Consider the following 288,358-nt stretch of genomic DNA (forward strand, 5'->3'; position numbering starts at 1 on the left):
AAATGCATCAATGCTGAAATTACAGTGGAAAACATCTCTAAATTCTTTGTGTGATACTGAAGCATATTCCTGTAAATTAGCCTCATTGGCAGTCATTTCGCCAATTCAGTTTTAAAGGTCAGGATCAAAATGTTGCACTAGACAGTGATATTTAGAAGACAGGATCCACGATATCAGGGTTTTTAGACATATTCAACAAATAAGTAATAAACAGTTTCTAGGTCCATATTAAAATAGGGGAGCCTTTTCTTGTAAAAAAAGCTTTCCTGGTTAAATGGTGACTTGAAATACAGTGAGTTACATTAGTTGTCCTAGCCACCTTTCATCAATGATCTGCATTTAACTTCTGTCCATATGAAATCCACCCGAGAGTCCTGAGAGAGCTGGCGGATGTCATTGCCAAACCCCTGTCCATTATCTTTGGTCAGTCTTGGCTCACTGGGGAAGTTCCGCTGGACTGGAGGCTGGCGGATGTTACCCCCATTTACAAAAAAGGGCGGAAGGAGGATCCGGGGAACTACAGGCCTGTCAGTTTGACCTCGGTGACGGGCAAAGTCATGGAACAGGTTATCTTGAGTGCTATTAATGAGCACATACAGGTTAACCGGGTGATCAGGCCCAGTCAACATGGGTTTATGAAAGGCAGGTCTTGCCAATCAAACCTGATCACCTCTATGACAGGGTGACCCGTCTAGTTGACGAGGGAAGGGCTGTGGATGTAGTTTTCCTAGACCTCAGTAAAGCCTTTGATACAGTTTCTCATAGTGTTCCGGTTGAGAAACTGGTAACTGCTGGCCTGGATAGGCACACCCTCCTTTGGGTTAAAAACTGGCTGGATGGCCGGGCCCAAAGAGTGGTGGTAAATGGGGCTAAATCTGGCTGGAGGCCGGTCACCAGTGGGGTTCCCCAGGGCTCAGTGCTGGGTCCAGTTCTGTTTAACATCTTTATCAATGACCTGGATGAGGGAATTGAATGTACCCTCAGTAAATTTGCGGACGACACCAAGCTGGGAGGCTGTGTTGATCTGCTCGAGGGTAGGGAGGCCCTTCAGAGGGATTTGAACAGACTGGATCGTTGGGCTGAGGCCAATGGCATGAGCTTTAATAAGGCTAAGTGCAGAGTCCTTCACTTGGGGTGTAAAAACCCCAAGCATCACTACAGGCTCGGGGAAGAGTGGCTGGAGAGCTGCCTGGCGGAGAAGGACCTGGGGGTCTTGGTTGACTACCGGCTTGATATGAGCCAGCAGTGTGCCCAGGTGGCCAAAAAGGCCAATGGGATACTGGCGTGTATCAAGAATAGTGTGACCAGCAGGAGCAGGGAAGTGATCCTGCCCCTGTACTCGGCACTGGTGAGGCCATACCTGGAATATTGTGTCCAGTTTTGGGCCTCTCGCTTTAAGAGAGATATTGAGCTCCTGGAGCGAGTCCAAAGAAGGGCGACTAAACTGGTCAAGGGGCTGGAAAATAAAACTTATGAGGAGAGGCTGAGGGAGTTGGGGCTGTTTAGCCTGGAGAAGAGGAGGCTGAGGGGAGACCTGATTACGGCCTATAAATACTTGAGAAAAGATGGTGGGGAGGTGGGGGAAGGGCTCTTTACATTAGTGATGGGTGATAGAACAAGAGGAAATGGGCATAAGCTTAGTCAGGGGAGATTCAGGTTGGATGTTAGGAAGCATTTCTTCTCTGAAAGGGTTGTCAGCCACTGGAATAGGCTGCCCAGGGAGGTGGTTGAGTCCCCATCCCTGGATGTGTTTAAGAATAGGGTGGATGATCTACTTGAGGATATGGTTTAATGGGGATTAGGGATGGTTGGACTCGATGATCTCTAAGGTCTTTTCCAACCTAGAAATCTATGAAATCTATGAAATCTATGAAATATGGCTTTATACTTGTGGCATCTCCCTAAGCCATTTATAAGTTTGATTCAAATCCCATGACATTCAGAAAGATATGGGCCAGGTGCTGGAATGGCCAAATGATAGAATAAAGAACAGGTGTTTCAACTCTGCCAGCCAAGGGGCAGTGGCCTGAGTACCACAAACTGGGTCCAGCCCCTCGGATCTTGCACAGGTGAGCCCCAGGAGTGAGGATGGAAGGAGAGGGGTGATGCTTGGCCATGCAGCACCATCTTGGAAAGCAGCGTAGGGCCACAGTGGTGGTCCCCTGTCCCTTGACAGATGATGGGGTGCTCAGGTGCTGCCTCTCTGCAGAAGGTGCGAGCAGTTTGGCTTGAGGCAGCTCTCCCTGGGGTTCTCTGCCTGCCTCTGCCCTGCCAGGCCAAAATCCCCGGGAGCACTGACACTCTCCTCCTGGTCACTGCCACTTTGCATGCTCAGCCCTCACCCTCTGCCTTCAACAAAAGGCTGTGTTTACCCCTACCGCTCCCATCTGGCCTTCAGCAATTAATCTCTGTGCCTCAAACTGCAGCACATGTGTGATAATTCGTTACGTTAATCCCATGTGTCAGTGAGCCACTTAAAGGCTTCCTGAGATGCAGTTCCCTGCTTCTCTTTTGGAATAAAACCTGGGTTTTCCAGTGATGCATATAAAGAAATAACCACGTTCTCTGGCTTTCAGATACATGAGGCTAAGTTTGGTTGCTCCTCTGCCTATAGCACTGTGTTCTTACCTAGTTCCAAATTGTGGAATAATATAGTTAAGGGGACGTAACTACACATTTGAATCTGTGAGCTCCCCTTCCCCTTTTAAATGCAAATCCTTAGGGCAGAGGCAGTAAGGAATTAAACATATTTACACTCTCACAAGCCGCTCTGTGAGCAGCCGAGATAATGAAGCCTGGGTTTGTCCATTCTGTGCCCAGCTGCTGACTCTGATGAATCTTTCAGGAACACCTTGGAGCCCATTACTGCCTTTGGTGGCGTTTCGGATCATCTAAAACGCTGCTGGGGGGCAGGATGGATGACAGATAGACGGAAGAGGACACAGTGAAATCAATGACGCATCCTTTTCTCTTGAAAGCAAGCTGGAACCCCCCTCACTAAGCACCGCAAATTCAGTCACTTCACGTAATCAAACCTGGATTCAGCTCCTCTTCTCCCTCTTTTCCCCCTTAATGGGGTTGTAAGTGAGGATGGGGCCAGTTTATAAGATGGTCTGTTCTGGTTGTGGGGGTCAGAGAGATTTAGGACGGATCAACCAGTATGGTCTGAAACAGGACTGTGTTTTCCTGGCGCTGATGGGAAGAGCTTGTTGCTGCTCTTGGCACGAGTCCCACGCAGGCAACGCCTTGGTCTCCTGCTAAGCCACGGCAGATGAAAAGAGCACGGCGGTGCTCACGCAGCTTGCAAGAGGAGAGAGGAGGTCCTGAATGCGTACAGAGAAGAGTTTGCGCTCCATCCCTGGAGTCGGTGCCTCCGGGCTGGAGATACACCTCCTGAGAGGGAAGTAGCGTGAGCCACCACTCTCCTACGGCCACCCAGGACTGCTGCAGATCCTGCGGCATTTTCCCCAAGCCCCTCAGAGGTTCTTAAATGCAGCTTCAACAGCTCTCGCTTGCCCGAGTATCACCAAGGATCTGGAAGGAAACAGGCACAGCGCCTCTCCCAGAGCTGAAACAGGCTCTCCTGAAGCCTCCAGCAAGTCGTGGATGTGGTCTGGCTGGGTCATGGTGGCTTTAGGTCACAACTAACAGTGGCTTTCTTTTGGTTCTCCGGGTAGCTGAATTCCAACCCACTCAGGTCCACGACTGAATGAAAAAAATGGTAGAAAAATGATGAAACTAATCCAGGCTATTTCCTTTTTTTTGTTTTTTTTTAGGTTTTTCTCTCTCTGCTTTCAAAATTTTAACTTAGCTACAATTCATTTTAAAACAAATTGGGAAGGTTTAAATACTGACATGATGGTTCAATTTTTCTCCTCTTTCCAACTAGATTAGCTGGGCTATGTTCTGCCTGAGCTGACAAATGTTTTCAAGTGCTCCAAACTTGCTCCTTTTCTTCTGTTTAACTGAATAAAATATTTCTCTGGCATAGTGTTATCTGAATCCAGCTATGCTATACAACAGCATGTTTCACTTGCTTCAGCTAGCCATTGGCATAAAGACACAGTTAAGGATCTCTGCGCAACCTTCTCTGTGTTTTTGTTTTTCAATTAAGGTTTTCTCCTTGGGGCTATCACAGCATTGATATTCCACAGACGGGGAAGAATTGCATGCAGGACTATGAAAACCTAAGAAATTGCAGGAGGAGCCGTGGGCTGAATAATACGCTCCAAATATGCTCTGTAATATCATAAGGGGGGCATGTTTCCGACTCAGAACGAGGAACGGGTTTTCCAAAAGCACTGAGCTTGGGCCTAAAAGCTGAACTCCAGATAAAATTAAATAACAAGGCTCCAAGCTTTCCTGCAATCAGCCATCAACTTCAACTCTTGCTCCTTCAGCTTAATGTCGAGCTTGCCTACCAAACATTTACATGTGACTCTGCTAAGCAGGCAAACACAGAGCCTGCATATGAAAGAGCAGCATCCCTGCCATCAGGGTCTAGCACATTAAATCCAGTCTCCCCACTTCAAATGGCTCTAGGTCTGCTTTCCGAGCCTTCCTCCTTGCCTTCTCCTCCCCACTTCTCAATCTAAACACAAAAGCAATAACAGCCTGTTCCTTAAGGCATGCTTCCTTAGCATACCGTCCCTCCCAACCAAAACACCGCTTCCCTGGCTTTGTTTTAAAACCAGCAATAACCCAGGGAACAGAAGGGCTCGTTAATCCCAGCGAGCGGCTGCATGCCCAGCAGCAGCACAGGGTGAGTTCGGTGGCTCCCTGGCCAGCCTCCCTGAGAAGCATCAAAGACAGAGAGTCCACCGACACAAGCAGAGGTCCTTCTGTGCCCTGGGGTCAGGTAGAAACATGGCTTGAAGGAAAACCGTGGACTTCGTGATGAGCTAAAAAGAGAATGTTCTTACAAGAAACAGAAGTCGCCAAGACATTTCAGTACATGTTGTAGAAGGACCGGTACAAGCCTGCTGTGGGTTTCTTGGTGTCCAGCGTTTGTAAACACTGCTGACGATGCACCATCTGATTTATGAAGACAGCCAAGATCAAATGTTTTTGGCATTCTGAATCCTATCTAGACTTTTCTGGCTTTCATGCGTGAGAAATTGAAGGCTTGGATCAAAACTTCAAAAGGTCAGCAAAAAGCCATAAACATACACACATCAATAGATGGGAATGAAGTCCTAACTTGTAATGGTGCTGAGTATTGCAAGATCTTCCAATCAACAGCTAAGAGTGTGCTGGAAGGAAGAGACGTTACAGGGATGAATCCTGAGACGGGAACAGAAATGGAAACGTGACTTCTAGGAGCATGAAAACATTTGTCTGTCGAGGACTCAGTCCTGACTGACCTTTCTTGTTTGCTTTTTCTCCCATATCACGATTTTATTGCTTTTATGGAGCGGATTTCAGAGGAGTCCGACACTGCCTCATTGGGAAAGTAGGAAGATTTATGCTGAGCTTATTGCAGTCAGTGGTTATGATTTCATTATAGAAAGCTAAGATTGTAATTTCGTGCGCTTACACAGAGTGTTTAATGCACACATTAAGCTAGATGCGTTTTATTTCAGTTTGTATAGCAGCCTAAATAGCATAACAGTATGATACGCTTGTTTATTTGGCATTAAAGCTTGGATTCAGTGCTTAAGCATTTTGCTGAACTGGGGGCCATGCTGTGATTTAATGGTTCAAATAAGAGTCGTCTTAGTGATCAAAACTCCTGGATCTATAAACTCAGAAGATTTTCAATCTGGTAGGAAATAACACTCTACCAGCATGGTAACCTTGCTGACCTTTCTAGGCGAAGAAAGTAACTTTGATGAGGCCTGTAGATACTATCACAGTTTTCACATGTCGAGTCAGCCTACAGACTGATAATGTGAAGGTTATGGGGTGAATTGTACAATTTTGAGGGTGGAGTTTACTCTCACAAACATAAACTGCTTCAGAAAACTTCCTCCTTCTAGTTTCATGAACTATTTTGTTTCCTTTCACTTTACTTGAAGATGTATTCCCCCCATTTAAAATTTATTTACTGCAAAAAGTAAATATTGAAACTGGGTTATTTCATTCCAAAGCTTACTAAAATATCTGAGCTGATGTGGGTTTGGAAATGGTAGGACTGTATTTCTCAACTTATTAATAAAACAGCTACTCTTTCGGCTTAGGAAATACAGCACCTGGAAAAGATTCAGCTTTTGATAGCTTATATTTTCATAACCCATTAGTATAAGACGTGATATGGTATATTTCATTATGTTGAGTTTGTTTCTAAAAAAGATCCTTGCATTAGGAAGACTTCAGTTTTAAGAAAACGAGCTCATTTAGGATTATGGGAAAAAGCATATCACAGGCAAAGTAGATTCTTGCTGCGCACTGGCTGCGTGTTCAAGCACCAAGGTTACTGAAATCCCCCAGCTGAAGGCTCAGCTCTCTTCCCTTCCCCCTAGCTATGCAGTGCTAAAGGACAGTACTGACTGCAATAAATTAAAATTAAAAAAGGTTGGACAAGGGATCCCTCTACCCTTTCTCCTTCAGACTGGCTGCCCTGAAGGATCAATAGAAAATTCAGCATCTGAGGACTACAGAAACTTAACTGTTTAATGGAAACAACTATTTCGGTTTGATGATCCCAGCAAGATCAAACTGATTTAGGAGAAAAAAAAACACAATGAGTTTTGGCAATAGCCAAGGTATTTTTTCCCCTGTGTCATTCATATTGAAAACAATTGTTGACAACTGGTTCTCCCTGAAGAACATACCTCAGGACACAATGGAGTTTCCTCTTCTAGCTTCAAGGCCCAAGGTTTAGCTAAGGCTTAACTGTTCTGTCAGCTGCTTCAGAAAGGCGTGTTTCCTTTTTTAAATAACAGGGTTGGCATTATTTAAATATCTTGCATGTATATTTTTCCCTTGCTTACCTTTAGGCTGATTTCGCCATCACAGAAAATCTTGCTGTGATTAACGCTCAACAGCCGCCTGCAAAATGCAGAGAGTTACCCGCTCACCAGGGACTTTGCGATTTGGTTTAAAATCTAGGCACTGGTTATTCAGGCTGTGAGACACTTCCAGATCTGTAAAACCTTATCTGACAGCTCTCTGCAGATTACTCACTCTTCTTGTCCAAGCTACACTCACCTCGCAGGACAGCTTCGCGTCTGCTGAGGGCTGTTGACACAGTCACTTCTGCCTTGCTGTGACTTATGATACTCCCATCCAGCCCTATTTTTTTTGGTGGCCTGAAACATGAAGGAATGGTTGCATATCACCATCAACAGCAGCAGAGATGATGGGAAAATAGTATTTCCAAAGCATTCTTCCTTACTCAACCCAGTTCTGCAAGAGGAGGGAGGAGAGGTGCAACCTGTTCTGCAGGACATTCCTACTCCACTGTCAGGAGATGCCTGCTGGCTTTTCCCCTCTGGACAAGATCAGGATAGAATGATTTAGATTACATTGCTGATTTGATGATGAGTTTTCTTACTTCCCCCCCAACCCCTTCCCCCTTTTGTGCGAAGAGTGGCATTCGGCCTGGCTGACACCATCTGGCAGTCTCATCCCTGGTGTAAACACCTGGCAGCAGGGCTTGTCAACTTATTAGAGTACAGGCTGGTTATAACATGACAGACTTCCAGCCTACCCATCCCCACTGCTTCATTTGCCCCTTGCCCCTCAGTTGGGCAGCTCAGGAAACGGAGGCCATGCATAAGCAGATGGTAGATGGTACCTAAGGGCATGCACATCATGCAATTTAAGGAGGATGTCAGGCTGTCATCTGTACCCAGAGCTCAGTTTCCCTGCCTGCTCCTGAGCCTGGACTGTGACAGCAATGGAGATTTTCTCCTGTGATTCAAGCTCTGACTTACGGTTTCTCAGTGGTTTCAGCTCCCTAAGCTCCTATTATATTGTGCGGCATATATGGCTCTTACCTTAATGTAATGAAGTTACTGGGTAACTATTTATTTTTGTGATTAGCTTTTACACCCACTCACAAGCTTTTAATTACTGAATTCCCCACACAGTTCTTTAATTCAATTTGTTTTGACCTTTCGGTTAGCGGGAAAATAAAAGAAAGGTGAAATCTGTGTTATGCCACTTTATTCTGGCATTTAAAGCTGGGGAAGAGGCCTTGGCAGCAGTGAGTTAGAGAACGCGGGCTGACCTGGAAGAGTGTGGCAAGACAAAAGCATTGGTCTCTATGAAGAAGATGACCAAGTATTTTATCTTCTCAGAGGAGAAGAGTTTGATACCCCCACTGCCCACCTAGTGAGATACACCTGTTAGCCCTAGAGACCTTTTGTTTGCATTTTTTCCCCAAAAGCAGAGGACTGACACTGAAGCTTTTGCTGTCCCTCCTGCCCCACTGTCACCACCGGCAGCTCTAGCTGTGCTCTGACTGCAAACAAGTGTCCCACAAGCACGGCCCATGCAGACCTGCCGTACCGGTCAGGGCTGTGGGGCAAGGGACCACAGGAAAAATAGGCCCCTGAGACACAGAGAACAAGGAGAGGTTACTGATGTTATACAATAACCAACCCCAGCTGTTTGGGGAGCTAGAAGTTGGCTTCACCTCAAGGACAGCCCATGTGCTGGTCCAGTGATGTCTGTGCTGGCAGATGTTTGGGATTCCACAAGGAATATTTGATCTTTGTCCAGCCAACCCGGATGGCTACGCATCTGCTTGGAGTATTTGCACTGCAAGGTGCTGGATTAATGATTAGAGGGATCGAAATCTACAGGTGCAGCCTGGGTTGTGCCAGTGAAATCTCCACCTGGTTCTGCCAGTGGACCTGAACATGAGTCCAAAGGGTCATATCTAAGGGTCAAGTGAGTCCAGAGGGCCATATCTAAGGGTATAGCTGCTGGCTGTCCTGTAGGTTGTTCAGCACTTGGCTTTTTTGCTGAGATTACCAACATGATTCCACTCGGCAAAGGCTGGATGGCTGACCTCGGGTCCTGTCCTAAACCGGACTGGTTATGCCGATTTACCTTTCATAGATTCTTGATGTGGCGTGCCAGAAAAACCCTGGGGAGGACGCCAGCAGCAGCAAGAGAGTTTGGCTTTTCATGCAGGTCATTCACGTGAAAACAAAACCAGCCAAACCACCTCATTAATCTTGGGTTTACCACGTGAAAATTTTCAAAGCTTTGGCAAAGAGCACATGGACAGAGGACAGGCCAAGGGTAATGGCTCCAAAAGGGTAAGCTAGAAGACACAGCTTGATCGTCGTCACAACCTTTGACGACAGTCATGGGAAACTGGGTGTATAGTCAGTCATGACTACGCAGTGAGGTGAAGATCCTTTGCTGGCTGGTTCTGCTGGGATCTTGTTTGCTTGGCACTGGTGATTCACCAGAAAGCAATTACAATGAGTCTGATAATGAGGCCAAGGGGCAGGCGCTGATAGGGGCAGAGGAGCTATTATCATGATTCTTAAGGAGATTTTCTGAAATTAGTTTAAACAGGAACGGGCAGCATTCATGTGGGTACGCTTCATTTCACATCAATAGGGATTGACAGGAATTCCTCCCTTGTCATAGTAGGAACTCCCTATTATTAACTAGCTTTTGTATGTTATTTCTTTTCCTAAGAAATTCAAATCCAGAAAGTGGCTTTAAATGGGTTTGGGTCTGGTTGTGTCAGATCCATTTTAAATAAATGGGTAAGACCACAAAGTTTCAGTAAAAAACTGGTTTTAAACAGGAATAATTTTGTTTTCCAGATTGTACTATCAGGGTCTAAACTAATTCCAGTTATTCCTTAGTATTCTTATGAATTCTGAATATCTGAAATAGTTTCAGTACATACTATAACTTAATTCTTTTTTTATACAGGCATAAAACGTATGAATAATGAATTGAAAGCATTGGAAAGAAAGATTCTTAACATTAACTCTGGTTTCTCAAATATTGTCCTAAGTCTTCCCCTAAGGAACAGGGAAAATATTCCAACTCCACATGATGGAAAAGCTTTAATGCAGAGAACTCTCCGCAGGACTGTTTTCATTTTGTAGTGTATTTTAAACATATGGACAGGGCAGACTGTTAATTATTTCTTCTCCTTTTGGCTCAGTTCCACATATAACTCAGCAAAACCCGAGCTTTACAGACTATTCAATGGACAATAAATGGCTCTGCGTTTGCTGAGTGCTGAATAAAAATTATGAGCTCTCGAGGCACTTGTTGGCCCACAAAAACACATCCTTGCCCCTTCTTCTCCCAGCTGCTGCATCTTGCTTCTTCCACGTTGGTTCAGAGGGTAAACACTTTGAGAAGAGATGGTTTAATAATCCTACACACAATGTCAGAAAAGGTTATTCAATAGGATGAGGGGAAAGACCTTGCAACTAGTAGGACTGTGTCCTTAAATGCTGCTGGGTGCAACTAGAGTACAATGTGATGTGACCAGAAGGGCATCGGTGGCTTCTGAGGGACGTGAACAGGAAGATCTAGTTGCAAGAGTTTGAGGCGTTGTGGCCCATGGCTGTGTGCAGGGCCCTTTGCTGTGCACCGTCGGCACTTCTACACCCTCTGTTTCTAACCTCTCACAAGCTGGGCATGGCGTGTGCTGCAGCAGACTGAGGCTTCTCTTTGTGTCTGGGACCAACTAATGCATCTGCTCTTACTGCTGGGCCCTGAAGTTTGATGAAAACTTAATTACTACAGTGTTTGTTCTGGTACCAATACTTTTATTCTGTCGCAGGCATTTTGCAAATATGGGTGGGATAAGGTCTTTGCCTGCTCTCGTTTGTAGTCGGAACATGTAGCTATAACCTAGAGAAAGAAAATGAAGAGAAATAAAGTATTAGAGTGATGGTTTTGAGATGACATAAAGGAACTCTTGGGGGTTTTTGTGCTTGTGACTGGGATGAGAACACATCAAGAAGGAGGGAAGAGTCGCAAATTATGGAGCTATTACTCATTATTAATTATATATTTTGCACCATTACATCCGCACTGAGGTCTAAACGTACCTTGTGACTGGTAACAAATTAAACTGCAGGATAGCTCTTTGATGCTATGTCATGGAAGACTGAAGATTCTGTACCCCTGGCCAGGAGAGACTTTGTTTTGCTTTCAAAGAAGTACGGGGAACGTTAACACCAGGTTTAACTTTATTGTCCGAATTAGATGCATTACTGGAATGCTGATAAGCATGAGTCACAGTGCTTAGATCTGCCTCGTGCATCCCCTCCCTTCTCTCTCCTGTGTTTCAAGACAGAGACATGGTAGCCACATGAGCTTCAAATCTTTCAGGGTAGCCGGGACTCCAAAAAAATATTCTCTGTGGGTTTCTGTGCCAAGAAACTAAATGCAATCTTAAATAAAGCAGATGGACGCCCTTCCATGTCCTCCTTTCAGCTGCTCTAGTCACTTTTTTCTAGACTGCGCCCCTGCCGACGTGCCTGTACCCCCCGCTGCTGCCTGCCAGGTACGCTGGCATGCCGGTAACAGGTTTCCAGGGACCTCCCGGTGCCCTGGGAGGCAGGGCTATGCCCTGTACCTCAAGCCTCTTCTGCCACCCCCTCCAGACCACACTGGCCATGATGAGCTGGCACCGTGACCCACCAGGAGCAAAGGGTCGAGCCCCAGGACGATCTGATCCTAAGCCTGCAGAGAGGGAAAGAGCAACTTCGCTGGAGCGGTGCCAGTCACAGCCCTGGGGCCCTCTCTGGATGCAGCTCACTGCCTGCTGCCAAAATGCCATGAGCAAGGCAATTCAAAAAAAAAAAATAGTTAAAGCGCAAAGTCTCCAGCCCTGCAGCCACACCGAGGAGCCTCCTGCACCCGGCCTGGGCAGCAGCCTGCTCACCTCGCTGGGGCCACTGACCTGCAAAGGCCCAGTATTTCCATGCCGAACTAACTGGAAGGCTGCTACAATGGCAGCCGTGGGAAAGATTGGCGCATTTATTCTGCACCGTCCCTGAGTCAGACACAGATCCTGAAGGCAGGAGAGGGTGGATCCCGTTCAGTCCCCGGGGATGTGCTCGGGTTGTCCCCCTCCCCACCCCCGGCGGGCAGAAGGAGCCGGCTGGCTTCAGCCCCGCTGAATCATCCGCTTTCCCTTTAGAAACACATCCCGCACTTCGCCCAGGGATGTCGGAGAGCACGCAAAGTATTTCCCAACCAGGATTGTGGCAATGCTAAAGGGATTTGTTGAACTTGTCAATCTTCCCTCCCTTTCCTTTTCCTGCAGGATTTCCACGTGAAGCAGCAAATGAATGAGATTTAGGACGGGGATCTCCTATCCCCACCCTGCCCCCAGCAGGGCTGGCTGCCCGCCAGAGGGGGAGGCAGATGGGGAAGCACTTGCAGCATCGTGCCCTCACGTCATTACAGCCAGACGGACTGGTGATTTTGCGGTCCGTTGTTTTGTTTTTTTTTTTCACCGTGTTTTAGCGTCTCACCCCTCGTGAGATTTCAAAAGAAAATCCAGACCCAAAGCTGGGGCGCTGGCAGTGGAGCAGGCAGTGCTGAGCAGCTGCCCTCCCTTCCCCCAGCCCGCCAACGTGCCAGTCTCATTGAGATGTAGCCTGTGATCTGATTTCGCCTTTATTTCCCCCTATTTTTCTATCCTGAGGCAAAATCCATCTCCCAGGCCGACCTGGCGCTGTGCTCTCTCAGCTCCCGGCACCCCGGGCTCCCAGTGACGGGGTGCGGCCGTCAGCCCCAGGATGGCTGGCACGATCTCTGCTGAGGGACGATGAACAAAGCGGCTTCCATATATGCAGAGGAAGAGATTTGGATTGGCAACAAAAATGTATAAATGCAGTACTGCACGCACATTAGTTTGGAATACTGATTAGACTCAGAAATAATGGGGTAGAGTAGCCAAATGTCTCAGGGAGCCAGCATTTTGTATCACTTATTGTTCCCTAGCTAGTGTGAGTTGGAATAGGAACTGACCGACTGCTTGAGTATCACGTTGTCACATACTGGTACTGTTTGTGTCAGAGGTTTTGGCAAGTAACCCAGCTGGCTAAATCTGACCTCTTTCTAAAACCGGGGCCAGGGAGTACCACTAAAGGGATCACGGTATGTGTAAGGGAAGCTGTTCCTGTTGCTTTACAGTGCTTCAGCTGCACAGTCCTGACATTTCATTTAATGGTATTTCTACAGTTTCTAGGCCAGTGCAAAAGCACCAGCAAAAAAGGAGCATTGCGAGACCTCCACAAAAGACATCTGTAAATTTAAGACGGGGAAACTTAAACAGGAGAGTTCAGTCCAGCAAAGTGAATATCCAGGCAGAGGAGACCCCATTCGAGGTGCACACCACAAACTCCTTGGGACAGAGGAGTCATGGGAGAGCAGGTGTGCCTGGTGCAGACTGGTGGGCAAGGGCTCCAGAGGAAGAGAGAGAGACTGGAGATGCAGGAGAGCAGTAACAGCACGTGTGCAAAAGTACCCAGCGCCAACTGCAAGGAGGGACCTCCCTCCTTTTTCTCTGTAGGACTTTGAACTTCAAATTCTCGCCTGTCGGTGTAACATTGGGTCAGGAAAAGAGTTTCCCATGGAAAGATTTCTCTGCTAAAAAGTGTTACATATAAAGGCAACGCCTGAAAAAGCCGGGTCTCGATGAAAGATTGCTGCATGGTTGACCTCTCCCTGGGCTTTGCCTTTCGCCTCCCTCCTTGCACAGCTCCCACACTCCATTGCTTGCTGGGCCTTTCTGAGGGTTATCTTTTATCTGCCTCTCCGCCAGCTGCTGCAGAGCCCACCCAGAGCAAGGCTGACACGTCAGTTATTGTTATCACCCACTAGAAGCAAGGGGTGCGGGGGACTTTGCTATTTATATCCAGAGCTTCTTGCTCTGCAAACAGCTTTCTCACCTCTCATAAAAGTGTCACTGGATGAGCACCAGTGTCACTGTGACACTGGGCCATCTCAGTATGTCAGTTCCAAACACTTAGGACATCTGTGTGAGAAAAAAGGGTGGTTGCAACTGAGCTGTGCCTGGTTTGTTGTCCTATGGTGTAAGTCACTGGAGACAAAAACGCACTTAGTTTCATTTCTAATTTCTTTTCTCTAAAAATGAAAGATGTCGGTGAACAGCAAGAGCAAACTGTTCACAGAGTAAAGAAAAGGCAGGTGATGCCATCTGTATAATACACTCTGGGATGTAACTATGCGATATTAGCTTCAGTAGTTTCTGTTCTCTGTAAGACTCAGTTTCCAGTTAACTGGAAGAAAGTCCATCAAAGTCCATCCAAATAAATTAGTGGTTTCGTATGCTACGATGTATGTGCACCCTGCAGTATACCTTTGAGGGCCAATGTCCCCGTCTGCACTTCACTAAGCACTCATGTAACTAAACCATCACCTTTACTTCAGAAAGTTTCAGATGTAAGGTCTCAGCCTTGCAAACTTCAAGATGGTCATTTTCCAGTCAAGCCTGGGAGGAGGGCAGTGGGGCCTGTCAGTAGTCCATCCTGAACACAGTTGTTCCAGGGTGAGAGTTAAATGATAGATGAAGGTCAACATAGTCGAGAGTTAAATGATACATAGAAGCTCAACATGAGCCGGCAATGTGCACTGGCAGCCCAGAAAGCCAAGCGTATCCTGGGCTGCATCAAAAGGAGTGTGGCCAGCAGGTCGAGGGAGGTGATTTTGTCCCTCTACTCACCTCTCGTGAGACCCCACCTGGAATACTGTGATCAGCTGTGGAGCCCCCAACACAAGAAGGACATGGAGCTGCTGGAGCAGGTCCAGAGGAGGGCCACGAAGATGATCCGAGGGCTGGAGCATCTCTGCTATGAAGACAGGCTGAGAGACTTGGAGCTGTTCAGCCTGGAGAAGAGAAGGCTCCGGGGTGATCTTATAGCAGCTTTCCAGTACTTAAAGGGCGCCTACAGGAAAGCTCGAGAGGGGCTTTTTACAAGGACATATAGTGATAGGACAAGGGGCAATGGCTTTAAACTGAAAGAGGGTAGATTTAGATTAGACATAAGGAAGAAATTTTTCACTCAGAGGGTGGTGAGGCACTGGAACAGGTTGCCCAGAGAAGTTGTAGATGCCCCGTCCCTGGAGGTGTTCAAGGCCAGGTTGGATGAGGCTTTGAGCAACCTGGTGTAGTGGAGGGTGTCCCTGCCCATGGCAGGGGGTTTGGAACTAGATGATCTTTGAGGTCCCTTCCAACCCAAACCATTCTATGATTCTATGATTCTATGATTCTATACCACTAGCACCCCAGCGTGAGGCCTCTGAGTTCTCCAGATCAGAGGAGTAGCTTTTGAATGGAGCAAACAGGAGACACCTGAGTAAGAGGGAAAGAGGGCAAGGAAAGGAATCAGCAGAGCTCCTGGCTGTGTGTGAAGGCAAGGCAAGAAATGGATTCTGCAACCTGTACTATGGTCATTGTAACAGCACAAGCACTTAATTTACTGTATTCAGAATAGTTTGACGTTTTACTCTGATCCAGTTGGCTGTAACAATATAGTACTGGTGCACAAGACAGTTCAGAAGAGTGCAGAGAAAAAGAAAAGAAATGCTTCTCCTGGCATCCGTGGCAAATACCGGGCTTAGCAGAGAAGGCAGAGTGCCATGGAAGACATTCTAATGTCATTATCTACCTAAAGTCTTCTAACAGCACATGAAAGTTAGGTTATGACCTTTAGATTATGCCAATGTGGTACCCATATTTATCATTACAGATGATGAATTTCATTCTGTGTAGAAGAAGATTTGCATTTGACAGAACACATTAGGTAAAAGGGTGTAAAATCAATCTTAAGAAGAGATTTTTATCAGTATATTCTTAATGATACAGAATACGCTTAATGATACACTTGAGGACTGGGTGGTTAAAACAGCATGTGCAGGCATCTTGCATTACAAAACTCTGGAAGAGGGATTGAAGTGAGCGGGATGCATAGATATATCTTCTTTAGATTCCTTTTCCAGGCAGCTGGACCAGCCTAGAACAGGACTTTCAAACTCTGCAATCATATCTACATCTTTCATTCCTACAGAAGGCTGGCAGATTAAGAGATACGATAGAGACTCTTCTGTCATAATAGAAAAGGGCTTATATGGCTTTTGCAATGAAGATATGATAAAGCTTTAAGAGGGTTGTACAATTTTATGCTAATCCTCGGCAAGCAGATCAGTATCAAGGTAAAAGGCATAATGTTTTTGCAAAAGGCGGGATCAGCACGGATGTACTCAGATGAGAGGCAAGACTACAATCAAGTTGCCGGGTGATGCTTGTAGTACAAAATCAAATAGGGAAAGATTTCTTTCTGCAGGCATGGTAAGCTTGTTTCTGTTCTTCAGGAACCATAAATGTTAAAGCTGGAACAGTCACATTTGATCATCTGACCTATTTGAATTGTTTAGCACATCAGGTACCCGAGTAGCTTATTGCTCAGTGTTGCTGCATGGAAATTTATATTCCCTGAAGAACACTCATATACACTTATGGACATCATTAAAAAATTAAATAACATTTAGTCATGTATCTCATGCAGAATTCATCAGTGACAGTGGCTATTTCACTGAGTAGGTTTTCTTCTGCTGTAAATCAGTGCACAGCAGTTGAATAAAACATAATAAGATGAGAACGAGTATCTAATTTGGAGAGAGCACAGCAATCTAAAATGATGGTTTCTCGACGAAAAACAATTGGATTTTTCAGACATGCCCAGAATCTGTTATATATTTGTGTCCTTGACAAATATATCGATGTGATTACTGACTAGTCACAGCTCGTAAACTAATATTTCTGACCTTATTCATGAGGAAAAAGAGGGAACAGAAAGGGGGCCTGCAGGTAGGACCTGGTGCGGTGGAGGCATTCCATGTGTTGTGAGATTGCGTAGCCCAGCTCGATGAACACAGAGACAAGAAGAACAGGGGCATAGTTTAATATTGGCCTTGACACAAGGGATTAATTTTGTAGGCATAGTAGATCATTATTTTTCTGTAGCCCTGGGCAACTCCTCTCCCTCCCTCCGAGAAGTCCTGCCCGGGCTGCCTGCAGTCATCGACCTGCATGCGAGAAATTGCCAAGAGAAATGCAGGGAGCGGAGCGGAGGGCACGGAGCAGCGCGTGGAGCTGGGAGGAGGAGGAGGAGCGGGTGGACTGTGGGCAGGAGGGAAGGGGAGCTGTTGCAATTGTTGCCCCTGGGGTTCGGCAGGGCTGCGTGCTCACTGCCTGCCCCATTGTTCCCACACCAGCCCTGCTTGCTCGACGAGTCAAAAGCCACCTCTTAAAATCTCCCCAAAGTGTCGCAGCCCTGCAAACCCTACAAGGTCACTGGATGGGAAGCAGGTAACACAGCCATCGATCTCCATCACTGTCAGGGCTCAGACAAGACTGAAGCTCTGTTTTTCTCAATTTCTGTGGCCCTGTAGAGCTACGGCAGCCAAAGGGGTGCGGGCTGGGTGCTGCTCCTTTTGTTCCTGAGCAAACACTTCAAAGATCCCGTCAGATACACATCTGCAAACACTATCACACATCCATCACCAGCAACTTAATTTGAAGACAGCAGCACAGGTGTGTGAGAAGCACCTGTAGCCTGCACAATATTTTTTTACTAGCTTCAGCAAATACAATTCTCCATTTTCCATGGGAGCAGCTGGGTCGAGTACTAAAATGTCTTCCTTCCATACAAGCACTTTCAGAAAAGTTAAATACTATGAATTTAGGGCTCAATAAGTCTGGGTTTATGTGAGCATGCCCTCTTTTCAGCGTACAAATTTTGCTCAAATAAGGAAAAAAAATGGGAATTTGTACTTTTTCCAGGTTTTGCAGATGTCACATAAATTTTCTCTCATCAGGCAGCTTCACACTGATTCTAAAGTCATTTTACCCACACATTCACACTTACACTGTCTTACACCAACTATGTACAAGGCAGATCTTCTGCAGCTGTGTTGTCCAACTGACCTCCACTCCCTCAGCCAGCCCCACATGTTGCAGACACCTCTGATTTACCGTGATTAGCTGTACAGCACACATGCTATAGGCTCAGTTTGTCCCAGACTCCACAGAGGTATTATATATCCATGCAGGACAAGTGCTAGAGGTCTGAGGTACTTAACAGACTCTGCACATGTATTTTGTACCCTCATCCATCCAGGATGAGGACAACATCCAGGATGACTTCCATCCAGGACTTCCTGTCTGCAGATATAGGGGCCATTAGCGAACAGCCTGACTAAATTACAAGCACAACTGATGTGCTATACATCCTGTTTGATGCAGCCCCAGTTTAGTTGGGCGCAAGTGCAGATGGCTGTGCAATCCCACAGCTCAAACATCCCGTAGCCCACACCAAGCATAGGGGCACTGGCACTGCGGGGGACACTGGGCAAATCTGCAGTTCATGTTTCCAGTTATCACTGAGTACCCTCATTTCCCAAGATCTGCGAACCAGAGATGGTAACTGTTAATAAACGGAATGCTTACTTAATTTCCTCCACTGTTTTAGTTGAAAAGAAAAGGCAGAAGCAAAATGAACAGTGCTAAGTGTATTGATGGGGTTAGCTAATTGAGATCTTCAGCAATTTCAGAGGTATGCAACTGTGCAATCTTGGTAGTGGCACGCAATCACATATTTGCACAATGGCATGAAGCAGCAGAAAGCTACCTGGATAGGGATTTAGTTATAGGTCTCATTCCATCAGTGACAAACTTGTTTGGTAATCCCTCATAGCTCCAAGATTTTAAATAACGTCTTCCAAACTAATTCTTCTTTCTAGGGAGGCCTGTCTCCAACACCGCCAGTGTTTTTCAGTGAGGCTTTGCCCCCGAAAGTCCTCGGACAGTTGCTGAATTTGCAAGCAAGATCTTGGGATGCATTGTGCTTGCTGATCAGTAATGACTGTACTATATTAGGCCATGGGTTGGTAACTGCCCCAGCACAGCTGGACTACTAAGGCTCCATAAGGACAGCAGCACGTGTTTTGCCACACAGCATCATTGGCATGACTGGGGATTCCAAATCCAGCAACTCACCAACTCACCTTACAAAAAAACCCAAGTCCCCTGATGAATGAAAAATGTGCTTTGTGTGGTCTTTGTTCAGCAACTCAGAAAGCAGCTGAATGAAGTTATTGTAAAGTTATCTCCTAGACCTGCCTTGGTTGCTGCATGCTCAGCTTTTAGAGAGAGGACATATTTTCCCTCAGAGAGTGATGGGAGAGCAAAACCAAGATGCTTAGGAGGAAGTGCACGTTGCCATTTGAAATATAAGGGCTAATGTGAGGAAAGCTGTCAATTAGATTTACAATAGAAATGAAGTTTGTACAGGCAAGAGATGCCAAATTCTGGTACTTGACAATGAAAAACTCTTACTGTAGGGATATCCAGTGTCCCTCTTAGTGCAGCTGTGTTCAAAATCGGAGCCATCCTTTGATCTCCTCTTTGAAAGTAGCCACTATTTGCATTGCTGACTGAAGAACATGGATCTGAACAACACAGAACACTGGAGAATCCAAACGTCAGGGTTAACATCAAGATTTCTGCTAATCTGAAGTCTTAATGTTTCACCGTTCTCAAGCTCCTTGAGCAGCCAATTGTCCTTGAGAATTGCCACACTCTTGTTGATCTTTCACTGTTGACTCTGTTTTGGGAAAATTACAGTAATAGCTGGATTTCAGAACCGCTTTTCCCCTAAGCATTCAATCTGCCTTTGCCCTTCACACAGACTGTATAGGAGAGGAGTTGTTTTATTATTGTCATCTCCAAATTAGCTGTTCCAGGTGTGTCTCCTGCCTTTGGTAAATGGGAGTGTTATGTCTTGCAGCTGAGCAGCTATCTAGATTTTTTGATTTTTCACTTGTTATTCATGCCCATGGCATCTCAGCCTGAGCACAAGGCTCAGCCAGAGACAACGAACTCTCTGCTGTTCATTTCCCCCGCAATGCCTCCAGTGATTCTGAAAACAGTGTAAAAATGGTAAATGCAGGATAAATATGTGGGGAATGGATAAAACTGGAACTGAGGAGCAGAAACTAATATAGAAGATAAAGGAGAACAGGCTCAGAAACGGCTACTTTCATTTTTGAGGCTGTAAGAGACTGGTTTTTTTGGTCTGTCTTCGGCCCCTGAAAGATAAATGGCTTTTCATCAGTGTGGGCAGGATTCCCTACGAAGAGAGCCCGTCCTGGCAGCCCTCTGGGGAGGCTGCTGCTCTCCTGGACTGGTCAGGAGAGACAACGTCCCAGCACACCTTGTGACACTCAGCCTGTCATCATCCATCTGGGTGCTGAGAGACTTGTTCGACAAGTTCAGCAGCTCATACGGCTTCCCATAAGGTACTAGATAATTGCTGCTGGATTGTTGTGTGATGAGTAGGTTAGATAACAGGACTATTAAGCACTGTTTCGTCATCACCCCCAAACCAGTATACCAGATACTTCCTCTGAAAACACTGTTTCGTCCCAAATCTAATAAACATCTCTATTCTAAACTCCATCTGCTGTTGCAGGGTTTAATTAATGAGAAAAATGGCCAGTGTTAGATTTGATAGCTTAGGTGTAAGTGATCATGTAGTAGGATCTGTTAATTACCTAAAAAAAAAAGGTTTCTATTTGTATTTCAGTCTGGTCAGATACAGTAATGATTTTTCCAAGTTTTCAAGCTGATTTCCTTAATGTTTTCCCCATAATGCATTAAGACTCCCATTCGGCAAGAAACATAAACACATGCATAATCCCAGTGTAACAATCGGCAGCTGCTTGTATTAACTGTAAGATTAATACCTTGCTGAAGACGGCCTGAGAGACCTAGGAGCAGTGATGCTCAGTAGACACGTCTTGGCAAGGGGAAGCAGTGGCAGGTCCCTCGCCGCAGCGTGCTGCTTTGGGCTGCAGGGGAAATCCCACCTGCTGAGGTAGGCGGGCAGCTTTAGGGTATGCCGCATGGTCTGGAGGGTCTGCTCCCCCTTTGCAGCTCCAGTGCATCTCTGCCGTCATCCCCATGGCACTGAGGATAATTGGAGCTGGAAATCATCATCTCAAAACCAATTTTCAGCTACAACCCTCAGCACCCTTCAGTGGCTTTTGGAAGTTCAAATCATATCCTGCCTCAGAGGAAGCAAGAGGGAGACACAGGGAGGTCACATCAGCGGCAGCCAGGAGATCAGCACCAGCATCCCCTGGCCACCCACCCTAGTCTGGGGCTAGCTGCTCAGGGCCGGCAGCTCCACGTTTCCCCTTGTCTCCTTGCTCTGCCAGCATACAGCATCCAGGGCAGGACTTACCCGGAGCAATCATGAGGGTGCAGCCCTGCCATGCCACAAAGAGGTTTCGTACAAGGTGTGGGTCATGTTAGGCAACGCAGAAAAGGCTGTGCTGATGCACACGCATTGCCACGGCGGTTGCACCCAGGTGCAATATCTGGGCACAAGTTGCATTTTGGCAGCATGCTCTGCCACTATCTGTTGTCTCCCAAATTGCTGGCAAGGTGACGAAGGGATTATTATGGGCTTAGATAAAACACATAGGCCACCAAGATCATTGTCTTTGATCAGACCATAGACTCTGCCAAAAACATCCTCATCGCACAGCTAGCCAAAAGACTGGAAAGCCATAGTTTCACTTGTGGAAAACTTTCAGAAACATCTGAGACCTGGTCCATCTTTGAGTTTTCCCAGCAGAATCGAAAGTGTGCAGAGAAAACTGCTGCAGCTCTGTTAGCTGATGCCCTGTGGCACTTTGCTAACGGGAAACTACTTTTGTTGATATGGTTCGTTTCATTTTGGGACTTGAGAGAGAGTTTTTTGCTACATGTCCCTAGGTTAGATTGTGCAAAAAAGCCAGCATCCACCTTTCAATGACAAAAATGACTCCACGAGACATTTCAATCTCAGTATAGGCCTGCTGGATTATTATCACTTATAATTAGTTCTCTACATGCTGTGACATGCTCTGCTGGCAACCTCTTTTTCATCTGTAAAAATACTGAAAGGTGTTAAGAAGCAGGAGGGCTTGCCAAGACATCTGTATCAAGGTTGCTAGCGTAGACAAGGAATATGTGTGCCACCTGGGAGGTTTGCTGTGTTTAAGCCAGATCCAGTCTATCTGCAGTATATCCTCTCCAGGGGTATGGCTATGGCAGTGGTATGGTGTTCTGTTTCACCATGAGATTTAACTCTTTATTTTTTTGTAATAATACATATTTTGAACTCTAATGCATTTTTCACCGTGAGCTAGTGAAACAATTAACTAATAGAGAAAAAGTGCTTTGATTTCAGTCCTGTAAGTAATTTCCATTTCTAGTGGTTTGCCCTACTTCTCTTTATACACGTCTAAACGCCCTCTTGGTCTGGATGAGTTTGTTGCTTCCTGCGTCCTAACACCCAGCACATCAGTTATACTGAGCATTTCATTGTTGAGCCTAACAGCAAACATATGCACCATGCTGAACCGGCTGAATTTAAATGCTATGATAAACAAGCTGACATATGAACGCCATCACTTGCCAAATACCCCCCTAGCCTGAGGGAAAGCTTGCTGGGCTGCAAAAGGGGAGAGCAGAGTCTGAGAGCTGTTTAAATTCCTGGGCAGTTCTTCACTGGCATTACTGACGTACGCCACACACCTCACCAAGAGGAGGGCTTGAGAAGCACCACGCTTTTTACTCTAGCAATGGCTTTGGTGGTAGTAAGTCCAATTGCTTCCCCTGAGGCACAGAAGCTGACAGGACCACGTGCTGACTTGCAGATATGTGCAAGTACGTGATGAGGTCACTCTTAAGGCTTCACAATAGAAAATAGTTTTTTCTGAATTTGAGGGTGAGCTCTGATTTTTTTTTTTATCTGGCAGAGAGGAGTGTACGTCTTATGAAATGCTGGAAGGTAGGGAGGAACTTTGCCCTCCACTGTTTCTTCCCCTCCTTTCACAGATTTGGATGACCAAAGTATGTTCTGCCGCACACTTAGCTGCCATGAAATATTTGTTCTGTTGCCTAAGATAGTAATTAAACTAAACAAACATTAGGTACCTTTTCCTGTTAGTTTAAATAGCAGCCCACCTCCTTCTAATGCAGAATATGTTTTCCTTCCTCCTTGCTGCTCCCTGAAGGCAGTGGTGACATTCTACCTACACAGTGGTTCCGCTGCTGCCAGGATCAGCCTGGATCTACAGAGATATCCTTACATGTTTCTAACAGCATATGCATGAAACCTGTGCCCTTTTAATCAGATTTATGCAGAAAAGCAGACTTTTCAATGACAGAGTGAATGCTCCAAGGCATTTAATGTCAAGGCAGGTCAGTCAGACTAGTATTAGCTCTAATTGCCACTCTAACTGTTCTTGTATTCCTCACCTACATCCCCTTTCTTGCCTGAGACAGTATCAATAATAAAAATGTTTTCTATCTCATCACATCAGTCCATTGAGTAGGATAAGGGGGTAAATTCAGTAGCAGCAGTAATATATGGGTTTGGAATGTAGAGATCGAGCCAGGTATTGTTCACCAAGTTCGTGATTCAACATTCATTTATACCAGCTGTATCTACCAGATCATCTGGCAGTACAAGTCTAACCCAGATCAGAAGCAAGGCCTCAACTGGTTAGTAATGGTGTACCTTAGGGATTCTGTGCCAGCTTGCACCACAATCATGACCTGGCAGCTGTGGTGTTTTATTTGCCCTCTTTCGTTTGGGTGCCTTTGTGTGACTGAGGATCGTTGTCCCAGTTTCACTAAGAGGATGTTTGGAGGTGGCCCTCCAAGGGACCAGCCTTCCAATTTTAAGGACAGCTCACATGTGTTTCCAGTGGGGTCCTGCAAAAGGTGTTCAGGGGAAGCTCAGCACTGCAGCCAGCAAGATATTTCCAAATCACGTTAAGAAGCAGGATTAATCCTCATCTAGCTGCATCCTTACATCTAGCAGAGCTGATTCACATAGATGCTGTCTATGTGAATCAGATTTCCTGTGAGATTTTTTTTTTCTGTGAGATTTCCTGATTCCTTGCCTGTTGATGAATAGGGCCTGTTTAAGTATTAAGGACAGAGTTATCCACCACACACTGCCACTCTGCTTTGGTGTGGAAACTGGACATCCAGCAAGATAACTTTGGAGCTGATTTACACTGCCCAGAAGAGTCTCTGTTCACACTGTCTGCAGGGCATGAGCACAAATGGATGGTGTGACAGGCATCCTAGTGTGGATGTGTGTCTCCAGGGTTGGGATCCTCCAGAAAAGGCAGATGCCCATCCTTTGCATCTCTCTGTCCTTCTCCATTCTGTGCCAGGAGCTTGTGGATCACCACAGATGGCAATTGCTAGTTTGTTCTGCTGGCCTGGCAGACTTCTCCACACATGGGTCTCCACTACTCTGGCCTGGCCAAAGCACACAAAACCAGCAAAGGTGCTTCTTTAACAGAGAGCAGTGAGGTAAATGGAGACAGTATACTGCCGGTGATCTTTTGTGCTCTTGCCTCCCCTTCCTTTTCAAACAAAAGGGGTAAGAGATGCTCCCACAAAGCATCATTGTCCTACTCAAGGGCTGTGCTTACATCCCAACTTGTAATGCAGTCCAACTCCTTTGCTCCAAAAGGAACAACACACTTAGTAGCACGTTATTGTTGTTGGCTTTTCGTAGGGCCGAGTGAGTTAATCCAAAAACGCCTATACAAGGTGCTGAAATAATCACATGGGATGATATAACAGACTGTACTATTCCACAGCTTTCCAGTGACAGCCAAGTGCATGGACGCATCTCTTGACATGTCCATGCCAGTACCTGTACTCAGGTCCAGTTAAGATGCAGTTAGGACCTGTGGAAGGTGGATTCTGCCTCTGCAGGCATAGACAGAGCAGTGGGGCCACTCTGCTAATGTGTGCAAAAGTGTGTCCAGGCATTAACGGGACTGGAAAAGGAGGCACATTGGTAGCTGGCAAGGAGAAGTCTGATCACAGTTCATGCCTGATGAGCGCGCAAATAGAAGAGGAAGTCCATGGGTCCAAATCTGCTTACAGAGCATCTCAGCAATAGCCAGAGACCATGCCCTTGGCATGTAGGTGGCAAGAAAAGACTACATGGGAGGTCCAATAAAAGGTCTATAGACAATAAGCTTTGTAGATCTGCTGGGAAAATGTTATCAAACATCAGCACATCTGAATCAGTAGTCTCTTTAGATTGATAAATGGATCAATGTCCTGTGGCTGTCACGTTTTTGACAGACTGCCAGGTGCCTAGAATTTCATTTCTGGACTCTTGGAACCATGGCCCAGGGGCAACTCAAAATAACTAATTTGGACCCTTTGCATTTAAGTAAACTTCTGTTTTACAAGGAGAGATCAAACACTCCAGTGCCCCAAAAGTCCAAAAAGTAAGCAAAATGCAGTAATATAAATGTTAACTGTGAAACAGATAAATATTCTAAATGCTAAGAGCAGGGGATTTAATATTAATGCGGAAACTTAGAAAAGGCTAGGAGATAAAAAGTTGCTACAGCTGATTAGTAGGAAGAACCAAGTGTCTTCTCACCATCCTTTTTATTTCGGGTGTTTTTCAGAAATAAGTCGTCAGATCATGTATTTAAATGTCAGAAGAAGGCTTCACATCATTCCTCCCACCTCATAAAAAGGAAGAAAATGGACAAGGAAGGGAGAAACTGGAAGGATTTGCAAGTTTGTCCCTGAGCTGCCGCAGTATAGTTTCACCGTTGTGCTGATTACTGAAGGCTGAATCACCAATAAGTAAATGGCCCTTGCCAAGAACTGCAAATACTCCAGCCACCACGAGAACAAAAGTATGAAACAAAAGCCTATGTCCAACTCTTTGGGTTACAGCATGCCTTGAGTAGGGGAAAGGGGGCTTAAGAAGTGTTTTTTTCTTCCATGGATTTTCCACTGAGTACTATTAAGTACAAATGCACCTCCTCTTTCTCACAGAAACCTGGAGCCAGAAATCACTAGAAGTTGAGGAAGTATTCCAAGAAAATATCAATGTACGCAAGCCCTGTTCCTGCACTCTCCCTAGGCATTTGCCACTGACTCCTGTCCAAGGCAACGTGTTGGGCTACAGTGACTCCTGATCAGATCCAATGTGGTTGCTTTTCTCTTCTTGAAGCAAGGAAATAAAATTAATTTCAATTTGAGGCATTTTTCACTACCTTTATCCTATGAGGGAGCCTGGGTCTCATTTATTATCTGTGAAACAATCAGGACACTGTACTTCAGCCTTGCATGTAGCCCAAAGCCTGGCAGAAATCAAGAACATTTGCACTAGCCAGCAACATGTGGGGTTTTCCAACTCAGTCCATAATAAATCAGCCTTTCACACTGATATTTGCCCACACGTTTCTGTGTATTGTTTGCTGGCTTGATTATCTTCAAAAATTTAGGTTATCTTTACTTTGCTATGAACCTTTCATCCATTGTCGCCCTTCCATTTCACTCCACTCCTCGCACACTTGCACAAAAGATGGAGTCAGGCTGCTGCTGCGAGGCTGCCATCTTCCCAGCTGCAGAAGGTGATAGGAGCAGAAAATCAACTGGTGCACCTGGCATGAATGTGTCAGAAACTTCTGCGGTATCTAATTATACAGATCGACTAGAAGTGGACCCTTAAATAAAACCCCAAAACCAAAAAAACTCACCTAAGCAAATTTGGCAAGCTGGTATTGAATAACAAAACCAAGCCATCCTCCAGAAATACTAAGTGATTATTCCATTCAGGGAACAAAGACATTGGAATAATGAAACCAGTCAACTTTCAAGCCAATAAGACAGAGGTAAGAAAGAATTCAAAAATAAAAAACAGAAAGAAAAAGAGGGACAGCTTACCAGCATCCAGTTAGGCCAGCCTGTCTTATTGGCAATCTGAAAAAATTGAGCAGGGCATCTAGACGTAAAAGGCTGGTATTTGACATTTTGGGAGATGGGAGTAGGCAGTCTTATTCTGCATAATTCAAATGGGCTTTTGTTGGAGATAGATATACTTCTCCTCAGAGCTTTCTACGAGGTATCTCTTCTCCAGATAGCTTTTACCTTCTCTATCAATGCTCTAATCAGGACTTAGATAATTCTCGTACTGCCTATTTTAAGTATATTTAAGCTAGAAAGGTGTTAACACTCCAGGTCTTTGTAATCATCTCCATTTTTTCTGACAATTGTAAAAGACACGTCTCAGCCAAGTCAACAAAAAATGGCATCCTGTAGATCAAACCATGAGCAAGACCTAATATGCCAAGAACATCAGGGTTTAAAACCCGGGAAAGGGACATTTCAAAATTGACTCCCTCTCTTTAAAATGCCCTGGGTGGACTGCTGCCTGCTGTCTTTCAAGATCACTCCTTGGGATGGGATGTGCCAGCTGGGATTTTTACTGGGAACAATTTTATTTTTGGAGAAGTTGTAGGATAGAAAATTGGCCTAAAAAGTAAATTTAACTACAGGGCAGCTCCTGCTACTCTATAACACTTAGGCCATTTATCTTACAGCAAGCAATAAAGCAGCTGCTGGAAACAAACAGCAAAGCAGAGTTATAGTCACTTTCTTCTGCAAATTGTTTTCTCCTTTTTTCTTCCATATCCACCTGTCCAAGAGTTAATTCTGAAATCCCTGGCCTTTTTTAGAAAAGATTCCCATGACTACTTAAGAAACACTCATTTCGGAAGACACCTTGGTAGCCAGCTCAACTGCATTCCCTTGAAAGGTGTTTCATGTTTCAATGTAAAGCTTGGTTTTGAAGTAACTTTTATATATATATACATAAGCACACACAAATATAAAAAATATTTATATTATATATGTGTGTGTATATCCGTATATATTTTAAAAAAGAGTTTATATTTTACCACCCTTTGGTCTGCTTATAAAACTTCATCACTGACAAATTTTGCAGCATGGTTCTGCCTTCTGGTTCTGCAAAGGCTGTGTCTGTTCAGAAAGGACAGGGGCTAAGAGAATAAAACAATGCAGAATGTCCTCAGGGGCTCACTCCCGGCCATAATTCATGCAGTTTGCTGCAAATAGAGACGTGAGTAACGTTTCCCATCTTGGCTCCACCCCAAAGAGTAATGACTTTCAGTTTTCATTCTGTCCTGACCTAGGTTTCGGACACTGAGAAAGCTGAGAGAAAGGTTTCATTTAAGTAGTTCCCAGTTCATGGAATGATTTTGGAAAACAGTCTCTTCACCAAAGAATATAGGTTTTTTTGTAAGCAGGCTAGCCCAAACTTGGGTACAACCCTAAGTTTGAGTCATTTCACATCCTTTATTAAAGCATGTGTTTTCTGTCTTCATTTAACAACTTGCAAAGTTGATAAATATTCTGAAGAAGAGTAGATCACACTGCTACTGTCCTGTGCATTTACATGTGTGTATATACACATGCACATATATGTGTGTGTATATATACGTATGTGAGTGTGTGTAGACACATACATATGTAAACCCCTAAGGTAAGTAACAAATGTAGCAGTATACATGAGAGTATATAAAACTCTGGCTCCTTGGAAGTATAAAACATGACGAAGCCAAGTTTGCATAGTAATTTATATCAAAGAGTGCAATTAAAAATAATATTTGCTGCCCATCTATTATAGAAGACTTTTGTTAGTAAAAAGTATTAAAAAATACCATTTCACTGCCCACACTTGAATCTTTATCTATTTGTTAGCCATAAGGTAATACCGGCAAAACAAAATGAATCAAAAGGCATATCTTCTGAAGATGACTCAAAGGTGAACACAATTCTGCAGGCAAGCAAAATTGCCAGCACAGGCTTCCCCGTCATTCCCAAAATAAGTGAGGCATCAGTAGAATGCCAGTTCGCACAAGGTCATAATGATTTCTCCCTCTACAAATTACACTGCCATTTTAAAAGAAGGAAAATAATCCAAGCCCTCCTCTCGACTGTGCCCGCAGCAGTAAGAGGGGGCGGCGGGTGATGGTCTCCCAGAACACAGACCGTCGCAAGCGGTACGCAGGTTTTCCCCGGCTCGTTCGAACAGTCAGAGTTCACACCACAGAAAGTGAAACCGAGGATTATGTGAAGACCTAAGGAAAATAACCAGCTAGCCCATTTAAAATCGATCCTGCGTCCTAGGTAACTGCAGCGTTATAATAAATAGGCTGCTTTGTTTTCTCATCTGGACTTTGTGTCCACTGCAAGCTTTGTTGAGCTTTCTGCTATTACGAGCTTACAAGATTTGCTATCCCACTGGCCTCCATTTGCTTTATTCCTTTGTATGCAGCAAACTGCACGTAAAACATTAATACACTGACTGTAGAAAATGTGTGAAACCTTAATAGGTGCAGGTGAGACCGCCTTGATGATGGCATATCATAGTAAAGACCCAGTATAATTTAATTTAATGTGATAAGCACGTAAGTCCCAATTTTCCTGACAATTGCTTATGCGGTGTTTCAATTTTTCTTTTCTTCTTTTAATACTCTTTTAGGTAAAAAAGTTATTTCTATCAGATCCACAGTGGGTGGATAAGATCAATAAGAAATACATACCATTCACAAAAGTGCCAGGCTCTACTTTTTTTGAAAAATGTAGTAGTGATGTGTAATAAAAAGCGTTCTCCCTTTGCGGAGGTGGAGAACAGCTAGTAACGTTCCAGAAGGCCTCTTTTTTCTGTACTCCTCCTGCATTTTAAGAAGAGATCACATTCATTCTTGCCTGCTTTTCAGTTTTGATTGAAGTCAACAGACACAGGCAAGAATTTAAACCTGCGTACATCTGACTGCATTGCAAGGTTTGTGTACATCCTCAGCTTCTCACTGAGGTACAGGAGCTGCCCCTGAATACAAAGTTGATCTCTCACGTAGTCGCTGTCAATATAGCTGCTTTGCAGATATTAATTTTGTTTTATTTACTGGATCTTCTTTGTTGTGATTGTTTGGGATTTTGTTTAATGCTGCAAAATATGCTGGTCATATAGCATCGTCACATGAATATTTGCAAAATGATCTTGCCGTTTGGAAGCTCCGAATTCTGCAGTGCTGGCCCCATTACCTTAGCACTATTTTTCACCAGTCTTTTCCATTTTAACTAAACCATCAGAGGCTCTATCTGGTCCTGGAACCAGCCTCTCTGAGGTCTCTCCACACCAGGTGGCACACGGAGGCACAGGTTTCCATCCATATACGAATCTCCTTCACATGATGATGAAGGCTTGTCCCTATCTGCCCTGTGGTGCAGGAGCATGTCGGGGTGATGTGGTGACGTTTGATTTTGAGCACATCCCATCTGGCTGCGGTCAGGTTGCACTCGCTGAGCTCAGGGCTCCTCTCCCCACACCTCCAGGGGCCCTCTGCAACCGCCCCCGACCAAATACCTCTTATTTGGCAGGCTTCTGAAAGGTTCGTCCAGGAAACATTATCTTTAAGCCAAAAAGCGCTGATGAAACAAGGAAATTAAGGAGACAAGAGCGCAAAATGAACGGCCTGTCAGTACAACCACTCTTGACCCCTGCCCTTTCCTCGCCCTGGCGCAGGCAAGCCTGCCTGTTTTATTTGCATAGACGATGAAAAGTGCTTCTGCGCCAGGGGTCAGCGCAAAGCCCATAGATCATTTAAGACCTTGGGCTGGCCTTCTGGGCAGGGGTGAATTTTGCTCAGCCAACATCTTCATTATTTCAAAGTAATCTCCAACCTCTTGGGTTCGGTGCCATGTGGAAAAATACCTCTGCTGGGAGAAAAAACCCTCCCTGTTTATTTGAAAGTTCTAGATTGGATGGAATTTTCTTTTTTCCTTAAAATTATCCAGATGATATATGTTGCATTGTAATTTTGATCTATGTCTCTTAGGGTTATACTTATGCTCCCACCAAAGTCTGTGGCTAACGATCCCTTGATTGTAAGGAAAGCAAGCCCTCAAGCCTGAGGGTGTTAGACCTCCATGGAAAGAAAAGCAATTATAAGAAAATTCTAACTTCATATCTGCGGTAATAAAAGAGAACAGCTCAGATAAAAATGAATTAAAGGAACGTGAAAGCTTCAGGTCTGTAGGCAGTTTATGGAGAATGAATATGTTGTGTCTTTAACACTCTGTGTTTTAAATGTTAGACTAGGAAATCAAAGTTTGATCCAATAATAAATTGGCTGGTTAGAACAAAATCTGATGCATTTAAAATCCGGTTTCATAAAAATGTCATTCATTGATGCTGTATGGAGAGACTGCCTAGTCTGTCAAACACCTTCAAGTAGGTCATCTTTTGGGGATTAGTCTAAGTTGCTATCTGTTGACAGTTCACATGTGACATCGTAAGCTTCTTAAAATGAATTAAATTGTTTCTTTTTTTTTTTTTTAAGGCAAATGGTAGCTGAAATGTTACACGGCAGAAAGATTTTCAAAACTGGCTAGCGATTTTGGCTGCCTTGTATTTGGAGCATCCACTTTAAGAGAATCTAAAGTGCTTGTTTGTCAGCAAGTGAGTGCTTTTTTTTTTTCTGAAAATTGGACCTTCTCTCTCAAACTGGAACTCAAAACATAAAACATTGTAGGAATGAATAGCGCACTCTGAAAATCCCAAGTCATCATCTTCCAGTTAATGATGTATTACTCTCTTATGTGTCAGAAGAAAACCAGTTAGGAAGATGGATGTGAGTTTGATCCTCTAACTTTCAGTATCAGTTCTGCTACCCATTTCTTGCGTGCCCTCGAGCAAGTCACCTGTGTTAGGCTTCTCAGAGGCGCTCATTGCTGGCCTCATCCCTTGGGCATTACAGTCCAATCCAAAATGATCCATGAAGCTTTCTGTGCCTCGGCACTGCCGTCTGCACACCTGAGGCTCCTGTTGCAGAGGAGCACTGTGAGCACACTGCCGGTGAGCACGGACAGCACCATCCACGTGGAAAAGAGACCAGTGAGGCCTTCAAAGCAGGACTATAGGGCATTATACTATCCAGATGTTTCTTTTCCAGATTATATTTCGATAACTGGACAAAATAACAGGAATGTCTCTGAGCAGGGCTTCCTAATGGAGCGGGAGAAAAGCCTGGAGGGGCTGCAGCTTCTTCTGGTTGCCCTGTTTGCCCCCACATTAGCCATGGGCTCTGGTGTTGAGGACGGTGAGAGAAGCAGAACGGCACCGGGAACTGAGCTTGCTCCCTGCTATTAGTAAGAGGAAAACAGGACAAATTATTAGTTTATCATGAATGAGACTAATAACTCACGCGAATGCATTAAATTAAAATGAGAGACATTCTATGAGAACGTTCACTTTTACTGTAGTGAAGCAGCATCGTTTTATCGTGTGTTCTAACTACTCAAAACCATTGTGTTGGTCATCTTGAATACACTTAAGGAAAATATCCTTATGCAATGATTTTCTTTTAAACAGTAACTGGAGAGGAAAGCTAGTATGAATAACGGTACACTCAGTATGCTATTTATAAATGTTATTTATTTATACATCCTTTGTATATTTGTGTATTCATTGAGACATTAATTTCTCAAGAAACTTATCTCTGTATCTTATTTACTTGTCCTGAGTGGCTTCCCCTTTCGTACCAGTAAACTAAACATATAATTGTTTAGAAACTCTACGGACTTGCCAAAATATGAACTCATGCGCATGGAAGGGGGCAGAAGTTCAGATTTCAATCTGGCCATGTAGGGCGGCACGTGCTGTCCTAAGCTGCTCTAGTGAAGTTGTTCATCTTAGTTGCTCTCCAGAGGCTCTTTTATTGGGAGAGAAAAAAGATCTGACTGCCAAGAAGGAGGACAATGCTGTCTGCAAAGATGTATCAAGGCTGTAACAGGGAAAACAGAATATTTCTTTTTTCTTCTTTCTCCCCCTGTTCCGAGGAACTCTAGAAGAGAATATAATCCAAAAAAATGGTAACTCTCTGCAGGGCCGTATTTTCCAATCGGGGCCACGGTCTGGTCTTTCCACTCATTGTGCTGGGCCAGTGACTTCCCCTTTCTCTTTTCTCTCTTTGCCACTGGGAAGGAGCCCCTAATTCCTGAGTGACAGCCTTTTCCTTTTCTTCTGTGCTCCTGCAGTGTCTCGTCCACCAAGCAGCTGTAACCAGGATCACAGTCTGCTTTACTGACACTAAGAATTTTCTTGCACGTTAAACATAACTCATGAGCAATATACTATCATACAGCTCTGCAGTGGAACAGGACACAAAACTCCACTTCTTTGTCCTTGGGCACACATTCAAAGGGCTAGTCACCAAGAGAATAAACTATGGATTCGAGGAGAAATAATTTTTTTCCCAAAAGCAAAAAAAATGTTTGTTGTCAGCCATACAGAACAGACAAAAAAGAATCTGTTCCTTTTCATTGTAATTACAAACTGCATGAAATCCAAATGACTAGAGAGCACCGTATAGCTCTCTCGTGCCATTCAGCGCTTGGGAGGACCAGGCTTTTGGCAGCCTGGGAGCACCCAGAGGCGGAGACCACATTTTCTCCCTTGCTGTTACAGCTTCTAGTGTTATTGTCTTAGGGTGCTCAGCAGTACCAGTGCAGGGAGCTTCCAGGTCTGCCACATAACATGGGACCAACGTCCCTTCAGGTGCACTGGACCCTGTGGTGTAGTGGCAAATAAAAGGGTGGCTGCACTTTTCCTGCCAGCTACACCTTGTCTTGTCCCAGCTGGCACTTGTGGTCAGCAGCAGCTACACTGCCGACTTGCGTGGCATCAATTCAGGCTTTCTATTTTGATCCAGTCGCTCAGCGTAAGATGCCAGAGCACGAAGCTGACCCGCAGTCAGCCAGAGCAGGTGGTGAGGCAGAAACGCTGCGACTCCTGTGAGCTGGGATCTTGAGAAGCTGTTCAGCAGCAGCTGTTATGTGCAGCTTCAAGGGCACATCACGATTAAGAGTGTTACAGCATCTTAGAGCCTGACAGCGCAGGTTCTTTGCCACAGGCAGCTCAGCGCTCGGGCAGAGTTTCGCAGCACTTCTGAAGGCAACAAACTAAAGACAAGCACTCCTGTGGGCATGCACAAGACGCAGAGGAGCCATGCAGTGTGAACAGTACATAAGAAGAGCTCAAGCTCGTCTTCAATCACCCTGTCATCTGGATCAGCTGGAATGGGTCATTGCAAGGAAAGCACGCTGTTAGAAGACCGCTGCTGCTCAGTTCTGCAGAGGTTTGCTCTTCACCAGGACATGGCCTTGTGTTGTGGCTCGTCTGGCAAATTGCTCATGGGATTGAATTTTCTTCCTCTTCTTGGATAATATATCCCATCCCTTCTGCATTTGTTTGAGGGCATGGTACATCTGGCAAGGCTCGGTGCACAGAGGGCTGGGAGGAGGTGCCTGCCTCTGGGCCAGCATGCTCATGAAGGCAGCAGGCAAACCCCACAGCATGGAAATGCTGGCTGGGAGTAGGACAGGATGGCATAGGATGCAGGGTTGCTATTGGCATGTTCTAGAAAATGTGTGTCTTTTTGACACATTTTGGGAGATAGCGCAACAGACGGGCATATGCCACCTAGCACACTTCTGGGAACATGGCTGCAATCCAGCAGAGTCACAGATTAAAGATAAAATGGGATAGGATGTCATCGTTCATTTTGAAGATGTGTATCAGGCAGTCAGGTCAGGCCCACCGGACAAACTTTGTGACTAAAAAAAATTTCTGCAGACAATTTTGTAAGTTTTCTGGTATTAATGATGACCTGTATTTTATCTCGATCAGCAGATTTTTCATCTCAGATTAATTATGACCTACCTGTGTGCTACGAGGGACTCTCAGATCCAAACACAGAAAGAGTCCTGGAGAATGCACACCAGCGCTTTTAGGGAAGAGGTGGGGGAATAATGCAGTTACAGGGAAATGTGGGCTATGCTTTCCTGGCCAGTGTCAGTTTGACATATGTTAAATGGAAGATCTGAACATTTTTTTGTGAGCAAGAGTAGTGAAAAAGGTAGTTACAATTTTTTGCAGAGGTATTGGGAGGGTGGAGGAGAGTCTCTCCATTCCAGCTACAATCCAGCCATTTGTCAGAGCTAACCCTTTGCCACAAAGCGCTCTAGCCTCTCGGCTGCCAATATCTTCCAGAGGGGGAAAACTGTATGAGCATCTCTCTGTCTTCCTCCTCAAGGCATGGCATGAATTCAAAGTGCATCTGAAATCTGATAGTGAATATCTGAGCATCCTGACAGCCATTCCAGTTTTACACCTCTTTGATGTGCAGAAGTACTCCATCAGCACACTTCCTCTTCTGTGTCCATGACTTCCAGACACATGCAGGTCTACGGTCCTTCTAGGAGCACCCCACCAAGAGGGCAAAGTATATGTTATCCATCTGCTATTAGTAGTATTCCCCATCTTCCAATTCTGCATTGCTATTAATTGATTGTGTGTTGGCTGGCTGACTCTAACAGATAGCTTGTTCACTGCCTTTAATTGATTGCAAGTTTATCATCCTTTGCCCAATACCCTGGGCAGATTGCTATTAATTGGCAGTTACTTATTTCACATTACTACTTATTGCTATTTTCCTTTTCATCGGCTTTTCTCTTTCCCTCCCCTGTCCTTTTTGCCTCCCCTTTGCCCCCTGCTTCCCCATCTCTCCATCTGCCAGTGTCTCTCCTTTTCCTCCCGTTACCTCCCTGCTCTCTTACATCATGAACCTGTTTTTCACCATGGTCTTGGTGAAAGTTGTGCCTGCAAGAGTCTCCATTCTCAATGCCACCTGTCTTTGCCCTCTCTGTCCTCCATTCTGGGGGTGCCTCTCCTCAATCCCTGCCCCTCCTGCCCTCAGTAGCTCCCAGGAGGAGGAACAGATGGGCTGGCGCTGAGCATGGCCCAGGAGACCACAAGGACCTGAGCCCGCTTCCGAGCAATTCACAGTCCTGAGCCCTTCCTTGGGGCTGCTCCAGAGGTATGCAAGTGATGGCGCTCCAGATGACGGAGACGAGAGTGAGAAAAGGCAAGAGTTAAAAGCAGGCTTTCCTACACTACAAGGAATAAGACAGCCAGTGTCGGTGTTTTGGTGCGGTAGTGTTTTCAACAACCCCTTTGCTGATCTGCACTGCGGCTACCGGCACAGGGGCACGATGAATGTTTCTTGTAGGGAAAAATTACAAATGAGCAGACATCTTGTCTGTCAGGCAGTGACTTTTTTGCTGGTGTGCGTGAATGGTCTTCTATGTGGCCATAGGGCACACATGTAACCTCAGCGGGTGACAGCCAGCAGTGAGGGCAGCAGGATGCTGGTGGACACCCATTGCACACGCCAAGAGCTGTAAAGGCTTCAATACATCCTGCTGCACTTGACACGAATCCGGCCAGAGTGCATCCCAAGAACAGGCATGTCTGTCTTAAGCACTGCTCATCAGCACGCCTAAAGAGGGTGGCAGCAGGGTACGGCCATGGAGAGCTGAAGCCTGAGAGAGGGACATTGGGGACAGCATGTTCAAATACAACACAGAACCTATCTATCTGACGGATCAGCACTGGTGAGGCTTGTGCACCTCCTTGCCTGCCTTCCGCCGCCTCTCAGGCATGCTCGGTAGCCAAGTGTGTCCCCTCCCCAAGTGGTGGCCAGCACCACAGCAACGTGCTGCCAGGGTGTTATTTCGCAGGCAGGAGGAAAAGGCAAGGGCAACCGGCTGAGATACCCCCAGTCCTCCCCTCTGGCTCCCACCCAGGCCCAGTCACACTACAGACCTCAAAGGAAGGCTACCAGGGATGCTCAGAATGCTCGAACAAAATCATTAAAAAAAGATTCATTTTAATAACTCCAAGCCTTGTGCTCATGTATGTCTTAGAAGGAGCTCTATTGCTCTCCAAGCTGAACCTTTAAAAATAGTCTGTGTTTTGAAATCATCATAGCGCAGATCATCCTTTACTGGAGGGTTGATAGCAAGGTGTGAAAAAAAAGAGCAGACAAGGATCTGGAATCAAAGGCAGGGAAGCGCTTTGAGACGTGTCGATAAGAAGTGCTATATGGATGCCATATTAAAAGGACTGGCAGATTTCTATCTAAGCTGTTCCTCCTCCTGGATGCATTCATCTCTCAGCGCAGCGCTTCTTCATCCATACCATGCCTGTGTCTGTGATGGCACCTTTCCAGAAGACCGCATTTTGACCAGAGACACACAGATCTAGCCACCTTCCCTGTTCATACGCCCTCATCCGAAGCCAGCAAGGTCAGGTCTTTGGTCCCTGCCCTGTGCAGAGGGGCGATGGTGCAGATGGGATGTGGAGCATTCACAGCACGAGCCCACGCACATTATACTCCTTCTTTTGACCCATTATGAAAGTAGATCAGGTCGAGATTCACTTCTCCTGAAGAAGCCTGAAAAAGTCACTTCCAGACAAGGCTACAAATTCACAGACCTCAAGCAAATATCTGCGGGTGACCAAGGAGACAGCCGAGAGCTTTCCTCTGGCTGTGGGCGCCATACGTGCTAACACGCAGCTGCAAGACAATGCTTCGATCGTATTTTTAGACAAAAAACCTGAAGCTGTTCCCCCTCCTCCAGCACATGCCAGAAAAAGCACAAATGAACAGCACTACTTTCAGTCCATTTGCTGGACAAACTATGCCTAACGAAGACGGGGGGGTTGTTGAAATGAAAGGTGTGCAAAGGGAAAACTGCGAGAGAGACCCCAGGGCAGGTGCCGAGGCGATCTGTAAGCACCGAGGGAAGAGCAAAACCCTCCCTGCACTAAGCCTTGCACCTCCCTGGTGTGGGGGGGGATCCTGGCACAGGAGGGGACCACAGGGTGCCCGAAGGGCTGCTCAGGCTGGGCTGGCCCCACTGGTTTGAGTGGAGAGGCCAATGCAGGTTGCTGCTGGCTGGGGACCAAGGTCGCTGCTGGTTTGAGCAGACCCAACGGGCACCGGCGTGTCACTGATGAATTTGGCCATCATCTCTCTGTGAGCAGCAGGTAAAGGGTAATAAGGGAACCATAAACTCATCTTTGAAACAGAGCTCAGAAGACACCGAGACACAAATTTCAGTTTCAGACTCTCAGTTCTAACAAATTAGACTTGATCAAAACATGATCCATCATTCTGATTATTGAACATTAGGGGGAAGATGGAAAATTCTCCAAAGAACAAAGACATATGGTTGAGCTCAGGTGTGATACAAAGGTGCTTTAATTACCTTCCTTTATCTTTGTTTTTATCTTCCTTTTATTGAAAAAGTTCATTAACTTTTTTTTTTTTAATCAAACTGGTAGAATTTAGGCTTTGAACAGGAGAGAAGACACGTCTACCATAAACAAAAGATGATTTGTGAATGTTTGTATTTGACAGCTGTCTTCCAACAGGTAATCAGACGAAATCAATATTGTGCCAGCTACTCACTATAAGAGAGCTACTAGCTATAAGAGAGATAACAATTATATACAGGAGGAAGTGACACAGTTAGTTTTGATGGTTTCCCCTGTGGTTTTTACTTCTCCTTTCGGTGAAAGTGATGCAACTGTGATTTCTCTCATTTTCACCCTCTTCAGAATCTGTGAAAGTATCCTGCCTGTGTTTCTTTTTATATCAGTATTTTCATTTTGCTGTCAATTCAGAAGCAAATTCAGTTGTTCAAATGGATTAAGGCTAAAATGAAACATAGCTGGAAAACAGCATTTCTCTCAACCAGTGTTTTACACATGAAATCACCGAGTCACAGAATCACAGAACAGTTGAGGCTGGAAGGAACCTCTGGGAACCTTCTAGTCCTGCCCTGGTGCTCAAAGCGTCTGACATATGGGGATCAAAAAATAGGAATGTGCTCTGCCTGTCACTTCATTCAACAACTTCTGTAAAATACTAACACTTTCTTAGTGCATCTAATGAACAGTCCATGTTTAGATATTTTGGAATACAGATGGTTTTCAGAATTCACAAAGCAGGGGCCAGGAGCACTTCCCTAGTCTCCATCCCAGAAATTAGCAACAAAGATATAAAATCACATGAATATTTGTATACTTATGCCCCAAATTGCAAGTTTTTGACATAATAGCACAGCAGCGCAAAAGCACTGAGCAATTTTCCTTTAAGCAGAATGCTGTGCTTTGCTTTTGTGCTTGCAAGCCCTTGGCTGTGTGGAGACTTCTGTCTTTTCATAGTTTCCTTAACCGCTAATTTGTTATATGCATAGGAGATGCACACTGTCCATTGACGTCCAGATACAAGGAGGAAGCACAGTGATGTTTTTGAAAGAATGTGCAAAGGCAGTAGCATCCAGCGTTTCTCTATGGGGATGCCTGGCAGCAGCACACTGACATTGGCCACCGCCTTGTTCAGCGTGCAGTCTGTGTCCTGTTCAGAGTCACTGACCCTTTTCAGTGCTCTCTCTAGGCAACGAAGACCCTGAACTTTAGTTTATATGCAAGGAAACATGCAACACCTCAGTTTTAGAAACCTGAAATCTGTTGGATCTAGCTCTTCTTTTACCAAGACCTGTCAAGTTGTGGTTGAAAATGTTAACCTTCTTTGTGCTGAAATAAAACTACCATCTGACAATCTGATTGTCTCAGGGACGATTATTAAAGCTTTCTTCTTAGAATTATGTTGCTGAATAGTTGAGTACTCAAACAGACGGCCTGCTCTGGTGCTTTTGAGAATCATATTGGCAACCTTGAAAACCTAATTGTTACCTTTCCCTGCCTCCACCCTCAGAGATGTTTATCAATTTGATAAGAAGTTTGAAAACTTTATTTACCAAGGATTGTAGATAATTTATTCTTTTCAGACTTTTAAACATAACAATATACTCCAAAAAAACAATTTTATAAAAATAATGTTTGAACAGTAAAGCCTTCTCTAGATTGACTTGACATGTGCTTATATGCATGCATTCGACACGCCTGCTTTCACACATAAGATTAAGGAACATAAAAAGACCACGGCATTTCACAGCATAGAATAATAGAGGAAAAAAAAGAATAATAAATTCCTGAAGACAGCTGGAGTCTGAAAACGTATCAGCTCTTTCAGGCTTCCAGATCTGTACAAAGTAAAACCTAGGATTGCAGCCAATAAGCCAGACGGTGATCTGCTGGACATCACATCTCTTGAACAGACTTTTGCTCCGTTCAAGATGACAAGTCACATGCTTGTAGGGGGCACTTTTTAGTGCTGTGACTTTTCTCTGCCCAAGGTGGATGGTCACAGAGATTTTAGAACATTAATTTTCCCTTACCTTTTTTAGGGTTGATCTTTTTTGCTTTCCAGAGCATCTGTCCAAAGTCTTTGGGCAAATCCGGTATAAGGCCTACCTCGATGTTACGCAAGTTACCAAAAACTTTCAGGTCAACTTCCTAACTAACATCGACTTTTAAGAATTCTACTTTAAAAAGTAATTTAAATACAGTCAGTGTTTTGCTGTAGTGCCTCCCTACCCCAAACATACACAAAATCCATAGACAGAAGACCATTTTTGAGGAAACTAGCATGGTCTTATCTGGCTGGAAGGTCTTGAGATAACATTGTGTCACCGATTTAGAGAAAGTTCAGCATAAAAATAGAAGTCGCTACTTAAAAAGGAACCGTGATAAACACTAACCACCAAGCATTTGCCCATCAGCGATATTTTACATAGTTATTCTAAAAGGTAAGATTCACTATGGTGATTTTTTTCTCGGAAACAGCTGATACACAATATTTTCCTAGCACAGAAATGGGCTCCAAGTCAAGCTGTTTGTCAACTGGAAATTTCATCCTGCAAGGGAAAAGTTATTTTCAAGCTGTTCAGGAGTGAAATTCATGTAAAGCACTAAACTGTACATATTAAATTCGCATTCCTTAAACTGCTCTTCACATCCAGGAAATCTGGGCTTCACAGCTCTCTGTTGCTGATGGTAGAGAATGGCTGAAATTATACATAGCAAATGCTGTAGAAGTTTCTTCCATTGTGTTATTTCCACTGGGAACTGCATTCATGGGAATGTTACCATTTCCCCATACCATCGCCAGCAGAAGGTATCATTATTTACATTAATTCACCTAGACGTTTACATCATTCTGTCCTAGAGATACTGCCTTTGCATGCCGCAGCAAGACAGCTTTTGTCCGAGTCAGAGCAAACAGAAGAAAATAAACACTGTGTCGGTGAAGGTGATTAACAAGACATAAAAATTACACCTGTGACAACTCCTGGAAGGGAGTAGAAGCCTAAATGGCAACTAATTCTTTGTATGTCCTGAAAAACAGAGCTAATCCATGCTGCTGGCAGCACTACTGTGCCACAGGTACTCTTATAGGGAAGCTGTTCCCATGACTGACTCTCTACAGGGCACAATGAGAAGAGAAGGGCAAACAGAAAAACCCATTCACAAACTGCCAGAATTGAGAAGGACCATCTCTGTGGCCTGCAGAGGTAGATTATCAGAGAGGCACTGTTGACAGCTACAAGTCAGAGATGATTTCAAAACTGTGATACCTGGATTTAGGTGGAAACCTTCCCCTACAATCACTTAGAAACTATTGGTTTCTGCCCTGGCACAGTTATACCATCACGTCTATCTCTGCCCATGCCTCTTTGATTCTTTTTCTTTTTATGTGCTTTACCTTGCATCTCTTGCCAGCACTAATGCTTGTCCTTCTGTACCACACTTTTAATTCTTTATTCTTTACATTCATGGTTCTTCTTCCTCTCATCTGCTGTGGCTCCAGTCACCCTGCCCATTCTCCTGCATACCAGAAGCCTCGGGGATGGGGTATTTGATACTCCAGGGGTCTGGTACCCCAGGAGGCTCTGCCAAGGGCTGTTACCACAGTCGTAACAGAGGGAAGCCTGGCCTGATGGACAACTGCTGGAGCTGGTGGTCATATCTATGTGAGCTTCCACACCTGGCTGAGCTACAATTACTGCAACAATACAGATGGAACATGAGTATTGTATAAGGACCCACCTTTACCTACAGATGCACTGGCACCAGGAGTGGCTCTCATAAGGAATGAGTGGACTTTGGGTTACTCAATTGTATTCCCTCACATTAATCCTGTGACAAACACTGGGGAGTAAAATGTGTATTCATACATTTTTAGTTACATAGCCAGATACATAAGCATTACAGCCAAATATTAAAATTCTTATGTATCCATGATTTCACACTGGCTTTGCATCGTATTTGTATCACTACAGAAGAGGCTTTAAAAAATTCACCAGATTTTCAGCAAGTGCAGATAAGTGTAGCTCCACTGAAGTGCATTATCTTGACTTCGGTGTGAATGTAATTCAGACCTGAATCACTGAAGGTGCCCTGACTTGTGCCAGCTAAAAATCTGAATGAAGAAAACCTCATAAAACAACTAATGTATTTATCTCCTCATATCAAAACAATCTTGAAAGCAAGCCAATGAATCTATCTGTATATATACTACTTTCCATGGGACTGCCAAAAGTTTTTGTTTAGGAGATGTGACTGACATATGAAATTCTCCATGGGAATCAACTGTTAAAATTGCCTCTCTGCTGCTAATGACGTCTTCCTGTTCTCATCCACATGACTAAGGTTTTGCTTATCCGATAGCTAGAGTCAGGGTACTATTATGCATTGGTAAAGTAATTATTTTTATTAAATTAGTGACAAAATAACGGGCTGGTTTCTTCCTGTCTAAATGACAGTTCAATTTGTATTGAGTTTGCGTTTTTTTTCTTTCAAGCTCTTTAAGAAAATGCATTATTTTTGTAGGGAGCTATAAAGTGGATTTAAGCTGATATCCACTGCCACTACGTAGAAGGCCAATTGCCAGCACTGCTGACATACATCAATATATAATCTGAGTTACCCTTAAAACTCTCTCCAGGTCCTGCAATCTATTCTTGCTGGCACATCAGCGTTGTGGACTTTGCTACCAGCTCCTCTTCCAGACATCTTTCAGCGCCTATCCCTCAGGCATAGCCTAAAATTCTAGGATCTGCTTGGTGCCTAAATCTGAGCGTTTTTTCTTTGATTGTAACACAACTTGTACTGAGTAAATCACAACAGCCTGGTGGGGTCCTGCCTTCGAACAGCTGATCCAAGAAGGGTGCAAGCAGGGCCTCTGCTGCTGAGATTCAAACAGACTCTCGTTGACCTCCCTCTCTAACAAAAACCTTCACCTGTGAGGAGTACGCCTCAGGAACAGATGGTGAGTGGGGAGGTCCTCATGCACAGTCCTTTTTGGGAGAATCCGACGACAGAGGCAGGTGGCATGCTGAGGCTGACGCTGCTGAGTATGGAAAATGTACTTGCACCTCCCCTCCACCCTCTCCACAGTCCCTGAGGCACTGCAGACATCTGGATCAGCTCTTGCCTGGCTCTGGATGTATCCAGGGTACTCAACAGGTATTCAGCCCAGGGTGGTGTCCTGGGGCTCTGCCCAGGGACAGCTCAGAACAGTCGCGTCTACCAACACCTCTCACAAACAACAGCCAAGAGCAGCAGGACAGGTACCCATGGGAGGTGGCATGGGCGAGTGAGCAGCCAGGGAGGAGCAGGAGGAGCCGGAGCTGCCTCCTCTTTCTGCTTCATCGATTCACAAGGCATCTGCTTCCTCCTCTGTAAAATGGGAGTTTCTAAGTTCACTCCCAGTTTTGATAGCTGGATGAAAAGAGGTGCTGCACATTATGATTAATTTTCATACCCTAATTTTCATAAGCATCTATTAGGCTCGCTCATGAGTTTGAAAAGCTCTGTCAAAGAGAAAGTCAGACTGAGATCATGATCTGACTCCTTCCCCAGCTCTGCAAAGACTCAGAAGCCAGTTTATACTGAACCTTCTCATGCGGCAGGTTTATGCCCCGCTCTTTGAGGCACGGCAGTTTCAAAAACATAGGCGAACTTTCTGGTTGGGCACGTCGGAGGAGAGGAGCATTCCCACAAGGGAACTTGTCTGCCTGACTTGGGTATTCAAATTCTGTCAGACAGGATCTCCCTCCGTGGCAGGCAAATTTCCTTCTGCCCTGTCCAAAGAGCAGCACAGGCATTTGTTCAGGAACACAGCGTCATCAGGTACTTAAGTGTAGGAATAAGGCGGGTGCCAAAGCAGGGTGGGTTGGGGCGCAGCCATGAAAATGCCAAGCAATGGCAGATCTGCCACAGCATGATGCCAGTCTGGTGCACACGGCTGCATCTTCTCCCTCTTCTCACTGCTCACGTACACGTGTGCAGTGCTTATCCTAAAAGGAAACACAGTACGATGAAAGTGATGGTCTCATTAACCTTTGCTTTTACCCAGCACCCTCTCCTCAGGAAGGGCGATGGAAGGGCTATTTGCTGTGGCTGACATTAGCCTGCGGGAGCAGGTGTCCCTCCGCTCCTCTGCCCGCTCCTGCCCTGCAGCCCCACAGGGGCCAGAGACAGGCACACCGCCCCAACAGCTGAAACAGCGGCCAAAGCCCCTCGCTCTGGGGCCGAGTTTCCACACATGGGAAGGGGGTCCGGCACATGATATGGACAGGATTTCCCATCATCGCTCCAAAGTTAAGGAAGAGAAGCATTTCCAGGGGTTGATTCAGAACAGCGAGGTGAGGATCCTGCTCAAAGCGCCCTCCACGAGAGCCTCTGTAACAGCAGAGGAGCCGCAGTGAGTGTGGTTTTCCCACGATAAAGGCAGCCTCTGGGAACATCTTGTTATCAGCCAGAGAAATCCTTGGAGATCCTAACAGGCCTGACTTCACCTAAATATCTGTAGTCAGGAAAGATATGTAAGCATATGCATAACTTAGCAGGAGCTGGGTGATATTCTTAGTAAAGAGGAACTCAGCAAATCATAGAAGGGTTTGGATTGGAAGAGACCTTAAAGATAATCTAGTTCTAACCCCCCTGCCATGGGCAGGGACACCTTCCACTACACCAGGTTGATCAAAATATCTAACTGCCTCCTAGAACAGGCAAGGCAGGAGAAAGGCGGGCAGGAAGGAAAGAAGGAGGGAAGGAAAGAGGGAGGAAAACAGAGAAAGGGGAAAATGGAAAAGGTAGAGTGAGAAGGGGGACTTGCTTCTAACATTTATGGCCTTTTACTTTATTCTACTCTTGTCCCTTCTCTGTGTATCTATTATACGTTCAATGCTGCTTTTGTTTTATCACTCTGCGTTAAGTGTGCCAAATCCCTTTGCAAAAAGCCTTGAACCACAAATGAGCCTCAATTTTGTTTTTTGCTACAGTCAATAGCAAATCCGTTTACACCGGTGCCTAAGGATCACAGCTTTGCTTGAAAAACATCAAATCGGTAGCAAGAAGGTGATTTAACATTTTAGCCTGGGTTCTTAACTACTTAAATCAGTTTGGGCCTGGTGTAATTTTATTTTTTCTAGCAGTGGTGCGAAACCTGGAAAAATCCTTTTAAATCTCCTGCACAGTTAATCCAACAGGCTGCTGTACAGATACCACAGAAAGGCTGGGCAGTTGCAGTCTCTTTAAGATGTTACTTAAGGAAAATAATTGTATTTAAAATCGATAAATATTTCTGAAAACTTTCTTTTTTCTCTGCTGAGCCTAATGGAACCCTTTGAGCTCCACACTTTATTTGTATATGACAGTATTAAATTTCTCTTTTCTTTAAATCTGTTTAGGTTTCTTACCCTTGCTGAAAGGCTGAGGGCTGTAACACTGGTATATCTGCTTTTCAGGGACAAATGCAAATAACCAGGACTTTGGAAGAGCTTGTAAATACTTCTCAAAGCATATTTCGTATCTCTGTATATTTTTTCTTCTTCTTCAAGTGTATGTGCTGTAGCTTGTTGTGAGAGAGTAACCCTAAAACTGGTGGTTGAGCAAAGCTAGGGATCACAGGAACCTTTACCACTGATAATCCTCTGACCTGAAGTGATGCTTCTACTGTGTTTAACAATAGAATAGTTCATAATCCTTCACAAAAAAAAGGGTTATCATATATATACAGTCTTCAGAGCCATTGCAAGCAATCTGTGATTCACTGAAAACAAACACCACTTTCCTTGAGGACCTCTTAGCATTTTTTCTACAAGCAACCTATCAGATCATTAGGACTGCGCTTTAGACCACCCCTGATGTAACTTGAAACATCACTTCTTGGCCTAAAAAGCATGACATGGGGAAAAAAATAAGTATTGACTGTATATATTTATTTCCATTTAGAGAGATTTATAAGTGTTTAGAAGCTCCTTTGCACTTCCAGACATCAAAAAGCTTGGTTTGGGGAATGAAATTAGTTGTATTACTGCACATAGAATTTAAATAGTTCCCCCTTAAAATACTTTACATTTGTTAAAAAGATATATGGCTAGAAAGAATGCTAGTGTGCACATGAAGGGATGTTGCCTTAATACTTTTATTTTTTTTGTTAATCTGGTAATGCTCTGTACTCTGAATTGAAACAATTGAATACAGCCCAAAGATTCAGGAAGAACTTGATATGAGAAGTACGGCCTGATTTATGCAGAGCTAACCTTCGTGCCGGGAGTCCCCAAAGGACTCAGTGAGTGCTCCGACTCTTACAGCCAGAAAGACGAATTGTTGTTTTGCTGGATGCTAGTATCCCCTTTCAGAACAGGCAAGATATGCTTGCAAGTGCATAAGCCTTAGTGCTTACTTCTGAGCTAGAAAAAGTGTGTTACAGTGAAAGAGAAGGTTATCTGTTTAGCTAGTTAAAAAGAAGATAAAGTGGTATCTTTATAAACCAGCAGGTAAGATATGAGTGTCTTAAAAGGGAGAAAATATGAAGTACCAAAGGGCTATTGAATGAAACAGAGAAGTGTGACAAGAGCTAGTGCCTGGAAGTTGCATTTGGACACATTGAATACAACACACCTTTTAGCAGCAAGGATGATTAACGGCTGGAACAAACCCCGTGAGGTTCTTTATCCTCTGTCTCCTGCCACCTTCAGTTCAACTCTTTATGAAAGATAGGTCTTCACCAAATGTAAGTCACTGAATTAATCCAAAGACTGGCTGAATTAAATTCTACGGTTTGTATTAAACAAGCCAGAACAGATTTGCTGCTCATTCTGCCTCATAATCTACTGGAACTTAGATGAGTCTTTCCACTGCTCCCTCTGCACCGGGGCCCTTGTCCGATGGCTCATGCCTGCGGCAGGGCATTTTATATTACGTCTCCTTAGCGGATGATGTTTTCTTAGCCCTCTGTCAATCACAAGTTAGTGAAAAGGAGCTGTAATCTCACCACGCCGCCTTCTCACATGATGGTAATTCTGATGGTCGGATTAGGGTCAACAACTGCAAGGAAATCCAACAACCGCAAGGAAATCCAGCATAGGCTGGGGATTTCAAAACACCCTACTCAAGCTGAAGTGCCCGTGTCTTGGGCAGACTATCCTGCCCTAGCTTTAAAGGCCCACCAGACCGACCCCTTGACTCAGCAGCGTGCTTGGTACGGTTTGCTGAGCTCCCTGCTGCCACAACGTCCTTGCTAGCGATGACCAAAGCCGTCCCTGCAGCCCCATGTAAATACATTGCAGCGAGTGCAAGGTGCCCAGAGCAGCTGATCCCTGCCCTGTGCTGGGGCTGGGGCTGAACGGGCAGAGCCCCTGGCAGGGAACACCTGCAGCCTGGCAGCATGCTCCAGCTTTGGAGCAGGGCATCTGGACTCCGGTGATTTGTTACATTAAGCAGTAGACATCCACCTGCCATAAGCGCATCAGGTGAAGTTTTTCTGTGGAGCCTTTCGGTTGAATTCCCGTATTCGGACAGGTGCTGTTGGGAGGCAAAGGATGCATTTTTCATGCCTCGTGGTCTAAATTTGTAAGTGAAGATTCAAAGGTGCCTTTGATGGCTGTGAATTTACAGCATTTTGAAAAACAGGTCATTAATCTAGGTGCCTATTTCTGTGCATGTGTTTCTAACTTTAGTCAGAAAGAGAGAAAGTGATGATCTTCCTGATTTGAAAAGTAGAAGTAATGCGATTCAGGAGATCCTTCACCCAGAGAGTTGTACTGCTCCATAATCTTTGTCTACAATGGTCTTTTAATTCTTTGTTTCTTATTTGATTGGCCTGCAGCACTGGATCTGGATAACCTTCCTTGGGATGTATGCCTTAGAACTCGTACTTTATTTACGTCAGATCTACTCCCAAACTGCTATGGTTAGTGGTTTGGGTTTGTTTGTTTGGTAACATCTAAATGCACTTTTACAATGTGACAACAATGTAAGGACTGATTGCACTTAGAAAAACTGCATATGGGAAAGTTTGTCTGGGAGGTGTTGACCCTGAAGGTGCTTACAAGGTAGAGTATGCCGTCTTTAGGATTTGCTTAAATAGATCCCCCAGTGCCTTGCTGGGTAACATTAAGCAAGGATACTTTTACACATTTCTTAAGTTACCTATGAGGCTGTATGTTGTGTGAAACAGGGTCATTAACAACAAGCTCTAGCTGCCATTATGTGAGCCTGCCCGTACTGCCAGGAGATGGTCTGGTTTTTCCATTCCCTGTTGTTGTACAAAATTGCACTCAGGGGAGAAGTAGCCAAGGATACAAAACACTGACAATTACTGTACCAGAGTCTGGTAGTCACACTCGCTTTCCAGCCAGCTTTACTACTTATCACATGGTGATGCATCTTGCCCCCATCAGTTCAAGCTGTGCTAACTGCTGCACACGTGCACAAGAAGACGGTCCCTGTCTCAAAGTAATATGCAAATCCCAGCACATACTGAAACACAGTAAGGAGGAAAGGAATATAATGGCCAGACAGAAAGGGGAAAGATGCAGAAGACATGGTAAAAACATGAGACTCGTGGTTAGCATAACAAGCAGAGGTCACAGCACACCAAGTGCCTTACCCACAGGCTAGTAGTTCACAAGCTTCATGACTGTAGTGAATTTAGGAGGATCTGAAGGAATTACCTTTGTGATTTTGGCTGGGTGTCTTCCCACAATCAAGGAGCAGCATGGGATGAAAGGCAAGAGTATTTGAGGAAAAAATGGACAACCTGGTATTAAAGGTTGGTCTCACAGAGAAGAGTCAGGGTTCAGTAATTTCAAAGTGCAATTATTGAGTATTCCTAAACTGGCAGATGCGGTGTCAAGTGCAGACATCCCAGCTAGCTGTGTAGGAGGTGTGGCAGGAGAGAATTTCACATGGACACGTTTAGCCAGCTGAAAAGAAGGTGCTTTTAAATGTAGCCCAAATATCTCTATTTCACGTTCTGCAATGTAAATATACTTCCTAACATGCTTCCCTCGCAGCTATTCCCTTCCTTACCCAGTTGGGCACAACTGAGCTGACATCCATAAACTGAAGAACAGGTCCTTCGCTGTTGGATGCATTCGGTTTAACGCAGGTGGAGGAACTCCTCGTCTTTGTATAAATGAGATGACCAACACAGCTGTGTCGTGCCTGATACAAAAATGGCAGCACCATTGGTCAGAGAAATGGTGGGCTTGGGAGCAAAGCCTATACCACAGTCAAAAGACTGAAGCTTTGAAGAAGCTGAGGGACAGCAGCATCACTCTCAAGGAGGGACTCATTTCACTTCTCTGAGGCTGTTTAAAAGTTAGGGTTTAATCCCATCACAAAACAACTTGTTTAATCCCGTCACAAGACAGTTGATAGCCTTCTGGAAATGGCTGCTTCTCTCCACTACCTATAGAGGGAGTCTACACCCACCCTCCTCGTCTGACTTTTAGACAATTCAGGTTAGCTAAAATAGATCCCACCGCAAGTTTCTACACGGGAGGTTCCAGACGCTTTCTGTTGCTTTTCATTCATACACAAAAACACCACTTCTATTCCATACTTGTTCTGGACAAAGACTTCAAGAAGGCAGAAGTGTTACTAAGGAAAACTTGCAGAGGGAAGGATTGGCCGTTTTTTTGCTGAGCAGGCACTTTCATTTCACACGTTTACACCAATGTTTTCACTTACAAGCTTCCTGGAGTATTGGTTTTTGAGGCTAAAGCTCTCCAAATACAGGACTTAGGCATGTTACACGATTTAAAAGAACACCGATTGCAGGAGCAAATAATTGAATATCCGTTATATTTTTAGCTCAGTGGTAAGATATTATTAAGTGAGAATCCTTTCGATACTTTTCGACCGGTTCTGAAAAAGTGAAATAAAAACAAAAAGCCAATGGCATGCTGACCCAGTTTGCTTCCAAATCACTTTTCTAACTAAAACTGCTCAGATGTGGCCAAACGACTTCTGCTCATACCTGAAATGCATGTATGAGTTATAGTCATCATGTGAGTGTGAAAACAGATTAAAATGAATGCTCTTTTAATTTTCTATACAATGTACGCTCTGAATGGTGTTATTTTTTCAGTCAAGTAATTACAGGGTGGAGAGGATGCGTGGCCAATGGCAGCAGGTTAATTACAAGACCAAACACCCACTACATCTTGCTCAAAGAGCCTTGAAATGATTACGCATTGTTGTAACTAATAGCCTAGTTTGGACCACTGATTGGAGAGCTACCTTCAATTTAAAAGAAACGTGTAACTTCTATCCAAGCATCTTTGCCATTTTTACAAATAGTGCCTTATACCACAGGGAGATTAGCTAAATTTCTGGAGACAGGAGATGTCAGTTTATTACTCTGTCCACTTGACAATTTTACATAGACTTTGCCTCTTCCTTTCCCTTCTTATGGTCAGCCAATTCCTGGTCTTCTTTCATGACACAGCAGTTTGGGAGAAAACACTTTAAAACAGAGATCTGTGATTAAAAAAAAACCTAGCAAAAAGCTTTTGTGGTACGTGCAGCAGCTCGGAACTTTATTTAACTGATTACATTTTAAATTATATCGGATAAGGCCAGGAGAGATCATCTGATAATCTAATGTGTATACCGGCCATTAAATTTCTCCTCAAAACTTCTACATTGAGAACAGCACACCCGGGATAAAAAGCGTTTTCCGGAAAAGCATTCAATACTCATCTGCGGACGAATCCAGGACGATTCCAATATTAGGCTGACATCAATTACAAACCTCTAACAGGGACCTGATCCTCTTCCCATGAGACAAAGACTCCCGATTTCTAGGAGCTGTTCACCTGAAGACAAACATCCATCTTGCTGAAGTCAAGGCAAATGGTCACGTACTCCAAGACTCATCCACTTTGTAAAACGCAGATCAGGGAGCATGCTTCAATAAAGACAGGATGAAGGCTGTGCGTGCTCTGAACCTACAAACACAGGTGCGCCTGAGCACCCCATTCAGGCAGAGGACCTTGCCTTGAAGCCAGCTGCACAAGAAGAGCTCCCAGGCTCTTTCTCTGCTGCTAAATGGTCCACTGGACCATTTCAGCATCCAGATCTGCTCCATTGTGCCTGACCATCTGCCAGTTAAATTGTTAGCATGGTTTGGCTATGAACCGGGTAGCTCACAAAAAAACTCCTGGGCGCAGACTAGGAGTAAGAACGTGCCAGGGCAATTTACATGCAGCCATCCTGTTTTACAGCTAAAATAATTCAAAAACATGGACGTGGCCAGGCTAGGTCAGTTGGCTGTAGGGCCATATATAAATCCAAAGTAAGATAGCTGCCATTTATAGAGTTTTGTGCTTCCCTCTCCCTAAAAATAGAGCGAGGATAATTGAACTAAAAACCTAAAGATTTCCAAAAATCAATTACATAACTTGCCACACTTGCCCTGTTTCCCCATCTACTCCCTCCCCCCTTATTTTTAAAGAGGTCAAGGTTATTAAATATAAGCTCCTACATTCATACAGTAAGAAATGTGAGATCTAAACATACAGTAAAGATTTTTATGCAGCATGAACATGCCCATGTAGCCTATATGTACTATGTTTGTTTACCAATTAGGCTACGAAATTGATACTTTGATGTACGCAGTGTGCGCAATTCATGCGGGCGAGATAATGGTGCAATGAAAACCTTTTTCCTCCCTGACTCATGTGTGTTTATAGTGTCCAAAGCTGCAATCCCTATTCTGGCTAATTTATTTACCTCAGTGGGTGTGTCGTCTATGTAAGGACTGCAGTTCGACGACCCGGGTTTGCAACGTTAATGCTGCTCTAGCACAAGCTTTTGCCTTGCGTTACGCAAAACTACAGCTCCGACACTTCTGCTCTGCAAACGCATGCACACTTGGGAAGCCACGAGAAGGGTTACTTTAATAATTTCAGTCTTATCTATGGATTTATAACTTCCAACAGTGTGCTGATTTATACAGCCTGGCACTGTACATCAGATGTGTGCTGCCTCGGAAAATTAATGCTGCGTTCTGGCAACCGTATGGGCAGCTGGCGAGCGGCCAGGAGACCAGCAGAGCACGACCCTCCCTTCATGCAAACCTTCCCTATGCCAGAGAGCTGTTTGCACGAACTGCACCGGCCGAGGAGCAGAAATAAGGGATCCTGTACATTGATATTGCTCATAACCATCAGATCCCCCAGGGACAGATGTACACCAGTATGATTAATGAGAGAAGCTGCAAAGGCATGACCCCCTTTGCAGCAGGTAACCACATGGGCGCTGCGCTGCTTCACGTCTCAGGGAATGGAGAGGATTGCAAAGGCCTCCTTGTATACCTGTGTTTCTTCCTTACAGATCTCTTTTCTAGTTGTTGCTCTGACCTGTGACAAAATTTAGCTTGCAAGCTCTACAGGGAAGGGCATTTATCTTATTTATCCTGTAAAATGCATATTATACTTGGAGTGCTGAACAAACAATCACAGTAATGGCTTACGGTAGCTTAGTTATCTTAAGCACCTTAAAAAAAAGAACAGAACATTGTTCAGTAAGGAAAGAAATAAAAAACATTTTTCATGATCACTTGCAAGTAAAGCAGTTTTTGTTCCTCGTTCTTTTGCTTCTCTCACGCTATTATTTCTTATCAAGTATGTGATCATTTATAGAGTTAAATCTAGCTCTGCCACTGGCTTCAGTAGGATTACCTAAAGGAATGCTGGGCTGAACTGGAAACTCCTCGAACAGGATTCTATCTTCTCACTATGTAAATGATAAAAATCTCAGACAGAATACGGAGGAAAAATTCATTTAATGGTTTCAAGTAACTTTATGTAATATCTTAAATAGAAGATGTCTTAATGACAGCTCAAACACACAATCCTGTTTATAATGTATTTTATGTGTATAATGCTTTTGATTCATTAATATATCTTGATTTTTTTTTTTTACAACTGTTCACAGGAATCACGTCACTTGCTAGGATTTACAGCAGCTGTTTTACTTCCCATTGCAACAGCCCTATGAAAAAAGTAGGGATTGAAAGCGAAGTAGCACACATTTTCCACTGTAAACTAGCTGGTACGCTATAATTACATGCTTTAGCTCCCTGCATACTAGCTTTTCCAAGGAGATCAGGGCTTGCGCTTTATCTGCCACAGCACAATCAACGTACGCATTCTGTCCTGCTGGTTCAGTACAATCTCTGTCCACATTATGATTTTTCTTAAACCCTGGTGCTGTACTAAAGCTGCCGACGTTTGACTTGGGATTTCTGAGAAATGATATCCAAACACCATTAGCCTGCTGCAATTCTGCTCAGTTTGAGGGATTTGTTTGTACCCAGACTGGAGTCTGAAATGCTGACTAGCTGCAGTTAAAATGGAAATAAATAAATTCACAGCTGATTAAATACACCACGTGGGTCCAGCACAGTGATAATTTTATTCCTGGTGCTCTTCGGCATTTGAAAACCCAGGCATGCCAGCAATGCTACATCAACTACTTTTAGTTGTCAGTTTTCCCAGAGCAACCGCCGCTTTCCCCAGGAAAAACTGATCTATGCACACCCTGTACCTAAATGTCTCTTTCCCAGTCTTGAAGTAATATAGCCACTGTTCCTCATCCTGTGTCTTGAACAATCCCATTTCGGCAATATCCAGACAGAGACAAGCATCCAAATCAGCACACCATTCTGCAAATGTCACCTGTGACAGAGCACACAGCTACCACTCTGGGTTGTGGACTATCGCATCACAGATTTTACACGGTTTCTTGATCTTTGCAGGCACTGTCAGAACATCCAAAGTTATCTGGTAGCACACTCTTTCTGGATATGGAAAAAAAATCCAGCATCCTTTTTCTTCCCTTTTATGTAAGAAGAGTTATGTTTGGTTGGTTTTCCTTTTTCTCTCTATACTTTATTTCTGAAAGGAATATAGTATAAGCTTAGGATTATGATATTACAAGAACTTCGAGGTTTTGTCCCCCCACCTCCAAGCTCTCCAAGGGCTCTCAGAAGGGCTTTCAACACCTCCCAGAGTTTGGGACCTGAGAAATAGTATCTCTTCTGTCCTTGGAACTGTAAAGCTCTAACAAGGCACAGTTACAGATATAGGGCAAAAGTATAACTGACCTTCACCTGTAAAACCAGAACTGCTAGTACTTACACAGGAGCTATACTGCTGGATAAAAACAATAATTTAATTGCTTAATGTAGACAAGGCCTCTGAGGAATCTCTTTCTTCAAATAACCCAGCCAATCAAAACTTCATCAGCAAAACCCACTCATCTGAACTCCCTCAGCAAAGAGGGATTTGAAATAGTTGGCCAGGCACACTAAAAAGAAACAGTATTTCCCCTTTTTTAAACTACCTGAAGAAAAAAAAAAAAAAAAGATACACACTCGGATAATCGAGTTCGAATATAATTTTTCAAGGACTAAGTTTCAGAGGATGCCCAATGCAAAACAAACACGACCATCAGGGTGCATTGCTTACTTCAGAGGGTTAAAAAACCAAAGCCAAATCCCCAGAGCTGTACTGGATTCCAGTCTCTACAATGGACGTTGCCTCTTAGCAGCCAACATAACACATTTTATGAGAAACCACAGGTAAGTTACACCTCTAAACCCCATTAAAACACATCTGATGCTTTAACTCCACCTCAGGTTCATCTCCTGCATAAATTCCCGTCAGTACAGTCTTTTTAGACAATTCCTTTCACGCACTGCTCCGAAAACACTCCATAAACATCATTAAACACGGCAGCGCCCCGGGAAGCGGCAGAGCATTATCCTCCTCGCTTTGCAGGGAAAAAGTCGAGGCACAGCCCGGCTGGGTGAGGGGGCGGGGAGGGCTGGAGGCCGCACGGTGAGCCGGCGGCACCCCTCCGCTCCGCAGCGGCCTTGACCTCTGCCCGCGGGCATGGAGGGATTTGGGAGGGGGAGCAGGGAAGCGGGGAGATTCCCGCCCGCCCGCCCTGGCGCGGAGAGGCCACGGCGGGGCCGCGCCAGCCTCCGCCCGCAGGGTCTTTGTTCCCGCGGCCGCGGCGGCTCAGGCCCTTTGTTGCTGCGAGCGCCCGACCGCGGGCCCCGCGCAGCAGCCGGGGCTCCCGCTGCCGCTCCCGCTGCCGGCGAAGAGCCTCCTGCCGGCAACCGCCCCCCGCTCCCGCCCGCCCCCGCGCCCCGCCGCGTGTCCCCGGCTGCCGCCCCTCCCCCCGCGCCCGTTCCCATGGCGGAGGCACCCGCCGCACCTGGCCGCGCCCCGCCCCGGTCCCCGGTCCCCTCCCCGCGCCGCCGCGAACGGGAGGGAGAGAAGGAAGAGGAGGGGGGCGCCCTCCTGAGGCGCGCGGCCGCCGCCGGGAGGTGACGGCTGGCGGGAGCGCGCGCGCGCGCCCCGGGGGAGAAGGAGGGCGGGCGGCCGGGCGGGGGCGCGCACGGGACGGTGTGTGAGGGAGCGAGCGAGCGAGGGGAGGGCGATACCGGGGCGGAGAAAGGCGGCAGCGGCGGCTTCGCTCGGCTCAGGGCAGGCGAGCAGGGACAGACGCTGCCGAGCCAGGAGACACGGCGGCTGCTGCCGCCGACTCGGGGCATCCTTCCTCCTCCTCCCCGCCCCCTCCCCGGCCCTTCCCCCTTTCTCTTTCTCTCCTTCCTCGCTGTCCTCCGGCGCCGATCGCTGTCGGCGGCGCGATCCCGGGGCGTTTTCGCGGCGCCCGTGCCGGCAGCGGCTGAGGAGAGAGCCGGCCCCTCCCCTCCCCAGCCGGGACTGAGGGACCCCCCGCTCCGTCCCCGTCTCCGCCCCTCGCCGGGGCTCGGCGGAGAGGGCCCGGCCCCGGCTCGGCTCCCCGGCGGCGGGCTCGGCGAGGATGTCGGGCGGCGGCGGCAGCCGGGAGGAGGAGCGGCGCAAACTCGCCGACATCATCAACCACTGGAACGCGAACCGGCTGGACCTGTTCGAGATCAGCGACCCCACCGAGGTGAGCGACCCCGCAGCGGCCCCCCCCGCCCGGCTGGCCCGCGGCGGCCCGGCCCGCCCCGCCACCTCCTCCGGGCCGCCCGGGAGGTGAGACACCGCGCCCGGGCCAGGCCGCGCCCGCCTCCGCCCCGCGGCCAGCCTAGCCCCCCCCACGCTGCCCCTCCGCCCCCGACCGGCGGGGCTCGGGCACAGGCCTCCCCTCGCTCCCCGTTCCCGCGCGGCCCGCTCTGGCCGGGGAGGCGGCTCCGCTCTTCGGCGGGGAGGGCCGGGGAGCGAGTGTCGGGCCCCTTGCCGTGCCCGGAGCGGCTCGGGGAGCGCAGGTTGCAGCGGCCGGGGAGAGAAAGGGAGCGCAGGGCCGGAGACCTCCCCTCCTCTCTCCCCTCCCGCAGGCACATGCCGGCCCGGCCCTGCAGGACAGGCGGCTCCGAGACAGGAAACCCTCTGGGAGCTGGAGGTGGCGAAAGGGGGCGGGCAAGGGCGGTAATACAGAAGCTAACCCCACACCCCCCCCCCCCCGACCCCGAAACGGGTTATCTCCGTGGGCTTTTTTTTGTCTGTGACTTAAACAGAGCCGAAAGGCGGCTGCTGGAAGAGAATGACTGAGGAGCCTACTGGTGGGCTTTTTTTTTTTTTTTTTCCTTTGTTGCTCATGGTTTGTTTCTTTAAATACTCGGCTTTGTGCAGAAGGCGCCTGTTACAAAGCAACCTGCTCTACTCGAGCGGCTCTCCGGGCCGCTGGTGCAATCTCCGGGGCAGCTTTCCCAGGGCGTGACGGACGGAGCGTTGGCTGGCTGTGTCTGGCGGCTGCCAGCCTCCAGCCCAAAGTAAATATCATCAGGAGCAGGTCCGTAGTCCTGAGTTCACATGTTGTACCGGAAAAACACAGCGGGTAGTTTCTTCCTAATGAAATGGGTGTTTCTGATGGCTGAGAGAGGCTGGGTTTTACTCTTTTTTAGAAAAAGTAATCGCCAAACCACACCCTCCCACCACCCCTTGTCATGTTCCCTTTGGCTGGTTAGTCCTGTGCGTCTGATTTGAAAGCGGCGGGGGGGGGGGGGCAGGGCTGGGGAGGCAGGTTACAGCCTTGTTTGTGTGTGACAGCGAGCTCCCTGCTTGGAGGGTGGAGGCTGATCGTCTGCCTGTTCCCGGGGAAAAGGAGGAAATTCACACTTGCTCTTGGCCTGGTCCCGGTCCTGGTTGTTTATTAACAAAAGCCTCTGAGAAATCGCGTTGGCTGGGTCTTGGAGCTTGCTCCTGTTTCTGCATCCAGGTGCTGACTGCTAGGGTAGCCGCAAAAAAAGTCTTGAAAGTAATTCTAAGATTATTCGGTCTGTGATAGCTTGATGAGAATTGCTGTGGGTATTTTCAGTTCTGCTCGTTGCAGAGCTGTGTTTCTTGAACTCAAAGACGAGAGGTTTCTGTGATTGTTTCCTACATTTTGCAATATTTATCATATTTAGAGCTCCTTGCTTACGTCGCTTAGGTTTTAACAGTATCGCTGTTCGCTGACAGTTGCTTGTTCAAAAAAAGTGGGCTGGTGGTAGTGTGAAGGTGCCTTCATGATTGTGTTGGAGAATACAGCACAGCCTTTCTGGAATTGCAGGTTGACTGCTAACTGTCTGTAGCTTATTTTTTGTTTGATTAATGCATTTGTCTGTTCCCAATACTTTCGAGCTCCGACCTGTTTTCTTCATGTTTATAGCAGATTGTGCTTCCCTAGTTTTGTTAGTAAGTAGTTTAACAACTCCTGCCGTTTTTTAGGTTAGCCTTACACGTTTATCATGATTAACTAGACTTTGCACAAAAGCTACCAGCTTCATTATAGTTATTATGAAAAGAAATAGTAATTTTATTTGTGTTAGCTCCACACTTCTGCAGTTTAAGCCTCTGAAGCTGTATAGGAGTGTACTTAGCACTGTCAACGATGAGATTTATTTCAGTTGAACTATTGATAGTAAAAATTAATTGCATGCGTGTTTCTTTGAACGTCTAAGCCTTTTAGACTACGAGTTCTAAAAATGTTTGGTAAGACTGCAGGTGCATTTACAGCAAACTGACAGTTGGTAATAGTTTTGTAGATAAAGTAATATTTTCCTTCCAGATAGTTACAAATACAAACATTAATATTTTTTTCACTGTTACCCTGAGCTGACCCAAATTTGGCAGTATTTTCTACCCAGATGATGGTGCGATCCCCATGTGTCTTATTTGTCAGCTTAAATGAAAGCCCTTTTACTAGACTGCTTGAGAGCTGACAATCCTCTGTTGTTTTCCCTGCTTTTCTAGGCTCAGCTTGAACATAAGGCACGTCTTGATTATTGTAGGGGCTGCAGTGAGCGTGGCATCTGTGAAGATGCGGTAACCTGGATATGAGTTTTGCTTGGGTGTGCCTGAGCTGCGCCACACTGAATCTTTTTAAACTGTTCAGACACGGTTGTTGGCTCGCCGAGTTAACTTTGCAGCTAGCGTGTGCCCGTGCTGCAAACTGTCACCCAGGAGTTTATGGTTGTATACATAACGTTGAGAATATCGAGACTTGATGCCTTATAGTGATTGTCCAGGCATTTCTTGACTGTAAACAATCTGGTTTAAGTCATTTGTCTTTTAAGTTTCCTATATAGAGAGAGTAGGAATTTCCAGAGGTGCTAATCACTTCCTTAATAGTAGGGTTTCAGGGAGATTTGTATATTTGGAAAAGAAAAGGAAGAGTGAAATCTAGTGTAAATTGACTAGAGTTCTGACAGTATAGCTCAAGCAGAGAAGGTGAAGAGTATTCGCATGTGACCTACTGATGTACCTTGGTGTTAGTTTGAAAAGTCTAATTCTTTGGTGAGACACAATTGCTCTAAGTCCATTGGGTCTTCATTGCTTTAATGGAGAGTGTAAAATGTGGCTTGGTTTTGAGTGTATAGAGTAGGATTTTGGAAGTAGTTTAAGTGCGTGAGTTTTTTTTTTTTTCAGAGAAGTGCTTCATGACAGGAATCAGGTTGAATTCCTGTTAATATTTCATGGTGCAGAGTAGTCCTAAGGGATTAGAGATTCACTTTTGAAAGTTACGCACAAATTCTTTCTTAAAGTATATTGCCTGTAAGATACTGAAAAGCAAGAGCCTTGAGTAGGGCATATTGTAGAGTTCCGTTACTAACTTTTTCCTAACCTCTTATGTGATGTGAACAGTTAAATAAGTCATTCAGTGCTACTTTTCCCCAGCAAAACAGGGATGGAGGGAACTTTGTGTTCCATGTTCAAAGTTGGATGTTCCTGTCTGTGTCCCATGTGAAGAACATGGCAGACTTCTTGGGAGTGAAGGTTTCATATCTTCACTTGTGCTTTCATTGAAGTCACTTGTGGACACATGCTTGAGAGCAAGGTGGTAATTTTAACTTTGTTAGGTATTTACCTGTTTTAACAGTTGTTGCTATTGTAAGAAATCTGTTAATAGATTGCATTATTTTCATATTGAAGATTTATTTGTTTTTTTTTATTCAGAAAGTAGCTGAGAGAAGCTCTGCGGCTTGAGAAGCTTGTAAATGAACAACCTCAAAACTCTTTTTAGAAGTTTTAGTTAATACTAGTTAAACTCTAGTGGTGTCAGGAGTGATGCTAGGTATGGACCTTTACTAAATAGCTGTGTAATGCTGGTGTATGAATTTAAACTTGATTAAGCTTTACTGTATCTGCTTTAGATGATGAAGCAACTACTCACTTCTGGAAGTCTAAAGAAGATATGGAAGGTTTTGGGAAAATGTAGAGTGAATCATGTTTTTGTTTGTAGATAAATCAAAAGTGAAATTCCAAATGAAACAGTATGTTAACCCTTTTCTTTAAATCTGTTTCTCCTTTCCATTCCACTTTCTTCTTGCCTTAGTTCCAACCATTACCAAGGTTTTGGATGCTTTTAATACTGGGCTTGCTTTTTCCCTTTTTTTTTTTTTTTTTTGGCTAAGGATAGAAATGCAATAAAAAGACTTCAGACCTTTTGCAGTAAGAGATAAATTGATATTTTGATCTTGATTTAAGTCTTGGGTGATTATAGTACCAAAGTTTTCAAAAAGGAATGAGTTTGAATTAATGATTTGGTAACAATTGCATAGACTTGTTCCGAAGCTTGCAGATAAGAAATGATTTGCATTTATACATTTTTCACTTCCCTCCTCCCCTACATCCCCCATGAAAGAGCTTACTGGAATTAAGTGATTGATTATATAAAATAACTGCATATGGATGTTTTAGGGGAGAGCAAGGAATGCAAAGGCACTGTAGACTAGTGCTTCTATCACTGTTGGACAGAATAAATGTAAATCCTCCTGAAATCATCTAAAATTTGTTGGTTTAAGATGCCAAGTGTGAACTAGGAGTTATAATTATTGTTGATCTTGATGACAAAATAAGGTTTCATCTTTAATGTACACTTTGATAACTGTATATGAGAGGAAGAGGAGCCCTGTGTTTTTCTGAACATGGTTTGTGGGTTAGGAATGTGAGTTGCATTTCATTTTTTGAGAAATACACGTTTTAGAACAGGTGAGGTTTTTTTGATAGTTGCCCGAGGGCTTGGGGATTGTTGTCATAAACATTGATCTGTTGGAGTTCTGTTTTCTGATGGAGAAAGCTGTGCTAAACCGATCTAATATACCTCTGTATTAACAACAGGGGAAAGATCCAATCGGAAAGCCTGGAGAAATAGCATGCTTTGTGTTAAGAATAGCTGCTAATAGAGTATTTAACTTCTCAATGGCCATAGTTTAAAAAAGAATTTGGAAGGTCTTTATGGCTATTTGATGATACTTTTAATTTTATTTTTTTGTGTGTCTGAAAATCACTTGTGTAGGCTTTGCAGCAAGGTATAAGAAATAACTCTTCAGAATGAGGGTGGGTTTTTTGGTTTGATGTGGGTTTTTTGTTGGTGTTTTTTTATAGTGACTTCCTCCCTGTTCTGATGTTAGATATGTTTGATCTAGTCAGTATGTTTTAAATTCTTTTCACTGGCTTTAAATACAAATAAGCGATCTATTTATGGGAGATGTTACACACTACATTGGATGACAGGATGTTTTAAAATTAATGAAATTTTTGTCTTTGTTTTTTGGGTTCATATCTGATTCATTAAGGGTGATGGGGAAGACTGATACATGACATAAATTTGTCATCTTTTCAAAGTAATTATGCAAGTTTGTTATTTAAATCTAGTTAAAGCAATAAGAATTAGGAATCTTTTAGCAATCTACAGGGGTTTCAGAACTTATCTGCATGGTTGCTCACCCATAGGCTTTTAAAAATCTGGCTCGTAAAAGGAGTCATGTTTTAAGATTGATACTACCAGTGACTATGCCTATTGCATTGCAGGTGAAGGGAGTAGTGGAAGTGCAAGTCTGGAGGCAGGGAAACATCATGCAAATGGTAGAAATGCTTGTGCTTTCTCCACACATTGGATTCTACAGCTTTCAGTAGTTTTATCTAATGCAACTCTGCAAACCATGTAGATATCGAGAAACCCATAAATATATCTGAAAGTACTGACTTTTTAAGTGTGCCAGACCTGTGATACGGAAAATAAATTCTCTTTGTAACAAATGTTTAACCCAATATATAGGTAGTCTGGAAAGTTGTCTTGTCATCTTTAAACACTGGTGAGAAGAATATTTTCTAATAATTACTACCACTAAACAAGCACAGTTCAAGAGGAGGTAAAAACACTGATTCTGAGTTCTAGTTCTGCACTGAAATGATTGGAGAAAAGAAGTCATGGACACAGGTCTGCTCATTTGCATCAAAAGGACTATTTGGAAACCAGTTTTCCTTTAACTGAGTAAAAGTGAATAGTCTGTCTTTAAAAATGAAATATAATCGCTACTATCTAGAGAGCGATAAGAAATTCGAATTAAGATTTTTGACCACAATCTACAGACAACATAATGGCATGAAAATATTTCTAGGAAAAAGCTTTGTGCTGTGGTCTTAATATTCCTTACGTAAGTTATTTCTTGAGTTGGTGGCTAATTAGGTCCATACAATTCAGACACACTGGCTTTAAGAATTCCCTCCTGATGTGTGAATCCATTCCCTGACTAAAATGCCACTGACAAGCATTATTTTTCAGTTGAGAAAAGCCCAAGTCCTCTGGATGCATTAGGGATTTACTTTGTTTGCGCAAGTGTGGTTTTTTCTGACAAAACTTTTTCTCTTTTAAAGAAGTTAAACCAAAATGAGTGGAACAGACTTTTATGATTTTTTTTTTTAGGGAAAACTTGCTTTATAATTAATAAAATTTTGCTTTTGTCCATAAGAAATACTCATCCAAGCAGAGTAAGAAAAACTAGAACTTGTCTGGAAGGTGTTAAAAATTGAAAGGAACTGGTGTTTGTGATAAGGATGTAGATCATAAGAAACCATTCTGAATTTATCTTTGTGTCAATATTTGTTTGAAAAGTTGCTATGTTACAAATGAAAGGAAAAAGATTGTGGCTACACAAAATTCAGAGCATTGAATAAAAGAATAACTTCTGGTGTTGACCAGTGGTTCCAATGAACGTGAAATAGAAAATCACAGTGTGAAGTAATAAATTGAATATTATGATAAACTTAAGTGAAGCCAAATTTAGCAGATATTCCAGGTAAGTAATGGAGTATTTGCTCTGTCTTTCAAAATTAACTTCATTCTAGTGGAAGCCTCTTCTGAAATATATTTGAGTAAAGCACAACTTAAGTAATTCTTGATTTTTGGAGGTTTTTGGCTAGGAAAAGTATTTATGTATAAAATATATTTTGAGTGATGCTAATTCCAGTGAATAGAGATATATGGGATTTTGCTTTTAGCTTGTGAAAAGGCTAGAGCCTGTTAATTTGTGCCGTTAAGGTTGTTAGGTTGATTTCAGGGATCTTTTCTCCTTGCAACGTTAATTTTTACCTTAAAAAATCAGCTGCTAGCAGTTAAATGCAATAACGTTTTAGGAGGACAGTTTTTTTTTAACTGGTTATAAAATCCCAACATATGAATGATTTCGGTAACTATTAAACAGTGTATTCACATTAGTTATGTTTGTTAAGTGATTGAGATGAAGATAAGTTGGCAACATGTTGCATTAGGTCTAATTCATAGCAGAGTTAAGGATTGCTGTATAAACAACTAGTGTGGGCTTTCAGCTGTCTAGTTTTGTACATCAAGATCTCAAATGATAAATAATGTTGTACCCACACCTCCCTGGAATTTTTTTGAGGCTTGTGTAAAAACAGAGTATAATACATTTCTCTTTCTGTATGGAATCAAGATCATTAAAAGTGAAAATGCTCAAGGACCATTGCTTTTTCTAACTTGCTGGATTTCCTTTGTTCTCTTTTCTCTCTGCTTGTTTGTTTCCTTACCTCCTTTCATGCTCCTTTCTTGTTTTCAAGGAAGGAAATGTAAACTTCACTGATTTACATCAAGATGCTCCTTTTATTATTTGCTGAGCAATCAAGAATGTGGAAACTGAAGCTAAAAATTACAGTAGGAACGCTAATTTTTAGCATTTTCATTCAATTCAGTGGACTCTGTAAAGTAAATGTTCATATCTTCTCTTTCCTGAGCTGTTGCTTAATGTTTTCTGTAGTCAAGGCGTGTATCAGAGCTAGCTTTTTCTTTGTCTTGGTTTATCTTTGTGATCAAGAGGCTTAGAAATATTCCTTAGCTAACTTTTTTCTCTTTCAGTGAATGTTATCAGGATAAACCAAACTAGGTATTAGATAGTTCTTCTGGATCCATACATGACTTAGCTCATACTTAAACACTCTGCAGAGAATCCCCTTAGTCTTCATGTGTGGGTAAAAATTACTGCTTTCTGTAACTGTCCCTGTCTAGAAGTTTGATAATCCAAGATGAAAACAGGAGACAACAGAGATAAAACTATTGATAAGAAGTAGTTTAGGTCTAGCAGTAGCATTCAAGCTGTCTTCCTGGACCATATCATGCCTTGTGAGCTTCTGCTTAATGAACAAAAGTATATGGTCATAACATAACTTTTTGCAGTGGGAGGATAAGTTTTTCATGTGATTGATTGCCCTCAATCATCAAATTGCAATTCCGCCTTTCATTTCTGTCTAGTTTAGTAAGACTGAAAAATCTGCTTTGACACAAGTGCAATGTTCATTGTTTCTGTTTTTTCAGTACTCACCTGTTTTGCTGATACCTTCTTGTTCTAGATGACTTACTTTTTCCCTGTTAGGTGCGTATAACTTGGTAAAACCATTTTGTATAATACTTCAGGATTGTGGTCATCTACTTCTGTTACAGGCTTTAGCCTCATGGTTATCAACTGGTTAGTATTGTCATATGTTCTATTTCATTACATTTTCTAGAGCTACTTTCTTTCCTGTGTGGTCGTCTGTAAGTTAAACCCTTTGCTCAACTCCTCTTCAGATGGTCTTCTAGCCCAGATAGTCTTAACAGGGAAGCATTCCTCTGATAGCACCTCCCTTCTTGTCTCCTTATGAGGAAGCCATCTATCTGGATACTGCTTTCTTAATTTCTCTCCACATTGGGCAGGACGAGTCTCTATATTGCCCTGGTCTGTCTTGCACAATTTTGGTATAGATTACTAGTTACTTCTGGAAATATGTTTAGAGTTTGAATCCTGAAAGAACTGGAAAAAAGTCCTAGGACTAGGGTTGTCATCTGGAAGAACAATATACGGTGTTGTAAGTGCAAAGGGAACACTAGGAAATGTGAATCATACTCTGATACCTATATTTCTAATCTGTCTTTGAATTTCATCATATAAATAGAAGAGTCTGTTGATAGAGTTTTATGCTTGTACTGGTGTTTGTCCGTGTCATCTGTTCCAGTCAAGAGCAGAAATTGCACATTGTCAACTTGGCAAGTTTTAAGCTTGTTTAAAAATGGTGCTTGGTATATCTTAAGAATAATTATCAATGAATTTCTAATTTGACTCATGTTCCAAGAGTATAAGATACACTAGACTTTAAAAAAACAGTTAAGAGTTACTACAGTGATTCTTTTCAAGGACATTAGAAAACCTTCTGGTTGGCCACGCAATTGGAAATTGAGTATCTGTTTGAATATATGATTCCAGGTCCACTCTTGGGTTGATATTCTGGAATAGGTTTTGTGTAATACAGCACCTAGTTGCTATAGAGTGGTGGCAGACTGAAACAAAAGTAATGTTGTATGTTAATGGCTCTAGGGTGGGTTTTTTGTTTTATTTGTTCATCGTTTTTATTGCTACTTTGATATGTTGTACTCCGTTGTGACTAAAACTAATGAATACGAAAGCTCTCACAATAACTTGCTACCTAGTACTAGGTTACAGTTTCCCGATGAACTGTTTTAAGGCTTGCGCTTGGTGAATTGTGTCCCAGGGCATGGCTGAATTTCCGGTCTACTCTGTAGTGAAAGCACCTTTATAGTGGGGGAAAAAGTGAAAGGATGAGTTGTCTGGCAACAGTATTTATTTGGCCATTGAAGTATGTTGCTGGTAACGGTATTAATGAACTAAAGTTTCAGTGCCTAGGTTTTTCAAGCACCCCATGAGCTGTTTAGTAGAGGTCTTTTTATCAGATGAGTTGTCTTGTAAGTCCACACTCGAGTATTTTGTTACAGTTTCTTACACAACTTAATCACAGTGCGATGCTTTCACATATATATTGTATTGCTCACAAAACCCAATGGAAGATCAGAATCCCTCGTCTTAATGAAGATGAGTAGCTGTTGCTTAGCTGAGGATTGGGCAAAAGAGTTCAAACAAAAAAACCCTCCCCCAGTGACTACAACAAGAAAAGGTCACCTTCCCTTTGCCTTCCCAGAAGGTGCTCTACTTACTTCAGCTTGAAATAAAAAACGACCCTTTAACCATTTTGTCATTGTTCTCAATTTTAGTAAAAACAATTAATCCATGTTCTTAGTCTAAAAGTATCAGGACAATGCAGTCTGTGGTGCAGTGTCTTCCTGGACAGGAAGATGTCTATGTGGAAACAAACCATATTATACCAGGTCATGTTTCGGAAAGCTTTGCATTGGTAAAATGGTCTTTATAATATCGTTTCTTTTATGTTGAGAAATCTGTCTTGTCTTTGTCTTTCCTGTATAGTTCGATAATATTTACTGCATTCAGATCATATCCAGGCATTGCATACTTCTTATAGAATGCTGACATTTTATTAGGAAACATGTAAGTTGTTTCCATTTAAAGTGATAGCCTTACTGAATATGAATATTACTTATTTACAGAAAAGGAAGTTTTAAAAGAGTTCTTTAACACTTTCTGTATTTTTTCTGGCTGTTGAAAGATGAGGATAGATTGTTTTTATATCTGGAAAGGGAAAATAATTTGAAAATTTTGATGGAAAAATGTTTACTAATGAAAACATTGCTCAGTCCTGCTAATTGCTTTTGATAGGTTGCCTATTATGTGTGATGTTTGCTGTATAGTGAGGAAACTCAAAAGTGGAATTACTTAAAATTAATGCATTTTGCAACCAAATTCTTTAGCTTTGTTGAAGTCTTTTTTTTTTTTTCAAAAAAAAAAAGGCCAGACAAGTGTTCGCTTCTTCAAAAATTGGTGAAATGCTTTAACAAAGCCCTTCTTTGTTTTGTGTAAGAGATGTATTGGAATACTTTCGATAAAGTCTCCAGGAATACTGAAATTGTATCTAGTATTACAAGAGTGTTTTAGTTGTTGCCATAGCGCAACAAGGACTGTTTCAATAAATTCAGCTGCTATGCCTATATAACAAACTGTTTTCAGGCAGATAAGGATTGATATGTAGGCTACAAGAAAAAAAAGAAGGAGAGCAATGAAGTAGTTTTCACTGACTGTTAGCATATTCACTGAAGCCGTTTACAAACATCTAAAAACCTAACCATCCCAAAGTAGTGAAATTATTACAGTCCTAGGAAGTGCTCGAGACATGAGCTGGGTTTGATGTCTGTCTCAGGTGTTCTAGCCATTTAATAGGGAAAAAAATGTGGAAGACAGGTATTATTTCTGTCCTAGAGCCTTTGTCAGGATTTACAGTGAAAAATCAGGGTTTTTTGTAGCTTTCTGATTTCTATCTGTAGCTGTCGACTAAACTTGGCCTGTAAGGTAGGATCTGCGATGACCTTACAGTGTTCGAATTTTATAGTCTTCAAAATCTTGTTAGAATTTTCTGAAATAGTAATCAGGAAAATCTCTTAACAACCTGATACTGACTTAGTATCTTGATTATTAGTAGTTCTGAAGAAGTTACTAATTCTTATTGTTGGAAAAAAAATTCAGTCTACTACAAGCTCCAGAATACTTTTGTTCTTTGCCTTCTCACCTGCATTAAAATGAAGCATGAACTCAGAAAGTGAGTGCATCAAATTTATGAGAGATTGGGCAAAGCTGGAAACTTTGCCTTCTCAAAGCAATCTTCATTTGTCTTCAGTGATAAGTGTCAAGTGGCAGCACAAAACTTGGATAGCATTGTACCGCTGTGAGACAGTTATGTACGAAAGCAAAGTATTGTACAACACTGATAATGGTAGTCTGAAGTTTGCAAAAGCTATTGAAACTCAGCACTTACCTTAAGTACCTGTCTTATCTTCAGTGTTCCACATTTGTTTTCAGGTCTTCAAGCATCCTTGTGTGCATGGATGCTCGTAAATATCCATGTGTATCATTATAAATGCACTGATGTAGTGCTCTCTGTAAACCTGTCTATGTAGAACCCTCTCTTCCACATTTCCCCCTCTCTTCCACATTTCCCCCTCTCTTCCACATTTCCCCCTCTCTTCCACATTTCCCCCTCTCTTCCACATTTCCCCCTCTCTTCCACATTTCCCCCTCTCTTCCACATTTCCCCCTCTCTTCCACATTTCCCCCTCTCTTCCACATTTCCCCCTCTCTTCCACATTTCCCCCTCTCTTCCACATTTCCCCCTCTCTTCCACATTTCCCCCTCTCTTCCACATTTCCCCCTACACACAGTCTTCCCCCAAAATCTTAAATTCACATCCCAATCTTCTACTTTGGGTGAAAAATTCCAATTACAATAGTCTTCAGATGTGTTCATGCTGCTGCATAGGCTTTGGTCTGACCCTGGGAGCATGACTCATGATATTATGCAGCTTTGTCAGTAGCTTCCCATGGGGTTACTGATCAGCCAGTCCTCTAGCGTGTGCCATGTGTACTTTGGAGTTTGGAATGGCCAGACTGTTGCAGTCGGGCTCTTTATAACCACCTAGTCCCTGTGCTGGTGGTGGCTGTGACAGTGGGATTTTCTTCTAAGGGAGCGGGGAGAAAAGATGTTTATTTCTTGCTTGCTGTAGTATTCTAACCATAGCTACATTTTCCTTATTTTGGAGAGGATTCATTCGTGTGATATGCTTTCAGCTTGAGTGTCATCTATTCCAGGTACCTGCTAGGTAGAGACAGAACGAGTTTTCTGGATTAGCCTTGCAGTGAAAATTCCTCAGCTGCTGAGAAGACAATATTGCACCAAGGGAAAAAATTCCTTCCTAACCACCTCAAAGATAATCAGGATGGTATTCACAGCAGGTAGAGTAGAGCTAAATTTAGCCAAATCCTGAGGACAAACAGGGTACTTCTTTATGGTGCAAAATGGCCAAGGAAATTGCTCTGATCCTTGATACACATGCCTTTTTCCTGGTTCCATCTGCCTGCCCTCCAAGGTAGTACCATGACATTATCAGTAGTAACAGAAGTCTGCAAGCAGAGTGAGATACCAGAATATTCCTGGTACCTTTATACCCCTAATTTCTGAAGTAAAATATAATATTGAAGAGCAGTGTTCTTTGGCATGGCTGATAGATTCTTAAGTAATCTGCAGTCTTTTCCAACTTCAGCAGCTGTAAAAGAGGACTAATAATAGTTTCACATGTATGTACATACTCCGTTCTGTAGCCACTTCTTCACCTACCTCTTGGCACTTCTGAGGCACAGAAAGCAAGCTGGTAGTGGTGGCTGCCTTCTTCCCATCATTGCCATCTGATTGCCATCATGTGGATTGTCTTCTGCAACGCAGAACTGTCCATCTTTGGTTCTCTTCCGGCTCTATGGTGCTGATGAAGGCAAAAGGCAGCGATGGGTTTTTCTGTTGCTGTTTCGCCATTGCTTTGAACTGATCCTTACCATGTCGACAGTATCCAGAAGTACTGAATAGGAGCAGCTAAATTTGTACGTTGATTATCTACTGCGGCTTTCAAAAACTTTGTCCAGCCCTTTCTCTGCCTTATCCACCACCCCAATGTCCCTCTGACTTAAATGGCATTAAATGTTGACAGCATTTTAATTGGTGCTTAGTTTATTTAAAAAATTTCTTTCCATATTTACATATGTGAAATATATCTCAAATGAAAAAAAAATTGACAGCTTCTGATTTTGCTTAAGCTTACTGTATTTGTTGGGAAGAGCTGCTTGCTTGCCATACAAAAATGGACTTGTGTGTGTGTTACTGAGCTTTTTTGTTTATATATGCCAGTACAAGGCCTGACTTTGTCCTATCAATCTAAAACAGTTTTGCAGGTAGAACATGTTTGGGTGTGTATGTAATGGGCAATTCTGAGTCTAACTCTTGAAAGTAGGCAATGCTTAATCAAAAATTTTTGGAAACCAATGATACTACTTGGTTATTTTTATTTCTTCTTTTGCTTGGAATGCTTTTGCAAGATAATGTTAAACAAGATGAGATGATTTAGATCTACTCGTGTGTAGTTGTAGCCTCTTCTTTAACTGTCTGGTATTTATTTAAAAGACATTTTGTATTCTCACTGTGTTACAATGTCTGCAGGACAGTGGGATGGGAAAACAGCAAAGCAGATAGATGAAGTAATGTGCTGAAAACTGCCTTGTAGATTTGGTTACTACAGAGCCCGAAAGAGTAGCCGGATTTTTATGCATGTATGCAGTCTGCCATTTGCTGGATCATGCTAATTTGAGATTTCACCTTACAAAATATAGAATGGGAGGGAGTTACTCACGCTTCAGATTCCTGTCATACACCACCACCACACCACCCCTAAAAAATCTTAAACTGACTTGTATGGTATAGCAAAGAATACCCCTTTTCTCTATTTGGTACCTGCATACAGTGAGAAGTACGTTATGTATCTTTGTAGAAAACTTGAATAATTTTAAACTTTGAGTTTATTTTTTTTCTTCAAAAATACTTAAATCTACATGAGAATGCCTCATTTCAGTAAATAGCTAACTTAAGTTTTGAACCTGATGAATAATTTCTTTTTTCCACATGTGTAACTTTCTGGTATTTGAACTGCTAGGAAACTTATAAACTTAAGACGAGTATATTTGTTTTATTAACATTCTTAAAGTGAATACTGAATACAGAAGAAATTAAAAATCCCCAAATGCTTTCCGATAATAATAACAATAGTAACAATAGTACTCAAAGTACCTAATCCTAAAGAAAACTTGCTTCTCATTGTAGATAATAAAAAATACACAGCACAGATAATATGGTGTTAACTAAGAATATATGAAATGTGCATTTTTACTTGTTTATGAAATGTGCATTTTTACTTGTTTTGGGGGGTTTGTTTTTGTTTTGTTTGATTTTATTTCTGTACAAATAAAATATTTTTGTACTTAATAAGCTTGGAACGTTTACTGTCTTCAGTAGTAGAGAAACAAAACAGTAGTCAGCACACTCATCACACTGGGAGAGATTATTGGTTATTGATTAAATCAGAGGAAAAAGGCTAGAGACTCCTCATGTTTTTAAGTCTCTTTCTACTTCTGTGTACTGCAGTCTTTCCTTCTTGACAGAGGTTTGTTTTTTTTTTTTTTTTTCCGGGTCATCTTTTTACGTTCTTGTGACACACTCCCCAAGTAATGAGAGGATAGACCTGTCTTTTGATGTAACTTTTCAGCTGCGTTAATCCTGATTTGCTGCAAAGATTCTTTGGGTGGTATCGCCAGTTAAAGCCTAAATTGTTTTGCAGTGAGTCAGAATATACTTGAAATCTTGCATAGTATTATCGCTTATGCCTTCATTAACTATGTTTTAATACCTGAATAAGCCAAACTGAGTTACTAAATGCTTTTGTAATCTGAGCCTGTTTAAACTCGAAATGCTCTTGTTCACAGTTAGTCATCTGCATTAGTGTTTGTATTGCAGCTTGTCCTTGGTCCATGTGCCACTGAAATGACAGACCCTTGATAAGAATAAAATTAAGGTTATTTGAGAGAATTGTGTTTCAGAGCAAGAAAATGGTTGAAAGTAAGCAACCAATTCATTTTTGCAATGTAGTGATGAAAAATGAAAGGTGGAAATTTTTAGATGGAGTTAACTAAACGTACAAGCCTTGTCATTGGCTGCCAAATTACCTACTGAGCAGAAGCACAGGAGTTGCTGAGAGTAAGAATTCACACACAGCACACTGGCAAACACTTTCTTCTGACGACTGCTGAGTAACAAAGCTGCAGAGACTAGTTTTGTTAACCAGTGCTATGTGATGAAAACAGTAATTTGTTGTCTTCTGGAAGAAATCCTTAAAATAGAACTGGTAACGCTTTTTAAAACATAGCTCCTTTGGCAATCAAATGTGCCATTTGAAGGGTGAAATGAGCACGTTGATGAGTGGATTCCCCAGAGCAAAGTTGTAACTTACTTTCCTGACTGAGGAAGTGCTTTTCACTTTGTTAATATACATGACTTTTTTTTTTTAAGTGTAGATCTTTCCTATATGTCTGAGAACTGTTATAGAAAACTTAAATGCTGCGAATTGCAACATAAAATTTACTTCAGTATATTGAAAGGCTTAGACTGAAAAGCATTTCAAGCATTTTTTTGCTAATGCTGAAGTGTATTCCAGAGGGTTGGATTTTTTTAAGTAGTGAACAAATTTTAGTTAAAAATTTGTCTTGTTTTAATAAAAATACATCAGGTCTGGGCTTGATTACTGTCAAAGTCTTCTTCTTGAGATCACTTCTTGAAACAAGCATGAAAATTTTCATTCCTTAGTTGTGTAAACATTACTGATGAAGAGTGGGTAGCCTGTGGCACAGGGAGGAGTTGTGTCTCTAAGCTCAGTAGTTCTTGATCACAGCTTAAAAGTGACTGGATGCTGGAATTACCGTCTCTGATTCTGATGTTGCAAATTAGTCCCTCTCACTTCATTAGTATGGGTCTGTCCAAACAGAGCAGCTTGCAAAATGGAGACCTGTATGCTTGTAGAGAAAATGAGACTTGCTCCTTTTTGGTGTTCAGCAGAACCTCTGAAAAATTTGGCTTTGGGAAAATATGTTCCATTTCTGTTTATTTGTTTATCTTTAGTGATTTGAGACATTATATAGCCTAAAATTTTAGGCTGAAGACCTTGTGGACATGGTATCATTGGAAATTAACTGCTTGAGAGGGAAGAATGTTTATAGTTGGTCAAGACTTCTGTATAGTTTTGTCACGTATCTCAATTCGTAAAGGCCCAAAAGTGTTTATTCCCGTCTTCTACACTTAGTCAAACTAATTAGTCAATTTCATTATTCCTTATTTATGTTGTATATAATTTTAATTAAAAAATGATAATAATTTGCTGGACTGTAATTGTAGGCTGAAACGTATGCTGTCACTTGGATATGCGTTTGAAAGGTGTGAATCAAAAAGACAAACAAAAACAACTATTCTCTGCTTGACATCAGAAAACTCTGAGCTAGTTTTCCTAGCTCTTCAGTGCTCAAGTAGCTCACTTAGCATTAAGAAAAAACTTTTTTAATTATTACATTAAATAATTTGAAAAGGACAAGGGGAAATGGGTTTAAGTTGAAGGAGAACAGATTTAGATTAGATCTTAGGAAGAAATTCTCCAGTACGAGGATGGTAAGGCTTTGGAATAAATTGCTCGGAGAAGTTGTGGATGTCCCCTCCCTTGGAGGTGTTCAAGGCCAGGTTGGATGGAGCCTTGAGTAGCCTGGTCTAGTTGAGAGGCGTCCCTGCCCATGACAGGGAGGTTGGATTAGATGATCTCTAAGGTCCCTTCCAGCCTATGCCATTCTGTGATTCTATGAAAAGAAACTGATACAAATTGCTTTGGTAGTTGCGCATATGCCTTCTGTACTGAGAATTTCCAAATTTCTGACACTGAGGGCCATGTTTTTATAGTGCTGAAATGGAGAGACTCATCTGTGTGATTTTGTGGATATATGTATCTTTCAGATATTTAGCAATTACCTGACAACAGCTACTAAATATCAAGTTGCTTTTAAAAGATATGTGGATCACCTTAAAAGTAGTGTCAGTGACATGACTTCCCCTGCTCTCTGTGGAGGAGCAGTCTGCTTGACTGCTCTGGGTATCCAGATACACTGTTTGGAAGCAACTCATTACTGGCAGATATAGGCCATGTAGGTTTTAGAATGAATTATTGTTAGTCTAGTACTTTCAGCAGAAGTGAATATTTACTTGAGAATTTTTCATCATAAAGTTATTGACAATGATTAGGAAAAATCTTCATTTTTAGTGTAGTTGGTTTCTAGAGCCAGTGCTGTGACAAATTCACACAATGCAGATCCTAGACATGTATCATATAAACACTATCTCTGTTGTCATACAGCTATAATTATACAGTGGCATGTAGAAAATAAGACTGTGACATTTTTCTGTTGTTACATACACCTTATTAATTGCATACTGGTGTGCCAGGTAAATTAAGTTCAGAAAATAAGATCTCTCATCTCCAAATTGAAATTAAGGACAAATATGAAGTTGAACTGAGTTCCCAGTATTTTGAGATTAATAAGGTGAATCACAAGTGCATTTTTTTTTTTTCTCCTTAGAATAAGATTCTTATCTTCATGTTTGTTGGGTTTTTTTGTTTGGTTGGTTGGTTTTGTTTTGGTTTAAAGTGTACAGGAAGAAGGCAGATCCTCTGCTTTGTGGATTTGAGGCTTTTAATTTTCATTTTGGTTTTGTGCTTATGAGAACACTGAAACAGAGAGACTTCTCTTAGTGTCTGAAGTTCACATATTGTTTGGGCCACTTTCCCTCCTCCTGCCCCCATGTGTACTTGTATTATTAAGTGAACGACTGAGAAGCTTGAAACTAGACCGTTAGTGTAAGTAGACTGGTGTTTCTTCATTCTTTCTCTTGGTTTGTCTTTTGTCTTGGTCTACCCCACTTTCCTTTCTTTCCTGCTTTCTGAGTTTATTTCCTCTGATGTTCTATTGCTTTGTGGCGTTCTCCTCAAAATCAAATTGTACTGCTGTGGTTAGCATGTGATTATTATTGTTAATAATATTTCCACCCACTCCTGCTCCCATGTGCCCCACATACCCTGTAGCAACTAGAGGATTGCAACAAATTGGTATTGATGGTGGTGAATCACTTTCCCTGTTGCACTCAGATGCTTGTCTGGAACTTTCAGAACCAAACTGTGTTCAAAAGTAACAAACACAACCTAAGGAAATTTTGCCAGTTTGAGGACATAGGCAGGGCAGGTAATATTTAATTTTTTAATTTTTGTTTTTAAAAGCTGTATCTTCTGAGTCCTTGCTTTAAATTTCTGTGTTTGTCTTTCTTTTTCTTGTCTTTCATTGCTTTTTGGTTGTGTAGTCTTTCTTGAAGGATGAGCAGGACTTACATGTTAAAAGAATCCTCCTGAAAATTCCTGGTGGCCTATTTATCTTACTAAATATCACTTTGTATACTTAAAGGAAAAATGAGTTAGAGGCTAGTCTTAGTATTTTGCAGTAGTGAATACATTAAGCAAGCTTATTTTAGAGCCACTATTCAGTGATTCACTGGATAATGTTTGAAAAAAATGTTTTCAGGCTTACAGTTCACTTTATCCATATTAAAAATGAAATCATTATGCAGTTCACTAACTACCAATGTGTTCTGCAAAATAAAACTTATCAGATGCCAGTGAATAGTCAAGTAGTGGAACAGGTTGCACAAGGGAGGTTATACAGTTTTTGTCCTTGGAGGTTTTTAAGACCGGCCTGGATAAAGCTGCAAACAGCCTGATCTGCCCTCAGAGATGACCTTTCTTTCAGCAGGAGGCTTAATTGGATACTCCTGAGGTCCCTTCCTCCCTGAATTATCCTGTGATCCTAGATGGATTGGTAGTACATGTGCGCATTGTAGTTTATTTCCATCTGGGATGGATTGCATTGCATTAGTTGGAGAAATGACTCTTGATATGTGTAGTAGAACCATTTATATGGGTTTTGCTGTCTCTAATCTCTACCAGTTGGACTCATACCTGAAGAGAAATTTGCAAATGTTATGCTGCTACTTAAACTACTTTATTTAGCTTTTTTCAATCTTTTTTTTTTGTCTTGGCCCTTCTTGTGACATACATGTTGGGGCATCTCAGTATCAGAGCTTTCCTGTTGGGCTCATCCTCTGTTATTCTGTGCTTGGAGATCAAGTTGTATAAACTAAGGATATCTGCCTGCCTGGTGTAATAATTAGTGTTTTCTGTAGGAGAATACTCTTGGAAAATGAGTTAGCCTGTCCTCCATAGATGTTTAAATAAGATTATAGGGTGCTTTGGTTTGGAAGAGACCTCAGAAGGTTTCTAGTCCAACCTCCTTGCTCAAAGCAAGGACCTTTACCCAGTAAGGTCTTGAAAATCCCTGAGAACCACGTACTACACAGTGTCTCTGGGCACCCTCCTCTCTGCTTGACTGTCCTAATGGAGAAAAAGCTTTTCCTTATATCTAGTTTAAGGATCTCTATTGTTTCAACTTATGTCCATTGTCTCTTGGCCTCCCACTGCGCACTACTGCGAAGATCCTTTCTTCATCTTCTTGACAACCTCCTTGTAGATGTTGTAGGCTGCTTTGTAAATCTCCCCAAAGCCATCTCTTCTCCATGAGGAACAAACCCAGTTCCTTCCATGCCTCCTCATAAGAAGGTTCTCCAGCCTCCTGACCATCTTGTGTCCCTCTGTCAAACTTCAGTTTTATCTCTGTCCTTCCTATATTGGTGTCCCAAAATTGGACTGATGGCTAGAGGAGGATATTCATTTTACTTAATCTAGAGCCTATATTCTTCCTATTAAAGTAGCTCAGGACAATGTTGACCTTCTGTGCTGCAGGGCATGCTTCTGAATCATCTTCGGCTTGCTCTCCAGCAAGATCTCCGGGTCATTTTTAGCAGAGCTGCTCCTCAGCCAGTCATTCTTGAGCCTGTGTTGTTGCAAGACATTATTCCTTTCAGGGGCAGGACTTTGCATTTGTCCTCATGGAATTCCATGGAATTAAAAAAACCACTCAGAAACCACTCAAAAACCCAAACAAGAACCAAAGCAGAAAAAAAACCAAACAACCAACAAAACCAAACACACACCTTGTAGCAGTTCCTCTGGCAAAACATTTAGGCATGTGCTTGAATGCTTTGAACACTGAAATGTTTAGATCCTTTTTGAAGTTAAGCACAGCGTTCTTCTACCCCTGTCCTACCCAACTTTTGTGACTGAAAGTCCCTTAATGTTTCAGGATCGCTTTGTGTATCCTTTGACTTAGGCATACATTGAAGGAATGTACTTTGCTTATATGATAGATAGCAGGGGTGAGGTCCTAATACTGCAGGACAAGAAGTGATTGTAAGCTGTGTAAATTCTACTCTATTTTATTCCTGTTTTCTGCTCTTGTGTTTCCTTCTTCTCCAGATCACACCCCTGTATCAATTACTGGAATAGACACTTGTAGTGAATGAGTTCTGCTGGATTGTTTTTGTTGATATGTGTTCATTGTGAATAATATTTGCTTTGACTCCTGATTATTATTAGCTTTGTAGTTCTGTATTTTTTGCAGGATAGTGTATTGACTTGTTAAATTCTTTGTACGGAACCTCATGTTCTTTGTGTTTTGAATTCTGCCATTATGATATGAGTCTCTGTGTGATGTCAAAAAAATCTTAAAGACCACGCATGGCTTGGGGCAAGTGGTAGCTGCTTAATGTGTCTTGCATTTGTGATGTTTAGAAACAAAAAGTTTTATCTGCAAAACATTAATTTAAACCACAGAAAGGTCTTTTTTCATGGTATCAGAACTTCAAAACATCTGGTACAGAGAGTTAGATTTGGAGCTTAGGTCAATTGCATGGAAATATAGCTATGCTGATAGTGTAACGTTTTTGATGGAACAAATGCTGAAGTACTAGTCTGAAAGGAGACTAAAATCTCATCTGGACACAGATATTTGATATTACTATTTGTTGCTTCAATGGAACATTTTTGCCATTAAAATTTAAATTACTGCTTTGAAACTTGGGTAGTATTAATCTGTTAATTCTGTAAGTGTTCCAAGGACAGTATTAACATAGCAGGAATTTAAAACTGAAATAAGCCAAGCAAGCAAACCCCCCAAACTCAACGTTAAGTTTTATATGTTGATATTAAATTTAAACAAAGCTTTAAATCACCTTTGCTGCCTATTATGTTGGAATTTATTTTGATGCAAACTTGCTACCCATTCTTAAGTAGGGAAGTGATCACTTCAGCTGATAACCCCAGGATTCAGATGCTTGTGCTTGGATTTCCACCTAAAAAACATGGTTAAAAAGGTTTATTGTGCACTCTGGGAAGTCAGTAGGTCAGGACTGGTTTGTCCCAGAAGTTGGGATCACAATCTGGAGTTCAAGAAAAGTATCCTTCTAGAAGTCTGCTTTCATAAATGGAAGCTGTTCAGCTGAAGACAGCCACAGCAGTGTGCTGTGGAAAGGAACTGCCTATGGTATGGCTATGAAGCCCTAACGTTGAATGAACAAACTCTTGAAGGAGCTATTGAGTTGCATTCTGTATAACCTGTAACCATCTGGTCTCTCAGTTCTAGCAATGAAGCTGCTGCCTGGTCTAAGCAAGGTACAAATACAGAAATACATTGTTCATTTTTAAGTGCATTATTCCAGACCAGAGTTGGATAGGAAGCGTGAGGAAGAAAGCAGTAGTGTGAAGGATGCTTATGTGATGATCAAACATTCAGCTTTTCAGTCGTCTTTGTGTTACTCCTGTCTCCTCCCAACTCCACACACCCAGTCTTGTAACTGGTGATCTGACCAACCTGCCCTTTGACACTTCCTCACTTTTCTGCAAGCAGCCAGTGGCAGCCCTTTGTCAGTCAAGGAGCAAGCCACTACGAAGCGGTGGGACAGTATTGGTTTAGTTGCTGATCTATCAGAGTGGATTTGTTCTGGTGCTTCAATAAGAAGTGAGCAAGTAACTCTGGCTATTTAAAATTTTGGGCTCTTAATCAACTGAATCAATCCCATACTTATCTTTCAGCCCGTCATTGTGACTAAAAATGAAGCCATGATTCTTACCGGATATTGCCACAAAATGGTAATTTAAGATGCTTTATATCATTTTAAAGAAGTCATGAAATATCAGTGTTTGAGTGGGAAAAGAGTTGCCTTGCTACTGTTTGGAAATAGAAATTTTTCATAAAACATGATTAGTCTTGCATAGAACACTTAATCTTGTTAGAGACTCAACCACAAAATATCTGAGCGGGTAAGATCAGCAGTTATAGAAAAGTAACTCAGAGGGGTTATTTTTGGTTGGTTGTGGTTTTTTTTTTTTTTTTTTTTTAACTTGAGCATATATCTTAACTCCATTGTTTGAAAAACTAATGGTCATTTCTGACCAAATTCCTTTTGACAAAAAGTCGCTAAAATTGGTCTTTATGCTTGTACCACAATACCTTTTTCTTCATTATTTATGCTATTATGAAGAGAACTGCAAAGGAAATGAGGAGCTTCCTATGTAATCAAGTGGTCAACTGCTGTTTCCTCCATCAGGAATAGTGTTAGTGATTACTCACAGTCGCTGCATTTGCATTGTTGTCCTGAGTGTGGAATAAGAGACTCTGAAGCGGTAGGAGGGAAAGAGAAAACAACAGTGGCCATGGCTGAAATAGTGCAATTATAGAGAGTAGCTTTTTGCTTTCATAGCTATGAGATGCTTTTGAGTGCTTCTTTGTTTTAGTGACTGTTTGGTGGCACAATTAAATGTTACTTTTAGCAGGTTTAATTGAGCTTTTTAAAATCATTTAACCCACCCTATCTCTGGACTGACTTTCTTAATTATGACCACTTCCTCAAATCTTTTTTTCTTTTAATAATTTTGCGTACTTTACTCTTCTGGCCTGTTTTGTTGTAATGATGCTATTGTGATGTCTGCAGGACATTGGAGACTCTCAGGACTGTAAAAAGCTGTCAGTGTTTGTGTGTGGACAGCATCTGAGACAACATCTGATGTGTCGTGCAGAAAGTCTCTTGGCGCCACTGAGTAATTCCTCCACCGTTTGTGTCATTCCTACTTTAACTGAACCCTTGTCAGTATTGTCTTTTTATGCCCAGGACATGGAAAATATTCCAGAGGTTAGTTTTAGCAGACATCGTTTATAGCTCTAATATACTCTGTACTCAGTGGCTCCTGACGTTTTGGGGAAAACGTTATTTTTAGTAGATAATAACATCACCTTGGCATTTGGTAACTTTAGTTATTATTTATTATTTTAGTTATTATTTAGTTATTTTTTAGTTGAAATGGTAGAAAACTATATTTATTCCTATGCAGTGCTACTCTTAGACATTAGATGCTCTGTCCTCTGGTATAAACAAAAATAGGACTTCTGTTCTCCTCAGTTAAATGATTTACTAGTTGAAATATAGCGTGATTTTATTTTAATAGCCTTCCTTAGGCCTTTTGTACTGAATTTCAAATACTGTATCACTTTCATAATGTTTTGGTTGTTGAGCATTAAACAAGTGAAATACATATTTAGATAGGGATGACAAAACATCTGAATTCCCACAAATTATCAGTGCTAGATGCTGTCAAAGCTCGGCTCTAACATGTTTCCGGCTGGTTGGGGTTCTGGATCTGCAGAGGTGTTCCTTACTTCTGTGTAAATTATTGTTCTTGATTTTATTTTTATTTTAGTAGCCTGATCTAGTTGAGAGGCGTCCCTGCCCCTGACAGGGAGGTTGGATTAGATGATCTCTAAGATCCCTTCCAGCCTATGCCATTCTATGATTCTATGATTTTGAGTGCCAATAGCTACACAAGGGAAAAGTATGAGAATGAGATTTCATATTTACTTACTAGCTTAAGCTAGTAAAATGGCTCTCTAGCAGGAAAAGAGTGCTCCCCTCACCCCTTCTTCAATTGCGCCTTTTCTTTTAATCCCTCCTTTATTCTGGCATTAGGTTTTATGTGACTCCATGGTGAAGTTCTTAAGAAAGCTGGGGGACTAGGATTAATTCTCCTTGGGCTTTTCTCTCTGAACTAGCTCATTAGAGTTCACCTAAATGCTTGTGTTGAAGCAGTTGGAATGGCACATGGCTGGAGGGGGGCGGGTAGGGAGAGGGAAAGCCCCTTCAAATGTAACTGCTTGTTGCCATTGGATTAGCTTAATGCCATACTCTCCCTCACTGCCACGTACAAACAGGACATGTGATGTGGAGTGATTTTTCTTCTGACATAACCTTCCAGTAATCGGCGATTATGGACTTTCGGGGAATTTATTTCTAGGTCTGTGTGAACAGTACATTTCGTGTTCTGTTCTAATAATAATAACATGGAGCATACATGAAAGAAGAAAGCATTCAGGTACAGAGATTTTCTTGTTAAATGGACCTGTTTGCAGAGCAAGACCTTTAGGCCAATGAACTTGCTTCCAGTCTGGCAAAACAGTGTTGTAGATGGGAGCAAGCATGGAACCCCCGTAGGAAAAAAGGAAGCTGGTAGGTAATTGGAAGGGTGCTTCTTAGTGAGAAGGGTGCCCGCTCAAGTACAAAGCTTTCAAGCGTTATGTGGATAGCTATGTGGTATCTTCTGTTTCAAATCTAAGAGTAAATAGAGTAGTGAAGGAGTAAACTCGGAACCAACACAGTATTTCGGTTGTGCAAGTACCTTAGTAAGAAATATATTTGTATGTTTAGGATTACTTTGAACTAGCTTTTGTGTTAGAATGGAGGAATTTGTTTGTAGTACAAGAATAATCAAAAGAAAGCTTCACAAAACAGTGAATGCAGAATCACTGTCTGTCTGAAGATACTGTAGATGGTGTTACTGCAGAGAAGGCCCTTTTTAAACTTGTCAGCAGTTGTTTTTAAATGCAGCTAACTGAAGCTGAATGCCATTCACCAAGCACAGTGCTTGATGAAATTGTTCCCAAAGATTATACAACAGGATTAAGTAGGATTTGCACAGAGGAGGCTATCAACAGATAAATTTTACCAAAATATTACAACTGCTGTAAAGACTTTTTTCCAAGCTATCTATGCCCTTGGTAGTCTTGTCAACCAACAGTAACATAACTAATGGGATTAATAAGGTGCTTCATAGGTTTTAAGAAATTACCCAATTCCTTTTAAATAAAAAACAAATAAACAAGTAATTCAAAATGATAATTCTTGGAGGGGTTTTTGAGTAACAGAATTTAAAATAAACCATTTTTTTTGATTCTCTCTCCTGTTTGAAATTTGCAGTGTGGACCTAGTATTTCTTTTAAACATTCAAAAATGTTACAGTTAATGCTTCTAATCATGTCTAAAACTATATGATGTTTTCATGTGTAACTTGGCTATCTGTTTTGGTTGTATCTGTATCTGGATGTATGGTACAAGTAACTACGAGGGTATCTTTTTGTGTGTGTGCTCAAGATGAAGCTGCATATAGGCACTGTGGTTGTGTATCTTTGGCTATATGACACAACTGATCTCACTAAATTTCATTCAACGGTGCAGATTTTGAGTTTGGGTTTTTTGCAGAACTAATATTGTAGATGATTATATGGCCTGAAGAATGATTGTTTTGTTCTTAAAAAGCAAAGGAGAAGGTAAGTACTTCAGGTAGAGAGGAAAAATAATAATGGCTGAAAAGAGGTCCTTCCTTCTATTTCCATAGTACTTGTTACAAAAAAAAAATGCATTTTAGACTACATTTTGAAATGGCGTTATTCCTTTGAACTTGCTTGACTGACCTAATTTACTTGGAAGATAACTTTTTGAAATCCAGTCAGATGTTGGATTTGAATCAATATGGTCTGAAATATATGAATTTAATGATTGTAGACAGAATTCCAAGACAGTGTGACAAAAATTGTACAACTGGAACGAAGTTAAATGTTGCACATTAGCGTCTCTTGAGGTAGTAAAACGGGTAATAAGGTTAATGAAGCTGGCAACAGTCCCATGCAATTCCTGTGCTATCACATTGCTTTTTGGCAAGACCTTGACCTGCTATAAAACCTTTACCAATGTCAATTGGCAGTGAGCTCTTAACAGTGTCGTAAACAAGAGAATACAGACTGAGAGTTTTTTTTCATTTGGGACCTCTTTCTCCCCAAATTTACATGCACAATAGTCCCTTTTAGGCCTGCTTATTTTGCATTTTGCTGGATGATTTCCTCTTACGTTTTTTTTTGGCAGTATAATTCTTCATATCCTAAGGTCTCCCAGAAAAGAAGTAAATACTTTTCTATTTTTAAAATGCTGTTAAAGTGGGTCCACCCCATCTCAGAGGATAGAGCAGGACATTTGGGTCCAGCCAAGAATAGATTTTTGTGTTAAGGTAAGGGTGTAAGTGCATTTTGGTGTTGTGTGGGTTTTTTTGAGTTTTTTTTGTTTGTTTGTTTGTTTGTTTGTTTGTTTGTTTTTGGGGGGGGGGGGGGGCGGTGTTGGTGCTTTTATTTTCCCAATATCTTCAGGTTTTTTCAAGTAGTTTCGCTGCTACAGTTTGTCTACTCCAGTAGAATCAGGTGCTTGTTTCCTATTAGGCTTGTTAGCATTCCTACTTTAAACTCCTGACTAATTAGCCTGGTTGCCAGAGCACTTGCAGCAGAGTATCAGATAGCACCCGCGGTTGCGATTTGCTAGTTCGGGCGGTGTAGCTGAGTGTCTTAACCCTGTATGGTGCAGTTTCCAGCTCATCCCACAGGAGTGAGAAGCCATTGTAACACGATCAAGTTTATCGTTGCAGAGTTGAAGTTGAGTCAGTCTTTCCTGGCTGTGTCAGCAGAAAAATAAATATGATCTGACTCCTGGTTGCATTATGTAAAAATGGCCCTATTTTTATGGTTTCTTTTGATACCCTGTTGCATCATACTAAAGCCTGATACTAAAATACTAAAAATGCAGTGCTGGTTACAAGAAATTAATCTGGACAGCTGTTTATTTAAAGGGTTGTTCCCATGCAATGAGAGTGTATTTCCAATACTTCCAGTATACAGTTTATACTGAGAGGAAATAAAATTTAATACTTTGTCAGGGGAGTGTCAGGGGGCTGAAGTGAGGGTGGTTTCTGAGCTGCTCTGTGTATTGCTTGGTGTCAGCGTATCGGTGGGTACCAGCTTGTCAAATTCAGTTTTTAATTGATCTGTTAGTAGTTAGACTGAACCTTCAACCTTTGTCAGGAATGTAAATTGCCGCAGTAAGTTGTCAGATACAGAAAAGACATCACGTTTAGTTTCTACTATGAAGAAAGAGACTGTAGTGTGTATACTTCTGGACACTAGAGAATCCACACGGGAGGGAAATGTTAGGAATGATATGATTTGTGCTGCCTGTAATAAAACTGTGATCAGCTTTGGGAAGGACAGCCACAAGTAACTAGACTTTGTGATGTTTGCTTCAATAATGCAGCTTTCTGTCGTAAGTAGATCAGTATTTCTGTTCAAGATATCTATTGCTTCTTGAGTGAAAATTATATTTTAATTTTTTTGTAGTTCGACTGATTAATTTGAAAACTAGTTGTACTGTCATTTTTTATGGATTTAAGATTATTTCTAATAAGTTCCTCTACTGAAGTTTTATTATAGAGGAAACAATTGAATTCTTTTTAAATTGTAGAGAAATTATTGTGTGACGCCAGTATCCAACAACTCTTGCAGTATGCCTGTTATGGAAGTGGCCTTAAGACTACAGGATTCTAAACTTTAGTTTGTGACTTTGAGAAAAATAAACAACTTTTTTAATGACATGCATTTGTAGAATGAGTCTTTAAAATATTTGAGAGATTTGCCGTTCCTGCAGCAGGGCACAATTTCCGCTTAGCTCATCAGGACTGTCAGTCTCCGCCAGGACACAGTTCCACCCTGTCAGTGTCAGCATCCTCAAGAGAATGTTTTGGTGATGGTGCCACTGTGTAGATGAGCTCGAACTATCTTTCCCTTGAAAAATGTCCATTCAAATCTTCACTGTTGTACATGCAACATTCAAAATGTACCTTTGAAAACCTGCTTGCCTCTAGCTTTAAAATTCCACTTCAAAAGCGGGATTGTCCCTGTACGCAGAAACGGCTTATTACTGTTCTGTTATACCCTTAACTGTCCCTTCAGAAATGTATAAACACTGCATGAGAAAACAGAAACACAATTAAGTGTTGCCTGGGTGCTGTCGAGTCACCCAGATGCGCTGATGATGATGGTACCATGCTGTTAAGCAGGTGTCAAAGTGAGAGCAGTCAGATTAGGTTGGATAGATGAGCTGCTGGCTGCTGCTTTCTGCTCCCTTCTTTGGTCTGGTGCTTGTCTGACCTGTGCAAAGACTTCACAGTGTGCCAAGCCAGTGTAGCCTGAAACAAAAAAAAGTAGTACCTGCTGGCTTATAGCACCGTGAAGGCTCTGTGCAGGGTCAGGTATGTGCTGATGCTAGTGCAAAAGGGGGAATAAGGTGTCTAGCTTGGCAAAGCTTGCTGTTTCATGGTTCCTTCAAGGTGGTACTAGGTGCCAGCAGAAGGGCAATTTCATCCAGCTGCTGTCTCTGACAGCTTCCTCCACATTGAGTGGAATGGGGAAAAAAAATACCTTCTGAGTTAGTTAACCTGATTCCTGTTGCTGTACAGCTGCAGGCTGCTGGTGCCTGGCATGAGGGAGGAGGCGGGAATGAGTGTCTGACTATGAGGAAGGGCTTTCTGCAGCAGCTAGAGTAAATGACTGTGTGCCTACGCTTTTAATGTTAAAGTGAGTAAGGGCTGTCTTTTGTGACCTGATTGGTGCCTGAAGATGCTTAAATATAGGGATTGCAGCTCTGCAAGTGGTTGGCAAGTAGCAATGCCAATGAAAAGTCAGACTTCCATTGCCTGAACTGTCATTATCCCGCTTACGGTTTTCCTATCGTGTTTTGGTTTGAGGTGGATGTAATAGTGTGTTCCTCTTCCTCCAAGTCGGACTGTTTAAAAGGAACAGTCTTTAACACATTAAATAATATGAAGAATTCAGATTAAATAAATACTTTTTAAAAAGACATATCTGAAAGAAGCTGTAGTAGATTATCTGTACTTCTAATTTTTCTTAAATTTTCTGGAGTTGTTTATAAGCATTTGGTTCTTAGTTCTGCAACAATGACAGATTGTAGGTAAACAGTAGACAGATGATAAATTCTTGAGGGCCATTACTATTTGTTAGTTTTGCTCTTGCTTTTAAATATGTCATGACTAATTCAAAGTTGCTTTTGCTCTTGCTTTTAAATATGTTATGACTAATGCAAAGTAGGCTTTGTTTTGGTTTTGACTGGCTTTTTAGCTGGTTTCAAATATGATTGTACCCTGCCTGTATCTGTGTTTTGTTGTTAGAGACTTTCAGGGTATTTTAATACACCAAATGCATGTCAATTACTTTTCCTTTTTTTTTTTTTTTCCCCTGTCATGTCACCTCCTTCAAACAATTTTCTGAACAATTTAATTAAAAAAAACCCACAACAACTATTTTGGGGCATGATTTCAAAATATCTATTGATATCTGATGACCAGGTCCGCAGTGTTGTAGTACTGGGAGAGTCACTGAATGGCTGTTGAATCAGCATCAATAATGGGGAGGGGGTCTGATTTAATCAGGGGGTATAAATTAATCTCCTATAAGCTTTATTTGTTGCATTTTGCATTTAAGCACTCTAGTTTAATGAATGGTTAAATAGTTACTGAACTGTTGGTAGTGCTAATTGTTGAAAATATTTTTGGTTTTCAGTTAACTGTTGTAGATTGTGTTTTGTAAGAGCAATCTGTGTTTTCAGTGGTTAATTGTGAAAGGTTAAAATGATGATGTTCACCACAGCCTAACAAAAAACATCCTGCAGGTGGCAGACAGTTGCTATATGTTGCAAGTGCTATTAAGATTTTCATTTTCCCCATCATTTACTGTAGGTTTGACAATTCGAGTTAGACGGTTAATCCCATAATGCTTTTGGGGAGCACCCTTGGCAGACTTTTGTTTATTTTTAATGCTAGCTGCTTCTGGAGTCATAAATCTTGCTTGAAGATACTTCATGTTGCTCATACGACAATGTCTTTTGTAGAAGGTTATGAAAACTTAAGTGTTTTCAGCATGAAGCATGGTTGATGGCTGCATACTGAGTCTGACAAAACACAAATCTGAAATCAACTTTTTGTTTGTTTTGAAGTAGGTAGGAAGTATTCTGGTTCATCTGCCTAATGTAGATGGGTCTGTTCTGAAGTTTAATTTTTTGAACTGGGAGGTGTATCTCACTAGGAAAATATTCAGGATTACATTAGTGTGCGTTTCATTCCAAGAGTTACTATGTTAATCTGTTTTGCTGTGTGGGCAGATGGGTAATGGGAAGTGGGGAGAACGCATAAAAGGTATACAGTAGAATATTTGCATCAATGATAATTCAAGGTTCATATGGGAATTCAAGCTTCATTTATGAAAGTAAATCCTTTTTTAGGTATGTGTTAATTATATTTATACCCATGAGTTTTGGCCCTAGTTTAAGATTGTGGCATTTGTCATAGGCTGCAGTGGGTTTTGCATGGACGTCATTGCATTACATTTATATTATAAAAACATTTGTAGTACCTCTTGGTTTTTGCTCTTGAGGCTTTGTTTCATATTGTAGTGGGGCTGGTTCCTGAGATGCAGTTTTCTTCAGGAAAATAAAGAGGAGATTTCATTTAGTTATGCTTCTTGTGTTGTGGATTATTGATAATTCTCTCTGATGGACAGCTGTGCTGTTGGTCCTGCTTCTGTGAACATTACGGCGTGCATAAATTGTTGTGGCAGCATGAGTCATTCTGTAGTGGAAAGTCTTTGTTGATCCAGGTGTCAAGTTTGGAAAAGGAAATATAGCTGATAAAAATGATTTTTATAGGAGCTGTTTTTTCATCTGTGTTGTTTTTCCTCTCTTCTCTTGGAATCATTTAGGGTATTCCATCATTAATCTTGAAGCTGTACTTTTTGAAGGTATCTGAAAAACTCTAGCTTAGCAAGAACATTGCTTTTCTCCACTGTGTGGAAAATGGTTTATAACAGTTAAGAGGATTTTTTTTTAAAAAAAAAACTGTTTGGAATTCCTTTTTAATAGTTGGCTGTAGAGTCTGTGTATGAAAATATTGTCTATCCTGTAGTTTCAAATTGAGAATTCACTGCTGGGAATGTATGCTAGAAACCTGACCCTTATGTAATTTCAGTGCTTACTCTCTTAGTGATTTAGTATGCTTAGGGTTTAAAGTCTTGTATGAATTCTTTTTTAATATTCATTAGAATTGTATGTATTTGTTCCATACTTATTGTTTTTGGAGAGGCAAAGGAAGCAATTCCATTTTACTGTGTACACTGACAACAGGTCGCATACAAAGGTGATATGTGAACGTTTCTGAATATTTTGCAGTGATAACACTGTTGTATGCTGACGTGTTATATCAATGTTGTGACCTGAATTTGTTTGAAAGCAACTTGTTTGCTGTTAGAAAACAATTTGTTTGAAAACTTGAAAGCTTTAATTCTAATTGTCACACTATGGATTGGTTTTATTGTAATTTATATTATATTAGCAAAACTTCTGAGCAAGTACGTGTACCTGAATAATAATCATAGCTTAGTTAGGATTTAGTTTTTTGTAGGCTTTTGCCCATAGAATTTGAATGGGGCGGGAAGAAAGATGTGACATTCCTAATGCTGATTTTTGGTATTTTCTAGATGTGGTCATGCAGAATATTGCTTGCACAGCAAACAGTGTTATCAATGCAGCTAAAAGAGATCAAAGATAGGCTCTTGGAGGGGTTACAGATGAGAATTTCTGAAGGGAAACTTAGATATTTTCTACAGCTTGAGACGGAATAGTTTACAAAATAGTGTGTAATATGCTTAAGTATTGAAGTATATATTGCTTTGTGACTGATATTGGTGACGTAGTAGTTTAAAAGCCTACGAGTATTCTTCGCTTGGTTTGTGGGAGTAGTGATCCTGATCTTCTCATTCATTGTTTCTTCCTACGTACTAGGATAATACTCCCTCATTACCTCCTCCGACAGTTTAAAGGAGCGGTTTCCTTTCTCATACGTGAGCATAGCTATGGATTACTGCTTCTGGATATTACTGCTTTGTTTGTAGAAGCCTATCTGATTTCTCAGGAAGTCCAGGTTTCCCTGCTGCAAATCCCACCATGTCACGCTACAGACGTTTTCCATACCTCACTTACAGTACATTCTTTTTTACCTCTTTCTGCTTGTTTTTCATATTTCTTCTTGATTGTGTTATTGTTGTGTGAAAAGAATGGGATGGTTGGAAGAAAAAAGAGCTGTCTTCCTGTGGAGATGTTCAAGTAGCCCAAATATTAAATACCTCGGTCTTTCAGAACGGCTGACGCTTTGTGTGTGTGCGTGTAATCAGCCTCCCTAGTCAGAGACCAAAGCTTGAGACGCTCTTCTCTGCCTCTCTTGCTTATTTGCGCTTCTTATAACATAACTTTGAATGGGTGATTGTCTTGATTATTACTGATTACTACTTTAAAGCAGTAATAGCTACTTGATAGTAAGTAACTGGGAGCTAGATTTAAAGATCAGACAAACCATTTTGAGAAACAGGAATCACTTTGCTGAAGCTTGATGGAAAACTTTGATGATGACTGATTTGAAAACTTGTATGTCACATTTTCAGTTTTAAATGTGACTTAAGTGATCTGTGAGACTCTGCTAGGTATTAAAGTTTGTTTACTTCCTGCTTTTGTAGTGCTGTTTTTCAGTTGATGATGGCCTGAGGTCATCAAGGAGGATGTCAGAGGAGGGTGATAGCACTGAGAACGCAGATATCTTTTAAGAATGTTTCATCAAAGCTTTTCACAAGATTTTATGGAATTTTGAAGTCTTCTCATATTGTAAAAGTGTTGTTTCAAGTGTGCCATTCTCATGCTTTCATGTGTTTTTATTTTCTTTTTGTAAAGACATACTTTTGGAATATTTAACTTGTTTTTGAAGCAGTTACTGTCTGTCATTGACATTATGCAAAAAGTCATAACTAAGTAGTTGAAGCACTTTTATCTCTTTTTTGTGCCTAATGAAGAGGTGATACAACTTTTGTAAAACCAGGAAACAATTGTTAACTGACAATTTTTTATTATGTAAGTTGGAACCTTCTTTTTGAGCAGGATATACTTTTGGAAATTACTCCAAGTTCCGATAATGATAAAAAAGAATAATTAGACTTTGTATTTAAGGAAAATAGACTTTATGATTTGAAAGGCTTAAAAAGAACTGACTTGCTAGGTGCTCTTTAAAATATATTTTGCAGTTAGGAGATCAGAATTAAAATTTTGTGAAAATTGACCGTAATCGTGTAGCCAAAGACTCTTCTATATCCTCACAATCCTACATAAGGAGCCACGGACTTGTGCAGCAGATACATGAAATATCTAAAACATGATTAGATGAGAAAGCTGAAATTGCGTATGATGCATATAAACTCTCAAGAGGAACTTAAAAAGAGCGTTCGTACACTTATGTAATTAGTCACTTTTGAAATCCAGAAAACATTTTGACTTCTCTTTGGTAATTTATAAATGGCAGTTCTTGTCTTTGGAGAAAGATGTTTTTAAGAGATTTGTAAATGTTTTGGAGAGATTTCTCCACTTACAAGTGTATGTTAGGCAGTAGCAGACATTTGTATATCTGTTTGGTTTAGGACAAGTGATTTTTATTGTTTAACCTCTTCTCTTGACACAAGTCCATGTTATAAACGACAGTGAATCTACCTGGCAGTCTTGACAAGAAATTAAGAAGTGAGTGAGTTTGAGGATGAAATGTACCCCTGAAAAATCAAGGCTTTAATACAGAATTAGCATGGAGAGTGGATTTTTAAGTGTGGTGCCTATCTTGTTGTCTTAGTATGAGTGGTGGCATTGGTGTCTGTGTGCGTTTGTTATTGATCTGCTAAGCATTTAGCCAGAAAGTTAAATGTCTCTTGAACTGGAGATATATATGTGTGTGTGTGTATATATATATAAAAAATAGATAATAATAATAATACTAATGAAGACTTGAGGGGGGGTTTTGTTGTGTGTTTTTTTCTTTTTGTAGTCTCCTACTTTCCTGATTTTTTTAAATGTGAAACTAATTACTTCCATATCACCAAACACTTCTATTTAAATACTGTAATGCTCTAGCAATACCCAAAGGGACAGTTTGGAACTTAGTGGAGATGAAACATTAAACTAACTTGAGCTTTATATTGGGAAGTGGAAAAGCATTGTGATGCAGTTGTGCAGTCTTTTTTTTTTAAAAAAAAAAAAGAAAAGCTTTGGAAAATGGGGTGAGGGACACACATGGGTTGTGGGGACACAGCTCAAGAAGCTGCTGTAGAAGATGATAGGAGGAAATGGACAGCTGGTGGTAGATGCATTTAGTTGTTTTCATATCCAGATTGTCAAAGCAGTGAAACAAAACTCACGTGATGATCCTTCAGAGGAACACATCAGTTCTTTTCTAACAGGAAAACAAAACTTGCTTTATACTAACATTGTATCTTGAGTATTCAGAATGCAGTTTTGTCACCTCTCTGCTTTGTTAGTGTCTGGAAGTAGAAATAAGTTTTAGCAATAAAACTTTAAATAATAATAACACCATGGCAGTTTAGAGAGCTTCTTGAATTTTTTCTAGATTGTCTCTGAATGAATCTATGTTGCACTCCTTTGCTCTTGAATCTCTGCTGTGTCATTGTAGAGAATTAAAAAAAATCCTATAGGATTAAAAGCATGGTTAATGGACAGTGGAATGTGTCCTCAGTTAAATGATCTCCTCTCTTTAACAAAACAAAACAAACAACCCCCAAAAAACCTAAACCGAAACAAAAAAAAAATCATCAGGAAGCTTATCTGTGTATGGGAACTCATACAATATGTAATGCCTGAAGAAAGAGATTTTGCGGTGTACTTATTTTCTCTTGTAACTTCTTGCTTCAGCAGTAGCTTGAGATGGTAGTGGGGAAAACCTTGTGTAAAGGGAAATAAGTGTTATAAATGGGATATGATTATGCTTCATGACACTTCTACAGAAAGCTCGTGTATTGTCTTCTTTTTCAGCCATCAAACAAGTGGATCAAAGCCGTAAGTTGGTTATAAAAATAGCCATGGCTGTTTTGTGAAGCACCATGGTTAAGGAGTACTTACAGAAGAGGCAACTATTTTTAAGTTGGTCCAAAAGAGTATGGGATGTGGCTCAAAATCTTACTCGTAAGAATGCTCACTGTACTAGGGATCGTAACATGCTTAGATTCATTTTTCTTGGAAGAACTACGAAATTTTTTAACTCGATTGGAAGTACAGCATAGCTACGCTAGGGAAACTTGTTAAAGCTAAAAGAGGTAACTAGTAGCAAAGTACTTACCACCTGCAGAGAATTCAAGATGTCATGCTGGAAGTACAGACTAAAAGCATGCCAGCTATCAAGGGAGGTGTGAAAGGAAGCTGGCATGGCTGAACATCAGGCAAAGATAGTTATTAGAAAGCTGAAGTGGTATCCAAATAAGGAAAATGGTAAGGATATAAAGTCTGGCAAGTAGAATATAAGAGCATAAGATAGAGAAATATGATTTGAGTAATAAATTTTAAATAGTCTTTAATAATAACTGCCTTTCAGCACATTAATAGTAGCAAACCTACCACAAGCTGTAGGGCCACAGGATGATCACTTTATAAAAGAAACTTCCAGAAGACAATAGTAGAAAAACTTTGTTTTGCATCTGTGTTCATTGTCGAAAAGCTTGGAAAGGTTGCCCTGCCAGGAACCTTTTTATGGGTGAATCGAGCGCTCTCAAATCAGCATTTGTTAAGAGTTTAGAGAACAAACAGACAACATGAAAGCAAGTTGCTGGAACCAGATGATGTTCATCAAATAGCTTGATAGCAAATGAGGAATGAAGTAATCTTACTACATGGTACATAGTGACTTCTATAGCTAGACACCTCTAAGTCGTCGGATATAAACGCAGAGTGAGACTGATATTAAAAGGATGTTTACTCAGGATGTTGTCTGTGCTGGTGAGAAACTACAGTAACATACAGAATTGATGGACATGTGGTACTTGTAATAGATTGCAGAAAGGTCAGCAGAGCTTTGTGAGTACAAGTTGTGCCTCAAACCTTTTGAAGCTAACTGAGGGAGTCAGCAAGAATACACGTAAGGAAGTTCCACTTTGCTATGGTAGGTAGGATTTCCAGAAGTCATTTGGTAGCCTTCTGCATGAGAGAGGTGGGACCTTGTATGGATAATTAGTTAATACTTAGATAATTAGAGACAAGAAATGAAGTGGATAGGATGCTTTTCAGAGGTGAGTAGTAGCTGTTACAAAAGTATTCAGGGTAGAAGAATTGAAACTCACCTTTGAATAATTGCGGTTAACTCCGGAGTGGATGAGCACTGGCAGTTAAGCTGAAGTGAGGCATCTGGAACCTAAAACTCCTTGCAGGAAGGAGTTGAGATTACAATAGGTAGTTGTGTGGGAACACCAATTTCAGCTCAGAGAGTAAACTGTAAATTGCTAGGATAAAAACAGAGAATAAAACAAGATAGGCTGTTGCGGACTACTGATGCCTCAATCTTCGGGGATCACAACCCAGAAGGTCGTTGTGATCTTCCTCGTATATCAGAAGGCTCTAACACCCTCCAAAGGTCCTTGTCACAACCAAAGGTTTCTAACAGAGAGCTTCAAGACGCTGCTCTCCAGGGGCTCCTATCACTCCAGTCTCCAGGAGGGAACTGCCCCACTCCCTCCTGGGAGTGCCCCACCTTTAAACCCCCATGAGTCACGTGGTTTCCGGTTGACCAACGTGACTCACAGCACCTGTCCTAACAAGGCACAGGTGCTTTCTATTGTAGTAGCCAGGAACTCCCCCGACATAGGCCATTGTCTAGATCCATGGTGCGTTTGCATTTGACCACTGTGTTGGCGCAGGCATGGGAGTGCTCTGGGAAGAACAGTGCTTATTTCTGTGTATATCTAGGTGACAGATGTTTGTCTTAGTGAGGGTTATAACACCGTGGGGGTTTTTTGGGTTGTTTTTTTTTTTAACCCCCCCCCCGCAACGTCTTCTGAATGCTAGAGTAGTTTTGATAAATATCTCAGGTTCTTTGTTCAAAAAAATATTGTGATGTGTTTCATGTGATCAGATCAGTATGATCACAGTCCCTTTCTTCTCTCCCTTTCACCTTATGTTGGTACTGAAGCTTTTTTTACCTCCCAGAGTGTTTAGGGAGCTGTACCAAAGACTAACCTTTCTGAAAGTATAAAATAAAACAAACACATTGGATGTTTTATCTTCCTGTACAGGCTGTTTTTGGGACAAAGAGATGCCCATGTGACAGAGAGGTGTGCATGAAGCGGGGGAAAGAGGAGAGAAAAAGATGATCTGATCACTAGTACTGGAAAGGGCTGTGCTTAGCAGGGAATCTACCACTACACTCAACACCTGAGGATACATCTATTTCAAAGCCTCTGGAAAATGAAGACTGGAGCGCTGGGTATTAAACTGTAGAGTAAACTTGGCAATGTCAACTAGGGCACTTGAATCTTCTTGATTCCCCCTGAGTGCAGGGCCCCCTGAGTCCTGGGATTTATGCAACGGGCAAGTATCAGCCAGGTGGAGACCACTGGGGAACTAAAATTTGAATCTGGAGTCGGTGTTCAGACTAGTAATGGAGTTTCACGAGCAGCCAGTATCCTCCTGCAGTTTGGTAGGCTGGAGTGGAGGACAGGACTCTGATGGCTAAGGAAAATATCTGAGGATGTGGATTTACAATAATTTGAACAGATCAACATTGCAGCTGTGGTGTAGCCACCTGGTTAACAGTTGTAGTCCCTTTCTTCCCTCCCTTTCACCTTATGTTGATACTGAAGCTTTTCTTACCTCCCAGAGTGTTTAGGGAGCTCTACCAAAGACTAACCTTTCTGAAAGTATAAAATAAAACAAACACATTGAATGTTTTATCTTCCTGTACAGGCTGTTTTGGGACAAAGAGATGCCCATGTGAGAGAGAGGTGTGCATGAAGAGGGGGAAAGAGGAGAGAAAAGATGATGCTTAAGACTGCTGTGATGGACAGCTGTTCTCTTTAAGACATGTTGCTGTTCCTTGAGCATATTTAGCCTGTACTCTTACAGACATGGGATACAGGGACCTGCTGTGTGTAACAAAATACATTGAGACCAGTCTCAAGAAGCATTTCTGGTATTAAAAAAAAAAAAGTTTTTATTAATTCTCCTTCAGATAAACCTGACAATTGCCATAAATGTGGATAATTAAAGATTCAAGTTATAAATATTTCCAGTAATATAGAGAGTACTTAATTTCTTTTTACAGAATATCGTTGGTTTTTCAAGTTTATGGTGTCCTAGTTAGTAAATTCTACTCTCCCTAGAATTTTGAAAACCAGTGTGATATTTGAATGTCTTATATTTTCATAATTATTTGTAACTCATAAGTAATAAAAGAACTCTGAACCTTACAACTGTCAGCTAACAGTCAGATTTGTATTTTTTATTTCATGACAGGATCTGGAGTTTCATGGAGTAATGAGATTCTACTTTCAAGATAAAGCAGCTGGAAATTTTGCAACAAAATGTATCCGTGTCTCTAGTACTGCCACAACTCAAGATGTGATAGAAACTCTTGCAGAGAAGTTTCGACCAGACATGCGAATGTTGTCGTCACCTAAATACTCGCTTTATGAGGTGCACGTCAGTGGAGGTTAGTGTTTATTCACAGTCTTTCCTGAATCCGCACCATGTTCCTGTCCACCCACACCCACATCTTTAGGTTTGCCCCTAGCTTCTGAACCACATAAGGCCTGGGTGTTTTGTTCCTCAGTATGTTGCTACTAATTTTTATGTGGGGGAGTGGTGTTTCAAAATGCGAGTATGCGTATCAGGCCTGCAGTTTACATAAGTTTTTATTATGATCGATTAAATGCTATACTTGACATCCTGTTCATTTGTTGACAGTTGTGAAAGAGTTGCTATTTTTAGGACTAGTAGATAAAGACTAAATTTATAGTGGGAGAATAGGAGTGCTAAATTGGAGCGCTTAAGAGTACATCTTCAGTTATTCTTTGATGTTATGGGCCTTTGATAGGTGGCCTTATAACACGTGTTCCTTTACTGCTAAACTGGGAAAGTTCAACATAGTGTTATCTGAAACCACTGTGTTTCTTAAACAGATCCCGTCATGTTACCTCTGAAGAGCTCAGATATCTAAATAACCTTTTGATGCTGCTAGCCTTTGTGTCTCCACACGCCAGTAGAAAGCTTGGGTTGGAAGGTGGTAGTGTGTGTGATGGAGATAGGAAACAAGCTTTTTGTTGTGCTTTGTCTTTTTTGTACTTTGGAAGCTTACACAAGTAGTTTAGCTACCTTAAATTCTGCTTTTAAAAGACTGAAATAGTTTAATTTGAGATAGAGAATGGAAATTTGCTGGGAAGTGTGTCACTTTTCATGGTCTACAAATGATGACTTGATGTGAATTATAAGAGATGAAATGAAAGTGCATGTGTCATCACTATTTAAGCAATGAATAGTATGTGGGTTTTCTGCTTTAGGTTTTTTAAAAAAATCTGTTAGCATTGTACCTGTAGTCAAAATGAAATGATTTCTTTTGCAGAACAAGTTCTTGATGTTTAAAATGTCGCTCATAAGAGAGGCACCTCATTCAATATGAGTGTTTCTCATTAAATAAGATGTAACTGCAAAGATGACATTCATAGAATCATAGAATCATAGAATCATAGAATCGTTAGGGCTGGAAGGGACCTTCAAAGGTCATCTAGTCCAACCCCCCTGCAAGGAACAGGGATATCTCCAACTAGATCAGGTTGCTCAGGGCCTCAAAGACATAGCAAGACATGACATTGTCTTGCTATGCACATATACTGTCTCCAACTTCTAAAAGGGAGACCAAGTGGCAAAACTTGTTTATTTTTTTTAACCACTCAGATTTTTTTCATATACTTAAAATAGATATAATATACTACATGAAATTTTGTCTAGTGTATGTGCATAATGGATTTTTTTTTTTTCATTTGATAATCTGATTTATTTTTGTGCAGTCTTTTCAGAATAGTAGTTCTTAGGCCTCAGTCAGACTGGTTAAATTTAAACTAGGAAAGATGAGTATTTCGAAGTCTCATGAAATTACAAAGTTTCAGACATTTTAACTGTAGATGCAACTTCTCCTCTTGAGTGATAATCTTATGTTCCCAGATGTCAGTTCTAATGAAGGAGGTATGCAAGACCACTTTATGTAGACTTTTAGCTTATGTAAATAGAGGGAATACACTTACGTTGGTTCCTGTAAAGGGGACATATGTTTCTACCTCCTGACGCTTTCTGTCCCTGTACTTTGCACATCAGTTATGTTTCCCTGTTCTGTTCAGCAACCTTCTGTTTTTTTTAAGAGCATAACTTGTTTCTAAGTATCTTTACTATTGAGGTGCCAAGTAACTGTTACTGCTTTTCATTTCTTTTGAAGAAGAAAGAAGATTAGATGTAGATGAGAAGCCTCTTGTTGTACAATTAAACTGGAACAAAGATGATCGAGAGGGAAGATTTGTTCTCAAGAATGAAAATGATACTCTTCCTCCAAAGGTGAGTCTTTAAGAAGGAGTATGCTAGTGGTAACAGCAGTTTTGAAAATGTGTGGGACTTGCTTATATAGCAAAACATAATTTCTGCTTTTCTAACTCCTGAAAACAACTACTGATGATGACCTTTGATATCTGAAGCAAGTTTTTTTAAATACTTAAAATGCATCTGTGCAGCACAGCATTTTTGTGATCTTTCAGATGACTTGTGATGCTTTGATCCATGTAGCTGTCTAGTACTGGAATATGTAATGCCCAGAGAACTTAAAGCTTCCTTTGTTCTAATAGATGAATTAAAAATTTTCTCAAATAGTATATGATGTCAAACACCCAGGAGGTAATACTACCTAAAAATTGTTAATTCTCTAGGTAATGCAAATATCTCCCTCCTCATGCAAAATGAGAGACATGTGAACATCAGTCATACAAAAGCCTTTTTTTTTTTAATATATATATTAGTCATTTGAACGCTAAATTAAATCAAATCAGACTTTGGCTCCTGAAGTCATGTAATTATATGTATTATATCTAACTTGGATGCTTATAGCTATGGAAAACATACTGTTCAGTCTGGATTCTCTTCACAAGTTGTTCATCTTGGGCTGAGCACTAAATTCCTGTTGCTCTTGGAATTAGAGCTTGTTACTTTTAAAGGTGCTTTGGGTATAGATACATGAGCAATTTTTACACTTACACTATGTTTTTGACTACAGGATACATCCATGTTAGAGGTGGGGAGAGAAAATTAATCATAGAGTGATTTGAGTTGAAAGGGACCTTTAACAGTCATCTAGTCCAACCCGCCTGCAATGAGCAGGGACATCTTTGACTAAATCAGATTCCTCAGAGCCCCATCCAACCTGACCTTGAATATTTCCAGGGATAGGGCATCTACCACCTTTCTGGGCAACCTGTTGCAGTGTTTCACCATCTTAATTGTAAAAAAAATTTCTTCCGTATATCTAGTCTAAATCTACCCCCTTTTAGTTTAAAACCATTATTCCTTGTCGTATTGCAACAGGCCTTACTAAAAAGTCTGTCCCCATCTTTCTTGTAAGCCCCCTTTAAGTACCGAAAGGCTGAAGTAAGGTCTCTCTGGAGCTGCCTTTTCTCCAGGCTGAACAACCCCAACTCTCTCAGCGTTTTCTCACAGGAGAGGTGTTCTATCCCTCTGCTAATTTTTGTGGCCCTCCTCTGGACGCACTCCAGTAGGTCCATGTCTTTCCTAATCATGTCTTGCACTACATCTACCAGACTTACTATTCCTATTCGTTGAGTTAAATAATCTTCAATCTTTATTCTCTGTGTTCTTCACTTCTGATAGAAGCAAGAAATCCTGCATCTTCCTTCTCGCATCTTCTATTATTTTCTCTACAGAAGGCAAATGAGCCTAGGATTACAGGTATCTTGTGTATGTGAGAAGCAGGAATTGAAGAAGAGAACGCGGGAAGGACAACTCAGAAAAATACAGTACGGGGAAATGTCCTCTGTAATGTTTTTCCTTTTGCAGTTTATTATTGCCTGATGCTCCAACACAGTTGTCTTGAAAACAAATTAAGTGCAGTATTGTTTTGTGAAGTTCTTTTACTGGGAGGCAGAAATTTGTTTTGCAGCCTTCATTTGATCTTCGAGCCCAAGTAGATAGTAGGCATTATTCAAGTAAAATTCTGCTGTTTCTTCACTTTCTTGAGTACAAGGTGCTTAATCAGTTCATACCTGCTTTGGAATATGAAATTATTTTTGCCTTCTATGTTATTCCAGAGAGCATTAGTCCCATCTGTTTGTAATGCAATATTATTGCCTGAAGTATTGTTTTTGTGTTAGTGATAATACGTCTTAATCAGATTCCTCTGGAAAGTTAAAACCAATACTAACTTTTAATTGGACTAAAAATAATGGAATTTGTTTTAAACTCATTTATTTCAGAAGACTCAGAGTAATGGCCCTGAAAAACAAGAAAAAGAGGGAGTAATTCAGAATTTCAAACGAACTCTCTCAAAAAAAGAAAAAAAAGAAAAAAAGAGGCGTGAAAAAGAGGCATTGCGACAAGCATCAGATAAAGATGATAGACTTCTTCATGGGGATGATATGTAAGTGTTTTAAACTTTGATCAGATCATATAATCTACATCTTACTTTAAAGGATTCCCTTGTCTACTAAGTAAGTTGTTTCTGTCAAAAGCAAGTAGTTGACATGGGTGCAATAGCATCGTAAACCAAAATACGTGGTGGCAATTTCTGTGGTTTGTATATACTTTTTGCCACAAGGTTTGTTTTAAACTATGAAATAATTTTTTATTTCACCTCTTTATCCTTTTGCAGAAATTGACACATGCTTGATGACATGGACTTTCCCTACTATGTTTATTTTTGAGCATTTGCTCTAGAGTGTGTTTATTCCTCTCCCTGTGTTTGATTGTTCTGTCTTTTGCCAGAAGAATTAGTATGTGTGTAGGTGTTTTATATTTGACTTACCACCTGACTGTCAGTTTGTTTTTCTCTGAGACGTATTTTGGTAGCCAATCTTCCAGGTTCTTCAGCTCTCACTCCCAAATCTGCTGCGCCTTATTCAGTGAGACAGGGTAGGACATACGTTAATCCTTGTAGAGAAAACTGGAGTGCAAGAGCCAGGCATGGATAACCGTATGTAGAACTAGAAAGCTGAGAAAGGTCTACATTAAATTAAACATTGTCTCTGTACCAGATTTTGTAGGTTTCATATGTAATACACTAGGGAAAAAAAAAATCATTAGTGGTGGATTTTTAGCATACCAGAAAGAAAATGGAATGATGAAAACTGATTAATTCATAACAAATTCTCAGAGATGAAACAAATTAATTGACTACTTGACTTATAATAAAGGATTTAGCTGCTCAGCTCTTTTTTTTTTTCTTAAACTTTTTTGAGTTCATGATTATTTTTCATATGTGAGTACTGCTCTGCATGGATATGTTTGCAATGTTCTTCAGATGTCAGCATGATCTTTACAATATCCTGTGCTGTCACTTAGCTTTAATTATTTTAAATTAAAATAGAATTGTATGTAAGTGCATTAGGAAAAGAAAAAGCATGAGCTGCAAGCACATGCTAACTCTGTTCTACATTTTGCAGTTTTTATAAATTAGAATAAAGTTAGAGGTATAACGCAAACTTTATTTAATGCTTTTTTTTTTTTCTTCTGAGAGGTGGAAGGCCTCTTTTTTCTTTGAAAACTAGCAACCATCAATACTTAAATTGGTTGTTGTCTGTTCAGGTGAGCACTGATACTTGAACAGTGTTAATCCCAGCAAAAGTGAGATTCGTGTAGAAACCATCTTAAAATAACTTAATTGATTTCCTATGTGTATAGATTCTACTTGCCTTTTATCCTTTAGGAAGTGATAAGAATGTATGTATTTTAAGCTGTTAATGACAATTTTTCCTTTTTATTTAAACTAACTTGGCAGTGAGAATTCTCGCCTTGCAGCTGAGGTTTACAAAGATATGCCTGAGACCAGCTTCACTCGCACAATATCCAATCCCGAGGTGGTTATGAAACGGCGGCGACAGCAAAAACTGGAGAAGAGAATGCAGGAATTTCGCAGTTCTGATGGCAGACCAGACTCGGGTACTTGTATTTCTTTTGGTTTAGTTGTAAACAGTAAACTGTTTACTGAGAAAGTATTGTTAAGGCCAGCACTTCCTGTAAATTTGAATTAACTTCTGCTTTCTCCAACATTTTTTCTACTTCATGGCTAATTTATCCATAATGTAACAGAATGAAGGATTTCTAGAGGTAAAATTTTGCAAGAGTGTTCTATGACTAGTACAAGTCAAAGCTTTCAGTGATGGACAAATTGATGGGAGAGAGTATGCTCATTGATCTTGCTAACAGTGCTAAACCAGGAAAGAAGGAAGGACAGAATTAAACTGATTAAACGGACAAAGTGAGAAAGTCTTCTGAAATAAATGTCATTCATTTTGGTAAGAACAAGCTGAATGACCTGAACGTAAAAATGCAATCAGTAGCACAAATATAAGATGGCAAGTAGAGATTCTTCAGGGCTGCACAAAGGGTTCTGGTAGATGTTGTGAATATCAGTGATCAGATATTTTATGTTCTTGGGGGTGGGGATAAAGATCACAGTGGCTGTATAAACATCAGCAATACATGAACAAATGAAGCAATATTAGTACTGATAAAACCTCAAATGATGTAGCCTGTCCATGGAAGGGTAGTGAAGAAGGAGTTAGAGGTGTAGAAAACATCACTGGTGAGGGAAATCTTAAATGGGCTTTTTCAAGAGAGGGGAGATTTCTTGAAGGTCAGCACAAACTTGCAGTCAAAATGGGAAAGGTCAGTTCTTCCTTCAGTCATTGTCTCTGTTTCATTTTAGCTTCAGGCAATATTGAGAATGGGGAAGCACTGGGGAAAACCTTGCTTAGAGAAATGAGGAAAGCATTACTGGAGTTTTTTACCAATGGCAGAGACAGATTTATTTCAGGAATGTTATGTAACTATTCTTTTGTTAGTGAATTGAATAAACGATTTCTGAAGGAGTTTGTTCTTATGTTCTGTTAGAAATATAATAAATGGCTGCATGTCTGTCTCTCTGTTCTCTGGTAGCGGTGTTAATTAAATTTTGTTTCCAAGGTGGGACACTGAGAATTTATGCAGACAGTTTAAAACCAAATATACCATACAAGACAATCCTGCTGTCCACTACGGATACTGCAGACTTTGCAGTTGTCGAAGCACTGGAAAAATATGGTCTGGAGAAGGAAAATCCCAAGGATTATTGTATTGCTCGTGTAAGTGAAGTTACTAAGTCACAATCTTCTTGTGCTTCATATTTGATTTTGTTCCTTACAGTAACTTTAAAACTAAATGGAAAGACTCCGATAGTTCTGCGATTAACTTTTTTTTGATTTTGTTTTTTTCAATCTGACAGCCTCAGGAACTCTGAAGTGATTTGTTAGGTTTTTTGTTTTTAAAATCTAAATCTTCCAATCTTACTAAATTATTACTTACTTTCATCATTAATGTTTATCTATATAGTAACATATTTCTGTATTTGGCACTGTGGTTTTATACCACTAAGTATGTTTATGGTTTGCAGATATATAAACTAATAGTTAATCCTGTGGATACCTAAATTTGTGCTGGTTGTGCACAAAACTATTCCCCTGAACTAAGAGCATCTGCTCAGAGGCAAAAGTGCTGAGGCCAAACTCCAGTATGAAAGGTAGATGTTATATGCTGTTGTCTTATACAGTGGTAGGTTACCCTCATTACACATCACAAAAGATTAAACATTTGAGTGAAACTTTTGCTTTTTTTTAAGAATATAGTTATTTTAGGAGTTCTAAATTAATTGTACAGAATTGCTGTTTCTTAGAGGTATGACTTTATCAAAAAGTCCAATGGGCAGTACTGATTAAAGATTACAAACTTCTGTCCATTTCATCTTACGAAGGAGAATAGTGAGATTGGAAAACGTTTGATCTTTGAGTCCAGTCTTTGGTTATGTTTCTGGCTATTGTTTATCTAATAAACTTGGATTCGTTGCTCCTTAAAATGATGAAAGAAAGGGAAAAATGTTTGTCTCATCATATTGTGCTCTCTTCCCCTGCCTGTTCTCTGGTGCTTAAAGTGCCACTGGAAAACAGTAGGGAAGCTTTTACTATCTGTTACTCCCCATGCTTTCTAGCTACTCTAAAGGATGTGGATATCTCTTTGGTCTTAAAGTTGCTTTCTGATGTGTTCTTTATGTGTCTTTGTGTAACCTTAGTGTCTACTTTTACTGTGCTTACAGCCCTTAGTGGTATAATTAGCTGGGAATTGACATGTTGCTCTAATGTTCTGATTAGTAATACGGAAACCATACAGTGGTAATGCTTTTGTAGTTTTACAACAGTGAACTAATATTGGTTTTTATTGTTTCAACAGTTTTGTCTTAGTTCTGGACATATTTTTAATACAGTTCTGGACATTTTATCCTTGTCTTCATTAACCTGTAATTGGGGTCCCAACTGTGAAAGTTAATTTTACTTAACTGCCGTAAAATTTTACATAGGTTTTTATTATAGAGGAGAATAATTTTTTAAGTAGTGTTTTTTTTTTATAATGACACAGCATATTAAAAATTGATTCTCAGTTTTGGCTGTGAAGTATTTTTTATGTGTAGTTTTAATTAAGACAATTATCTTCATATTGTGGGTTTTGTAAATGAAATTCATGATTCTGTCATTAATCTTACTAAATGGGCTATTGACTTGACACACTCATTTTTCTGCTGGTTTGAGAGAATTGTGAGCTCCAGCAGAGACATTGTGACTGAATTTGGAAGGTAGTTTTGCATCAGTCTGTTTAGTTCAAAGTTAGAGGGTATTATGATATATTATGAAATATTTATAATTTAGGGAATTGATTGAACTGATTGCACACTTACCAGGGAAACTATTGCAAGTCTCTGTTGTGATGGGGGCATTCTCTCTCACCTCCCCTTGTTCTCTGATCTTGTGTGAGGGTGTTTAATGTAGAAAATAGTCTGAGGAATGTTGCTTTGATCTTGGGAAAGATTAAAAAAGTCTTTGCTGTGGAGCAAATTGATTTAAATTAGTTTTCTGGAAAGCGCTTCTGGAAAATATTTTGTCTTTTCTCATCAACACATCTTCTTGATATAGTAAGTTTCCATTCTGCTGTAAGTTGTGTGCTTATATTTACATTTGAAATGTGTGAGTGGTCTTCATTGGCTAATAGCAGATCTTTTTTTATACCTTTAAAGTGTAGAAGACCTTACTGTTTTGCTCACCATAAGTCATTGTAGTTGGCTGAAATCTACTTGACCTTTCTCAGAGCCTCTACTGATACAGTGCTTGGTTTTTAAATATGGTAATCTTTCCTTTTTTAATAAAGTTGAGAATTTTTAACATAACTTTAAAATCTACTTTTTGCCAAATACTTTTTGAAGTTGCTTTCCTTGCTTGAAACATTAAAATATCCTAACTTTAGCTTAATGTGTCTTTTTGTCACTATTTTCTTTTCTGGAAACTCACAAATGCAGTGCTAAACAGATGTCATGGCCATTGGTGCTCCTTTACACTGAGGTCTTGTAGCCGTTCTTTACTCCTGGTGGGCCTTTTGCCCCTCTTCTGACACTTTACAGTGTTCTGTGGATGACAAATCTGTCTTGCACATGTTCCTGTTGTTTACTTTTTGTTGAGTTTAATACAGTGTGCAGTGGAATGTATAACTCAGTTTGATTGTTTGGGATTTTTAAATGTTTTGTTCTCTTTGGGTGGCAGGTGAAGTGTCTTCGAAGAAGACTTAAGCAGTTGACACTTAAATGTTAAGATAGATTTTAAGTTCTATGACAAGACCTTTATAAGGTTGTATAAGTACCTGTAATAAAGTTCACTCACTTCTGAAGTTTCAGTTGAAAGATTAACATTGTAATAATTTTTCTTAACATTTACCATTGACAACTTTTATTATAAATGGCAGTTTCCTGTTTGTCGCTTGCTTTTATACCCTGGTTTGTGGTGTATCGGGCTGTACCTTTATACCCACTTCTGAAGTGCTTTCCTATGTAATCAAGTAAATACAAGTATGTTCCAATATACGTTTTGTTTGTTTCAGTTTGCTTGGTTTGAGTTTTCCTGAATAATACAAGGTTCGCTGCACATCTTTTAAGATGTCAAATTAATTAGACAGTCTTCCAAGCTACCTGTGCATATTCACTTAGGGCATAAGACCTGAGGCATGCAGCAAACCAGTTAACTCTTAAATGTAGAATCTTGATTAGACTTTTGTTTTACCGTGCTCTTATGTTTTTACTCAATGATAAGGCATAAATAACTTTTTGAAATACGGAAAATTGAGGATCAATTCATTCGAATAAGCAGATATATTAAAACATACAGTAGATAAGAGGTTTTTATTTAAAAAACAGTAAAATGACAAAAGAGCTTATTGAAGATCTATTACAGCATGGGGCTTTCTCTTGTGAACCTTTTGCTAAGAATAGATCTGATAACTTGATCTGTTGCTATTACTTTACCACAGGGGGCTTAAATATTTGAGTATTATCTTCTCTTACTTGTTTATCCCAGCAAATGCCATGGAAGTTAAGTCCTAAGTTCCTATGAACTTCGTTTAAATTTCTTAGCTTGTATTTTCTACATGTTTCACTGCATTTTAAATGAATAAATAGAGATTGGAATGACTTTATGATAATTAGTATATGCTCATGAATGCAATTATAAGGAAGCAGAGTATATTCTTCCTAATTACCTGTTATGAATTTGTTTCAGTTTGCAGGTTGTCAGCTGACAACCTGCTTCCAAAGCTTGTGATCTTAAGCTCAGTTTACCCATCTCCATTTCCTACGCTGTTGCAGAAATGAGGGAAATGGTTGTGCCTGATCTCAGCAGTCTGTGGATTCAGATTCACGAAAGGATGTTTAACTGCATCTTCTACTTTTCAAAACAAAAGCAAATCTCTACCCAGAAGCCAAAACCCCATCCTAATATAAACTTGTTTCCATGTTTTTCTGTTATTCTAAAATGTAGGAATTTCAGCTTTGTGGGTGACGCTGAGGTAGCATTTGCCTAAAACACAGAGATATTCTCTAAACCAGCATCATCACAATTAGAAGCCTTCTGGACTGCATAAGCTCAGATGTGGTGCTTTGTGTCTTTCCGCAGGTTAGGTCACGCACTTTTTTTTTTTTAGTGAGATACGTCTTAGTTATCAGCTCACACTTCCTGAGAGATGAACAGAACAGTAACTGGCTGGGAGGATGAGGAGATTAGTGCTTTTGTGACCCCTTTTCTCTAACTTGTCTAGTTTACTATTGCTGCTGTTAAACCCAACATCAAGCACAGATGCTCATCGAGGTTCCAAGACAGAAGTAGTATCAGGGTCAACTAATAGCACCTGTGTATTTATCTCATCTGTCCTCTAACTTTGGGTCTTCTTTGGTTAACTCCCCCGTGCAGTATTGGTCAGCCCCTGGTAGGCGTGTTGTAGCACATAGTTCTTGTGTTGTACCCAGTTACCTTCTGTCTCGTGGACTGCGGGATTTAAAAATTGTTGCTTGCTGAAGAAGGCTTGAAACACAGTGTTACTTTAATTAGCTAATCAAAATTATCCCCTAGGTATAATTGATTTTGAAATCTGAGATGTGAAATAGAAAAGAGTGGTTTGGCAAGTTGATATTTGAGTGTAGGAGTGTTTCTGTTTCCCTTTGGTTTATACATTTTAATGTTTTCCTTGTTTTATAATATCTTGTCTGTTTGAAATCTAATTAAAGATAGTTTAATTAGTCCTATGTTTAGCCAGGTTTTGCATAGAAAATGTTTTAAGGAAAGACCAATGACTCAATTACATACTCTTGATCTTAAACATATTTGTTTCCTGCTTGGAAGAAGATGAAATGACGTTTGAGGTGGATTTGTGAGAACTTAGTTAAGGGAGTGACAAATAAGAGTGGAAAGCCTCTCGAGTGCTGCAGCGTAGTAAGGTGCAGTAGCCAATAGCTGCATTATTTCCGAAGGTTTTACTTGGATCATAGCTCAGAGATGGGAATAATTTTGAGTAGTTTGTTTAAAATAGAGCTGTCTGTGAATTTAAATAACATTATTGGGATCACAAATGAGGGAGTAAAATGTATTTTATTTTATTTTTTTATTCAGCTTTGAAAGATCTAGATTAAACTTAGAGGATATTCATGCACTCTCATTGGTTTTTATGCTTGATCACTGTGGGGAGCAGTAATGCAAATGTGCGTGAAATGACAGCCTGCGTCTCCTGTAGAGTCAGACCTCATGAATCAAGGCTTCCCCTTCCTCTACCTTGTAAGGCTATAGCTGTAAAAAGTATGAACACTGCGGTTCTGTTCCCAAAACATACTTAGTTTTGGCTCTTTCTTAAAGCTAGACAGCATGAAGCAGTTGTGTGAAATGCTCCAGACACGCCCTTAGTCTCTTTGTAGACCAGGTAAAGGTTGGATGAGACAAGGATGCGGGAGGTACCATGACATTCGCTTTGGCAACTTGTCTTGCCATTTTTAAAGATATTTATGTGTTGTATTAGCAGTATGGTATTAGCAAAATGAAAGGCTGATTCCAGTGCGTGAGGTAGTAAAGGAAACCTCGGTTTTATTTTTCAACTATCACCTCCACAGATTTTTATTTTTTTTTTCCCCCCCTTGGCTGTTGCGCAATTGGAATAATTTTGTTTACTGGAAGATAGTCTTGTCTACCTTAACTGTAACTTGCTTTCCTTTGCTTTTTAAATATATCTGATGTTCTGGGAAGTGTGATTTAACTGTAACAAGAGTCAAGCAAGAAAGTTAGAAAAAGTCTTGCAAAGCAAAATGCATTTCAAGTTAAAGAATTCTTTTGATTTATCTCTTGTTATAAACAAACAAAAAAACCCTAGAAGATATACTCCTGAATCCTCTGTTTTAATTGTCCACTAATAGCTCTAGAAACTGATAATGGTTCTATTCTAGGTCTTGCTGCCTCCTGGTGCTCAGCACTCCGATGATAAAGGTGCTAAAGAAACTATTCTTGATGATGATGAGTGTCCACTGCAGATATTCAGGGAGTGGCCTAGTGATAAAGGTATGTCTAAAAAGCTTTAAGAGATTTTAGTGCCTTGGGTGTTGTCACCCATAGTGTAGACCCTCTGTAAAGTAAGAAAGTGGAATATATACTTTAAAATGTTTTGTTTTCAGGCACTTTCAATACTAGGTGCTCTTAGAGTTGTACACTATTTCAGTCAGCACTGTATATAGTAATATGTCTTTAGAAAGTAGAAGTCTTACATTTTATCCTAAAGTTTCTAAATTATCTGCTGTTGAGAAGCATACTATTAATCTTTTAAATAGTTTTAACTTAAAAATAACTACATAAAGAAGTGTTAGGAACTTAGTAAGCTGAAAGTAATCCTATGGAACACTTACAAATTAATAGATGTTTGATGTGTGCTTGTTCACTGATTTTGAGACTCACAGGATGTATAACACTGTGTTTTAGGAATACTAGTCTTTCAGTTGAAAAGGCGGCCTCCTGATTATGTCCCAAAGAAATCCAAGAAAATAACTGATGGAAAGCCATTAAAGGGGAAGGAAAGAGTTGACGGGTCTGGCTATGGCTCTTGTCTTCCTCCTGAGAAATTACCATACCTGGTAGAATTAAGCCCAGGTAAGAATTTACCTAATAATCTAAATTACATTATTACATAGTCATTTAGATTTTTTCAAAGGCAAGACTTTCATTGGAAGCACAAGAAAGTCTGTTGGCAGTGTAAGTGAATGCCACAGCAGTTTTTCTTCTGTCAGATTCTGAATTGGACCTATCTAGAAGTAGAGCTGCGTATCGCTATGCTACTGAAATTTTAATAGCAAGTGTTTGGAGTCATAAAAGGGGAGAAATGATTAACCTAATACTCTGTCTCTATTAGCATGGTTTCAAATACAAAGTTTTAAGTGTTTAGAAAACAAAAAATTCAGTCTTCAAGTTTCTTTGGATTTTGGAGTTTAAAACTTGATAATATGTAAAATAGTTTAACGTGTTGTCTTGTGATTTGGAGTTGGAACCAGAAAAGCACTGCTTAAATCTGGTTTGTTTTATTTACATTCAGAAGTATACTGTAGTGTACCTTGTAAGATATATTTGACAGTGCTGTACATGAAAAATACATTTTTAGAAGGACAAGAACATGATTTTTAAATTAAACTTACTTGCTAACCGTTTTTCAGACTATATGGAACCTTCACTAGCAAGGCTAGGTTTTATTTTTTACATCATTGCAACTGTCTGGGCTGCATTGTAATTTCCAATTAATGTTATGATCTAGGAACAGCCAGAGGAGCTTGTTTGTTTATAGCACAACAACTGATAAAACACATACAACTTCTACTCTTAATTTCTGTTGTCTAAAGATTTAGATATGGACTTTCATTTTTGGTGACTTAGTTATGTACAGCTCTTTTTTCTTTTAAGTGTGGCTTGAATACACTCAGGTATCCAAACAAGTGATTTACAATTTCAAGTCTGGTTGTTCACCTTTTGGGAAGCAAGGTTGGAAATTGGTGCTGAAAATTTGACCAGAACTGCAGAAAAAAAAGGTTAAATTCATAGTCAATAGTGTATGCTTTGCTTTTGTTTTTAAAAAAGCCAGATGCAGTTAGCAGTACACAGAATATATGAAGTGTATTTTGTGTTCTATATTCTGAGGTTTGATTTGCATATTAATATTTTGTGTTCTTTTAATAGCACTTTTGATTTCTTTTTCTGTGCTCTGAACTCTTAGTCTTCATGGAGCCTAGTTGCTTTAGTATTAAAACATTGTGCTTGGGCAGTGGAGCAGGACATCCATTAACTCAGAGAGGAGGAACAGTCTGAAATGCCACAGGTGGCAATACGGTGTACTAAGCCTTTGCACGTTGCCTGTGGGACTGACCTATTGTTCGTATTTTTCTTTTAACAGCTTGTTGTTGCTTTTCTAAACAATAAAGATTGTTTCACTCAGTAGCTTTGTAGTACTGATGTCTTTATATTCTATGGAGTTTCTAAAGTTGAAAGAGTTTAATGCACTTCATCCTTATAAATTGAGTAACTGTTGTCTGGCTACAGTTTCACCCTTTCCTGTCTTTTCTTTTCCTGCTGTCTTCCGCGTGTTCTGCATGGTATCTGTCCTGCTGGTGCTGCCTTCACCTGGGTCCTCTGCATGTGTTTCTAACCCCAGGGAGAAGGAATCACTTTGCCTACTACAACTATCACGGTTACGAAGGTAACGCTACATTTAATACTGTTCTCTCATTAGTCACTAAAAACATTGCTGGCTGTAAATCTTTTGTTTCTTTTTGACAAATGAAAGGCTATCTTGCTTATCTTACCTTTTTCTAAGGGACTGCTTCTGTGAAGTAGTTATCTGTCTTGTCAGCTGCTGTTCAATTATTCTGTCTGTGAACAAACATCAAATAGATGATGAATGTGCTACAATCCAAAGAGTTCAACCTTCCAGCTAAGGTTAACAAGCAGCGTTGTGGTAGAAAGAAAAACATTCTTTGATCCATCTGCTTGCAGAATTAATAGTTAAAAAGTGAATTGGGTAAATGACATGGAAGCTAACTGTGCTTTTCAGTGTTTGACCACCTTGATGCAGTGGATGAAATCTGTGATTTTTATGTGAAATTGTGTTTGGTCTGCTGGTAAAATGACCTCACTGCTCTGTGGTGTTCGATAGCATCCTTTGGTATTTCTACTGCCTGGTTTTGGTGTTAGGTCTAACAGTGTACATCAAAGGGATTTAGCCGCATTAGACAGTAGAGCCTTTTTCAGTTTTATCTGAAGCATCTGAAATTGATAACGTACAAATCATTATGGGTCTTTGATTCTCCTTAGAGTTTGGAGTAATGTGCAGATATGTCCTGGTTTTGGCAAATTGACAAGAATACAGAGCCACTTTCTTCTTCATAGTGAAATGTCAACCAAAATAGCTTTTCTCTTTCTTAGATTTTTAGCATCTGTTTCCTCATTTTATTTTCTAGCCTGCTATGGAAGTACTACATGTCTGTCGGTGTTGCTAACCTTTTCATGGCTGCAGAGTACAACACTGGGGTTTAAAGAACTCTCTTCAAATTTATACTTCCAGTGCTTAACTCTGTGGTGAATTCAGACTTCCGTTTCATTGACATTATTATTCCAGAGAGCAGAAAAGTTCTGTAGAGTGTACTGATCTAATAAGCATAGACGATCTCTGCAGGACCGCCTGACCATTGAGTAGAAAGCTTGAAATCTGGTTGCATCTCACAGGAGAAAAAACCTTACAATTTCTTAAATCTTTATTTCGGAGTGTGAAAAAGAGGTCTTAGTACTGTAAGGTCCAGCCTGTCTCTTCAGAACAGTGCATTTCAGGATACTTGTATTTATTACAGAAAAAACGCCTGTAGAAGAGTACTTCTGTCAAAACATTGGCTGTTGATATTCTTGCAGAAGAACTTGATAGGCTTCAGTTTCATGACCTGTGCAATTGCACAAATTCAGTAAGTTGACTGCTGTGGAAGTACGTCTGTTTTTTTTGTACTTCTCTACAGCTGCTGACGTTGCTGGTCGTATGACTGTTTTATAGACTGAAGATCAGACTCTGTACAGTACGGTAGAGGATGCACTTCTGTATCTTGTGACCGTAAATGTGTCAATCAGCAGTTGTGTCTATGTTCTAAGTCATGTAAACGAACCAATGAACTGAGATGAATGTGATAGTAACAGAAATAGACTGAGGTGAGATATAGCACCACTTTGAGTAGCTGATACCTGTCTAAGTTATCTGTGAATATGGCTGCTGCTGAGTTCAGGGATGTTACTAATTTCAGGTGTTCAGTCGTGCTATTTAAATGCTGAGAAAATGACAAAAAGCCATTTTTTAGGATGTGAGCCTCTGAGATTTATCCTTAAGGCTTTTCTCCCTGCCTCATCACAAAGAAAACAACTCTGAGCTGTAGAGTTGACAGTAACGGGAGACTCTGAGAACATGCAGGTATAACAACTTGAAAGGAAGAATTAAAGGAGATTGGAGAACCTCGAAAGCCTTGGCCTCAGCAGTTTCCCTGGCCAGCCTTCTTTTTGAGAACTGTAGTATGGTATGTGGTAGCACTTTTACACATTAGTTTGAAGGAGCTTTGTTTTATGTCATGTTCCTCACTGAATTTTCCTTTGCCAAAAATGTTTTCTATTGGCTCTTTCTGCTGGAAGTGCACATCTTGTCTGAAATTTAACAGCAGAATTATTCCCTGAATTCAACATGGTGTTTCAAATCTGCCCAAGCAATCTCTTAAACTTCTTACTGTCTAAACTTTAAGCACTCAGGAACTTGGCACAGGAAATCTACTGCTTTTCAAATGTGGATTTAACTAATTTTTAAGTCAATAGGTGCAGTCTCTTGTGTGGACATTTTTGTTCGACTTTTGAGTTTACTTGTTTTCTATGATCTGATCTTTCATAAATTGGTTTAGTCTGGTTTTAAATTGATACTATTTACCAGCATTGTTTCAAGCACTGGATTAGCGAGATTAATTGAAATTATAATTTCTAAAGTGATGTAGGGTTCACCTTTTACTGGTGAAGTTACAGATTTAAGATATATACCCGTGAAGGGAAGCCTGTCTTTTTTTTTTTGTTGATCAAAAATGTACATTTTTATTATGAATCACTGAGTTGATGTGCTTACAGTGGCTGTTCACTACACAGTGGTGTTTTGGGTTTTTTTATAACAGTGCTATTTAAAGTGTGAGTGACTTGTAACTGCATAAACCCAGTCATGAAATTTATTTGTATTGCATCCTTAGCATGGGAAAGTGACAGAAAGCCACAATTTTCCCAGATTTTCATAAACAATTTCATTAGTGACTATAGGTGAATAGTAGTACATTTACAGGTACAGTAGTGTTTTTGAAAAACCCTTTTTTCTGAATCACTGTTTCCTGCCTGGTCATTGGTGATAAGAGCTGCTTTCTGATTGAGGATTACCTCATGAAATCCAAGTTTTCAATCTGCTATAGGCAGTATACACAGATATATACATATTTTTGTTATGTGTACTTGTCATGGGGGAAAATAACTTGTGAAACTTATTCAGATGCGAACTGTATCAAGTTTATTTGAACCCTTGTGATGTGACTGGGAAAAGCTTTGTCGGGTAAGTATGAAATAGTGGCTAACTTGATCTCTTGAATTGTAGTTCTTGCTTCTTCAGCTGTGTCTTAGAGGCATGTCTGGGAGTCACATTCCAATTCAATTTGCTAAGCTTAAAAACTGAAACTTAGACATTTTCTGCACCTATTTAGCTTCACTAATGTTATTCAGTCCTGGGTGCCATGTGTTTCCTTATACACACATATAAAATTAACAAGTTTGTTTAGAATTCATACATTTTTCCTTATGCCTCCTGCTGCTTCTGTATTGTTTATTAATGCCCACCCTGCTGAGAACTTTGGCCTTTCAAATTTCTGAATTAAAAGACAATTTTTGTTGCATGAGATAAAACCCCCAGGTACGTTACTCCCTTCTTTCCCCTCCACAAATTCTGCGCCTTAAGTCTTATGACTTAGATCATACTTATTGTGTTTCTGAACCATCGGAAGTCTTTAAAGTTTGGTCCTTAGAGGCTAAGAACAGCCTTCTTGGACAGTCATGGTTTGGGGAGCAGGGACTTTGCCATAGGTATGGCTCAATCTGTATCCCACTGCAGTGAGTTAAGAGGAATGCATTCCAAACAACATTTAGGTGAGCTTCCAGCTGTTGAAAAACAGGAAATACAAGACTTCACACTGTTGTATAATGCAACTTTCCTTCCCTCCTGCATCCCTCTGCTAGAACAAAAAGGCCTTTCAGTCCTGTTTAGAATTTATAGTAATTCTCTTGAAGATTAAGATACCTTTTACTGTAGAAATTGGCTTTTACTGATGAATGATTATGTGTGCTCCAGATAACTTTCAATAGCTCCTTGAATTTTTCTCATTTTCCCCGGAAGAGAAAAAAAGTATTTGTATCTAGTGCTGTGGTTTTACAGTAAGATTTTTTCTTGTTATGGTGGTCACTCCAGAGAAACAAAAGAGTATTAATTTGCCTCAGCAGGAACATTGCAATACTAAAATATATTTCTTATGTGAAAGCACATTTTACGTGACATGCATCTATATTGAGGATATATGATGGTGTGAGGTAAATGTTTATTAGCAGGAACTTGGTATTGATTGAATATTCACAAGTGCTGAACTCGGGAATGAGATCCAGAAGTTATTTTAAGTAAACACTTGAAAAACCTCATGTATTTTACAGAATGTTTCAGAAATATGTAGGAATATTTTTAAGTTGTGTTTTTTTTTTTTTTAAGATGTCAAAAATGAAAAGATATGTGGGAGGGGGAAGTATATTTAATATAGAAGTGAAATCGCTAGACCATAAAGCCTATTCTCTAATTTGTATATAAATGGCTTAGGAGAAAGTGCCATAAGAAATTAAGAACAAAAGCCCTGGATAACTAGCCCTGACTTTTATACCACTGACTTTTGAAATTCCAGTATTTTTGCATGTTGAATAAGGGTCTTTGCCTCCAAACTGAATCTTTTATCTTTTGGGTACCAATTTTACCAAACTGGGATGTGGGTAGGAGGAGGAAATGTTTGACTTCTGGATTCATAAATAAATAAGTGAAGGAGCTACTCTAGGTTTTGATGTGTGAGTTGTGGGGAAATATAATAACAATTCAGAGAATTGGGGGTAAGCAGCCAAATGTATTCAGTAGCATATTACACGTCTGCATTTGGTGACATTGAAGATGCAGCCATATAATTTCTGATTAGCATTGTTAAGTATTAAAAACTGCACACAGTTTAAATTGCTGAACATACTGTATTAGCATTACCTTTTTGAGTGTACAGTGATACTAGATGTATGTCTCTATAGACTGAAATATTGGGATTTAGTAAAAGGCTTATCTTTGTACTTGAAAAATGTTTAGAGGACTGAGTGCTCTTATGTTTAATACTTCTTTCGTGATGCATGACATACTACTATTACAATAGTGATTCTAAATATGTTCGATAACTGATATTACTATAGTATCAGCACTTACTTTGGTACTTATAGTACTAGTCTATGGACTGTCTCTGCCTGATGACTTCATGTCTGAATAACATCACAACACCCCCAGGAGAAGCTTACTACTAGGAGCACCTGTTTACTTTTCCCCACGTCAAAATCATGTAAAACTCTGTTGGTATCATTCTTCATTGATAACCCAGCTTCTTCTTCCTCCCTCCCTCCATTTACTTTGTGTTTTCTCATCTTTTGTACTGTTGGCTTCCTTTCTTTGTATATTCTGCTTTTAGTCAGTGTATAGTTCTTAAGTGTTTAGTTTTCTCTGTGCTGTTGATTTTTAATTCCTTTAAATACTGTTCATTAGAGGACTGATAGAAGACTTCATAGGCTAAGTGAAATTTTATGGTTAAATGGCTTGCATTCTGATTTTGATAAACAGATCCTGGTAGTAATGCTAGGAGTTTACAATTAGATTTATGGAGGTTCTGTTTGTATTGACTCTCATTTAAAATATGAAGATGACTAGTATCCTACTGAAGACAGTATCACTGTATGTCCTATGGCTTTAATAATATTCTCTAATGCTTTTTGGGGTTGACTTGAAATCACTGTTCATGTCAACAGGTAAAACATTCTTTGTCTTGCAGCCTCCTTTTTTTGCATCTTCCCTTTAGAGGAGAAAGTGGACAGAAGTCAGAAATGACAGTATTAGTTTAGTATGTGATAGTATTTAAAGTTGTAGTATTTTCTGGGAAGCAGGATGAATTAATATGTATGCCAACTCATCTGTGTTAGCCTGTGAAGGCAGCAGCAGCTAAATCCTGGGCTGCTTCCAGTGTATCTTGTGAAATTTTATTCTGTTTGGATGATACATTCTTCTGGGAGGAGGAGGAAAACAGGCTTTATCTTTGACCTCATTTTCTGCGAGATGAAAATATAGGTCAATGGGACTATAAAGATAAGGCCAGAAGTCTGCATTCCTATATATCAAGACTAAAGCTGTCATAGGTGAACATTTTGTAAGATTTTCTTCTAATACTGCCCTATTTCAGTATCTGATTGAACAGGAAACAGTTTGGCGTGTTGTCCACCTGACAGGAGATATCACTGATAATCTGTACTTTTAGTAAGATCAATAAATACTCTTACTATAGAGATCTGCAGTTATCTTGTTTTCTAAATCCTTTGAACCTGTTTTGGTATATCTGTACAAAATCTTAGAGATTAACAAAAATTGTGTTGCTTAAACTACTGTGGAAATAGAGAAAGTTTTTCAAAGTATGTTCAGAATAGTAGTTCTTGATTACTTTGTTCTTTGCTCTTGTAGAAAACAGCCCCTCTGAGTGGGCTTTGTCATCTTTCAATGTTTTTACACTATGATGAACAACTAAGTTCCCAACAAATCTTGAAAGAACGTCCCTGTTATTTTTTTGGTGAACATTGCTACTCTGAACTAAATTGCGATAATGTAGAATATTGTGTATTTGAACTTTAATAACTTGCAAATACTTGTCACTTGCTGTACAGATGGTTCTGACTCCAGAGATAAGCCAAAGCTCTATCGACTACAGTTAAGCGTCACTGAAGTTGGAACTGAAAAATTTGATGACAATTCCATTCAGGTATGGAAAAAAAACAGACTCAGATGACAGAACTGATCTGATCTCTGGTCAGTTGTGTGTAATTGTGGAAACTAGTAAAATATTCTGTGAATACCCTTCAAAGCTAGAAGAGTAAAATATTGCAACAATTTCATGTTAATAGTCAAAACTCTCTGGTTTATTTTATTTCTTCTCTCTTGCTTTAAGAAGAAAGTCAGGGTTTCATTATGTAAAATGAGGTATTCTTTTTCATCACTGGATCAAATGGTAACTATCAGTATCATACTTTGAAGTCCTAGGCTCAACCTCTTTGAATGAGGTTGAATTTCTTAAGTGCATAAAACAAGCATAGTTGTATGAAGTTGATGCCAGGGAGTCTCTTAGAGCACTCTGGGTCCACATCAGTGCAGTCAGTTGACTTGTAAATACTTGCATTGTGAGATTTCACATCAGAACAGCAAGTGGAAGAAAACAGTTCTGAATAGCGTATGACCAAAAAAGTGAAAACCTTTTCATTACGAGATTTCTGCTACACACTTCAGTTAAATGAGTGTTATCTCTGTTGCAAGGAAAATTGAAGTGAAACTGAACTGATTTTGGTACCACTCATCTGTGGTAAATTCATAAGCAAGCAAAGTTAAGTTACTAGTCTGTGAATAGCTCAATCTTTTTGTTTTAATTTCTGGTGCTGTATAATTTAGTTTATTCCATGTTAATTAATTCTATTTCTAGTTATTTGGTCCAGGAATTCAACCTCATCATTGTGATCTCACTAATATGGATGGAGTTGTTACTGTAACCCCGAGAAGCATTGATGCCGAAACCTATGTGGAAGGTCAGCGTATTTCAGAAACCACTATGCTGCAAAGTGGAATGAAGGTTCAGTTTGGGTCATCTCATGTATTTAAGTTTGTGGATCCCACTCAGGACCATATTATTCCTAAAAGACCTATTGATGCAAGTCTTATGGTCAAAGGTCCAAGACACAAAGCTGGGTGAGTAAAATTTGTTTCCTTCCTACTGCGGTGAAGACGGGAGCCTTGGCAAAATTCAAGAATGAGAGCGTTATAAACGGCCTGTGACTAGAGCATGGCTTTAAATGAGTTCTGAGTAGCTGCTTTTAAGTGTTAACTATATAATAACTATTTTAATACTTGAGCTCCACCTTGTGATTTTTTTAAGGACTAGCAAGTGTCATTATGAAGTAATCAGGCAAATTTTCCTGTTGCTCACTTCTGTGTTAAGAAGAGGATATGCCTTATTTTAATGTATTTCAAAGTTCATCTACCCTCCAGGAAAAGTAAAGAATTTGCTGAATGTTTGGTTTTTGTTTTTTGTTTTTTTTTTTTTACTCAGATAGTAACTTTTAAAATTCCATTAGAGGGATTTGGAAATTAAATAAGGTTGCCTCGAAACGAGGCTGTCAAAATAGGGAACTAAATGTCTCAATATAGCAACCACTTTTTGTAGTGTGATTACTCATCTTCTAGTTTTCTGTATTGCAAGGACTAACAGTCTAGAAGTCCATCCTGTTGTTTCTCTGTGTAGTCATATTTTTAGTAGGTGCATAATAAAAATACTGCTTATAAGTTTAGTGACTTGTAGGTGCTCAGGTGTTTTGTTCAGTAACTGTAGAAATATTCAGGAGAAACAATTTTAAAATCATACTGTATGGCATGGAAAAAAAATAACATCTTACCTTCCATCCTCTCTGGGTACACGAGTCTACTATTGTAGGATACTGTGGTTTAGAAAAGAAACAAATTGACTTGGAGGTGAATGAAAGACACACCTAGGAAAAGAGACTCTTCTAGCTAATCTGCTGAGTTAACATAGATGTTTACTTTACCCATTATTATTTTTTCTCTATTTTAATGTGGAAGTACACTGTGTGCTTGTGGTAGGACCTGTCTGCAGAAAGACCTCCAGCCATTTAGCTGTCGGGTTATATTTCTGCTTAAATCTTGAGTTCATTCTACATCTAGCCTGCAGATCAGTAAACAAATGCTCTTGCAGGTTTACTTAGTCAACTGCAAAGCACTGTACTACTGCAGAGCTTTGCCTGGACGGCAAAATTGCTGGCAAAGGACTATTACAACTCAAACAATCAAATATTTTTTAAATCTTTAGAATAAGCAGATAATAAAATGCATTACTATGATTTCTGAATGATTTACATTATCAAGATTGGTTTACATTTAGTACTGAAGAGCTGAGCAAAAAATTGTAGCAAGTCTGTTACAGTGAATACAGTACCTTGAACATATTTTTATATGGTGGTTTTGTATTTATATTATTTATGTTTATGGGTGTTTATGTTTTCTCACTTGACAGGGAAAAATGTAGCTAGAAATTGTTTTTCCAAAGGAAGTTCTCTGTATAAGTATTTGTAGTGGTTTTATGTAAAGAATTGATACAGTGTTTTAAAAAGTGAATGTTAACTGAACTCATGGTATACCTCTTGAATTTTAATTTACTAGTTTTAGCAACTCTGTTCCCTGTTTGTCAAACGTTTAATAATATAAATTCTAAAAAGTACTTGGAATGTTATCTTCCTTTTAGAGCTGTTCAGGAAACCACATTTGATCTGGAAGGAGATGTTCACAGTGGAACAGCATTACCAGCGAGCAAGGTATAATATCATGACTAAATTAGCAGTAAATAATAAAAGATTGCATGTAAGTTAACTCAAAATTATAACATCAGTAGTATTTAGTAAAATGTGGCCAGTTCATCATTCTCCTCAGCCATTTCCTGTTGTGGGAAGGCTTAGGTATCATGTGCATTTTTTATTTCAACCCCCAACCCCAACATGTTCTGTTTAAGTTTGTATTAACATTGGGCATGCATTCTGTGCCAACAATAGTAACTTTTTTTAGAAAGGGAAATTCCTTAAGCCTGGAATAGTTTCTCCCCAAACTGACCTACTGAAGGCAGATTACATCCAGGTAGAGATTCCTATTAGAAATGATACATCATTGTTTCATGTATATAGCATATGACTATTGTAATCTGCGATAGGGTAAATAAATGTTCTATATAAAATGTGAAAGTATGTTCAATTTTAATTTAACTAGGGTTTTAAAATTTAATGGATGTGACTTTTGACTTCAATAGAGCTCCTGTACACATATTAACTAAACAAACTGTCTCTGCAGTCATAGTTACAAACATTTTATGAAGTGATAATCTTTTCTTGCTTTCTTTCTGCACTATCTTTCTGTTTATAAATTCCATGCCAGAGCTGCATTTTTCAAGAGCAAACAAATAGAGTAAAATGACACGATGGTTAATGCCTTTCTTGGTGCTATGCTCACATACCTCAGATGAAATGAGAGAATGAATTATTTCAGTAATATGAAATGTAGTAGTTCTCCCAGAAATGTATTTCCTTTCGTGTTTTGTTACTACTATTATCAAATGGAGATACTTATAAAGAAGTTTAGTGATATCAGTGTGGCAGTGTAGGTATTAGTAATACTCTGGTAGCTTTTGAATGTATTTGTTAGTCTTTAACTTTTTTTTTCTTACCATAGAACTCTGATTCAGTTTCTCTCCTTCCTTTATAGCTTGCTTTGTGATTAATGCTTTCTTTTATCATGGATGAATTCTTTACCTCCGATAGGAATTTATTTAGTGACATTTTGGAAGTTAAAAAAAACATGTTGTAAACTATTAAAATACCTCAAAATTGCTCAGAATTGGAGTTCTGACATTATTATATAGCATACCTCATATTCTTTTCAGACTCATTAAAAAAACTACTTTTAGTGGACATTGAGAAGCTTGGAAAAATTCAAATATTTTTTTTTGAGTTGTACTGTTTGAGTATGTGCATGACATCTTGTTAAATCACTGGTAAATCACTTGTTTTCTAACAGTTGCTCTTACGAGTTTGCTTTTCTATTTGGAAAAGAGGCAAAAATAACTTTGATTAAAGTTCCGTGAGACCTGGTGATGAAAAGTGATTCACAGATTGACATGTCAGTACTGTAAAAACTATTTTGTTTAAACTCTTATTTTGAGATGCACCTTTTGGTAGGTTTTCTGGTGTCAAAGCAAATTATTTAGTCCTAGAAATGCCTTAGGAAATGTGGAAACACTTCATATTTTACTGATGTTTTGTTTTCAACTGTTTATACTGAAAAATAATTGCTACATGTTTTGCTGCTTGAAGCAGCGTGTTTTTTCCCTTCCTGATAGGGTTTGATGTAACTGAAAATCATCAATTAAAAGCTTCCTGTTAAGGAGCTCATGACACTGAAAAAAATCCCCGAAATTGCACATAAAAAATTGCATCGTTTGAATTGCCACTTCTTGTCTTGAAAATTGTATACTGTCTAGCAGATCAGACTTCCTTAAGAACAGGATAAATGATGGCATGGGTTGATAATGTAAGCACTTGAAGCTATTGCAGAAGCAGGGTAGGGGAACATAACCATTTCTAAATCTGTTAATACGTTTAACTTTGTCCCTTAGCTAGAGTTTTCATTAACAATTCATTCTTACTCTGTATCGATAACTATGCAACTTTCAAATAAAGACGTCTGAAATGTTCATTGCATGTTCTTGCAATGCATTAACAGATAGCTGCTCCTAGGTGGCCGTTGTCATTTTTTCAATTGCAAGTGTGCTCTTCCATGCTTTGTTGTGGGGAAAACACCTGCTGAGCTGCCAGATCCTGTGCTGTATTCTTCTGTTTTCCCATCTCTTTTCAAGCTCAGACTGACACTTGATTTTAATAGCACCAAGCACAGATACTGGTTAATCCAATGTTTGCATGCTAAGCACCTGTCCCGCTGTTTTGAATTAGAGCACCAGCAGGCTTGATGGTGACAGGACATCATCAGCATCCAGCACAGCTGAAAGAGGAATGGTGAAGCCGATGATTAGAATAGAACAGCAGCAAGACTACCGCAGACAGGAAAGCAGGTAGGAAATGTGTAATCCATTATTTCTCATAATGGAAAAAATGGATACGTTTTTTCTGACAGATCGAGCAGTATGTGAAAATATTTTAAACTTCCTGATTTTCTCTATGGAAAATGAGGTTTCCTTCGAGATTTCACTTCAAGTAAAACCCAGAATTAATAAGTAAAGCAAAAAACTTTAGAATATAAAAGAAAATACTATTGTTTTGTGTCAGTGTTTTGTTATTTGTAGTTCTGTTTTTGTAAAGCCAAGCTGATAGTCATGTTACACCACTGTTGACTTGTGGTTAGGCATGTTGTATGAAATGCCTTTAAAAACAGAAGTACACTTATTTGAAATTTTCATTTGTCAGTGGCAAGATGATGTGATTTACCCTGGAGAGGGAAATAACCAGGTCATTCCTATTTCTACAGTAGGGTTGTTTCCAAGTCTTGTGAAGAAGCAGCAAGAATTTTTGCTACCTCTGAATGTTTGTCTTGTAGAGTTACGAAATTTATAAATACACATAACACCTTCTTGTTTTTTGCTTTTGTGATATAGTGGCTGTTATTAGGTAGATAAATGCTGTCTCATTTTGCTCATAGACCCTTTTTTCAGATACAGAATGACGCTTTTCATACCCTGTGCATTCAGTTTGTTTTCAAAGCCATAGCAGAAAACACTGACTTTGAATAGTATGCCATTTTCTTGCTGTTCAGTCTCCATGTATTCATAATACTTTGTTCAAATTCAGTTAGTGCCCATCCAAAAGGACTGAACTCCTTGTTAGACAATGTCTTTTAATATAAGCATTGCTTGAAAAATAGTCTCTGTTTTCCATCGTAAATAGAGAAGACTTGATGAGATGCATCCAAAGATGCAGGGAGTTGGCTGACATAATTGCAAAGCCACTGTCTTATCTTTGAAAAGTTGTGGAGATCAGAGATACTGAATGACTGGAAAAGGTCAAATGCTTTACCCATCTACAGAAAAGACAAAGTGGAAGATGCGGAAAATACAAACCAGTCAGCATTAATTTGGGCCCTGGGAAAATGGTAGAACAAGTCCTCGTAGAAGCTATTTCAAGTCACACAAAAGATGAGGAAGTGGTTAAGAAAAGACAGCATGGATTTACTAAGGATAAATCATGCTTGATCAACCTGACTGGCTTTCATGATGAAAGAACTTGCATAGCTAATGAGAAGAGAGCTCTGGGCATCTTATCATCTACCTGATGCTACCAAGGCCTTGTTACAATGTCCCAAAACATTCTTGTTGATAAGATATGATCTGTATCAGTGTACCATAAGATGGGTGGAAAACTGGCTGAACTGCCAGGCTGAAAGTGTGATGGTTAATGTCTCAAAGTTGCACTTGACAGCTGGTCACGAGTTGAGTTTCTCAAGGTCGATATTAGATTTGGTACTACTCCGTAACCATGTAAACAAGCTGAGTGAGAGGATAAATGCATCGTCACCAAGTTTGTGGGTAATACCAAACTTGGAGGACAGTAGATAAGCCACAAAGAAGAGCAACTGTTCAGAGAGATCTATGCGACAAGAATTGCATGAAATTTAAAAAAGTAAATGTGAAGTCCTGGACGTGAAACAGAAAATGCCAAAAGCGATATAGACTGAAGTCTGACCATTTGGATTTTAGCTCTGCTGAAAAGAACCTGGAGTCCTGGTGTACAGTAAGCTAAACTTGAGCCAGCAGTATATCCTTGCTGCAGCGAAGGCAAACTATGTCCGAGGCTGCATCAGCAAGAACACAGCCAGCAGTTCAAGGGATGTGAGAATTTCATTTTACTTGGGTCTTGTTAGGCCACACCTTGAGTACTGTGTCCAGTTTTGGTTCCCCTGGTTCTAGAGAGAGATTGCAAAACTGGCAACAGTGCTGTGAAGGGACAGCTCCACCAAGATGATTAGAGGATTAAAGAACTCAATTTATGAAGAAAGGCTGAAGGGATTGGGGTTTTTCAGTCTAGAGAGAAGGTGACTCAAGGTGGATCTAATCGCAATCTTCCAGTACCTAAAAGGGTAGTTATAGAGGACGTGGAAGTGTTGTCATCACAAGGATGCTGGTTGACAGGTGAAAAGGCAATGCTCTGGGGAAAAATTGTCTGGCTGTAGGGAGCAGAGGGCAGGAATCTTCACTGTGAGACAAAGTGACCATTGGGATATGTTGCCCAGAGAACTGGTAGAATCTCCCTCACTGGAAATTTTCAAGATTCTGCTTGACAAGGCGCTGGATAATCCTGGATAAAGCCCTATTTTGAACTGAAGATTGGAGCACATGATCTCTAGTGGTCCCTTTCAACTTAGGCTTCTGTGAGATTGTTTTTTCTCTGGAGTCCAATGTCTTGGTCAGTTCTGATAAAAAATACATACTTAGGAAAAGAACGATTATGTACCTGGAGATGGCATTACGTAGCCTTGATAAGAGAAGAGTCAGGGCAGATCTTATCAATGTGTAAATACCTCATGGGAGGAACTTCTTTGCTATGAGAGTGGTGGAACACTGGAACAGATTTACCCAGAGAGGGTGTAGAGTCTCCATCCTTGAAGATTCTCAAAACCTGACTGTACAAGGTCATAAGCAACTTGCTCTAGTTAACCCTGTTTTGAGCAGGAAAGTTGAACCAGATGATCTCCAGAGGTCCCATCACACCTGAGCGATTCTGCGTGAAGAATTTTATCAAATTTTAAGAAAACTACAAGAATGTATTGTTGTCTACATAAATCAGGTTTTAAATTTAGATAAACTGCTATGATAAATGGATGAAAGGTAAGATAAATGTGCTGCAGGTTAAACAGTGCAGTGGTTCAAGTTGTAAAGTTTCTAGTATGAAGCTTCTGCTACCTTTAGGTGAATTTATTATTCACTAGTCAGAAAACAGAGTTCGGAGATGTGAGTGGTAGGAAAAAAAAAAAAGCAGAAAATTGTGCTTCTACTCAAATTGAATTTGTGATGTTCTAGTGTTTTATAGCATGGATATCATTTAAATGCTTTCAGTGAAGTTACTATAGAATACAACTTGGTTCTGTGCTCTCTTAGCGCATCTGGGCATCTTGGATGACTTTTTTGGAATTGTTCTTAGTAAGGTTGCTGCAGATTTAACCCCTTCTTCTTGAATTACTAGTGTTTTAACTAATTTTTCTCTCATAAAAGATCAACAAAATTTCTTTGTGAACTTCTTATAGTCTGTCAGAAGTTCTTGAAGCTTCTGTTAATATTTCTCGAGTTCTAGCTGTACATTTATATGTGTAAAAAGATTATTAAATTTCTGTATTTCTGCCTTTCAGCAAGAACACTTATGAGGAGGATTATGTTGTGCTATGGTTGTATATTTGAAAAATACTGAGCCATCTGTGAGCTGCATCTTGGCTTTATTTTGATTTTTTTTTTTTTTTTTGAGCTCTAAAATTCCTTCTGAAGACAGTATGCATACTAGCATACTAGCCTTGGTGTTACTATACACAGGGCTTTTTTATTCACCTTGCTAATTGTGTGCAAAAAATGTTTTTAGAGAAGTGTGCAAATTACACTTAAATTTGTGATAGCTACAACCACAGTGATTGTTTTTTTTTTATCACTAGCGTTGACATTGCTATTTTATCTCTGTGTATAGATGCATATAGTATATGTCGTGTAATTACATTGAGAGTAATTTATCTAAATACAGCATTTATATTGCTTACTCTTTCTCAGATATATTCACTGTGTTGAGATTAACAAATTAGCAAAGTCAGGCTGTCAAATTAGGAAATGCCAGGCCATGAGTTGCTCAAGTAAACTGAATTCTTTCCCTTTGAGGATGCATTCTGTGAATCTTTAGTTAGGCTTCTTCTGAGATACTCTGGTCGTGTTTTGTGAACTATAAGGACAGTAATCATAGAGGGAAACAACTGCTATCTTAGTTTGAAAACCAAAAAATCTTCACTGAGCAGTTTCAGATTCTTGTTACTGTACAACTAGTCCACCTGTGTACTAAGCGTCCTTGTCTGTTCTTTTTGTGCGTGTTCATCGCTGCTGTTCAAAAGTGAATAAGGGAAATAAGATTTTCTTCCAGTCACTCACTGAATGGGTTGAAGACCAAAGATTAGAACTTGCCTGTCTTAACTTTTCATGTCTCTAGAAAAAAAATAATACTGAAACCTGAGGGCGTAGCTCCAATTTACTTATTGGGTGTAGTTTTGTCTGTGAAATAAAGATGATGGCTATTTAGTTAAGGATTGTGGTCATACATCCTCATTAGATAACTGACTTTAATTAGCATGAGCAAGCATGTAGTAAAAAAGAAAAAAAGATACTTTTTTTTACCTTGGATACCCTACAGGAGTTCTTCAAAAATGTGTTTGGTGCATGACAATAGTGATATGTAAGTGGTGTTAATGGAATGCAGACACTCTGATTCCTAATTGTAACATGCACATTTACACAATTTATATGTAGCTAGTATGCTGGCTAAAACAATCATACAAGGACAGAGGATATTTTATTTTTTATGCAGTTTATCATACACAAGTAATCTATGAGAATACAGAAATATCTGGAGAATGTATTATTGTTTTTAATGCAATTTTAAAGTATTACCTGACACTATACTTAGGAATGAGGCAACCCGTAATCAATATTTTATGGCCTTGTTAGGCATACCCTAACTAGACTTTGAGACTGTTTTAGCTCAGAGAATGTCATCACCACAGAGAGGATTTTTCTATAAAAGCAATAGTACAAAGACAATATCTACTTAAAACGTATCCAGTAACAAAGCAGATAGGCTAGCTACTATTGTATCAGAAGCACAGAGTGTTATTTTAACTTAAATTTCCAATTTACAAAGTTTAATTAGAGAGTATTTATTTGTGTATGCTTAGGGAAGGCAGAAAATGGTACATTAGTTGAAGGAAACTCATATAAAGGTAGCTAAAATAATTGATTTACTGCATCTTTTCTAGAGAACTAATTTACAGGTAAAACTAAATTAACATTTTTTAAAGAAGTCTTTCCTCTTCCTACCTCATCTTCATTTTTCTCTAGAAGCTGATTTCCAAAATTCTGTAGGCAAACTTGCACAAATCCACGTCAGTTCTCATCTCTTGTGCTGGTTTCCCTCCCATTGGAGGGAAGACTGAGAATCCTGTTCCTTCCTTTGTGCTCAAAGGGATCACTATCTTTTTGCCCTAAAGAAAGGGAAACAAATCATCAGCTGGAATCCATCACCAGTTTACTAGCCAGTTTGTTGAAACATTTCTTTGTCTTATTACCATACCTATAATGAGTAAAAAATTTCTCTGGAGTTGTCACTACACTTCTATATTTTATAATGTTGTGTGAGTATTAGTTATTATTCTACCAAAGTAACTAAGTTCTCAGTGAAGATGATGCATTTTTGACAGTGTGGAGATAGTGAGAAATTAGTTCCTCTTAAATTTATAGCACTAAAACGAGAGGAAATGCTGCAATATATACACCAACTGAGTGCTCTTCATAAAGAGAACATGCTGTCATGTTTGAAATGTAACTGGACTGGCAGAAATTTGTGTACATATTGCCCTGCTGTGCCTGCTGTTTCCTTAACTTTCTCCTCTTCTGAACTTTGTTTTGTTGAGCTCTTTTTCTAATAAAGCGTTATCTAGATGGCATACCTGAGTTCTCTATTGGTTTAAGTTTTTGCAAGTTTCAAAAATGAAAAAAAAAACACCAAAACCCAAAGGTACCCTTAGTTTTTTTATTGAATATGCTAAAATTTTATTTTAGCTCTTTGACATCAGCCTTCAAAGTTATCTTGTGGATTTTTACTACAGGAGATAGATGAATCAAGGCCTTCGTTGTCCTACCTGTGCTTTGTGGCATAACTAAAATTTCTCAGGATAATGAGGCTTATATAATCATATTACATTCCTTTCTTTATCAAAGTTGCTGGGGAAAATAGAAAGCCACACGGTGTTACATGTGGTTAAAAACGGCTATTGCATGCAGAAGATGTTAAGCTTTTACATATTTTCTAAAAATAGGTGCTTAACCACAGAGAACAGCTCAATTAATGCTTTTGCTTAAGGGAGAAATTAAATATGTGCTTAACCTTCTGTAGACACCAGTAAAATCAATTTGCTGTTCTTTTTTTCTCCCCTGTGAATTCTCTTACAGGTACTGATAAGAAAGGGCACTGCAGTCAGTTTAAGTAAGGACATAGTTCTAGGGCTCATGGAATGACAGCTGTTTCTTAACATAGCATAGCAACAGCCAGGTGAGAGTAGGGGCTACATTTTACCTTTTTCGTCCTTACGAGAAGAAAGGACAGGTAAGTTGACCAAGTCCTTACCAGTTTTGAGGGCATTAAAGACAACAAATGTGCTTTGCTATAACTGAGCTGTTTTGGGTGAAGCTTCATTCACTTTCTTTCATTCGTCCATAAATAATTTGTTGTTTGAATCCTGTCAATGGCAGATGGGAAACTGATCCTATCAGTCTGCAATGCAGCGCAGAAGAGGATGTTCATTAGTATCACAGACTCCAAGTCTGTATCAAAGTCTGTATTTTGATCTGTTGTGTTGTGGGCAAATATAGCTTGAATGATTCCAGAGGAAAGGTAAAAGACGGATCATTTTGGGAAAGGATGTTATGTCAGCGTTCGGAACCCAGTGTATTTGGAGAAATCTGTCATTTTACAGTGGAATTAATATCACCTGTGTGGATTATTTGTTTTAATTTTTGTCTTCTTTCTTTAGATCTCAGGATACCCATGGACCAGAACTTATACTACCTGCCAGTATTGAATTCAGGGAAAGCTGTGAGTAAATTGTGAACTAACCTGTTGATACGTTTTTCTATAGTATAATATTTTAGTCAGGTTGAAAACTTAAGGATAACTTAAGTAAACTTGGAAAAGAATAATGACTAAACAGATGATAACTAATGCAGTAATAAAATTTATTTTGTTGGGGAGGGCGAACAGACGCTTCTTCAGATATTGAAGCAGGTTCATGCATATCTAATTCTAATTGCATTTCAACTCTTTATCTTCAGATATTCAAATTTAATTGTGAAAAAATTGTTAATCCCACCTGCTCAACAGTGCATTGAATTCATTCTCTTCTATAAAGTTCTCCATGCCTTGAATAATAGATTGCATTTGAGTCAAAATCTGTTTTGTATATAATCTGACTAAGTTTAAATTTTCATTTATAATTTAATTTTTTGTTATCTTGGTCTTCAGGTTTTTAAGGTCTCAGACCTGGTAGAAAAATATCATACCAGAGATTGTCCAGACTTCAAACATTTGAAATAAATAGATTCATGAGCAAGCAAAGACAGATTTTCATTAGTACAAAATTCCCTGTGATAAGGGAGCTTCGTAAGAATAGAACGGACAAGAGAAAACTTGGATTTTCCTGTTCCCTTGAAGATGCAAATTTTCAGCAAAGTGATAGGAAATAGTACAGAAATGTTTCCTGATGATCAGATTTTCTACCTTCATATAGAAGTGTGTTACAGTGCTTAAGTAACTATAGTACAAAATAAATAATTTAGAATTTTCTTTCTATCTTTGACTTTGACACAGTGGATTTTCCTCTTTCTCTACAGCTGAAGATGCCTTCTTATCTGCCATTATAAATTACACAAACAGCTCGACAGTTCATTTTAAGCTATCACCCACGTATGTTTTGTATATGACGTGTCGGTATGTATTGTCAAGCCAGTACAGACCTGACATCACTCCTACTGAGCGTACTCACAAAGTCATTGCAATAGTCAACAAGATGGTGAACATGATGGAAGGAGTTATACAGGTGAGTTTCTCTGAAAGAAATATATCAAGGGAATTAAATACATCTAGTAGGTTATCTAGTAACTTTCTTAGCCTTTTTCTTAATGTTTAACCAACTATCCTTAAGGATCAGACTAATACTTGTGTTTATTGCCTGTGTGAAGGTTACTTTTGTGTCAATGAATAATGTGAGTGGTAAGAAAATCTCTCCTGGGCAATGCGGGAGGTTAGGAGGGGCTGTTGCTCTGAAGATCTGTTTTCTAACAAGAAGTTACTCTTCTGTTCTCTAGAAGGTAAGATCTTTGCAAGCGTTTCTGGCTGTGAGCTCCTGTAAAACAGGTTGGGTGTGCTTGCTAAAGAATATCGTATGGATAGCAGTTGTTTGCACTGACTGATGCTTCAAGTGAAGATACTAAAAAGAAACGTGACTTTTAAATTTTGATCCTGTTACTTTTACAACTTCTGTAACCACAAAAATGGTAATAAAACTGGGCCTTTTGGGCCAAGCTGACACAATTGCTTTATAAAGAGAAATATAAATTCTCAACTGTTCCGACATCTTATATGTAGTCTGATGCTATTGCTGTTATATGTGCAAGACTTCTGCAGAAGCATTGGGAGAATTCTGTTTTATGTAGGAATGCAGGATGAGATCCACTGAATTGTCTGGGAAATTAGACAATACCTTGCATTGTGTAACTGTTGATAAAATGTAATGATCATTTCCTGGAAAAGGAATGCTAGTTCAGGTATCCTTACTAGCTAATTAATTATTGTAACTTCTTTGCTGCAGGCTTTTCTCAGAGGAAAAATTGAAATATATTTTTATAGTTATTGAAACATACATTTGTTGCAAAAAGTACTGCCGTAGTAGCCCATATAGAGCAAAAACCCTGCTGCAGTAGACACTGTACAAGCATAACAAATGCATCAGTCCTGCTTTAGAGAATTTATGATGCAAGTGTTACACAACAGGTTGATTAAGGGAGAAGAGGAAAGTAAACAACAAGAGAGCGGCATGAAAGTCACAGCAAACCAAAACCGTTCAGCTTTTGTTCAGATTTTGGAAAGATTTAGTGGAGTTTTAAGTAGGGAGAGTGTTATAATTTGCTCTGTAAACAGAACAGACTCCCACCTTTTGCAAGAAAGAATGGGAGAAAATGCCAGTGTTGAAGACACTTTATGGTAAGAAAACAAAGATTAACCTTTCATGTACATTCTGAAGCTGGTGAGAGGTTAAGATGGTTTGAATCTGAAGTGAAGAACTAGTACGTTGCTTTGAGTCTTGATGCTGTGGTAAATGCATGTTTGATAAAATTGAAATGGTATCAAAAGTTAAATTATTCAGGTTCTGCTATTTAAAAAAAAAAAGATCTGACTGATTGAGTGAGTTTGTTAAAGTCAGGGGCGAACATGAAATGCAGTAGGGGCAAACATGAAATGCAGTAGGGGTGAACATGAGCAATTTAGTTGGGAGAATGGAAAGTAAACAATTAAAGGGTAGGCTTAAAATATCATCTGGTACTTACAGGGCTGAATCGAAGTCACTTGGTTTATGTAACTAGTGTAAGCTAGTAACGATGACCCCAAACAGACTTGAGGTGACAGGGATGGGTACAGTGGGAAAGCATCAGTGAAGTTCTGCATTCTTTGTATTCAGCTAAAATGGATAACCATGTAGCTGCTAGAAGATACAAGAGAGGTGAACTCAAACATCTGTTTGATTTGAAAACAAATCAAAACTAGAAAATAGATTATCCTGTGAAAACATTCATATCGGCACTGTGAAGGGCTTCCCAAATCAGGTCCAGCCTTGTGGTTGTTGCAAGCAAGCGTATTTTATATAATCCTGATAATAGTATTACAAAACTGTTAAACCCAAGTGCTTGTCTGGATTGTCCTTTGTGAAAGGCCATTTCTACAGCCTTGCAACTACAGTTGCGGTCTAATCCCCAACCTAAAATGCAAGGAAGACATCAACAAGGAAGTGATAGCTGCATCTGTGATTTGTGAAAATGTTACCTGGTTCCAAGAAAGAAACTGAAGAGAGTCGGAGGTTGAAGGAAAACTGGGAGGAGGTTCTTCCAGATGTCATGCTGAAGAAGCTGGAGGAAAGGGGGAAAATTGAAAATGTCATGAGAGTAGAACTTCATTGAATTTGAGAGTTAATGGACTGAAGACTAAAAAATGCACACGTTTGAAAGCTTGACCAGGAAAATGTCATTAGCTTGGGCCTGTCTTAGTGGAGTATAAACAGCACTAGCTAAACTAAGTCCACTTACTTCATCTAAGCTGTAGAACGAGTGGTTATATGGATGGCTGTCATGGTTAAACTACCATGTAATAAGTCTCTGTGTCACAGTAACTTTTTTGTATGTCTTGGCTGCAAAGCATGCCTGTGCTGAAAGCAATCTGAGGGTGTGGGAGATGGAGAGGGCAGGTGGGAGGAGGCAAGGGGAGAGAGAGGCACCCAAAACCGAAGTAGAGGGAATGTGTGCAAATTCTTGTGCTGTGCTGTGGGGGTGAAATAAAATGTTTTGACCCTAAATTTGCCTGCCTAGATTGTAAGGAGACTTGATAGCTTTCTGAAGTTACTTGCTAACAAACGAAGTCTGTGACTTTTTGTAGTCTTTGCATTTGCGTGTGCAAATATTATAGAAGACTTCATATGAGGTGGGGATAAAATTGGAGAGATCTATGAGAAGGATTAGTACTTCCAGTAAAAACCTAGGAATAGAAGTTAGTTCATGTAAAAAAGCCATTTTTTTTGTATCATGATTTTTTTTTTTCAAATAATTCTGTGGCATTTCTGATCCTCTGCAAATTTTAACAATTGTTTGTAGAAGGAACATCTTTCATTCTCTGCCAACACATCTTCAGTCATTTCAGAGTGCCTTGTTTGGAAAGGGGGAAGAAACAAAAAAGCAGTGGCAATTTGTTTTTTTGAGCTCAAACTAAAATTATAATAGTAACAGCAAATGACACCTCAAATTTTTGCATCTAAACTCAACTGAGTTGCAGGTGGGGCAGAGTGGTCTGAATAGAAAGCCAAAAAGAATTAAGAGCTCAGTTTTAAATAATCAGACAAACATATTTGGTGGGTTTTTTTATTTGCTTAACTCAGTGTAGCTTTTATGTATCAGCATTAAGCAGCTTAGTGTGGTATTTTATTTGACTCTGTTTTGTTGTTTAAAACATTTTTTTTTTGTTTTTTAATTGAAAAACCATGTATTAATTCTGTCCTAGGTGTTTTATGTTTTTTGTTTTGTTTGTTGTTTGTTTTTTTTTTTCCTAGTGGGGATTTTCTGTCCCCCTTTGTGTTTGTTTGTACATTGTCTTCATTGCAGCAGTGTGGGCAAATAGCTCCCTGAATCTGTTACTTGGATGGCTAGTTACCCCGTTGCCTGCAAAAAGTTCTGTGGGGTTTCTGTGGTGCACTGAGCATGGAATAACCAACTAGTCTGGGATGTCAACTCATATAGGGCATTCCTTGAATTAATTGTGACATGTGGGCACTTCAGTTCTTGGCTGTTGTGCTACTAGTCCTATTAAAATAATTCATTTTTTAAAAGGGGCTCAGTTGCATCGTAGCTACTGATTAATGCACCTGTGTATAACCGTGAACATAAGTGTTGTACCTTCATATTTAGTGTTTGATTTCTAAAGCTATCATGATTGTTCACAAGTTTCTTTCTTCTATTCTGTTTGATTTCCTTCGTCCGTTTTTCTCCAGGAGGTAGACCAGGTTGATCAGGTAGGATATATTGCTGGGAACTGATCCTAGCTATGTTGGCTTAGCTCAGTTTCTCATGCTGCTTCCATATCAAAATACAATACTCAAACAGCTGGACTTGAACGGTTCATAACACTCATTCAGCAACTGGAACATGCAGTACTAAAATCCTTTTTTGACTTTGCAACTTTTACGGCATTCCATAATTTCTGCTTAATGCACTTCAATGTGGATATGAAATGACCAAAGTTCTTTTTCTTCCCTTTATTTTCTTTTTTTGTTGTTTGTGGTTCCTATTCTTTGGATTTCATCTGAGGTTGCCTGGCCTGGCATTTGTGGTCGGGAGATGGTGAGATAGATCAGTACTTGATACTGAATCACCTGGTATCAAAGCCAGTGAGCGCAGTATCAGGGTGACAGTGGGCAGTAGTGAATACGCGCTTACAAGTGCACAGATTACCAGATACTGCATTCTGCTAAGTTCCTAGCACTGTAGAACTAGATCCTTATGCCGTGGCTTTATTGGTATGGCTATTGGCAATCCAACAGAATTCATATGTTCAGTGAACATGTTAAAATTGAACTCACCAGTCACAGCAATCGCAATGCTACATATAAACATTTTGCAAATATCTGGTATCTGAGATATGTTTGGTGAAATGGGAAAAGGTACTGGTCTATCTTTTGGAGCCTTTTTAAGCTGCCATGCCTTATCAGAAAGCTATTTCCCTGTATTATTTCTTGCTTCTTTCTGCTTACAGAAACAGAAGAATATTGCTGGGGCACTGGCCTTTTGGATGGCAAATGCATCCGAATTACTGAATTTCATAAAGCAAGATCGAGATCTTAGCAGAATTACTGTGGATGCACAAGATGTTCTGGCACACTTGGTTCAAATGGCATTCAAGTAAGGCTATCAGACTTCTGTTTCACTTATCATATTCTGTGTTTCTGTGATTTTTAGAATAACTTCATATTTTTGCCAAATTTTAGGTATAGCAATAATGTCTTTTGTGTGTTGTTAAATATCTGAGAGGAGGACTTACAAGAGAGGCGAGGCTTACTTCTTTAGACATATTTTGTTTTATGAATATGGATCACTGGGCTATGCAGGGAGTTTCATCTATTAGCTGTTCTTGTGATAATCGAGGCTGTCAATTAAAATTTTAGGGAAATGTTATTTAAATCTAGTTTGAGATGATTGCTTTCTTTTAAAGTTTTTATGGAGATGTGAGGAAAGGTTATTTTTGCAGTTAAATATTTAAGCCTATGTATTTATATATTATGGCTCTCTAAAGTAAAGAACCTTGTACTCTTTAAGGGCTTCTAATTATATTCATCATCTACTCCTTTCATAATTCACATAAATAACAATTTGCATAGCAGTTTTCTTGCACAGTTTTTTCTTAAAAACCTAAAGACAGGTTTCAGACTGGGGTAAAATCAACCTATGCTAGTCAGCTCAGGCAGGTACAATACTTATTAAAAGAAAAATTGAATGAAGTATCTAATGGGAAGGGAAGTCCTTTGAGAAAAGGATTCTTGAACAAAGATAAAACATTGAGTGAGCACAGTGCTAATCAACAAGAAAGATTTAATTTTTGTACATATTTAGGTTATTTTTTTCCCTCCAAGTCACTATTGAACAAGTTTTTCTCAGCAAATTTGTGTCTCTGAAACGAATGTTTAGAGAAGTCCCAGTGTACCTTGGATGACTTACACCCAGCCTTCCCCCACTTGTAGGATGTCTATTTTAAACATAGTCTTTTCATACTTCTGCAATAGCACAGAATATCATATTTCTTCTTTTTATACTGTGACAGGATTGGGAGACCTAACTGTAGTTTAACTGTTTACCTTTAAGAGAGCCTGTATTGCTCTAAAGAGCAATGTGTAGTATGTGAATGTGGTATGTGAAACCTTATCATTGCTTTCTGAACATTTGAATAGTACCAGAGAAGCACCAAACTATTTGGTATACACTCCCACAGATTTTATTTTATTTTTCTTGATGAATTATGGCAAAATAGGGTAGAGCAAGTAGCTATTGTGACAAAGTCTTTCACTTTTTATAGTATCTCTAAATTACTGTTAATGAAGCTATGCCTTTTGCCACAGGTCAGTGTTTTCGATTGGTGTCTTGAAACAACTCTTTGCTACTTCAGTTTGCTAGGTAATCATTGAAGACAGAATATTTCTGTGACTAGGAAGGAATGGCACTGTTTTTCCCTGTACATGATGATCAGACTGGATGTGAAAGGCTATTTCTGAATTTTAGCTGTATGTGAATTCTCCCCTAAGTACACTATAACGTGGAAGATTTCAAATGGATGCATTAAACTTTTGGAGACCAGAACTGTGGAATGTATATTTAGAAAGCAAATAAAAAGCACAACAGAAGCATGAAAACAAAGAAATTTGCTGTGAAAATGTTATTTGATGGTAACAACTGGCATACACCAGAATCGGTGGAAATTGCCATGGCTTTTGTTTTCTAGCAATTGAGGATATTTTGTTACAAATGTTGCCAGTGAAACAGAAAGAGGAGTTGTAGAAAGCGTGAAATGTTTTTCTTTGTACATGTGATTACAATTTGATTCCCTTTTAGTTTCAGTTCTTAACAGAAAATGTATAAATGAATTAAGAACAGTGTTAAAATATTTCATTATTAGAAGAGAAAGAATACTAAAACAGGCTTTGTGTTTCACTGTAGTTAAAGGTGAGAGAAATACAAGAATCAAAAAATTGTTTACAACACTATAGTGATTTCAGGATCTTGTGCGTTGGCTCGCAATAGGATTTTTTTTTTTTTTTTTTTTTAATGCCACTCTTGGTAGATTTTAAATCAGAGGAAAATGTATTTCTGTTTGGAAACAATAGTTCCTGCTGTCTTACAGAACCAATGTTTGGCCTGACAGCATCTCTTTATGTAGGATATGATCTTTGCTTACAGATGTGGTAGCGATACTGCATTTTAGTGGTTGTGTTTGTTCCCTGACAACCTAATTCTTTTCCCAGCATTTCTAGGAAATTATCTGTCCGCCCTTTTAAAAAGTATTATTTGGTTCCCTCACATACGTAACACTGTGGTTTCAGAAATCTTGTAATTTGATAGATCTCTTTTCTTTAGAAGCATTCCTAATGAACACATACAGGATTTTAAAATTTCTTTTTTTCCCCTCCCTTCCAGGTACCTGGTTCATTGTCTGCAATCAGAGCTTAGTAACTACATGCCAGCATTCCTTGACGATCCAGAGGAAAATAATCCTCAGAGGCCTAAAATAGGTTAGACTATTTGATCTTTACTTGTGTCTTCTAAACTATACAATTAATTAGTAATAAATAGAATTTTTCCTAACAGTGAGAAGACATTTACAAGTTGCTCTAACTCCTGGGAATTGTTTGGGTCAATTTTGTATGGACGATAAAAAGGACAGTAGTGACATTCAAATGATCTATATTGGATTTAGAAATCATGGAATAGTTTAGTTTGGAGCCTCTGAACTAAACCTCTGAATGTCATCTAATCGAGTGTCTTGCTCAAGGCAGGTGCAACTGGATCAGGTTGTTCAGAGTATTACCAAGTTGAGTTTTGAATTTCCACTGAGGGATAGAGATGCCACAACATCTCTGAGTAACCTGTTCCGGCAGTTGACCACCCTCATGGTGAAAATAATTTTCTTATATTTAATTGGAATTTCTCATGTTGCAATTTTTGTGCTGGTTTGTCTGTTGTTCTATGCTATTACTGTGCACCTTTGAGAGGGGTCTTGTTCTGAACCCTCCTGTTAGGTAGATGAAAACAGCAATAAGTTGTGCCCTTAGCCTTCCCTTTCCGCAGGATGAACCAAATTCACTTCTCTGTCCCTCTTTTATGTCCTTTTCTTGAGTCTCCTCATCATCTTGGCGGCGCTCTGCTGAATTTGCTCCATTAGATCAGTATCTTCCTTGTGCTAGGGAGTCTAAAACTAGATGCTGTGCTCCAGGAGCAGTCTCACAAATGCTGAATGCACAGGAGGGATTGGTTCCTTCACTGCTGCTAATAGCTTAGTATGCAGCTGGCTACCTTTCAAGCAAGGACATGCTGCTTAATCACATTCAACTTGATGTTTATGCATCATTTTCAGCAGGGCTACTTTCTATCCAGATGGCCCCCAGCTCATACTGTTGCATAGACTTGTTCTTTCCCAGATGCAGGAATTGGCAGTTGCCCTTGAACTTCGTGAAGTCCCTGTCAGCCTATTTCTCCAGCCTACCGAGGCCCTTCTGGAAAATACTGCTGCCCTTCAGTGTATCAGTATTTCCCCCTAGTTTGGTATCATCTGTGAGTTTGCTGAGGATGCACACTGTCCAATCACTCAGGCCATTAATAAAGTCATTAAACAGTATCAGTCGCAGCCTCAATCCATAAGGAAAGCCACTAATAGCTGACTGCCAAGTGGAAATCCACCAAGTCCAGCAGTCTAGCCAATTCTCTACCTACATTATCATCTGTTTATCCAGTCCTTATCTCAGGAATTTCACTATAAGGATGCTATGGGAGAACCTGCTAAAGTACCTCTGGGTACTAGGGTTAAGCTGACTGGCCTTGTAGATTCCTGCCAAGGATCCCTGCCATGATACTTTAAATTAAAGATAGTGCTTCCACAGCAGTGTCAGCCTTCCTGGGCTGTTCCTGTCCATGGGCGCATTCTGGTCATGTGTGCTATTCCACTATTTCTGTAATCCCAGCTCAGTGACTGTGCTCAGACTTCTAATGCCTCTTGTTGTTTTCCTTGCTGAACGTATTCATGCACAAGCCCCTGAGATGGGACCCCAAGCTGTGCTTTTCATGGGCGAAGTGTGAGTGCTCCCTATGTTCTGTAGCCCGGTGTCTAAAGAAGAAAATGGAAAATGTAAAAAAATACTCAAATGTGAAGGGATTAATTGGGGATACAAGGTTAGGAAGAGTTAAGAAGATAGCGACATTCTGAATAATTGAAGTAAAGATGATCTGCAGAACTATTAAGTACAGTCATTCTTTCAACTATGAAGAGTATTTATACAAAATTCATACATATTTTCTGGTCTTTTGGGTATTAGGCTTGCTGCAGTTGCTTTTTTCTTGTGTTGAGCGTTGAAGGAAGAATATAAAGATATACTGTTTTAAGTGCCCTGCACTATGACAGAGAACTTTCTGGGATGCAAACCCTGAAAAAGTAGCGAACTGACACTGGAGTAAAGACAGATGATGTTTATAGTTTCAGTTATTTTTGAACTGCTTTATAAATTTCTGTCTTACACAGATAATTTTTTTTCAGTCACAATCCTGTGTTTCACTGCTAAAGAAATTAATTTGGTGTGGCCTCTTCAATAAAGATTTCAGATAAAAGTATTGTCTTAAAAGAAGGCTTGGAGATAAATGTTCTACTTGCGTTCATATGTGTCACCAGGAACCATATAAGGATGTTTGCTCTTGGTGAAGCTAATAGGAAGACCCTCTTGCTTTTTACCTAATATTGCAGTGAACTAATGGGCAAAAGGAAATTTGAATAATATTTTAAAAAACTAATATGTAAACAGGAGATGCATCCTGCAGTTTAAGTACGTGGTGGGATGTAAATAGTTTTTGCTGTAATTTTTGAGTATAGTTTGATAATTAACTGTAACGAGCTATGGAATAATTGCAATATGCATTTGAAACAGTAGAATATAAAGTTTTTGACTTGTTATTAAAAATAATAGAAAAATGAGTTTATTTGAGGACATGATTTCAATGTCAGATATAACCAGTGATATACTTGTATACTTATTTCCCCAAAATAATTTATTTTCATTTCAGGATTTAAAAAATCTTGATATTTCATCTATCAGTTTAATATTACTCCATCTTAAAAAACATGAAGCTGCAAATTTATTTCTGAGACTCTGTATAACTTAAATACACATAGGTTCCACCTAGCATTTGCCAACATGGGTTAGGTGTCTATATTATTATTTATGGCCTAAACCAGTTGTACATTGCAGTATGCGAATGATTTACTGTCTGTTTTATCTCTGTAGATGATGTGCTGCATACATTGACCGGAGCTATGTCCCTCTTGCGACGATGTCGAGTGAATGCTGCTCTGACTATACAGCTCTTCTCCCAGCTGTTTCATTTTATCAACATGTGGCTTTTTAACAGATTAGTTACGGCCCCAGATTCAGGGTTATGTTCACATTATTGGGGAGCTATTGTTCGTCAACAGTTGGGCCATATTGAAGCCTGGGCAGAAAAACAGGGTTTGGAATTGGCTGCTGATTGCCACCTGAGCAGAATAGTGCAGGTGAGTGTGTGTATTTCTGATTAACACTTCTCATAATTGTATATTCAGAGAGAATATTCATATATTCTATGTTCCTAGAGAATAGCATGTGGACAAGTGTAATGTGTGTGAATCAATCCTGGAACATTGAAATAGCATGCAAAAACACAAGATATGTTTTGAATATCATTAATATTTAAGTTAACAAGTGAAATTAATAAGCCAACATGCTGTTCAATTTCTGTTTATAAGACTGACTGTAACTATGCTGAATGGAGACAAGACGAGTAGCTGAAAAATTAATATGCCTCATTTATGATAGGTTTAGTATTAATTCATCTTGTAGGTACAGGAGATATATTTAGTGATTGTTTTGGGGATATTTCTGTTGCTTCTGTAAGAAGTCTGGCTTCTTGCTTTGTCTTTTCCTATGTCTCATCTAAAGAAGACTCAAAAACAAGGCTTAAGGTTTCATTCTGGTTTGGATTTGTCTCCTGTGATTTGTTTTTTTTTTTTTTTTTCCTCTCCTAGGCAACCACATTGCTTACCATGGACAAATACTCACATGCAGATGTTCCAAATATTAATAGCACTTGCTTTAAGCTGAATTCTCTGCAGCTACAAGCTTTGTTGCAGAATTATCACTGTGCTCCAGATGAACCACTCATCCCAACAGTAAGTCTCTTGTATCACTTACTGTGCTGTTTTACATACCCAGGGAATACAGACTTAAAGTAAAAACACTGGCTGAAAATAGCTATCTCACTGTTGAATGGTTTGGAATTGTTCCAAGGAGAGTCAGAGTGGGCAATCTGCTCTCCGTGCAATAAGTAAGTATCAGTGATATCAGCCTGCTTCTGGCCACCAGCTTTGGTGTGTGTACTTCACTGCAACTCAAGCAGGATATTACCAAAAATCTCTCTTGCACTGAGTTGGAATGTAAGGTAGCACTGCATGTTGAGCATACTCAGAGAGTATACTCATTCGTGGATGAAATCCAGTAAGACAGTGGAGGAGAGATGCGCAGAGCACTCCCTGAAGCTACTTCTATATATAACCACAAGGAACAAAGATTGAAAATTTGACTATAGAAACCAAATGAAAGACGCAGGAACACTAAGCCTTGTTTTACGTGGGGGATGTAAAAATCCATGAATCTTGAATCCCTCTATATAAGCAGCAAACAGATTGTCATTTGATGGACAAATGGATACATGGAACATATACATATAGATAGATAGATATATCTGTGGGGTGTTTTCAATTATCTTGATATTTAAGACATAACTGAATATTAAGATTTATCCATGGGAAACATCTTTTTGGCAAAAGTCTAAGCGGAATAGTTGTGCACCAAAGGTAAAACTTAAAAGTTCCCTGCTGCACCTTGAGTCATCTTGCTTTCGTGTTGTGTGCTTCTACAGTGTTGTGTGAAAAACAGGTATCTGCTGTAAGAGAGATCCTTCACGTTATACTGAGTTCCCAGGAAATGTAGTTAAATTAGTTCTATAAAACTTCAATACTAGGGAACTGTCCTCGGTGGGTATATGTGTCCTGATGGAGCTGAATATCCTGGTTTATGCAAGTTGTCTGTTTTCTTTCTGTATATTTAGTCTTACAGAAGTAGATATTCGCTCAGCAAAGTGTCAAAATTTTAAAGCTGTCTGTGATTCCACCTCTGCACATACATGTTCTCTGCTATATATTTTTAAATATAGCTCTCATACCAAGTAAAAACATACATGACAAGTTTTGAAAATATTGAAGCAAAAATAAATGCTTCTGTTATATTCTCTAGCTACATAATCTATGGGATTCAATCAAACAAAGCAATGCAGTGTACTGACGGTACATAGTGGAACCAAAGAGGTTTTATACCTGATAATTTATTTTCCAAATTGCTTTCTTGCAGTCTTAGTATTTCCTTAATGTTAGGGTTTTTTTCTTAATGATAATTATACCTTTACAGTAACAACGTGTTTCTGCTTTCTGTCTAGGAATTGATAGAGAATGTAGTAACTGTTGCTGAAAATACGGCTGATGAACTTGCTCGGAGTGATGGCCGAGAGGTCCAACTGGAAGAGGATCCTGATTTACAGCTACCTTTTCTTTTACCAGAAGATGGCTATTCCTGCGATGTTGTCAGGAATGTTCCAAGTGGTTTACAAGAGTTTTTAGATCCACTCTGTCAGAGAGGTTAGTTCTTCTGTTGTTTTACAATGATGGTCTTTTTTTAGTGTAGTGAACACAGAATGCAAAATATATTTTAGTTAAATGTAAACCACTTTGTTTTTCTTTATGTATGTTTCAGTCTTTTTACACTGTGTTCTTCAAGTGTTTTGCAAACAAAAAACTTCTTCTTTTGCAACCCCTAAAAAGTATGCAGAATTTTTTAATCCTTACCCTTTCTCCCTGTCCCTTTCATTCACTTTCAAGGTGCTAAATAAGCAGTGCTGAGTTACTAGTGCCTACTGAAACTTTGTTTTGTCTTTGCTTCAGAGGTTTTTTGGATTTTGGTGCTAGAGCATCAAAAATTTACATAAATGTAGATTTTGTAGTACTTCAACAATTTCACAGTCAACTTACTTTAAAAGCTAATGTAAATTAAGTAGTCAAGTCACTTTTTTTATTCATCAGCTGCTTCCGTGTAATATTAAAAACCCATGAGCTTAAAATAGTTATTTTACTGTTCATCAACATGGGAATGTATGATTTGGGCATTTGTAGTCCAACAAAATTTCAGGTGATCAGTAAAGAGCTTTTGTGGTTAGATGAAAGTCCCAACTTGAGAAAGTAAAGCAAGGGTTTCTGTCCGTCAGAGCATTTACAGTGAATGAACAAGTTATGATCCATATCTTGTGCTACTCGATTTTATTAGAAGATTTTTTTTTTGTTACATAATTTTTAAATAGTTTTCTGCTTAAAAAGCAGTTGTTTAAAAATTTCCACAGGAATATCATGGTAGGTAAGACAGCAAAGGAAGCTAACAGCAAAGCAGACTTACTGTGTCCTACAGGGAAGTTTTGCACTTGCTGATTCCAACTTAGTTCATCAAAAAGCCATATTCTTGCATTTGAAAAAAAAAAAAGAGTAGGAAACTGACTGTTTTGAAAGTACGGTGAGTTATAGAGGATGAAGTCTTAAGACTTAGTAAATTCTTTAATTATTAAGTATAACTAATTTACCATACAAATATCTGTATAGTTATTACAGGTAAGGCCTTTTTAATGCATACATACAACATTTTACTTTTTAGATATCCCTTAAATTATGCTGAGGAACTAGTTTCCAGAAAATCAGTGTAAACTGAATTACTGAAAGATGGTCTTTGTGAGGAGAATTTCATCTATTTGAATGGAGTGGTTTGTAATTTGAATGTGATGTGGATTCTCACTGTCTGTTTTAGGAGACAATGTTGGATACCTCTCAGCTGCTGTGGCTGCTTGTTCCAAAACTCTAGGAATTGTTCAGCTAACAAAAAACAAATCAAACCCTCACTTCTAATTGCATAGTTGCATTAAAAAAAGTAATGAGTCCAGGTGAAGCTTCACTTCTGCTAAATCTATGCTGAAACTGGTTAGCTAGACTCTGCAAAGCAGAAGATTTTTGTATTGCTGTCTTATTCATAGTTCTGGTGGTCTGTATTCTAAAAGATGTCTCTTTTTAGTCTGGTTGATGCAAGCAATGTTTTGCAGCCCAAGAGTTTTCTATGAGCTTGTGGTGGTTTTAAATACATAATGTTTCTCAGAATCGGCAGCTATAGAACTGTAGGACTTTGTAGATACCGTAAAATCTTAGTTAGCATGTAATGGCATCTAAGATGGAAGATTTGACATACTAATGAATATGAAAAGATAAATAGTCCTGTTTGGTATTTCCTTGTGGCAGGCTATTTGATTTTAATTAATCTGAGTAAACACCATGACTATGTTGATGTTACTTTGTCTTTTAGGTTTTTGTAGACTAACACCTCATCCACGGTCACCAGGCACGTGGACAATATACTTTGAAGGTGCAGACTATGAAAGTCACCTGTCACATGAGAATGCTGAGCTAGTAAGTATTGATTCAGTGAATAATTGTCAAAACTGATATCTTGGTGAGTCATTGTGTTTTATGTGATGAGTTTTAATCCACATTAGGAAGAACAGGCTTCATCATTAAATATGTAGTTCATCACATTATGTAGTTCATCAAAGAGAAGGCTCCAGGGTGATCTTTTAGCAGCTTTCCAGTACCTAAAGGGGGCCTACAGGAAAGCTGGAGAGGGACTTTTTACAAGGGCGTGTAGTGATAGGACAAGGGGCAATGGATTTAAACTGAAGGAGGGGAGATGTAGATTAGATATAAGGAAGACATTTTTTACACTGAGGGTGGTGAGGCAGTGGAACAGGTTGCCCAGAGAAGTTGTGGATGCCTCATCCCTGGAAGTGTTCAAGGCCAGGTTGGATGAGGCTTTGGGCAACCTGGTGTAGTGGAGGGTTTCTCTGCCCGTGGCAGGGGGGTTGGAACTAGATGATCTTTAAGGTCCCTTCCAACCCTAACCGTTCTATGATTCTATGATCAGTGATTTGGTGAATTTAAAGGAACTACTTGCAGATTTTTTAAGTCAGTGTTTTTCTAGGCTGTGGCATGGTATAATTCTCATGTAAGCAAACTTTGTCATGTTCCCCCACCTTGGAGTTAAACAGTGAAGAAATTCCTTTTAAACATAGGCAAAAATATGTGTGGACATGCATCTGTAGGTAACTTATAATGTGAATGGAGCTGCAGGCTGCTTTTATTTATAAATTGGAAGTTACCAACTAAATTCTTTAGTTTTTCTTTCTACTTAATAAAGAAGGATTTCGAGGTGGCTTTTTTCTGTTGTAGATTTTTTGTTTGTTTTTCTGTTGTGTTGGGGTTTTTTTGTAGAGATTTTATTTTTGAGGGGGGCAGTTTTGGGTTGGTTTTTGTTTTGGATTTGGTTTTGGTTTGTTTGGAATACGTGATAACTAAGAATATTAAAGTTATAGAACAACTTGGTTTTGGAAGGATGGTGGCTTTATGTGAACTAATTTTTAGAGTGACTAAAAAAAATAGCTTCATATTTATGATTAGGATTTCAATGTTATTAGAAAGGCAAACATGAAACTAGAATTATGTTCTTAAGACCTTCTGTGAAAAATACTTGCCCCACACTATTCAAAGGAACTTGAAAGCTTCGTTTACTCTGTTCAGAACCCGACATTTGTTAGATGGCATTATGCAGTCTTTCCGGAGTGGCCTAAAGAACATCTTTACTTTATGTAGAGAGCATCTCTTAAATCTGTATGACTGATACAGCAGAGCCCCGTCTTGAACTGATAAGTCAGGCTCTGCAGGCTTGGTAACTTGGTAAATGGACATTTGACTGAGAAAGGTATAGCAGACACGATCTTGAGACATCAAGTTCTTCCGTCTCACTTTGTTGGTCTAAAGAAATTCATTTTTTTAGAGCTAGTGGGGAAAAAAAGATAATCTGAAGTTATACTAGGTACTTGCTGTTTCTCATACTAAGAAAAAGCAAAGTAGAGTTCTGGCCAGTCTTTAGAAAGGCTTGACAAGGCTGGATGAGTGGATGCTACTATTTCATCCATGGAAATGAATACCATGTAAGATGGTTTAAATAACCTGATCTAATAATTCTTCTCTCTGGTGCGTGTGTGTTACTGGAAAGTGCTAAGCTTGAGAGTTCTAGAAGTCATTAGTCTTTGTGTCTGAGCGGTGCTTTAAATGCCAGTTCACAAATCACCTCTTGGTGCAACGTGTCTACATAATCCAAATAAATGTTCCATTTTATAGCTATGAAGTCTTTCCCCACCCCACCCCGCCCCAAACCAAAACTATTCTCACAATTCTGCTTCTGTTGGTAGTCTGGGGAATTACCCAGTCTAGGCAGTCCTCAAATTTTCACTTAAGAATTTTTTATTCTTAGACCAAGAGAGAAATTCAGTGTAGACTAATGTCAAAATTGCGTTCCTAGTGGCGTACCTTTCCAATGTATATGTTTTTGTTGAATTAGTTTAATGTTTCTATTTAAAATAATGGACAAAATCCTAAATAAAGTAGGAAGAGGTTCTGTTCTTTCGCCATCCTTGGCACAGAATTGCTAGAATATTTGAGCTGAAAAGCTCTTCTAATACTTGAACTTAAGCAAAAAAAGTTTGTGCATTTTTTTTAATTAGTTTCTTTTGCTTATATTTTTGCTTTGTCATTAATCTTGTGGAACTTGCAGTTAGCAGGTTTTAATATGAATACAAGCTAGGGTGCTTCAATTTACATGCTTCAGCTAATGAAGACTGACAGCAACTTTTTGAGTAGAGGGAACTGAGTGATGCAAAGATACAAAAAAATTACTGGACGTATTTAGGGGCTTGGGCTGTATTCGAGTTACAGAGTTTTCAGAAGTGAAAATTTTTGGAACTTTCTTTCAAGGCTGTAACTCTGCCTTTGAAATTAATTGGCCTCTTAATATCTTTGCAGAATTACTGCAGCACTAAAAACTGAGCTCTGTGTAGATTGCCCTCACCTGTCTAATAGGAGCCTATTGAGTGAACTTTGAACTAATGAAATTTTAATTAAAAGCTACTACAGTTACATAGACCTGTTACATTTCAAATTGTGAATCATTAATAATCTCTTTATTGAGTTAGAGAAGGAGAAACAATGAGTCGACTTCAAAGCTTTGACAGTGTTCGTAACACAGGTGTAGTACTTCATGATGTGAATCCATATTAAACAAATATTAGAGATTCTACGTTTAAAATGGGGTACCAGAAATATTATTCAGGCTGTGAGATCTGCTGCTGCACTAACAATTTAGTTTTGATCGTAGATGAACTATTTTATGTAGTAATTTTCCAAGCCTGTCAGTGAATGTGAACTCTTTTCTTTTTTTTTTTGTCGCCTTTCCCTTTCCCTGTTTGACAGGCTCAGCCTTTGAGGAAGGAACCTGAAATTATCACTGTAACACTAAAAAAACAAAATGGAATGGGCCTGAGCATTGTTGCTGCCAAGGTATGGAAGTCAGTTTGTGTAAGTGTTACTGAAAAAAGCTTTGTTGTTTTGTTGTGGGGTTTTGGTTGAGGGTTTTTTTTGAGTTTTTTTGGTGTTTTTTTTTTAATCAGCCTGCTATGGAATATGTTAATGGAAAAAATTTATTTCCCTGAAGTTTGTTGTGCACATCGTGTTGATCATGCTTTTATTCTGGCTGGAGAATGTTTCTGTAAAATACGCAGATGTGACCAATACAAAAGGAAACGTGATATGGATGTAGTTATTGTGACATTTAAGTTTAAACCTCTATTACAGGTTTATTCATTTTTCAGAGCCAAAAATTGGCAATATTATTAAATGGAAATGACAAACAGGCTTGTTTAGTGCTTCTGCTGAAAAGTAGAAAGCAGGCAGTATGTATAAAGAATAAAATGTGTATTTTAATTAGGTGAATAAATAAAATAAGTCATAAATACGTTAAAGTTTGTATACGTTCTGCGATGAAGACAACACCTTAACTTTTGCACAGCGTGCAGATGACTATATGACTTCAGTTTTACTTCTTTGTAGTAGAGCACTACAGCGTATTAAGTAGCTTGAAGAAGGGTATACCTCTTGTCCTGGCTTGCTGAAATTGTGGGTGTGTGCTGCTCTTAGTAGCACTGGATAGTAATGTATAGAATGCACATATAACTCCAGCCACCAGATGGAGGACTCCACTAGTTGATTGATTTTTGCTTTATTAACTGGGTCACATGGCAGACATAATCTTTGAGTTTTAAGCTTGTTACAAATTATGCAATGGTGATACCCGAAGTCATTTTAATTATGTGGTGTACAACAGATAGAACAAGTCTTTGCTAATGTCTCTTCACCTTCAGAATGCTGTAGTCCTCCTTGTCACTTAGTGCATGGGCTGAAAACATGATTGTTTCACTGCATTTAAGTTATTTCACAGTTAATTGCTTCTAAACAGTGCTTTTTTTTTCCTACAACTTTGCTCATTTCACAGTCTGTTCTTGAAATGGTAACCTTGCATGGTATCAGCTTTTAAGATTTGTTTATGACATCTGTAGAGGAATACCAGGTCTCAGGTGTATGTTGCTAACAATCAGCAGTTATTGAGGAAACTATTCAGGATCTGAAAAATGTAACTGAATATTCTGCTATTATTTTGGTGGAGTCAGTTGATAGTTTGAGAAGCAAATGCTAGATCTTGAGATATGCCAGATTAAATACGTATCAGACTTCTGACTGCTGTCTGCATTTCTGTTGAATGTTTCAGAATGTGCAGTGGAAATTCTTTTTTTCACTTCAAACTGTGAAATCTGATTTTTTTCATGTAGAGAGAAGCAAGATGTAACAGGAGGAAAAAGTTTCCCTTCTCACTGAAACTGGCTGGCTTCTATACATTGTTTTAACAGCTGACACTCTTAACTTCCATTAGCAGTGTGTAACAGTGCTACCGATCAGCGTGTAAGCTTGATTTGAAAGTTTTTTTACAAGTTACTTAACTAATTTTATGATTTCTTTAACATGATCAGTGATGGAAGCAGCAGCCTTCATCTCAGCATAGTTGCAGAAATGCTCACTGATTGAGGCAGTGATTGCATTTCATCTTGCTGCTGCGTGCCTGCCGCAATGTTGGAATTCTGGTTTTGAAACCATTATGTCTTAACTGAAATAAGCAAGAGGTAGATTTTTGTTTTAGTTTCAGTGTATATGGAATAGAAACTTTTGCTTAATTTGAAGTCAGCAGAACATTCATTGCATAGAAATAATCATCTAGCATTGTTGAAACAAGTCACTGTAGTAGTTATTAAATCGGATTATTGTCAAGGGGTCATTTCAAGGGGTTCCAAGTTTCTTATTGTAAGTAATTAATAGCATGTTTCTCCCATAATAGGCTTCATAAAAACAACAGAGTAAGGAAGAATACATAGGCATTAACTTTCTTCAGTCTGGCCAGATTAGAGTACCGAGTGTGACTGAGATGCTAGCAATAGTGGGTGGATTTTTTTTCTTTCTGTTCCTATCTTGTTGACTTTTACTAATAGTTTTTCTGACATGTCTCAAGACATGTATCTTTTACCAGCATAAAAATTTTAATTTTTTTCCTTTGACTGAGGAAGATGTCCAGTAGACTATTTGTTAAAATTTTCTAAACATTAACTGAGTAGAATATGTGAAATGAGTGGGAGAGGTGAGTGTGAGAATAGATTTAGGTTTTTCTAACTTTTTTAATAGTAAAAGGTTGGCTATTGAGTGCTTATATGAAAGTACCTTACAGTTAAAGAAATGAAAGTTCATGTTCAGCTTTAGAAATACACAGTTACGGCTGCCATGCACAGGATCCCAGTTTGATTGCTGACCCAGTTACATTTACTGAACTATTGGTTTCTAGAGTGCTTCAGAAGTGCTGTAACAAAAGAAAATGCAGCAGCTGTTCAACAGGTGGCCCTGCTCCAACCAGTGAATGACAACCCTGAATCTATTCAGCTTTTGTTAGGAAAACAGTTGTTTTTTTCCTGGGATGTGACAAAATAGTTGCTCTCAGTAACATGCTGTGAGAATGCCTTTGCATGTCGGTGCAGACTGCCTTTCTTCTTAAGTCTTAGTGGGCTCCTGGTACTGTTGCTGGCTTTAAATGAAGCTGGTTAAAATGTAGGCTGGTGATGTTCTAGAGATGGATGAAATGGGCAGATTCGCAGAGACTGTAAAGAAAAATAATTCCTACTGACTGCTTTTCTTCCATTTACCCATTGCAAAAAAAATCTACGCTTTCCTAGTAAGATGAGCTCATCTCTGAGGAAACATCTAACAAATTTATCCTTTTATAATTCTTTGAGTTTTTATCAGTCTGCAGGGTTTTGTAGGTAAGTAAAGTCTATGCCAATTAAGAGTTTTTAAGGGGGAAATTAGATACCTTACCTTACATACACCTTCCATGCCAAATGTTCTTAATTAGCAAGTGATTGTCATGCCTTCTCTGCTGCAATCAAGAGATGACTGGAGTTCATCTCTGGAGTTTAGTTGGAGCTAAAGTTATATAAGCAGAGAAGTGGCGCAACTTGCACTGAAATGCTGTGCACCTGCTTATTCTGATGATAGATTCAGTTTGTGATACTAGGTGATTGCAAATGCATCGACTTTAACGTAAAAACAAAACCGAAGGAGGTGAGTCAAGGAGTATATGAAAGTGTTAGGTCCCTGAGGAGCCCTGTGTTTGATCCTCTTTCCACCTAAGGACAGGTAAAATGTTAGGTGTGTTACTTCTAATTAAATAAAATACAAGTAGCTGTGAAATAGAAGTTTGACAGACTCGCCAGGAGTGCTGGAGAGAGCACAAATACTGTGCATCACCCAGTTCAGCTCGCTTTCTGCGAGGGTGTTTTCTGAGGCAGGACAGCCCCTTTGAGCAACCATGTAGTAAGCATGTACGCTATATGCATGCATAGCAGAGAAAACAAGTTTAGTTCTGAAACAACTGTTAGCTGCCAGGGCACTGTAAACAGTGTTGTGTTTGTTTGGGTTTTGTTTCGTTTTTTTGAATTGGGAAAATACCTAACAGCATTTCTTAAACTGAGTACTTTACAGAGATTTTTATTTTTAAGTTAAATTGTATAGCTTCAGATGTGATCCAAAAAGGTAACTTGTCGTTCTGCCCTTTTGTAAGTGTTGCATGTTTTATTACAGTAATACTCCTGTAGCTTTATTAGCAGTAGCTTTTGTAATAGGTATATGGAAATGTAGTTGGTAGGAGTGGTCGGGCATCAGGAACAGTATTGCTTTTTGAGGTTGTGTGCAGAATTTGGTTGCTCTAACCCTGAAAGATGTTTTGATGTTAAAAGCTGCCTGACTCCCAACCACATTGCGGTTAAGTTTTTATGAAATCCAGATGATTTGGAAGCAGCGTGTGCATGCAGTTTACTTTAAAAATATATCACTTTTTGGGGACTTTTGCATGTGACTACTTAGCCATCTGTGGGCCAGCACATTACTTCCTGTTTAATTTGGAGGGGTTTTGTCTTTTGTACAAAAGGGCTCCCTTTTTGTTTTTTCTAGCAGTTTTCAAAGTTTAATAAAGCCTCTAAAGTAAATGGAAGTCAGAACAGCATAACTGATTACGTAAGAGTCTGAATATTGTATTGGTTATAGCTGGTGTTGATAAAACGCTACACTGTGTCATAGCATCCAGCTCCGAGTTATCTTGATGGGTGTCTTGGAAAATCCAGCAGACTAGAGCAGTAGTTGCTGTTGAGGGCTGAAAGAGAAGTGGAGAATTGTTTTTTTTCTTTCAAGGATCTGTAGTCCTGGAGATCAAAATGTGGTTTTCTGTTGTTGGAAGAACAGAATCCATGGTAAGTCTGTTCAGGTTTCTGTTGGGACTGTTTTTCTCTGAAGTTTTAAATACTATCCCTGTACTTTCTCCTGCTCTCTTGCTTGTTTAAACCTGCCAGTAGTTATTTGTTCGTGTAGCAACAATGTAATACAGCATGCAGTTAAATATAGTCAGATGTTAGTAGCTAACTTGCTAAAATCTAGAAAGAAAAAACTAATTATTTAGCTTGTTCTTCGTATGCACTTCTCAAATTTGTGGAAGTGACTATTAATATTTAAAGTTTTAGGTGTGATAACTACTGTTTTACTGTGGCAGAGCATGAATAGCATGACCTGTGATCTGTTTACTTGTCATATCAGTTGGCTTTAATCCAGGTTTGTCTAAAAGTCTGTTTTCTTCTTATAAAGTCTTAGTAGAATAGTTAAAATTGACATCCCAAACAGTATATGTAAGATTTTTAAAACTCTGTAGGCGCTTCTGAAAAGACCAGAACCTGCAAATACGTTGCAGTTAGTGTAACTTATGTTCAACACATTCACAGAGCAGAGCATTTGAATTCTGTTCAGGTTGCTACTGCACAAAAGAAGGTATTCTCGTGTTCTGTGAGAACGATAGAGCAGGTTTTGTTGATTAATCTTCGCATGTTCATTATGCTCATTAGTGTGCTACAATTTAGTTCTTTAAAGTATGGCACACTTCTGCTTCTTGCTCAGTCATCTTTTATTAGTATAACAGAAAGTTACCTTAAAATACATATACACACACACGTGTGTGTGTGTATATATATATATATGCCTCTACTGGCATATAAATCAGAGTGTACTTTCTAGGGGTTTTTAACAGATGGTCAGATTAAATCTTTTCATAGCACTTGCTAAAATAGGATGAAATGGTGATAAAGTGTTTCTTTTTTAATAAAAGCATTTCAAACACTGAGTGTGACAGTCAATCAATAAATATTCTGGGGAAAGAGCTTACTTTTTTAGAAAACATCTTAAACCATAAAATATTTGTATTTTTGGGAACCTTGTTTGTTCTTGTGGTTTTATTAAATCATTCCAAATTGCTTTAATTTTTAAACCATTGCTTGTCATTTTATATTTAACAGTCAATTTAAGGTGTTAAATTTAAGGAACGTTTGAGACCAGCAGGGATATCAATTTCGATGTGAAACTTTTCTGAAAGTTTGTGTACAAATATCTTGTAGTTGATCTATGTAGAAGGAACAAGCTTAAACATTCTCTTAAAACGAATATTTTTTTTTCCCAAAATTGAACATTAGATATATAGTTAATAATACTGGTAATATACAAATTTGATTCTCTCTACTCTGCTTTGCAAATATAGACAGTTGATGGGATTTTTTTTTAACTGTTTGTTTAGCTCTTTCCTTGTGTTCAAGGTCTTAAGATTTCTTAAGATTTCAGATACTTCAGTGTCTGAAGTCTTGTGTCTGTGCTTTCTAAGTACTTAAGGAAAATTTTTGCCTTTTCCTCCCAGAATGAATTAACTGAAATGTTTGAGTAAGAAGAATTAGAAGTTCCTCGTTTTTTTTAATGTTCGGTAGTAATTCACATCAGTGATCTGAACTACTGATGTTGCCTTAACAGGCTTCTTAGGAGGAGCTTCAAGTAAAAATGCGATATTTGTCATTTCCAGCACAGATTTCTCAGCCTAGCAGGAATAAGATAGTATGTAAGTTGCTGATTGAATCGTCATCATGAACAAATAAGTAGCAATGTGTTAGCAATTCACCTGTTTCTTGTTGATTCATAACTTCCAGTGGGGTTTTTCGTTAAATTTTGGTACCTGGTAGATGTTCTATAAAATTTTGCTAATACTTTCATATGCTATGTAAAAATTAAAGCTTATGCCAGCACAGCATGATTTGTCTTCTAACTAGCTGCGAGATCGCAGCTCTGATCAAGGAGAATGTTTGTCTTTTTTATTTGCTTGCATTTAAGTTGATACTGCAAACAGGTCACCCAGACATTTGTATTTAATGCCTTCCAGAACAAAGTGGGTTTAAAAATTCATGTGCCAGTTCCTCCTTGCACTAATACCTTCTGTATGCAGGCACTTGCTGGCAAGCCTGCAAAAGTTATAGTGCGCATATGCTTTAGCTAGAATTCCTCTACCAGACTTCATTCAATTCTGGCATTCAAGTAACTTCCAAAATTCTGTTTAGATACATGTTAATACAGTGTTTTAATTTTAAATTTTTTACTCCTGTTAATGAAAAAGACTTCCAGAAGTTAACAAAATCCGTGTAGACTGTTTCCTTTATGACTAATGCTCTCAACTGAAGTAGAAATTTAGGTGCTTAATAGTATGTGATCGTGAACGCACTGATACTAGATTAAGTTGTATCCGTCTCAAACTGCAGAGCAGCATTATGTGGAAGATTGTGCTATGGGTGATTTTTCTGTTGTAATTTATCCTTAGCTTTAGAGCCAAGAGCCGTTTCTTCAAAAAAGTGCAGAGCTATAGGGTGGGGTTTTTTCCAAAATAGGTTGCCCAGTATGTCTTCCCTTTAAAGTCCTATCCACAGACCTAATTAAGCTGAAGCATTAGTTCAGAGTTGCCTTAACAGGGAAGAGCATCACAGAATTGCAGTGTAATTGGTAGGTTGGTACATAACTCTGAATAACCCTTAGTGTGTCACTGCTCATAGAGTATTTATAGCAAACGTACACTAAAAAGTTAAGCCTTGTTTGGGGAAATATAGCTCAAGCAATATATTTTCCTTGGGCTCAACGAAAGATTTTTTTTCCCTTTGTAACAAAAGAGAAATGGAATCAAACAAGCTAATGTATTTAACTTCTGTTGTTAAAAATTGAATGCTTTTATGTATTTGTAGAGTATCATATGACTCTTAAATTGCAGAATTTATAATAAAAAGAGGCTTCCTTTTCAGAAAGGTTAAGACAGACTAATGAAGAAAACTTGCTTAGTCTTTTACAAATGTTGTATATGAAGCATTTTCACTTTACTTTACCACTTTTCCCATTTCAAGAGAGCAAGAGTAAAGTACAGTTAAGTGGGAACTATTGCATACTTGATTCCAGTCTCAGAATGAGACTTTAGGCCTGTTGTTTTAGCTAGTTCATTTAGTTGCTTTGGTTTTCAACAAAGAAGAAATCTTTTAGAAGCACACAATTTCCAGAGTGTGAGAGAAATCACGTTACAAATACTCCTGTCTATCACAGAAGACACTACAGCTATTTGTGTCAGCATGCCTGCTTTCCATATTACCTAATTGCCTTATTAAGTTTTCTAAATAACACAATTTGTTTTTAAAACAAGAAGACTACATATACACAAGACTACGGTACTGCATATTTTATTAATGCTGTTTCAGCAAATCCATTACAGAACATCCTGGGTTCTTTGGTCTTTTATCTCCTGGAAGAAACATGCTTTAGGAAGATACAGGGTGTATTCACTTGCTTTCTTTGTGTGCAAGTCAATCTTGATTGCAAACATTCTTTTATAAAAAAGTAACAGGTAACTCTAATTCCATTAAAAAGAACAACAAAACTCTTCAGTCCTTTCTCTTTACTCCTTTTGAGGCTATTTGTAAATAGAACTTTTGGTTACGCTGGATGTAAAGTTTCTAGGTTGTCGGATGTTTGTGTCCCGTGATACTATACTGTTTGCAATCTAGCTTTTTTTTCTCTGAATAGCAGGATGACACTTGTTTTTCGTCTGTTTTCCCATCCAGTGCAACTTAAAGCTACAATAGAATTGTTCATAATGTTAAATGCTTGATGTTTTTTTGCCTGTGAATAATGCTGATTGTCACCAAAGTTTGAATCTCCACTGCCTGTTTTAATTGGAAATGTTTTGCCCACTTGTGACTGTAGTTTGTCCAAGTTAAAAAATGTTTGATTTCCCCTCCCCACCATGGAGGAGAATTTGAGAAGGGAAAGCAGAAGTTTCCATATGTAGAACATGGGTCACTTTTAAAATTCTTTTTAAGTCAGGGTACAACATGACTCATAGCAGCTGTAGCCACAACTAACAAACCAGTTTTACATACAGCAGGCTGGTTCACCTCATTTATATTTGGAAATTATATAAGGCATGCTATGAAGTATTTTGTCTAACGATGACATTTCCAAAGTGTCTATGTTGGTCTTGAGGCAGCCAAGGCCTTTGGTTCCTCTGACAAAGTGATTTTTTTTTTTTCTAATCTTCAAGTCCAGAGAAGTTTTCCCTCACTGAAGGCGGAACCAGTAGCTACGAAGTTGGTCTTTCTCATTCCTTTAGACTGACAGCAAGTAGTTCCGTGAGTCATAGACGTAGTATGTTTGGTACATAAAGTAGATAAATATGTACTCGTCCAGATACGACCTACGAAATGTGTGCAGCTTTAGGGAATGTGAGCGTTTGGGCGATCAGAAACCTTTGCTTTTGCCTCCTAGAGAGAACGCTTGTAAACTGACTGCATAGTTTAGTGAACTGGTATTCTTTAAAATGCTTACAAGCTTGGATTATTTAAATGCTTCTAGACTAATTACTTGCCAGGGAGGTCAGACTGAGACTTGATTCTGTTGCATAAACTTGCCTTTAAGGATGTTTATAAAAACTTAGAGATCTTGTATGTAAACTTACGAGTCTGGAATCAGAGAATTAACCTTGATAAAAATCAGTACAATCTACTCTGGGTGTAGACAGATACCAGTTATCAGGCCTGAAACCTTTTGTCAGGCTTGATAGCTATGCTTCTGTCCTGTTTTGTTTAAAGACATTTTAGTTGCAGGACTTCATTCTGGTTTTAAACTCTTTAGGTTTTATAAAATACAACAGAAGCTTCACAAAAAAGACCAACTTGGAGAAGCAGTGACGTCTTTGAAATGTTATGAGAGATACCAAGTCCTAACATTTCAGCAAGGTGTTTTTGTGTATGTATATACGTACACACATATATGTGATATCTACATTATTAAAATGAAATATTTTTAAATATTTGCATAATTATGCAAAATCCAAGAAATTTATGGAAATTATCTTTTAAAAGTCTCCAATGTTTTATGTGGACTATTGGAGTGTTTTAATGTATAGTCTTGGTATCTGAAGCCAGTTAAATTGGAATATTACTTTGAAAAGGTTGATAATTATGCCACTTATTTGTGGATTCAGTCAAACTATAATTGGAAAATGAAGATACCTTCACTTCAGGGCTACTTTTTCGTGTTACTATTTATGTAACCGTTGTATGTAGCTTGAAACCATTTAAATAGACATGCATTTAAGACAGAAATCTTCAAAACAGTATTGAAAAGTCGTTAGGAGAACTTTCATGCATTTTGTATAAATAAAAGTATTTTTTAATACGTGTAACATATCTAAGAAAACCTTGCTATTGAAGTGTATTTTTTTCTTTAATCAAGTGTGATTCTGCCAGTTTTTATTGGAAGCTGTTCATCGCTCCAGGTTTACTGGAGTGATAAACAAAGTATGTGAAGCCAAACAGGTATGGGCAAATGATGGTTTAGAACAAGTAAGGACAAGACCTCACTGTTAATTGTTTGGAGCATTGCCGGTTTGGTTAGGTGCCGTACCTGCAGATATGTTTTGCAGATGCATAGTTTTTCCATAATTACTTAATACTACAATTTTGCTGTCATTCCTAACAACTGGAAAAGTGTTTTTGTACTAGTTTTCATTGTTTTAATTCTAATGATAGGTATTGAAATAACTAGGTCATCCTACAGATCTACTAAAACTGTAAGAGTATTACTGATCTCGCAGAAAGCAGAGCTAGTTTTTGATCTGCCTAAGCTAGCGTGGGCCGTGATGTCTGAGGATGGGAGTGGCTTAACTGTTAAGAAGTTTTCATCTAGTCAACAGATGGACCTTCATTCACATTCTGATGCCTTTAGACCAGAGTACTGGTGGGGCTGCGTGGTGTCTCAGCACCTCCAGCCCATCATGCCACTGGTGGCAGGTCCCCACGTGGCGTGGCGTGGGTGGCTCTCCTGGGAACCCAGCTGCGTGTTGACGCTTGCTGGAAGGAGCTGCCTGTTGTTTCCACCGTGCTGTTAACGGCTGCTTGTCCTGGCAAATACCAAACAGGAAGGAGTTCTTTTGCCTGCTTTTAATGCTTCCGTGGTGACTGAGTCACCAGCTGGTGGGCTAGCTGTGGTGGTGCCATTAGGAAGACTCTATCTGATGTACCCGTTCTTCAGACTACTGCTTTATATACAGTTGCGCTATATGGCATGCTCCAGTTTTATGGCTGATGTAATGTACATGAGCCAAATTTTCCTCTGTGTGTTACTGACAAGGAAGTCTTACAAAACTCATCTTGTTACACAACAACACTAGTAATAAAATCTGTTCTCCTTAAATATTTTCTTTAACTCTGTCATTTTTATTAATTCATTACTACTGTAGTCTCGTACGTCCTCAATTTTACGCTCTTCTGATGTAGGAGTAACTCTTTTTTCAGGTCTGTGTAGTTTATCTCGTTCTTTTCCTTGTTGATCTGATTACCCATAGAAGTGGCTGTAAATTTTTTTTTTTACTATTGCCTTTTCTGTTTCTATAGTTCTCGTAGTAAGTTTCGAAGCAAATGCAATATTTTGGGAGCAGTCCTATTAGAACAAGGAGGGGCTTGCAAAATAACACGAACTGTGAAAACAAGTATGGACTACTCCACACTCATGTGTTGCTTGATAGATGGCCCAGATGATAAGCAGATATGATGGAAAATGACTTGTTTCTTGTTAGGCTGTCTCAAAAGCTGAGGTTAGATTGCATTATCCAACTCGGTCCTTTGGCATCTTTAACATGACAGAATTTTTGTGGTCGAGCAGAGAATCGTACCAGGCTTAAAAGGGGCAAATGCCCACTTAGACAACAGGTATGAACTCCTTGCATACCTTTGTCTGCCATAAATCTTAGCTGAGCATGTTTTTGTTTGGGTTTTTATTTCTTTTGATGTGTTAAATGTGTGATTGACTTGACTATATTGTATCAACTTGGATTTCTGTCCATCCTTCTGCTCCCAGTGAATTTGCAGGTTTTTTTGAGTTTGCAGTCTGTGTGACTTGAAGAGTGGAGGTCCCATAAATAAACCTAATATTTGGGGTGTTTGTTACTTTCTTCACCTTCCAGGTGCTCTTTTAATGAGGGAATCTAGTGTTGGACTTGTGTTCCTTTTCTCCCTGCACTCCCTGCCCCATGTCAGTGCTGTGACTCTTAAATATACTTTATCAGCATTGTAGAGATTGAAGTTATGCTGACCAGGGTGCCAAAATTGCTCTGTAATTTTGAAGATTGCTATAGTTGCATGAATTTTCAGAATTTTCAGAAATTGCTGGATTTATTGATAACATTTCATACCTCAGTGTCTTGCTTATCCTTTTGACTTGTAGCTCCTTTTATTCTTACTCTGTTTCCTGGAGGAGGGCTTATTGTTTATTTACTTTTTACAAGGTAGTCTGATCATTTAAACAAATATTTTCCTGTACACTCTTTTCTTCATTTAGATTTAGGATAAAGACCTGAGTTACCATTCTAAGTAGACTTCTGTATGCAGAGTATCCTATGTTTGCCTTTACCTCCCAAGTAGGATTAAAAGATCCATTAAAATGCCATCTAAATGCGAGAGAATGTTCCCCATTGTCATAGAATTCCTGCAGCAACCTGTAAATCACAGCAAATTGAGGATTAATGCTGCTTCTACTCTGACTAAACTTCAGTGTATGCCAAACTTGCAAGTGCAATATGTTAATATCCTTTCAATTTTTGCCATTTTCAAACATTAAATTACCTCTTAAGGTAAGTGTAAGATGATAAAAAGAACTTTATACAGGTGTTGCATCTCATGCAAATGTGTGGCTTTGGTCTGAGTACTGGACCTAATTGTTTTCCTCTGTTTCCCACATGTTTTGACGATATACATCCATCTTAAAGATGAATAAGCTCAAGCATGGAGAAGATTATTTTCAGGAATCTTTTCATGTTTTCACTCAGAGAGCTAGTGAAGATTCCTGGGAAAAAATAGGGATATTTTTATCCCATTGTATAATTACATCAGTAAAGGTGTTCTGTTGTGTTTTTTTTTTAACAGGATATATTTACTTGAACTCAAAATACGCTATTCATCTCCATCCCTGCTAAAGTTAGGATGATTTGAATTTTTTATGTTTAGGGAGGGACGGGATGGATCTTGGCAAAGTTGGGAAATGTCTTTTGCGTGCACTTGCCATGTAGGCTGTAAAAAGCTTAAAATGACGATGCATTTCAGAAGTTCATAGCTCCACCTCCGCTGCCATGTGTAGTTCCCTTCTCTGTATGGGATCTGTATCTATGTGGCTTTTTTGGTTTCGCGGTTGTTTTGGGACTCAGCTTCCACTAGAATATTTTTGTGCAGACACTGCTCAACGCTGCTGGACAAGTCAATAGGTGACCTATAATAGAGTTTAGGAATTTGAAACAGTTAAATACTGGGTTAAAAATCTCTAATCCACGAATAGTGGAGTCTGAGGCTGCAGCAGAGAAACACTGATTGTTTTGTAAGTCATGCTGGTTTAACCCGTTTGGGAATTACTTGGGCAGTGTCTAAACTGAAATATTCTCTGTTAGGTCAAACTCCATTGTTATTTTTTTGTAGTGCTCATTAAAAAGAATATTCCCTACTGGAAGCTTGCTCACGGGTGTGGTCTAAACATGGGTCAATTGTTCTTATGTTTAAAAGATGAACAATTCCTGACTCTTATTTTCCTTCTTATACAGGGCTTTTTGGTTTCTAGCAGTACAAATCCCAGTCTGGGGTCTCATGTGAAAAGCCTACCTGATATTTATTCTATATATTCACAGCCCCTGACCATTATGCATTTATTGGCACAGGTAGACAGTTGCGGTAACCTGATAAAAGTTGGCACAACAGCTTAACCAGAATAACGTCACCCCTCCTTACCCACCCTTGATCCAGGCCTTTCCTAGCAACCCCCTTTCCTGCATGGTTATGAACAGTCATGCTGTGCTGTAAACGATTTGAGGAAGCTGATTTGGTTGAAAGCAAAGCTTTTGTTTGGGAGGAGAGGGGCTGAGGCTGGGGTCAACTGAGCCTTCACCCAGATCTGTCATGGGGATCTGCCACGACGCGGTGGTGCCTGCGCAGGTCCAAGTGCAAGACAGCATGGGAGCAGACAGGTGGATTTTTTTTCTGACCCTCTGTATGAGTTCACTGCTAGTGTCATCATAATTAATTGTGTAACATTTTTTTTTAAAATATTGAAATGTGTAAATAGTGTTCCACTGCTGACCTTCCAGTTTAGTTCTTTGTCCTTTTTGTGGTTTTTATGATCTGTTTTTTGGGGTTTTTTTTGTTACTGATTATTTAACTTTATTGTAAAAGCACAGAATGGACATGTTTCTCATTTTGAAGCCTAGGTCTAATTTACTTGAGGTATCAGAATTTTTAAATATCATGTAATTCCCTTCTTCAGTCCACAATTCACTGTTCATCTAATTCTGATCAGCTAATACCTTCCTTATAAAACTTTTTCCTGGTGGTTCTCTGTTTTGACTATGCATTGTAACAACTGGTGACATTCAGAGCTAAACAAAGGAGGTCTTCAGAGTTGAGTGTTAACGCTCATGAAGTTCAGTTCAGGAATATTGTCCCACAGGTGAACTGAAGCTGATCTTGATTGCTTTTGATACAATGATTGCGGTAATTTTGTATAAGTGGTTCTTCCAGTTGAAAGCTGTGACTATAATGTGTAGCTGTTAATTTGGAAGCAGTCAAGTAGCAGCAGTAGGTTTGTGGTGTTTTTCGGTTATACAAGTTGAAAATTTTCCTTAAACTTTTACTTAAGGGAACGGGTTATTTTTTTACCCTTAAAAAGGGTACTATCATTTCACTTTTTGATAGGATTGTAGGTAAACATTGCTTCAAGTGTGAAGGAAAAGAAAAAGGGATGGATTGGTAGCACTAGAGAGTTTACTACTATAGATGAGGCTTTCTTTTTTTTTTTCAACTTTTCTACATTATTTTTTGAAAAATACTTGTAAGAGTTTTGGGGGTTTTGTAACTGACATATATTCGAGAAAATGTGGTGTAGGTTAATTAATCATGGAATCAACCATCTTTTTATGCTTACTACATTGTTGTTTTCCACAGTCATCTAACTTCTCTACATTTATGTTCTTCTGTTCAGACTAACAGCTTTACAGATATACATGCTTTTGTTATTCAGGATTGGAATAAATAAAGTGAACTGAAATAACGTTTACTGTATTACTGTTATTAATACACATATGTCAGTATTACTGTTATTAATACACATATGTCATTGCTCTGTTTTGTTTGAAAGAAAAGCAGCTTAATAAACAGTTTAGAAAGAAACCTGTTTTATTGTAATGTCAGTTAATGACAGGAGAAAAATCCATGTGGTATATATGAGAATTTTGCTCAATTTGGAGTTTATGCATGTCTAACCACATACTGACGTCCTTTTTGTGTCCTTAATAACTGTACATTTCCTTCTAATGCAGTCTCCTGGAAGGTGGAACTGGAGCAAAATTAAGTCTGTTTCAATAGAAATTAAGAATTTGGATTCAAATTACTCTAAATCTTAAGATAAAAGTTGAAGGAAGATGATGAGTTAATTTTGAGGATGCTTACTGAGAGGTCTTCCCAAGCATAAGTGAGAGCAGAGGCATGTTGTGAGAAACGTATTAAATGGCCTGTGAAGCAGGCAGACAAGGAACTCATTTGTCCTAGTAATATATGAGTAGATGTAGTAGCTGATAAAGACTTTTTATGTAATCTGAATGGAGATTTATTTTTAAATCACTTTTTTTTTGCTTTCAAAATTCATTAATTTTGTATTAAGTGAGATGACTTGGAGCTAACATATCTGCTTGTAACTTCTCTTAAAAGAACGGGAAAGGGATTGAAAAACTGTATACGCTTCATAAAAACATTAAAAAAGAAGGAGCAAAGAGTATGTCAACTCCTTCAAATCTTAATGAAAAATTACTGTAAGGCTTAGAATATAAGAACAGTTACACTTGGAGCAAAAAATCTATCTTATGTAGTATCCTCTAGCTGTGGGGTATTTAGCCAAAGAACATAACAAAACAAATGTAAGATGGTTCCTCCTAGTTTCTAGCTTTCTGCAATTTCAGAATGTATTGTATCTGTATCACTTTTTCTGAAAGCCCTTGAAGGGCCATACCATGAATCTGTGATATTTTTTGTGCCTGTTTACACTTCGGTATCTACAGAAGTCTTGATCCTGGCAGTTTTCCAATTTAATTACAAAATCTTGTTACGGATTACGAATTATGAAAAATGTTTTTTTGTTTGTGTTTTTCTTTAACTTCATAAAATATGCTAGCTGATAGCATGAATAAGAAAGCTTTGTCTGTTGACTGATTAGAGAGATGATAAATAATCCAGTCTGTGCTACTCGTAATCCCATAGGCCTTCACTTCTCTGATTGTTGCTAAACTGAGGAGTCCATGTCTATTTAGTTGATTCTCTCAAGGAAGCTCTTCCATGTCTTAGATCATCCTTGTTATCCTCTGAGCCTCAGAATAATCAGAATTATAAACAGTTTTCTAAATGTGAACCTTTTAGATGCTTAGTGACCATGGTGGTTTCTGTTTCGTTTGTTCTTTTCTATTAGTTCTGTTGGCTTCCAGATATTTGAGCTGATATGTGAAGACAGCTCTGAAAACAGTGACTAAAAAGGTCTTTCTCAATGAGTTAAAGCCAGTTTAGAAACTATTATATGGATATTTGTGCAAATGCAAATGTTTATCTCATCACTCTCTACACACCAGTGCACATTATCATAGGCTTAAACAGAATGTTTCAACTTTGTTTAATGTGCACTAACAATCATAATCAAGGAAAATAAAGGTGATATATACGGGTATAGTGTGTCTAATGTAATATATGAGTACCAAAGTCACAATCTCAAACTTGCATGATTAATATGCGCACTGTTTAAAGTGGCAGTGCTCTTTCAAAGGCTTGCTGGTTTTTACCTAGTCTGACTGCATTAGGCAGATCTTTGATTTACTGGACACAGCGGGGATGTGATTCTTGCTAACATCCTTTTGAAGTTAGGACTGAATAAAAGCAGCATCAACCTCAAGTAGCTTCAGAGTGTATAAACCCAATAACCTTAATTTTCAGTTCCCAACAAGGGGAGGTGGTAACTGGTTCTGCCAACAGTGCCCCGATGAGGAGTGGTCCCTTACAAGGTTGGAGCATTACACACAAGTGGTGTTCCTCAGGGGTCAGTACTGGGGCCAGTGCTATTTAACATCTTTGTTGGTGACATGGACAGTGGGATCGAGTGCACCCTCAGCAAGTTTGCAGATGACACCAAGTTGTGTGGTGTTGTGGACACGCTGGAGGGAAGGGATGCCATCCAGAGGGACCTTGACAGGCTGGGGAGATGGGCCTGTGAGAACCTCATGAAGTTCAACAAGGCCAAGTGCAAGATCCTGCACGTGGGTCGGGGCAATCCCAAGCACAAGTACAAGCTGGGCGGAGAATGGATTGAGAGCAGCCCTGAGGAAAAGGGCTTGGGAGTGCTGGTGGATGACAAGCTCAACATGAGCCAGCAATGTGCGCTGGCAGCCCAGAAAGCCAACCGTATCCTGGGCTGTATCAAAAGGAGCGTGGCCAGGAGGTCGAGGGAAGTGATTCTGCCCCTCTGCTCAGCTCTTGTGAGACCCCACCTGGAATACTGTGTTCAGCTCTGGGGTCCCCAACACAAGAAGGACAAGGAGCTGCTGGAGTGGGTCCAGAGGAGGGCCACGAAGATGACCAGAGGGCTGGAGCACCTCTGCTATGAAGACAGGCTGAGAGAGTTGGGACTTTTCAGCCTGGAGAAGAGAAGGCTCCGGGGTGATCTTATTGCAGCCTTCCAGTACTTAAAAAAGGCCTACAGGAAAGCTGGAGAGGGAGTTTTTACAAGGGTGTGTAGTGATAGGACAAGGGACAATGGCTTTAAACTGAAAGAGAGGAGATTTAGATTGGATGTAAGGAAGAAATTTTTCACTCAGAGGGTGGTGAGGCACTGGAACAGGTTGCCCAGAGAAGTTGTAGATGCCCCGTCCCTGGAAGTGTTCAAGGCCGGGTTGGATGAGGCTTTGGGCAACCTGGTGTAATGGAGGGTTTCCCTGCCCATGGCAGGGGGTTTGGAACTAGATCATCTTTGAGGTCCGCTCCAACTCTAACCATTCCATGATTCTATGATTCATTACACCACATTTGGACCAATGAAATACATTTTCCCTCTGTTACTGCTCCAGTGTTCAGCATCATGTGATCCTTCTCCAATACTTGGTTTTAACTTACTTGATAAATTTTCTGTATGTCAAATTTATTTACATTATTGTTTGTCCTTTTTCTGGAACACTTAGGCGCATGGTGAACAGTGGATTCATTTAGGGCTTCTCTGATAACTTCCAATCCTTGTGATAACAAATAACATCCTATCCATTGTTGAACCAGTTATTGATATATAATAAGTTCTTTCTTATGCCATGTCACCTCCAAGTCATGAACTCCTGGTAAAAGATCTTGCCACATGTGTCCTGGAAGTCTAGGTGTTCTGTGAACCAGATCATCCTTCCTATGTGCTTCTTGGTTGCCTGGGGGGAAAAAAGATGTTTGTGAAGCATGGTGTCATTTGTTATTATGTTTATCTAGCTGTCGTCTGACTTGTATTTCTCATAACTTTAACGGATTTTTCTGGTGTAAAGTTAAAAGTAGCCTGCAGTTACATTGATGTTTCTTAGAGGCCTTTAAAAAAACAACAAAAAGTAACTAAACAGTGGGGTTTTTTTAATTGCCCTTATATTCTTTCCAGACAAAGAAAGTGTCCTTACTTCAGTTATTTATTGCATATTTTTTCTTTTTTTTTTTTTTCTTTAACTATGACTTAAGTAATTATTATGAAAAATTTGGACATGTAGAATGTTAATCTGGAATCATGGGACTCGAAGTAATTCCTTTTCTGTGGCTTTTGAATAAACATTTGAGATTAACTCAAGATTTAATGAATAAAAATTAGGTCCTTCACCTGTTTAGAAAACCATCTATAATACTAGCTTTTGAATCATCTTCACTTTGATTTTTATTTTACTTTATTAGAATGGTGGGAGCAATGAATGTTTTTGCTGCCAAAAGAAGGGTGAGGGGGAAGAGTTGGAAAAACTGAAGGAGAAAAAAAGGAGGAAGTTTCATATTCAGTATCAAAGCAACTTGGGGGGTTATTTTAGAAAACGATGTTCCATTAAAAACTGTGCTCTGTAGAAAACGTAGCACTTTTCTTCCGAGTGACTTACAGAGTAAAATGGCACAGTTTGCTATAGTAGATATTGAAATCACAAGTAATTGTCTTACTTTGTAAGTGACAATTTAAAGGTTTGTGATACTAACATTTAGAATGGTCTGTGTGGAGTCTTGTAAATTGGAGCATGTGGATGACGCAACAGCATGGCTTGAATAGATGCTTGTGTTCTCTTGTCTGGAATCTGTTGGTTGTCGAGCAATAAGTTCACTGTTAAGAGTCCTTTTAAAATTTAGTGGAATATTTTGAGGCAGATATTTTATGAACAAAATTTGCATGGTTTTGCAGTAGACTTACATATTGGCTCTGTCAACTTAAAAGACTTTATTAATCATAGTATCTACTTTACTTGTTTGTTGTAAAACTGGAGGCAGTTTGTTCCTTTACACCAGCACCTTTACAGTCCTAATGAATGTAAAAAGCATTTCTATTCCTTTTTCTTGTAATCTGCAATCTACCTTGTTTCATTTGGGTGTTGGCAAGAGAAACAGTGCGGTGGAACATAATACATAGAGGTATAAAAAATAATAACATGCACGTAGAAGTGCAAATAAGTATTTCTTATGAGAAGGGGATTAGAACAAACTTCTGAAGTCTAAGTTTTAGTTAATGTATTTTCTTTCTTATTCAAGCTTGCATTAAGACCAAATTGCTTCTAACAATGCTTGCGGGTTCAATAGACTTAATATTAAAATTTTCTTTTGACTTTAAATGAATGTAACTCTTTCCTGTGTAACTGCTTTTTTCCAGTTTGGGAATATATAAAAGTAATGAGAACTTAGAGGTTTACCTAGCCATGTAAAATTCTGATTAACACTTTTGGAATGCTTATGAGATCAAATATAAATGTAATAAATTAACGCCTCTTTCTCCGTAGGGTGCTGGTCAAGACAAACTTGGAATATATGTCAAGTCTGTTGTGAAAGGAGGTGCTGCAGATGTGGTTAGTAATATTCTTAAACATCAGAAGTTCAAAGGTAGAAAGATCCCTTGGAAATGCTTTAAAATCGTTTGTTTACTAGTATGTGTGAATAATTTTTAATTTAGACCATGTTAGCATTGCTGTATGAATTTTTTTCTCTCTTGAATATGTAATTAGGATGGTCGTCTGGCTGCAGGGGATCAGTTGCTCAGTGTGGATGGCCGAAGTTTGGTGGGCCTGTCCCAGGAAAGGTACAGAATGTTCTCCTTGGGTGTCTTTACATTAAGGAAATGCTGGAGTAATAATTTACTGAAAAGGGTTGAAGCTCGTTTTTTCACATGTTAGGTTTTGTCTTGGCTTTTATAACTGCCTATGAATGGCATTAGTAGCAAGTGCAACTGCTCATGTAATAGTTTCTGTATGTGATACAGGTTATATATATTGAAGAGACTGTGTTACACATTTAGGCTTTAGTTTTGAGCAAACTTTTTTTAGCTCTAATTTTAAACATTTTGGCTTCTGACCTTTAATTGCAGAAACTGGAAATAGTACTTGCCTGTAGGTGTTGTCTGTTTAATAAGCGTATCTTCTAGTCATCATCTTCTAATTTTTTTCAAAGTGATTTTAGATAGAGTGTTTTGTCAAACAAAAGATTACTAGAATAAACCTGAGAAATCATGACATGCAAACTGATAATAAGGAGAACTAAGTAATACAGTGCCTAATTTTATTTTTTTTTATTTGCTTTGGCTTTTATTGCAGGGCAGCAGAACTTATGACTAGGACAGGTTCTGTAGTAACACTAGAAGTAGCAAAACAAGGAGCAATTTATCATGGTCTGGCAACCCTGCTTAATCAGCCATCCCCAATGATGCAAAGAGGTAAAAATGCTAATATTATTTATGTCAGTAACAGCTTTATAAGTCTCAGAACGCAGAAAATATAATAATTCACAGTAGCTTGCCGAGTATTACCAAAATATTAAATCAGAAAAGAAACATAATTGCATAGAAAAGAAGCATTTCCTTTCTTATCAAAAGTTCATCTGTTTTCAAATATTGTTTGAAATTATGCTAGTCTAATCATTAATAAATGCTTTGCATATGTACCTTTTAAAAAATTTAATGCTGTGTTTAAGCACAGTTCTGGTTTGAAGTAGTGAAATGGAACATACAAAGGGCATTAAATTTCAATGACTTTTCTATCCCTTTCATAAAACTTTCTTTCCTCCTCTTAGAATATGACTTCCTTGTAACTAGAGAGTGCATGGTAATTACTACGAGAGAAGTAGAAACAGAAGCCCCTAGAACATGTTTTGCCATTTAATTTTTATATATTTATTTATTTATTTAAACTAGGAATATTGAAACTTATCTTCTTAAGTTTCTGTGTCTGATCATAAGAAGTTCTTGGATGTTTCTCCAGTGTTATATTTTTATCATCCTACTTCAGTGAACTAACTCCAAAAGACATACTTAAGTTTTATGTAAAATAATGTTAGAAAGGAGGTAATTTTGTAAAAGAATACCTTTTCTACATATAGGGCAGTGCTACAGTATAGAAAAGAATGGGTTAAAAGAATAAATCCTTATTATCACAGTTTACAACACCATCCCAGATGTCATATGCCTCTGAGAGTCAGCAAGAGACTTTTCACTAAAGCACATTTGGCTTTTCCAAACATCGTGGTACCTTTTCAAAAGCTCATTTGAAGCATACAAATCAAATGAATCGTGTATAGTTAATACAAGAGTGGGATTGTATATCTGAAGAAGTAAAGATTTTTGAATGTAACATTTGCTTTCCTGGGAACTCATTTTTAATTATAAACTCAAGGAAGCTCTGGTTTGAAAAAGAATGCGCTAGACAGTAGTTAATGTAAGTGAAAGGGGGAAAATACATATCCAACTGTTACAGTTTCTGACCGCCGTGGCTCAGGTAAACCCCGACCAAAGAGTGAAGGTTTCGAGCTGTATAATAACTCCACTCAAAATGGATCACCCGAGAGCCCTCAGCTGCCGTGGACAGAGTACAGTGAACCAAAGAAGCTGCCAGGGGATGACAGATTAATGAAGAACAGAGCTGATCATCGCTCCAGTCCCAATGTAGCAAGTAAGTAAGATTATCCTTCTTTTAGGGGTAGATGCCTCCTCTGCTAGTTTTAGAGGCTGTTGAATTCAAAAAGGGGGTTATTGTTTTTAAAAATGGATTAAGTTTAAAATGCCAGTGTAGTAGTAACATTTGGAGCAAGCCTCTTGTTAGAACTATTCAAAGGAAAAATCACATTTACTTTGTGAATACTATTATTTTATTAAGTTATGTAAATTATTATTAACAGTCATGTAAATGCTTCCTTTTAACTTTCCAACAGATCAGCCTCCAAGCCCTGGGGGAAAGAATGCTTATGCATCTGGAACTACCACCAAAATAACCTCAGTCTCTACTGGAAATCTTTGTACAGAGGTCAGAAGTGGCAAGCAAAATGTTGGCTATTAAACTTTCCTTAGCCATCAATAGCGTCAGTGTGCTTGAGTCAAACCAGTGTCTTGCTTAACTATTTGAACATAATGCTGGTGCTTGTGACTGGGTGGGGGTTTTGCTTGTTACAGCTAATGAAAGATTGAGACAGCTCTGAGTGATTTTTATTAACTTTTGTTCATGAAGTTGTCCTTGTGATTTCTTAGGTTTATGCAATATTGCGTACTTGTTTTCAGACCATAAAAACATGAGTCATAACCACAATTTGTATTTAATACTAGGCAACCTCTTTATCTCCTGTTCTAGACAAATAATGCTCTTATAAGCCAAAAGAAAACATTTGGAAAATGCATGTTTAGAATAATATTCTGTACAGATCTGTGTGTATTCTACCTTATGCTCTTCTTACATTTTTCAGGAACAGACTCTGCCCCCACGACCTGAAGCTTATCCCATCCCAACACAGACCTATACTAGAGAATATTTCACGTTCCCAGCTTCAAAGTCCCAGGATCGAATGGGTCCAGCTCAGAGTCAGTGGCCAAATTATGAAGAAAAACCACAGGTCCTTGCAGAAAGTAATCAGTCGATCAATACTACCATGCAGGTGAGAAGCTGTAGCTTTCAATTTAAGGAAAAAACAGAAAGAAACTGCTTGCCTTCCACTCCCAGACTGCTGGAGACGTTTTTGCACAACAGTCAGCTCTCTATAATCTCTCAACTGTTGAGGACAAAGTATACCACAGGGGAAGAACAACTGTACTTCTGCCAAGATTGTCTTAGGTTTGGAAACCTTACTCTTTCCCCGCCTCCCCATCCCCCTGCTTCATAGAACTTACGTTATCAATTTCTGCAGAGCTGTTGTCTGGGATTTTTTAATCCTGTTAGAGGTAATGGGGTGTCGACGGTAAGATGGTTTGTCTTGTAAAATGTGTTGTGATTTTCTGAAAAGGAAAAGGAAATCTTTCACTCTTCCAAGAAAGTTTATGTGGAAAAATCTCTTTGCCTGCTGGGTGCGTTGTTTAAATGACAAAGTATTAAAAATGAAATAAAACAGTACTTCAAGACCTATCCAAGGTCTTCACTAAAACACATTGCCTGCTATCAGTTAAAGTAAATAAATAAATAAATAAATAAAAGTTACATATATTATCAGAGTGCAGATGCTTCTTGACCTGAAATGAATTTACCTGTGCTGTACCTTTATAACTTAAAAAAATAATGTTGTTCTACTCTTTGTAAATGAGGACTTTACTCAGATGCATACAGGAAATTAAATCTAGATCTACTGAATGCAGTCACTGGATCATCTTTTTCTCTAATCCACCAGAGACTTAAAAATATATAGAGAAAACTTTTTTTGCTTTTTCTTAGTTTGTGATAAAAGCAGAGCCTTACACCATGCTCAGTATGTTTTACTTTTTGAAAAGCAGTGTCATGTCATGTAAATTATCTTGAAATTGTGTCACAGAAGCAAAATAAGGATTGAGTCAATTAAATAAAAGCTTAGAGCTTTTTTTTTTTTTTCGGTATTGTAGATATCAAACCCTAATTATTTAAACTGTTCAGAAAATAGATGTTATACCCAAAGTAGGATGGTAATTTTGAAGGAGAATGTTGCAAGTTAAATGACTGTGGCAAACAGCTGTGGAAATACTGTGCTGAATTTCTGTGCTTAACTCCTTCGCTTTCCGTGATTTCATCTCACTTGCTCTTAGCTGCACAGTTAATGTCCAGGCGCTCTCTGTAGATGATGGAACAGGGGCAGGCTGGTATCTCCAGAGAGAGGTTCCTACCCGTTTGTCTTAATGAGATGAATTGCTGCCGGGACATGCACCTCTGCCCTGCTTAAGACAAGCTTAAGTGAGTAGCTTAGTTGAGGTGGTTAAAACTGGTGAGATGAACCCCATCTGTTGAAGTCGTTGACAGATACAGAGCTTAAGCTCTGGTCATAAAGCTGAATGCAGTGCAGAAAAGCGTTTCGTAAAGCAAACAGCTAGAAGCTCTAGCTCCCTACAAGTATTGAAGTGTACGCAATTTTTCCCTGCCATACAGTAGTTCTTTTAAGTTGAAAATTAGAGGAAAATAGACTTTAAAAAAAAAAAATATATATATATCCTTTTAATCTTTACAGTGAGAACTGGGCTTGTAAAACAAGCTGCCATAAGCTACTGACTGATAAGAAATGCTTGTTTTCTGTTTGGAAGGCATTAGCAAACTGTTTGGCTAGGTGCATCTTTACAGCAAATCTAACACAAATAGCTGTGTGTTCAGCTCTGCTGGACTAATAGAGCATAAAAAATACACTTGTTCTTCTCAAAGAAAGCATTCTTTAGAGGTCATGGTTAAGGTCATTGATGGAGGAAAAAGAAAAGGAGTTTGCTTTGTTAATCTTCTCTCAGTTGTTGATAATTGGTACATTATGTGTTCAGTGCTTTGTAGTTCCTCACATTCAAAGTATGAATGTTTTCTTCAAGAAAATCATTAACATATTTGATAAGCCTAGCTTATGGTCCAGGATTCCTTTTCAGGAGGTTGTACAGCACAGTGAGATCCTGAGCTTATGTAAAAAAAAGACTTGGTGTTTGACACGCTAAGAAAGCGGCAAAAGCGCAGACCAGTACACTCGTGCCCACGAGCAGGTAGAGTTAGAGCTGACTGCCCAGATTCCATACCTCCAAATGTCACTATAGTAATGAGAGCTTCTCACAGCTCCTCTCACCTCTTAATGGAGGACGGTGGGCAGCTGCTCCCTTGTCTCTTCCTCAGCAGCCTTTCTGTTTGCCTTCCCAATAGGAATAATGTTCAGTGAAGCCAGCTGAAGGCTGAATGGCAGAGCTGGTACGCCTGAGCTCCTGCTCACATGTGGGGGAGGGAGTGTCAGGGATAGCCCTGAGAAATTGTGTGAGCTGGGGAGGTTTTCAGCTTAAGCTCCATTTTGCGTTTGTCCTTCCTCCCAGTCCAGATTTCCAGGCGTTTTGGAGATTGCAAGACCTTCCATGACTTGAATTAGTTAAAATGACTGAGAAGAATGTTTTATTTTGGTTTTGGGAAACTTGCTGGGCATGGAAATGCTGAAATTCAGTAAAAGTAATTACCTTCAGTAATAAGAATGTGGTTTATGAGCCATTTTCAAATATGTTTTAGATGAACTATGAAATATGTGCCTTATTTGATTTTTTTCCAGCGTGTGGCTCGTTCCCAGGAAGAGCTCCGAGATAAAGTTTTCCAGCCAGAGAGGAATCGTTTGGAAGTAGTTATACGAAAGGATGTAGAGTACATTGATCGGAAGTCAGACAGTGATCAGTGGATGAATTCATCTGTGGATTCTAGCACATCCAGCCAAGAACACCTGAACCATTCATCCAAACCGGTCTCGCCTGGTTCTTGTTTAACTAAAAGTGGACCTGGCCGTTGGAAAACTCCAGCTACTAGCCAGCCAACTCCAGTGGCCATTTCCCAGCCCATCAGAACGGATCTTCCCCCTCCACCGCCGCCTCCTCCAGTGCATTATGCAGCTGAATTTGATGAACTACAAATGGATTTGCCTCTGCCTCCCCCTCCTCCTCCAAATCAGATAGGAGCACAAGCATCTTCCCAGGCAGCGGCTGCTGAGCGTAAAAAAAGAGAGGAGCATCAGAGGTGGTATGAAAAGGAGAAAGCACGCTTGGAAGAAGAACGAGAAAGGAAACGTCGTGAGCAGGAGAGAAAACTGGGCCAAATGCGTTCTCAGCCACTAATTCCTGCTCAGACTGTGGTTCCTCCTGTTTCTCTTCAACAAGTGAAATCAGAAAAACCTTCAACTTTGCAGAGGTCTCAAGAAACAGTCATTCGAGAGTTGCAGCCCCAACAGCAGCCTCGGACTATTGAGCGGAGAGATCTGCAGTACATTACTATCAGCAAGGAAGAACTGTCCTCTAGTGATAGCCTCTCTCCAGATCCCTGGAAACGGGATGCGAAGGAGAAACTGGAGAAGCAGCAACAGATGCACATTGTGGACATGCTGAGTAAAGAGATTCAGGAACTTCAAAACAAGCCTGATCGTACAGCGGAAGAAAATGACCGCCTCCGCAAACTCATGCTCGAGTGGCAGTTCCAAAAGCGACTTCAAGAATCAAAGCAGAAGGATGAAGATGATGATGAAGAGGAGGATGATGATGTGGATACTATGCTCATCATGCAGCGACTGGAGGCAGAAAGAAGAGCAAGGGTAAAAGGGGATAATCCTTTCTAGACAAAAGCGTTGTAAATATCTGTCTTGGTGGGTTTCCTGGCTTTGTCTGAGTATTTCCATGTTCTTTTAGGGTAAAGGAGGATGAAGCTTTCTTGAATACCCTGAATTTTAAAATTGCTAACTTAGAGTTGCTTCACCAGTTAAGTGATATATTATGAAAATATCATAGCTACCTATTATAGAATCCAAGTTGGCAGTCAAATTTGGTTTTTGGATTGTAGGGAAGGAAATTCACTTTGGATAAAGAGATTTTGCCATGTACCTGGAGTAGGATAAGAAAGTTAAATATGGCAGGAATTTGCTTACAGGAAGGTAAGCAAAAACATTTTAAATTGTAAAAGTTTTTAGGAGAATCAGGAAGAAAAATAATGGGGTTTATCTTTCTTCCACCTCAACTATTTTTGCTTCTAAGAGTTCTTATATATGGTCTTGGACCTGAACATGGACACTGAATGCATGCTGTTTCCAGGGAACAGTGAACTGAACTGAGATTCCACCTTGCTGGTCTGCTCCAAATAAAGGCTGGTGTGTAATGCAGCCCCTACCTCTGCCTTTACCACCGCCTCAGCAGAGACCCCAGCAGTGCTGGGCAGAAGCATTGGGTTGAGCCATGTGTTTTTGGGTGTTGTAACAGCTGATACACCCTGTCCAGGACTGTAGCTCATAGATACCTGGAGTTTGCATGGTGTCCAGTTTAATCAGTATCTCACAAGGTTTGCTTACCTTAGCTTCAGTACTGTGAAAGCTCATAACATATGTAATAATACAACTTAATAGTGCGGTGAATTTTTTATCACTCTACTGGTGGCCGTTATCTCTCAGAATCTGTTAAATCTGTTGTTACTGAGAAACAATTTCTATAGGAAAACTTGTTTTTCTTTTCTGAATAATAGCACGGATACCAAAGTTACAAACCAATAGCTATGCTTTGACAGGCCTAAAAACTAGCTCTGTAATATGCTGAGTGTCTTCTCTTTGTTCATCTTGAAAAGTTGACTTAGTTCTGTGATAAGCAATTTTTAATTCCTGAGAAATGTTTGGACATGCTTATTTTGATATAAATAGCTATCGGCTTGAGTAGTGTTTGAGTTCAGGATTGTTTTGGCAGCTTGGTTTTCTAAGCTTTCTCTGCAGTCTGTGTTGCTTTCCTTTTCCCTTGTGGCTAACTTTATTACTGTGTAAAACAATAGATACCTCAAACTTGGAAGCTGAAGAAAGGGAAAGCTACATGTATCTTTGGCGAACAGGTTGTGTTAAAGCCCAGCATCACTAACATGTAATTTGTAGCACAGAGGCAGTTACCTATGGGCATAAAAAATCCATGTAAAACTGCCATTTTAACAAACACCGTCTTCAAAATTTTACTGTAGCAAGGCTGAAAAAGTCATGTGTCATAAATAGAAAGCCAGTTGTGTTGCATAACATAATATCAGTCTTCTCTGCAACTGCTGGATTTAAAATACTGTTTCTGCATAAAGTTCTTCCAGCATTTTGAAACTAAAAAATAAGAGTTGCCTTGAACTGAAGTAATGTTTGCATTTTGCTTACATTTCACTGTCTATACTGCTAGAGGTGCAATAAGTAGCATCTCTGGAGAAATCTCTGAGGTTTCGAAGGAGTCAAACCAATACTGATAAAAAATTTTGGATTATTTGATTGTTTTCCTTTCTGTATTTCAGGACTATGTCAATTCAGTTCCTCGTTCTAAAGCAGCTGATTCCACAAATAAAAGAAAATGCTTTTGAAATAGCACAAGTCTAACCTATCTTTATTTTCACTGTGCATCTTTCTTTTTTTCCCCTTTCTTACTACCTGCAGCAGACTGCTGTGCCAGCAATCTCTGTTCTAGATTTGGTATGTTTGTTTCTCTTCAATATCTCTTTCCCATTTCAATTCCTGATATTATTAACCACCCTGTGTGCTTTGGATGATGATTTGGCATCTTCGGGTGTTCAAAAATCATTGTGATACAATAAGCAGTAAGTCAACTGTAAGCATGCATTTGAATGTTTCCAGATGTGGTGACTCCTTTCCCTGTGTTTCCTTCCTTTCAGATGTTGTGTTCTGCTTGCAGGCTTGATTTGTTTGTTGTAGCAATGGTCTAATAGAAAACTGTGTATTTGATGTCTTGTGCAATCGTGTTTGTAAAATCTTACTAATAACTTTGAATGAACAAGCTGTGAGGTAAGATTTCCTCCCTTCTCTTCCCCACCCCCGCAGGTTTTAGAAAGGCTCTAGCAACACCATTCCTTTCCAATTTGAAGTGAAATTGTCCTGAGAGCCTAATAATACAGCATACTGTTTCAGCACGTGCTGAAACCCTGTTGTTTACAGGTGTTAGAATTTTCTCATTAAAGTAAAAATGGATTGTAAACTCAGAAATTAGTTCTGAACTAATATTTCCAAGTAGGTCACCTAAACATGCAATTATTAAGTTACCACATAATTCCAGGTTCAATTGGTTAATAACTTTCTCTTGCATCTAAAACATGACAGGCTTTCAGATTGGAGCAGTAATTGTTATGGCTCCAGCTAATTCTCTGTTTTATTGCTCTCACTGGAAATAGGTACATGGAAAAAGAGTTCTATAGTCTTCTAGAGAAGAAATACATCCCTTTCGAAGTGTATTTCTGTATAATTAGTATACCAGTTTGGAAGAAAGGTAATGCTTGCAGGTCCTGTTAGTATACTTAATTTGTGCTCCTGGAGAAAACTGTAAACGTGTCTGTTGAAAATAAGCATTTTGATATTCAGCACTGCTTTATTTTTTTTTTAAAGAATTACCTTTTAAAATACACACTTCAGATAATTTAGTAAGTCTCTCTAAGGCGTTGGGTTTTCTGTCTGTGTAGTACGTGAACGTTAAGCAGTTGGCGGCGGCGAAACAGGTGAAGCGTGTCAGCTTTCTGAGTTAATGTACAAGCCAGGAGCCATAGATTCTTCAGACTTAATATAGGAGTAGTAATAAGAAAAAATATTGGTAGACATTATTTTGCTTAAGCCTTGGTCCCTAGAGCTGCAGCTGCATAGATAAAGTAGTTTGCCAAGCAGGCTGTAAACTTCTGGATCTTTCTGCGACAGGAGGTTGTGCAGGCAGACAGTATCATCAGCTTTAAAAACGGATTAGACGAATTCATAGACATCACGCCTGCAAACAGCTACACAAAGGATTACACAAGGCTGTGCCAGCTGACATCTCTAGTGCCACGCTGAACGCTGGGGAGACACTAGGAGAAATGGCCAGGCTCGTGTGCAGCTTTTCTTGCCACAGTCAGAGACAGAACACTGTGCTAGATGGATCCATGGCCTGCATCAGTCAAGGATTTATTATGCTCATAAATTTAGCTTCAAAAAAGAGAAAGCAAGCTAATTCTGAATTAGATGATGTTGAACACTATACCCAGCAAATACCTCTTTTTCCCACTTTCATCATTTTCATACTGTTCACATGACTTTCTGGGCACGGTTGTATCTATCCTATATTGCTTAATGTACTCAAGAAATTACTTTGTAGTTTCTAGTAGGAAAAAAAAAAAATACGCTTCAGCATTCTTCATGCTTTTTTCTGTCTGACGTGAGCATTGGGTGGTAGCTGTTCTGCTAATTAAAAGGCTGGTGAAAGCTGCTGAATAGTTAATGCATGTATTGTCAACTTGGCTAGTGTTTGTCTTTTTAAATGCCCTGGGCCACTAACAGATCTGACCCAGCTTTAGTTGCTACAAATAAATAGGTATAAATTTGAAGTTCTTCTGGAACTTCTTTTAAAGCATTCTAAGCAGTGCTTGAGAAACGAATTTTGTCTGGAATCTGAGACTTCCTGGATGCCTGCCAGTCCCATGAATGTCTTAACATTTCTTCTGATGCAGAGCTGGTGGGCTGGTCCGTTATGAGGAGCAATAGCTGAGGGGAAAGGTGGGATTTTTCCCTCTTCTCAGTAGGAATAGTGCTGCAAGCGTGTGTCGGCGATAGGGGGACAGAGCGTGCAGCTGAGCGAACTCTTGGCACTTTCAGTAGAGCTGGGACAAAGCAGGGGGAAAGAATTTGTGCTTTGTGCTCAGCTGCTTTGCGCAGCTACAGCTGGGAGGAGAACGCTCTTCTCCATCACGCTGGCAGTTGTTTCTACCTGTTAACAATATAAACAAGTGCTGCTTTGGAGAAGCTCTGGAAGTGCAGTAAATCACATGAAAACATGACGTTTAAACTAGAGAAAAACTAATTGGGATAGAGAAGTACTGAATCCAAATCTTCAACCTGGGAATCTAATAGCTGTCTTACTAGAAATGGGACACGAAGATAACTTTTCTCAGCGTCTTGACAATCAGGGAGTTGAAATGGAGCCGGGCACTGTTGTACGCGCTCACAAACGCTGCAAGCGCTCTGGCATGCCTCGCCATCCCGCCGCTCCCTGCCTTGGTCTGGGAATGCTCCAAAGCAGAAACTAGTTACTAATCATGAAGAAATGAAATGTCGCTCTGTAATAGCTGCTCTGTTCCCACTTGTGCCGTACATATCAGTTTTGGCATTTTTACTAGGTATTATGTTTAGAATAGCCTCTGACCTGAATACAGTGGTCTTCACAATTATTATGGTTCAGATGTTGACAACAGTTCCCAGGTGGGCACGCTGCCCAGTTTTCCCTTCTTTCTTTAGTTAAGCTCACAAGAAAATAAAACTTCCCTTTTAATTTAATTTGAAATATTTTCTTGTTTAAGTGCATTTCAATGGGAATATTTGCTACTAAGCAAAAAGGCATCCATGCCGTAACTGCCACTTTCAGAGATTTTCTCTGAATGCAATTGCGACAGAGTCAAGGAGTTTTTTCCTGTATTTTTTCACTGCAGCTTTCACCTCTGTTTTTTTTTTTTTTAAGAGGAAATTGCTTCTCTTCTATAAACTCTTTTGAATTACTAGCTGTCTTTCCTTTTGACAGCAATATTATCTCCTTCAGTAAAATAATGTCTTATTAAAAAGCAAGACAAGAAGAGGTCTTAATCCAAGCAGGGAATTAGTTAACTGCTTTATTCCCTGCTCTACCATATATACTGAGCTTGATCTCTATGTGGTTTTCATTTGGGAATTACAAAAGTTTTAGCCCTGAATAAGGGGAATTTACATGGAGGTAGCATCCTCTAGTATACATCTGCCAAATTCCTGTCTAAATGAAATTAATTAATTTTGTTCTTTAGCTTTCATGCTCAAAACCGGTGGTTTTTAACACTTAAAATTAGAGGTGTTTTCACTTCAATTAGTCTGTATAGCTGCTTGAAGATGTAGAAGGCAAATGGTTTCAAAATTACCTGTTGTACAAGGTCAAAAGATACCCATAACACAAATACTACCTGAGCAGTGGGGGGAAATAATGGCAAAAAAATTAGGCCCTCCCCAAAAAAGTTCATTTTTAGAATTGATTTGAAAATTTTACGTAACTTGCCTTAAAGCACATTTCCTGTTAATTAATTGAGAGGGAGAGATACCTACATGAAGATTGTCCTCACAAAGTCTATTAAAACTAAATTTCTCTTACTATGTTACTATTGCTTTGTATCTTAAGGGCCTTTCTCTGTAAATGAAACTGGATTGTCAAAACCAGTCTGGGAGTAGAGAAGTGTCTGTGTTACATGCAGCTCACAGCAAGATACACCAATTGGTACAAAAGATCTTGGAGGGGAGGGGGAAGTCACTTTAAAACATATGCTGCAGTAAGAAATAACTCAACCAGTTAATTAGTCCAGTTAATTTCTACCTGTGAATATTATTGTGCTAGGGAATATTCCTGTCCATCAAGGGCTTAGATACTGTTAGCTTTAGAGAATCATGCAAAGTTTGGATGGTTGCTCACTTTTCTTACCTGTGCGGTGTTTGTCATAAGCATGTGTAAAATAGTATTGTCTGTTGGGTATCAGTTGTTCAAGTGAGCTTTTTAATCTCAGTAGTCAAAGACTCTCTGCCTCACTCTCTGCTTTTTCCAAAACACATCTGTTGCAGATACAGTGGGAGATTTTATTTACCTCCCGAGACTATTTGCAGACTTGCTGAATGAGCCTGTTACTTTAAATGGATTGACCCTTTGACTAATGAGTCATGATTTTTCCGGTGCTTAAATACTAATCCAAAATGAAAAACCAATTGGTTGCTGGAGCTGTGGACTGTTAGTTCCAAGTATTTAATTTCACTTTACTGCACCTGTGAGACTGTGGTTGCTGAAGCTGTCTGGAACGTGAGTCACCTCAGTCTTCTGCTAGGAGTTCATATACGACTGCTAAAAATGTCTCCCTGTGTGTTTCTGCTTTTATGTGTGTAGTTCTGTGCATATCTTTTTTTTTTTTTTTTTTTTTTTTTCTTTAGGGAAACAAATAAAGCATACTCTTAACATCTGGAAATTATATTGATTTATCTGTAGTATAGCAATTTCTACTGAATGAGTTTTTAGATGCAAATACTTGGATCAATGGGTTTTTTTTTTGAACCCATCCTATCCACACGAGTGACGAAAAAATTAAAGATGTGTCTCTGTTAGTTACAGGATGAAGAACGCAGACGGCAGCAACAGTTGGAAGAAATGCGCAAACGAGAAGCAGAAGACAGGGCCAGGCAGGAAGAAGAGCGCCGACAGCAAGAGGAGGAGCGGACCAGAAGAGAGGCTGAAGAAAAGGTTGTGGTCTTCTGAGTGCTGCAGGGTTTCTTACAGACCTCTCGTCTTTAGCCTGGCCAGTGACAGCTCAGTGTTGGGTCAGCAGGGGTTAAAACATGCTGGCCCTTGTGGTAATTAATGGTCATGGCCCAAGGCTGCAGCTTATCCAATATGAAACAAATATCCCATTTGTGGTGCCCAGAGTTCACTGGTATTGCAGAAATAATACTGTAGGCTTACCGGCTGAAGGTTTTTGCAGTGGCAAGGGTTTGCCTTCAGAGTCTTTTCTGAAAGTTATGGCAGAAATCAGTTACCTCCTGGTTTCCTTCAGCTCCCAACATAACTTTCCTGCCTTCTTTATTATAATGGCTGAGTTAGTGGTGTTGGGTTTTGCAGTGTCTGAGACAGCACTTAAATATTTTTGCAGTAATTGTTTTATACAGAGAGAGAGAGAGAAACATGAAATACAGGGGAGTGGAAATGAGTACTCCATGTTGTCTTTGATGTTTGGGAGGAAAAGGAATTGGTTTCTAGAAAGGAAGTAAATAATTTCAGCAGATAAGTCACTGTGCAATCAAACAGATTCTAAAAATTCAGACTCCTAGGTTCTTTCAGAACATTACCCCCTCCCTGGAGGTGTTCAAGGCCAAGTTGGACAGAGCCTTGAGTAGCCTGATCTAGTCGAGAGGCGTCCCTGCCCATGACAGGGAGGTTGGATTAGATGATCTCTAAGGTCCCTTCCAGCCTATGCCATTCTATGATTCTATGATTACATATGAATTTGAGAAGCTTTATTGTTCAAAACTGGAAGACAAAGCACCTCCATCTGACTTCTGGCACGTTTAAGACCCTCCTCTTCCTAGAGAGAGAACACAATTACTGTTGTTCAGATTGAAGACTTGCCTGTTAGTAACACTGATGTCAGAATGAAGAAAGAGGGCTAACTTAACGTTGAGAGACCTTTCATCTTGGAAGATGGGGCAAATACCTTGTTTTAAAAAGACCCTTAGCTATATTCACTTTGTTAATTTGTTTTGTTAGATTGTTTTCAAGCTTTGTTAGACAGTTTTCCATAAGGAGTATGGGTTGATGAGTAGAAGAAAGCTAAGCTGGGAGTGGTGATAGGTGAGAAGTGAGGAAAACGTATCTGGACTCAAGAAAGTATTTAAAAGTATACTGTATGAAGTCCAAAAGAGAAGGAAAAAAAAAAAAAAGCAACCCAAAAAACCAACCAGGGCTTTCTTAATTTCTGACAAGGACGCAGCCAGATGACGTTTGGATCACACACTTGAAAGAGTTTTCACTGACAGATCTTGACTGAGGCGCTCGTACATCTACCAGCTCAGAACTCAGTACCATCTGACCACTGCAGTGGTTTTAGATAGTACAAGGAGATGAGTTTCATGACTTTGATCTAGGTGAATAAGATCAGAATTATTAATTATTTTCTTAGGATAACTGACTCAGTGTTGAGCAGATAAGGTGGATGTTTTTTAAACGCATGGATTAAAAAACCAAAAAGGATGGTTATTCAAAATGTCATGTGTTTGAGCAGAAGGTATACTATGCTTAGACAAAAGGAATTTTGTAACATACAGTTGCCAAATATATGTTTTAATTTGTTATCAAACTACTGAATAGACCCTTGTATTAATTAACAATGTGGCTCAGACAAAAGCTGAACAGAATTAAATGCTATTTAGTTTAAAACAGTAAAAATCTTTCAAACTAGAAAAATACATAGAAATTTCATGGCCTTTTAAATAGTCAACAGCCTCATATAAATATCATTAGCACAGGGGTTTTTTAATTTGTTTTTTAGAAATGTTTATTAAAAAGTTATTTGATGTCTGTTTTTAAAAAGTTCTTTGTAATTTGATTTCTATGTGAAAGTAGTTTTCCTTGTATTTATACTAGAAGCTTTGTTAGGAGTCATCTATTCCAAGGCTCTGTTGATTAATTTACATGGTACAAGCATGCAGCAAAATTACAAAGTTCCTTTTTCAAGATGGTAGTTAATTTTAGTTATTTCCCTCTCCCACAGATTCTTTACAGCATTAGTAAATCTACCCCTTATTAACTGTAGTTATATTTTGAGTAAAAAATGCTGAAATTGCCCTTAGTTCACACAGGCAGCTGCCTTAGTTACCAGAGGCAGTGGTAAATCTGGGAATAACAGCAATGCTGTGTTACAGGACGACTGTCATTTTTCTCATAGTAGTAAATATTCTTTGCATGAGTCCATATAGATGCCCTGCTTATTGCCAGAAAAGGAGACAAAGACAGATGTTTGTAGTTTGGTGATGGAAAACTTAAATCTCTCTTGGATTGAGATGTCTTTCTGACCACTGTGTTTCTGTTTCCTCGGAACTTACAGAGGCGACAGGAAGAGGAGTATTACAGTCGCTTAGAGGCTGAAAGGCGCAGGCAGCACGATGAAGCAGAACGAAGATTACTGGAACCTGACGAGCCTGGTCTGTACAGACCTCCGCTTCCACGGGAATATGAACTCCCATCCCCAACCCCTTCATCTAACGCTCCTCCTCCCCCACCTCAGCGAAACACCTCTTACCTCAAAACACAGGTCCTCTCCCCTGACACGATTTATACTGCCAAGTTTGTTGCATACAATGATGATGATGAGGAGGAGGAGGATTCCAATCTAGCAGGTCAGGATAAGTACTCCAGCACAAGAAAATCTTATGGTGACTTTCCTCCTGCCACCCTTAAGCCACAGCAGCCCTCCCGCCAGCCTCGCCCAGTTTCAGATGGCCTCTTTCTTTCCAACTCATTCCAGTCATCTCCAGTCAATGCCAACAGTACTACTGCCAAAAAAAGCCAGCCCCCGCCCCCACCAAACAAACCGAGTTTCATCCATGCCAGCAGCTCTAAAGGTAGACACCGTGAACTGAATCGTCTCTACAGAACTATCCTCGTGTTTTCAACTCTGGTGCTGTAGATTGAATCGCTTACTTTGTGATTTATTTTTTTCCCCACTTAATCTCTATTTTCACTATGGTGATCTAACTTAAATCCTGATATTAATATGAATCCTCCAATTTTTAATTGTTTTGATCTCTCAAATTTCTTTGTTCCTTACCCAAACTCTTCAAAAGCAAAAATTCCATCTTTTGCACAATGAATCAGAAATGATTTTAACTGTTACTCAACCAATTCAAAGTACTGTTGGTTTTGGCTTTCATCCTGTATCTTTCAGTGATTTGTTTTGTATGACTGACCACTGGTTACTCAGGGCATCTGGAAGCGCACCTTTCTTGAACATAGGAAACCTTTTCTAATGGGTTCAAGGACAGAGCTTATCCTCTGCTTTCATTATCGGTACCAGGGTTCTTTCTTTTAATAGTGTGTGCAAATGGCTTTAAAAATGACCTTGGTAGACGTAGTTCTTAAATATACAGGCACCAAGAGGCACACAGGACGTGCAGTTAGTTTCATGTGTTAGGCACCATTCCTGTACTTCTGATGTGGACAGTGCCGTTTTCTTGCAGAGAGGCAAAAATGTAGGTTTCATCTTAGTGCTTTTTGCCTTAATCCTTCCCTCTCCTCTGCACCCATGTATTTCTTTGTCTTCTCGTCTTGTTTCTTTTATAACTCCAAGTGGGCAACTGTAATGGAGTTGAATTTCAAGTAGAGGTCTAGCTGCTCGTAACTGCAGCACCATGTTTTATCTGCAGAGTACTAGTTCAGCCATACTCATGAATTCAAAACTAATTCAGTCCAAAGTTCCAAGCTAAATTTTTTTTAACTGCTGCCTATATAGATCTCACTGCCATAAATTTGCAGTTTATTAATAAAAGATTTTGTCTTTAAATAGCAGCATCTGCCAGTGCTTCCCCTAAGTTTGTTTTCTTCTGTATTCTTCTGAAGGGAGTGGTGGCCATGACATTCCCCTAGTTCATTCTTTTTACTTGTGCTGGAAGTCAACAAATGCCTGACACCAACTCCAGCTGATCAAATCATCCTTCTAAAATGCAAAGGGTAGCAAGTCACCTGAGATAGCAAGGGAAGGTGTTTATGCTGGCTTCAAGCCAAATAGTTTACTGGATTCAAGTCTTGATGATAAATGTGTAGGCCTACAGTATGGCACATCCCTGATCACCTTTTTGGTCATGTAACAAATGACGAAAATCACTTTCTTTAATCAGAGGCGCGGTATGCCCTGGTCATAGGGAGCATATGAGCCTCAGAACAGGTTCCATCTATCAGAAGCACTTCTAATCCAGCTGCAGTAAGTGTATGAATCTGATTTAGGCTGCATGAGAGGCCATACAGGTACATGATACTCTGTGCTTCCTATCTGCATCCTTGTCAATAAAGGCTCAAGTCATAATTTTCCAAAAAGGCATCTTTTCCTTTGCAGGGTAAATTAGCTCCTGCTGCAGTTGGACTGCTTCCAGTGCCGAAGAGAAGCTCTGCACAGCATTGAGTAGTTCCAGTATTGCTGAAGGGACAGTAGTTTAGCTCAGATGTAATTACTGTCCAGCTGATACAGTTGATGCTTAGCAGTTTTGCTGTTGGGGGTCAGTACAGCACCCAAGTTGCATAAAAACTATCCACACTGATACTCATTTAAAGTGAAAAACCCTGTTTAGTTACCCTGGTGTTGCTTGTGAGACCTCGTGATGTAGTAGTCCCTATGGATCCTGCAGGGCCTGTCTGTCACTCCTGTGTGGCTCTGTCATAGGTTCCAAATCTTACAGGAAGGTGAGGGAAGGTTTTAGCTTTTCAGTGTGTTGTCATTAGATGGAGTATAAGTAGACACACTGTACACTACCTGCTCTGAGGTACCACTACAATGCGAATAATTCTGTTATGCTGACCTAGAGTGCATGTCAGCCCACCGATAAACCCACAACCAGTGATCCTAAATCATGGTTTTGTGTCAGCGGAACTCTAGCTTTTGAGTGCCTTGTATCACACAACTTAATGAGTTAAAATAAGATTAAAGAAAGATGGGAAGTATGCAGAAAAGATTCTTTTTAAGCACTATGACTATACTGCTAGCTTGCTTTTAGGAATATTCTCAAAATGGTGGGCTTCTGACATGAAATTTTTGTACTCAATGTGTGTACTGAATTTTTGTTCTTTCAAAGGACTTTGGTTTTGTAGAAATTCTTATTTGAAACTGACTATAATAGAGCGTAAAACTTGCATTCCATCACAACATGTAGGCTTCCAAAGGCCCTTGCTTCCCTTCCTTATTTGGCACTTTGAAGGCTATACATGTAATGAATTAAGTAACTCTAGAACCATCAGTCACTAGTCGTCACCACCACTCTTCCTGCCTCCCATCATCCACAACTCAGAATGCCATTTCATATGTAATTGCATTTCCCAATCCTGCTTTCTATTAATTTTAATGGAAAAGTGAATCTCAGGGAAGTGAAATGTTCAGTGATGTTTTTTTGTGTGTGCACGTTTGTTTTTCCTGGAACACAATCAGAAGGTCAACCCTACAAAGATTTGGTTAGGGTTTTGGTAACCATTAAGGAATATTGTAGCCTGATGCTTCGCCTTTAATAGCCTAATTCATAAACCATACAACTAATTCTGAATACTCTTATTTCGCAATTTTTAAAATAGCCATGAGAACAGGTTAACTTCACCTGATTGCTCAAGCTTCTATGAAGACTGCCTGCGTAACGTACAAAGCCGTTTGCACAAAATGCCGAATTCACTGTGCGGTTTACCATCTCCCATCTCGCTGACTCCGTTACATTACTGTCCTTTACAGCTCTCTTCTGTTCTGAACATTAACTCTAGTAAACCATGCTTCTGCAAATTTTGCTCTCGTACCTTCTTCCACTGGCTCTCTTAAGACCGTTGGGTCTGTCAACTAACCAAGAAAAAACCCAACACCCAACTCAAAACTATTATCCTGAGGCAGGTGGAAGCGTGAACCACAGTATGTGGATCCAGACTTTTCGCAGTAGGGAAGGTAGTACTTGTATGCATGTAAGGCTCATCTCTGAAAGGAGAAAAATCTTCATATGCCTGGCATACCTAGTATGATTTGGTCTGCTACAAGTTTTTGATGGATAAAATTTAGCCTACAACACACTAGCTAAATTTATTTATGTGTTCCAGCCTCATGTGTCTCTCTTATTGCATATTTATGAGATGTCACCTATACCAGTGGAAGAAGCAAACATTTCCTTCTGTACCGAAGAAGGTTCACAAGACATAACTAACATGTACAATATTGAGACCAGAACTGTCTGAAGACAAATCTGAGTATTGTGCTGACACTTACTTTTACTCCTTTCCTGACAGTTACTAAAGAGAATATGGTCTTAAATATAGATTAAATTATTAAACCTTTTGATTGGAAAGAAAAGGTTTTGTCTTGTGGCCTTTAGAAAGAATTAGTATAATGTGTAAAACCTGTGTGTTATGTCAGCTTCAACTAAAGGTGCAGTGCTGCAAGATACTTGCTTGAAATGTAAATTTAAGGGTGGGGGTAGGGGGCATTTTCTGAGTGATGCAATTTACTTAATTGAACTAAACAGAGACAAAAATTCTGACTCTTGAATTGCGAAGATGATTAATATTAATCTCAGCTTACTTTTAGCTGCCTAAAGAGAGCAGCTGCAGCTAACTTATTTCCTGTGGAGCTTGTTACGGGATAAATAGCCTTTCTGTCAGGCTCCTTGAACAACTTCTAATGTCTGTCGTACAGTAAGCCAGAATAAAATAAAGACCAGGATTTGATATGTGCTGGATAATCTAAACAAAATGCGTTGCGACTCAAAATTAGGAATAAAAAAACAATAGCTGTTTTGAGGGGGGATGGAATTTAGTAATTGTTTTAAATATTCTAGAGGTCAGATGACTATCCAAATTTATTTCTTATTCTAGTTTGAGATTATTTCTTGAAAGAAGCACTGCACCTTTTTGAAGAGATACAATATACAACTTCTGTGTGGTAACTGCAGTCCTTCAACTTACTTTTTCTTTTGCATAAGGAATAAATTCATACACTGGAGCTACAGGAGCAGCTGTTGGCGCCCATGAAGTTTATCGGGATCCAAGAGACAAAAGATCTAAAAGGTGACATGCAGGAGTCCCTTAGCTTTTATACACCTAACTTGGCTAACTTCTGCAATATTTTCTCTTGTTATTTTATCTCTGGGCTACTCAAGAGTTCTGCAGTTGGCTCTGGAGTGTCTTGGGTTAACTCTAAAATGCAGCTGAGTTCTCCACAAGTCTTTAGGTGATCTGAAGTACTACACAGTCACAACTTTTAGTGCTACAACTAAGTAAATTGAGTAAATCATTGATTAAGAAGTTCAGCTCTTTTAGGTGTATTTGTAAATCTGAACAGTACCTCTCAAGTGTGGTTCTTCCCAAATTTGTAATAAGCTTAAATAATCCGGGCTGTATCTTAGCTATTAGTGGCAAGCTTTACTGTGCAGCATACTGAAGATGTGACTAGGCTTGGCCAGGATTCTGTAGAAGCTCTTAGCCTGGTTCCTGCGTTTTAAAACGTAGTTAATGTTTTATTGGAGCATGCAGAGCAGAGACCTCTTGGAGCTAAAAGTGAAATGAAACCTCTTTTGATCAAGAAATTGAAATATATATTAGAGTTTTATCATATGAGGCTTCATCACATATGTAAAGTATTGTTCAGCTACAACCAAGAATGATCTGAGATCTTCACTGCAGTGGTCAGAAACACATAAAAATTGGTTTGCTACAAGGATAAGAGAAAAGTGCAAGAGCTTAGGCAATGATTGCACTTGGAAGCTTTGCCAGTATAGAACGGAATACAGAGATGTCGCGGCCACTGCAGTGTACCTCAGTACTACTAGCTGAGTAACTAATACTCACTGAGTAGTTTAGTAAATACTGAGTAGTTTAGTAACTACTACTAAAGCATAAAAGCTTTGTATTCCAGTGCTTTTTCCTAGATATGTGCCACCACAAAAGGGTTGCTCATTCAGCCGTAACAGTAATGCTGAGCTAATAGAGACAGAACCTTAGTGTACACCTGCACTTCACTTGGAAAATTGGCGAGTAGTTTCCTTCGTGTTAATGTGCCAGAGATGGTCGTGAGCCACTAATTTGTCTACGTGATAGCACAATGTCAGAATTAAAGGGGAACAAAAACCTTGCAGAATACTACACAGAATCTTTTGCTGTGGTCAAAAAAAGCTGTCAGTCAATACATGTCACTAAGAATTATTATAGTTAAGGATATTGTAGATAAGAATTATAACAAAGACTTTTTTTTCCCTTTCTAGTCAAGATACGGATTTACCTGGAGCACCAGAAAACTTGACGTTCAGGGAACGCCAGCGACTTTTTTCACAGGGTCAGGATGTATCCAATAAAGTAAAAGCTTCTAGGAAATTAATGGAACTGGAAAATGAGTTGAACACAAAATAAGATTAAAGCACCTTATCCAATGTAACTGAAGATCTCTAAATTGAGGGATTGCGATGGGGGCACACTACTAATGAACAGAAAATGAATGTTTTCTGAAAGGAGTGACTTTGATTCCTCTATATCTAAGACTGTTAAGTAAATTTAGAGATGTTGCAATAGCAAGAAAACTGATTACTTTGCCAGGAGCTTGTGGTTTATACAATGAAAGCACTGTAAAATTTTAAAGATATGAATCACGTGAAGGTAACTTTTTTCCTTTCTGTTTTGGGGGTTAAGTTCTTGTGCACCAGACCAAGTAGCACTTGTCCAAGATAAGTTCTGTTTCCTGGTGTTTTATAGACACATTTTTGTTTTAGCTGCTGAGCAGAGAGAGTGAGAATAGCTTGAACTGCCTAAACTAAACTGTGCACTAGAAATTAGTATTTTAAGTTGCTGGGTAAGAAGCCAATATCTGGGCCACCTTAAATAAGACTTTGTATGCAAGTTTGGCACACTGTATGGTGTTCATAGAGCAATCAGCATATCTATACGGATCTTACCATTACTTAGTACTGGAATGACACACGTTCTGTAGGTAGAACCTCAGAATAAAAACATTTCTAGTCCTACATAGTCATTGGGTCTAAAATGGTTGCCTAAGAACTTATCTGTAGTCATGGAAAAGTCTGTGTGTTGATGCATCCCCACTGTATGTGCTTCAGACTTTGAAAAATGTGAAGATAAAACCTCTGGATAATTGTTTTATTAAAAATTACGGAAGCAATAGATAGTAGGCTACACTAGTGGCCCTTCATCAGCCAGGACCAAAATGTTTGTTGTATGTGTTAAAGGCGAGGAATAATGATGCCAGTTCCAAGGTGGGCAGAACAGACACATATGTTTTCTGAGAGAGGTGGATGAGAAGTTGCTAGGCAATTAGGCATGGAGCAGTATTGATAAGCTGCCTATTACCAGTTCAGCAATATCTTTTTTTTTTTTCCTATGGAGAAGTGAACTGGCATATTAGAGAAAAAGACTGAAGCGTGAAGCATCGGATGCAATACTGCTGGCTGGGAGCGGGAATGTCAGTAAGGGCGCTGACAGACGTGGTGTGCTGGCAACAGAGCATCTCTGCTGTCGCGGAGGAAGCAGCGCTAGCGAGCTCTTCCCTCCTCTAGCTGGCGTTACTGACATCCTCTTACTGTTATACTGAAAATCTTTTTGGCAGTTCAAGCTATTTTTTCACACTGTAATAGCCTTATTTAATTTTAAATTGCTAATCTTTTTCCTCCCACTGTTTCTTCAGCTATGCGTATGTGGCTGATGATGTTGGGAATAAGGACCTCATCAGAGTTTTTCTCATTGTGTGATGTTAAGACAATATATATTGTGATTCCAAACAAATTTTCTATTTGACAAAGCCCTTTACTGGCTTTAGATGATTTTTTTTTTTTCCTGTATCATATTGTTCTCTTATAAATATATATTTAGGGAATTGTGCACACTTCCAAATACAAAGGGGTAGACTTTCACTGCCTTAGGAAAGAAATCACTTTTAATAAGAGTTGTATGATAAATAAATGCAAGTTAATGAAAATTGGAGTGTAAATATTTTTTACGTATTTCAGGTTTCTTATTTGAAAGTGTGCTTTTACCGTTTCACCTGTTAAATATGAAGTAGAAGATTAAACTGGTTCAAAGTGTTAATGAAGGATCTGCATGCTTGCTACGTCTGTTAATCAGGAAAAGCAAGCCTCTCCCAATTTATCTTGAGAACACTAGCAGCCTTACAGTGACAAATTTTTCTTAAGGAAAAAAACTTATGCTGTGGCTGAATTACTGTTGCTGCTAGAATCCGAAAAAGGCTTAGCAAAAAATTACCTATAACCTTCAGTCGAGTGGATTTGGCCGCTATTGGGCATTCGGGTCAAGTGTGAATATGTGTAAAAGTGCTTTTCATATTTGTCTGTGCATTATTATGAAAAACATCAAAACTGCTGTAGTTTCCCATTTCTACTGTATTTCACTTGCAACCTATTTTTAATAAAGTTTGTATTGTATTTAACTTTGCATTAAATGTTTTTTTGTACTGTTGTTCTTTCATTCTGCATTGATAACAGCGTTCTCATAAACCAAAGGGGCTCGTGGTAATATGTTTTGCCTTACCTGTCCTTTTAAAATACATTTACAAGCAAAGTCGGTGTGTCTCACAACGAATAGATGAAAACCTCACATTAATTTTACATGCAGAATCAACAAAGAAGGCTGATTCTCATTCATCAGAGAGAATTTCTTGGCCTAATGTTGTTCAATGTCTGTAGCAGTGACCTGAAAGAAGAAGAGATTTTTACAGCTTAACCACCAACTTCTGAGAGAGTAGTTGGGGGTCAACTACTCAGGGTCAACTCAACTACTCAACTACCCCTTAGTAGCAGGAGTCAACTACGCAGGCTAGTCGTACTGTATTTGTAGCAAAGCTGTATTTCTAGCAGCAGAGAGGGCCCTGGAATGCAGCTTCTTCTGGAAAAGTACAGAGTATTACATAGAACCAGTCTCCATTGTGATCACTGTGGTTAAAAACTCATTTGATGGCTTCATTTCGAACACAAGACAAGATAACTTTTTGTGAAATCTCTGGAAAAAATCAGTTTGGCTGACCTGGAAGTTTGGAGAAGTGGACTTAAATTCCATGTGTAGTTTTGAGTAAAGGTTGAGTTAAAGGACTTAGAAAGGTGGTGCTTCTATTTTATCACTGGATTGATAAGGTTAGATGAGTTGATGGGAGACAACAGTTGAAGCTCTGCTTGGAGAGGGTGAAGGAGGGAACCAGACCCCAGGGAAGTGCTGTAGGTGCCTTCTGCTGTAGCTGAATGTCCACTGGAGCCAGGATTGAGAGCTACCTATGTCTCTTTCCAGGTGAGTACCTTAATCTCTTGAGTTGTGGGGTCTACACTCTGGCAATTTCAAAATCAGTGAGGCCATTCCGGATTTTAGTTTGAGGTGTGTGCGTAAAGACAGGGAAGAAGCTAAAGGACCCACAGAAAGCCAGAAGTGCTGGTTAGTATGTTGCAAGGAAATGACTGCCAGGACCTCAAGGCCTGGCTGAGGGGAATCTTTTGTCCGTGTTCTGAGTCGGTAGCTTTTGACCGTGAGAACAGCCTAAAGAAACAGAATTTTTAATTTTGCATATAGAACGTGTAGTCCAGAAGAAAAAGGAAACAATCCATTGTCCTTCTGTACTGCAGTCCCTCAGTCTAAGCAAAAGCAAAGAACCAGTACAAGCAAAAAGTGATTTATTTGATGAGACTATAGTTGTTGCAGCTGTGAACCGTCATAGAAACATTTATTTCCAGACTAAAGTAGGCCAGGGCTTGCGAGGGAGGAACTGTGTGATATGCAACAGTGGCAAAGCATTTTCAGTGGGAAAAATTAGTTTTGAGCTATGCCTTGCAGAGTTCAGGTCGGGTTTGCAAAGGGAGCACTCTGGTACGATGCAGTTGAACAGTGCAGCATCTGCTTTGCTTTAGGGACAGGGGTTGTCATCCGTAGTAGCACAGCTCTTGATATTTTCATTGATGATGAGCCTTGTCTGGATAATTGTGAAATTACATTTGCATATGCAGCTAGGTCTGCACCTCTCAGCAAAAGCACACTGATTATTTTAAACCTCTGTCAAATTCTCCCTTCTGCACCTATCATCCATACATACTGCTCTTCAATGGCTTTTACGTCCTGTTTGTACTGCAGTCTTGCTGGTACTTGAGGAAAAGGCAGGGAAATTAAGAAATTGACAAAGGCTGTAGTATATACATCCTGTTTACTGAAATAATAAACTGTATACTTGATCATACACATTGCTGTTTGTAGGTCAAGCAATGAGTACACAAGACCGTTCTTTACCTCCTAATTCAATGAGATAACATGAGAAATAAAAACAAAAGTAGCGATAATAAAAAATGAGCTTCATCAAGAATAGCCTTAAAACACACATAGTAACTCATGTATTTCATAATAATGGGAAAACATTTGGCTTCCTCCTCTTTTGCCAAATGATGCTACTGTCTCAAATGGTCAGTCAGTGGCTGTGTGGCCCAGAAGGCAAAGCCTCACAGATTAGAAATTCCAAGTCAGCTGACTCTTTCCCAGCTTTAATGGCAGGAAAACTCTATCAGGAGACCAAAGTGCAACACACCGGCTCCGAGAATCTCGGTTTATTCTTAGTAACAGATGGATGTTTGGAGCTGACCTACAGTTACCAAAGCAAACGTCTTGCTGAAAACGTGGACTTGAAATACTTGCAGCTTCACTGCATCGTGTTTTAGGAGATTCAAAGGACAGGCCGTGTGCAACACAGCGCGCTCCAGTTCCCCTCTGCTGAGTGCCGTGAGTGCGGTCTCGTACGAGCAGTAGAACACCCGGAGGCGACAGCAGTGACTCCCGCCATGTCTGGCACAAGAGGGACGGCAGCCTTCTCTCTTGCTATTCCTCCCAAGTGCTTTTCTACCTGTTTTGCTTTTCCTAACTGCATTTGGGAATGCTGTATAGGACGACTCATATCAGAATGCTGAAGCTGGGACCTCTTTAGTCTTGTTGGTTCCACTACTGGGGTTAATGTGAAATGCATCAAAAGTATTCAAGACAATGCTTACATAGCAGTATCTTAAAATTTATAATCCACCACAGTATTTCACTGATGCTAAAATTAATAGAGTAAAATGTAGATTTAGGCAATTTCATTAAACTTCCAGCCCTCTGGTTCCCCAGAAATTTCTGTAATGAGGCAGGGTGCCATATTTGCAGGGGGAAGACAGGATCAAGTTGGTAGAAGTCTGAGGAAGAAAACAAGATTCTTCAAAGCAGAGAATCAGTGTAGAAAGGCAGGCTGGAATACAGCCTTGCAGGGTTTCCAGAAGATAGCTGGATTTTATATTTGTTTCTTGTCTAGATCTCACTGCAGACTGTTTTGTTCCCTGCCCATCAAGCAACTTCTCCTGAGCTTTGGAAACAGAAGGAGGATCCCAAAAGAGAACTTCTACTGTTAATGGTGAGTCATAAATCATATTGTGATTTTTGTATTTAATACAGATGGGACTGAGTTTTCAGTACTATCCAACTTTCAGGTGTGCATAAAGCAATACTAAATAAGAGTAGCCCAGGGATGCTCAGTTTTAGGTTACTAGTTCAAAGTCAGAGTGATAGTAAAGTAAGTCATCTCTGTTGTAGCCTACAGAAACCAGACTCTTCATCTCCTTCATAGTGGGTAACACCCACAGTAGGGGAGAGTATAACCATTACATTTCAGAGATGATCCTTCTGAGATGAAGCTGAATTTTGTTGGAAAATAACATTGTTCCGACTTGATTGCTGCTGCAGGATAAGAATTACATGTAAAAATCACACCTCAGTGTAAAGAATTGTGAGTCACACCCCCCCAAGCTACTAAATTATTCTCCCCAAAATAGCTGATGTTGGCACTAAGACAGACAGACAGGATTTTATTAACATCTGGTAACATCCGCAGTATTGATGTACTTTGGAACTCTTCTTATTATTTTTTTTTAGCCTAAATCCATTTGTCAGTTTTCATTTTTCCACCAATGCAGAACTAATTGCAAGGACAAGCTGCTGAGAGGCTTTCAGTCAGTTCAGGGTGTTTTTTTAAACTGAGGCTAAAGCTTATGGGAGGAAGTTGCAGTATCACAGAAGACAGTTGATAGAGCTGCACAGAGATACTTTGGTCTGTGAGAGATTGGCTGTGTCTGGGTTCCTCTGTAAAGGTTTGCTATCCCTCTTGTGCCAGACATGGTGAGTTTCACAGCAATATGCCTTTGGATTTTCTACTGGCAGTATGACAGCACATTTGCCATGTTCAGTAGACAGTAATTTAAGATTGCTGTTTTGCAGAACTGGATTCTTCTGTAAATATGATGTTGGCTTCAGTTTCTTAAAAAAAAAACAAACATCGTTCAAAAATAGTGTTATTTCCCACTTCCAAGAAGCTGACATGTTTGTATCTGGCGTACTTTCACATTTAATAGCCAAATAGTATTCAGGCAGCTTTCAAAGATAATGTTCATCTTTCAGTGCAATACAGTAGAGCACAAAGTAGTATTCTAACATGTCACATATTAGCCTCAGAAACCTTACTATGAGACCCCCCCAGCCATAGCTTGAATGAATAGCTCCTGCCTTGGGCAGCTTCTTAGGACTCCCACACCAGCTGGACCTGCAGGCTTTGTCCGTCACCTAAGACTAGCCCTAGATACTGGTTTTGTTCACAGACTTACTGTGAATAGTTGCAGTTGGAAGGGACCTCTGGGTATTATCGAGTTCAGGGTTAAAGCAAGGTCAGCTACAGCGGGTTGCCCAGGGCTGCATCTAATCGGAGTTTGAGTGTCTCCATCGACAGAGACTCCACAGCCACTTTGGGCAGTCTGTGCCAGTGTTTGACCATCCTCACACTAAAAAAATTCTTTTTAGGTTTAGAGGGAGTTTCATGTATCTCAATTTGTGCTTACTGCCTCTTCTCCTGTCACTAGGCACCACAGAAGAGGCTCTGGTTCTGTCTTCTTTATACTTTCCCATCAAGTACATGTATTGATCAGATCCCAGTCAGCCGTCTTCCCTCCAGGCTGAACAACCCCCAGCACACTCTGTGTGACAGATGTTCTTATCCCTTAATCTTCTTTGTGGCCTTTGCAGCCTTAGACCAACTGCTCAGGGGAGAAATCCCGTAGCCAATATAGGACCTCTCAGCTCTGTCCTCCTCCTCGCCCTTTGCGGTCGCTGCCGACCCTGAACGTGGCGCCTGCACCCCTGGCCCCAGGAACCCCTGCTCCGAGGAGAAGCCTTTCAGTAGCCTTACACCAGCCTTGGGAGCCCCGGGCTTCCCTTCCGTCCCTGCGCTCTCCACCCTAAGCCTCGGCCCTCTGGTATCGCTTATCCCCAGTGACGCTGCAGACGGAAGGACACACCGCCGGCCTCCCGTCCCAACGGACAGCACGCCCGCTAACGGCTCTGTCAACCGTGGTGTGGGGCGAGGGCGCAGCGCTGCACCAGCGGCACGGCGCTCGCCCTGACAGGCCGGAGCCCTCGCCGTGGCCCCGCCCCGTCCCCCCTCACTGCAGGACGATTGGTGGGCAGCCCTGCCACTCAGGGGCGCGTCCGTCGCCGCCGGCCTCGCGTCGGAGTGCGGCTGGTCGCCCTCCGCTAACGGTCGGAGGCGGCGCGCGGGCCACGCACGAGGCGCTCGCCCAGCCAATCGAAGCGCTTGCTGGGGAGAAGGGGAGAAGGCGGGTCCTGTCACCATGGCAGCCGGGCAGACGCCCCAGCTGCATCTCTCATTGGCCGATTTAAATCCCGGGTTGGGGGGGCGGCGGGGGCCGGGGCCGAGCGAGGCTCCGGTCCGCCGGGGCTCGGCGGCGGGGACGGCGATGCGGCCGCGCAGCGGGATCGACCTGGGCTCCGTGCAGGCGCAGCGCCTCCGGCAGCTGGAGCAGCGGCTGCGGGTGAGCCCGGCGGCGAGAGGCGGCGGGGAGGGAGCCGGCCCGGCCCGGCCCCCGTGGCGACGGCGGGGCCGCCGGCGGGGCGGGGCCTGTGGGGCGGCGCACGTGGCGACGGGGCGGCGCCCCCCGCTGCTGCACGGTTCTGTTAAGTTTTACATCTAGGCTTAAAGTTTAGGGGAGAATCCTAAATGCAGCAGCCTGTGGGGACGTGGCAGGCAGCCCCCCGTGGGGAAGGGGCTGCCCCACCTGGGGCGGGTTAGCGCTGGGGTCCGGAGCTGTGAACAGCCTCCCGAGCCCTGCTGCGGGGCGCGGCGGCGTCCAGCGCTTCCCAAGGGCGGCACCTTTGGAATCTTGCTGCGACACCGTCGAAGATCTCTAACAGTACGGCCGAGGAAGTGGAAGTTTATGTGGTTATTTACAAATAAATAAAATAGCACTTCTCTAAGGATCATGGGTCTGGAGAACGCCGGGAGGTGGTTTTGTAAAGCAAAAGCAGTTAAAATTTTGTACATTGGCATTTCCACATAAGCAGACAAAATGATAGAAACTATAGGATATAAAGGAACATTAAATGTTTATCCTAATTTACATATGCTTACAGACAAATATTATTGTGCTGAGGAGGCTGGGGGTAGGTAGTCCTTTAATTTCAGAAGGTTGAGAAACAGTAATGTCATAATGAAAACGATCATAGTGAAATAACATTTATCAGACTCATATTTATTTCGTTTTTACTTTTGTGGGATTGGGTGGGTTTACTTCCTTAGACCAAAGAAGAAAGAATAGTTGTCCTGGAAACTGAAAATGCTGCTCTTCATCTAAAACTTGCACAGGTAAATATTGCTTGTTCTTCTGAAAAGAATCCTTATGAAAGCAGAAAAAAACTCTACTGAAATCTGCCTTCCTATTTTCAGGTTTTGCACTCTTTAGCTGTTGGGAAAATTTATGAAGGAATTAAGGCTCAGCATTTCTTTGTTTCTTTTTGTTTGTTTGTTTTTAAAAATCATAAACGGTAGCAGTAACAACAGACTGATTAAGTAACTAGAAGATGGCACACATTTAAATAACTGCTTTTTTTTTTTAAATCTGCAAAAGTGAAATGAGAGAATGACTTTGCAAGCATTAAACATGGAATATTGCTTTCTGCTTGCAAGGAAAATGTTTGTCTAAAAGACAAGGGTAGATTTTGAAGGAATACTTTTTGGACATAATTAGGATGATCACTTAAAAAGGACTGTTCACAGAGGGCAGGAAAGGCATTTCATTATGAGTAGACTTACCAGAGATGCCCTATTGCATGTCTGTGTAACACTGATGTTACACTCGTCTAGAAAAGGCTGTACTATTGCAGAAGTCAGTCACAGAGCATACAGCAACAACTGGATGGTCTCATGTCCTTATATCCTTCTGCAGAAGGATATCTTGTTCTTAGACCATTATTGAAACAAGGAACAGCCTGTGATAATGTTTAGGGTCTTCAAAGGTAGGATTTCAGAGATTTTGAATATTGATCTACGCCACTAGACCAGAGCCATCTGTGAGTATTAGTTGTGATAGAGACTGTTGGCCAAGAGTTTCTAATCTGGCCTGAAACATTAAATGGCTGGGTGACCTCAGGAAAGCCATTTGCCCTCCCTTTGGGTTTGTTAACACCTGTGGATAAAAGCGGGACTAACATTTTTTGAAGCCTGACTGGAAACAGATGGTACATCTGAAATGAGTTTTGCTAGGTATACAGAAGAATAATGTAATTGATTCTGAGAAGATGTTTTATTATTTTTTGTCCTGCTTTATAATATTTACCAAAAATCCAAAGTATTTCAGCTGTTTCGTTTTTGTTTTTTACTTTCGCAAACACAAGAAAGAACTTATTTTAGTCAGGAAGGTGAATCAGAGGTATGAAGTAGTTATCTGAGTATTAGATAATCAAGCCTTGTTTTCCAGATACAGCACTGTTTCAATATATTGCAAAATGTGCTGGAAGATACGAGCACCTACAGACACATGAGGAGCGTGGCAGTGTTACCACCATTAGTCAGAAACGATGTCAAATGATTTGTGGAAATACTTTGCAGTTAACCTTGCACTGATGTTTCTTTTCAGGCAGTTATTTAAATATGTTTAAAAGACTTTTGCTTCTCCTTGGTTAATTTGTCCCAGCCCCAACGATCTGAAAACGTGAGCTAAACTGACAGGAAATAGTTTTACCTTAACTGAAAAGTCTCCATTAAAAAGAATACTAACTTTAATTAGGTGAATTTAAGATTGTGCAATGTAGTGCCATGTTGCACCATATTTCCTAATATTTCACCAGCTATGCTGGTGAAAAAAGCTAAAGCCCTCAGCTATCAATCACTGACCCTTCAGATCTGCTGGTGGAGCTGCCTGAATGATTAAGCTGTAGCAAGTTCAGTCACAGTAACCAGGGTTAACAGAGGTCTCATTCTTAACTTGTAAAAGCTAATTGGATTCGTTATGTCTGAATTGAGTTAGGGAGCTTTGGAGGCAAACTTATGAGGATAGCCATAAATTAGGGTTTGCAATGTAAATGTTTGTTTGTAGGTTGCATCAGTCTTGTAAAAATATTATGTCTTGCTACAGACCTTCCCTTGCTTATATCCTTAAGAGAGTCATGAATATCAGCACTGCCACTGTTTTTTGCAGCCCAGTTTATTATTGTTCTAGCAGCATATTATAAGGGTTGTTATTGAACGTAAGAAGTCAGATTCTTTCTCTGTAGACTTGCTTTTGCCTGTTTGGAAATGTGTTTGTCTACTTGCATGCCCCTTGCTTTTGTTCGCAATCCCTGAGCTCCTGACCCTGCTGTCTTCCATACATAAAGCCACGTCTGCCAGAATGGATCCAATTATAGAACTAAGATTTCACTTTGGAGAACATTATTAAGTAGTACAGTTGGACTTCTGTTTATAATAAAGCTGACCATAAGAAGCTTTATCATCAGTTTTTTTGTTTCTCATGCATGAGCACGAGTTTGCAAGTTCTGGCTTACAAACAACCCTGATGAATGCCAAAACTATTTTAATGGAGAAAACCTTAAAACCAAGGCAGCATTTGCAATAAAGATAAACTTGATAGTGGAAGTGATGAGAGGTTGACTGCATTGAAAGTAGAATGGACCGTTCCAGTTTTGTTGTCCATGTTGAGAAAAATGAGGGAGTTGGGGAACCTGTGCAGATGGTGGAAAATGTATTAGATGTTGAAAGTAGGTTTTAACTAGCTTAAGCTTATTTAACAATAAGGCTTGAGTACTGCAATTGCTTACATATATGCTTAACTTTTCACATGTGATTAGAGATACTAATTCTGGTGAGCTACTTGTATGCGTTTTTGTCAAGCATGTTTGTAAATCTGGGTAACATGAGTCTTGAAATTTTTGCATCTGGGTAACGTGAGTCTTGAAAATCCTCAGAGTAAAAGAACGCATGAACACTGTATAGAATCGGTCTCAATTTCTGGGAGCCTGGTACAGAAAAATAAGAGTTCTTTTGAAATAAAATCTTCCTGCTATTTCTTTTCCACGGAAGAACACAGCTAAGGTGTTGTACAGCTGTGCAGGACCTCAGGTTGTGTTTGTAAATAGAAGATGCATGCTTTGTGAAGGTGAAAAAGCCACACAAAAAGGTTAGTTTATATAACTGAAGTACTTTTATTGGAAAATATGATTTTTCTTTATTTTAACAGCTCCAGGACACAGTATTGTTGTTCGTGCAGATGTCATCTGTAGTTAAACTGCAATTAAATGTTTACTTTTTACCTGTCCTTATCAGATTATTGGAATTAAATCAAACTCATTATGTGAGTAGATTTAGCTCTTTCATGTCGTTGTACTCTTCTATGCCCTGTTAGTTTAAATAACAGAGAACTGTAGTCACAGAATTTATGGCCTGAATAAGGTAGGAACAACTGTGCTAGAGACAAGTGCATTCCAAAAATAAGGAAAGAGAGGTTATTAGCACTGGCTAAGAATGATGTCAACATAAATGTCAACAGGTTGCAAGGGAAAGTAGGTGAAGAAGTTGCAGCTCGTTTTAAAGCACAAAGACTGTCAGTAAATGATGAAAATGCAGTTTTTAATGTAATACAGATTCTGTTATATTGCAGAATTTCACAAGTACTCTATAGAGATTTCTTTTTTTGTGTTCTTGCCTTTAAATATTTAAAGTTGCCCTATTTCTATTTTCCTTGTGATTTCAACATCTCAAAAAAAAATTTGGCCATAAAAATTGCTTTTGCATAATAGGTGATTTTAGAATATTAGAAAGCATTCTTTTCCATATCCTTTAAAAATTTCTTTGGCTGATTTGATTTCTGAAGACCCAGCTTAGTGCTTTATTGGTACAGTTTTGCACCCTTGCAACTCTGCTAAATGTAACAGAGTCGGTGCTGGCAGGAAGCTACAGCGATAAACGCCAAGTTGGGGGCTGTGTGTTACCAGCTCCCTCAGGACTTTAGCAGTTAACACAGGTGTATGTGTGTCCTCCTTCTGTTTTGTGTCCTTTCAGAGAGATTTCTGCGTTAAATGTCGTTACCGAAAGACACTTAAACCCTCTGCGTAACCAGCCTGTTTCCCTAAGTGAAGGCACTGTTTTAACCATTTAGATCCACCTCAAGCCTAAGTAAGGGGTTTTAGGTTTTGCAAAAACCTAAATGCAAAAGCATTTTAGTAATCGGATGCTGAGGTTTGCCTCTACTCAGGAAGTAGAATATTGTGATGTTAGCCAGTTACCTCGAGGTGATCCTTCACATGGCTCAGGAAAAGGCAAAAGCAAAGAAATTATGTATTTACAACATCACATGTAATCAGATAGTTGAGTTACACGTTTACAGGGACAAAGGCGACAGGATGCAACAGAAAACACGAGGGCTTTAAAGTGTTTTTTAGGTGTTTCGTTTTGTTGTGGTTTTTTTTTTTAAAACAGTATCAAGGGTTGGCTGGAAGAAGCACTAATGAAGTATTGCAGCTCTACTCTGCTCATGGCCAGCAGCAGAAATTGCAGAGGAGTTCTGTTGTAACCCAACTGCATGGAGCAATAAAGGTAAAGACATTTAGTAATAATGCAGGCATAATCTATGCCCTAAGCGTTTACATGTTTATCAAATATAGTAAAACCTGGTAAATGGTCAAATATGAACCTGATCTATGGCTTTATTGTATTCACAGCAGTGCTTGCCGTGAAGTGTAGCAATGCCTGAGTTACCTTAAAATTTATAGTGGTTTTGCTGCAACGGACTGCAAAGTCACCTGAGAAGCTGGTTAAAGTGGCCGCTCCTGAGCTCCAGGGTTTTATGTATAGGCTGCTATCAATACCCGAGCTAGATATTTTTGTAATCAAAATCTTGCAATCCTGATTTGATTATCAAATAGACATCCCCTAAAAACAATAATTGTGAAATACTAGGTAGGCAGATCCTTTAAAAAAGCATTGGAGAGCTCCATTGATTTCACCAAGACTTCTGCTCTGGCGGACCTCACAAAAGGGAGTGGTTTGCTGTATGCTCACTCAGGTTGTCTTGATTTTGCATCAAAGAGACTGGAATTGTTCTCCCAGTACCAGTACCATAATATTTTCCTTTGTTGAAATACTGATTCCTTAAGTTACTCCACAGAGTAGTGAGTTCCTTTTAAGGACACTAACAAATGTCAGCTTTTCACAAATGCAGCTTTTTCACAGCCTGCATAAAATGACTGAAAAGTATCTCATGAAAGAAATCTGATTCCTAACAGGCAGAAGGATGTAGCTTAATTGTAGCATAGTTGGACTAGATGATCATTGTAGGTCCCTTCCAACTGAACTATTCTGTTCTATTCTAATTACAGTGATTCTGCTCAGTAAATTTCATGGTGGTGGTGTATATTTTAGGTTAGCCAGAATGGCAGAATAGCTTGTGGTGCAATACCAGTGGATTGAGATGGTTTACTACCAGAGATCAATGAATGTTAGGAGAAAGCAAAGCTCTCCAGATAAGAGTCTAGATTAATGGTAATCCTATACCCGTAATAAAAATAAAAATAAATTTCTTCTCAGTTATAGTCTGTAGCTTTTGAGAGTGAGAAATGCAGAGATTTTCTCCCTTTAGTTTACATTATTGCATTATCATTGAAACTAGTCGATTAATTCAAGGTCAGTACCACAGTTGGAAAAATAAAATGTCACAGAACATGTGACAATTTGTACCAGGCTAACTAATGAAACATCACAGTGCTTCTATGAGATAAGGTATTCTTAAGTTCATCTTATAGATGGCTTTACATGTTCATGCCAAGACTTATATGTCAAGAAGCCTACTAATCCTAAAATGAGGTCAATTTGGTTTTATTTTATTTGGACTTTTAAATGAATATAAGCTGTTCTTATAAATATTTAAAAGCCTCACTGTGTATGTATGCTGACTTATATCCATAATACAAATACTTTTCTGAACAATAAAGGTTTCTGATCTTTTCAAAATATGTCTGTTCTCATAGGAAGGCATAGAACTGATTTATTTAAGAAATGACTTAGAGCAAAGCTTAGCAAATACCTCCTGATCAAAGTGTGGAAAATGGATGCAGTAAGGGATATATGGATGACAATTTTTCGTTGCTAATTCTGGATATGTCTTATAAGTGGACAAAACGCTCACTCGCTCGCACAGGTTTATCTTTGATGAAATAAAAGAGAGACTTTGTTATACCTGAAGCTGTGTTATGGTTGAAGTATGTACCATAAGATGGTGAGAGTCTATAAAATCTTCCTGAAATCTTTTGGAAATGACATTGCTAAATGTCTTGCAGGATCCTTCTCTAAACATGCTGAAAGGTGTACTACTGAAGAACTCCTTTCATCAAATAGAGAGTTCTTCCTGACTGTGATATCTCACTATAATTATTTGTGGTGGTGTTATATTGATTCTTCCTTAACTGCTGGTTTTGTCTTTATAACGTATTTTTTCTTCTTGCTGAAAAGAGGCTTAAGCAAGACCTGAAGAGCCTCCATTCATTTGCTCTTGAGCTTTCAAAAGACTTTCAGCGTCAAAGCAAGACTTATCTTTACCAAGTTTTGACAGCAGTCCAAGGGATACAGCTGCAAAATGAAGCAATGCAAAGTAAGGCTCATTGCACCCACATTTCACACATGGAACATCAACAATGTCATTATTAAATATTACTAACATTGAAAGGTTGAGTTTGAATTTTTGAGAAACTTGTCACTGAAATTGTAGCACTTCTTTTTTGTTTCACATCAGATCATCAAGGAGGTCTGAAGCCTTAGAAAGAGTACAAATAACTGCAGAGGTTATGACTGATAATTTGGTTTTAGCTTTTTTGTTGATTGCAGCTGCTACTAGGCTGCTGCTGAGTTGGCTCAGCTGTAACATTTTTAATCTGATGTTCTTAGGCTTGTTACTTCACTATTTTAGAATAGCTGAATAAAGACTGTGTTGCCTTAGCTGAAATTTGTTTGCTTCTAACTGTACCAGAAAAGGACTTGGGTGATTTCAGAGATTTCTGAAAATACTGTCTGAAATTAGGACAGACTGGATTTTAAATATTTGTGTATTTACAGAGAAAATTTTACTTCCAAATCAAAACCAGTTCCACTCATTAGACTGTAGATAACAACACCACATGGACTACTGTTTCAGAATACAGGTCCTTCCTTGTTCATGTGTACATATAAAGCAGACCCTGCAGCACACTGGCGCTCTCTGCCCTCATCACTGAGAACTAAGTGCATTGGTCCTACACCTGGATCTCTTGGCAGGGATCTCTGCACCTGCTTTCAATATCCTTGATTCTGGTGGAGCTCCTACCAGGCCTGAGAAGCACATGACATATACAGAACTTAAACTGTTTGAAACTTAGCAGCCTGATGAACTAACAACAAATACACGCATTTATAATCAGAGTCTCTGGGTGATGCTCTGGTATCCCTGTGTTGCCATTTAAAAGGTGCATTTTTCTCCTGCTTTTGGTTGAAATATTTAATTTTGGGACTGATTTGATTCTGATGGGATTACTCAACAGCAACAAACAGCATTCTCAGTGATGGGTGTTTGCAGAAATTGGCCCTTATATGTTATGTACTAAGCTATGACTAAAATTTATTTGATTACTGTATTATCCATATAGAGAAAATGCGTAATCACGTTGTCTTTAAAACGGAAAAAAAGCGAAGTGGGAAATTAACCCTAGATAAAGGTGAATGTTTCCCTTATTGAAGCAGGGGACTAAATGAACACATAGGAAGCTGGATTTGGCCCTTGCGCTGTTGTGGTGTAGATAAATAGTTTATAAGGCCTTGCAAATTCCTGTTGACTGTTCTCAATTTGCACTTCATGGCGCATTGTTCCATGAAATCATAACCAGGAGAAGCTTCCTTGCCTATAACAAAATAGTAGTTTAGTACCTAGGTGGATGACTCATGTTTTTAATTTGGTTATTTTTCAGTTCTCTGACAAGTGTTTTAGATGAAGATTCCATTGTTAAGGTTAAATATGACAGTCAGAATTGCCATCCTTAAATTACATATAATCTTTTGTAAACAGAAAGCCCAAAGTATTTATTCTGGAAACAATATATGTTATCAGTTTAATCCTAAAATAAAAATTGAAAATGAGGGAGAGAATTATAGAGGAAACATTCAAGTGGGTTAGCTTCAAGGCTGTAGTTGACACGCAGCAAAATATAAAACTTTCTTGTAGTAACTGAGTATTTCGTTGCTTAGAAATATTTTTTCACAGTCTGAAAACCAGGCTATTGCCATCTTTCCCACTGAAATTTAAACAGTAGTAATTCATAAGAGAGAGAAGAGCCCATTATCCTTTTGTTATAGGCCTGTTTCCCTCATAAACAAAGCTGCTGTCATCTTACCAAAAAATACTGGCCACCTGACTGCAAATGATACCCCTGAGGCAGATGCACTAATTCAGCAGATTTCCAGAAGGGCAGGAATTTCTAAAAATTTAAGATGACTTTTTAGATTGCTTCACCACGCAGGTATTATCAGAAAGAAGAAACAACAGTATCTGTGAATGCAGAACAGATTTTCAGAGAGGGGAAACCACTGTTCTCACTGCTTGGCAAAGTGGCAGGTACTAAGGAGCAAAATCTGTCCAAGTGAATATGTGACAGAGGAGCTGCTGCAGGTTGTTTTGTGAAAGCTGCTGCAGCCCAGTGATTTAGATATCCTTTGTGGTTCCAGGACACTTTTCTGTAATTAGAGCCTAAGTTAACTGAAACTGGATCTATAATGTCCAGTAAGCTTCTCAGAGTCGTCATGAAGAGACCACTTAAATATTGAAACAAACTAGTAATTATTTTTTTTCTTTCAAGACTGGAAGAATGGAAGAGTACCCTTAGCACCTATTGTTTTACTGCTTATCAGGAGACTTCAAGAACTGAATATGTGTGTACACAAATTTATAAATGAAGATACTTATTATGGAGATGGCTTAAATAATCAGTGGATTCCAACCTCATGTTTTGAAAAATAGTGTATGATTAGAAGTCAAGGACTGTAAGAGTCACTTTTGACAATTTATTGTAACATATTTACATGTGATTCTCCAAACCAAGACATACTAGTGTTACTCCTTGTACAGGATGCAAGAAAAGGAGTTTTCTTAGTGAAACTCCTAGACTTTGATTCCGCAGCTATTAACATCAGGTTTCTCCTGTATGCATGCACTGTTGGAGAATCATTGTGAGCTGGAGGTGAACAGTGTGTGTACTACAAAAATAAGATCTGAGAAGTCTCTAGTGTAGACAAATGTCCCTTGAAGTTACCTAATTTTTAGTCTATACCAGGGAACGTAAATCACGTGTGACATGCTGAGATTTTAAGTCTGTTCCTTTCTTTGTAAGGTAGAACATACTGAGGCTGGTGGCCATCCTGCTAACTCAGCTGTCAGACCATGGTTTTGACTGCTTGATACTCTACATCTTCAGACTGCTCACTAATTGCTGGGGAGATTGATTTCCCACTGGGGTTCCTAAAAGCTTGCCTTTTACACAAGTTTACAGTCACATTATGTGCCTTCTGGCCTGTATGTTTGTTTTAGGCCTGCTCAGTGTTAATGTAATTGGGCTGAAATAAAACCATTTGTGAAGTTAGAAGGCTTTTACAATGACCCACACTGCTCTCCTCCATTTTGTGAAGGAGCCTCCCTTGGGTTCAAAAGATCAATCTTTTTAATGAAATCTTACCCTTGAAGTGAATGCACCTATCTTAAAGGGGAACCTTATGGATGTTTTACAGGATTAGTAGCACTGTAAAGGAGGCTGAGGATAAATCGCAGGTTAACTTCTTGCAAAGTTAGCTGGCATGAATCTAATAATCTGCAAATATGGCATAAACCTTGCAAATGACAGCCCCATCCAGAAGTGAGTTGCTTCAAGTTTAGTTTTCAGGGTTCACTGACAGACTACATTATTCTAACTAAACTGACACACTTGAACTTCGAATTTAAATATCTTGTATTTTTGATTGTTTTTCAAGATTTCACATGTATACCTGTGGTAATCATCTGTAACTTCACATAGCAATTTCATAGCAAGAAGTACGATGGAATTTTCCAGAGGTATCTAGTAAATCAGGAACTAAACCTCCTAATTAAAGTTTGATAGACGTTAAAAAGGTTTCTGCTTGTATTTCATGAGGTGCTACTGGAAAAATAATTTTGTAAAGTCACAGAGTTTAGTTCTTTGAAACAGCTTTCTTCTAGTGTTTCAGATAAAAGCTTTTGATCTTGAGCAGTCTCTACAAGAGGTGACGGAGAGATATGAGAAAGAAAAGCAAAAGAGGAGAGCTCTACATAACAGCTTAGTTGTAAGTATATTTAATGACAGAACATTTTCTTATTTTGTTGCAATTTCCTCAGCAATAAAACTAATGAATATACTTTTCATGGATATATCACCTCCCTCAGCTGTCTATATATGATGCATTTTTTTTCTGAGCACATTTGTCTTACAATAAACCCCACTCCATTCTTTTTACACAAGTATCTTCCAAATGCACTTGTGCAACATACTACCCTAAGGAGTATCATCCATTTTCAATACTGGTCAATACTGGAGTTTATTCATCCTCTTCTCTAAATTTGCAGCTTCTAAAGTTGTTTTAGAATTCTTAAAATGATCAACTTGAAATTGCAAAATGGTAATCTTTTATTTTTCCAAATATGTCTAGCAGTATCCTGCTTAGCCATTAGTGATGGTTCATTTGGGATTTTTTTTTTTCTTTTTGTACTTTAACATTACTTTTCCTCTGCACCCTCCCAAATGACAAGTTTTGGGTTGCTTGATTCAGGACCTGATTTTTAGAAACACAAGCCACCTTCAAACAAAGTTCTTTTAAGTTTACCTACCTGGGAAAATGAAGCTGTGTGTTAAAAAGTACTTACCTTCCAAACTCTGCATTGTGTTTCAGTTTACTGAAAGGATATTCCCCAAGGCAGTGGGGAGTTAATGCCAGTGGTCACTAGTCATCACAGGCAAGCTGTTTTCACTAATACAAAACAATACTAATACAAAATGAGGAGAACTGATCACCGACCAAAAGGAAGGAAAAACACCGGTTTAGATAAACTGAAGTCTGAAACAGCCTGCAGAGAAAAATCAGTTACTGGCTTTTTAGTCATGTATGAACACACAGTGAAGAGAAAAAGGTGCAAAATGTTTTATATTCTACATCTTCCTCAGGGCTGACAGAAGAGAAATTGAGTGCGTAACCTTGTCTGTTGAGTTGATACAGGTGTCTGAAGAAGCTCAGGTAAAGAGGAACCAGACTGAAAACAGGAAAATGGCTTCGATTTAAAGCCTTTTTTTATTTTTCCATATAGGCTGGAGAGGGCTACACCGTTCCAGAGTTCTGAAGAGCTCATACTTCCTCAAATGCTTTCTTCAAAATTCTCAAGGCAAATGATATTAATACTGTGTTTCTCTTCACAGAGTCTTAAGGCTATGATGTTGTAAACACCTGCTTTCTTAAACATGTTCATGTCTGCTTCACAAATTCCAGTGTATTTATCCTCTGCAGTAGTTTGTTAATATTCTAACCCTAGGAACTGAGAGGAAATATCAGAGTCCACTGCAGGATCCGACCATTACTACCTTTTGATACGGCTCCTGGACATTCGATATCACAAGACAGGTAATTTATTTTGTCTGTGTTAGATCTTAGCTGACTCATAATTAATATACAGAGAAAACAATAGTTATATGTATATGTTATATGACAAGCTGAGAGAGTTGAGGCTGTTCAGCCTGGAGAAGAGAAGGTTCCAGGCTGATCTTCTAGCAGCCTTCCAGTACTTAAAGGGGGCCTACAGGAAAGCTGGAGAGGGACTTTTTACAAGAGCATGTAGTGATAGGACAAGGGGAAATGGATTTAAACTGAAAGAGGGGAGATTTAGATTAGATATAAGGAAGAAATTCTTTTCTCTGAGGGTGGTGAGGCACTGGAACAGGTTGCTCAGAGGAGTTGTGGATGCCCCATCCCTGGAAGTGTTCAAGGCTAGGTTGGATGAGGCTTTGAGCAACCTGGTGTAGTGGAGGATTTCCCTGCCCATGGCAGGGGGGTTGGAACTAGATGATCTTTAAGGTCCCTTCCAACCCAAACCAATCTATGATTCTATGTGAGAACAACTGTGTTCTTGATTTTTCTGGGTTTATTGGGGGTATGGGGGGGCTGGGGATGATGATGGTATCATAAAAACTAATTGCTGTTTCCTTTTCTTTCTCCTGCTGCATTGGCTTTAGCCAATCTCATCCCCTTGTCTAAAAGTTATGTCTACCTGAATAGAAAGCCATAGCTGTTCTGGCAGGCCAGAATTATCCCTGGCTTGGCAGAAGTAACACAGCTGAAGTCAGTTTATTCACTAGTCTATACAAATTCTGAGATACAGTAATGTAATAACTGTCAGAAGTGGTGGGCAGAGAAACACACTCAGCATTACCGTTGTTTTGTAATGCTATAGAACGGATTTACTATCAGCACAAACACTGGTGATTCTATTTCAGTATAATTTGGCTCTGCATCCCTGATTTATAATACTCTTACTGTAACTGAAGTGTCAAAACATTCCAAGATCCAAAAGGAAAAGAGGGATTAGATGCAAATATGTGCTATAACAAGCTGAATTCTCCATAGATGACTAATGTGAAAGAGTGTAGGGATTGAAACATACTCAAACAAAGAAAGAAGGGGAAAACTAGCTGGGTGGCTAGAAACCAGTAACATGATCATTTGCTCTATCAGTAAATAACTGATTTAGGGCTTTATTTTACTTTTACCAGCTGGTAATTCTAAAAGAGTACATTCAGTGTGTTAAAGTTTATTAATTTTTGGCAAATCTTAAAAAAAATATAGAATTGTTTTAATTAAAACAACATCAAAAATAGCAGATGAGATATTTCAAGGAGCCTGAAGGGGAAACTTGTGTTAACCTGTGCTTAATATACCTGGGAAGGAACCCACTCACTGGTTTTGTTGTTGTAGTGCAATCAGATGATGAATTGCAGTGTAAAACAGGATGAACTGGGCCAAACAAACAATCACTAAGACTAACTTTTCTTAATATATCAGAAAGTAATTTAAATAAAACTTAATTATAAAGTTAAGGAGTGATTCTCAAAACACTTAGACACATGGATGAATTTATACACCTCAGCACTCTCAATCAGTTTTGAGATTAGCAATGGATGCAAGATCATAGAATCATAGAATGGTTTGGGTTGGAACGGACCTTAAAGGTCATCTAGTTCCAAACCCCCTGCCATGGGCAGGAACACCTTCCACTACATCAGATTGATCAAAGCCTCATCCAGCCTAGCCTTGAACACTTCCAGGGATGGGGCATCCACAACTCCTCTGAGCAACCTGTTCCAGTGCCTCACCACCCTCAGAGAGAAGAATTTCTTCCTTACATCTAATCTAAATCTCCCCTCTTTCAGTTTAAAGCCATTACCCCTTGTCTTATCACTACACACCCTTGTAAAAAGTCCCTCTCCAGCCTCTCTCTGTAGGCCCCCTTTAAGTACTGGAAGGCTGCAATAAGATCACCCCGGAGCCTTCTCTTCTCCAGGCTGAACAGCCCCAACTCTCAGCCTGTCTTCGTAGGAGAGGTACTCCAGCCCTCGGATCATCTTCATGGCCCTCTGGGCTCGCTCCAGTAGGTGCCTGTCCTTCTTATGTTGGGGTCCCCAGAGCTGGATGCAGTACTCCAGGTGGGGTCTCACAAGAGCAGAGTAGAGGGGCAGATCAGGGACAAACATCTAAAAAGAGGATGTTTTTCACTTCAGTGTTATAAAGTGAAAGCCTCTTGTTATAAGCTCACATTACAATCTCAAAATAATAGAATGGCTTGCATGCGAGTTAGTCCTAATTGGGTTTGTTCTAAATTTCTTTTTTTTAAGCATATTTTGCTTGATTGCACTTTAATTTGTGTTTTATTCAAAATTAACCATGGTGTTAGTATGGACATGGGGTACAATCATAATGGCAATTCTGAAAGGTACTCTTCAGAGAATGTGTAGTTCACAGACATTTTGAGCATTGACTTTCCTCAGCAAAATGAAATACGTATGGTTTGAAAGATACTTTTTTTTTCCCCATTGCTTTTTTTTTCTTACAGGCAAAGAAACTTTTCAGAAAAAGTGGCATATGCAACTGATGATGTGAGTATTCAATGGTGAAATTCAAAAGCATGTTCACAGATACTAGAAAGGAGAAACAAGAGGGACATGTGAACTATGAGGGGTTTTTTTTTAAAAAAAGATATTTTCTTATCAATCAATGCCCAGCTTTGATCACCCATGGGTGCAAGAGCAGGTGATTTTGCGCTATTTTCATCTTGACTCTGTACTGGTGATAGCTTGGAGCTTCTGCTGGTGCAGTCATCCATGAACCGGAGGTTGTGTGTTTGCAGTAGGCTTCCTGCAGTCAGTCCCTTGGAGCCATTTGTATTTACTGTAACTATTTCTAAAATTATGTCAGGCTTTTTTAATTTTATTATTGCAGTGCAACTAATGCATTAGGAGAGAAATATGATACCTCATGAAGCACAACAGCTTACACTGGTACTGCAGTCAAGCATGTTAAAGCGTCCTGGCTTAGATCCGTCAGAGGAAGGAGAATGGGCATTGAGGTTACAAATCCAGTTGACATTCCAGCATTAATTGAGGCCATTACCAAGATATAAAATTTAAAAAGGCACAGTAGTGTGAGCTAAGGTGAAAGTATTAACTTGGGTTTTAATTTTCTTATCCGTCATAGCTCTTATCTATTTGGCTGTTCACTGTTACTTACACAGTGATTAGCCAAATTCTTTTCTATAGTACAGTGCTTAAAATATTGCTGAAGTCACCTACAGTATGTTATGCATTTAAATCCCCCGAATTATAGCTTCATTAGGCAGATCTCAGCTGCATAAATTGGATACTTAGAGAGAGAGATATATGCAATTAGGAAACTAATGGAGCACATGAAGAGTCAGCTAAGAAAGAGTAAATATGTCAGGAGATAAAAAACAGGGATCTGTAATGGTAAAGGTAGTAGTCTGCATGCCATGACCCATTTATTGTACTGTAAAATGCCACGACCATTTCTGACCTGTTAGATTTTATAGCATGAAGATAAAATTAGATAATATTTAGGTTCTGGATTATTTCAGAGAGATATCTGATATATTACAGTATCTATATGTTTACAGGCAAAGCAGTGTCTGCTTGCTTATGCCAATTTATGAGTTTTAGTTTGTATGAAATAGTGACCTGGTAACCTTTGATTTGCTAACCTGTTCTCATGTTTAAAAGTCCTTATGAAATATTCCAGGAAAATAAATGCATGCATGGACTTGATTGTAAAATGAAATTTGCAAGAAACTAACTTCCTGGTTTTGGAAAACAACATGGACTTCAAATGTTTTATTGGTTTGCCTTGAAGTTTATTTAGTTAAAATGCTTTCTAGTTTTGATCAAACACCTCTAGTCTTTGTGTTAGTTTCTTAATATGAATATTTTTTTAGAGAAAAAATACATATTTTTGTTTAAAATATCCAAGTTCACGAGGGAGTATAAAGTACAACCGACTTTTTACAAAAAGCAGTCAATTTAGTCTAATCTAACAAAAGTAAAGGAAAACAGTATTTATTGCCTGCTTGTTTTGCTTTTAATAGCTGAAGGTGTTAATGCTTGTGGCTAGGATAAATATGCAATTTTCAAATAAAATTATGGGGCTTGATTTGTTTTGATTTGTTATGGAGCTTTTAGTTGCAACACAGTCAAAGCTCCTATTTCTGTAAACAAGTTAACTTGTTTTCCAGACAAGTATTTATTATTTAAAGGAAATTTTAGATCAAGGTGAAGGAAGACTGTCCGTGGTAGAAGTGCTGAGTTTCCTAGTTTTGCTTTTTAGATCATGACTGTCTTTCCAGATTTTTCCCTGAAAATACTTTTTGTGTGTGACATAACCAGGCAGGTTTCTGCCATGATCGTTTTAGAGATAATGTGCATTAAAAGCAGAGCTGTATTTGAGAGACACAGTCACAACGCAGTCCAGCATACATATCAGAAACTATGCCTGGATCTTCTGGACAAGCTTCAGCGTGATGTTGTTCCTGGACTGGACTGGAGCTCTAGTAATATGCTGATCTGTCTCATCTATGCTACAACTTTGTCATGTTATTACTACAATAAGGAAAACTTCTGTCTTCTAGTGAAAGACCACAACAACAAGAAATTGCAGTATAAAGTAGCTTTGCTTCTCTCCTGCCAGGAGCTGTGTTAAGATTTCCTTCAAACTGTCTGCAGATAGGCAGAACTGACACTTGGACAGAATGGTTGTGTATCTTTTTGTGAGACTGAGACTACACAAATTCCATTTAGTCTTTGAGTGTTTTTTCTTTTGTTTATTTAGACATTCATATCATTCTTCAAAAGAAGTATGTGATTTTTTCTATAATCTTGCTCATCTTGTCTAGAGAATCGTTATTCAGATTCTAAGTCTAAAAAAGGCTTAGGATTTTACTGGATGTGCAGAAGAGTATTTCATTTCAGCACTGAAGTTGACAGTGAAACATAAGGAGCAGTTGCAGTCTCCCTTACATTGGCTCTGCTGTGGAGCAGTAGTATTGGGAAAGGGGGCATAACCTTCAGCAGATATGCAGTAACAAGTGATAAGAAATTGTAATTATCGCAGCTGGACTCTGCGATCATGTCTATATCCACTATTCCGTTTGACTCATTTAAATTTATTTCTCTTCCTTACTGAATTTCACTTACTGAACTGCTCCCCAAGGTTGGGAGTCAGGCTTGGGTGTCAGGACAGATTGTGAATATTTTTGAAGTATCCTTTTGTCATTTCCATGATTCATATTGCCCTGAAAGAACTCAGACTGGGAGTATTGTGTGACTCTCAGGTGAAAAAAAGTTTCTGCAATGTTCACATGAGACAGCTGTATGGATTTCACAAGCACTATTGACAGGGAAACCTGATGAAATTCTGTGGGCCAGCAGCCGTGGTGGTATGTTAGGCCATACTGATCTCCTGAAAAAGGAAGGTCATTACCAATGCTCATATGAAACTTCTGCCTTTTAAGAATTCTTTTGTTTCTGTGTTATGCAAATAGAGTTTTTTCTGTCCCATTTCTCACCTTAGAGAAAGCTGGTCTGCAAGTAAGTTTGATACCTCAATCAGAAACATTTTCCATAACTCTGTATCCTTTTCCTTTTTTTTTTTTTTCTTTCTTTCTTCCCCCAGAGCCTTTTGGTTACTGATCCTGTTAGAATTTCTTTGTCAGGCCCTTTTATAGCAAAATGTTGTACTCACGTCTGTACTGCTGCTAGATTTACCAGTACTGGGATGGGTAATACAGCTCATTCCATAGAGTGAGTGTTGTCATCGTTGATAATGATACATTAGCCTTCTCCAAAGAGGAAGAAATACTTGTAAACTCAAAACAAAAATTTTCTTTTTATTAGCCGTTTGCATGCTGGACGTACTGTTATGCAATTGTTATTTGCTCAGTTCTTTACAACTTCATTCTGTGGCAATACTCATTTCAAGGCCATTAGTTCAGCACTGCAAGCTACTTGTCTGAAGCACATTAGGAATTTCAGCATTCCCATCAAATGCAATAATGTAACCACATTTTAATAAGCTAGGAAACCTTGGATTAGATGAAGTATTTTGTGTGCTAGTAAGCTTCCACTGAAATTGTGGTAAACTCCCACATTTTTTTTCTTTACTTTTTCTGCAATGAAGCAACATAGGCCACGAGGAGCAGAAGGGCACAGAAGTTGCTATGTAAGGCATGCCAGACTGCTGTGATTACACTCTGGTAATAGTTTAAAGAGCTGCTTACACATCTGTCAGACTTGCAAAACTACTATGTAATCCATCTGGAATGTGGATTCCACTAAAAACTCATTGAATCCTACCAATTGTGCTAGTGCAGTTCTTTCTCACAGTTCTGGACTAGCATGTTATTCTATGAAATGTGCATCTTCCGCTCACTTCTAGGCACAAATATATTTGAAATCAATCTCAAAAGACACCGTGCAAACTGGTCCTATAATAAAAATTGACTCGTTTTGCCGTTTTTTCTACCTGTGGTGGCAGTTAGGGAGGCTGGATTTACTTGCCTGTGGCTTTCTAGGCACATAAGAAATTCAGATAATGGTTTGGATCTTTCTCGTGAACGTAAGTGTGCATATTTTGTGTTGTTTGCTCTTTAATAATCTGAATGTGTTTTGACATACTTTCTTGTGGTCTTGCTAGCTCTCTGCAATATGTCAGCTCTAAAGCCTCAAGTGTCGGTAACTGTTGGAGAAGGGCCTTGGACTTCATGATCCTCAATTACTGCTGTCACCTGGAACGTTAGAAATTACAAATATTTCTCGTGTGTGTGCCTATGATATTAACTGCACATATTTTGTTTTTCTCTTAGGAAACTGTTCTTGTAAAGTGTAGCCGTCCTGGTCATGCATCAATAAACAAGACTTTTCAGTTTGAGAGGTGAGTAGTCCTGTGTAGCAATCTGGATTGCTGGAAGATTTGTATTTTGAAGGCTAATTTTTTAGTAGGCATCAGTTGGAAGGTAATGTTCTCTTTTTTTTTTTCCTTTTTTTTTTTTCCTTTCTTCTTTATTTATGTGGTATTCACATTCTTCCCAGGACAGAATAATCCACTTCAGGATATAGTTGACACACTTAGTCTTCCCTCTCAGTGAAGACAACTGATATGCCTAAGTTTGAAACCTGTGTAGAAATTTTTTTGACCCTCTTCACAGTCTGAATAGTTCTCATGATCCTCGCAACGTGTCGTGAGATAGCAAAATGCTATCCACGTTTTAAAGGTAAGGACTTCAGCATTAGACATAGAGCATGACTGAGCCAGAAACTGGAGTGATGACTTGTAAGACTCAATGTTAACTTAGAGTTAGAATGTCCTGAACGTAAACAGCAAGATAGAGTAGTGGCATGTAAATCAGCACTCCCTGAGGGAAAGACTGTAGTGTGACTGCTTTCCTTATTAGATGCTCAAGAATCCACATAGGCGAGAGGGATTTTAAGGTTTTAATCAGTGTTTTTGCCTCATAAGACACTAGAGAGTCCGTCTGCAACGCAGAAAACTGCAGGGAGTCAGGCTGAAAGGTGCCTTATATTCTTTCAGAATGGAGCTGATCTGGAGCTCCGAAAACAGGAATGAAGATTTAAATCAGTACAAATGAAAGCTCCGTAAACAAAGAAATAAAAAATTTTGCCCCATGCCTTTTTTCTAATGCAAACTTCGCGTTTATACATTGCAGTGATTCATACAGTAGGTGGTCTACCCTGAACCATGCTTCAAAACCGTCTGGAAACAGAACACATGAGGACACTTTCATGCTAAATTGCTTGAAGGCAAAACTCGATTTAAAGTCAAATGTATCCAACATGAATTATCTGTCCTGGCTTAAACTTAAGGTCTGAGCCTGTTCAGCCTGAACTGCTGTAGGTTTGCTAGACGTTGGCAGTCATTCACCCTTTCCTTGAGGCATCCTTCTCAGATGCTGCCTCTTTCCAGTCATGAAGACCGGGGACTACTGTTGCATAGGCTACCAAACAACTGAAAATTCCTGAGATAATGCAAATCTTGGGGAAGCTTTACTGGCCCCATAGGTCATAGGACTCCCTTGATACAAGGTATATGCGACCTGTCAAAGTACATGGACCCTTCCATGTGTGCTAAGCTACTTGAAGTAATTCCTGTCACCCTCCTGCTATACCTAACACAGCCATACCAGTTGAAGTAAATGCAGAATAATGCTGGAATTCAACTCTGTAGAACAACACAGTTAATGGTATTGACACAGAACTCCAGAGGTGCTATGACTCTGGACATGTGGTATAGATCCTGATAATCAGGAAAAGGGTTAAAAAAATGTAAATCTCCCAAAACATGAAGTTCTTGGGGAATGTTTTTGCAGTGTCCCAGCACAGCTCTATTTTATAAACAGAAGAGCATATGGTTCTTATGAACTCAAAAATGTTTATTTTTTTAACAAAGTTTTATGGAACTAATAAATGTCAAAATATTTGATTGCAGCTCAGGAAGAAAATTCCAGCTTTCAGCATGTTATGCTTTTATAATTTTATTGGCAAATCAGTTAGCAAAATAAAAAAGAAGCTCGGAATTTTCAAGGTGAAATTAACATTAATCGCTACACAGGGACAAATCTGTCATCATTCTGATAAAAATAAATGGGTTTATAGAAAGAGATTCTCTGGATTTGCTGCATCTGTCATGGTCTCAGATAGCTAATTAAGTGGGTGTCCACGCTTCAGCCAGTGCTGTGATTACAGTGCAGCATAAACTAGTTCAAGCTAACTTTAAACTACTCCATTTGGGTACTGGTAGCATTTGAGTCACAGCAGCTAAGCAGTGGCAGTAAAACCCCTTTAGGAAGTTGAGTAAATATTTGGAGGAGTTACTGTAACAGGGAGCCCAGTGCCTTTCCTCTGAACAGCTACCAGAACCTGACACAGTTCGCTATGGCTCTACTGCTTTGCAGTACTAAGACTGGTTGATTCTAGCCCTGGTTGTGGTCTGCGGTAATCTGTTTGCTTTATTAGACAGCAGACCCCTTCAGCAGCAAGTGAAGACAGTATGAATATTCTCATCTCTAAAATACCTTTTTAATTTATTATTTTTTATGTAGTATCTCTGAGAAGTTTTGATGTGTTAAGAAAAAATATTTTTCAACACATACTGAGTTAGGGGCCTAGTTGGTTAAGATGAAGGCCTTGGTGCTAATGAATATTTCATCTATTGCAGATGATATATGAGGCAGAGAAAAGCATTTGGAAGTTTTTCTGCTCTCTTATATTGACCTTGCAGATTTGATGTGCAAAGTTTACTGAAGCATGTGTGTGTGTGCATGCAAAGCAAGGATGGAGTATTGCTGTTCAGTGTCTGTGTCCTCCCAGTACGAACTGTTCCACATCTCTGCATATTTGTTGGTTTCTCAGTGTAGCATGACAGCACATCAGTGGAATGGCAAGACAAGCAGTATTTGTCCATCAAGCCAGACAAGTGCTCCTTTCCTGATTAAAGAGAGTACATTTTCATGCAACTTACAATTAGACTGTGGAACACATTGCCACAGGATGTTACTCCAGGCCAAGAATTCATTAAGATGCAAAAAGAAACTGAATACTAATTCTAATTTTTTTTTTTTTTTTTTTTTTTTTTTGTAACAGAGATTCATATTTCAGTTTTGAGGCCAGTTTAGAGCTTTTAAGGATTAGGATGAGACACAGAGATGAATTATTGTGTCTCCAGCCACCATAGTGTTTCTTGCTCCTTCCTCTGGCTATTGTCAAGAACAAAATGCCAAACTAAGTGGGTCGGCTCTAATTCTGTATCTGTTTGTCACTGATCTCTCTGCTCAGTCTTGTTTATGGAGAACATAAATACAAATTCTACATTTGTGCAGACTATGGACTGTAGTGGCCAGATCGTGGTTACAAAGAGGCTTGAGTACATGCGAAAGAGCACACTACATCTTAATTCAGTTAAACTTGTAGTATCATATACAACCTGTGGAATGCTGCGAAGTGAAGTATATTGTATACACAGTGAAGTAACTATGCTTTGTAATGCTTGCTGCTACCAAAATTCTTGTTTCTAATCAGTCATTCTGCTATAAACTATAAAGAACACACATCATTCATTAGAAAACAGAGCTTAAAAAAAAAAGTCACAACAGAAGGATATCAGAAAGGGAAGCTTTTTCCAAAGATAAGCATTCATACCTCAAATACATAAGTGCAGCTAATGACATTCATGTTTTATATTCTTTTCATCTTGAATAAGCAGTACGTGCTTCAGGCTGTAATCTTGGGAAGGATGTTTTTGGTGTGCTAGAAAAAAAATGAGTGAGTTAGGATGTCCACGTTTTACCATCAGAATTTCCTCTCTTTGATGATTTCCTGTTTTCGGGTCTTGATTTTATGTTGTACAAACTTGATAGTTGAAAAGGTTGGAGGAAAAATTTCTTTGAAGAGCCCTGTGTTACCTTTTATTTTTCCTTGAATTTGAAAAAATGTATGCGGTTGTTTTAGACATCATTGTTTTGGCCCAAGGATTGTACTGTCCCTGCTCTTTTCTACAGTGTAAAAGAAAGTCTTCCCTCGAGCAAGAAGTGTTTATTTCAGAGTAGATAGTTCAGCAGAGGTGGGGATGGAAATACCTTAGGCTGATGCTGCCCACAAAGACAGTGCATCCTTAAATATGACCTTCAGGGACCTGATGATTTCTGCTCTGCCACTGAGTCTTCTGAGACAAGGCTCAAGGCAAGTTTGCAACCTCTCTATCTCTTTTTTTTCCCAAACCTCATCCACATCTGAAGGGAAGCATGCTCTGACGACTCCCTTCCTTAGTGTGACACAAAGGAGACACAGGCAGCAGGGATATTTCACAGGCTGGTAGGTGGGAAAAAGTAATAGGGATCCAGTACAGCCTGAAAAAGACCCCACCCGCCAGAGAGACAGGCAGAAGGATTAGGATGAACTCAGAGAGCCACAAGTGTACACCTGCGGGTTGTTCTCTCCAGCACAGATAACAGCTGCTCCCAAAAAGTGGGTGAGAACCTTGGAGTTCTAATTTTCAGTCCCCTGACATAGAAATGTCAGCAGGTCACAAGTTTATGTCACTGGCCTATATTTTCCCTAGTTTGTGTTCTTGTATTATGACCGCGTATTTGTATTTTTTCTTCAGTTAATCAATGCACTTTGCTCTTCAGAGTTTACAATGCTTCGGAGTCTCAAGACACAGTATTTGCAGATGTGGCCCCTTTGCTAACATCTCTCCTGGATGGGTAAGTTAAAGAGTGGGACTAAGAAAGCTAAAGTGCAACAATATACTGAAATCCATCAATTAAAAAAAAAATACTTAATAGTGGCGATTCTGTCAAGTTTTGTGGCTTTGCAGTTGCATTTTCCTTCTTTCTACTCAACACCAACTGAATGTTGTTTTCCCGTATAAACAGTGAAACACTGTTTACAAAATTTAGCAGAGCAGACAAATTGGGAAAAAAAAATATTTTTTTTCCTCTGGTCTCTTTCTGGCAAACTTAAGCATTGCCTCTAATGGAGGATACTATCTTTTGTATTTTGGTAGGTTATGTTTTATAACTGTTTTTCAGTTGTAGACACAGTATAATACATCTTTTCCAACACTGTTTTCATATATGAAAGTCCTGCCAGGGCCACGCTCTGATCATCTGTTCTGTTCAGCATAGGCCATAGGAGGTGATACCGACTCCTGGTTGAACCAGAACTGAGTGTCCTCAATTGTAGTTCTAACGCTCCTTCAGGCACTAGGGTTAAAAATGAATTCTGGTTTGAATACAAAACTCATCAGTAACAACCACTAACAAATAATTACTTCTAGCCACTGAAGTTCATGAAGTGTGATTCTTCATTTGTACTAGAGCCAACTTAAGCTGCTCTGGAGAACCTTGAAGTGCATGTTGTCATAATCCTTGAGGCTTGAACCGAGATTTATGCAGAATTTCCCTTCTGCTCCTTTCTCACCCGCGCTATAATTCCACTCAACTATAGACAGTTGCTGTAGAGCTGTCATGGACCTTTCCCTGCTTGTGGAGGGAAAGAGTCTCTTTCCGTCTACAGTGGTATAATTGAACCATGGCAATCTCTGTTCCCAGCAGTCTGCACAATGAAGTTTCCAAGTCTCCTTTTCTTAAAAGCAGCCTTAGAGGAGGCATATCAGGATATCATTAACATTGGGAAATCTCAGCCATCCCTTTACATGTGCTACAGAGGGGCTCACAAGGGCTACCTGGTCTAAGGAGGTCCGATATGGCCCATATGGCATTATTCTAGTTTACCAAGGATGAGGACCCACAGTTTCCATAGCTGAGCAACCTAGGGATCACTAGGTTGGAGGAGTTTGAAGAAATCCTTATAACCACTGTTTTCTCTCTCTGCTTTTCCATTTGCAATGAACACAAGTTTGCTTTGGCTCAACATGTTGCCTATGTATCTTCAGACATATCTGATCTATACCTTGATCTGCTGTACTTCCCACTTTCTAATTTGCACATTGGGAGAATCCTGTCCTAAAAGCTATGGTTTTTATATTCTGGTAGGATATGTTCTGTTATTGAAAACCAAAGAGTTGTCTTGTTCTTCCAGAAGTGCCATTTAAACAGAAGCAGATTTTCAGGGAAGGCAAGGCTGTGCGTACGAGCCGTGTTTCTCAGCAGCCTTCTCGTTGTAAATGGAAACAGACATACTTAATCTGAACTCTGAACCTCTTTTGTGCTCCTGATTGTTTTAGTCTGGGCTCCAAAGTGGTGTGTAACAACTTTTAGCTTAAGTAGAAAGGAGTGTTCCGCTCCTTTATTTTTTCTTTATTTTTCTTTCTTAATGAATTGTTTCATTTTTCAGTATAAATATACAGGAAGAAAAGATTGTTCCACACACATAACAGACAAAGTACAGCAGGCTTCAAAGTTTACAGATAGCAATACAGGGCCAGCAAGACAGTAAGATAATATTTCTTTTCTTTACAGCATTGAAGAATCAAACTTGTTTATTTTAAAGAAGAATACATTTCTCCTCCTTTGATTTCCTTTAACAGTGTTCTGTCCTAGTGACAAGTTTGCTATATTGAACACCCATGCTCTTTTCAGGAGAGAAATACTACAAAACTATTGGTAGTCTAGCTTGACAATAAGAACTTTTCTAAACTATAGCAACCTTCCTCTGACTTAAAGGGGGCCTACAAGAAAGCTGGAGAAGAACTTCTTACAAAGGCATGCAGTGGTAGTAGCACAAGCGGTAATGGCTTTAAACTGAAAGAGAGTAGATTTTAGTTAGATCTAAGGAAGAAATTCTTCCCTCCGAGGGTGGTGAGACACTGGAACAGGTTGCCCAGAGAAGTTGTGGATGCCCCATCCCTGGAAGTGTTCAAGGCCAGGTTGGATGAGGCTTTGAGCAACCTGGTGTAGTGAAAGGTGTCCCTGCCCATGGCAGGGGGTTTGAAACTAGATGATCTTTAAGGTCCGTTCCAACCCTAACCATTCTGTGATTCTATGAAACAAGAAGGTAGTGAAACAAAGTGGAGGAGAAATGTCAGGGCACATAAGTGAATCATAGTCTGAAATTTTCAGATTGCTCTATTTGAAACCCTTATGTTGGAACCAGAAGCAATGCAGTAGACTACGTACATCTAAACTAGTCTGCTGCTGCTTCTGTTCTTGTTAGATCACCTAACAATTCATTCTCTCCTGTGCCTACTTAGATATAATACTGCTTCAGATAGTTCGAGCTCATTTGGGCTTACTGAAACACCATTTTGGCTTTGGCAGAGAAGTTATCTCTGATTGATACCCGATTTGCGTCTCTACCTTCAGTGTTACAAGCACCTGTCTGCTTAGCTTCTAATCATATCATCTGTATCTTGACAGAACAGACAAATCTACAGATTGCTTACATTCTAACAAGTAGCAATAAAGGAAAATTTGAATAGCTGGACTATATGAAAGTTTGAGACACTGCTGAAAAGATTTCCATTCTGTTTTTTTTTCTAAGGAAATCTACTACTTGCAAACTTCTGGCTGCCTTTTATGTTCCAAAGATCTTTCTCTGATTTTGAAGTGGGGCTAGAAGTCTCAAAAAGCTACGGTCTGGTGAGGCAGTGTGCGTTAGGGGTGAAATTGTGAAAATTACTCATTGTTAGCCTAGCTGAAAACTACCAAAAGTAGTGAGAGCTTTTCACTGACATAAATTCAAGTAGAGTTATGTCAGCACTGAATTCTGAGGGAAATACATTGTTTCAGATTTACAGCCCTAATTTCTAGCACATTTCATTTTGCTCTAGTGCTCTTTATATTCAGTTAGTTATCTCTTTTACTTCACCATATCTGTGACTAGACTTCTATTTTATACTCTTTACATCCTGAAACATGGAGGGACCTTACTATAGGTTCACTGACTGCACCTTTGACTTTGCATCCCCAGAAGGAGTACTCAGGTATTTGCTGTGTTGCTTATCAGCCCACATTTCTTTCTAATAAGAGAAAGCTTTCTAAATAATCCTCCAAAATAATTACTTCTAAGTATGTTTAATATGCAAAAATAGCTGCAAATACATTTCTTTGCAGTGGCCATGGAAGTATTTCATGACTTGAAACCATAAATTTAAAACAATTAGACGAGGGGGTGTTCATTGCAATTTGCTGGCATGTGCTTGAAACAACTTTTTAGATAGGAGGAAAAGCATCAGATAACCAAAAGCAGCTGTTCAGGTCTGCCCACAGAGGAGACAGCTTAGGCAGTGAAATTTTACTCCCTGGCAGACCAGAAGCAAGCCCATTCTTGCAACTCTCTACTAGAGCAGAAATTTCAGCATGCCACAAAGCACTCCTTGTCTATGGAGATTCTGCTTATGTTGTGTCTCTGAACAAAGAGGATTGTCCAGGGAAGGGGCAGTTCTGTTGGCGCAACTGCACGTCTTCCAAGAGTTTTTGCTGGCGTAGTTCTGTGGTCAACACCAAGGTGCTGGCAGGTGCTGCAGAGCAAACACAGACAAGTAGGACTAACCTTCAGCTGCACAGTACAGTATTGGTCCTCATTACAAAGTAGTACTGTGGCTGGATACGTTTGTATTCACCCACTCGTTTTGCTTAAGGTGTTGACTTTGATCCAACTGTGTTAGAAACACGCTTTCTGGATAGGATCCCTACATCGAAATTCAGATCCCTGCAGCACAGACATTCACAACAGAGCTCACAGCTGTGGACTTCTTTGTTACTATTTTTAGTGCAGAGAAACAGGCATTTCAGAGTTCTGTTCATTAGATGTGTTTTACACATGATGAATTGTGTTTCATAGTTGCCTGTACCTCTGCAGTGACATTGTACCTTTTCACCTTCTGCAAGTCCGTATCGGAGCAGTTCCTACCACCTTTATTGCAGTCATCTTTGTGTGCATGCTTATACTGAGCTAATTAGGGCTGCCTGATCTTTTTCAGTGACTGAGGGCCATGACTGATGTGCCTGCCTGGAAAAGACTATGAGAGCTGAAGCGTTTACTGTTCCCAGCTGTTAAGATTTTAGTGCTGTGGTTTGCAGCATAGCACTGTAGGACAAATCAAACCCAGCGACGGTTTACTTTAAAATGCTGTACTGTAAACTGCAGTGGTTCAGAAGCTGATTAACAAGCAGCTCAGTAGTGCATGAACTGGAAGTTGGGCAGACAGGAGGTCTAACCTCATCAGTCATTCCAAGCTAAGCATCCCTTAAACTCTGCTTAAAAGCATCCCTTCAACTCTGCTTAAAAAATGAAATCTGTTTAGGTTATGTTATGAGCAATACTTTAATTTCTGTCAGATTTTGAGATCTCCAGAAAGAAATCTGCAGGGGCAGTGTATTTATTTTTTGTTTCAGTTTGTGTTCCCAAATTGTTTGGAGTTTGACTTGCCACCTAAAAAACATATTTCATAGTGGTAAAATAAATGAAGGCCCTTTTAATTTTCAGGTACAATGTGTGTATCATGGCTTATGGGCAAACTGGAAGTGGGAAGACATACACAATGTTGGGACCACAGTTAGAGGAGAACTTTGCATTCTCCATAGAAGATGAATCAGAACTTGGAATTATTCCTCGAGCTACCCAAGAAATGTTCAGGTAACAACTAAGTAAAGGCTCGTGTCAATGACAGTCACCTTAAACTTTATAGAAAGGATGAAATAATGTTTGTAATGTATGTATCATTTCAGATTTCAGTTTCGCAATAATTAATATTTATAGCTTCTCTGACTGCCATTTGAGTTTTGATATAGATTTCTAGTCTCTTTCCTGCTTAGTCTGATTTTCTAAGAAAATAAGATCATTCAATCTTGCTGTGTGCTGTCTTTCAGACTCCTAATTAACTTTTGAATTATGTTTCAACCGTAGTTGTGAGGGTCTAAAAGATAATTAAGTTTTTACAAGTTTTGTGAAAATTGACAACTGGAATAGATTAAGAAGATCCAGATTAGAACCCAGTCCCTAAGAACCGTGATAGTAGAATTTTTAACCACAATCTGTTCTTGCTTTGAGAATTCTTATATTTTTTTTTTGTTGAACCTAATGCATTATTTGAACTGATAGGCTGCTATTTTATAATAGAAGAGCCATTAGAGGTTTTTCCAGCTAAGCCTATTTCTTTTAGAGAAGGGTATAAACTAAATGAAAGATCCAATTTTGTACCAGAATAACTGTGTCTAACTGTAAATATTCTCCTAAATAGACAAGCCCTTAATTTTTGAATTTTCTAAGGCTGTGGACACATAACCTCTTACAGATCCAGCTGTGTGGTTTACCATCTCTGCCTGTTGATTGCTTGCACTCTACCAGAGTTTATCATACCCTGAGCTCTGAATGCAATAATGTCCAGCAGAGAAATGGTATAAAAAAGTCTTGAGGAGGGAGGGAGGAGAAAAACAATTTAAGCTGGCCCAGCTGTTTGGAAAATGAAGTTTTATTTACTGCTTTATGTATAATTTAACTGTATATTCTGATTCTTCAGCTTAACATTAGCATGTGGATGAGGCAAAGCCACAGCTGTGGATATTTAATAAGCATTTTTATCAGATTGTAATGAGATTACAATTAAAGAATAGATCTTTATTTAGAGATTGTTCACTTGGGGTTTTACTTCAATGTTTTTTGGCTTTTTCTTCTTTTTTTTTTTTTTTTTGTTTTTATTCTCTAGGCTTATTTCAGAAAAGCCACCAGGAAGTTACTGGGTTGAGGTTTCTGTTGTAGAAGTGTATAATAATGAAGTTTTTGATCTTCTGGCCAAAGACAGTTGTGGAAAAGTATTTGGCGTCAAACGTGATGTTGTCACAACCAGAGAAGGAAGGAGCGATGTTCCGTTGCTTACACATGAGTAAGTACACAACTTGATTCTTATCATCCGACCATGATCTGGTGTCAATGCAATGTATAGCTGTCACGAAATTGCACTGTAGGCACCAGTTATCGCTCCGAAACAATGGCTCCTGACTATGTGCAAAAGAACAGTTCCCACTGTTTCCGTTAGCTCAGTGTATTAGACTGCAGTTGGCTGCAAATGTCAAAATACTTTTAGAAATAACAGTACAATTAGTTTGGGTTATACTCTGGTGTTAAGCGCCTTCCACTCAGAATGCCTGAAGATAGCTGTGTGTTTCGTTGTTGCTGGATCTAGGACATCTTGTCAGATGTAGAAGTTGTAGAACTTCTTGAGAGTTGTAGAACACTGGAACAGGTTGCCCAGAGAGGTGGTGGATGCTCCATCCCTGGAGACGTTCAAGGCCAGGTTGGACGAGGCCCTGAGCAACCTGATCTAGTTGGAGATATCCCTGTTCCTTGCAGGGGGGTTGGACTAGATGACCTTTGAAGGTCCCTTCCAGCCCTAACCATTCTATGATTCTATGATTCTGTGTAGAAAAAGGGGTAACCCAGTCACAGAGCGCTTTCTCTTCAGTCTTACCAAATCATAAAATTTACAGATTATAATAGAAATGTATGTACCTCTTGTAGATTTTAAGCAGCTGTAGAGTGTTAGCTTTCCCTACACACATTGGAGTTTAAAAAAAAATACTTTAGAAAGAATAAGATTATAAGTGATCTTTTAATATAAATACCCATCTTGCACTGCTTAGTATTCTGGTTTTATTACCAGAGGCATTAAAGTGGGAATTGATATGCTGGCATTTGAACTGTAGTTCTTGAAAATCCAGGTTCTTCAAACTAAAAGCTACAAATAGCTAAGCTTCTACCCATTGAATTTTAAGATTTATACCTTCCCAGTGTCGGTGTATGGCCAAGTTTGATTCTTATTTACATATCTTGACAGTGTAGGGAGAGCTAAGGTATTTAAGGCTACAGCTATACTTATTTTGATGCCTTCTTGTACTTATTAAGCATTATAAAGGCTTGTTCTAGTACACATTGGAATGATTCTTGGTGTTACCTATGTGTAGTATACAAAGCAAATGTGTAATACTTTCCTGTTTATAAATAAAACACCTTGGCTAACTAGACGGTGAAAAATCACAAGTTTATAACAGTTCATCCTTTAACAAGAGTGAATCCATTTCAGATTTTAGTAGTGGCTGTGTTGTTTGTGCTAGCATTAAATCAACATTAGCAAAAAAAAATTATGACAAGCAGTACTAGTGGCGCCAGAGAGGTGACGCTACCCATGGAATTAAGCTACTGGACATCTGCCTGTGAGCACCCAGCATGTGAAAAGATTCTGGAAGGGAACATTTCTGCTTGTGCGCTGTAGACAGGTCTAGAAATTTATAAAAAACTGTTCTGCTCATTGGGTAAATAATGTTTGTGAAAAGAAACATCTTGCCCTATTGAAATCTTTAGCACAGTATTATAGTGTTTTACATTTCTGGGGGAAAGATGATATTTTTCTTCACTTCTCTATAATAATGTTTGTCATGGTCTGATCTCTACTTTTCCAGGAGGAATTAGAAGTTAGATATGAAAAGCATCTCTCCCCCTACCCCTGCCAAATAAAATAAAATGCACCCTCCGTGGAAATAATTGAAGGCAGGATTTTTGTCTTGTGGGACTTAGTCACATAAGCAGACTAGTAGTTGTTTGTTTATGTGGGTTTATGCTATTGCCAGAAAGCCTTGATAAAAATACAAGAATGTACCGGAGGGTTGCGCAAACATACTTTTATTCTACCTAGCCATGTGCATTTATTGACTTGTATTTTCTAGCCATTGAACTGATCATAGAAAAGTGGGACCCTAGAGAAATTGTAAAGTGGCTTTCTTCACCATGGGGGCTACATAACTCTCCTTTCTTTCTATGAAATACTAATCACTGCAATATTCTAGGAAGGATTAATGTTTGTATCTGGGGTATGCCTGATCTTCAGTCTTGAGGTTAAATATAATTTCCAGATAAATTCTGCATCCTTGATTGCACTCTGCATGCTCCATGAGAGCATCGAATGAATCAAAAATGACTGGAGCTTGAAGTGATGAATCCTTTTGCCCTCTCTGTCTGTATTATGATGACTGGTGGGTTCCTCTCAGTCTCTATTCTTGGATTTCCCCAACTGTGACTCTACTCCAACTTTTAGTGTCTGGTTAAGGTCAAGGGAATGAAAAACTCCTTAAGAAGAGGTTGGGAGAAGAGCCTAACCTGTGTTCGCTAAATCCTTCTTGAAGGAGCTAGTCTTTTTCCTTTCACTAAAGAAAGGAACTGTATGACTTAGAAGATGGGTGCATATAGCGTAGGTATGATGGGATTTGAATTTTTCCTGCTTCATCAGAACCTTCAATTAATTTTTAATTATGGTATTTCAGTAATCAAGACGCTGGCCTGGTTTCATTCCTGAAAAACGCCTACTCCCCTTCCCAGGGAAGCTTTGCATAGTTAGTGGGTGACCCATCTCTTTTCCTAGGCTTTGGGGAAGGGAGAGGTGAGATGTAGCTGGACCTGTGCTATAGAGACAAGTATTAGAAGCTGCAATAAGGTTTCATTTGTCCTTCTAGTTGATAAAATGGCTGCTCTGTTTATTTCTGTAAATTTTAATATATATTAAAGGAACCTGGCACCTTGAACTAAATACCTCTTAAAAACCACTTATCTTAATCAATTGATAAATATTCAATTGTAATGCAAATATAAAGAAGAATATGGACTTGTAACTTGTATCTCAATTACAATGCAAGCAGCAAAAAAAGTCCAATTCATAAACAGGTTATATTAATAATTACACAGAAAGGTTAATAAGAAAAAGGAAATCCAAACAAAGGAAGGGAACCGTTGAATAAGGCCACCCAGCTGCCTGAAATCTAAAGTAAACAGCTGGTGCTTTGAATAAAAACACATCCTCGTTTGTGATAATAGTTCATCTAGAACATACTGGCCTCTGGGTCTCATTGGATTCTCCATATGTCCATTAAAGTACAGTAGTCTCTTTCCTGCTAACATGTACGTCTTACAGAATAACAAAAACCTCAGTCTCTTTCTTCTTTTATGGCCTGGTTGACTTTGGAGAACAGTCAGCATCAAATTTTTATGCTAACCACAACAGGGCTTCTCTTTGTAGAATTTGGTCCTGGAACGTACGGTACATACAGCATGATAAAGTTGTAGAGATTATAGTAAAAATTATTACTGTCGAGTCCTGCTGAGAAGCTACTGTGCCAAGCTTGCAGCACTGGGCTGGGGATGCTTTTCACCTCCAAAGTCAACTGCAGTTTCCCAGGAGGTGACCAGCACTGACAGCATACCCTATCTGCAAACGCTGGATAGAGGACAGCAGCTTCTAGCACTGATCCCTTGCCAGTGCACAGCAGCAGCGTGCAGAAGCCGACTGCCTGGTGCTACATCCTAGCGAAGGCTGCTTCCCTCTCAGGCTGTCTGGTCCTGGCTGACCAGCTACTGGAAGATGCGGGTCAAAACTCAGGAAGGTGGCAGGATCTGCCTCCTTGGACCTGAGGCAATAGTCAGATCACCCCAGCGTGAGGTTCTGCTTTCTCTGACTGTAGGAACTAGAGCCACTGCCTCCCTGCTGGTGCCAGGTCAAGCAACCAGAGAGGTGTTACCAGTGGATGCACAGAGGCAGAGGTACTACGGGGCAGGCCAGCGTGTGCAGCTCAGGGTTGATCAGTGAAGTCCGTAGTGATCGTTTGGCTCCTTCTGTCCTGGTTACACAGAGAACTGCTTTAAGGTGGCTGCCTCTCTTAAGTGTATGTGAGCATGGTGCGGCTAAGTGTTCTGCTGTTCTTCAGATGCCCTTGCTTTATTTTTGTTTTACCTGGGTATAGCTCTTTTGTCTCTAAACTCTTCAAGTATGGCTGCTCTTAGCATAAAATAAGTTTGTGCCCAGTGTGACTTTCACTGAGATCAGCCAAATCTAAGCCATGAAAGCCCCTTGTCTTTTATCACATGCTTGCTTTCGCTGACTGCAGCGATGTGGAACCAAGCCTGTAGCCTGTCAGAAGAGTTATTAATGGTTCTGGTGTTACAGGGCATTTAGTAATCAGGCTGTGATATGCAGTCATAATAATTTATAACCCCATCTAGAAACTAATGTTTAGGTGATGTAACTTGAATGATTATTGAAGAAGGCAATGCAGTGAAAGGAAAGGCTAGGCAATCTTACCTCAGTTGTTTTCAACATTGCAAACCTGGAGGAAATCGTAGCTGTTGTTTTTTCTTCACCTAACCTGTTTATTTCACTTTCTGTGTTAGGTTTTTGCCCTTCGATTGGTTGTACTTGCAGTATTTCCTTTAAATAGAAAAGAAAACAGATAGTACAAGATAAAATGGTCTATAGAAACTTATGCCTGTCTGTTCTGACACTGTGCTGGAGTCCCTGCTCATTGAACAGTGGAACTGAACTTTTTTCCAAGGATTCTGGTTTTAATTCCAAATCCAAATTTTGATTTCCAAAGGCCCAGAGAAATGGTTTTTTTTTCCCTAATTCTGTACCTCCCAAAGAAAAGGGACTACTGGACAACTCCACTTGTGTAAGATAAGAGATTCCAGCAATGTCTAAATCTGTGTCTTTTCTTCCAAAGTGTGGAGGTATAGAAATTTCAGTCACTTCTAGAGCTGAGCTACAGCACTTATAGACCTGCAAGGCTGGCAGGCCACTTCTGTGCTTTCAGTACTACATCATGGCTTTTGTCTTGAATTTTCATCTTGGACTATATCCCACCTGAAAAAGTCTATATACGGTTGTTTGTGCAGCTAAAAACTGAGATTACTATAAGAAGTTAGAAGAGTGGGGAAGTGGAAATGCCCAGATTCAGGTCTAAGTTACCTTTCTCGAGTGGTTTTTACTGTGAGTCAAGTTAAATCTTCTGCTTGTTTCTTTACTTCCTAGGACTGTTGAAAATGCATCTGAATTTTTGCATCTAGTCAAGAAAGGCCTACAGCTGAGAGTCAGGCACCCAACACTGGTGCATGCTCATTCCTCTCGTTCTCATCTGGTAGTTACATTGACCATAACCACAATCGTCTCTGGAGATATCTTTGGTAAGTGGGATGTTAACTAAAATACATCCAGAGTCAGTTGTTTTTTTTTTTAAAATAGCCTGTGGACTAAGAGATTTTTCTTATTGTTTTTTCCTTCTTTTTTCAATGTTTAATACATTCCCTCAGTTCTTTTCCATTGTTTAACTTCTGTGTACCTTCTTAAATAACAGACTAGTTTGGTGGCTGAATGCTACTGAAACTCTCACTTTCATAAAAATTTTCACTTTTCTTTACATGTCTTGACTTACGAAGTTCTTGAAGTTTTATAGCATGAAACAACTAAGGAAATAAATTTTATCAATAAGTCATAAGATAAGGGATAAGATAGGTAAGATATCAATAAGATAGATGCTCAAATACAGTAGTTAAATAACTTCATATGACATATCATATAATTATTCATGCTAAGTTTATGGTAAAGCTAACTATGCGTTTTAGAGATCATCGTTTTTTCGGATGAGAAAGATTATTTTTTTACCCACTGCATTAAATTCAGAGTCTCTTGGACTATAAATAACGGGCCACTGTAGGAACAGATGACATAGTTGTCTTACTTACTGTGGCAAAACCTATATTTCTATTTTTCATTACCGCACCAAGACTTACCAGTTTATTGCTTTAAGAATAACTTCAGATTTTGGGGGTTAACCTTGTTTTCTTTTTCTCATGTTGTAATTAGACTCTCTGCTTCTAGTGCTGAGGGCCATCTCCTTCATACTCTGCAACAACAATATGGTTTTAGAAAGTGGAAAATATTTAACATTTTTTCTCTTAGATTGCTATCAGAAATTAAACCAACAATATTAGCAAAAGAGAACAAACAGTGCCCTCACTTACCTGTGGGCCTTGCCAAAAGACACGGTTACTTCACAAGTTGCAGCTCCAGCATTCCAGATGTTAGCTGTAGCCAGTTCCAGATTGTTGTCAATCAGACAGATGTTACTTTTCAAAACACGGTGTTTGCACCGTTAGTGCACCAGCCATATTGTCTAGTCCAGACTTCCTTTTGCCATTTCAGATTGCAGTCACCCTACTACACCAGTTGTCTGGCAGCAAAGCTCCATAGAAGTGTCTAATTTATGTTGAATGCAGACTCAGGCTTTCAACTCATAGCACATGGATGAAGATGTGCAATATGGAGGGGTAGAGCAGCACTGCAAATGGGACCTTGCAACAGCAATATGACAGCACCTTCTGTCTTCTTTAAAAGGAGAAACTCCTGATTTAAAAGCTAGGTGCGATTGTCAAATATCTCAGCACTGGAGATCTAAGTCACTAAATAAAAAGTTGTAAAGTCTGTGATGAGTTCTGCACCTAAAGCCAAGGTTGACAAGCCAGCACTTTTTCAGGTTTGATTTAGGTCTTTTAGCATTTTGTTTCAGTAATATCTGTTGTTTGAGGACAGCAGTTTTTTAATTTCCTTGTCTCAAACTGAAGAGGAGTGAGAACACTTATTTTTACATTGTGTGGCCTGAAGCCATTTATTCTGTGCAAACCAACACAGCTGCTCCATCTACACTGTGAACAGCTGGCTTGGGTTTTAGCAACAGTCTAGCTGGAGAGATACAGTGCTCTGCAACTCAATTCAGCCTGTTCCTTGCTCAAGTTTTGCAGCTGGGAACTTGGTACTATTGCAACAAGACTCTTTAAGTCCCCAGGAGAGTCTGTTGTCTCTGTTACCTGTATCAGAGTGTGTGCCTTTTATTCTTCTATGTCTTTCCGAGACAGAGAGAGAGATGGATGTAAACCAAAACAGTGAAGGAAAAAAGTAAAACTGCTTTGGGAAAGCCCTTTTGCATATACTCCTACTAAGTTAATGTCAAAGCAGCTTTCCCAGAGAATCTGTCTTCCTCTTCCTTCCCAGTAGAGAGAGAAAGCCAGAGGCTGCTGCTGAGGAAGAGGAAGGATATAAAGCAGTCTAGTGCAGTTACAGAACTACCAGGAGTAGTAGGTAACCAACCTGAACAAGTGGGAGTAATAGTATTGATGCTAACAGCTCATCATGTGGAGATGCAGCAGTGGCATATGAGGGCTGAAGGAAGTCTAAAGGGAACAGCAGCAAAGAACAAATAGAAGAGGCAGGATGAACTTTTTTTTGCCAGAGCATCAGCAGGGGATGTTTCAAATACATAGAAACGGACTTCAGGGCTTACTGCTCTCAACATTGAAAATCTCACTTTGGATGCAGTCAATCTAAAACATGAAAAAATGCCCTTTAAATTCCTTACTGGACTCTTGTTTTCCACATTGCAGTGTGAACAATAGGTGTATTAGATACAAGAGAACCTACACTCAAGTCTTGTTACCAACTGATACAATCGGTTTGATGAACAAAATCTTAAACAAGATAGAAAAAGTCATTCAGTCTGCCCTTGCCATTGATTCTGACTTGTATATTGCTTCTGTTAGAACAGCCTAAAACAGCAGCTGCTGTACTTCCCCTCTGGATGCCTCATTTCACCCCATCTCAATTTCCAGTGTCAGTGAGAGGCTCTCACTGTTTGTTTTTTCTCATTAACCAGGTGCTTCATGGGAAGATGAACAAACCAGTCAGAGACTAAATAAAGAGGCTTCCTGCACCTTTCCACAAAAAATGAGAGACAATAAATCCACCTCTTCTTCCAGAGCCTCTTCACCAGCACAACTTGAAGCCACTGAGAAACCGAAGCAAGTCAAAACCAGGTTGCAGCTGGTGGATCTCGCTGGTAGCGAGTGTGTTGGTAAGTGAACGTTGTCTGTTGATGGGCACGGATCCTGCCAGATCTAGGGTACAATAGCTGCCTTTACCTCTTTATGTAGGGATATATGCTACCCTGCTTTCACACAGAGGGTGGTTTAAACCCACAGATCCTGACATAAACAAAATTTGTGGGCCTGATTGTTCCAGTTTTACACTAGTACAGTTTATCTGAAAATCTGACTGCATAAGCCTAAAATAAGCCCAGGGTGGTTACCCATATCGTAGGTATATTATTTGTTCAGGCTGGTTTTATTAAGTCTGTTTTTCTATTCTGGAAATTAGCATATCTTTGTACAGAAATGTTTAAAGTGCATAAATTATTGAAATATTACAAATAGCTGTAATAATTTTTATCATCATGTGTGGGTTTTTCTGCCTTATTGTGGAAAATGTCTTGGAGGAAGCATAGTGTTGAAAAGATAGTATTGTTTTCATTGTTTCTTCAAAGCGTTTTCTTCCCCCTTGCCCCCTCACCTCCTCTGTGCACACAATAATTTCAAAAACTTGATTATTTCCTAAAAGACAAGCTTTCTTACCAAGAAAAGCCATGCAGCCAAATGTACCATTCCAGAAATAATGTTTTGAAAACTAAACCAGTATTATGAAAGAGTCTTTTACTTTACTGCCAAGAGTTCTTGCTGTTGCTCACTGTTAAACTTTTGTTCTACAGAGAAACCTAATACAATATATTATCTTTTTCATATGCTCTAGGTGCCGGAAACTGTTTGGTAAACATGTAAATATGTAAATTGAGCCAGAGTGTGTGTGTTTGTTCCCTCAGTTCAACCAGGACAAACGTTTACCTGGTTTAGGGCTTGGTGGGCTAGATGCTCCGGTGAAGGCCACCGGAGAACTGTGCTCACTTACATCAGTGTTAGATGTGACCCAGCACATATAGCAGACTAACTTCGGCCATCGGCTACGCTGGTGGAGATTTGAAGATGTTGGACTTACTTATTCTGATAAAAGTGAGACCAGCTGTTAACTCTTAATTGTTTTAAAATGTGGACAAATCTAAGTGATCAGCAGTAGCAGCCATCTCACACACTTTAAGTGTACATCAGCATCGTAGACCAAACCTTTCCAGTGTTGCTGAAGGGCAGCGTAGCTACCTAGCACCATGCTGGGTGGATGCAGAAGAGCATCGTTTTCCTGTATCGATTTCCTCACAGCGCATCACACCACAAAGAGCAGCACCTTATAGACTTTGGTGAGCATAAAGCCCTCACGCTTATGGCTGCTGTACAGTTTTGTTTCTGCAGCTTATGCCATCAGTGTCACTCATGTTCTTCTAAGGGATACAGATGAGACAATTAACTATTACAACAAATGGTGGAATTCAACAGGCTTCTCTCTGGAGGCACTGTGGATTGATGTTTTCAAAAGCAGCATAGTCTTGTCTGATCGTATGGTGTTGCTACTTTCTCAGTTCCAAAAATACATATGGAGACAAGATGCATTGTACAGCTGAAGAGATCGACTTTAACGTGAGATACTTCAGACCATCTGCAAGCACTGAACCTTTTTTAACCTTCCTTCAAAGAAGAGAAGTACTGAACAATGTATTGGCAGTCTGGAAGGGTGGACTGGAAGTCACGGTTCAGAATTTGTGTTCAAAAATGCTGTGGCAAAAGCAGATGATACAGCAACAGAATTTTTCACAATTACAGTTGAAGTAGTTTTGCTCAGTCTTACCCTTGCCTTTTTCCACACGGTGCTAGGTATGTCGGGAGTGACAGGTGCAGCGCTGAGAGAGACATCCTTTATTAACCGCAGCTTGTCTGCCCTCGCAGACGTTCTTGGAGCGATAGCGGAACAGCGATCGCATGTACCGTATCGAAACAGCAAACTTACGCATTTGCTTCAGGACTCTGTCGGTGAGGAATCATTCTGACTTTTGTTCAACAATATAGATTTCTTTCCCCTCCTTTGTTGTGTAAAACTAGAGGATGATCTTCTATTCTTCCCTTGTACATGGGCCTCTATTCAAAGGCTCTGGCTTTGGAGCAGTGTGAGTACACAGTGAGAGTTCTGAACTCCTCCTGAATTTGGCTAAACCTTGCTGTTTCCAAGGTTCAGTTTAGGAATATACTTGGAAAAAAATCACGTATCTAATAGGATTGTGTAAAGGGTAATAATTGCATTTCATTGGTGTTTCATGTCAGGTAGAGTTTACAAATTCAGCTTTAATCTTTATTACTACAGGGTGTAGTCACATATTTACACGTTCCTTAACACTGTGCCCTGTAGCAGTAAGACAAAGGAGAGGGACTCTGGAACATACGCATCTACTGTGCTACAACTTTCTTTTGTGTTTGGGTCACCTCCTCTTCTCGAGCTCCTCACCTATGCAGAAATAGTTTTAAAGCAAGTGTAATTCCTGCAGTAATGTCAGATTTGTGTCCATCTATATACTATATTAGTCTATTTTAATTCAGCCGGAAAGCAGCAGCCCTTTAGTCTGCAGTTCAAGGCATTGACAGTGGCTGAGGTAACAGTTCTTTAGAGCTTATGAAAGACTATTAATTTTTGCTTGAACTTTGAATTTTACCTAGTGCTGGAGTCCTCACTGTGAAAAGGGAAAGCCAAAGGAGCTATGTTGTATGGGCACTGAGCCTGGTTTTAACCATGCCTAGTCTATGACTTGGTGTATGTTTAGGTGAAGTGTTGAACGTGGCAATTTCCTTGTTTGTTTAATTATTCTCTGTGAACTTCTAAATCTGTTCTGCTTTATTTTCATACAAATAAGCTATTTTGCCATTACCCTGAATTTACAAACGTTTGACAAAGCTTAATGAAATGCCCAGACCCATAGCATACACGCAGACTAACTGATGAAGCTAGAAGGGGGAAAAAGAATCTACATTACAAATTGTGAAGCATTTATTCTACTGGGGCAAATATCAAATTGTTAGATATAGACTTCCCTTGAAAGAGCTGTGTTCAACAGCCCTCTTCACGTATGGTCTTTTGCTTCATAAAAGCAACAGTAGCCTGTGCTCGTTGTGTGAATCAGTACATTACCAGTGTAGAACTTACTGAAAATAGTGAGATAAATAAGTATGTTTTGTCTTTTTCCTGCTTTTAGGAGGTGATGCTAAACTGTTGGTGATGCTGTGTATCTCTCCTGACCAGAAGTACTTAACAGAATCAATGCAGTCTCTGGGATTTGGAACTCGTGCTCGGCAAGTTCAGAGAGGACAAGTCAAGAAAAAAAATTTTCCAGTGCAGAGTAAAGCAAAATAAAACCTAAGACTCCTGTGGATTAAAGTATTATTAATGAGTTCCTCAGACTGAAATGTATATTGTTGTCCTAAAGCCATTCTTTTAGATAACTGCCAGATAAAATAAACAATCCTCAATGTGGCATTAGTAAGCCATAAACCTGCTGATAATGTTCTTGCTCCAAGGATAATAGCAAGTATTGACAACAGCTACCAGCCATGGTGGAATGGCGTAGAAATAAATCAGGCTTTTCTAGGAAAGCTACTTCAAGACATGGTTTTGGTGATGTGTTTCCTTTGGGCAAGTAGAACTAAGTCAACAGAGCCCTGATTTAGGATGGCTCACTTCTGAAAGGCCAAGAGCACGTTTTGTTTTCTCAGTAGAAGACAGGAGTCTAAATATCATTCCAGTGCTTCAAAACAATGAGTGAAATACTTCTCCTCAGCTTGGCTTAAAATGAGGCACGTCATCGTGGCTTGCTCTTCTGTCTAACATGGATGGCGTCATTCCTAATGCACTATCAACAGGTAGGAGTGTAAAGGAGCCCATCAGCTGTATTGAATGGAGTTCTGTTCTCTGCTTGTTTAGGTAGGAAATAATGGCACTAGTGAGATGAAGAAAAGGGAGTAAGGCTATATCTGTTATCCCTCTGGAATGTAGCTTAGAAAGCAAATGAGGGATTATATGACTTTTTGAAAACACACCCAAGTGGTTGGAGCGAATCGCAACTCTGCCTCAGAGTAGTTCACTAGAACTACAGCTTTCCCTGTTTTGGGGTGGTTTTTGTTTGTTTTTTTTTTTCTCCATGAGTGCTGAAAGACCCTGAACTACAGATCCTAAAGGCTAATGGGACCTAAAATACACAACTGTTTTAGTAGTAGTCTGGCCTGTTGTTTCACTTGCATTTCTGAACAAGTTAAACACATCACAACGTTGAAGATGTACCTGCACATTAGAAAAGGATAACTACGCACTTCCCATCCATCAGATGAATAAAACCCAGCTTGTGATATGATGCTTCTCATCTTCAAGCGGCTTTCACCCTCTTGCGCCAACGTTGAGATGCCATGCAGGGTTTGTGAATGACGCTACCCTGGGAGGAGTTTCAAAGACATTTAAGCAATATTAGAGATGAGAAGTGGTTCTGAGATAAGTAGCTGGCTTCAAATAACATCTGACATGTTTTATGTGCTACGTTGCTGCTCAGCAAAGGCCTCAGGATCTACTCCAAATTTTTACCTCCAGCCATCACTCTGCCTCTAGACTGGGAGAGAGGTCATTGGTAGGTCACTGCAAGAAGGCTTAAATTGCAGTGGTCTGCCCAAAAGGCTGCAGTTTCTAGTACTCCAAGTCACTTAAACTTCACAAACATAAATATTTATCCAGAGGCTATATATCATACTGTTATTGGAATTTCACCCTCGAATATGTAACAGCTGCTGCATTGCATGCAGCACTCTGATGCTCAGAACATGAGCATCACAACTGGAGAGCTGTAATAATAGTTGTTTGCCTCAATAGTGTCACGAGAGTAAAAACGCCTTAACTTTTTACCTGATTCCAGCAGGACCAGATGGGCAGGAAAAGAACCTTGCAAAGCTGAATGGTCACTAAAGCAATCTCAGGTGAGAAGCTGTCAGAGCGAGGAAGGTTAGCCTGCGAAATGAAATGCTGGAGCAAACGGCTTCAAGCTCACCTTCATCTCATTTAGGCTACTAAACCGGCCCAGATTAGAGCTCTAAAAGAGGTTAAGTAAGTGACAAGGGAGGGCCCAATGATTCCACCAGCATCCTTAAGTAAGTTCCTCAAATATTTTTAAGGATTTGGCATTTCCTAATTGTTACATAGAAATGTAACTTGTCATCAACTGCACTTTCTTTTCTGGAGCTGCTCTTCAAAACTTAGTGTTTATTTACCGTCTGTGTGGTAGGGGAAAACCAGCAATATTTATTGTTAAAGCTGAGAAATAAACTCCTCAAATATCAGCAAATACCAAAAGTTTAAGTTTCTACATTAACTCTGCCAAATTGTGCATATGCAGCATTCCTTATTCCTGTTTTCCTTGTCAGTGTAGCATATCACTTGCTGTTTGACCTACACGGTGAAGTGTACAGGATATGCAGGGCAGCAAAGTTAACATTTTTGCTCTAAGAACTTTCAGTTTTGGAATTTCCTGGGTTAGAGAGACATGATTGCTCAATCCTAGTGTCAGATGTGATGCACTGAAGGAAAGAAGGGTAAAAGCTGTAAGTGTGAAATGGCTTTACTCTGGCATCTAAGCTGAAATGTCTTCTGCCTGAAGATTCACTCAGACCTGCTAAAGGAGAGGCAGGGATCTTCAGACATGTAAGAGACGTCCTGAGGAGCAAGGAAGACAACATATGCAAGGCCCTATACTTCTGTGCTATATTTTTTTCAGTTTTCAGATCTTTCAAGCTTTGAAATGACAGCTATGTTAGAAAAGCAGGTGTGACAGATATTCACAGAGCTGACTTGAAGATTTCCTTTCTTGGCCAAAACCTATCCTGATAAACCAATCTTCGTCATCTTCACACTGTAAAGCTGAAACACACATACCAACACTGACAGAAAGAAAGTAATATTAGAAAGGATTCAAAAAAATTGAGACAGGAGATCATAAACACCAGAAAAGAGGTAGTTGTTTAAGAGTGCCCATGTAGTCTATTTGCTAATACAGCTTTGCTTTCTGGAAGGGCAGAGGTGCAGGCAAATGAGAGAAAAATCTATACAAATCAGGATAAAATCCTTTCAGTGAAGCCCATGCGTGCATAATCCAGAGTTCAGCTGGTCTCTTGGTGCATTGAAGCAAGAGCACTCTCAACCCTGCTCTGCCTCCCACCAGCTCAGCTGAGTGATTGGGTCACAGTTTTGAAGAGAGAGCTACTCAGTACAGAATCATAGAATGGTTTGGGTTGGAAGAGACCTTAAAGATCACCTAGTTCCAATCCCCCTGGCATGGGTAGAGACACCTTCCACTACATCAGGTTTCTCAAAGCCTCATCCAACCTGACCTTGAACACTTCCAGGGATGGGGAATCCACAACTTCTCTGGGCAACCTGTTCCAGTATCTCACCACCCTCAGAGTGAAGAATTTCTTTCTTATATCTAATCTAAATCTACCCTCTTTCAGTTTAAAGCCATTGCCCCTTGTCTTATCACTATATACCCTTGTAAAAAGTCCCTCTCCAGCTTTCCTGTAGGCCCCCTTCAGGTACTGGAAGGCTGCTAGAAGGTCTCTCCAGATCCTTCTCTTCTCCAGGCTGAACAACCCCAATTCTCTCAGCCTGTCTTCGTAGGAGAGGTGCTCCAGCCCTCTGATCATCTTCGTGGCCCTCCTCTGGACTCGTTCCAGCAGCTCCATGTCCTTCTTCTGTTGGGGACTCCAGAGCTGAACACAGTACTCCAGGTGGGGTCTCACGAGAGCAGAGTAGAGGGGCAGAATCACCTCCCTCGACCTGCTGGCCACACTTCTTTTGATGCAGCCCAGGAAATGGTTGGCTTTCTAGGCTGCAAGTCCACATTGCCAGCTCATGTTGAGCTTGTCATCCACCAACATTCCCAAGTCCTTTTCCTCAGGGCTGCTCTTAAACCATTCTCCACCCAGCCTGTACTTGTGCTTGGGATTGCCCCAACCCATGTGCAGGACTTTGCACTTGGCCTTGTTGAACTTCATAAGGTTCACACAGGCCCACCTCTCAAGCCTGTCAAGGTCCCTCTGGATGGCATCCTTTCCCTCCAGTATGTTGACCACACCACACAGCTTAGTGTCTTCAGAACACTTGCTGAGGGTGCACTCAATCTCACTGTTCATGTTGCTGACAAAGATGTTAAACAGTACCAGCCCTAATACTGACCCCTGAGGAATTCCACTCATCACTGGTCTCCATTTGGACGTTGAGCTGTTGACCACAACTCTCTGAGTGCAACCATCCAGCCAATTCCTTATCCACTGAGTGGTCCATCCATCAAATCCATGTCTCTCCAATTTAGAGACAAGGAGGATGTTGTGCGGGACAGTGTCAAATGCTTTGAACAAGTGCTGGTAGATGATGTCAGTTGCTCTTCGCTTATCCACCAGCGCTGTAACCCTGTTGTATGTAGAAGGCCACCAAATTTGTCAGGCACAAATTGCCCTTAGTGAAGCCATGTTGGTGGAGGGGTGTCCTCTTTCCTATCCACGATCAGCCTGCCTTGGTGGCAGTCAGCATGTTAACGTTTTACTGCTGAGCTCTCGTTCTCCCCCCCGAGCCCCCGCTTTCCCCTGTGACAGTTCAGCCAGTGTGCAGCTACGACACACCTTCCACCATCCCCTGGCCGGCCGTACAAAATAGGCATTCCTCCACGCAGCAATGCAAGGCACCACAAACCCCAGCTACCCTTTGAACTGGCCTTCAGCAGCCCCTCTCAAATTTATTCTGCCTTCTTCCTTGCCCTGCAGATGGGCTGAGCAAACCCTTTTAGCGACAGTAGCTAGGAGCCTCCTCCTCAAAAAATTACTGAAACCACAGCAAGCACAAGAGAATTTAGTCTTGTGAAAACTTCAGTATCCAGCGTTCCAGTTTAGTGTCAAGTTGGTGAAGGAGTCACTGGTGCGAAGCCTGACCCAGCACAGCAGCTGCCTGGGAGGCCCAGGGTCTGGTATTCATGCCAATGTACCCCGAGCACCTTACGTAAAGGTGGAAGCTGCTTCCACGCTGTGAACATCCCTCACCTCTGCCACTGTGCTCATACATCCTCCAACCCATGGGCCAAGCACCCTCACAGAAGGCAGAAAATTTGGATCCAGTTCAAAGGCAGAGGATTTGAGCTCATGTCTCTACCCACACAGTGAATGCTCTGGCTTGTAGGACATCCAGCAGATCTGGAGACGGGGCAGGGAAAATGGGACTCTACTAGACCAACCCCCAAGTCCTAATAGCAGCCAGTGCTTGTCTAGGGCAAAAATATACAGGTACGCATACACATAGGCCTACACAAAGTTAGCAAGAGAAGTCTAGACATATCTAGAATCAAACAATAACCCTCAAGGTACAAGTCCAAAATTTGGCCCAAAAAGTACAGCATGGTGTCCATGTTTCTCTGTGGATTTATCGTTACAGACGGAATTTATCGACTTTGGTTGTTGGTTCCTCTTGCAGCCAAGGAAAAGAGCTTCAGGACAGATCCACTTTCAGCAAGATCCTCTGCCTTCCTAATCTAGCGAAGGAGTCCAGGCAAAGGGTTTAGAGCCCCGGCTCTCAGTTTGCCATGGCTGGGGAAACTGATGGCTCAAGGACCTGCTCTGAAGGATATACAACCGCTGCGGTGGTTTTCACTTATTTTTTCAGTCTTGATCCCTACTACACCTAGCCAGCTCTAACGTTAAGCTCTGCAGCACCAGTCCAAACCACCTTCTTTCAGCCTCTGCAAATCTGTCCCCAGTTCACATGCAGCACCCAGCTTTCCAAATAGGGAAAGGCAGCATGCGACAGGGCAGAGCAGAGCGTATGGCACAGTAGCTGCTCCCCATCAGTTCCCTGTGAGGATGTTTTTTCAGAGCCCACAAGGAACACCTTTGTTCAGGGCACCTTAACGCGCCCCTGAGAGCAGCCCCATGCCGAGCACGTGGCTGGCACACTGCAACTTCACACTACAGTTCATGACACCCTGCACCCTCTGCAGACAAGCCATTAATCTTCCTCACCACCTAGGAGTATTCTTATCAGCAGAGCCCAAGGAAGCAACGTGATCCACAATTGCTTAACAGTGCTGCATCTCATCAGGGGGTTAAAAAAAGCAGACATTAAACCAGCCAGTGCCTTTGGCCCACTCTTAAAGAAAACCTTAACCTATGCTGACATTTGAAAAATTATATATTTAATTTCCACATGTGGCTTCATGCCTTGGCAGCAGCCACACCACAACGAGAGGCTGCTCTTGGTTTTAGCCAGGCTAGGAAAACCATAATTAGCATTGGAAGGTTCACAAAAATGTTTAATTTGTTATTAAATTGCTGATTCCATTTTATGAAGCACTTTCCAAACCTCTGCAGAACGCGAGGCGCAGGCAGAACGAAGCAGTTGTTGGGAAAGGCTTTCAGCTCCTGCTGTGGACAAGCAGTTGCCAGCTGACGGGCTTTGCAAGCCCCTTCCAGCCAGAGGAAGAGGCAGCAGTGTCGGCTCACGGAGGAGCAGACCGGCCCAAAGCGGAGGAACACCAAAGGTACCACAGCCTTTCACAAAACCAACTTGGCATTTGAGCAACAACATTAACCACAGCCCCAGCCAGACAAAAATGCTAGCCACACACCATACAAAGGAGGGCACAGGGTGACCTAATTGAAGGGCATGAGTGAGGGGAAATGTTGCCTACCCTTCTTTTGGTCTTTTCTTACATCCATTTTCATAAAACCAGGTTTTAACTAACAATGCATTTGCCTCTTTTAATTTCATTTATATAAGAGAGACAAAAAAATCTAAGATAAAATTTGAGCCTTCTTGAAGTCACGTAAGTATGTCCTGGCACGCCAGAGGAGTGGAGAGCTGCATTCAGTTTTGTTTATTTGAATTCATCTTTAAGAGCAGAAAGGTGCCTGTGGTCTTGACTAAGGTTGGCAACGTGTCTGAACAATAACTGTCCCAAAGCTGCGTCGAAATATTCTTCAGCGACATTTAGAAGTGACACAGGGCAGGAACCATGTGGGGCTGCACAGAGTGTGCTGAAGCCACTGGGCAATGCATCTGTGTGCTCCACTGCACATCCCTCGCTGAACCCTCAGGCTGTGAGAGCATTTTCAAGAGATTATTTTGTCCACCTCTTTGCTTCATGACAACACTCCCCTCCTCCTGTGTTTTCACCTAAGATCTCGGATAAAAACAAAACAAAACCAACCCTCTTCCTCATACCCAAGAGTTTGAGACTGATCAGACAAAACAATTGGAAGAGGAGCCCCAAACTCAATATTTCAATGACATGATGCAATGCTCTAAATTCACCTTTTGTTTGTTCAGTACATGACACTGCTCTAATGACGTGGAGATCAGACTCAGAAAACCTGCTGAAACACTTAAATAGTCAAGTGACCAAACACATTCAGATGTCTGCACTAGCAGTTCAAACAGCAGGGCCTAAGTTCAGCAACAAGAGAAGAGAATTGTAGCACTCCAGCTATCAGGAACAAGTATTTAGCATTAGCTTTGATAGAAACAATGTGGGGGAAAAAGTCCATAGTTACCAAACTCCGGGAACATGGGATTTGCACATTTTATCCACAGACTTGCAGGCTTAAAGTTCACCTCTGCTCATTTCCCTGGGGAACCACAGTTAAGCTGAGTTATCACCCCCGTGTTCTTCCAGCTCCTCCAGCTTCATGCCTGCAAGAATCTCCTCTAACACGTGTCCCCTCTTGCCCTTTTTCTGTTACATGAAATTACTATCCTGGCTGGGATGAGTCACTAGCCAGCAGTTCACTTAAAGGCAAGCAACAGAAGGAGTGACTTTCCCTCTCATTTTCCTCTAGACTTTACTAATCAGTTCCTTCTCTCTTCCAAAGTAAAATAAAAACAAAACAACAAAACCCACCCCACTACTATAAAAAGCTTTGGAAGCCACACCAGAAGCTTTGAAGATCCAAGAGACAGAAGATGATACTTCCTGCCTCACTTCAGATGTTTGGGGGTTTAGCAGTCTGAGCCACCTCTTTCTGAGCACGCAGGCACACACAGACTCTGCCCTCTACATGCTCTGAGCTGGCGTTTGGAATAACAGAAGCTCCAGGTTAAACTCACAACCAGCTTCAGAAACATGAGCATTTTGCAGAGCAGCTGATGCATTAGCAAGTAGTCCTTCTTCATGCTTTAGCCACAGATCTCCCATACTTCAGCCCTACGCGCTTTGGCCAGGCAGCACCGACATTCCCAACACTATGTGCATTACACCTGCTCTGATGAGTTTCATCTGTATTTGAGATCCAGGTATCCACATTTCTTTTCTTCTGACCCATTTCCCAAGCCCACCCTGGGGTAGGTGGCTCAGCGCAGGCGGATGCACATGCTCATCCACACGCCACTTCAAAAGGAGCTGGAGGAGCAGCCCACGCTGCTCCAGCTGGGTCTGCTGCTGAGGCTGAATCCATGGAGAAGGACTAGCCAGTGCTTATGCTGCTGATGCTCTCAGTGCTTCATAAAGTAACTGAGCTTAGGCAGCCAGATCTGACAAGTTATTTCACGGTGTCCGACTTGTGGGAAGCACTTCCCAACAGACAGGACAAAGTTCACAAGAGATGATTCAATATTGCAGTATCCAAACAAGGACACCTATGGAGATGGCATAGGGTTCAACCCAGAGGGACTACAAACTGGGTGTTGGGAAGGTACCAGGCAGCATGACAGCCACTGCCCAGGCTACCTCCAGTGAATGCAAGGGGCCATAAAGCGCATCATGACTCTGGGCATCCCCCACTGATGCTGTCTTATGGAGAGACATGTATCCCATCTACTGCTTTCCCAGTCTCCATGCAGAAGAAAGGCTTTAAAATGCCTCTTTGTGGAAAGCTGTTGTAGATTCACCATGGACACATACCAGCTGGAAGTTACAGCAATATCTTTTGCTACTCCTGGCTACCTAATGCCATGATAGCAGAGCAACACCTCTTGGTAGCAAGCTCCTTAGATCAGTCAAGACACTATAGTGATGTATCCTTTGCACTCTTTTGTCCTTCCTCTCATCTTGGCTCATGAAGACTCTGAAACTGCCTGTACCAGATGAGCAGCTGTGATGCGGGGAACGGGCAATTCGAAGGGAGGTAGAAGAGGTGTATAGTCAGATCTGAGCCTCAGTTCTGCTCCTTTACCAGAATTTGGTCTACCTGCTAAATTCTGCATAGCATTTGCCACAGCAAGGGGCAGGATGAGACCGTGATGCCTGAATGTAAGAAGCTCCACCTGCCCGTTCACCAGCACCAGCTCTTCTGTTTGCCCACATGAACACCAAGAGAGGACTTAGATGGACACACAGATACAGACACTGCGTGACTGCAGGCAGCTCACAACAGCCACTGTCGAGTCATGAGACACAAGCCATAGGTCTACATTTTTCAGCAGAGCAGGTTTGTGTTAACCTCTCCTACCTCAGTCCCATAAATCCCAGCACATCAAAACATCACAACCTGTGCAATCCCAGCTGCAAGCCATGAGCTCAGCTCCCGTGGCGTACAGACAAAAGGCTGAAGAATTTGTACAAAAACGTGCAGTTGCGTGGGGGCACGGGGCAGAGGAAGAGAATCGAGCTACCGCACAGTCACTGTGCAGGTCCTGGGAGGGCTCCTGCTGGTGAGGATACAGCAGCTCCTGAAATCCTGGTTAAAAATCCCTCTTGACAAACAACACTTGAGCAAGACTGAGAAGCAAGCAAGCCTCACCCCACCACCCCAGCAGGGCTCTCCTTACTTCTCTCCTGGGCAGCTCATCCACAGGACCGCAACACTAGAGCATGTTAATCTGCAGAGACCTTCTCCTTTCTCTGGCTCTCCTCCTCAGAAGAGAGCTAATTTCCTGTGCCTTGATTGTCCTCCTCTACAGCACCCTCCACCTGGACCTGCTACCAGCTGCAGCAAGGTAAACACCTGAACAACCAGAAACTCTATCTGGCTCTTTCCCTTGGGCAGAGGAGAGCAGCTCAGGGACTCCAGAAACCACTTCATGCTCCTCCACGCCTGGGATGTCATTGCTGAAACAGCTGTCCCTGCTGTCACCGTGCCTCATGTAGCTCTCTGTTTATCCATGCACACTCTACGTAGGGGGAATTTGTACTTGAAGTTTTGTGGGCACCTGCTTGGAGTTAGAGAGGCAGCTCTGAGCCTACAAGACAGCATCGACAAAGCAGGACCACAGTGGTGGCAGCAGCAGTCTGGGGCATCAGCTTTGGGGATTCTTTAAAGTTCATTACCGTAGAGGTGCTGGGCTGTCTGAAAGGTGAGCAGATGCTCTGGCAACATCCTTGGGAAAGGCAGCCTTCAAGAGCTCCTACCCTGCTCTGTTTATTCTGAAAACAGGATAATATCAGGATCATGGCTGTAGAGCTCTCCCTTAGCATGCTAGGTCTCTTATTTTTCAGCAGTAATTCTGCTTTGGATCTCAAAGTGGTTTGTGTTGAAGCAGACTGAAAAAGCAAATGTTAAGCAAAATTGTAGCCAGCTGCTCCCACAGCAAACCCTGTCACTCACCCCCTGCTGCAGGATGTGGCTAGCTAAATGCCAGCGCTGGGCTAGGACTGGCCAGGGCCATGGCCACTCCAGTGGAAGGCCCCGTGTCCGCACCCTTGGTCTCAAGGCATTTCCTAAGCGTAAGTTTGGATGTAGATGTTCAAACCCACACCCGTACTTGGGGCTCTCTTCATTGCCCTTCTGGCGTAGGCCCTTTGAGCAATCCTGTTGCCAAATTTTCCCTTCAGCCAGGTAGGCTGGGAAGGATTCCTTGTTTTTCTTAGTACAAGCTGTGAGCCTTATGCAAAAGCATGACTCAGGGAGCTGGGGCTTCAAAAAGAAAACACAGTGTACTGCAACACCTGCAAGAAATGCAGTCAAAGCTGGGAATACTAGTGTTGCCCACCTGGCCTTGGGTGCCTCACCTGCCTTAAGTGACTCCTGTGACTGGCATGTCCTTCTTGACCATCCCAAGAATGCAAGCTCCCAAAAATGCACATCTTGTTAGCATTTTAATGGAGGGATTACAGGAGCCCTCGGTCCACATCTGACCAAAAAGACCATCGGCAGAAAGTCTGCATTAGCCACAGAGAGATTGTATGGGCAGAAAACCCTCCCTGACCCCAGCAGCAGCTGCGTGTGCCAGGGGAGAGGATGGGGCATTGCCAGTGTCACTGGTCCTGCAAACGTGGAGAACTCAAGATCCACTTCAGCAGATGCTACAGACAAAAGCCCGGCCGGCTTCCCAGGCTTCCTCCATGCACACAGTGAGCAATTTAATCCTAAATATAGGAGTGCAGCCCACAAGCCAGACAAGAAAGATTTCGATACCACTGCCAGGAACAGCAAACTGCACCACAGAGCTCATTTCTAGCAGTGGGTAAGCATGGATGCCTCAGAAGAGGGCAAAAAGCCTCCCTTGCTCTCATCCCCTGAAGTTATGCATCGAGGAGAGAAAGGTACCTGGCTTCGTACAGTGCATGTTTTTGCTCAGGGATCTCCATCCTGATAGCCAGAGCTCTTTTGAATGCGCTTGGGTCTGAGACAGTGCCGGGGGAAGGGTAACCCTGAAGCCTGCACCCTGAAGCCTGCACCCAGCAGAACAGTAGGGACGGGCTGTCTCAATGCAACCCTTCCAGTTTGAAACCTCTTAGTTAGAGAGTGAGCCACATTCAAAGCTTCATTTTCTAGAAGGGTGGGAAAGGCGGCTGTGGGAATTGGTCGCTGTTGCCACGATCGTTAAGCAACTCAGCCTATTTGTCAGCTGGTCGTAGCAAAGAGGCCAAGTACCTTCTGTGGCTAATGCAAACTAATATTTCCTACACCAAATGCTCTTCTGTTGCTAAAGTATCCAGTGGTATTTTCCACGTGGTGGGTTGAGACTTAAGGCTTCTAGCACATGCCATATCCAATTAGCTCACTGCATATTGGGAACAGCAGTGATTGGAGAAAGAAAAATAAAGATTGGTATAAATGTACTTAGGAGATTTAAAATAAAAATGTGAGGCTGATATTTCCAGGAATAAAAATAAAGCAGAATTTTAAAATACCACAGTTATGCTCTTCAGTAGCCCATATTCAGCCGTCCCTGTGGTCTACCAGAAAGGAGTGATATGATTTTTGCTCATTATATCTCTGTGGTAGAACAACAGACTTCCAACACAAGGGTTGCTATCCACATCTCACTCTATTAAATGCAATCTCCTCCTTCCACAGCCAAGTTCAGGGTCCAGAAGGACAGGCACAGCCTGTATCTGGCTGACTAGCGGTGTGAAAACGCAGTGTAGCCATGGGCTGGAGCATGTCCCCCAAAAAATGAGCTGCAGGGACACAACACGTGCCAGCGAAGGAGGGGTGGGAAGTACTTTGAGGTGGGTTTACTTTATAAACTGAGATGCTACCCAAGGGGGTCACGAAGGTGGAGCTGGGCTATGAGAAGTAGCAACAGGCAAGTGATTGCAACAGTGTGCAAATATCATTAAAAATGACGTAAGGAATTAAAAATTCAGTACGTGTATTTCCTGGGTGCAGCTGGGGAAATACTCAGTGACGCTGCTCTGATGCCTGCAGAGGCTCTGCGGAAAAGGTGCTCCCCCAGAGAGGCGGCAGCTCACAACGTGAGGAAAACTGCTTCGCTGAGTGGTACCCAGGGCCCGTCTACACCCGCCCTGCCTCCAGCAGTGCCCCATGCGCAACACCGAGGGGAACTGCAGACATACGGCCACGCTGCCTCAACTGCAGCCTCTCAGTCGCAACTGCGTGTGCCGCTGGGACTAACATTCCTAGGACATAGTGAACCGAATGGGTTCAGCTTCCACAAACCGACTTGTTAGAGGGGTTTTTTGGAACTCGTACCAACATTTCACACCCAGAGCGCCGTGCGCCAAGGATTCCCCGAGACCAAGAAGCAGCAGCTTCGTCCCTAGCGCAGTGTGGATGCACAACCCTCCGTGCAGGAACGACTCCCCGGGGGATATGGCCTGCGTGGGCTTTCCAGGCTGCTCCCGTTCCGTAGCCAGCCGCGTGCCCGTGCCCGTGCCCGGGACAGCGAGCAGTTCCGTCTCTGGCAATGCGCAGACAGAAGCGGCCCGAGGCGTCTCCCCTGCCCCAGGGGACGCGGCCTCCGACACCGCCCGGGACCCCGGAGACGCGGCGGGCGGAGGTTCGGCCGCAGGTTCGGCCGCGGGGTAGCGGCCGCCGCGCTCCTCGGGCGCCGCCCCGCGCCCCGGCCCGGCACTACCGCCACACGGTGCGGGGCGGGCCCTGGCCCCGCGGCGGTGAGCGGCGTGTCGTCCCGGGCTTTTCCCTGCGTCTCCTGTCCCACATGGACCGTCTGCGGGAAGGGGGCGAGCAGCCCCGCCGCCCCGTTGTTAATATAGGGGAGAGGAACGGCGCCTGCCGGGGCAGCGGCAGCGGGCAGGCAGGGCGCGGGGCAGGGCTGGGCCAGGCTCCCCCTCCGCCATTCCCAGACGCATCCAGGCTTCTCGGGGAGCAGCACCACAGGCACCGTTCTGCGCCTCAGCTCGCCCCACCGCCGCCGCGGGCCGGAGAAGCAGCCTCGAGGGGACGTGTTTGTTCCCTTCCATTCCCCCCCGCAGCTCGCGAGTCTGCAGGAGAGACGCGAAGGCAGGGCCTGTCCTTGGGCACCACGGGCCTGGGAAGGCACCTGCAGACGGGGCAGGCTGCATCGTGGGGGCACTGAGGTCCAGGTGCAGGCACCCGTAGGGGCACAGGAGACAGGGGTAGGGGCAAGGAGAGCTGCCAGGAGAAGCCTGGACAAGCTGACCAGGAGCCACGATATCCAGACAGGGGAAGCACCATTGCTGGTGGACAAGGAGCTACAGCACAGAGCTTACCCACCAGTGTGATACTGTATGACTTGGTAAAAAGTGTTCAGGCTCTTAAAACGCCGTGTCAGCCTTCAGTGGCTCAGATCTCACTGCCAAGAACTCCACTGAGGACCTGCTGTCACTTCACCTGAAATACCTGGGATGTTTCAAAATACCCCTTCCTTCCCCATCAGCTTTAGCACACACCTTCCGACCTTACCTCCATCCATCTCCCACACTCGGCATGCCTCCTTGCAGATCAGGTGTAGTAACAACATTTCCCCCATCTCACACTGTATCACTTTTAAGGAACCCACACAGGATTCGCTGGTACCACGAGAAGCCCAATCTTCAGAAACAGACTCTTCCTAAATACTCCAGTCCACAGCAGTCCACCCTAGCAGGCAAGGTGCTATTACTTGCCAAGCAAAGAAACAAAGAGAAATGACAAAGCCCTTCAGTTAGATGACTTAATATTTGCCTATTATTTAATTTTACCTCCATAAAAAGCTCCATCTGTAACCAAAACACCTCCTTCCAGCATCCCCAAACCAAAGCTGGATGAGTCTCTAAAGTCCTTGAAAAATTTATATATGGGAAACACAGCAGGTTCTGGACAGCAGTATGAAGTACAAGACAGGAAGTTATAAGAATAGGGGCAACATGGCAACACTACATCAAAGTACAATTAGAAGAATTTACTTTTTTTTTTTTCCAAAAGCTAGCTTTAGTGGGTCATCACATGTCCAGAGGAAAGGAAAATAATTTATGACAGAACCCTAGTCAGCAAGCTTCTTTGAGAAGAGATGTGAATAGTTACACTATGGCACTCCTTTATAGATTGATGTCCCAAGAAAAGCAGAACTTTCCTTTATCCATGCCAGACAGCAGGCCAGCAGGTTAGGTGATGTACGGCAGGGTGCTTTTCAGCAGCACTTCACATCAGGTGGGCTGGTGTGCCCGTCCTCAGAGGCAGCCCCCAGGAAGACTAACCACCACGAGCAGCTTAACTGGTCTCTTCAGTTTGATTCAGCTCCCATTAGTGTTCCCGCTGACTCCAACCTGCTCGACTGGGTCCTCGATGCCTGAAAGAGGCTGCTTTGGCAACGTGCTACTGAGAGCGGCAGGGAGGAAAAGCTGCAGGGCCTCTGAGTTTGCTATCACAAGCCGAGCTCACATGGGTTACAGTCCAGCAGCAAACTCATTTCTACAACCCACCTGTCTGAAATGGAATATGATGTCACTGACATGCACCTCTTGGAGGTAAAAAAAAAAAAAATTACAAAGATACACAATCACCTTCTATCCATACTTTATTTCAGGTGTACATATAATTATTTATATTTTATTTTAAACAAGCAATTCCTTTCATGGAAAGGAGAAACTTTTACCATTAAAATAGAGTGATTATACCATGAGTATTTTACAAATATGTACAAATATCGGCAGCTAGTTCCTAACATCAGCTGATAAATGCTTACACATTACCCTCTACCAAACTAATCAAAACCAATAATAATGAGACCTTCTAAATCCGAAGACAAACAAAAAATAAATCTATTACTAGTAGGAACAGGGTTTTTTTTCATGTGAATACAAAAAAATTGCATAATAGATATTCACAGTGCTTGTAAGATATTAATTCATTCTCGGTCTACGCACAAAAGTGTCTGGTCTCCCCTTCATATGCATACATAACTTATAGTTCTGGAGGGAGCTGCACAGACCACTGAGAGAAGACGGTCAGACCTGGAGAGTTTCCCTTCCCCACCAGCCAGGAATAAATACAGGAAACCCCCATGCACGTGCAAGGCGGTGGATGCTCGTGTAAGAGCCACTTACACAGTTCTCAGGCATGGGTGTATTTTGTAACCAGCAGCAGCAGGATTACAGCGTTTCACCAAATCCACTGAATCCCTGGTAACTGCAAGAAGAAAACACCAAGCTGCTTGGTGGCATTAAACACATCAGTAAGGTCGTCAGGCTGAAGCAGGCAGGAATGTGATTGTCTTTGAGAGAGGTGTGCACGGGTGTGAGCACGTGGTGCACACACATGTTTTATGACACCTTTCCAAACAACTGTACCCGCTGAATTTTCAGCTTTTTTCCTGTTAACAACCATTGCCAGAATCATGAGTAACTGTATGTCTGGATGGGTGGGAGAGCAACAGTTTAGCAGGGCCATTACTCCAAACCTCCCCACCTTTTCCACAGACAGAGAGGCACTGCTGCAGTAAGAGCCATCCCTCATCCCTCCAGCTCCACGGCAGCTGCAAGAACAAGGCTGCTCCCTGCAGCACAGCCACTGGCCTCCTGGATCTTGACCATGCCCGTCTCCCATGGCTTAGGGCCAAACAGGTCCCAGGTAACAGGGGAGACATCGACAGTGGGAGGCTTGACTGGACTGTTCTCGAGCAGCCAGGTGTCCTTTACGCATTTAGATCCATTTAGGAGAATTTGTTCTGGATGCAGTAAACATACCTCAAGCGTACCTCTGTAAAGGCATTTTGGCTTTGTTTGGAAGAGGTGAATAGAGGCTACAGTGAACACACAGCTCTTAATCAGTCATTACAAAAAGAAAGAATAATGCAATCAAAGGGGGCATGGTCAATTCAGCCGTGGCTACAGTGAGCTTGTGCCCATCATTCATTCCTCAACCACACAGCTGGGGTTTGGTGCTGGATTCATCTCAGAGGAGGTACAGCCACTGATGCCACTTCAGGAAAAGCAGATGGCACCTGGATGTTCTGTCTCTGCACAACACTCACTTGCATAGAAACAGTGAGACGACAGACTTCGCAGATTTGCTCTTTTAACAGTTTACGGGAATGCAATTTACCAGACAAGTGCTAAGCCTGCAAGCACATCATCAAAGCAACAGCTCAAACTTTCCTTGTCGTGGTCTGGCTTCCTTCTGTTCCTGAACTCGGCTATCTTCAGCTTTTGAGTGGTCAACACTGCACAACACACACTTCCTCAACCAGCAGACAGTACCAGTCTGCTTCTAGAGTTTGCCAAAAAATGATTAATTTCCACCTGCAAGGCTGTCAAAAGCTGGGCGCAGGTTACACATGCCTGTAAGTACAAGCTTCCCAAATGCTGGGAATCAATGAGGAGAGGAGGTACCATGGGAAGATAGGGAAGGAAATCAAACAAACTTAATATTTATTTGGATGTAACAAGGCAGCAGGATGTTTTCCACACCAAATGCTTGAATCAAACAGTGTAATTATCATTATTTTCCTAGTGAGAGCCAGCACAGCCAGCTCCACCACTCAAAATCACCAAATGAGTACCCTTGGTTTGGCACACTAACACCCTACGCTTCCACCATCACTGGCCCAGCAGCACCATGCGCTCACGTTTGCATGACCTAGTGATGACTAAGCTGGACACAGTCACTCTGTCTGTCCTTCCAAAGCGACTTTCTCCAGTCCGTACTTGCCTCCTAAGCAGAGGAAAAATTTCTAAGGAACTGATTTATTAAAAACAAAGAAAAGAACAATATAGAAGTATGATTCAAAGTAAGGGGTGATCATGCCTGGACAAATTCTCCAGTCACACTCCTGTCTTCAAAAGCCAGTCAATTAACACTCTTAACTTGTCTTCTGTACTCTCAGAAGCAGCCAAGTCATTTGTTTCATCCCCTCCCCCATCTCCCCAGGGATATAAGCATTTATTTACCAATCTGCATCATGGCAGTAGTAGACATCTGAGAGACAGTTCCATTTGTTGCATTAAAGAAAGAAAGAAAAAGAAAAAGAACGCCCATCGTATTTGGTTGGATACTTATAACAAACAAAACATCAACAAAAGAGAAATAACCTCGTGGCAGAGCAGGTTTTGCTCCCAGTAAAGCAAATGGGCAACTTGCGTTCGTTACAACAGGAACAGGCTAGACACTTCCATGCACAGCCTTCCAAATTTGCTCAGAGTATATCCTGGCCTGACAGCTGTTGGCAGTGTTGCAGCAGCACAAACTCAAAACAACCAAACTATCCGTACACTACTATTAACATAAATGGACTGCAAGAGAAAGGCAGGAAGATAAACTGACATAGACTTTACGTTTCTTTCTGATAAATCTATTTAGACACAGTGTTTGCTTTACTAGGTCACTGTCGGTTTTGGTCCACTTTTTGGTTTTCATGCTGGTTGTGTCACTGCTAATGGTGCAGGCCACTTCCATTTTCTGCTCAGACAGACACTTCAACTGCCAATGTTAAGTGCTACACTCAAGATGATTTGCCCTGTAGTCAGGTCTGCAGAAGTGATGCCACTTACTGAGTGTGCAGCGGAATAACAAAGCCGCTCGCGATCTCCTGCAAGAACCAGAGCGACATCACACGTATTAATGAGGTATATATTTCCATGATGAGCTGTTTCCTGGTATGGAAGAGCTCCAGTCTCATTACACCACAAACTCCTCTGGGAGCTGGTCCTCTCCCAGAAGATCCAAGGAGAGGCAGTTCATGGATCGCTTCCCATAAAGGGCAGACTTGGTTTTGCAGTCCGCTGTGGAATAAACGCAGCCATAGATGGACAACTTATCCTCCAGGCTGCAGCCAAACGTGTAGCTGTGGGACGTGTCTGAAGACAGCGTGGCACTTAGCGGTGGGTGCCGGTGCTTGTAAAGGCGGATGTCATCCAAACTCTGGCTGTGCTGGTCTGTGCAGCTCCTGCTTTTGGGCAATCTGACCTGCCAGTTCAGTAAGACACACACGAATAAAAACAATGAGCTCAGACACAGCCTAAGGATGCTAGCTATGCATGCTATAAATTTTCCAAAATTGTTCTCTCACTCCTTCAAAACAGCCCCACCAGCCTTCTGAAGGTTTCTTTCTTCATTGGCTTAATGAAGAAGCTGTGAACCATTAAGAAATTACAAGCGCATTAAGCTGCCCTGCTGTGTTGAGACAGATGCCGATGTGTCTGCACTGTATCCTCAGTATCCACCACAATGGACGAAACACTTGACAGCTATTGATGCCTGAATGACCTGACACTTCTTTCCAGATCCACGCAGTCATCCTCAAATGGACAAAGTGCATGCAACAAAAAAATTACCCCAACTGCTTGAACACACCATGTTCAGGAAAGTCTAATGAGCTGAAAGGAAGGTTCAGAAGGCAACCACGCAAACTAATGGGTTATGGTGTCCAAAATTCACTAAGTGCAACATACAGTTTCATCTACATAACATTGTTCAGCAATGAAGAAAACAGGAGCAACAAACCAGCAGTAATTGCCCAGGGACAGCGTCTTGCTACACAAGCTGTAGTGACTCGGCCTCTTTGGAGGAATTACTGACCATTCGAAACATTTCCAACTTCCTCACTTGGTTTTTCTTGCTCTGTGTCTTCATAATCATCTTTTAAATGCTAATATTCAGGCTAATTTCAGGAATATCACTTTTAAACCAAGATAATTCTGTTGACAACATAGAAAACTTGCTCCCAGTATCACTTCTCACCTCCACAGGATGGGAATTAAAAAACTACCCTGGGAAAACCCTGCGCTGGCTCAGCTGCGCTCCCAGAAACAGGCACACACTGTATGGTCCAGTCAACGCTAAGGAAATCCAGTCCTGCAGTGTTTAGTTACATGGCCTTGTAAGGAAGGTGTTTGATTATTTTAAAGATGCACCAAATATTTGATGCACAGAAGTGGCAGCAAGGTCTTTGCAATTGCTTAGGCAGTTCTGTGTTGATCAGAAACGTTTTTATAAAACGGATGCATCCTGATCAATTAATAGCATAACCATGTGTTGGAAAACACGTTACTTTAAGCAAGATGGCCCACTCCCTGCCTTGCACTCTTAAGTCATTCCACTCAAATACAGGAATAAGTTAATTTTGATTTGTACTGCAGAGTCTTCAGCTCTGGGAAAAATAACCAAGATTTTATTTAAGTCTCCTATAGCACTCTACGGACTATTTTGCTGATAAGTGAAAACTTATTACCACTTTTGACTGAGTCCAAGAAGAAGCCTGAAAGGAGAAAAAAAGTCCTAAGAAGTGATTGAAGTCTTCGTTCAGAAAAGTGCAGGGAGTAAAGGAGAAAACAATAAACAGATTTTTAAAATTCTTTTAGCAGCTAATGCTAACTTGGATTCAGAGAGAGAAGAAATGGTGAAGGCTTGTTGTGTTTTGGGTGTTTTGTGTTTTGGTTTTTTTTTAAAAAAAACCAACATTTCTACCACAGTGGGTACAGCTATGCTTTGAAAAGAAATATGTCTAAAAAGACATTTTAGTAATCTTTTTCCAAGCACAACTTATGATACGACATATTTTACCATATAAAGTTGCCTTTTCTCAAGGGTTTGATGAAAAGAAAATATTGACAACAAAAACTTCAGCACACACATAGTATAATCACACAAATGATAGGAATTAGAGCTTGAGCATCTGGTTTTTCTACTCATGTGAGCTCCTTCTGGCTTCAGGAGCAGGAATATGATCAAGTTGGCAACCCACATCCCAACTGCCGGGATGGCCTCAGCTCTATATTGCACTGAAAATTTGCAAGTGGTTTATTTTCCATTTCCCGTCTGGAAGCCTAAGGCAGATGATAGCTGGCTTGCAAGATTTCCCTGCTGATGGCTCCAAACCTCTCTATACTATCCTGGACCAAATGTTGCTCTCATCCTATTCCTAATAGTGGTAGCTGGCCAACAGCTGGTTTTGGTTACACCATTAAAAAAAAAAAATCAGTCAAATCCAGACCAATCAAGTTCACCTGATTTATAGCTGTCTCCATTACACTAGACCTTGGTTCAATGCCCCCACACACCCTCCTGCCAAGCGCCTCTCCTTACCTGGTCAAGGGATTCCACGCTTTGGCCTCTCATTTTGATTAGCGTGACTTGGACTACGGACAGCGATTCCTGATTGATAGCTACAAAAGGAGAAGGAATAAGTGAAAAGCATTGCAGGCTTGAGGTTTTGTGGCCTGGGAAAAGGGAAGTTGTTCTCACAGGCCACGTTCAAGCAGTACTATTCTATAAATATAGATCAGTAAGCACCCTCAACGCTCAGAGTTTTGCTCACAAACACTCCTTTTTGCCCCTAAGGTTCAATGTTTAAAAGCTCTCAAGAAAACAGCATCTCACCAACTTGTCCCATATTCTCCCATCTAACTTTGCTATAAAGGCTGTATGTCTTAAAGCCAGACAGCTCCTGCGTGACCCCACTGTCTAGCATTCCCTATAGCACAAGCCACAAAACTTGACCTATTAATTCCTGTGACTAGCCCATTAATTTGTGGTTGAACCCCTTGGCTGTTCCGTGGTATACAAGATCTTAAGGCAAATTCTTTCACTACAAAAGCTTCACCTCAGTTATCTTTTCGTCATTAACTGAGTATAAGCTTGGCAAATTTGGAGAAGGGAGACCTTGAGGAGCACAGAGGAGAGCAGCACTGGACAATATAGGTTGCTGGCCTTTAACCTCTAAATGAGCAGATTTCAAATCCTGTTGCAGTAGGGCAGTAAGTAGCACTAGCAGTTGTTTGGAAGAAGATACATCTTTCTTGGATCCCTCAGATTATGCCTGGCTTGCCAAACATATCTTCCTATTGCTAGAGCCTAAAGAAAAGCACTGAGCAGTAGCAGAAAGCCATCTCACCTTGGCAGCTAGCAGCATCTAGAGGAAGGGATTCAACAGATTCTCCCACAGTGGCCTCCTCTAACTGGTCTCCCTCTAAAGGCTCATCTACAGGCACCTCCTCTGGCTCATCTACTGCCAGCTCAAGCTCTAGGAGGAAGAGAGCAGCAGGAGAAGGGTTAGCATTACACTTTTGCTCCAAACTGCTTCACATTCTCTTACTCCCCATTCTCCTGCAGGAGAAGGCAAGAGTGGGCTTAGAAGTTGCTCCGCATCTCCAAATTCTTTACCATCGTCCTGAGAGTCGTCTTCAGCCCGCCCTTTGCTGCCACTGTCAATGCCAGAGCTACCGTAGCTGATGGTTGAGCTGCAGGATTTCTCTTTCCTGTGCACCCGGTCAATGCCGAAGGGCTCATCCACTGACATTTCCACCGACACCCGGTGCCTGGCATCAGCCTCGATGCCTGACGTGTGAGAGCTGCCGTGACTCCCCGTGGACTGGCGCGAGAGACGGTTATCCCTCCGGCTGCCCCCGCTGCTCCCGCTGCCGCGTGAGTTCTTATCGCATGGGTCCAGGTCCATGTCTAGTGTGTCACTGATATAGGACTCCCGGTAGCGCTTCTTCTCTGAGGAAGACAGATGACAGAAACCAGTGGGAACTTTAAGCAAGACCGAAGGAAGGGTAGCAAAAGTAATCAGTAAGTTCTGGGACCGGCACAACCCAACAATTAAGAAACAACTGCTGCAGCTACAGAGCAAATACACAGTTTTGTATTTTGTTTGCTCAACAGATACTGGGGTGTCCAGCTGGCTGCAAAAGAATTAGTCATACTTGCAGTAAACCAGCATCACCTGTATTAGAACAGGCGGGTAGAGGCACTTATGATACAGAAAATAGTAGCTTCCAGTATGAAGGAAAGATCAAAAACGGGAATTACTTAGCTAATCTAAATGCTCAGTCATTAAAACAGAGTGCATTGATTGTTTGTCGAAACAGTCATCAGCATGTGGAGACAGCTAAGAAGAGGATCTCCACAGCTGGTGCTTATTAAAAATCTATTAATTATTTCTGCAATGGCTTATATCTGTTACCTCAAGAGAGGTGTGCTTAAGGTGGTCAAGAAATCCAGAAGACACTCCTAGACACAAAACAAGCTAGGGCCTTTTGCCCACACATGCCTTATTAGTCACCCTTTCTGCAGATCACTGGCATGCGCCACTGGTTGCGCCCATACAGCTCAAGGCCACTTCTATAACTCCAGTGAAGGGAGAGACAGAAATAATCGAACTAGATAAGACCAAGGGCCACCTTGCCCTCTGATTCCACACTGATTCCACAGGACCAGTGATCACCACCTAGAAATGAATGTAAGATCCTTAAAGTTAGTTGAGATGGGCAAAAACCAGAAACAAGTTATTTCTTGACTTCTCCATGGAAGGAGTCAACCTGTGTCCTCGGACGAGATGACTGGCTACTGCTGGCTGACTTCTGCTGACCTTGAAGGTAATGATACAAAGCTTACAAACCCCAGAGAAGACAGAGAAAGCAAGAACGGAGAATGCAGGGAGCAGCAGCCAGGAAAGAAGCAGAGGGGGAAAAAAGCATTCAGGAGAAGGCTAGAGGAAAGGGGAGACAATCCTCCAAAAGATAACCTATATAATGCATTAAAAACAGTCACTGGGGAGAGGTAGGCCGAGAAGTTGTAGGAGACCCAGCTTGCAGAGCTGGGAAATGGAAGGAGGTAAGCCAAGAGGTGATGAAATGACTGAATTCTGCCAGGAAGAATACCAGGGACTGTCAACCACCATTCCTACAGAGAGGGGACTCCATCAGAAAAGACAAATTCTAGGAGTCCTGATCTGCTCTCAGGCTGTTTCTGGCATCTGCAACTCCTTGCTCTTAACCCTCAGACACTACAGACGAAATTGTGTGCAGTGTTTAGTAAAAGACACTAAAAAATTAAGACATAGGCTCACAACTTGTACTGCTCCTTGAACACAAGATCTTATCCCAATGGAGAACTTTTTATTCAAAATTACTTCCACTCAGAGGCATATGTCAAGCATGCGCAAATTGTGAGCACACCTCCTCTTACTTAAAGGGAGATATTCCCCCTCTGCTGCTCTCACACACACACTTTCTGCTCACAGTCTAGCAGTGTGGGAGCCATAAACACTTCCCAGTAATGGGCCTGAAACACATCTAACACCTTTAATTCCCACACTGTCTTCCTGGTAAGGCAGAAACATCACGGATTAGATAAAAAGCAGCCACCATGAAGCAACAGCAGAGCCTAATATGCTGTACTCTTCCCTTTACCAAAGTCACCTGCTCTTCCATCACATACCTTCAGCCTCCTCCAGTTTTCGGATTTGCTTCAGCACTGGTTGGATATTCAGAAAGAGCCGGTGGGTGTTGCTGAGGAGCTGCAGCAAGTGCCGCGACCTGAAGGGGCAACCCGTGTAGTAAACCAGTTTCCGTGCAGAGGGCAAGCCGTCTGGCTGGATCTCAAATTTTTTCCCCTGCATAAGGAGGAGAGACGCCAGTGAAACGAGCAAGAGCGTGTTTTCAGTCACGCAGCTACCAGAGATAGCTGCAGCCTCGTGCATACGAGCAACGGCACTTGACGCGGCAGCACGGGCACGCCGACGGCTTTGCCAGCTCCCAGGTCAGCAGCCCACTGCCAGGTGGCCTCCGCTCCGTCACACTCACCAAAAACGCCAGCTTCCCGATGTGCGACCAGGGAAAATCGTAGAGGAGCTGGCGAACGTGATTCACCTCCTGCAACACATCAAACTTGGAGTGACACGGGGACTGGCAGGTACAGGGTGGAGTCAGCCATGTGCAAAGAATTTGCAAACAACCAAGAATTTGAGATATGCGGAGCCTGGCGCTCACAGGGGAGGCAGAGGAGCTGTGGTGTCGAGGGGGAGGACAGGGGAGCTGGGCAGAGTTAATGCTACACCAGAAGGCTTTCGCGGCAGTCTGTTACCTGATAGATGTGCATTCCTCTCAGGGTCAGGCCCAGGATAACTGTCGGGCGATCCTCCTTCTTATCCTGAAAGAACAGAAGAGCCTGGAGTCAAAGGTTAATCTACAAAGACCACACTCTTGTTCTGGCACCTACTGCAGGAGAGGTAGCAGGACTGCTCATCAGGCAGATGCCATCAGCTCATTTGGTTTTTATTGTGTTTGTAAAGTGCACCTTGCCTTGTTGACCCCTGAGATATCTACACCCAAAACCCCTCATACCGGGCGTCTCAAGCATTCCACCAGACAAAACGCCTTAGCTGCCCTGGATAGGGAATCCTGTAGCTTTAGTGATTCGAGGGTATGGATAATTACTGCTCTCAGAGGTACCTTGTAACCTCTCATACTGCCATGTGCTGTCTCTGCTGTCCCCATAACATGCACCACTCTTGCTCTCCAGGTGACAGAGAGCCTGAAACAGAGGGGATGCCTGTTCCCTTCTCCTTGCCATGACACTACTGTTCCCATCCAGGGACTTGCTGGAACTTAGGTGTCCCTTGGCCAGGGCAGAGCTAATCAATGCCCAGAGTTACAGGGACCTTCCTTCCAACCTTTTGTTCTCAGTGTTGGGAGCAGGCAGTTTCAAATGTTTGTGGCTGGGTTAGAATACTGCCTTGTTTTTCATTATGCTGTATCTTGGTATGACATACTTGGTCTCTAATGAGATTCCTTTGCTTGAAGACCAAAAAAATATCATGAACTAGTTCTTTCAGTCTCTCCTGGCATGGCAGAGTTAGGGAGGGGGACAGATACTCTTCTTGCCAGGAGAAGCAGGAAGAAGAAAATTTTAGGGTAAAAGTTTATGGGCTCACAGAGCTCAAACTTTACATCAAAACTTTCTCTCTTCAACTATCTTGTCAAGATGCAAGCCTTATGCCACCACATTACCTCACTCTCTGGTACCATCCACGTCTCTGGTTTAAAGTCACTAAGAAATGCTTTCTGCCTCCTATAGGTAAAGAGCTTTATAAATCAGAATTGGTCTGGGGGAGAGATATGGGGCTCAGTGCTGTGTTTTCTTTCGGAGTTCCCAACTTCAGTAGCAGCCATGAGGAGGGTATAAGAAAAAAGTGACTGCTTTTGAAATCTCAGGGCAGCCAGCGCACCAACACCTTCACCTGGCACCCCTGTGTGCTTGATTGGGAGCTTTGTGACCCAGGTGTCACCCAGGAGGAGGATCTCTCATCATGAGATGAGATGAGATAACTGTGTTGCACAGCAGAAAGAGGAGCACATTATGGATCGAACAACATACGAAATAGTTAGCAATGCATAAAATAAGTTCAAGTCAGACAGAAATTTGGATATTAGGAGCAACCAATTTCACAGCCCCAGTGGTTTTGGATATAAATTGTATCATGTCCTGCCAGCTGGATTTCTTATGACATTCAAGTGTAACCAGCCCTCTTATGACTGCATCATTAACAACACTAGAATTAAAACAGAGAGAACAGAGGAGAGCTAGGGGAGGCATCTATGGTTTGCAAGGAACTGAAACTAAGCCTGGACTACAGACCAAACTGGAACTTATTTCCTCCAGAAAATACATGCTTCTCCAGTAACTAGAGCTGCTAGATCTGGTTAAAGGACATGGATACCTCCCAGACATAATTCCCTCTGAGTGCAAACAACCAAGAAGTTTAATTATGAGCCTGGCAAAGTGGAGTATCTTGATCTGGATAAAAAAGGTCCAAGACATTCCTAATTTCACAAGCAGGTTTCACTCACCTAAGTGGAACAGAAAACTTCTCTTTAGTCCTATTTCTAGAGCTAAACTCTCTTAGCATGTGAAAACAAAGTGCATTCTGTTCAAGCAGGCTTGGATAAAGAGTCTAAGGCTCAGGGACAAGCAACAATGCAGGAATCCGAAAACATACAGCTGAAAAAACACCAACCACTCTGAGAGGGTTGGAGAGGGAGTGGGGGGTGAGCAAGTTGGGATGACTCAGTGTCACCTTCAGTTATTACATGGCATTTGTGTGAAAGCTGGCCGACCTCTTGTCCACCATTTCAATGGACTGCAACAAAAAAAAAAAAGGCTTCTCAGTGATTTCCCTGGTGTGAGTCTACTGACATGCAGGGACAAAAATTAAGCTTTGCCACTCCTGTGGCCAGTTTCTTGGCTAAGGAATAAAACTAGATTCCAGCTATACCTGTATACTGGCAAAAGATTTGTTTGTGGGGACAGGCCTCATTGGCTGACAATTTTAGACATGACCTCTCTGAACCAGAGGCAACTGTCCCTCAAATAAATAGAAAGTGAAAAATGCAATGGTGCACCCGATTAACAATGAGATAGAAGTTCAAAATAAGCAGCTCTTTGCCTAACCTTCTGCAGCCTGTAGAAGTGGACGGGCACATCTTCCAGCAGGCAGGACTCCTTAATGAACTTCAGCACCGCTTCCTTAGCGCTCAGCCCTTGCTGCTCTTGGTGCATCTCTGGGGCATGTTTCAAGATGTAGTCGCTCCCCCTCTTCGCAATTATCTAAACCACAAGCAAAACAAACAGGTCAGCAACTCTTCAGCGATCCCCACAGGAGGCGGCTGTGATCAATGGCAAAGCAGAGACTGGAGGTGGAGGAGGTTCGTGTGTTCCCTCAAGATGTTAGTCCGCATTCACCTCTATCTCTCTGAAGGATAAGCATTTAAAGCAGCCCAGATGATAACAATGTCTCCAAAATCATAGCAGACCAAGACTGCAGAGGTTGTGTCAGCTCTTTTCATTTTTAAGTACTGGAATTAGTTTTTCTGACTCTTAGCATACATAAATGCTTATGGGCAGATAACAAATACTGCTCTGCATGCCAACACAATTAACAGCAACATCTTTAAACACTGCAGAAATGCTAGGTGGTCCTTTTAAGACCAGAAACTACACATTAGGCTTATTTAGCATTTCCATCCTCAAAGGGGCGGATAATGCTATCTCAAGGTATTCTGTATCTGCCAGGAGTGGCTGGCAGGCACGTGGCTTTGCTAAGCAGTAGAGAAACCCGCACAAGGCCTTTTGCTCTTGCCCTGTGAGTGCCCAGTTCCCATGCTTGCCCATGTACCCTCTCCGTACAGGGCTACAGGGCAGCCTGGCCCCCTCCCATGCCAGACTGGCCCCTTCCAGGCTGTGAGCAGCAGTGACAGATAAGAGGGATGTTGGCTGAATTCACTTCAGAAAATCCCCCACCATTGAGGGCATTTAAAACTAGATCTCACCAGGTACCCGAGAACATCCTGCCAGGAACAACCTGCCCTGGCTGAAAACGACCAGGCCCCATCACCACCTGGTTCCCACTTCCATTTTAAATTAAGCCCCTCATACTCTGTTCAGTAATGCCTCTGCCCTCCTCTGCATGCCTTGCCAAATTAGCTGCCCTCCCACGAGGAAGGCTGGGCTCGGTGGAGGACAACATCGATGCCATCAGCTGTGCAACATCAGCAGAAAGAGACACGCCAGCTGCACAGTTCAAAGCCGGGTTGATTTCCCTGGGGCAGCGCCACCTCTCCTCACTAGCACAAGGCTTGGGGCAGCCCTCTGCCAAGTGATCTCAAGCACGTGTTGGAGGAAGAGATCGTGTTGGAGGAGGAGATGGCTCAGTATCTCCCCACGGGAGCCCAGGGGCAGGGAGAGAAGCGTCCCCGTGCCTGCCAGATTTTGCTCTTTGTAATGATGTAATAAATCACCCACATACTTGCTTGGGGTTGTGGCTCAGCGCAGGTGAGCCAGGCTTTGCCTTGGCCTTTGCAATGTTTGCCGGATGAGCAATAGTCTGTGATAAGACTTTTAACTGCCCCAGAAACGGCACGCACAAGACGCACCTTTTCCAGCCCTTTGTTAGCCACCTCCTGCCAGGCACCCTGTAGCAAGGAACGGCATGGGATGCTTTGCCTCTTGTCTGGGAGAAAGGTGCATTTCTGCACAGCAAGGCAGGCAGGCTGGGACTTGTGCGTAAAGGAGACTCTACCAGCCTTGCCTTCCCTACGCAGCCCCTGTCACTGCTCTGAATCTTCTCCCCAAAGCAGGGGACGGTGCCGCCTTTCAGGGGAGACACGACTCAGATGGGGACACGCAGCCAACTACCAGAGGCATCTGGGCTTTTCAACAGCTATCCCAAGGCAAGAGCTGGGCTAAAATCCGCTGCCACAGTGGAGAAGGGGGCTCCAGAACTAAATCAGGTTGCAGAGGATGGTCTGTCCAGGGTCCCAGGGAACATCCTGCTCCAGCAGACGTCATCAGACATTACAGTGATGTGTCTGTAGCAAAGCTAGCTTCCCTTTCTATTTTTATGGACACTAAAGTGTTTATCAATAGTTTTCTTGACATTTTGCCACAAGAGAACTCTCTGCAGAGCTAAGCTCTGACAGTCTCTTAGGTAATTTGCCTTTGACAACTAAACCAACTCTTGGCTTTCTGACTGTCTGTAAGTCTTGAAGGGCACAAACTTATAAACAAACATGCAAACCCATTTTTAAGTCCTTCCCTTTTCTCTTACTGCAGTTGAGCCAGAGATTTATGTCAAAGAAAACACCAGAGGCACTGCACAGCAGTACTACCCCTTAGGGTTTGGGTGTATCTGTCCCAGAGGTAAGAATTACAGAGATAGGAACAAAGGGCAATGGACTTGGTTTCGCAGCCCTGAGGTTTTCTGTAGAGCTGAGGTTGTGCAGATCTTGCTGATGCACCACTGCAAGCACACAACCCTTTAAGCCATAGAAAGACAGCCGTACTGTCAGAGTTATTCACTTGACATGAACACACTCCTCACCAAGGAAGGGTACACGTCACCCACCTCACTGATGAGTGAGCCCAGGAGGAACGGACACCTACATCCAATGGAAAGAGAGGAAATATCTCCTGAGGAAAATTCAGAGTGACACTCTGCCACTCTGCCTGATCCTTGCAGTAGGAGTTGGATAAGTTGCGCAGCTGCAGTTAGGTACCACCTTGACATGGCTCCTGCTGCATGCGCAATCTGTTGACAAAAAGATCCCCCCAAACTTACCCATTGCGGAAAATAAGCCTGAGGTTCAAAATATTTGCCAGCATGGACCTTCTCCCTGTAGTTGCCCAAGTCTGCCTGTAAGCTGTAGGCAGCCAGCAAGAAGTAGATTTCTTCTTTGTGGTTGCACCGAGACATAAGTACCCGCTCTTTGAGATGGCAGTAGTAGAGCTGCCGTGCCACCTTATCGCTGCAAGACACAAAAGCAAATTTACTTGAAGAGAAGAAAGTTCAGGCTCAGATAAGGCCCCTCAAACACATCTTCCTTCTGAGAAGAGCGATTAAACTTTGACATCCCTGATGTGTGCCAATGCCACTCTGATACAGTTATGTGTGTGGAAGGAGCACCAAACCAAGATCAAGGTCTTCTCCCACTAAGTGTTGTACAAACATGGGGAATGATAGCTTCTATCTGGAGTAGCATAAGATCTAAGAAGTTAGGGCAGAAGGTAGATGAAAGAAAAATCATGTCACATCTGTTTTGGAGACTGACTACATCAAGCACTTCTGTTTCTCTGGAAAGCCTGTAGCAGTCAGGAGTCAGCTCCCTTGAATCTCAGTCTTGTTTCTCACACACCTGTCCTCCTTTCCCTCCTAAACCTGGCACTGCTTTTTCATTTCACCTTGCCTTAGGCTCAAGGTACTTTTCAACACGTAATTCCCTGCAAGGTAGATCAAAAGACATAGGAGCCTTGGGCTTGTTTTTGTCTTCTTCCTCAAGCTGCAAAACAAGGATAGACTGATAAGGCATAACTATCACATAGCATTGATAACCTCCACACCCCCGCTGTAAGAGCTCATGGGAAGCAGGCTGCTGACACGTATATGATGATGAGGTGCTGGACACTACAGTCTGCTCGTAAAAGTGCGTGTGTCTAGTTTGAAGGGGCCGTGTGACTACCTCGGCATGGCTCCACAAACCTCTCCAATCAAATGACTACTGCAAGAGAAAGTTGCTTGTGATACTAAAGGGTATGTACATTGGGAGTGGGAGAATGATATGCAATCTCATACCTAAAAGCAAAACTAAATGAAAAACACTTAACAGCCAAACAGACTCCACAAGAAAGATTGCCCTGTATCCAAAATGAAAGACTACAGAGAGAAAAACAAAAAACCACCAAGCTTTGTTCAAGACAAGAACAAATGCCAAAAATTTGGTAAAGATTTTAATCCACCCGAATGATCCTAGCTCTTGGCTTGCTCCGGGGTCACAGCCACGCCAGAAGTGCTGATGCAAATTAACTCTGTCAGTTGCTCTTTTTTAACTACCTCATCCTTTGTTCTGTACTGTGGGTGAGAGCGGTGGTGTTTTGAGTGCAGCTCAAATTCCATGTCAATGAACTACACTCAAAAGCAAAACTCTCCAACTTATGAAGTAATTTCTTTTGTCCATTTACAGAAGTTCATTTCCAGGAGGAGACTGCACAGGGCACTGCTCAGATACGGAAAACAGAACCAAAGTTATTAGCAAGTGCTCTGGAGTATAAATAGCTATTTTTGGTATATTCATCTGATGCTTTTCATACAAGCAAAACAGCGTTAATCATATTTTGATACTGTTGTCATTCAACCTGCTCTTTAAACACAGATGGAAAAGCAGTCACAATTTTCCTAAGGATAAGGAGTACGATTCAGGGCAAAAACATTCATGGCTCGGTGAGGAAGTCTCTGAAGGTCTTAAAAAAAAAAAAAAATCAAGCAGATTTTTTAAGCTTATTTCTGTGAGTTCACAGAGATGAGCTTAACAAAGAAACATTATTTTCCTCACCTTTTAAGAACACAGTGAATAATTCAAAACACAGTAACTTACCTTATTACTCTTCCGTTTTCTACGTAGTATTGTACTCTAAAGAACGCAACAAAAGGAGGGCTAAATTTCTCTGTTCCCTAGAGCAGAGACAGAAGACAAGTTAAATAATGTTCAGCATCCAAAATTCCTGTTAACCCATCTAGTAACGTTCTCTTCTCCCAAGCTTGCTCCCCATACTGCTTTTCATTTCCTACTCTTAGCTCTTGGCAAGTTTTAGGGTGGATCTGCCTGTCTCGGAGGCTCACAACATTGAGGCACCGTAAAACATTTAGACAGGCTGAATGGCAAAACATCTTAGAGAGGGCAGAAGACTTTGGAAGGGGTGGACGAGCAGGTATAAAAAAGTCCCAGCGTAGCCCGGGGATGCCCAGCCTGGCCCAGAGTTACCTAGCTCAGCATCTGGCAGCGCCGCAGACATACCAGCGCTGAACGCAGCAAGTTTAGCGCAGCTTCCCTCCAAGCAGCAGGCACGGCGGCAGGGCAGCGTGCCACGCTGGCACAACTGTGGCGTTGCCAGGGCACACCTAGGAGTAACCAGCCATCTCTGTGCCGCACCACATCACTCGGCAGGGACGTACGCGCTGCTGCTGCTGCTTCGTTCAGCGTTTACTGCCCGAGGCTGAGGTGCACCAGCCTGATATTAACTCTTGCCTTTTGTTTGGCAGGGCTTATGTTTAGTTATTCACACTTTCCTGCAGCCACAGACCAAAAGGAGACATTGATGTCTGCTTCACACTGAAGATGTTTGTTAGAAGAAAGCCAGCAAGAGTTCTGTTGCTGTTTTAACTACAGCCTACCTTTCAGAATTACAGGCTTGTTTAAACAGGAGAGAAAAAAAGAAAAAAAGAGAAAAAAAGAAGGGTGAGGTAAAGGAACATCTTACCTCACTAGCTCATTCTCTCTCTTTCCTACTTTGCCACTCATTTCTTTAATGTTTGTACAGGTAACTTTGCTCACACAGGCAGTTCCAAAGCTTTGCTGGTAAAATCCATTTCAATGGGACAAGGTACACAGCATGCCATGCACATCTGATGCAGACAGCAACTTCTTGATCGTTCTTGACATTTTATTTCTGGAATTTGTTCTTAGTCACCTTATTTTATCAGCTGGACTGGGCTTTCCACCTGAATCTTCTTCATAGGAACTAAATTCCTGTCTGCTAACCCAGTCCAATAGCCTAACTCCTCTCAGTCTTCAGTACTGCCAAGGGCAACTCATTCAGCCTTTTATGATTCACCTCACACCAGAGGTTCGACACTTATCCTGACTTCAAAAGCGTTGCAAGAATCCAGCCTCAAAGCAACCACAAAGCGTACCCCATCCCGAGGTGACCAGAAACACCTGCCTCGGGAAACCCTCACTGGCTGGACAGACACCCCTCCGCACGACTGGCAGTGGTCTTTGAAGTAACCCTCACTTGTTTGGGAGAAGCAGTACGGGATAAGAGAGATCCCTGAACTTCACTAGTCACCTGCAAACTTCTCTATGCAGCAGAAACGGCAAGCGTGTCTACTCTGCAAAAGAAAACCCTTAGGGAAGGTGGAAAAAGTCATAATGAGCTAATTAAGATACCTGAAGGTAATTGCATACTACACTTTATTCTAGACTACGGCTCCTCTAATAATGACACACACAAACAAGCATTATCATATCTGAATGACCAGCGCTAATGATTACATAGGCTTGTCTATTTCACATAGCTTTTCCCTCCCTTGACAGGGCTGGCTAGCCTTAAAGAGCTAAGACTCTTCTCAAACAAAATATCCTTCCTCTTGCCCCACTGTCCTCTTGCATGCACTCTGGAAGAATCACAGCTCTAGCACTCTCCCTTATATCAGGTTCAAGTCACAAAAGGTCACTTTAGGCTGTTCTGCTTAAGGATAACAGTGAGGTCTCCAGACTCTTCATGGGCTTGGCTAAGTTCAAAAGGAAGACTGACCAAATGACCTTCTCCACTCCTGTAGGAGCTAAGCAGCAACCATGTGGCTGCTACTGCTCAGGTAAAGTTGCGTAAGGGGCTGTTTTAGCTCTTTTAATTAATTGTACAGCTGCGCACAAGTCACTGTATCTTGCTACAGAACAGCAATCTGCAGGCAATCTTCAAGAAGTGTTTTATGGACCTTAGTTTAAGAGCTTTAATTTCACTATGTAGTCTAATACCAAAGCAGTAGCCTCCAAAATTAAACTTCTGTCTTACTTTGGTGGTCTCTTTCTTCCATTCCTTTGAAAAGTATTTGCTAAGCTTCTGCTCCAGGTCTATAAAAACATATTCATTATCTGAAAGACAAGAGGAAAAATAATTTAATGTAAAAGAATTAGAAATTCTTATTCATTAAATACTTAGATGACTGTACAAGTTGTTTCCAAGCAATACACTTTAAAACAAAGCTGACCAGGGAATAGACAGGGCAGAGGAAAGAGAGGGCACTGAGTCTCTTAAGTACACATGCTGCTCCAGACAGTATGGAAGGGAAGGTCAGCTACACCTTGATTCAAGAGATGCTGAGCTAAAGTTTCCCAAACATCTTAGCCAGAAATGCAGAATTCTTGCTTTATAAGCAAGAAGCCACTTACAGAAGGGAAACATCATCTTAACAAGCTAATTGCACTGTCAGTTTAGCAGATTCAGTTTTTATTATTATTTACCCAGACTTCCACTCTGCCATTGTGTAGCACCATGCTCCAATGCGGCATTAAGCAAGAGGACAGAGTCAGGTATTTGACAGTTTCATCCTCTACATGTGAATAGGATTCTCTGAAACAGTGAGAAGGAGGAGGACCAAACCTAAATGCCCTCCTCAGAAGGTCTGGTGTCTCCTGCTCACACCCAACTTCTTTCATACAGCAAAAGGATGAATGAAAGGAAGGGAAACCTGGCCTGCCTCAAAGGACCAGGACTTGCTCTCCACTCAGGTGAGGGCAAACAAGAGAGCCTGAACAGCACATTGTCTTGAAAGAGCTTTGTGCAGCTTTCAAAGCCCATGTTTTGTAACACTGCTTACCAATTATCAAATTCAAACAACTCAGCCAGTGAAACATTCTTCCCTGAGCCTTCTCAAGTCTCTTAAAAAAAAAACACCTGACGAGTGTTTTAGGCTTCAGCAGCAATGCCAGCTGAGCACATTAGCCTGACCAGTCCCTCTGCTTCTTGGTCTTGCTCAGGAAAGCATTTTGACAGGTGACATAAGTGCCAAGCTGAAGAGCTTGTTCCTTAGTCACAAAAGGAGCAGGGGAAAAAAAAACGGAAAAAAAGAAAGGAGAAAAAAAAAAAAGAACCGAACCCTTCGCAAAACAACCTTCTGCCCCTGAAAACCAGCCCGGACTTCCAAGCTTTGACTTTTGCTTTCTGATGTCAAACATAAAAAAAAAAAAGAAGGGGACAATAGAGGTGAAATTTTTCTAATGGAGATATGCAAACAAATGGGAGCCTGCACTGGTGTCTGTACAGCAGATGAAGGACTGGCAAAGGCCAGTGTTACAGCAGGTATTCAAGGGGGCTCTGAGCTACCTCGCAGCCATCCTCCCAGGGCATTCCAGATATAGCAAATACTTCCTTCGCAAGTTTTTAAAACAACAAGCAAGCAAAACAACCTTCTATCATCACCACCTTCAGCTTCCACCTCAAGTAAGACAGATCATACCTGGTGCTAGCCAGAATTGGTCCATACACCAAACTGACAGGAAGCCTTGTGTAAAATACCTGTAACACTGGACACAAACAAAGAGGGCAATCCCAAAAGTCCTGTTTCCATCTCTGTGATCTTTCCTGCATTGTACTGATTGCAGTTGTAATTTTAATACAATTAGACTGCTGTTTACCATGTTGCTTGACACGTCAGATACACAGTGTTAAATACAACACAGTATTTAACAGCACTGTTGAAACTGCTGTACAGAAATCCCGAAAATTTTAGTGGTGGGAACTAAGTGCACAAAGTGATATAGAAGTTTTGCTATTTTGATGAGGAGAGGAAGAGGTTTTAGCATCACAGAGATTGCATATTGTAGCTGCCTCTTCACTTATCCCTATAAGACAGGGCAGCTGGGGGGCTATGCTGGCCCCAACCCTTGCTTCTCTAAATCCATTAAGATCAGATAATGCTGCCTTGAAAAGGCTGCTAGAAGTCCTAGTCTGCGAGAGAGGTGGGTTTGGTCCATCTCTTGGATTCGTCTCTGTCCCTTGTCAACTGCCAAGCTGATAAGCGTCCCTCTCTAAAGCTTTTCTTAAAGTAAATAAAAACTCATTTAGGGAGCAGTCGCACAGCAAGTGACAGGAGTGCGATAACAAGAGCACGGCACCCACTCCCTCCCAGGGCTTCGGCAGTCCCACTGCGGGCTCCCACCGCAGAACTGGGGCTGCTCCTGACGGCACGGCAGCGTTGGGTAGAGCCCGTACCGGTTCTGCCAGCACCACGGTGTTTAGCCGCCATCTCGTAAAGAGGGTGGGGAACCTGCACGGCTGTAACAAGCTGTGGGGTCAGTTTTCCCTTCTCGCTCAGGAATGATCCTCTGACCAGAGGTGTTTAGGGAAATATGGGAATTATTCCTCAGCCATGAGGGAAAGATGGCAACAGCAAGTGCAGCGATACACCCCGAGCCATCGTATCACACATGGATACTGGGATAGAAAGGGGAAAAGGATGACAGAGCAGTTCCACCGTAGTAAAACCATTTGTTACCCACAGCCCCTATTCATCTCTGTTGCATAGATTAGGTTAGAGGGATGACTCTGGGAAGGCCCAGATGCCAAACCTGAGGACTCCAGGTCACTATTGTGCCAACCGAGAGGTGCACATAAACCCCAAGAATAACCTAGGCTGAAGGAGGAGGACATCTCAATGTATCAGTCCTCCCTGGCAGTCCTGGTCCTCCTCAGCCCAGCCCAGCATCCAGCCCGTCCTCCCTCCCGTGCAAGAATGCAGTGCTGCATGCCTGCCTTAATGAAGTTAATATTGCTGGAATGTCAACCTGCAGTGTAAGCCTCCATCTACAAAAACAAAGAGGTATTTCCCTTTCCAGCTCTACATGGGTTATGGGGTTTTTTTTCCTTAAACTGTATTAGTGGTGAAACTTAGAGATCTTTTGCCAGGTGCTAAAACCGTCTCTGGTTTGAAAATAAGCATCTGTAACAGAGATGAGGGCACCAAATTGCAGCATCTCAGAGCAGTGCTGTAAAGGACAGTATAGAAACGCACAGATGGCTGCCTTTATGGGGAAGAACATGTCTGACCTGTGGATCCAAACAGGGTTGGATACTCAGCAGGCACATCATTGCTTCACTGGCCTCAGCTGAAGGACAACTGAAAGGTCCTAAGAAGCTGGCTTAGAAGCACGCATGCATGCAAATACACACTCGTCCACCTGAAGTACTGACACTGCGTTCATGAATCTCGTCTCAGTTCTGTCAGTGAGCTTAAAAATTTATTGTATCAGCTTCTCTTAAAAGGTTCCCTCCTGTATGTGTGTACAGAATCCAGAGCTGGCACAACACACTGGTGCACTGCACTGCAATCCCAAGAAACACAGCTGGACAGCCAGCTAGTTTGCAGTAACACAATTTACACATTTCTCCCAGTTTCAGCTTTTAAGAGCCCTCAAATGAAATGGTAAGTTTATGCTGTAAAAATCTCATTTCAAATCAAGCAGTCACCAGAAATCAAACGTTCAAGACCTCCTACTCTGCAAAATTAACTTAGCACATTCACATATTTAAGCAAATATAGGATGTGCATTGTTGCAAAAAAAAAAAAGTGGGCCACGTCTTCAGTCAGTGACACAGTTCCAGTGAGCAATGCAGATTTACAATAGGCATTATTTACACTGCAGGGAAAACAGGAATAGAAAATTATGGCTGTAATACAGGGCCAAATCAGTTCTGAGTCATTGTTACTCTAAAAGCCATTATTTTGCATTAACCAGTGCCTCTTTGTTTCACTTTTTTAAAAAGTTAAGTTCCCTGCAGAAAAGGTAAGTCATGGTGAATGCCAATAACCTGATCTCCTCCTGGGCCCATTTTGACCCAGGAACATTGAGAAATTCCACAGAGGTAAGCCTTGTCCTACCAGGAAGCAGAGCTCAGGTCCTGTTGGCAGCCAGGAACATCCCATTAACTCCTTTGGTTGAGTCAAGTATATTTTAATATTCTAAATATTTAGACAGTCCAGAAGATTAGGATTCAAATAAAACATGAATTAGTGTGAAGCCAGACTTCCACATAGCAAGCATTTTCTGCCTTAAAGAGAAGGGGAAAAAAATATCCTTGTCTATCGTGCTTAACTTGTCCCAGATGCTGCAAGAAGCCTCATGGCAACACCACTTGTTGCCTTTGAAAGGCAACAAGAAAGAGACCAGGAGCAGAAGAGAGATGCTAGGGCTAGGGGAGAGCTAAAGCTTAAAAAAAAACAACCCAGAACTCAAAAGTACTTCACACATGCCGTAGATCTCCCATAACCTGTTTAGCTTCCCTGAATACCAGCATGGATTTTTTTTTGTTTGTTTACTGAAGAAGAGCTTTTTGCATGTGGACCTCCCCAAGCTTCCAAGTGCTGGTGGCCTAGGAACATCGCTATCCAGATGGCATCTGCTCCCCTCACCTCTACATAACTTCTTGATGCTCCTGGTGTTACCTTTCAAGCCAACAGAAAGAAATCTCATCCACTCTTCAGTACCTGGTTGATTAGTTTACTTGGTTCAGGACAAACTTGTGTTTTTAGTTTTAGCTGGAAAGTACACCTATTCCAAGGGAAGAATGACAAGAGACGCTGGGAGTAAAGCAAGGAAGGTCCTGGCTGAAGTTGCTTTACCTGAGATAGAGAGAAGGTGCATGGAGGGAAGAGTGAAAGGAGGCAACATCAAGAAGCCCAAGGTTGTGTAGCTGTTAGGAACTGCTGAGGTCTGAAGATTGAGATAAAGACCCAGTCACTCCTGACGATGGATAGGTACTGCAGGAATTTTATGTTGGCATCTTACAGTTAGCAGCAAGGCATGCCCAGGCAAAGATCTTCAGACTTTTGGCAGCGTCACAGGAGATTCTTCTGCACAAGAAGAGCTGCAGAACAAATTTCCAGCACTGCTCATCCAGGAACAAACAAACCCCTTGCAATTCTTAGGCAGGAGAGCACTTGGCTGGATGTTGTACAGATGCTGAAGAAGAAATGACTGACAGCAGGTACAGGCAAAAAAATGCCTTTCTAGGAAAAGACCATGCAAGTACTTCCAAGGAGTATTATATACTTTTTCAACACCTGAACCTCTGCAATTCCCTCTAGGTGGCACATTTCTGCACGCTTTTCTTACATTACATTTAACTCATTTGAGGTATCAAAGTCATTGTAACAGAGCTGTATCTTTGGTTAAAACACAGAAAAAATTCATAAGGGAGATGCAACTATTCAAGCAGATTTAAGGAAGGAGAGGCAGAAGCAGAGATAACGGGAAAGGACTGGGGAGTGGAACTCAGAGGGTATTCTAGAGAACTTCTGTTGTCATATGTCTTAAAAGACCCTTTGTTACAACAGATATCCACATAATATAAAGGTAACATGGTAGCGTATTCCATCCATGAACTTCAGTTCAGGAGGATACACAGATGCAGAAGAGTTAACTGCAGAGTGGTCTTGGCGGAGTTAACCACCAAGCTCCCTGCTAAGTGTGTGCTGGGAGGCATGGGTCTGGCAAGGTGAACAGCCATAGCTGTGACAACCGAAGGATGACCTTTGAGGCAGAGGAGCTGAAGCAAAGGGATTTGGTTTGTTAGAAAGCCAGCCTGACAAACTGGTAAGAGGACACAGAGACGGCAGCAGGGTGTAGGACCTGCAGGCTTGCTCCTTCCCAGTTGAAGCCTTCCATCTGCTTGGGTCAAGCAAGGTTTGTTCCTAAAAAGGAGAAGCCCAAGATTCAGGATCACAGGGATCTGGGTTATAACAACAAAGGAGGCCCGGCTGTTCTTTGTCTGCTGACAATCAGTTTTGTTTTAGACGACTGAATTGTGTCACTGCATACACATGTCGCTGCTTTCTGATAACAAGAGGGAAACCTCCTGCAGGGCACTAGACAAGGTTGACCCTGCAGGAGGAGCTGCAATATAAGACCCAGCTGCTGAAGCCTATGGAGCCAGCTTGAACCTAGCAGGGTTGCAGGGTCTTTCACTAAGCAAACTGCAAGGAAAAAATGCAGGTATAGCCTGCTTGATGATCTGTGACAAAACTAGAAAAGCAACATGTCCCAAGCTTTGTGCCGGTGTGGCTTCCCAGCAACATACACTCCTGAACTTAATTTTCAAAGGGATCAAATTCTTCTTATAGATGCAAGTTTCCCCCCCCCCCCAATACAGCTGGCTGAAGGAGTTTCTGTCTTGAGAGTAAAAAAAGCTCAAGAGCAAAAGGGGTGAAAAATTCTGTTCTGCCATTACTGTTCTTAAATCCTGAAGCTTGCCCTCAGCATCTGTAACAGTGAGAAGTGAAGGCAACGCATTTAGGCAACAAATGCTGCAAGACCTAGAGCTTAGATCTCACAGCATTTGTGGTTTGCAGTTTGCACAGTGCTTTGTGGTGCTATTTTCATTTCTGCCACACTTAGGGGTTAAACTTCTGTTTATGATTAAGAAGCCCAACCTCTCCCCCTCACACACATACTTACTACTGACTGACTGAGCATTAGCCTATCTGTACGTCTGCAGGTCAAATGGGCTTCTAATCCAGATAATCCACACAGTGTGATTGGTTACAGTTCTGTAGAAATCCCTTAATTTTCATTCTCTTGCCGCTGCTGACAGTCAGGGTTTTGTTGACAAATTAGCAGCAAGGTAATGGACACAGGCGGATTAGAATACCTTGTTCTGCATATGGCAGGTATCACACCGCCAAAAATAAATACACATTAAGAAACCAGGAAGCATACCCTTACTAAAACAGGGCAGTTGCTTCTTTAAAAATGACATCTTAGAGCTGCAGTGCAGAGAGGTGAAAGCATGATGCAGATGAACATTTTGGTCTGAAGCACAGAGGCCTCCTCTCCAGCTTTTGGAGATCCACTCGCTGCCTGGCCAAGGCAGTTGACTGAAGTACCCACAAGACAACCCTGGGCAATGCAAAATTTACCCAGGCCTCCCCGCAACCTGACCGGGCTTGCTTCCCTTTCTTGACATGATAGCACGTCATGAATCCAAAAATCCCTGAAAAAGCAGGCAATGCCTTAAAGGCTACTTCCAAATGCCAGAGATGGGAGAGTTCTACATTTGCAACAGAAGCAAGACCTCACTTACCACTGGCAGCAAGGGAGGTGAACACCAGTCTGTTGGACAAAACAGGGGAGTGGAAGTGGGAAATCAAGTTGGGGAACAGAAAACCAAAGGACTTCCTTTGCTACAGCTCTACAGTAATAAACCTGGAGCTAATTTTAAAAATGAAACAAAAGAAAAGAAACGCTAAAACCTACCACACAAGACTCCAGTCAGCAGCTTACTGGACTTTCACAGACTAAAGGTAGGGACCAGAGGAAGCAATAACAGACAGACCAGGTTTGCTCCCTCCCAGTGGCTGTGGCCACTCAGGCTGAGAAAAATCACTGCTGACTCTTTTCTGTTGTCTGGCCCCAACAGTTTCTTAAACAGAGGCACAAACAAAAATAAATCTCCTCCTCATCCCAAATCCTGACACCTGCCTGGGCAGTGGAGGGAGATGGCTGTCAGGAGGAGCCAGGGCGAGCACGCAGAGCCTTCAATTAAGCAGCTTTACAAACTGAGCTACAGCAAGCAGGAGCGAGGAATAGTCAAGAAAACAAAACAAAACAAAAAAAGAGGTTAATTCAGGCTACTGGGCTCCTGCAACTGTTTTCCTTGACATTTTTCTAAGAGCTTTGCAAAGAATTAGCTTCTCTAAAAAGGAAGAGCATTTTTGTGAAGCGAGAAGACTGTTTACGTTTAAAGCTATTGGCAACATCCAATAGCTTTAAACATAAACAATGGGGTATTTATACTGCATTTCTAACGGGCTGAGAGGCATCTGCCACAATAGGGTATTCTGGAGCCAGAGCCCCTGTGCTTGACAGGATGAAGGAAACTGCTCCACGCAAAAGGTGGGAAGGAAAGAAAGAGCAGGGTACAGAAGATATGAAACAAGAAAGATATAAAGGGGGGGGAAAAAAAAGGTGGGAAAAAACCAAGACCAACAGGAGAAGAGTGTCTAATTCAAAGAAAATGGGAATGAAATTACCCTGTCTTACAAGGGAGGACAGGAGCTTAAATTTCACCTGAGATGTCTCACAAGTGGAATAGGCAAAAACTGGTGTTAAAAAAAGGCTGCAGAGGCAGGGACTCACAGAAACACAGTTGATTTGAGAAAAAGATTAAGAGCATTTGGGTCTTCTTCACATAAAAAAAAAAACTGAGCTGGTTGAAACGCACAGATGTATTAGTTAGCTGCCAGTTTACTTATGTTGATGAAATCTCTCGGAGTCTACAAACTTTATGGAGATAAACAGCTTACTCTGGGTCTTAGTTTGAGTGCTACACTCAAAAAATCCAAAAGTTCTCTAAGAACGAGAACAGAAAGGAAATGAGACATAAGCTTAAAAGAAACTATTTTATCCCACACACTCATAAGGAGGCAAAAGAAACCTTATTTAGAAGGACCCATAAAAGACTCTTCTCATTTCAATGAAACAATATCTAGAGCTGCAGTTGTCGATAATAGCACACTTGAGAAAAACTTTGGAGGGAAGAAAAGTCCTTTCCAGGCTTTTGGAAAAGTGGGGAGGCAGGATAAGGAGGACAACAGATCCATTTCTAATCAGCAGGAGTTGTGCCAGGGGTGCCAATACCCACGCTGTCCTAGAAACGTTGTATCTCATATCAGTTTGCTCCTTTAAGGCATCATCTTACACCATCCTCTGATCAATACTAAGCTGTAGGACCAAGCAGACTGGACTTCAACCCACGGACTAAGTTGTTTTGCATTTTCCATGTAGTATTTCAAAACTCAAAGTCCCACACACATGCATTCAAACCATTTGAGTTTCCTCCCCCCAGTGCCACATTCTTTGCCTATGACTTCAGAAGATAAGTAACACTTTCAGCCCGAAAGTCCTTTTAAAATTCACCTCCTGTTCAACTACTGACAGTTTTGAATTCAGTGACAAATATGTTGGCTAGCAACTTGCCTACAGGAGAGAAAGAGAAGCCCACAAAGAGGTGGAACGTAAGAACAAAGGAGGAGAACAAAAGCCCCCCTTCTCCCAATTTGTCTGCCCACATACCAAAGATCAAAAGAGCTCCGAGAAGCCCGTGCATAATCTACATACTTTGTGACCTTATTACAATCAAATTCCCCGCAGGCACGGCCGCTGTGTATATATGCACACACTGTAAGTACACAAGCGGGCCTGTGGACGTTTGCCAAGTCATTTGCTCTGTGCATTGAGTTTGCTTACTTTTAACAATGCTGAGGCCAAAGAAGTGAGGCTCTTTAATCTTCACTAAATCACAAACTTGCTGAAAGAGCTCCTGTCCAGTGGCTTTGACCTGAAAGAAACAACCAATCCAACATTACAGATGGCTCACACACCTGGATGGAGCAATTCTCCTTCATTACATCGGCTGATACATTTTTAGGTATCATAAAAAAACCCAAACAAAACAATCCACAGAACCACCTTTGTTTTTAGTATTATTGCTATTATCACAGAATAATAATCAATGTGTCATTCTGTCTTCTTCACAGTGCAAAGTGGCCCAGCTCAGTAAGACATGAATATAAAGTTTCCTATCTATTGGCATCTCTGTATAAGAATTTGAAGAGCTGCTGGAATTCAAGTTTTGTGCAGTACTGGTAAGGCTGTTTATAGGTGGTCTGACAAAAAGCATGTTTGTAATCACAGAAATGAATATACATCTCTCTCCAGGTTTTTTTTTGATAGGCTAAGAGAAAAAAAAAAACACAAAAGAAAGAAAACTTTCATTCAGGAGAACTAAATTCAAAAGTACACAAACAAACCCAAGACTGAATGGTTTCAGCAGAAATAGCTCGTGGTAGAGAGATGAGGTTGCTCTCTACCCCACACAGAAGAGCTTGTTCTGTCCCCTGCTGACTCCTGGTCACATAGCAATTAACATCATCATCTTCTGAAGCTGTCACCAACGGCCTATAAGCTCTTGCCCATTTCCATACACCAAGACCTTTCAGTACCCTTGCCCCCCTATAACACTGTGCGTGCCCTGAGGAAGCACTGGGAAACCAGAGATACCAGCATATGCTCCCAGAGGCTGGGCAGTGGTTGCAAGCACAGCACAGGGCAAGACCGTGCCGTGGCACTGCAGCACAGTTACTGAATGCACCCTTCTAGCAGGGCTGCTTGGAGCACAGGCTGCTCCAACAAGAGTGTGATTCTGGCTACCTGCATGTGCGGACCTGGATGTGTACTATGATTGGAAAATTCCCCCCCAAACGTCCTCCCACCTATGGCCTCATTTCCCTCTGCCCCATTGCTCCACCTCAGGAGTGCAGACAGACAGACAACCACTGGCACAAACAAAAGCCCTGGCACCCCCAACGCTCAGGGGGGAAGGTGTTCTGAGCAAGTGCAAATGGGGAGAGCAGAACAACGCTGACACAGACAACCTCAGCTCAGCCCAGAGTGCAGCTAGCTGCAGCTGTGAAATGGGCCAGAACCTCTGGATTTCGTTACGCCACTGCTGCACGATGCAGATCAGCAGCAGCAGGAGCAGCCTTTCCAGGGAGGGACAGTGCAGTGCTACCTTCACAGTGGCAACGATGATGGGGCAGAAGTCAACTACTGAGCTCTCCTACAAGCTAATCATCGCCATCAAACTAATTGCCACTGTAATTCTTCAAACTCTTTTAGTGCTGGCATGCCACACTCCTCAGAAACTGGCTGTGCCCTCCTCCCTGCCCCAGGATGTACCATGTCATTAGACATGGACAATGGGAAACTGGAGGTCATTTCAGTACTCATTTTCTTCTACTTGACATCACTAGCTAGCCACTCACTACTGATTTATCAGAAGCTTTGAAACCTGTGCCACACCAATACACACACACACACACGCATATTTGTGCTTTGGAAGGGGAGGAGGTAGTGGACAGTTCTGGTAAGACCCAAAACCACATTTGGGTCTTATTATGTGTCTCTGTGTGAGACTGCACCCTTACAGTCTCACACCTAAATGCGGTATTTGCTCAGCTGCTGAGAACATGCAGTTGGAAGGGAAAGCTGGGCAAGAATCTGCCTCCTTTCTCAAGCAAGCAAGCTCTGAGTGTGTTCTCCTCTCTGGAGAGGTGACCTACCCCTACTCAGAATGGTTATGTGCATACAAAAGTCACTGGCAGCACAGGACTCTACGTAAAAGCTATACAATTAGATGGATTTTGTGACATACTTTCATACCTAAGGGAAGAAAAACCTGCTTTAAGATACTTAGTTCTAGGGAAATAAGCACTTCAATGTTTTGTGACACTCAGCTCTAAAGCAATGATTTAATGCGATTTCTTGCACAGCAGGTATGTGAGCTACCACCTTGTCCATTCTCCTTTTGGCACTTCCCTTCTGTATCAAGTTTTTCTCCCAGCCTTCAAGGCTGTGCAATACTGATTACACTTGCAGTCGCTGTTCCCTCCTCCTGCCTTCCCCTCTGCTCGAAGCAGCCAACATCTCCTTTTGCATTTTTCATCTTTGCGCTTCTCTTTGGCCTTTCCTCCCTTTGCATACAGTTCCCAGGCCAAGCTCCATCCCAGACACGCCATGAATCATTTATTCCTGATACTCGGCTTTGCCCTGTGTCAGGCTCGGGACTTCTTCACCCATGAAATTTAGTCCAAAATTAAGTCAAGTGCAAGTTTACAGAAGGTAACTGCTACTCCAGGGTCATTCTGTGTGCAAATATTCACGCGTATTGGTTACCCATTCTCTGTCCATATGCTCACAGAACAACTGAAAGACTTCAGACCCATGCCTGCCATTCACCAACACACAGGACTTCACCAGACTTCCTCCTCTCCAAAAACTTCTGCTCACACTCCCACCCTTTCTTCAGCAGCTAGGCAAGGAGCAACATCTGCTGTGGCTGCTTCTGAACTGCCCAAACACAGGTAGGGTGGCTGCCTGCCCTGCTCCCCTCGTTGGCAGCCAGACCTTCGCTAGCACAGGTCTCTCTCCTTTATTCAGCTTCTACCATCCCAGAAAATGTTCAGAAACCTAGTCATAAAACTAGTTGATATTGATCAACAGGTTCAAAAGTATGAGGGGGTAAGCCACAGCGCTAAGAGATAAACAAAACTGAACAAACTGGATACCACTCTAAGATCTTACAACTGATGCAATTTTTAGTTGCACCATTCTCACTCACAGCCTGCTTAAGCTCCCTGGTGCTCGTGCTCCCTCTCTCCGCTGGGGCTGCCTGGAGCAAGACAGACAGCTTTGCTCTGTGCTCTGATGTCCATCCTCCCCAGCAGAAAGCCCTCAACTTCGTCTCACCATCCTGAGGGTGGCTGGTGAGCTGCAGCACCCACTAGTTCTCCTCACTGCTCTGCTCCTCTCATGTTCATAGCTGGTCCTGGGAAGACAGTTTTCCTCCTCACCATCCGCTCAAATTCATCTATACATCCAGAAAGGTGGTCCCCAAAGTTAATTAAGAGATACTAAATTATGGGGAAAGAGACTTTAAAATGGCTCCTGTTCTCTCTTCAACAGCATTATCTGTGAAGGGCATGAGACAAATCCATTTTAAAGAGCAGGCTTCAATTTACATATGACCACATAAAACACACACAGGTAAACTCTTATCTGGAAGGGTGGAATTTATATGGGAGTGGGAAGAAAGAAATTACCTGCATAAACACTGTGCTTATCATAGGAAGGATCTATAATTTATTCTGCTGGAAGAATAACGATTCCTACCTACCTCACTGAGCTGCAAGCTTGTTTAGTATTTGCATTCCACATTGAAGAGGTTAAAAGGCTCTGGAAATCTTAAGTAGTGGCATTATGATTCTAATAAATGCAAAAAGTATCATCTGTGGTTGTGCTAATTAAATTTGGGTTCTATCAACATCACTAGAAAATTGCCTTGATGTTCCTTAAAAAAACCAAAAAGATCTGTCCAGCTGCAGAATCTTAATTTTTGTTGTTGTTTTGAAGAGGTGTTGTGGTAAAGACAGAAGCCAAATGAAAAGCTGGTTTTGGTGACTTACCCAGCTGTAACAGGTCATGTTTCACTCTATATGCAATTAGGACACAACTGTGCGTTGAGGACTCATGTTTTGGCCCAGACAGCTATTCCCTTTCACATGCAGGCATCTCCACAAATGTATTTTCCCAACTTTCCAGCCACCAAAGTAAGGAGCAGCAGAAGCAAGGAGAGGAAACGTCTTTAAAAGGGCTACGGAGGGGTGCTGTGGTAGGGACCCTCCTCCACAGGACGAGGTGCCAATGCCTGGGACACCTTCATTCTTTGGAGGGGCAGCAGGCAGGAACCAGGAGGACACAGCACCTTCCCTCTGTCCCTGCCAGTGCTCAACGTGAAAGATCATTTCTTACACTGAAGCTGCAGTAGCCTGGAGCACTTCATGGTAAGGTTTTAAATTCAGGTTATAGTCAACACTGCCTGCCCAGGTGAGTGCACACGGGGCAGTCCCAGCACCCACCCCCGCCCAAACAGCCAGGTGCAGGCAAGAGCTCCTCCTGGCCATGCACTCAGGAGCCCCCATGCCCTGCTGCCCAGATCCCTGGGAAACCCTGCTCCTCCAGACCTGGGGAGAGCCACATACCTGGGCCAAAGCTGCACAAGCAAGACCAGAAAGAATTTCAGGTCTCTCGTTCAGCCAGCACATGTCTTACACCAGGCTAAACCAAATGGTGATGACTGAGCCCATTCATCTCCAGCCCCGCTTCCCCCACCAAGGAGGATACCCTTGCTCCAAGGACGATAAACTGCAGGTATCCAGGATTTACCATATGGTCTGAGCACTGCCTAAACTTAATACGGTGGAGCGTGACCCAGCAGTGGAGGCACAGGCACAAGGAGCGGTGACAGCATCATCCCTGCCAGCACGCTGCCCTCCTGCATGCCATGGCAGGGCAGGCTCCGCTATCTCAGATCTTTATCCTCCTCGATAAAAGCTATAAGAAGGTGAGATTTAGGGTCAGTCGCAACAGACCATTACCCCAGCCCATGCACCTGCCACCAAGAACTTAATTAAATGATCATTTTGTGGCTTGCACAAAAGCCAGCAGATTGCAAAAGCCTTCAGGGGCAGTAGATGGGCTGGGTTTGAATCGGTGACCTAGAAGCAGAGCACCCCAGATTTTGCTGCTAAAGCCTCGTTCCATCCAGCCCTTGTGGGTGCTTGTTAACTATGGCACACTTTAAGCACAGCAGGTAGGAAAATTCCTACATGGATTTTTGAAGATTAGCATGCATACTTTCAAAAGCCACCGTTTCGATCAAGTGCTTAAAATAACAATTCACCTCAACTGTCTTCTCCCCCTCCCCATCCAGGGGGTGATGGGGGGAACCCCCCAAAACAAAGCAAAACCTCCCCAGCCCACACATGAGCACATGCACACGCTCACAAGAGAGCACTTCACTTTGAGGCTAGTTTGTCATCTAAACGTGAAGTGCCTCTGTCAGCTCAGTTTCTCACAAGTTCAAGGAGCAGCTGGCATTGCACAAAGAGCCACTGCACCGTGGTGGACACTCTGTCACCCTGGGCTGCCAGCTGACCTGGCTCTGCTGTCACTTAGGCATTTGAAGTGGCCATCAAAGAAACGAAGCGACTTACCTCTAGTTTTTGTGTGTACAAGTACTCAAAGGAGGGAGAAAAACTCTCAATAGTTGTTTACTCTGACTTAGAGTCTTTGAAGGGATCTGCAGACTATCAAAACCAGAAATAGCTACAACACTAGAGAAAACAATCATGTGTTGGGCATGCTTGCTAAGTCGTCATGGCGTTTTGGGTTCAATTTTAAAAATAGTTAGCTTATTACTAGTGGTAAAACCACTCAGAGATAATAAAAAAGGAAGAATAATAACAGAAAATGAGCAGAGGGGACCCCCCTCATCCAAAACCACAACTGAAACTTTAAAGAACTCTGCAAATGAGTTGAAGCACCCAATTAGAAAACTGGAGCACAAATTACCCTAAGCTGGCTAATAGCCTTTTGGTCAGCAGACCAGCACTAGGATTTTGGGAGAACAATGGGAGCTAACAAAACTGAACCGCAGCAACAGCCATGATGCACTGCGACCTCCCAGCCACTCACCCCGACGGCTACACTGAGCTGCTCCCGAGTGGGCAAGAAGACACAGACGGTTCGGCTCTCCAGCTGCATCCTGCCAGCCAGCAGTGCCCTGCTCATGGTGGGCAGCTCTGCAAGGGCCAGGGTCCTCCTCTCCGGGCAGGCGTCAGGCTCTCCTCTCCAGGCGGGCGTCAGGCTCCCTTCATCCCACGCACCTGCCAAGAAGGTGAGAGCATCAGTGCCACACTCCTGCCAGCGCTGAGAGCAGCCCATGGCACGTGTTTGACGAGATGTTTTTCTCCTCACTGTTTAAAAAAAAGCAACAGTCATCCATTTTACAGCGCTATGGTCAACGTTTCCACCAGCATCACAACATAAACTGGGCAGAGTCAACCTTTAAATAGCTTGTGAGTATCAGGAGAGCGCCATAAAGTAATCAGGTCTCCCTAAAATAAAAAAACAGACTCAAGGTTTTGAGATACATGTAAGTGATAAGGCATGAGACACCACGGACTGCTTCCCAAATACACCCACGGGAGGTGGGGGAGCACCATGTCCTTCAGCCTCGCTCTTGCCCAAAGCACAGATTTCAATGAGCCTCAGCAGGCACGTGTCAGTGCAGAGTACTTCATCTGAGCTGTCTTCCCCTCGCCCCTCCCCTAGTCCCTGGGAAACCGCCACCCCAAATCCTCTATATCTCAACTCAAAGGAGGAGCAGGTAGAAACACATAACCTCATGAGGCTGACCTGCTGTATTATACTTTTTGTGAGATGAGCACTGCCAACCTCCTCCCCAGGGCTGAGCCCAAGCTGCACGAGCCTCTTACAGCTGAAGTTAACGATAACAGAAATAAGAGATGGAAATTCAGTTCACACCCAAAAGCACAGTAGCCAACATTCACATTATAGCTAGGTTAGACACAGTTTCCTCAGCAACTTGTGACATTATTTACAGTCCCTTCTGCTCGATGCTGTCCAGGGCGAGGAAGCACCCTGTGGCACCTGACGAATCCAGCAGGAAGGTGAGAGGCTCCTCGAGGGTGGATTAGAGATGAACGCCGGCAGAGACCTGAACCAGCAAGATACCAACCAGTTACGGAGTCTGCTCCATCCCCATGCAGGATTTGATGCAAGTCAAACCCCAACTGCCCCAAAAAAAGTCACCCTAGCATGACTCCCTTCCACCAGCAACACCTGGACACTCATCACCGGTACAACAACAGAGGTGCTGCTGGCTGACACCTGCCCGCAAAAGCCCCAGGGTGATGGGCACGTACCCCAGCAAGGGCAGCTGAACACACCAGCTCTGGCAGTGCTGCCCTCTCCCATCGCCCACGGCACAACCCACCTTCAGGAGACAGGCTGTGAAGGGATGCATGGGCTTTTCCTTCACCCTCCAAAAGGGATTCAAGGATGAGGGATCATAAGCAGCAAGGAAGCACATCATGTTATGCTAATACATGACACACACACACATATATATACATATACACATGCATGTGGGCATTACATATAAGTCTTAAAAGCATTTGGTATTTTAAATCGTGTTTGTCCTGTTTCAGGGGAAAACTATGGTGGAATCAAACTCTTGTGCGGGAGACGGGAAAAACAAACCATCACAGGAAAACACAGAACAATACAGAAAAAAGAACTTGGATTTACTCCTCTCCCTTCAATTCTGCACTCAAACATATTTTTTTTAAATCAAATACAAGAAAAAGATCTACAAGTGTTCTTTTGCACGTACAAAAGCTGTTCCACACATCTCCTTCCCTGAGCTGGCATATACAATGCTTCTTAATAAAGCATTTTTTAATACAAGTTCTTGATGTAGACCCTCTCTTATAAGACAGAAGTAAACAAAATATGCATGTATGGTAGTAATGAAAAGAGGGGGTTATTAAAGGCTATTATTATTATTACTTTTTTTTCAAAATCAGAATTTAATTAAACAAGAACTAAGAGTTTTAAAAAAGAGATTGCTCTAAATTATAAGCAAGCAGGAAAAAACATACATAGCTTCCCAAGACAGGTGAAAGCTTCTATTAAATGAAATATTAAGAAAAAAACCTCTGATTTATCCTCTCTTATCAATATAACTATACTGATGAGCTCTCTTAGGCTTCAGGCTACACACTACTAACAGCTATATATAAATTACAGATGTCTACAGAATGACTCAAGGGCAACGGGTCACCATTATTATTACCAGCTGATGTCATATGAGCCATAACCTTTATCAACAGCATAAAGACCTCGGAGTATGAGCTCAAGCTTTCCAATATACGGAGGTTTGTCTTAATCGCCAAACTGCCGCACTGGTGGGCACACATTCCCGCTCGCAAGGGGAGATTCACAGCCAGCAAAGACGTTCATGTGGCTCGTAAGAGAACTCAAAACAGGACAAAGAAGACAACACGAAAAACACGAGCACACAATTTTCTGTGGACAACTGAAGAAACTGAATCCCATTTCCCCATAGCCTCTACAAAACACAGCTTCTGGAAAGCTTTTCCTCTGGTCTCACACCTGTATTATCCATTTGAGTTTTTAAGAGAACAACTGTGGACCCTGGGAGCAAGGAATTGAAAAAGGAGGGGGGAAAAGGTGTTTTTCTTCTTATGTTTTAAAACAAACAAGCTGGTGGACCCCAACACAGCAGGTAAGAGGTTAAAGAAGCAATGTCCTTAATGTGAAGGGGGAGGTCAAACACAAGCCCAGCTCAGCTTTCTCTTCTTTAGAGGTATGTTAGGATGTGATAAAACATAATGAATCATTAACTTGCTATCGTTGCATGTTTACACCTTTTTTTTTTAAAAAAAAAAAGTTGTGAGCCAAGAGTAACTGCCCAATGAAAACAAGTGGCCAGAAGGAATGCTCTTATTTAAACATACACAATTTCAGACTGCCCATATGCCATTCTTTTGTTTACCACAGATTCCAACCTCTTAACCTCAATTAAACCTTAAAAGCTCCAGCAAATGCACTGCAGATGAATTAATAAAAGCTGAAGTCAATCATCGGCCTCTGGGACACCCTACAGGTTGTTTGGTTTTGTTGTTGTTGGTTTTGTTTGGTTTTTTTTTTAAATAACATCACTTCATGTTTTAGCTCCTGGAGAAGTGCATTTGGAGATGTAATTGCTTGGTCAGAGGCCCAGCAGATTTTGGCAAAGACGCTATTTATTTGTATTCTCCTGGTATCGGTCACAAGGCTTATTAGTGCCCAGAGTGGTGGCACAGCTTATTTAGCACTGTTTATTTTACCTAAACACACGTGCGGTGGAACTTTGGAAAACAAGCCTGTCATTAATTTCAAGACTCCTCTGATTAAACAGCTCCCACACAGCCATAAAAACTCATTAAGAAAAACCCTAATCTTCCACTCCTGTCTCCACCGCCCCTTGAGCTGCCTCCCAGCTCCAGACGAGGACCTCAGCACTTGCTGGGTCAAAGCAGGAATGGCTGAGGTTTGCCCCAGTGAGAGGGATAAGAGCGGCAGACCCCTCCAAGGGAGGAAGAGGAGGATGAGGAAGGAGATGACTGTTCACTTCGGATATCAGTGGGACGGCCAGCTAAACCACCTTACACAGACCATATATAACACAATGGCACACGGATGACCTGACACCACTGAACTTGGGGCCACACCACGGCCAGCCTGTCTGGAAGCAGGTCTCATCCAAGCAGTACGTGGGTTTGCACAGCGTTATGAGTGCCGCTGAATTTTACACATCAGTTCATGGGACCATGGCGAATTTGGTCCTAATCCTGATTTCAGCCTCTAGGTACTACCACAACCACATCTCAAGGGGATAAAGCAAACAGATGAACGAGCAATCACCTACCAACTCAAAGAAGCAAAACAGAACAAAGTCCTCCTCTAACGAGAAAAAAAGCACACATATTTCTGTACTTCTCAAAAACCCCTGGAAACATGCTTTGCATGGCTTATTACAGTAAAACGTCTTAGGAAGGCTGGTTTTGCTAGAGCTGACAGAAAATGAGCATTGAGCATCTTCCTGAAGAAATCTTACCAGAGCGGCCCTATGGAGTCCCACCAAAAACTGTCCAGAAACATTAAGACTCTTCTCTACCTTTTCCAGACATTATCCAGAGATGTGTTAGGCTTCTAAGACAAACAGACTTCTAGGCAGCAGTTTCACAATCAGCTCAAGCAGCTTTAATCAAGACAGTCCTCCAGCAAGACAGACAGACAACTGCCTGGAAGTAAATCTGCCTTTGGCAGCAACCCACACTTGGGCTGCCTCGCACTCATGATGAAACGCAGTCTTCAACCAAGAACCCCCCTCACCTTCCAGGTATTTTGTCCACTCAGAAGCACACTGTTGGCCACCAGTACCATCTGCAAAACGAAGTAATAAAGAGCCTGAGCGAGTAAAAGATGAAACGATGGCATATATTAGCCTTTCCCAGCAACTTTAAAACCCCACCCACCTCCTTTGACTATCCTCTGAGATAATGAAAATTTCCATGGAAAGACGCATCAATCAAGAGGGAGGGGAAAAACGTTGCTTGTCAGGACACAAAACGAGACTGAAGTTAAATAGCTTTCTGTCACAGCTGCAGATGACATGAAAAGTGCCACGTGCAACCAACAGCCAGGATGACTAGGTCATGTCCTGCAGCAAATTCCCAGATGCACACTGACTTTTCAAATGTATCTGCCTCGGCATTACTCCAGGACTAGCCTGACGCATCCAAGAACAAGGATGCCACAAGGAGGTAAGGTACTGAATTTGGTGTCCGCACACTGTTTTGGGGGTAGAATACACACCTGCCTTCAAACACTGAGCACTACTTAGTAGGAAGCCTCTATTCAAAGCCATTGAATGAGGAATACCAAGACTCTTCCCAGTCACTTGGGTGCTCTGCAGGACTGGATCCCAGAACTGACGCAGCTCCAGGGCAGGTGCAACACTGGCAGCAAAGACAACTGGCTTTCAGTCCACAGATGTGGGAAATGCAAGCACAGCAGGCCCTCTGCATCTGCTAGCAACACCTGTTAGACCTGAGTGCAGTCCTCTTGCAGGGAGGGGATGTGGGCCTGGCTCCCACCTTTCCTTGTCAAAAG

General features: G+C 40.9%; 3 protein-coding genes across 15 annotated transcripts; 2 read left to right on the forward strand and 1 right to left on the reverse strand.

The window, feature by feature from the left end:
* Positions 1 to 55,844: 55,844 nt before the first annotated feature.
* AFDN (afadin, adherens junction formation factor) lies at positions 55,845 to 187,028 on the forward strand. Of its 13 annotated transcripts, none has more exons than XM_086626995.1 (35): positions 55,845 to 55,955; positions 94,672 to 94,867; positions 96,644 to 96,759; positions 98,682 to 98,845; positions 100,202 to 100,362; positions 101,389 to 101,546; positions 107,255 to 107,366; positions 107,781 to 107,948; positions 109,495 to 109,539; positions 115,878 to 115,972; positions 116,684 to 116,946; positions 118,514 to 118,583; positions 120,765 to 120,883; positions 127,597 to 127,658; positions 128,453 to 128,658; positions 132,370 to 132,390; positions 133,131 to 133,276; positions 135,560 to 135,654; positions 138,412 to 138,677; positions 139,188 to 139,331; positions 140,654 to 140,852; positions 142,609 to 142,712; positions 145,608 to 145,694; positions 165,232 to 165,297; positions 165,454 to 165,527; positions 166,039 to 166,157; positions 167,194 to 167,388; positions 167,648 to 167,739; positions 168,173 to 168,361; positions 170,942 to 171,964; positions 173,807 to 173,842; positions 178,506 to 178,640; positions 180,997 to 181,513; positions 185,606 to 185,690; positions 186,884 to 187,028. In XM_086626995.1, the coding sequence occupies exons 1-35, from the start codon at positions 55,845 to 55,847 to the stop codon at positions 187,026 to 187,028; spliced, it is 5,784 nt and encodes a 1,927-aa protein (XP_086483121.1). The 13 variants fall into 13 exon arrangements, with proteins under 13 accessions (XP_086483121.1, XP_086483129.1, XP_086483138.1 ...); XM_086627003.1 differs by having other exon boundaries at positions 167,215 to 167,388; XM_086627012.1 differs by lacking the exon at positions 173,807 to 173,842 and having other exon boundaries at positions 96,647 to 96,759; positions 180,997 to 181,288.
* A 7,412-nt stretch (positions 187,029 to 194,440) lies between these two features.
* Positions 194,441 to 235,065, forward strand: KIF25 (kinesin family member 25). Its single transcript, XM_086627099.1, is given in 17 exon segments — positions 194,441 to 194,515; positions 195,280 to 195,345; positions 197,114 to 197,122; positions 197,124 to 197,180; positions 199,453 to 199,569; positions 201,481 to 201,619; positions 205,241 to 205,344; positions 206,582 to 206,670; positions 209,153 to 209,195; positions 213,467 to 213,534; positions 217,805 to 217,879; positions 222,567 to 222,716; positions 223,786 to 223,962; positions 228,928 to 229,079; positions 231,602 to 231,799; positions 233,541 to 233,696; positions 234,908 to 235,065. Coding segments are annotated over 17 exon segments (1,833 nt in total).
* Positions 235,066 to 252,986: 17,921 nt separating this feature from the next.
* Positions 252,987 to 283,384, reverse strand: FRMD1 (FERM domain containing 1). The gene is made up of 13 exons (XM_009987541.2): positions 283,289 to 283,384; positions 277,442 to 277,532; positions 268,212 to 268,291; positions 266,015 to 266,091; positions 264,205 to 264,391; positions 261,540 to 261,695; positions 259,173 to 259,238; positions 258,893 to 258,961; positions 258,528 to 258,702; positions 256,470 to 256,805; positions 256,201 to 256,329; positions 255,393 to 255,472; positions 252,987 to 253,274 (listed from the first exon to the last, which is right to left on the reverse strand). The coding sequence occupies exons 1-13, from the start codon at positions 283,382 to 283,384 to the stop codon at positions 252,987 to 252,989; spliced, it is 1,830 nt and encodes a 609-aa protein (XP_009985843.1).
* Between the last annotated feature and the right edge of the window lie 4,974 nt (positions 283,385 to 288,358).

Source organism: Tauraco erythrolophus, chromosome 2, assembly GCF_009769465.1.
Source record: "Tauraco erythrolophus isolate bTauEry1 chromosome 2, bTauEry1.pri, whole genome shotgun sequence".
Classification (NCBI taxonomy): domain Eukaryota; kingdom Metazoa; phylum Chordata; class Aves; order Musophagiformes; family Musophagidae; genus Tauraco; species Tauraco erythrolophus.

Bases quoted from the DNA above. Each gene is read 5' to 3' on its own strand.
- AFDN (XM_086626995.1), top strand. From the start codon at position 55,845: ATGTCGGGCGGCGGCGGCAGCCGGGAGGAGGAGCGGCGCAAACTCGCC. The intron at 145,695-165,231 runs GTATGGAAGTCA...CTTTCTCCGTAG, and splicing joins TGAGCATTGTTGCTGCCAAG to GGTGCTGGTCAAGACAAACT. The intron at 185,691-186,883 runs GTGACATGCAGG...TTCCCTTTCTAG, and splicing joins AGAGACAAAAGATCTAAAAG to TCAAGATACGGATTTACCTG.
- FRMD1 (XM_009987541.2), bottom strand. From the start codon at position 283,384: ATGAGCAGGGCACTGCTGGCTGGCAGGATGCAGCTGGAGAGCCGAACC. The intron at 266,092-268,211 runs GTAAGACAGAAG...TCTCTGCTCTAG, and splicing joins GGAAGAAAGAGACCACCAAA to GGAACAGAGAAATTTAGCCC. The intron at 258,962-259,172 runs GTAACAGACTGC...GATGTGTTGCAG, and splicing joins GAGGAATGCACATCTATCAG to GAGGTGAATCACGTTCGCCA.